We start from the raw sequence: 215,704 nt of genomic DNA, 5'->3' as shown, positions 1-215,704 counted from the left end.
ACGGCTGCCGGCATGAACGGCCGCCGCCGGAGGGGAGGGGAGGGGAGGGGAGAGGCGAAGGCGGGGCGGCCGTGCCCCACAGCCGCAGCGGGATTGTGGCGAGCCGCCGGCGTCCTCGGGTGCTGATGCGGGCCGGCCAAAGCGGAGCGGGGGCAGCCGGGTCGCGGCGTGTTGTTTAGTGTCATTTGACTTCCCGGGGTGCGGCGGCAGCGGGTGTTGCGCGGGCCCTTTAAACGCCGCGCGTCGGTACGGTATCGGCCTTCAGCGCCGGGCCGGGCAGCGCGATGGGCGAACGTGGCTGGGGGGGGGGGGGGGGGGGGGGCCGGACGGACACGGCAGCGGGTGGAGCACCGGCCCGCGGGCAGCACAATGGCCTTTGTTCCGCCGGCGGGGCTGCCCCTTTAAGAGCCCCGACCAGGAAATGAGGCTCGGGTTACCGCGGGGCACGGGAAGTCCGGGGCGGGGGGGGGGGGGGTGGCACTGCCGGCCCCTGTCCCCCTTCCGCACCCCACGCGCGGCTGAGTCCCGCCGCCCCACAGACACCCCCACACACACACACCCCCGCCTGTGACTGCAAAGCCAAAGGGATCGGGGGAAGGGGCCGCCGGCCCCGCGTGGCCGGGCGCCCCCAGTCCCTGCCCCACCGGAGGACGGCCCCCCCGGGGGAAGCCCCCGGGACTCAGCTTGTGTTTAGACCCTGGGGCGGGTCCCGCACGTAGCTCAGCGCAGGGGTTCATGAGGGTGTTGTGTCACCCGCAATGTATGGCATACATACTACAACGTGCGTTATTTCCAGCTGCAATGGTGTTTGCCTTCACCCTCCAGCTTCTGGAGTCACAGGACTGGGTACAGCCTTAGCCTTCATGGAAGTGAAAAAAGGGGGGAAAGGTGAAAAATTATTCAGCCATCTCGTAGTCTAAATCTCTCCTTGTGATTTTAAAGGCAGAATTTGGTGTCCCGTCTGGTTTTTGGGTGCACCCACTTCATTGCAAGTCCCGAACGTGCCTGAGAGCACAGCCCTGCTTGTACCCATGTCTGCTGTAAGGATGCTGTGCGTTGGGATAGAGTAGGCTCCTGGTAAGGGATTCAGTGCTCCCGAAAATAGCAAACGAGGGAATCCTACCACGGTGTTTTAAAGCAAGCCTTAGCTCACGTTATGTGGCATCTGCTTAACCACGGCACGCTTGCATCAAACGCAGCGCTGCTTCAGCTGCATGGCCGAGAGGGGAGACTGCTGGGATCTCCGGGTGGGCATCCCTTGGTGGGCTACCACAGGCTGTTTTGCAAACCGGGACCAACTCCCTGAAGCCTCTTACGGCATCATTTTGGCCAGTCCCTGAACATAAATGAGAAGGAGGGAAGGTACTATTCCATCTCAGCGTAGCAACCAACCCTTTTAAATACAGGGCCAACTCAAAAAATAAAGGATTCATATTTACCTGTCTTCCTCAGCATGGCTGAACTGCTGAAGTAGAGTCGTTGCATCTCTATTGCCACTCTCTCCTCTATTATGCTCTCTGCTTCATCACTATGACATTTTCCCTTTCCACCTGCATGACTACTGCTGGCTTTCCCCAAGTGCTGAGTCATTATTCTGTATTTCATGGCAAGTTGGGGTTTTTTGTGACTCCTATACTAAATGTAGAAATTAGAGATGGAAAAGACCTTTTAGGTCATCCACTCTGCTCCCCTGCTGGTAGAGGATTTACAGCACATGCTTGATTGATCTGTCCACTTTTGTTCTAAATGCCTCAGGTACTGGGGCTTCCACCTCTTTCTTTTGGAGACTATTTCACGGTCCAGTAAGTCCCATGGTCAGGAAGATATTTGGCCTATATTTTCATTTGTCCAGTTTCATCCAATTACTCCTGGTTGTAACCAGGTATTGTACTCCACTAAACAATTTTTCTCCTCTCTGGCTGTTTGTGCCTTGCACCCAGGTATCACTTCTTTTTCTAGCCATTGCCATTCATTCTTTTTCTCTCCTTTCATTAATCAGTCCCTGCAGCCACTTTATCATTGTCATTGGTCTTCTCTGATTCCCACCCAATTGGTTATCATCTCCTCAGCCCATGGATGCCCACATTTAGGGGCAAGTATCTGCTTGATCCATTGTGAATGCAGCCAAAGCTCCATCACAGTTTAGTTTGACTCTAAGTTGCCTCAGAAGCTTGTACAAAATTTGTCACCTGCCATCGCTCTGAATCAGATGTGGTCCTGTTGCTTCTCAGTGTTGCCTCTTGCAGTGCAACTGCAATCTGTTTTTCTCTATGGAGACTGTGGTGAAGTTATGTGTCCTGAGTCTCATTTTTCTGCCTGGAGTTTTGACATCTGTTCTTTCTGGGGTCACTGATACCTGCTGTTCCTCCCACTTTGATTAATGGCCCTTACAAATACAGGCCTTGGTCCACCTTGGCAGACCTCTCAACCAGTATGAATGGTTGGAAGTGTCTGTCCAAGATCACAACCTGGTTTAGAGCTGTTCTCTTCCAGTTCCTTCTGGGTTTTTTTTCCACTATTCCACTACATGTGAGTGCAATGGATGGTAACCAGCAAAGGCAGGGAGAGAAATGGTGAACGTGTAGAGAAGGCCACAGCTGTGAGCACAGCACCTTTCCAGTCAGAAGTCAATCCCATTGAAGCTGCTGTAAGAAAGCTGGGAAAGGAAACGTGGCTGGACAAAACACCCACTACACCACCCTGTGGTCTGCATGTACCTCCAGAAGCAAATACACCTTCAACCGTGCTAGCCAGATGCTAGTGCAGTGACTGGAGAACATCTTTGAGCGAGGAGGGCCATACTCCTTGTACTGTGTTAGCTGTTCGTTCTGCCCTTGTTTCTCTGACCTGATTTCCCACAGTTCCTCTCATTAGTTACACCTCTTGAGACCTCAGACTATATGGTCCTAGCTGCCATTCTTGCAGGAGATGGAAAATGCTACCAAATCTCCTGGTGAGCAGGATGGTCTGTGGTTGCAGGGCAGTTGCTCTGGAAATCTGAGGAGAAAGCTGCTCCAGCTGTCAGCTCCCCTTTAGCTCTGCTCTGCGTGGAGATTGCACAGAGCAGAAAGGAAGTGCATTACCTTATATTAAACCTTGAACAGGCTCCCAGTTAGTTTCCTTCCCTCTCACCTAGAGGCTACTGCTTAGCTTATCTCCAGGGAGGACCCTTTAGTTAAAAGCAGGATTAATGATCCCACAGAGCCACCTTTCATCGACACCCTTGCCAGAAATCCCCTAACTTTTTGCTCAGATAAGTGGTGATAACGCTAATTTGGGCAAAAGGTAACCGTACTCTGGCCTGTGAAGTGAAGCCAAGTTCCTGCCATCCTTAGGGCTCTCCCAGGAAAGGGAGGTGGGTGACACGTTTGGGAACTGGAAAAGGATGAGAAAAGCCATGGACAGAAGTATGTTCTTTCTCCTCATAGTGCCCTGAAAATCTGGTTTTGGATGCTTGTATTTTCTGGTCTAGAGTTTGTCCCTGAAAGCAGAGCAAGCCCTGAAGAAAGAGAGGCAAACCAGCCTTTCATTGGGACTTTTCATTTTCTGCATACCAGCTTCTACTGGTTCTGTGTCACCTGGGCCTCTTTTACAGCCGTGAGACTCTCAATGTCTTCCTACAGGCACTTTCTTAACAGGCTAGGGTTTTTTGTATGTCCCTAAAGGATGTTGGAGCCTTTTTCCCAAAGGAGTTAGACTTTTGGGAACCTACATCCAGCCGAAAGCCAAGGTTCTCATTTCTTGTTTTGTGTACTGGCTTTCTGGTTTCAGCAGTGTAGAGCAGTACCTCAGACGTTTGCAGTAATCATTGACCTCACTTTGCTTTTATTAAGGAGACTTTGTTCATGGTAGTATTTTTTCTTTCCTCTTTATATTTGCAAAGGCACTCATTAGTTTCCAGTGCCCAGTTGTCATTAACCCATTTTACTGTTTCTCCGCTGTTATCTTTTCCTTCCTTTTATCTTTCCCCAGCACAACTTAACTGACTCACTTATTTAGTGCTGGCTTCTTTGCTTAATTTGTATTACTAGTTTTATTTTTGTCTTCCAGTGTTTGAGCACTTGATGTGACTTGATGGGTCTGCTGACATTACTGAGCCTCAATAGACTCTTCCAGATTGAGGGACAGGATCAAGCTCTTAAGGAACAAAACACAGTAGGAGACAGTAGTAAATTCCAAGAACATGCAACAATACGTTGATGTTAGCAGGCAACAGAGTTTTTGGTCCTCAGGACACACAAGGAAATCCATGAGAGCTGGTCCACAGAGGTGCTGTGGTAGTGATCCAAGTTGCACATTTAGCACTATGACTCTTTTTCCCTTACCAAATTGGTTTCTGAAACAGAATCGCATTTTACGGCCCTAGTGTGCATCAGTCATGCTGCTTATCATCATTAGCAGTAAGATTAGCTTTCACTTCATATTCTCAGGCAAGTTCTTTTTCCATTATTCAGCCAGGTTAATATTCTTGTGGTAGAAGTCCCAAATCTTTGGCTTTTTAGGAATATATGTGAAATCCAGTCTGAGGTGTTAGAGTGAGAAATGCTATATCTATATTATTTGCATTCTTGTTTGTTCACCTAAGAGCCTAATCTTCTTTGAGATTCAATGATCTTCTAAATGCTCAGGGCTGGCTCTATGAATAGGATTTGCACCAGTATAATGATTTTGGTAAAAGGTTGGGTTGGGTTGGGTTTTTTAAATCAAAATAGCAATACTAGTGCATTCCCTAAAGCTGCAGGCATTTTGATATAAAGATGCTTATACAATTTACATAGGCACTCGCATAGCTTTCCCATTTCAGAAACCCACAGTCAAAATGGAAATGCAAAAATCCTGGTATGACACCCAGTCATCCGGCAGCAAATATATGTAAAAAAATAACCCTGAACATGCTTGATGCTCTAAGCTATGTCATCCTCATACATCATCATATACTGGATTATTTTGAATCATCTAGTATATTGCTTCTGTAAATAAGAGAAACATTTTTCTACCACTGTAATTGTGACTGTTCTGTTAGGAGAAAGGGGAAGGGGGATTGAGGACTGTACTGATGTACTCCTCTTCGTTGTTCAAAGCAATGCAGCGTCTTCTGAGAGACAAGTTTATAGTCACGTTTGAGAAGCGGACTTCATTGCACAAGTCACTGCTTAAACACTTGTTGACAGTGCTACTCCTGGTACATGCTTTGATGTTGCAGCACATAAAATGAGGTCGTGAGTGGCCCTGACAGAGCTCCTCAGAGCATTAACTCCAGTGACACCAACCTAGCAATAGCTAAACCCAGCTATCAGGTTGGGCTAAACCTGGTGGGACCATGGACCCCTTTCATACCACTGTGGAGCCACTGTGGCACCACGAGGCTGTTACAACCAAGTCTTCGTCTACCTCTTCTGATATTCTGGTTAGAGTACGGTGCCACAACGCAAATTTTCAAGGGCTAGCACCCTGTAAAAGTGCTTCATCCCACACTGCTGCACTGCACAGGTGACAGCACACCCTCCTTCAGCTGTGCCAGCAGCTGCCTTTAGCATTGTGAAAAAGAATATATCGTCCATGTGTCTGTGTGTGTCCATGCCTGTGTTTAAAGCCAGCTCAGTTCCCCTTTCTGTGGTGCAAGCAGATGGAGACTGGCAGGGATACCTTAAACTGGAAGTTTGTGGTCCCTCAAAGCCACAGATGCAGCTTCTCCTCTCAGCTCTTGCTAGTAGCCCTCTTGCTCACTACCGAAGAGATGAGAGGCTTGGCGAGGCACTACTCCTTGCCCCAACCCTGCAAAATCTTGCCCCGACAGAATGTGTGGAAGGGCCAAGGACTAAAAGCAAGGGACCTCTGCCTGTGGCTGGATCTGGACAAGGCCAGGCAGGCTGTATTGGGGGCTCTCCAGAGGAGGGAGAGCAGATACTGAGCCTGGGAGGGCTGAGAGGAACGGAGGGAAGTCTGCTGGGGGAAAATCAGTAGCAGGGAGCTGCAAGAGGAGTTGCAGTAAGAGGCTGGCGTGCACCAGGTGAAACCTCCCTGCTCGACCTATTTTAGCAGGGGTGGTTGTTTAAATGGAATTTAAATCTCCACAGATATGCGAGGAACTTCCCAGCATCACCCGAAGACGTGCAGTGACAGGGACAGGGCTACATGCGTCAAGCACATGCAGAGCCAGAGCCGGGACCGAGGTCCTCGATGCCACAGAGAGTTTGCCATGGACATGGGCTCATTTCTTGAGCAGGCAGGGCTCCGCAGGGTGTGCAAAACCACAGTAAATGAGGGAAAAGTGCAAAAGGTTACAAAAAATAGGATTTTTTGGAAGACAAGTCTATGAAGTGCTAGATCCCCAGCTACCAATTTCAGACATAAGCTATACCTTCATGCTTTGTTCTTGCCTAGTCCAGAACAGTGAAGTGTATGTCATCACTGACAACCTGAGGAATTCAAAATAATGAGTTAGTTGCCTATCACCTCAAAATCACAAGATTTTGAGGGGAAAAATATTTTTGGAAAATTCTGTAAATTGTATGTGTCTGCATTTTATCTTCCCTCTGGATTTTGTCTTGTAAAGTACAAGTTCTCAAACTTTTCCCCCAAATTTTGAATGCCAGAAAACCTTTTCTTTCCTTCCTTCTTTTCTTCTTTTCTTTTTTCTTTTTCTCTCTTCATCTCTCCCTCCCTCCCTGCCTTCTTGCCTTCCCACCTGTCTTAATATTTCATATATAATTACATGATTCAGACCAGGAAAATTAAGGAATAATAACATATCTGATGAAACTCAAGGTAAAAGTAAAAAAAAAAACCCATGCTATATTCTATTACTGCAAAGCACTCTAAACAAAAATAAACAAAAAATAGAAGCTGAAGGGACAGAGTTCAAATTCTGTGTCAGGAAAGTCCAAATTGATTTACATTTTGCATGTACGATGGCTGGTTTTTACTTCTCCAGTCCACTCACCTCAGCTTCAGAGGTGAATCAAACTTTTCTCAAAACCCAGTCCTCCCTATTAGTAATATTTTCACAGGCTTGCCCCCCTCCCCCCCCCCTCCTTTTTCAGCATCATTTTCTCCGCGGGGTGACAGGATTACAGCTGTCATGCCCGTTCAGAGTTGTGGTGCACACTCTGTCATCCATGTCTTTGTAACTCTATATCTTGCTGGCAGTAAAAGAGTCACACAAATTGTTTTCCTGCCAGATAAACATTGTCTAGTAGATTTAATGCTCATAATCTAATGTGATGAATAATATCGTATGAGCAACAGCATTCAATCTGCTTACAATGATTGCCCTGTATTGCTGGGGAAAAAAATTGGGTACTGCTGCTCCAAGCCTGTGGAAGCTCAGCACCTTTCTGTCCAGTTCTGCACCCTCCAGGGCAGGGGCTTACAGCAGCCTGACCACACAGCTGCAAGGCCAGTGGGCTGACATGGAAATTCAAGCTTGGAAATGGAAAAGGAAAAGGAAATGGAGTGAGAGTAGTGCATGCTCAGCAAATGGCAGAGTGAAACCCCAGTAAATAAAAAAAAAATTAAAAAAAAAAAGCAGCGTGAGTCCAGCTTGTTGCACAGAATTGTGATTTATCTGCTTTTATTTTGAATAGTTCCAGTGGTATCATGATGTAGGATTTTATAGCCTATTAAATCATGCCTGACGTTTATGGATATAGTTTAGAGTGCATGCATTATGGATAGGCAGTAGCCTCTCTGTAGCTGAGCAGCAAACAGTTTCCACTCACAGGTCTTACTCCATTCTCATGCCCTTTTTTAACTTTAGCTCAAAAACTGCCAAATACACTCCAAAGACAAAGATTTTGGCCAAGAATACAAAAAATAAACAACTTTTCTATTTCCATTGAATTACAGGTCATTCAGATTGCCCTGATCTAAAGTGACCTTTATTTCTGTTGTCTTCCATTTCCAAAAGCAGGTCAGCATCCACAAGGGCTAACAACAGTTTCTTCAGGTGCTGCATATTCTGCAATCTCCATCACAGAAAACAGATTGCCTTCTCACAGGAAAGAGGTGGTAATCAGCCCAAGTCACTGATGATTTCTTTTGGTGCCCATAGGGAGTGGCATAATTAAGATGGGAAATTTGAGCTGACCCCAATATTAGCTTGGGAGGTGACTGAGAAGAGGCACAGAGGTGGGTGGACCTGGGTGCCAAGGGCTGACCTTATTGGACCCAACTCTGCACAGGTCTCTGGTGGATACAGAGGGTCCCCAGCCCCTTCCTCTTGATTTCAGCTTAAGCACTGTTCTTGACAACTTCAGTCCCAGTGGGACTTGTGTCCTTTTTGTGTACAATGAGCAGGGGCAGTATCTGAGGATGCTTCTGCTCCTACTTAATGTTGGGCATGAGTGGTGCTGGAGGACCAGACTGTGGAGCCACCATGTGCATGCATGAAAGGACAGAGGCATTGGCCTCTGGACTGTTGCTCACTGCCTTACGCTGTCCTCACAACCTATGGTTCATCACTCTGACAGTGGTGGGATGGCAGCATTGCTGCTGCTGCCCTCCTGGCATGTGGTCCACTGCCCCTTCTCACCCTCACAGGTGGACAGCATCTCACCAGACAGACCCATCTTTGTGGCCACTGCCTGAGGAAAGCAGAGGCTGAGTCTTGGGCTGTACCAGTCGAGACAGGCTGAGAGGGCAGCCAGGAAGGAGTTGCAAGAGCAGGGAGAGTGGCTTGGGGAGGTCCTGTCAGCCATAGCAGAGGGACAGGGAAGAGCGAGGCAGTGGGTAAGGATGGAAAAGGCAGTCAAGAGGAAAGGAGGACCAGGATCTTGGCTCAGGAGCGGCCTCACTGGCAATTTCACAGGGAGAGAGAGGGACAGAGTGATGGAAGAGTGGCTGGATAGGTGACCTTGACCAGAGGGGAATTCAGCCTTCCTGCCTGTTATCCGGGGGAATGCCCACGGCCAGGGACACTCCTCTGTGTCAGAGGACTATGGCACAGGGACCTTTGTGGCCAGAAGGAGGGAAGGCTTTGGCTGCCCAGGGAAGACAGCTTTATATGCCAGGGCCTGAGCAAAGCGCAGATTGCAGTGGTCACAGCTACCAATGCCAGAGATAAAGACACATTTAACTCTTAGATAGCATCTTACAAGTGGTAATTAAATTTTTACAACACCCATGTGAGGTAAGTGTGTAATTATCACTCCTGTTTTAAAGCTAGGAGAGGAGAGAGGCTGAGCGGCTTGCCAAGGGCCAGGCGGTGAGTCAGTGGCGGTGCCGCCATCACCAACCAGGAGCTCCCTGTTCCCAGACCGGGCCACGAACCGTGGCGGTGGCGGCGTGGCAGCCTTCCTGCTGAGAGATGAAAGCGAGCTGATTTCTCAAGCGCTTTGATGAGAGAAGGGAGGTTAGAAATAGCCTGTGGCTCTTTCTAGAGAAAGTGTCAGGGCTGAGGGAGAATTTCAGAGGAGGGGAGCGGGAAAGGGGATGGTGGCAATGTCAGTGGCTACAAAGGGAAGGCAGCTGACAAACCAAAGGAGGAAAATTGGTTGATAGAGAAGGTAGATTTTCTTGAGAGAGGCCTAGCGGAGAGGAGGAGAGGCAGCACAAAAGACCAACAAGAAGGGGATGGGGAGGGAGAAAAAAAATCCAGCAAGTGTGTGCACGGTGGTGTTTGAAAGCTGTTGCATTAGGAGGCAGACGAAATGCCACTGTGCGTGGGGCCTTACGTGCCTGGGCAGATACGACCACGCTATTGTCTCCGGCACAGCGACTGGAGATCTCAGAGTGGGGTAAGCATCACTACCTTCATTTCATCTATGGGAGAACCGAGGCTCAGAGCAGCAAAGCCGCTTGCCTATGGTCACGCAGCAAGGCCAAAACATTATCCCAGTTTAAACTATTACGATAAATGCAACTTGAAATAGGAGTGGGACAGACAGAGACACAGTTCTCAGTGGCATAGGAGAGAAAAAGAGAAGAGATGGCTGATGTCAGCAGCCCAAATCTATTTTTCATAGCTCTGGAATACATAATGCCAAGTAAAATGACAGGTGGAGGCTGTGAGATTTGGATCCTCTGTGCTTTAAACTGCAAGCTAAGGAATACTAACAGGCAGACACACTGATATACGCACACGCGCACACATAGGCATGCACAAAATAGCCCTGACACTGGTGTTGGTGTGGTCTGTGCCCTTAGACAAATTATTTCCTCAGTTTTCCTCTTTTCAGCAAAATGAAGGTAACAATTCTTACCTACAAAATGGAGACACACCTATACTCCAGAAGACTTTCACAACACCAAGTAGGTTCCCAAAGTGCTTTGAGATCCTTGTCTGGAAGCTGCACGTGACTACCGTCCTGGTGGGGTCATTTGTTTGTGGCCATTATGCACCACAGAGCAGAAACCATATGTCTGACAGCCTGTGGCTGCCACACCAGAAGGAGTGTCATCCGAAAAAGTAGAAGCACAGAAAATAGCCACCAGTGTTGCTGGTGGATTGCACTCTCTGAGGTAGCACAAGGTTTTTAGGGCCTAAGAAAGTGAGATGCTTTTAGAAAAGTTCCTCTTTATTTCAAAAGCCACCTTTACTCATCTCTTCTTCCTCCTTTTCCTCACAAGAAATGAAGAAGCCACAGCTATTTTTTCCTTGAGGAAGGTGGAAAAGCATCATCCAGTATAAAGTAAGAGGAGGAAACCAGTGTAACACATATGCTGAAGGAATTAGGAAAGAGCAGTGTAAAAGATAAAGCCTATTTTTAGTAACAGTCTTTTGGTATTAAAATTTCCATCATTTATTCCAACTTCATCACCTCTTCTCCTCAGCTACTGGGAGCATCAGAGGCTCCCTCATCCCAGCCCTCCTTCCTCCTGGTGCAGAGGGCCGTGGCACTTCAGCTGTGCAGTGCTACCACCCTCTGGCCACCGCCAACACCACAGTCCTCCATCTGCAGGAGTGCCCTGAACTCAGTCATTGTCCTCATACACCTTCTCTGTGAGATAAATGCTGCCTTTCAGTGTACCCAGCAAAGAGACACAGGGATTTACACCTTCTGATGCAGCTCTACACCACACCTGTTTTGGCCACTTGCTTTTGTAAAGAGACTTCATCTGGGTGAAGGATGCAAAGGTTGACACTTCCAAATGAGTTGGTCCTTCGCTGGTCCAGCACATGTGGCCAGTGGTTTCATCTCCTCATGACTTCTTGTAAGGACCCACCATTGGTGTTAGTGGTGGCTGATTCCTACTTTGAGAATGTGTTTTGTGTGATGAGATGGTCCTGCATCATTTTGAGATTAAAGTGTTAGAATGGCATTTCCCATGGTACCCTGAGCAAGACACTTTATCTTTCAGAACCTCAGCTGCACAGGTGTAAAACCGAGATTGTACACCTTAGCTTTTGCACATGGATGATGCCTTGATGAATTCATGAATGGTTTTGATTGCATGAGCATGATTGCATAGCATTGGCCAAGTTGCATAACAGTTTGTCCACATCATTCTGTACTGACACTACCAATGTTGATACTCCTGCAGAGATATCTGCCAGTGGGGGCACCTTCTGCCCATTAGAATTTGAACTGAAACCACTAGCTCATTTTCCAAGGAGAAGCAAGAAGTTAATGGGTGGGAAGGTCTGAAAGAGTAAAAAAGAATTTGAGACCAAAGCCCAAAGTACTTGGAATACGAAAGCTGTTTCACATATTGCTACTACGTCAGCAGACTGAACTTACTTTGCTGAAAAAATCCCAACTTTTCATATTTTGTGCAAGAAAGTATGTAATGAAAACAGGCATAGAGAGAAAAGTCTCATAAGCAAAAATATGGCTTCAAAATTCAAACGGCACATTCCAGCATGATGCTTTTTTTTATGGCAAGCAAACCATGGGTTTTTTTTCAGCTGTTACAGGACAAGTGTGAGGGGCATAAGTGACAAAATGCTTTCCTGCAGAATCATACCAGCTTTATAGCTCTTTAGGAGTAATGGAGGATCACTCTGGCCGTGTCCTGTTTGAAGGAGCAGTGAAAACATCCATTATTCCTTATTGTTTCCTCTGCTTACAGGTGACAGGTTGGCACACTCTTTCCTACAAGTGTTGTGGGTAAGGCTACAAGGAGGGCTTCAACTGTGTAGTGCTCACTGGGACTTCACCCAAACTCATCGTTCTCTAAAAATCTTTCTGAAGATGCTATTAGGTTTGTGACAGCAGCATACAGGTGCAGCCAAGTGGAAGCATTCAGGCTCACATCTCTGTGACCCTGTAAAGAACCTGGTTCAGTAAGATGCCAGAAATGGCCATTTCAATCAATTCAGAATTTAGCTGCCCTGGTAGATCATTTAAGCCTATATGTAGATTTTTCTATTGGTAGAGCAATTCATGCTGGAAGTGTGGGGGTTTTTCTCTTGATGCAATAGTATTATGGTACAACTTTTTGTGTGGACACTGATGTTCCGATGGAAGTCTATCCATAGTGTATGGTCTATTTTTTTTTTGCCTGACAATAGCTATATAGGCATTAGTATTTTTATACATGTTCGGAAATCTTTTTCGAAGGTTAAACTACTGTTCCAGCATCAGGGTAGTTAAAGACCTACAATTTCTATGTGTAGACAACCCCTGAGTAGCGGCAATGCAATTTCATTTCTTAGGTTCAAAGTGGGAAGACTGTTTAGAGCTCCATTGTATCTTACGAACAGTGTCTCATTTTGTAGCAGTTGAGATGTCCTTGGGAAAGGGAACTATTCTGTGTTCCCTACCCTGAATTCCCCACCAGGAATGGGTCTGGTCCAAACAGCTGGGACAAAAAAGATCAGTTCTGGGGTTGCTAGTACCATAAGTTCTCACTGATCAAGAATCTCTTTGTTTAGAGACCGTCTATGTAGTCCTGTGGGCCCGGCATTCAATGGAAATGGGGACTGGTTTGTTACATTCTCCCCCTTCTAGGCCTGGGAAAGTCAGAAAACAAAAGTTCCCAAGCAGCCAATTTCCAGTTGGTCACATTCAGACACCATGCTTGCAGGTAATGTGGCACTCCAAGTCTTCCTCAAGAGGAATATTAAAACATAGGAGTGACTATATTGGCTCAGACCAAGGATCCATCTAGTGCAGCATCTTATTTCCAACAGGGCCCATAAGCAGACACCTAGGAAAGAGTAGTAACAGGTGAAGCACATTTGATGCTTCTCCCAAGTTACTTCCTAGGCTTTGACTATTTTTAGCTCAGGGCATCTCCTGAACCTCATGTCATTTGTCAGTAACCCTCAATAGATTTTTCTTCCAAGTAATTGGCTAATTGCTTCTTGAGCTCCTGTAAGGCTTTTGCATGCACCACGTGCTTTAGCAAGGAGTGCCGCAGGTTTACCAACGCCTGCGTGACCTGCATTTGTTTGTTTCCAGTTTACCTCCTAAAAGCATCATCTGATGGCCCCTGGCCCTTGTAATGGAAAAGGTGGTGAAGTGTAGCTTTATTCACTCTGTCCACAGCATTCATGGTTTGTATAGACCTTGATTATATCCTTCTTCCCTTTCCAGGGACACCAGAGATACTTCAGCATCCCAGTCTGCCAGGAGCAGGTCTCATTACCAAAGCTTGCTAAGCTGAAGAGACATAAACACAAACACCAGCTCGTCATGTATTGTCACTTCCACACTGCGCAGCCACTTGCACTGTAGGAAGCAAACTTATCCAAATGCAATCATAGTTTTATGCACAGTTGCTATCCACTGTACCAAGGCCACTGTGGCATATATATGTTATCTTACATATAACAATATATATCCAAGTAGGTCCATAGTTTCCAACAGGTGCATGTGGATATACTGGAGATCAACATCAGGCTCACTTTTTATAAGTTTGGGTCACTCCATGAGGAGCACAGAGACTCTGGCCACCTGTAACATATAACTAATTTATTTCTTTAAAAATCCATTTCTCTTTCCTCCTCTTCTAGAGCAGGGCCCTTGTATAGATGTGTAAATTTTGTATGCTTGGCTAACATTAAAAATTGCTTAAGTTCATAGATATAAATTAATCTCTATCCATATCTGAATGCCAAAGAGCTCACAAATTTTTTTCCCTTTGAAAAAAAGAGAAAAGTCCAGTAGCATCTCTACACTTCTCAAAAATAAATGACCCCTTCTTTTCCTCTCATCTACTCTCCTGTCCATAACCAAGTACTCATTTATTTAAAGAACAAAACCAAACAGAAAACACCACATCTACTGTGCCCACCATTTTGCTATGGAAATGTGCTTCACAAAGTTAAAAACAAACAACTTTCAAAGTGGCAGCTCTTGACACACCAGAATTCGTCTTTCCCTTTTTCACCTCCACCCATGAGAGAGATCCTGGCTGCTTGCCCAGATGAAGAGGAAGCCATGGCAAGTTGAGGCATCTTGCATCATGTTTTTCAATGGCCAAAACTGGCTTGTCATGGGCTGTGAAAAGAGATGAATCTCAAAAGTGAAGGAACTTTCCACGAAGATTGTGTTTTACCTTTGGTTCCTCTCTGGGGACCAACAGCAAATGTGTGTATTCATATTTGCGGTAAGTAAAGCTGTTGGCTCTTTGTGCCATGGTTTGACTTTGGGGACACTGCTGCTTAAGCCATTTTCTAATGTTGATCATATGATGCCTAAAATAAAATAAAATAAAATATATCCACAATTTAATCATTCAGTGAAGAATATTAAGTTCATCAGTAAAAGATTTCCCATGCTGCAGCTTATTTTCTCAGATGATGCGTGTTCCTTTTGAGAAACAGATGTTCTATTTCATTCATTCTATTTGATGGAAATTACACCACCTATTTGTAACCAAGATAAGGGGCTGGATTCTCTTGCTCTGTCTCTCACTAGCTGAATGGGTAAAAACATATATAAGGCTGAATGACACATCCTTGTGCTTCACAGATGGATGTCTCTCCCATCAAAACCTGCTCAGACAGCAGAGGTGAAGAGGGCATGTCCTAGATGTCCCTCCTTGATATACCTTCCCACAGATGAATCTCCCAAGACATAGAGAGTCCTTTCTCAAACTTCATTACAAGCTGGAAAACTTCAAAATTACAACAGAAATAACACGGTGTTTGGGGTTTTTTCCCCCAGCAGCTTGCATATTTTCTACAATACCTTTGTCTCCAAAGATTCCAAATCCTATATCGTTTATTGAGCCCCAAATCCTTCTAGCTGCCCACCAGCCAGCAAGTCTGACTAATGCAGCATAGAGAAAAGGATGGGGAAAATCGCTAAGTATTACAGTTTGAAGATACCAAATCTGTAATGAGGAAAGTGAGGAAAATCACAGGTCCAGGCTTCCTCCCTGAAAACACTTGCCACCAGCTGGCTCTATTTAAAATGCCTTGTTTGATGCCAAGTGCCACATTATTATACAAAAAAGAAGCTGATTGAAAGGTTGCTTCCTAGTTTGTGTGAGACAGCACTCAAATCATCTGAAACTCTAGAGGTCAGTGCCGTGAGTGCTTGATGAGTGACAACACTTTCTGCAGTTTGCTTAAGAAAATTTATTTTTATGGATATGTTTGTGTGCTCGTGAGGAAAGAAAAGTTTCACTCCAAATGAAAATAAAAATTGGAAGCTGACTTTATGAGATTTATCAACTCTTTTCCCAAACAAAAAAGATGAAAGGAAAAAAAGTGGGTGCAAAAAAGCCCAAACTTGAAAATATTTATTGATTTAACTAAAGACATCAAATGATCTAAATTAGTTGGGAAAAACTTGCCAATATTTTCAAAAAATAAGAATATTGGAATAAAATTTAGCTGCTCTTTTATGAAGTAACACTTCAACTTTTTCCAGAGGCTAAATGACTGTCACCAAGAACAGCAGAGTCCTGTTGGACTCCTAGGGAGAAATAACATTAACTGTATATACAGGCTGCTGCAACAAGTGGATCTCTATGGCAATATAGAATCAGCTTGTTTCATAATTTGGCATTTTAAAATACAGACTGTCTATAAATCCTTGATTTATGGATGGTTCAGTGACAGCTATAAATAATTCACCCTTATGTTGCCAGGTCTACCTAAGCCCCTTCAATCTGAGCAGCCTGATCTACCTGGTGGTTGTTTTGATGTTCCTCAGTGGCCCGACTCTTGGGTATGTGGGCACCACGTGACGTACTTTTACAACCAGCTTCTCTAGCCAGGCAGCAATATCTTGCCACAGTGGGGCAGCCCAGATGGGGTTGCCTCTGCGTTGCCAGTTGCTCTGCTTCCATTGCTGTAACCACCCCACAGGGCATTGGCCACCACCCATGAGGCAGTACAGAGGTTGAGCATCGGCCACTTTTCTCTTTCAGCAATGTCTAGAGCCAGCTGGATGGCTTTCACTTCCGCAAACTGGCTCCATTCACCTTCTCCTTCAGCAGCTTCTGTGACTTGTCGTGAAGGACTCCATACAGCAGCCTTCCACCTCCGATGCTTTCCCACAATGCGACAGGACCCACCAGTGAACAGGGCATATGGCTTCTCATTTTCTGACAGTTTATTATACAGTGGGGCCTCTTCAGCACGTGTCACCTCCTCTGCTGGTGATATTCTGAAATCTTTGCCTTCTGGCCAGTCCGTGATCACTTCCAGAGTTCCTGGGTGACTGGGGTTTCCTTATTCAAGCCTGCTGTGTGATCAGTTACACAATGTGTAGAGGGGACCCTCCCTCTGAATATCCAGCCCAGCACTGCCAGTCTGGGTGCCAGGAGGAGCTGTGCTTCAGCACCAACCACCTCCGAAGCAGCTCAAACCCCTTCATATGCTGCCAATCTCTCTTTTTTTCAGTCGGAGTGTGGCGGGCCTCGGATCCTCTGTATGCCCGGCTCCAAAACCCCAGGGGTCGGGCTTGAGTCTCCCCTGGTGCTTTCTGCCAGAGACTCCAGGTAGGGCCATTCTTCCCGGCTGCCATGTAGAGCACATTTCTTACATCTGGTCCTGCCCAGACTGGCCCAAGGGCTACTGCATGAACTATTTCCTGTTTAATTTGTTCAAAGGCTTGTCGGTGCTCAGGGCCCCATTTGAAATCTTTCTTCCTCCACACGACTTCATAAAGAGGGCTTACAATCATATTGCAGTTTGGGATATGCATTCTCCAGAAAGCCACAATGCCTAAGAAAGCTTGTGTTTCCTCTTTGTTAGTCGCTGGACACATAGCTGCTATTTTGTTGATCACATCCATTGGGACCTGATGACACCCATCTTGCCATTTTATTCCGAAAGACTGGATCTCCTGTGCAGGTCCCTTGACCTTACTTTGTTTTATGGCAAAACCGGCTTTCCAAAGAATCTGGACTATTTTCTTCCCTTTCTCAGAAACTTCTTCTGCTGTGTTGCCCCATACAACGATGTCACCTATGTATTGCAGGTGTTCTGGAGCTTCACTCTGTTCCAGTGCAGTCTGTTATCAGACCATGGCAGATGGTGGGGCTGTGTTCCCACCCCGGGGCAGTCGATTCCAGGTGTACTGGACACCCCTCCAAGTGAAAGCAAACTGTGGCCTGCACTCTGCTGCCAAAGGGACTGAGAAAAACGCATTCACGATATCAACTGTGGCATACCACTTGGCTATCTTTGACTCCAGTTTGTATTGAAGTTCTAGAGTGTCTGGCACAGCAGCACTCATGGGTGCCATGACTTCATTCAGGCCACAATAGTCTACTGTCAGCCTCCACTCTCCATTGGACTTCTGCACCGGCCACATGAGGCTGTCAAAGGGCAAGTGGGTTCTGCTGATCACTCCCTGGCTCTCCAGCTGACAAATCAGCTCATGGTTGTGAATCAGGGAGTCTTGGTTGGTGCAGTATTGCCCCCAGTGCACCGCTGTGGTAGTTACTGGCACCTGTTGTTCCTTGACCCTTAGCAACCCCGTAACAGAACGGTCCTCTGAGAGACCAGGAACAGTAGACAGCTGTTTAATTTCCTCTGACTCCAAGGCAGCTATGCCAAAGCCCACCAGTACCCTTTTGGGTCCTTGAAATACCCTCTCCTGAGGATACCAAGGATGCATGGACCCTCTGGGCCAGTCACAATGGGGTGCATTTGCCACAGAAGCAGAGAAACAGCAGCAAAGGCTGCAAGAGGGTCTGATAAAACAGGGGCATGAATTTCACACTCATCTTGTGAGACTTAGCAGGTCTCTGTCCTTGAACCAGCCCAGAACCTTGAATTAATTGCTGTAGCTCTCCCAACACTTACTTTGGTATTTACAGAAGCCCAAACTGGATTGCAACATGATGAATGTACACATACCCTGATTCCATAGATAAGATAATTAGGAGATAGATCAGGCATGTGCATGTTTCATGTTCCAGCAGTGTTTATGCTGAAACATGCCTATCTGTGGGAGGACCTCCTTGGCCTCTTTGCACCAGGTAGAAAGCACAAATCTTTGATCTAAGCTTCTGGAGCTGAAGCGCTTTGAGATGCCTGTGCAGAGCATGTGCTGATGCGGTGTGATGAGGATAGACAGATCCACGTGTCTGACAGTTCTATAAAAACATATCATTATTACCTGGATACAGTGAGCCACAGTGAGTGAAGTGCGCAGTTGGGCAACTGTCCTCTAAATGGCGATGGACAGCTGTCGTGGTTTAACCCCAGCAGGCAACTAAGCACCACACAGCTGCTTGTTCACTCCCTTGCACAGTGGGATAGGGGAGAGAATCAGAAGAGTAAAAGTGAGAAAACTCATGGGTTGAGATAAAGACAGTTTAATAGGTAAAGCGAAAGCCGTGCACGCAAGCAGAGCAAGACAAGGAATTCATTCACCACTTCCCATCAGCAGCCGTCTCCAGGAAAGCAGGGCTCCATCATGTGTAGCAGTGACTTGGGAAGACAAACACCATCACTCTGAATGTCCCCTTCTTCCTCCAGCTTTATATGCTGAACATGACTTCATAAGGGATGGAATATCCCTTTTGTCAGCTGGGGTCAGCTGTCCTGGCCGTGTCCCCTCCCAGCTTCTTGTGCACCCACAGCCTCCTCACTGGTGGGGTGAGGTGAGGAGCAGAAAAGGCCTTGGCTCTGTGTGAGCACTGCTTAGTAACAATGAAAACATCCCTGTGTTATCAATGCTGTTTTCAGCACAAATCCAAAGCATAGCCCTGTGCTAGCTACTATGAAGAAAATTAACTCTATCCCAGCCAAAAGCAGCACAACAGCTGATAAAATAGATGAGAATGGTTCCTTGGTCCTTTCAAATAGGCACATGATTTTAAATCAAAGCTGCCACTTTACCCACTGCTGATCATAAATTTGTCCAATGTGCCTGGAGGCACTGGTCAACCCCAAAGTGCCAGACCGTACAACTGTCATGGTGTCATCAGCAGTGCGGTACTACAGTGCCATCCTTACCTCTGGGGTCCCAGAGAACACAAAAGCTTGGGATTTAGTACCTTGCTGGGGGAATTTGCTCGTGTGAGTTCACCTCTCTGTTACAGCTTTCTCATAAAACATAAATGAGAATAGTGGTAAAGCAGCTGAGCAGGCACAGAGAAAAACAGCGCAGGAGCTAGATATTATCATCGCATAGGAGAAAAGGTTTATTTTGTCGCTTAATTTACCACCCTCAGAGACACGAATTCAGAACGCACATAAGCTATAATAAACTAGGCCACATTATCTGAAAGGTGAACGTGTTTATATGGATCTGACAGGTGTTAATGATGGCTTTCAATTGAAAAAGAAATCCTGGAAGAGAAATTGCTCGTTAAACTAGTCTAACAGCATTAATGTTTTCTAACAGCATTACTTTCTGGAGCCAGGTGTTGCAAAATATAAAGTATCTTGCTACCTTTATTTGGAAGAAGATCCTTATGAATGTGATAATCTTTTAAGGTTCAAATTTATCATATAATGTGCTTCAACCCATGTTTCCTATGTATGGCTCATAATGAGATTACTGGAGTGTAAATCTTCATGCAATTTAAATAAATGGTCTCTCAAGTGTCTGGCATTAGAAATATATTGTTCTGTATTTCCCTACGGGCACTAATGTTGCATCCCGTAATTGTAAAGTATTTATCTGTGTCATATTACAAGGCATTTGATTTAATTTTAAATGGGAGAGTTTAATCTTTTCTTTGTTTTGACCATCATATAATTTGCTTAATTACAATTTGTTGGATATTTTTTTTCCATTTGCCACAAAAAGGCCAAAATCTTTTGTTTAGTATTTCAAAAGTAGCCCATATGGAGTGGCCATTGACACAGCACGTGAAACAGCCACTCACCCAGTACAGAGATCACTGTCGTAATGTCAAATTTACCCCATTAATGTTGTCTTTCCAGATTTCAATTTATATAATTTCACAGTCACACGATTTGAATGGTTAATTCCCATATTAATATTCTTATCTATTTGTTCTGATACCTGGATATTTCCTAATTGTATTGACTCATTCAGTACTGGTCAGTTCTTAATATGGCCAAGCAGAATTCAAAGTAGAAAAAAAAACATGCCAAATTGAGATGCCCTTTCCTTCCTCAAATGGAGTTTAATTCAGCTGTCACCTTTACTGATGGACACCAAGAAAAAAAAGCATTCGTTGCAATCAATAGAGCTGAAGGTCCAAAGCAGTTGTTCCCCCATCACTTTGTGGCATTGAGAGGAACAGATCTTGCTTTAGTGACTGGAAGTTCATCTCATCCTACTGCAGGCGTCTGAAATGAGTCAGAGGAACAGGCGAATTATCTCTTTGTCTGCATTAACTATAGCAGGAGTTTAAGGCAATTAGCTAATGTCATGCAAACATATATTCCAGGCTGTCCCATTTGTGCTTGCAGTGTATTTGCCTTTGCTTCGTGTTACTGCGAGATGGACCTCAAAGCTCCAAGGGTAAAAATATATCCAGCAGAGGCAGCGGTGCTGCCTGGCTCCCTACGAGGTGCAAACAATTACAGGATCATGGCATCTATTGTAATAAGGCCAATGGCTTAGCACAGAAGGACTTATACCTGCATAAAACTGGAGTAAACTCCAATAACTTCATCAACTCCACCTTTGTTGCGATTGTCTTGTCCATCCCAATGCAGTTGACAGGATGTATAGATTTCCCTTGATAACTCCTGCACCAAGCTCCAACAGTTTGAGGCTCAGTAAGACCAACTTCTTCAGAAAATGAATATCCTTTCTTGGTTCAAAGCCTCCCCAGTGTGAGTTAGCTCTTCCGCATCCTAGTTAGGACTTTCCTATAGCTCATTGCCCCAGTATTAGAAACCATAACAGTATCATCTTGATTCCCAGTAATACTCTGCTGATGAAAGAAACAGGCATAAAGTTTTTGCTAGAATTCATTGTTAATATAGAAGTTGCAACAAGTAAACAAGAATTGCAAAGGCATTGTCTCACATTACAGAATATACTTTTTGCTAAGGCACTGCCACGATGGGTTTAACAGTGTTAACAACCCCCGTGATTATCAATCATTATAATGGTTGATCAATGATGAAGGGTTTGCTCCCTCTGTAGACACTTATTTAAAACCAGCAAGCTCTAAAACATCACCAGCAAAATTTACTTCATGATGTTGCTTTGCCAAATTAGGGATTTGTGATGAACCTGCCCGTCCCTGCCTCCTGCTGCCTGCTCTAAGTACTCATAACTCTCCAGTTCAAAGCCCAGCATGACAGCCTGCCTTTGCCTGCACTGGAGACAGATGAGGTGACGCAGCCGGGGGAGGAGGAGGAGGAAGAGACCTTCCTCTTTGCGTAACTGCATGGCCTGGCCTTTGGCATGTGGCCTGGCAGAGAGGACAGCATTTCCCTTCCTCATCTTACGACTGGGTCTGGCACGGGCCCTGGTCGCATGAATTGACACTGAGGTGGTTCCTCATCAGATGATCCAGTGTGGGGACATGCCACCCAGGATGTGGCCCAGTCAGCTGTTATCCCCATCCCCACCCCCCGTTTCACATCCATACATCTGCTCCTGGTTGTTTTGGTTTTAACTTTCTTGTCTTGCCTGTTAGAATGAGTATTTCCATGCCTTTATCCACAGCTGTTATTATAATTTCTTTTAAAGCAAGAACTGTGTTTCTCAGGTAATTACTGGGCTGTAGGACCTCAGGCTTTAAGAAAAATAAATAACCATGGCAACTGATTGACAACAGATCCATGGCTTCTTTTACCACGGTTGAAGAAATATAACTAAAGCCTTAGAGGGTGTGGGGTTTTTTGTTTGTTTTCTGACTTCTCATCTAAACCAATTGCAAATTCTCTGGAGCAACACCACAAAGGCGCTGACCTCTTCAAGCACAGCAAGTTCATTTCCCCTGTGAGAAAAAAGGTACCCACACCTGGGAGGACCAGCTGGGGCTGGCACAAGTGACAAAGAAGAAGGACAGTTTGGGTGGTGAACTTACAGGGATCTGTGCCCAAATAAGATCAGATAGCCAGGGCTGAGGAGCTTGTCTGCACGTGACTCCTCCTTGGCTGGAAAAGGCAGATGCTAAGGAGGCTTTGCTAATTTCCCCTGCCTGGAAACCTGTAATGAGCTCAGAGCAGAACAGCAAAAGGGCACATCTGTTAGTTTCTCCTAAGCTGGAAAGGGCTGGAAGCCAAGAGAGATGTCTAGGGGCTAATTTGCTGGCCTGTCTACAGAACAGGAGAAAGTCTGAGCCTAGGAGAAAGCCTGGTGCATTCTGTCTGAGAGCAGAGAAAGCTGGCAAGTGTCACTAGGAGCTTAAGAGTGATATAGCTTATGGGACAGGAGAAAGTTGTGGGGTTTTTTCCTTCATTTATGCAAATATTCACTTAGAAATCTAGTCACTCATATCATACACGTTCAGTGCTGCAAAAGTCCATGTTTGTCCATGGCTGGGAAGCTTTAAAAAAATCTCCCACCTTGGCACACAGCGCCAGCCATGAGGGAAACTGCTGGATGCAAAGCCTTGCTGCCCACTGACAGGCAGAACCAATCTGTGTCTGGACAGCGCCTGTCACGATGGGACATCTAGAGATGCCCAGGGCACTGCAGGTAATGGAGGCACTGCAACCTTGTTAGTGTAGTGATTTATCTGGGACAGTTTCTCTTTCCCAGCAAGGTTAATTACCCAGTACATCCAGACTGTATCTGGTACTCTCAGGTAAAGTGTATACTAGTAAACGTAGTGTCCCTGAGGCAGTTTTTTGGCCCTGCTGTCAACTGGCTTGGGACAGCCAACAACCACACTGTTAAGCTCACCCCTCCAAATCAGCCTAATTGCACCCAAACCTCCTTTGAGGAACGGTCCCTGCCCAGAACTAACTCCTGAACCATGCCCACGCATTGCTCCAGAGCATGCCACATGGTACAAATGAAAAGGTGCCACCAAGGACCGTTCTAACAACTGAAAAGAGTGGGCGAATGTGTTCCCATAGCTGGGGATGTTCCCTGACACTGTTTAAATTGCTAGTATGGGTACAGCCACGGTGGCTGGTCTTTGTAGTGCTAATAGGCCCTGAACCGACGTAACCGCTGAGCCTCTGATCCTGAACATCGCCACACAAGACAAACAAAAAGTATGGACACCTTTCCACATAGCCACCAGATGATTACAGCTGCTGGAAGGTGCTACGTAAAATTTGTAAAAATCTAAAAGCTCTTGAAACCAACACTAAGTGCATCTTTAGATTTAGGTGTATGTGTGTGTGTGTATATATATATATACACACACACACACACACACGTGTGTGCGTGTGTGTAGAAATCCGTCCAAGTGATGATAAAGGAAAATTGTGGGAAAACTAAAAACTTCAAATGCCAATTCCAATTTTGTGCCGCAACCTTAATCTGTCCTACACTACACTGGCTCAGTGACTTCCTACATGCCTGAAAAACATCACTGCCTTTTAATCCACAGTGAATGCTGCCATCATCTCAATATTTTCCTCTTTCAACTTTTGGTCCATTCTAACATATGCTCCTACATTGATTTGCCACATTTATATTTCCTATCATTTCAGCCTCCAAAGAAGCGAGTGTTGGTAATATTTTTCAGGTAAAATACTGATTACTGCTGCATCATCTTCAGATCAAGTTTCTGCATCTCAGAACAGTGAAGAGGTTTCCAGGACTGGTTTGCAAACAATTACCATGCTCCTGTTCTCCATCAGTCACCACAGCATAGTAAAACTCATGTGCTACCTTTTATTTTTTCATGATATCCAACTCAGACCAAAGCTTCCAGTTTTGCCTTTGTTAGTCAGCCATAATTCATATTTTATGAGAGAATTATTTAGAGGTTTAAGGGTTTTTTGGTTTTGAGTCAGTGGTCTAAGGTAGTTCTTTCTATTCATCTTTCTGTTCATTCAACCTTTATGGGAGTACTGAGCTCCTCTGTGATACTGTCACTCTGTGGCCTTACTTTTGACTTGAAGCTTACTGCTCTACATGCAAAGATTGGACTTTCAAGACGTTGTCGGCCTCAACATGAATGCGGAAGAGGGTGGAAATTTGCCTCCAGAAAAAGACACCCACTTCTAAGTGTCTGCCAGTCTGTATGTGCGACCTAACTAGCCTGAGATAACAGGGTATTGAAGACATCTGCCTGGGACTGGTGAATAGAGCACAAAGTCTACAGGAGAGTCAGTGACCTTCTGTAGCGTTGGCTGGAAAGCTGGCAGATATGGCATGACATCTCAGATGGCCCTAGGTGCCCCTGGGATTGAGAAACTGAATTGCACTCCTAGTCAATACGGTCAAGGGAGCCTAGAGATCAGTTCAGCTCACACTAAAGCAGACACTTCATGGCTGATGAGCTGGGTCACCCTCTGGGATCCTTCAGTTGTATCATCTAGAACTGTGTTGACTACAGAGACCAAGAGAGCACAGGCATCATGCACACCTCCTTGAACTCAGTCCCACCTACAGACCCTCGTCACTGGTCCTACTCTAGATGGAGCTGCATGATGTGCAAAAAGCCTGTGCCAACCAATGTTGTTAATTCTGGCTTATAATCACACATTATAGTTAAATAGAAAAACGCTTGACAAAACCCACACTTTGTTGTTGTTGTTGAAATCACCAAAACTAACTCATCTCATTCTCCTTTCTGTTTCTGATCCCAGCACTCACCATCTTTGCACTTTGTCTCTGCAGGTGTTCAGAGCTGGAACTGAAAGCACCCTGGAGCTGGTAAGATCCCACTGTAGCAGTATGTAATCTCCACGCAATTTCCATTTTCTTCTCAAGCATGAGTGTACGGTCCACTTGGAGAAACACATGATCCTATATCTCTTTACCTGTTGGTGTTCGTTAAACTACTATTTGGAAAGCCAAAATCAGTTCGCTGCCCTTTCCTGGAGGCAGAACTATTCCAGAATAGATGGAACAGGATTAAAATCAATGTACAGCCTTCACCACTTGTGAATGTTGCACATTGTTAACAGGCCTTCTTAATAGGTACTTGTGTTCTCCAATAAACAGATGACTGCATATCACACACGATAATCAAGCCTAAAGTCTAGGAAAACTGTCTCCAGCCAAGACCACAGGGATTTTATAATTAAGGACAAGTTGTGAATGCATGTCAGTAGTCTCAGTCTGGAAGACAATATTTCTGCGTGGTCAGTGTAAAACACAGTTTTATGAAAGTGAAGAAAGGGCTGAATGGACATTTATTATTTACTCTCTTAGGAGGATCATTGATGAGTCATTAAAATATTAGTTACTGTTTTAAAGTTTTGCCACTTTATATCAGATTAAGAACATTTATCGTTATAAGCACAGTTTCTTTCACATGCAGAGACTACTACAACCACCTTCGTACTCCCTTTTCATAAGCCATTTGCTTTCTTAATTTCATTTCTGTCCTTATTTCCAAGAATACTGCAGAAGGTCTCTGAGGCAAACTGCTTTTTTCCAAGAGCTAGAGGATGGAGTTGTTTAGTTGTTAGTGTTTGTGAAACACAAGGAGAGTAGCACTGACCAAAGCCACGAAATTCAGAATTCATGTGCAGAGCAAACTTTCAATTAAAAAAAAAAAAAAAAAAAAAAAACCCAAAACAAAAAAACCAAACCTTGTTAGACCTACTCTCAATCCAAATACCTCATTTGACTGATTGTCGTGGTTTAACCCCAGCCAGCAACTAAGCACCACACAAGAGTTCACTCACTCCTCCCCCCTCAAGGGGATGGGGAGGAAAATGGAAAAAAACCTCATGGATTGAAATAAAGACCGTTTAATAGGATAACAAAGGAAGAGAATAATAATAATGCACAAATGCAACTGCTCACCATTTCTGGTGAAAGAACCCCCCAATGCTCAGTCTGTTTCTGAGCACCAATCCTGCCTCCCAGCTCACTTCCCCAGTTCTATAGGGAGCACGCCATTCTATGGCAGGGAACGTCCCTTTGGCCAGCCTGGGTCAGCTGTCCTGCCTGTGCTCTCCCAGCTTCTGCTGCACCTGGCAGGGTGTGAGAAGTTGAAAAGTCCTTGACTTAGTGTAGACACTACAACTGCCTAGCAACAACTAAAAACATCAGTCTGTTATCAACATTCATCTCATACTAAATCCAACACATGGCACTATACCAGCTAGTACAGTGTCTTGAAAAATCAAATATCTCCATATCGCACTGTGCTGCATGGCTGCTATTAATATAGTCACAATATCACCCCAATGCAGGTAAGGAAAAATAATCTTTTATGACTTTTACGGGCTGCTAATTCATCTGGAGCAATATATTCAATTAATACACAACTCAATTATCTGATAAAAGGTTAGACAGCAATATATCACAGTGTTCAGTGAGAAAAGACAACATTTAATCATCAAGCATCGCTTAGCATATGAATTATTTTTTAAATTTGCTTGGTAATAGCAATAATTCTACTTCCCTTCCACTCCTTTAAAACCATGAATTAAAACCAGTCTCTTTCAGATCTGAACTAGTCTTTCTTCACATTACTGTGCGCCCATCTAAAATCCCAGCTAGGTTCCTACAAGCTGCGTGCAATGATGTTTCAGCTGAGTCCTTGAGGACCACAATCTGAGACAAGCAAGCTGCTCTTCCAGGAGCTGGCTGGTGGGAAAGCAAATGCATGAAAAGGAAAGCCTTATGATTAGGATTCTGAAGATCTGGTTCAACTCCAGGCTAGGCTTTGAATATGACATTAAGACAGACACTTCACCTACCTTAGGCATATCCTCAGCTGGTATAAATTGCTGCAAACTTACAGCATCAGTGGAGATATGTCAGCTTTACACCAGCTGCTGAGCTACTCTTTTCCCTGCTGAATTCCCTTATGTAAAGTGATGGCTTGTTTGCATTTACTAGGGCACTGCTTGCTTTCTTTGTCCCCAGGTATGTTTTTTTCTGTGAAGACTGTAACCTGCTTAAGGGAAGGAATTCCTCTTACTTTGTGTTTGTGCAAGACACGGTACAACACAGACCTGATCTTCCCTGGGGCCTCTAGGCTTTGTAATACTGGCTAATCTTTAATAATAATTAAAGATTCTAAGCCTTTTCAAAATGAGTGGTAACTCTCCTTTAGTTTGTTTTATTTAGTGGGCTGTAAAAAAATAAGCCTGGAGTCTCCTCTTCCTGCTGCCTAGAAACCTGGAGGACAGCAGAGCGCAGGATTTGTGGTAGGGCAGCAGTTTCTAGACAACCGCATTTTTGTCTGTCACTGTGAATTGGCATGATGTACCCCCACATAACAGTATTAAATCATTACAAGAATAATGTATTGGACACTCAGCACACTTCAACACAGACAGTTCCAAAACTCCCTTTAGCAATGAGGGAACCAAGCTGCAGTCAGGTTAAATGACTTACCCAGAATCGCATGCTGGTGGTCTGTCTAATTGAGGATGTATCCCAGCGCTCTTCATCAAGTCATCAGAGGGTTTTGTGCCATGCAGTAGGAACCAATAACATTTCCATGGCTTAGACATAAAATATTCAGTGTCCCTGCTCACTGGAGTGAATGAATTATTCACCCACATTTTGGGAGCTCTTGCAGTATTTCCACACAAGCCTTACGATACTGCACTGAGGTGTTGACACTCAGCTCCCAGAAACACAGCCTCACCTGAAATCAGGATTAACCCCCTGAAGCAGATGAGTGAGTTAATGCAAAGTGTTTGGGTTCCATCTAGTGGTTACAGACTCAGCAGCAGCTGTGTCTCTCAAACGGGCTGCTTTTATCCCATGCCTCTCTCCCAGGACCCAGAACGAGTGGGGCAGCAGTGACATAACACGTATTTACTATGTCACTACCACAGATTTGATCCCTTGATTTCTGACCAGTCGTTTACCCTTTGCCTTTCTAAGTCATTGACACCCACTGGTCTTCTGCCTACCAGCTACTCTTTTAGTTTTGTTCCTACTCTCAGTGCTCCTGGGCCGGGAAGTACCTCAGGAGGAGAGAAGCTCCAGTCTGGTACTACAGCAGTGCGAGATGCTGGCACTGCAGGTGGGAAAGGAGATTAGGAAGACCCAAGTGACAAATTCTTGTGCTTTGTACTGACAGCATGAGATTTGGTGGGTCTGATGTTAAGCGGAGAACAATCCAGCCTGCAAATTGCCCTGTTGTTCCTGATGTTTTTTTCTTCATTTGTTTTCCATCCTTTATGACCGGAAATTTCATGGATTTTCTTTTTTTTTTTATTTTTATAACAATGTAAACATTTGGTTTGGGTTGGAGCTTGGCTTCATTTTCATTAGCTTCATTTGTCCTTCTCTTTAAATTCTCATCATTTTCTTCTACTATTAGCTGACTCCACAGGCTGTAAATCACAGTAATCTTTCATCTAGCCCAAAGAGCTGCAAGCGACTCCTGCAGATTTTCAGCATCCCACTATCTCACAGCAAGGGGGATGACTGAAGAGAGACTGAGGTGCGTGAGAGACCCGCCGTGCTGTCTTCACTGTACTATTAACTCTTGTGAATTCAGGCTTATGCTAACAACTGGCAAATATTAGGTAATGCTTGTAAACACTGCTAATAGACCAAACAAGTGACTGGTTAAAATGACTGTAGCAGAGCGTGCTGGGCACTGTAACAAGCACCTTTAGCTCATGGCTGGAAGGTTTAGGCCTGCGCAGAAGTAGAGTGCTAAGAGCAAACTGTAATCTTGGACAATGCAGACAAAAAGGACCAGGTTAATGAGAATACTGGAATACAAAGGACAGTGTCTATCCTTCAGAAATTCAGTGATAGAACGAAAGAAAGAAGGAGCAGGAGACAAGGTCAGCTGGCCTTGAAAAAAGGACTTTTTCAAGCAAGAGAACCTGAAAGCCCAGAAAAATGGGTATCTGCAACGAGGCAGGTCATAAAAAGCCACAAGGAGGCCTGAGGCAACGCAGCACAGCAGGGCCCAGGCGTTGAAGTAGTGTTGGAGGAGGCAATAGACAGTGCTAGATGGATTAGCTCCTGTAACAAAATGCAGAACATGCTAGACCAGATGTGGCTGGTAAGAACAACACGTCCTTTCTGCACTGTTCTGTTCTCTATGCACCCGTGTTCGTATGATTGCAGGATCGCAGTCCTTAGTAGACTATCTGAGGTTTCAAGCTGAAATCTTTAATGGAGGATGGAAGTTGCTATCACTCGTCCTCCCCTCCTTATAGAATAACAGAATAATTCAGGTTTGAGAGGACCTCCAGGGGTCTGCTCATCCAGCCTCCTATTCACAATAGAGCCATCCTCAAGGTTAGGTGGATTTTGCTCAGGACCTTGCTTAGTCAAGCTTTGGATAACTCCACGGATGGAGATCCAATGGGCTCTCTGGGCAGCTGTCCCAGTGTTTGACTACCCTCACTGGGAAGACTTTTTGCTCATAGCTAATTGGAAGATCTCTTGTTTGTGTCTGTTGCCTCTTGTCCTTTCCCTGTGCATCTTGAGAGTCTGGATCCTTCTTCTGTGTAACCATCTTCCTCCGTGCTTTTCATAGGAGACTACATAGTAAGGTTTCACCTTCTCTGTTCCAGACTGGACAGACCTAGCTCTTTCAGCCTTTCCTCACATGTCATGTCCCAGAGCCTCAACTAACTTGGCGGTCTCCCATTACTCACATGCCAGTATGTCATTACCCTTCTTGTACTGGGGAGCCCAGTACTCCAAGCGTGGTCTCACGTATGCGAAGCAGAGGGGAAGGATCACTCCCCTAGGTCTGCTAGTACACTCTTACTAACACAGCCCAAGATGCCAATGGGCTTCTTTGCCACGAGGTCACATCACTGGCTCGTGGTCCCCAGGTTCTTTTCTGCAGATCTGCTTCCTAGTCAGTCAGTCCCAGCCTGTGTGCTTGCATGGGGTTACTCCCTTCCAGGTGCAGGATTTTGCATTTGCCTTTGTACTTCACAAGGTTCCTGTCAGCCCATTTCTCCAGCCTGTCAAGATCCCTCTGAGTGGCAGGCCTACTTCTCAGTGTAGCAACTGCTCCTCCCAGTTTCATATGATCTGTGAGCTTGATAAGGGTGCGCTCATCATTTAACATGATGTTAAACATGATGTTAAATGAATTTCCAGGAGGGTTTTGTTCCATAATCTTCTAGGAGACTGCTGCTAGAACTGAGGTTATTTCCACATGCAGAGTCTTTCAACACTGCTGCATTTAAAGGTTTGCATTATTAATTTTTCCCTAGTACCTCTTTGCTCAGAAGGGTAAAGAAAAATGTGATCAAGAGCTGAAAATTTCCCCCCTATTTCCTACTACCACCAACCATGAGAATGCCACATGTATTGGAAAAACTGCTTTTTGGTTTAGCTCTACTGGCACAAAGTCTCCTTTGGCTGACATAAGCTTACCTAGAGGATTTGCAGTCATAACTACAACAGCAAGATGGGGTTTGGGTGCTCATGTCCCAGCCTTGGCAAATGACCTGAAGAAGCTTGCCTGTTAGAACAAAAATATGAGTGCACACAGAGAGTGTATGGATCAAATATATAAATTATCAGGAAGGCAGGTGCCCCAAACTGGTCATGTTAAAGGAGAATGTGACCATCACCCAAATCAAACAGTAATCAGGGAATTTCAAGGAGGTTTTTGAATCAAAGGAGCAGCATGAAAATAATTGCATGAGCCAGCAATGTGCCCTCACGGCCAAGAAGGCCAATGGTATCCTGGGGTGTATTAAAAAGAGTGTGGCCAGCAGGCTGAGGGAGGTTATCCTCCCCCTCTACCCTGCCCTGGTGAGGCCACATCTGGAATACTGTGTCCAGTTCTGGGCTCCCCAGTTCAAGAAAGACAGGGAACTACTGGAAAGAGTCCAGCGGAAGGCTACAGAGATGAGTAGAGGACTGGAGCATCTCTCATGAGGAAAGGCTGAGAGAGCTGGGTCTGTTTAGCCTGGAGAAGAGTGAGAGGGGATATTATCAATAGTTATAAATTTCTAAAGGGCAGGCATCTAGAGGATGGGGCCAGAGTCTTCTCAATGGTGCCCAGTGACAGGACAGGGGGCAACAGGCACAAACTGGAACACGGGAAGTTCCACCTGAAAATGAGGAAAAACTTCACTTCGAGAGTGACTGAGCACTGGAACAGGCTGCCCAGAGAGGTTGTGGAGTCTCCTTCTCTGGAGATATTCAAAACCCACCTAGACGTGACACTGTAGGTGATCCTGTTTTGGCAAGGAAGTTGGACTAGATGATCTCCAGACGTCCCTTCCAACCCCTACTATTCTGTGTGATACTGTGTGAATTAAAAGAGAAGCACGAAGATTTGTAATAAGAGAGGAGAGACCTTGGACTGGAAACAGCAGGAGCCAAAACCTGGTTTGGCACTGCCAGAAGTCACCCTGCTAGCATCCCAACTCCTGCTTAGGCCATACGGAGCAATCCCCCTGTCGGGTGCCGTGAGGAGCCTGCACCCAGCTAGCAGAGTCACAGCACAGTGCCGCCACTACGGACCAGCACCGGGGGCCGTGTATGTGAGTCTGTGGGGTGCTTTCTCACGGCGTGTGGACCAGAGGATGGTGCGGGTGGTACCGGTACCCATAAAGGTGGAGAAACATAAGTGCAAGTAGGGGAACCCTTATTTCCAGAAGGATGGGGCAGGCGGTGCTTGTCCTGTGAGAGAACAGGTTTGTGCATATACCTGTGTAACGTGGGGTGTGTGCAATTAGAATTTCTTGAAATTAGTAATAGAAGGATCTTTAGAAATGTGTAGGTAGTTACTGAGATTTCCTAAGTGCCTAGAGCATTGTAGTTATCTGTTGTATCAGCAGTATTGATCCTGACTGTATAGATCACTGATTGCCAGTTAAATATGTGCCTCAATTAATTTATAAACCCCTTTGATCCAGATTTTTATTTAAATTATTTGAACTGAGCACTTCCTCCCTGAGATAACTCTCGCAGCAAGGATTAGCCCAGTTGCATCGACCTCGTAAGAAGGCGTCCCAAGCAGCAGTCAGGCCATGAATGTTAGCATGCCATTAGTAAATGTGCCGATATACATTGCTGCTGGCCCTCCGCAGCTCTATCTTTGGCTGAAAGAGGGAAGAGAAAACCCCAAAACAAAAGCACTAGAATCCAAATACAGTGAAACAGTGATGGCAGAGGCTGCAGAGATGAGGAGGGAACTTCATCCAACAGCTCATTACAGTGGAATACTAATCAAACTATTTTATCTGCCTAACTACACAGAACAGGGGTCTTCAGTCAGCTCTCCCAGGCTCCTTGTGTAGTCCCTTGCATGTCCAGCTGAAGCACTGTGTAAGAAAGATGCTTTACCTTAGATGGTGTGAATATCTCCTTAAATGTCTGCTTGTTTGAAGTATTGATGGTTGATAGCTCTGCCCGGAACTGGCTCACCTATGCAATAGCACACAGCTGACAAGAAGAAAAGGACCCATGTTTATAAGCTGTGGCATTGTCTGTCATCCCCTGTCAAACCTATGGGCAGAACATCAGTTGAAGCTTTAGAAAGTCCATTGCCTGTGTAATTAATACATCTCCTGGACATCATGAGTTCTTCCAGAAAAGCTTCTCCAATACAAGTACTCCTCATAGGGGACAGTAATAGAGAAAAGAGAAGTTTTCATCATTAGTGATTGCAAAGGAATTCAGATTTTATAAATGGCAATAAACGGGGGGGGGGGGGGGGGGACGACACCAAACCAAACACTTTATGAACTAGGAAAACTTGTAGAGAACTGACAGTCCAAAGAGAACTGAACAGATCAATGAAAAGACCGATTGGTATGCAATGCACAAAATAAAGGTCTCTAAAGACAGCTATTAAAATTCTCTTCCACCATGAAGCCAACAAAAACAGTGACTGGAAATAGTTCAAAAGCAAGCCAGAGATTTCTGAACAGACTTCCCCATGAATCGTAGGCTTAAATTTGCAAAGTCTTTGCTGATGAAGCAGAGTTTTAGCTACAGTGACTCTGGATTCTGCAGAGGTTGTAGGACTGGTCCCCATGGCAAAGGGATAGGATTTTATAATTAACCCTGGGTAAGGGTAATCCCCCACCCGCTAGGGAAAGGCTAGAGTGATTTAGTGCCAGACTTGGCTGGTCTGCAAAAGAAGCTTCTAACCTGGGACTTCCTGCTAGTACAACCAGGGGGGTGGCTGAAAACTATGTCAAAATTGGATTTGGTGGTTGCTGACTCTGCTAACCTTTTCACAAAGCATATGCTTTGCATGACAGTATGCTTACTTTTGTGAAAAGTTGAGATTGCTGAAAAGAAGTCCTGTCTTCTATTAAAAACCACCACAGCATCTGATCAGCCTGGTACGTTGGGGCCATATGGTTACATTTTCCTCTTTTGGTGGATTTTTCATTGGGACTTTATTTTGCATGTGGTACAACTTTCTTTTTTCTCTTACTGGGGATGCACTGAATAGCCATGGTGGTGTCCTGGTTCTGGCAAGGATAGAGTTAATTTTCCAAGGAGCCAGGACAGGTGAGCCAAGCTGGCCAGGGGCTATTCCATACTATGTGACATCATGCTCACCATAAAAGGGGGCTAGTCGGGCAGGGGCGGGTTTGGCGTGTCAGCTGGCTCCAGGACGGGTTGAGCGTCTGGTCGGTCAGTCGTCAGATCGGTAAAATCGTTCTCTGTTATCACCATTGTTCCTATCTGTTATCAGCACTGTTGTTGATTGTTTCCCTCTCCCTTGCTGTCCCAGTAAACTGCCCTTATCCCAACCCTCGAGGCTTTGCCGTTGTTTTTCCGTTCTCCTCCCCATCCCGCCGGGGGAGGGGTGAGCGAGCGGCACGTGGCACTTAGCTACCGGCTGGGGCTAAACCATGTCAGTCCTTTTTGGCGCCCAACGTGGGGCACGAGGGGTTGTGATAATGACAAGTCTGACCCAAGTGTGTTAAAACAAAGTTGTTATAAGCATTTATAATGTTACTGAAACAGTCACTGGTCATAATGATGTTCTGTTTGGTCACATGGCTCTTTTGTAAACCCGTGTTTACTCTATGCAATCCCTGCGGTGCTGTTTATCACCTCTGGGAGAGGGGTTCGTGTTCTCATGTTGTTGTATTGTGTGATAATGACTTATGATAAGATATCATTGATAGTCATGGGTCTGAGCTGGTATGTGTATGTAGCATTTAGGTCAGGCCCGTACCTCGGTCAGTATCTTTCAGAATTGATTAATAATTGGACCCAATCTATGGGGAAGACAGGGGGGGATACCTTCTCCCACTCTTTCACCTCCTCTTTTCCCTTTTGGTTGGTTACAACAATTTTTGAGTATTTTGAATACCCTTGGAATGTTCAGGCCAGTATATTCCTATTGCTAGGTCTCCTGAATGCTTTCCCACTCCTGTTCAGGGTTAGCAAAAATCTTTTCAAGAGTACCACCCAGGGATCTTCCCCAAGGCTGAATGGTCAGGGCTGGCATGGCATTTGGGAGAGTATGGGTGGGTATCTAGAGATGTTTTCACCCCCAATGGTTTGGAGCTTCACTCCTGAACAATTGCAAGACCCTGATAAAATGGTAGAATATTTGAAAGGAAAATGCTGTGGGGATTCTAAGGAGACACAACTTACTGCACTGTGCTGGGCCCTGGCCACAATCTATCAAACACTGCTTGATAGTAGACAACACCATCCAGAGGGAGAGAGCGGACCCACAGGCACTGCAGCTGCCCAGGCCCCTGCGACAGGCACTGCAGCTGCCCAAACCCCCGTGACAGGCACTGTAGTTGAGCCAAAAGATCAACCCACACCAGTATCAGTTGCCCCTATACACAAAAAGAAATACACAAGGAAATCAGTTCGCTTAGTGAAAGATGATGATGAACCAGGGCCATCACGAGAACAAGAAGAAGAGCCAGAACCAGAAGTGATTACTCGATCCCTGTCCCTGAGTGAGTTGCGAGATATGCGGAAAGATTTCCGCCGCCTTCCAGGGGAGCATATTATTACCTGGCTGCTCCGCTGCTGGGATAACGGGGCCAGTAGCCTGGACCTGGAGGGCAGGGAGGCCAAGCAGCTAGGATCCTTGTCTAGGGAAGGGGGCATTGACAAAGCAATTGGGAAGAAGGCACAGGCCCTTAGCCTCTGGAGGCGCCTCCTGTCAAGTGTGAGGGAAAGGTATCCTTTCAGCGAAGATGTCGTATGTCGGCCAGGCAAGTGGACCACTATGGAGAGAGGTATTCAATATCTGAGGGAATTAGCTGTGCGGGAGATGGTTTATTATGATCCGGACAATGCACAGTTGCCCACAGACCCCGATGAAGTCCACTGTACCCGACCCATGTGGTGAAAATTTGTGCGAAGTGCACCATCATTGTACGCCAACTCACTGGCAGTAATCGACTGGAAAAGTGAAGAGGCACCCACGGTGGATGAAGTGGCTGGCCAACTCCGGCAGTATGAAGAGAGCCTTTCCTCCTCCCTAGTCTCGGCTGTGGAGAAACTGTCTCAGGACGTCCGGCAACTCAAAGAGGATATATCTTACTCCCCACCTGTACAGACCCGCATTTCAGCTGTTAGGAGTAAGCGTTTTTCTGCTCCAGAGAGGGGATATAGAGCATACACACCACGAGGTATCCTGTGGTTTTTCCTGCGTGACCACGGAGAAGACATGAGGAAATGGGATGGGAAGCCCACCTCAACCCTGCGGGCACGCGTACGTGAGCTACAAGGCATGACAGCTGTAAGAAGGGACTCTTCCAGAAAGAATGCTGCTCCAGTTTCCACCGGGCAGCCCCCCAGACCAAGCGAAAGGCCAGATCGCACTTCTGATCCTCTTGAAGGGACTTCTAAGTCCTTTTTGCAAGACGTGAGTAGTGACTATGACGAGCAGGACTAGAGGGGCCCTGCCTCCAGCCAGGTGGAGGAAAGGGACAATAGGGTTTATTGGACTGTGTGGATCCGATGGCCTGGCACATCGAACCCACAAGAGTACAAGGCCCTAGTGGACACAGGTGCACAGTGTACCCTAATGCCATCGAACTATGAAGGGGTGGAACCAATATCTATTTCTGGTGTGACGGGGGGATCCCAACAGTTGACTCTGTTGGAGGCTGAAGTAAGTCTAACTGGGAATGAGTGGCAAAAGCACCCCATTGTGACTGGACCAGAGGCTCCATGCATCCTGGGCATAGACTACCTCCGGAAAGGGTATTTCAAAGACCCAAAAGGTTACAGGTGGGCTTTTAGAATAGCTGCCTTAGAAGCGGAGGAAATTGAACCATTGTCTAGTTTGCCTGGTCTCTCAGAGGACCCTTCTGTTGTAGGGTTGCTGAAGGTTGAAGAGCAACAGGTGCCGATTGCTACTACAACTGTGCACCAGCAGCAATACCGCACCAACAGAGACTCCCTGGTTCCCATCCACAAACTAATTCATCAACTGGAGGGTCAGGGAGTGATCAGCAGAACCCACTCACCCTTTAACAGTCCCATATGGCCAGTGCGGAAGTCCAATGGCGAGTGGAGGCTGACGGTAGACTATCGTGGCCTGAATGAAGTCACACCGCCCATGAGTGCTGCCGTGCCGGATATGCTGGAACTTCAATATGAACTGGAGTCAAAGGCAGCCAAATGGTATGCCACAATTGATATTGCTAATGCATTTTTCTCAGTCCCTTTGGCAGCAGAGTGCAGGCCACAGTTTGCTTTCACTTGGAGGGGTGTCCAGTACACCTGGAATCGACTGCCCCAGGGGTGGAAACACAGCCCCACCATCTGCCATGGACTGATCCAGACTGCACTGGAAAAGGGTGAAGCCCCAGAGCACCTGCAATACATTGATGACATCATTGTATGGGGCAACTCAGCAGAGGAAGTTTCTGAGAAAGGGAAGAAAATAATCCAAATCCTGCTGCAGGCTGGCTTTGCCATAAAACGAAGTAAGGTGAAGGGGCCTGCGCAGGAAATCCAATTTTTAGGAATAAGGTGGCATGATGGGCGGTGTCAAATCCCTATGGATATTATCAACAAAATAGCAGCCATGTCCCCACCAACCAACAAAAAGGAGACACAGGCCTTCTTAGGTGTTGTGGGTTTCTGGCAAATGCACATTCCGAATTACAGTTTGATAGTAAGCCCTCTCTACCATGTAACCCGGAAGAAGAATGATTTCAAATGGGGCCCTGAGCAACGACAAGCTTTCGAACAAATTAAACAAGAAATAGTTCATGCCGTAGCTCTTGGGCCAGTCCGGGCAGGACCAGATGTAAAAAATGTGCTGTACACCGCAGCCGGGGAGAATGGCCCTACCTGGAGTCTCTGGCAGAAAGCACCAGGGGAGATTCGAGGTCGACCCCTGGGGTTTTGGAGCCGGGGATATAGAGGATCCGAGGCCCGCTACACTCCAACGGAAAAGGAGATATTGGCAGCCTATGAAGGGGTTCGAGCTGCTTCGGAGGTGATTGGCACTGAAGCACGGCTCCTCTTGGCACCCCGACTCCCAGTGCTGGGTTGGATGTTCAAAGAGAGGGCTCCTTCTACACATCATGCAGCCGATGCTACGTGGAGTAAGTGGGTTGCGCTGATCACACAACGGTCTAGAATAGGAAGCCCCAGTCGTCCAGGGATTCTGGAAGTGATCACAGACTGGCCAGAAGGGAAAGATTTCGGAATGTCACCAGAGGAGGAGGTGACACTTGCTGAAGAAGCCCCACCGTATAATAAACTAACAGAAGATGAGAAACCATATGCCCTCTTCACTGATGGGTCCTGTCGCATCGTGGGAAAGCATCGAAGGTGGAAGGCTGCTGTATGGAGTCCTACACGGCGAGTTGCAGGAGCTGCTGAAGGAGAAGGTGAATCGAGCCAGTTTGCAGAGGTGAAAGCCATCCAGCTGGCTTTAGATATTGCTGAAAGAGAAAAGTGGCCAACGCTGTACCTCTACACTGACTCATGGATGGTGGCCAATGCCCTGTGGGGGTGGTTACAGCAGTGGAAGGGGAGCAACTGGCAGCGTAGAGGCAAACCCATCTGGGCTGCCCCACTGTGGCAAGATATTGCTGCCCGGCTAGAGAAGCTGGTTGTAAAGGTACGTCATGTAGATGCCCACATACCCAAGAGTTGGGCCACTGAGGAACATCAGAACAACCAGCAGGTAGATCAGGCTGCCAAGATTGAAGTGGCTCAGGTGGATTTGGACTGGCAGCGTAAGGGTGAATTATTTCTAGCTCGGTGGGCCCATGACACTTCAGGTCATCAAGGAAGAGATGCGACATATAGATGGGCCCGTGATCGAGGGGTGGACTTGAGCATGGACGCCATCTCACAGGTCATCCATCAATGTGAAACGTGCGCTGCAATCAAGCAAGCCAAGCGGGTAAAACCTCTGTGGTATGGAGGCCGATGGTTGAAATATAAATATGGGGAAGCATGGCAAATCGACTACATCACGCTCCCACAAACCCGCCAAGGCAAGCGTTATGTCCTTACAATGGTGGAAGCAACCACTGGGTGGCTAGAAACACATCCTGTGCCCCATGCCACTGCCCGGAACACTATTCTGGGTCTTGAAAAGCAAGTTCTGTGGCGACATGGCACCCCAGAGAGAATTGAGTCAGACAATGGGACTCATTTTCGGAACAACCTCATAGACACCTGGGCCAAAGAGCATGGTATTGAGTGGGTCTATCACATCCCCTATCATGCGCCAGCCTCTGGGAAAGTTGAAAGGTGCAATGGACTGCTAAAAACCACCCTGAGGGCAATGGGTTGTGGGACTCTCAAACACTGGGATACACATTTAGCAAAGGCCACCTGGTTAGTTAACACTAGGGGATCTGCCAATCGAGCTGGCCCTGCCCAGTCAAAATTCCCACGTCCAGTAGAAGGGGATAAAGTTCCTGTAGTGCACATGAAAAATATGTTGGGTAAAACAGTTTGGGTTATCCCTGCTTCAGGCAAAGGCAAGCCCATCTGCGGGATTGCTTTTGCTCAGGGACCAGGGTGCACTTGGTGGGTGATGAGAAAAGATGGGGAAGTCCGGTGTGTACCCCAAGGGGATTTGATTTTGGGTGAAAATAGCCAATAAATTAAATTGCATGATATTAATAGCGATATACTGTATCAATGGTATGACCATAAGAATCACCCAAAACTAATGAACGATGGACTTTGAAACTGAACAAAGTGCCACGATGATGGAACTAGAACTGCCTTCAACTTTATTTGCCCAGAAACTTTATTGGGGGGAAAAAAAAAAAAAAAAAAAAATCACATCTTTGGCATCCAGACTGTGAGCATGGACCATACCAGATACACCGGCTGTGAAGACTCCGGATGCAGCGTGCAACAATCCAGCAGCACACACCGTTGCTCCTGCTCTGAGAGACTGTAATGGCAGATGGAACCCAAAACTATGGACTAAATGAACTCAACAGACATTTTAGAGCGATAGCCCATAGAGTAAGGCAATGAGATCTGTAAAATAATCTGGGCATGACGTAGATGGTATGGAATAAGGGGTGGATAATGTCCTGGTTCTGGCAAGGATAGAGTTAATTTTCCAAGGAGCCAGGACAGGTGAGCCAAGCTGGCCGGGGGCTATTCCATACCATGTGACATCATGCTCACCATAAAAGGGGGCTAGTCAGGCAGGGGCGGGTTTGGCGTGTCGGCTGGCTCCGGGACGGGTCGAGCGTCCAGTCGGTCGGTCGTCGGATCGGTAAAATCGTTCTCTGTTATCACCATTGTTACTATCTGTTATCAGCACTGTTGTTGATTGTTTTCCCTCTCCCTTGCTGTCCCAGTAAACTGCCCTTATCCCAACCCTTGAGGCTTTGCCGTTGTTTTTCCGTTCTCCTCCCCATCCCGCCGGGGGAGGGGTGAGCGAGCGGCGCATGGCACTTAGCTACCGGCTGGGGCTAAACCACGTCAGGTGGACATGATGGCTCCTAGCTCTAGAAGCCTAGCACAGGTACAGGAGATGTCCCAAAACATGGGAGAGAGGGAGTAGGAAGCTTTTCCAAGAAAAAAAGGGAGTGGATTTGATGGAGGTACCCATGGACCAAGTCCACCCTGGGAGCTGTCAGCAGGATAGGTTTGGTCTTCACAATGGATGAATCTCCCTGAATGACTCAATGGTGATCCACCAGTCCTAGCACTGTGGTTTATTTTAGTTGCTAACTGTTGGGACCGACCCATAAAAGCTGCAATGACTAAGAATATCATGCCCTTGTATTGTTCTGAGGCAAAACAGCCAGACATGTCCTGTTCTCACTCCCACAAACCACATTACAACATGCACAACAAGAGTGTTGCTTCAGGCTTGAATCTTGGTAATGTCAGCGACTACAGAAAGAAGGTGGATCTGGGCTTTCTGGAAAGCTATTCAAGAAAATCCAGGCAAGGTTAACCAAGACCTCCAGGCAAACATAAGCCATGAGCAGTGCCAAAGGAGTGAAAGTAGCTTTGGAGTAAGAAACAAGTGGCAGCAACAGAGATTCTCACGTCATGGACTAGTGTGAGGCCATACTTTATGTGATTAGGGGGGAACCCGACCCGGACCCAGTGGCTCTGCCTCCCAGCTTGACCTTGGACCTGCCCCGTCACTTGCCCTGAGCTGTATCTGACCTTGACTGCTGTCTCCAGCCCCGATCCTGACCCAGACTTGCTGCTCTGCATCAGGAGTCCCTGTCTGTGAGGTCACTTGTTGTGCCTGGCTTGCCTTGCTACCACGCCGCACCGCCAGCTGCCCTTCCCGTGGCTCCCAGATGCCTGCAGCTGGAGAGAGAGAGTAGCAGTAGCCACATGAGTAGCCACCACTGCCTGCCACTTGCCAGCGGCCAGGCACAGGCGCAGCTGCAATACAGCTGCAGCCCAGCACGGGTGGGGGTGAGGGACAGGATCTTTGGCTTAAACACAGTTCCCAGGAGAAGCGAGGGCAGCCCCCACAGAAACACCTGCCAGCTTTGTCTCAGAGAGCTCTGTTCAAGGCCAGGCAGCTGCTCATCAGTATTGGCCCAGAGTCCTGGCAGCCAGGCTTCCCGGGGTGGGGGGGGTGAACACCGCCAGGGCCTTGGCAGTCACTTTTAACCCTGCAGTCACGGCTGCAAGAAGAGTACTGCGTAATGGAGGGCATGGTTAGATCTCCTAGTCTAGGGAACGCATTAAGATACGCTTGCCTATACCATTTACTAAAGGCTATGCAAACAGAAACTGGTTTTGTCTGAGAGAGGTTGAGCTGAAGGATCTGCAGAGGTTGACAGTCGACAAGTTACCGTTGTTAAGTTGTATAGCTGGGTGCTGAACTCAGAGCAAAGTAAGCGTATAATGGTTTAAGGTAAGAAAGGTTATACGGTCCCTATTAATGGAGCAATCAGAGCAGTCAACCTTGTACAGTAGGTTCTGGAGATGTTTTAACATCAAATATTCTTCAAAGGCAATAGCACAATAGGGTGCGTTTTCCAAGATATCTAAAGGTTTGGTCTTTGACAACACCATGCCTCTAGTGATGTAATAACTGAAGTGTAATGCTCCTATGTTACTGTATTCCCACAGAAAAAGATTTAGAAGTCTACTGTGAAGGAACTAGCTGCTGGATTTGGTTTACAAATCCACATACATAAAACATGCTTAAAGAGGGAATCTCCCTTCCTTAGGAGAAAGCTCCAGCATACAGCCTATCAGTTGCATTTGCCAAGTCTGACAGAGCGGTGAGAAAATCTGCTAAGGGTTTGGTTTTTCATGAAAGCTTTCATGATGATTAGAAACCATGTTAAGCTTGTATGTCATTATTTTATTCTGCAAGTATAAATACAATGGTCCTTATAAAAATGAATATTGTGCATGTGGATATTAGTTACTGAAACAAACAACTAACCAGTCTTTTTACCCTCATCTCACAGTGTACAAGTCTCACCTTTTGTTGTGCTGAGACTATTAACTTTCGCCAAAATATTCAGCACAGAAATTTTAGTTAAGCTGACGGAGTCTTAACGCCTGCTGCCTGCTATCGGTAGTGAACAAGAGACATGGCCACGAGACTTGTACAACAGGCTGTGGACAAAAGCAAATCCCCTCAAGACACACAAGCAAACAAGTATCTAAGATGTCAGAGAAACTAACCTGGGAGGGTTCCCAGGTTAAATTCCTCTCCCTCCTCTTTCCTGACCTGTCCCCAAACCTGACAGTCAATGCAGTGTATTGTAATGCTTCTAGGAAAGAAGATGCTTTACTTAAAAAAATCATAGCATCACAGAATAATTTAGGCTGGAAGGGACCTCCAGAGGTATCTAGTCCAACCTTCTGCTCAGAGCAGGTCTAATTAGGACAGGCTACCCAGGGTTGTGTCCAGCTGACCCTTGAACACCTGCAAAGGTGGAGATTCCATAACCTTTCTGGGCCACTTTGTCCTAATATCTAAATGGAATTTCTTATATTCCAACTTGTGCCTTTTGCTGTTCATCCTTTCCCTGTGCACCTTGGAGAAAAGTCTGGCTTTGTATTCTCTGCATTCTGCAAACAGGTAGTTGCAAAGAGCAATAAGGTCTTCCCTTTGCCTTCTCTTCTCCAGGCTGGACAGAACCAGTTCTCTCAGCTTTTCCTCATACATCTTGTGCCAGTGCCTCAGCCAGCTTGGTGCCTGTGGTGGGTTCACCCTGGCTGGACACCAGGTGCCCATCAAGCTGCTCTATCACTCCCCTCCTCACCAGAACTGGGGGGGGGGGAATAAGATGGATAAAGCCTTGTGGGTCAGGATAAAGGCAGTTTAAGAAAGCAAAAGCAAAGGAAATGTTGTAGAGACAGCCTTGGTGCTGTGCCAGCCCTTCTCAGCAGTAGCCAAAACATCAGCATGTTACCAACACCTTGCTGGCTGCTGATACACAGCACAGCGCTGTGAGGGCTGCTGTGGGGAAAATGAACTCCATCTCAGCCATATTCTCATGTTACTGTTGTGTCAGGACACTGATCGGCTTCTTTGCCACAAGAGCACATTTTTAGCTCATGGTCAACTGGTTGTCCACCAGGACCCCCAGGTCTTTTTCTGCAGAGCTTCTTCCTAGACAATCTGCCACAGCCTGTATTGTTGCATGGGGTTATTCCATTCCTGGTGCAGGACTTTGTATTTGTGTTTGTTGAACTTCATGAAGTTCCTGTCAGCCCACTTCTCCAGCTTGTCTAGGTCCCTCTGAATAGCAGCCATGCCCTTCAGCATACTGGCCGCTACTTCCCAGTTTGTGCCATCTGCAATCTTGCTGCGAGTGTGCTTTGTCCCGTCATCAGGGTTTTTAATGAAGAGTTTAAACACTACGATCCCAATACTTATCCCTGTCAGAGTCCAATTCTCTCTGATCAGGTTCTTTTAGATATTCCATGTGTGGAGGGTGTAATGTTTAATATCAAATTTACTTATTTGAAGATAGTTGATGTTACACAGGATTTCTCATTTAGCAGGGAGATACAAAAACTCAATACAATTGTGAAAACAATTGTGTGTGTGAAAACACAATACAATACAAATGAAAGTTACATTTAGCAAAATACAGCAATTGCAATACACAGTTCAATCGCAATGCCAATGTGATTCCCATTACCAGTCTCTGTAATATGCTCACCATCATGACGCTGTGCATCCCAAATCCCCAGGAAGGAATACGTGGGTTGAAGCCAGCTCAAGCCTGTTGCTCTCTTCAAAATTCTTTTGTTGTTTAGTTTTTATACTCCTGTGTTGGGCTGAGCCCTGTATTCGCTCCCCTGCCATGCTGGTCTGTCTATCTTGGGGAGAAACGTTTATACCACCAGGATGACCCACATAGCCATTTATGTAGAACAGAGGCCGCCCTCTGATCCCTTTTGTATTGAGACAAAGTCAGCTTCTTTGCAATAGCTGTGGTCAGTCACACCCAGTGTTATTCTCTGAGCTTCATGGCATCACGCTTGGCCATCTCCACTGAGCCTTCTTCCATTGAAGGCGTTTATTGGTCAGTCACAGTACCCGAGGGACTCCACTAATATGCTGGCTGCCAGCTGGACTTTGCACCACTGATCACACCTCTGACATCGGAAGGCCAGCCAAGTTTCCACCCATCTTATCATCTGCTTATCCAGCCCATATTTGTTTATATGGAAACTATAGGAGACTATGTCAAAGGCCTTGCTAAAGCCTTTGGCCTCCCCTTGTCCATAGGGTCAGTCACCTTGTCAGAGAAGGCAATGAGGTTGCTCATTGTCCTTTGCCCTTGGTAAATCCATGCTGACTGCTCCCAGTCACCTTCTTGCCCTTCTCATGCCTGGAAACGGCTTCTGTGAGGATTTGCTCTATGACCTTTCCAAAGACCAAGGTGAGGCTGTGTCACGTAAAAGGGTATGAGTCTGATGCGTGGCTGAGGGAGGCCTTCCCCTCGAGTAATGAAGTTCAGAAAGGACTCCCTTGCCTTCTAAACTCCTTCTCAGAGAGGAGTCTAGATGCGGCTAGGTTCAGTCTTAGTCCCAAACTTGATCAATGGTTTATGTCCTAAGGATTATGTACGTAGCCACTTATCAGAGTCAACATTCGCCTGTCAGAGCCTTTCACTGAGGACTTTCACTGAGACAGTTTCGCAAAGTTGAAAAAAGTAATTTATCAAGGCAACAGATATAAAAACTTTGGAATTGCTATTGGTAAATACACTTACGTAGTGCTAATATATGATGATAGTGCTAGCAAAATGCTATCCCAGGTATTCTTCGCCAAAAGAAGGTGTCCCTATCTTGGGTGGAGGAGAAGGAACACAGTCTGTTGACTGCCTGTTCCAGGTCTTTAATCTCTTCTCTCCCCCCAGGGGTTCAATATCCTTTATACCCTAACCTTAGCTCTTCCCCTCCCTGGGGTGACATTTAACATGATTTGGGTGGAGAGTTGAGTACTATAGACATATATGTTTAGCCTGTACTTCTTTAAGGTCATTATCATATTCAGGGACGTTAACTTTAATATTCATTTCATAGATAATTGAGCAAAAGGTCTCACTCTGGGCACCCTGGCCTTCAAGATTCTGTGTTGAAATCATTTATCTGCTTATTCCACATTCTTTAGCCAAATCAGGACCGTCCTGCCACCGCAAGTCTCCCTCCTTCGGCTGCATCTCGTGCCGACCTTGCAGATCTCCATCCACAATGTTTGCACAAAAGATAAGCGGACACCAGTGTTTTTAACCTCTTACATTCAATTCTCACAGGCTGATTGACCTGGACCATCCTCCTTGACACCTTCTTGCAGAAGGGTGTGGTATTTGCCTTTTTCCAGCTACCAGGAATCTCCACTGGCTGCCATGACCTTTCAAGAGGACAGACAGCAGCCTCACAATGACGTTGGGCTGCTCCTTCAGCACCCTCGGACCCATCCACTCTGCTCCATGGAGTCCAGGCGGGTTCAGTGATCCCTAACTTCAGATTCCTCTGCTGTGGGTACTGCTTTATGCCCATGGACTCTGCTAGGAGGCTCAGGGACCTGGGAAGTTGGGGGCAAAGCCTACCAGTGCAAACTGAGGCAAAAAAAAAGGCACTGTGAACCTCCACCTTTTCCCTATCACTTTTCATTAGGTCTCCTTCCGCATTGACCAATGTGTGCATACTCTTCTTGGCCTTCCTTTTGCTACCTGTGGTGACTGACACCCCTCCCTCCTTTTTTTTCTTAGAAGAGCTCCTGCATGATGTGTACCAACAGGATGCACACTGGTACACGAAACCGCAAGAAGTGCTCAGAGAGAAAAAAGCAGAAAAAGCACCTTACATGTGGTTTGTGATTTGATCTCCGTAAGTCTGTACTTGTCTGATTTTGGATGATAAGTCACAAGTAATTGCACATAGGTGAAGCAGCTCCATAAAAGCTGACCTTACAGCAGAGCTAGCTGAGAATGCCATTAGCACAGTGACATTTTATGACACTGTCAGTCACCTTAATTGCAACTGTGACTGTTATTTGTGTTATTACTGTTTTTATCACCATCAAGACTTTACAAACTTTTATCTGTGAGTATCCATATAAGGTTAGATCTAACATAGCAACTATTAGCAAATATTTAGCCACTTAATAAACATACATTTATTGGCAATCCTGATGTTCGACTGGTTTAATTCTTTACTTACTGGAACCCAGCAGGTACTATTCTTTTACCTTTTATTTTCAAACGTAATTTTGTGGACATTAGTTTGGTATTGTACATATACCTACTTTGCGCAGTTGGGCAGAAGTAGGACAGTCAATGAGGAATCTGGGTATTGCACTGAGCTTATAATCACCTCACTAGAAGGCAACGCAGATTTGTCTCCTCAGCAGTCTGAACCTTTACCAACGCGTAACCCCTCAGAGTAGTCAGGTTATGACACTACCAGTGTCTTTACCCTTCCTGCTGGCCTTCTCCTCCCTTGCTAGTTCCAGCTCCAGCTGAGCTTTGGCATTCATAACCACATCCTTGTATTACTCCCAAATAACTTGTCCCCGCTTCCACCTCTGTGTGCTCCTTTTTGTGTTTTGGCTCAGTCTGGCGCTCCACATTTACTCACAATGGCCTTCTGCCATGCCTGCTAGACTTTCTGCACACTGTAATGGACCATCCTTGGGCTCTGAGGAAGCTGTCCTTGATGATCAACCAGTCCTCCTGGGCCTCTTTGCCCTCCAGGGCAGTTTCACATGGGATTCTGCCAAGCAGGTCCCTGAACAGGCCAAAATCTGCTCTTGGGAAGTCCAGGGTTGTAATTTAGCTGTTTCTATTGCTCATTCCTCCTAGGATCTTGAACTCCACAGTTTCCTGTTTGGTGCAGAAAAGGCTGCTCTTAACCTTCACATCTTCAACCATTTATTCTGTGTTGGTGTACAGCAGGTGTATGGCCTGCTCTTCAGCTTCCTACCCTGTATTTTCGAAAAAGCTATCTACTGGTTGCAGCACTCCAGTCAGGAGAGCTATCCCACCATGTTTTGGTAATCCCACTGAGGTCAACTCTGCAACTATGCGTGGACTTCTGACTCCTCCTGTTTGTTCCCCATGCTGTGTGCGCTTGTGTACAGGCACCAGAGCTGAGCCCCAAACCGTGCTGCTTCTGCACACTCACTCTGACCCTCGTGCCCTCACTTCTCTTCAGGTTATGGTAACCTTGAGGTGCAGTTGCTGCCATACACTGATGCTTCTGAAGAAGATAGAAAAATGGGATGTTAACACAATACATTCAGCTAATTGTGCAGTGGGCAAAACATAAATTTTCCTGACACCTGCAGGTGACTGCCTGAAGTGCACAAGTGACACATTTATTTATAGAGAGTTATTGACTGTTTATATTTATTTGTTGATATCCTTATAGCTATGGAACTTCAGGAAAAACAGCAATTGCCTACAAAGTCACAACCACCTTTACCACTTTAGGCATGTTTGGAAGAGGGTTTCCATGTCAGCCAGGATGAGCAGGACTAGGATTTGCCTTCCGTTTAGTTTCCAGCTACTATCCTAGATGACTTTCTATTCTGTCTTTGTAGCCATTGATCCCCCTGCTGTGGCTAAGGGAAGACAGCTGGGGAGCAGAACAGAGGGGGAAAGAGGGTTTGGGCTTCAGGAAAGACCCTTTTGCTAATGAAGAAAACAAAGACCAGGGGCTTGCTATAGGAGCCCATACTCTATGGAGCTAAACTGGACAGGATCGTCTGTCCCAGGACAGTTAGAGGAGCTGTGCCTTAGCAACACCAGTCTCCATTGTCAATACAGGCTATTCTGCTGTTTCTTCTGGTCCTTTCACACACATATATTTCCATTCATGCTGCACTTGTATCAATCTGCATATTTCTGTTTAAAATCCCTGTGCTGTTACAACTTTAACACAGAGTCACAGACAGCCTTATGCACAGACCTTCTGTTTTTTCTGTAGAGAAGTAACTTCTCAGGAAAAAAATTCTGCTAGGAATACATTCACGTTATGAAGTAAAACGTCAGAGTGCCATTCTGGTTCTAAGGAAAGTCATTTCCCCAGCACAGATTTAAACCCCACAGAAACCTCCGCAGTAATCTCCGGAAGCTGAAACCAGTGGAACTGTTTCCAGTAGAGGAAAACATTTCATGCTGGAGGCAACAACCTGAGAGAGGCGAGGCTGCTGCAGCTCCCTGTCCCCAGGCACAACTAGTAGCGAGGCTGAAAATGTGTTCCCAGCTGGCACACACGCACAGGGGACAGGCATACACCCCATACGTACAGATATATGTGGCTGGCCACACAAATCACAGACACTCAGAGCACTCACATGAACATAGCACCAACAGCCTCATCCTGCTCCCCTCTCTGGCTGAGCAGGATGCATGTCCACTAGTGGGAATATACATATATATACACACACACACATGCACATACGTACAAGGTGAATCCCTCCAGCAACGGGACTCAGACACTCAATCTGCCCAGTAGCTGCCCCTGGATCCCAGTCTCCCCAGTTGCTGGCACCTGGACCTACAAGCCCCCAAGGCACAGCCCTACTCCAGCTGCCAATACAGACTGTCACAAACACACATGAGCACACATACACACTTTCCATGTTCCATAGGTGACCCCCCTGTGCTCTCGCCCCTAGAGACAAACAGGTCCCCTCACACCCGGAGCTGGTCCCTAGAGATCCACTCACCCCAGCTCCCAGGCCGCTTCACCCGTGCACTGGCTGCTCCATCACACACTCACACATCTGCACTCACTCCAGTTGCTGGCCACTCCTTTATTTTCCCACACTTGTTCCTCCCCTAAACATCTCATCATCACCTCATAATCTCATCATCACCTCATAATCTCATGTGATCTCAAACTGCTTTTCCCCTGCATCCCACCCCTTTTCCATCCTGCTCCATTTCCTCCCCCACAGACAGGTGCCTGGGAGGGGTGTCCCTGCCCAGCCAGCCCCACACCACAACCAACTCCAAAAAGGGAGTCCCCGTGCTGGGGACAAAGCTGGTCTGAACTGATTGCAATTATTGAGTGTGTGTGGGACAGGCACATCAGGTGGGAAGAGAGCTCCCATCTCCCACTGGATGAACTTTTATCACATAACCTAACACTTTCCACAGAACAAAAACCTCAAAATGATTTTGGAATCCTCAGGAAAATGTATACCCAGCCATTAGCTGGGACAGGTAGTACAGAACTGTGGGAGGGTTGTGTAAGAAATGGGGGAGGGACAAGAAAGCAAAGGTCCCAGCATGTGCTGCAAAACTCTATTTGAAACATTCTGGGGGAAAGACAACAAGAGTAATAGTTGGTTGCATGGGACAGAATAACTATAGGGTCAGCCAAAGCTGAGACCTGAAAGAGGGGTCTCAAGAAGTAGAATGGGGCTGATGATGAGAGAAACTGAACTAGGCACATGATGTAAAAGAGGGGAAGTCAGTTTGGCAGCATCATTCCCAGTGTGTTTCCACATACTTTAGCCATCCCCAGAGGGACAGAACTGCTGATGTGGTCAGAGTTACCAGGCAAGCCAGGCTGTGCAGGCTGTTTAGAGCAGGAATATCCTCTTCTTCACACACAGCAGAGCGGTTCTGTGGGACTGAGCATAACAACACGCTGCGTGTTCGTACTGCAGATACATCAGGCAAGGCAATTTTTTTTTTTTTTTTTTTTTTCCCAAAATCCATCTGCCTCCAGTTAAGCTGCAGAAGTTACATTTCGGTATGCACACATTTCACTCAGGTCCCCTACTTTCATTCACATTCAGTCAATTTATTCAACTTCATTCACACTGTCAAACCCCACACTCAGAAGCACCAAGGTGCATGTGCTCAATGCATCTGGCCAGGATCTATGTTGCATGCAATGTAAGGAAAGAAGGGCACTGACCATCACACCCTAATGGCATCTCTTGGGTTATTCTTCACTGCCAGTGGCAAACTGCCTTGGAAGGGGTCTTTGATGCCCAGCAGTGGGTATGAAAGCTACTGGGACCCAGCAGTTACTATGGTGGCATCCTTGTGCTTCACAGTCCGGCTACTTCTGCCTCCACACACTTCAGGCAACTCATTTGCCTATTTTCAGTGTTTCCTCATTTTGAGTTTCTGAGGCTATGGTCTGCTTCCAGTTGGACTGAAAGGAAAAGAAATGGTATTTGTGACATGTCGTATCTTCCTACCATGTCCAGCTGTCAGACAGCAGCATCTTCTGCAGACAAGTTGTCTATGCTGCAGAGTGCAGGTCTTCCTGGTTTGAGAGAAACAACGTATTTCTCAATTTTACTGCCTTAAACTGCATCTTTGGTTATCAACACAGGCCATTCCTTTAACCTTTGTTCTGCTGTTTATTCTGGTGCTTACACACACACCCATTTCCATTCATATGTCACTCATACCAACTGGTATTTCAGTTTCAAGTTTCTGAAAGCTGATTTGGCTTAGTCAGGTGAATACCAGAGCCAGGGCAAACAAGGAGACATTACAGCTGGAAGTAGAGGACACCAGAGAGAGAGATGTACAGGGATTACATTTTTAGCAGCAGCAAGAAGTTACATCAACCCAGCCACTTTTTCAGTGGTTTCTAACTTTAAGCAAATGGCTTGATATTTAACGCTAGAATCACTCACTGCCCTGTGAAAATAACACTGATTTGGGACTCCTCGATATAGTGGTCCCTTCTGCCTCACCCAGCTTTGTTGTTTCACATAAACTGGTACTGTTTGAAGTTGGTAAGGAAGTCAAATATTTGGGGCATTTGTATTTGCAAAACATTATACCAAAATCCAGAATAAATCCAGTAATGTTTCTTTGTTTGCTTTCACTCAGGACTGATCCAAAACCCTTCTTAACCGTATTTAAGTGTAGAATAGAACACATTTGCCAAGACTGTATTTGCAGCTTCTTTCTGCTTGCAGTGCTTCACTTTACTTTCCTGCTCCATGCTGTTAATACTGTTCCAACAAAGTATCCAGTTCAGACGTCTGAGTGGATTAACGCACAAACGCATGTTTTCACTAGAACTGGCTGAAAAACAGGAGAGAAATAGATACAAGCAAATGACTGAAATATTTGCCTGACTCATTATTATATTATCTACTGTTTGAAGCTGGCAATACATTGCTGACTCACTGTTTGAATAATTTTCTACCTTATCAGTCTCGATACTACATCAAGCATGGATCTGAGTTTTATCATCCTTTACAACCTGTTGACAACCTGAGAACGCACGTATGCATGCCTAGAACACAAACCAGCCCAGAACTATCAATTTACTTTTCTAAAGCTAGAACGATGGAGCAAACTCCTCCTTCTCTATTGCTTTTTAAAAATTACTTCATTTGTTCAAGTGTCATAGCAAGAAGGCAAATATGGGGAAATAGGCCCAATGAAAAGCTTCTTCCATAACCTTCCCTTCAACAAAGAAAGAGCAAAACCACAGACTGTACCACCTTGGTCCCATGCCTTGAGGTGGTTCTGTTTTATGACCCGAACAGTGATCGTGACTGCAACTGTGTAGTTTCACATGCCTTTCAAATCAGGGGTTAGCACCAAGCAACAAAGGCTGGCATTCACTTTATTTTTGAGGTTAACTTCCTGATCCAGAAGGAGCAATCGAAACTCGCTGTTCCTTAAGCTTGCATTGCCAAAGAGTTTGAGTATGAAAGATCATCTCAAGTGAATTTACTACTCATCCCGCTTCCAAACCCTACTTCAGCATTAACAGGAACCTGTCACTTCTCTGCTTCCCACTTGTTGCTGCAACCAGCATTGAGCAGCAGCTGACTGCCAATCTGGAAGAAAGAAAAGTAATGGCATTGCTACATAAATACTGGAATTATTTGGGTATGCTCAAGTTTTTTCCTACATTATAGGCTTAATGCTCTGCACTACATTTGTGTTGGTGTAATGTATAAGTAGAGAGAGCAGAAGTTAGCAGGGAGGCGAGGAAATTCTTCAGTGGACGCTGGTGCTCTGCTCTGTGTACACACTCTGGGAGGGACTAGCCTGGATCCACACCCGATACATAGGAACCAATGAAGATACTACTGTCGTGGTTTAGTGCCAGCCGGCGGCTGAGCATCACGCGGCCGCTCGCTCGCTTCACTCCCCCCTCCCCGGGTGGGATGGGGAGGAGAATGGGAAGAAAAAGGTAAAACTGGTGGGTTGGGATAAGGACAATTTACTGGGGCAGCTTTCCCTAGTGTGGGGGTGTCCCCTCCCAGCTTCTTGGGAAAATTAACTCTATAACAGCCAAAAACCAGGACAACTATATATGGAATTTCATCCAGGCGGCAGCTCACCGCCAAATCCAGACATCAGAAACAGCAAAGAATCCGTCGTTTAAAAAAAAAAAAAAAAAAAAAGAAAAAAGAAAAAGAAAACCCCACATCCTTTTCAATCACTTCTCGCATTATTTGTCTCCTGGGTGGTTTTCAGCCAAGGAAGCCCCCGGGCTTCCCTCACGGTGCTGGGCGCTGGCGGCTGGGCCCGGCGACCTCAGGCCGACTTTCCGCCTCCCCCCTCAGCGCTCCCTCAGCCGCAGACCCCGCCCGCCGCCGAGCCCGTCCCGCACCTTGGCTTTCGATTCTTCGCGATCCCGGCCGGGTGGCGGCCGTGGAGTCCCGCCCCGCCCCGCCCCCAGTTTCCTCTCACTTCGCCGCGGCTGGTCGAGGCAAGAGGGGAACGATGAGCGACCCGGCGGTGTGTTGCTTCCTCACCAAGATCTTGTGCACCCAGGGTGGGCGGCTGAGCCTGTCGGAGCTCCGGCAGCACATCGATCTCTCGGCGCAGCAGCTGGAGGAGACGCTGTTGACGGCGGGTCCCCAGCGGTTCCTGGTGCTGCGGGATGGCGGCGGCGCGCAGGTCCTGGCCGTGTCGGCCGTGCGGCTCTGCGTCCGCAAGGAGTGCGCGGGCTGCGAGCGGCTGCACCTCTGCAAGCGCCACCTCATGGGCAAGTGCAACCTGGGGCCCAGGTGAGCGCCGGGGGGGGGGGCCGCGGGCAGCCGTTGGCGCCGGCCGCCCTGGAGGTGAGGCGGGGGGTGCCCACACCCTCGCACCCCTGAGCCCCGCGGGCTTCTCCCCGGAACCGGCCGCCGTCGGGACTGGCCCGGAGCGGCTCGGCAGCAGCCTGCGGCCGCTCCCGTGCCTCGGCTGCACCGGCCGGCCCACTCTGCCGGGGGTGCAGCTCCTGCCCCGGCTCCTTCTGCTCCGGCTCCTTGCAGGAGGAGAGGTCCAACCCCCCCCGCCCCCGGGTACAGCTTCGTACCGGACGTTTCTTGCTCGGGAAGTTTGCTGCTCTCGCTGGTTTAGTAAAAGCCCAAAGTGACGGTTTTGGGTTTGTTTTTTTTTGTTAAAGCCGCTTGCTACAGCCCCTGGCATCTGGATGAAATGGTTTACAAATGTTTCTCCAATAAGAAAAAACCCAAACTGCTAGCATGCTGTGTGGTTTTAATCTAGAAAGTTAGGAACGCTTAATTTTGCTGTAAGGCACTGCTCTGCTGGCAGCCGTCTCTGCGAGAGGCAGCGTTTGATTTCCCATGTCCATCGGTCCCTGTTTTCTGGATGCAGGGAGGACTCGGAGGAAGGGTAGGCCCAGCAGCCTCTGGGGGACAGGTCAAAGGTGGTACCTAGTTGAAAAAAATAACGATAAAGGAAACAAAAACAAATGCAGAAGCGCAACCCAGAAGCTTTTCCGTGACAACGTGTCCTGGTTTGTGGGTGGGATAGAGTTACTGTTCACAAGACGCTGGGAGGAGACACAGCCAGGGCAGCTGACCCAAACGAGCCAAAGGGGTATGCTGTACCATGACGTCACGCTCAATACATAAGGCGAGGGGCTGGCCGAGGAGGAGGGGTCGCTGCTCGGGGACTGGCTGGGCATCGAGTTCCTGGCAGGGAGCAAACTACACTGTGTATCACCTGCTTTGTATATTCTAAGTATTGTTGTTATTTTCCTCTCCCTTTGCTGTCCCACTAAACCCACGAGTTTTGCCTTGGTCTTCCCATTCTCTTCCCCCTCCCACTTGGGGGACAGGTGAGCGAGCAGCTGTGTGATGCTCGGCAGCCGGCTGGGGCTGAACCACGACACAGTCAATGGCAAGAGCGAGCTCTGATGGAAGAATTTGTAGTTTAAGCCTCCAAGTCCCAGGTCCTGTGCTGTTGCAGTGTTAGTAATATGCTGATACTGCACCAGATTCTTCTTCTTTTGCCCTAGCAAAATAGCTCGCTGCACACTCAGATCTGAAGAGCATGGAGAGGAAAGGCCATGTCTATCTCTGAATGGTACTAGCAGGGTATTAGGATGCTAGGGCTTTTGATTAAAATGGGGGGGCAGAAATACTGCTAGGTGGACCACGTGCGTCAAGACGGAGAATATTTTTTTACCAATAAGGTAAAATCTAGTCTTGCTTCCAGATTTGCATCCTCTTTGTTTTAAAGTCTCTGGACAGAAAAATGTCTGTGCAAGTTACTGGAGTCTTCCTATTTGGTGGAATCATGACTTTAGTCCAGTTAAACCCATTTTTAACTTGTATCTGGCAGGTAACTTTTCACTGCTTTTTTCTAAATGTGTTATTAAACTTAGCTGAGTAGTTATCACTGTATTTGTGGACTGTTTCAACCTTTGAGTTAGAAATATTGTACTCAAGTGATATAGATTACTGTATGACTGTTGGTGGAATCTGGAGTTAACTGGTGATGGCTCCCACGTCCAGTACTGTGTAGCTCTCCTACCTTCATAGCTTTTAATCCAGTGTCTACAGAATCTGGTATCCTTAGAAGATAATTTCTCGGGACCAAAAATGGCACACTTCTGCCCTTTAGACCTTGCATTCTTGTTTATTTGCTACAAAGCAATGTGTCTAGCAGGTAGTGGAGGTCAGGGGTGAAATGTCTGCACAAGGGCCTGTACAGAAGGACTGGATCATGCAAAGCATGAGGTAAAAAAACTTTCACAAGGAGAGTTTCAGGAGTTAACTAGAGGCTGAAAGGATAAAGGGAACAGAGACTTGAGTCTCCTAGATTAACAGGTACTGTTATTGGTTGAGTGTGTCTAGTCTTAAGGCTGTGTCAAATCATGCTTTTGAAGAGCAAGACATAAGCTGTATTTTACTGGATTGAATTAATGCACAGGTTGACTGTTTCTCCTCTTATTATTGATTTGCAGTATCTTTCAGATAGATGAAAGAAAAAAGGCAGTCCTTTCCTCTCTGTAGTTCATACTCACTTCAGACGTTTCTCTTGGGTTTGTAAGTGGCACCAGCATCTTCGTTATTGTCCTTTAATCGCTTCTGTATCCAAAACTCAGAAGTTAATGAACTTTCTTGGATTTTTTTTTTTTTTTAACTTCCCAGCAAAGATAAATTGTGTTGTTTGCAGCTTCATTATTTCTTTGTTTGGCCCTCTCAGACTCTTGCATCCTTCTTTATGTGCCACCCCTGGGACAAAAAGCTTTTACATTCACAAAATCAACGGTGTTGCAACTTCCTCAGTCATTGATGTATTCCTTTAAAATTTGCTTTCCCTCCAGCTGTTCAAGTCATGTGATTTGACTTGCCTCTTATTGGAGGGGAAGAAAGTGTAGGGTAGACAGACTTGGCTTAAGATTTGTGCTGCTAGCTTTCTTGGAAGTGGTCTGGCAACATTGATGTTTAAAATGGGGATAATAATGCTACTGTATTTCACAGAGTTATTATGCTGTTTGGTCCGTTCTCTAGCTAGTTACAGAGACCATTTAAATGTTCACAGAGACTTTTGCCAAACTGCTTTTTTCTCCATGGCTTTTCCCAAGTGGCATGTCATGTGAGGTTCTTCTTTAAATCAACTTGACTGAAGAAGTAAATGTTGATATTTCTGTGTATTTTCTTGCAGGTCTTGTAAGTACTCACACAACATCATCAATGCTGAGAACAAAAAAGTTCTAAAGACTTATGAGTTGTCTGGCCTTGATGAGAATGAGCTGCGAGTCCTGCTTCTCCAGAATGACCCTTTCCTCCTCCCTGATGTGAGTTGTACTGATTTCTTAAAAAAAGCTTTTGTTAATTAGGTATGGGAGAGGGCAAGAGAGAAGGTGGAGGTCTGATCTCAATTTCAAGCTGTTAAGATATGTAACAGAAATATTAAGATTAGTCTGAGTGAAGTAGGAATGGGAATGGTTATGTGTGAAAGCACCAGAAGAAACAATATAGAGCAAGGGTTGTGAAAGTGCCATGTACTTACGAACAAAGAAAAAAGTACCAGCAATAAAATTGTTAAACACCCAGGAGTGTGCTGCTTACATAACTACCAGAAGGCTTGTTCCTGGGTAAGGCCATGTCGTCTATGACTTGTCAGCACAAGACCTGCCCTCTGACAGCAGGAAGTGGACAGCAAGGCTGCAGCCTGTTTTGTGTGTCATTCCTGTTATCCCAACAAGATAGCCATAAAGTTACTCAAAACAAGCAAGCAATGTCAGCAACTTTGCCAGAGATTTACAAATGGTGAGGTAAGCAAGGCAGAGGTGATAGATCACATTAATTGTACGTGCTTACAAGATAACAGGCCTGACCAAAACTACTTTTTTAGCTGTTCTGAGAGATGATGGAGACTAGGAAGCGAGGACCCCTTTCCTTTTCCAGCCTACATATTGGTGCTTGAGGGTATGGGGGAGTGAGAAAAATCTATGAGAAAATGACCAAATGACTGTAGTCAGTTTTGTGTAAAATCTGCCCCTTCCAAAGTGCACTGAGATTTTGTACATCAATTTTCTACAAAGCAACCTTTGTCCAGTTTGTATGCAAGTCATTGATTTTGTGAAATTTGGCTGAACAATCCATTCTGCTTCTGCCTGTGTGTATAAGGGCAGTGCTATCTTCAAGGTATGGCTGTTTCAAAGCTAAAAATATCCTGTTCTGGCTGCAGCTATGCTTGGTTAAGAAATTACCAGAGTACTGCCTGTTACCCTTGTCTTTTGGAGGTTATAATCTCCACAAATCTGTTGGCATAACAGTTCTATTGTTTTCTTATTCCCTGCTGTGACAGTGCTGGGCTTTTACAAAATAGATTTTGGTTTTCAGGTGGTTCTTTTTTTTTTTGGTAGTGTTTTAAAATATGTTATGCTGGCAGATTCAAGGAACGTGGTGGTGATGAGAAAGGAGGATTAATATCATCTTTGTCCCGCTCAGCTGCATCTAAAACTTAAGTGTTTCTGTTTAATTAGTCCCAGTAATGAGCAGATAGTAGCAATCGTCATTGATTGGTCTCCTGGTTTCAGCTGGGGTAGAATAAATTCTCTTTCTAGTAGCCGGTACAGTGCTGTGGTTTGGATTTAGTATGAGAATAATGTTGATAACAGACTGATGTTTTTAGTTGTTGCTAGGCAGTTGTAGCATCTACACAAAGTCAAGGACTTTTCAGCTTCTCGCGCCCTGCCAGGTGCAGCAGAAGCTGGGAGAGCACAGGCAGGACAGCTGACCCAGACTGGCCAAAGGGATGTTCCCCACCATGTAGCATCAGGCTCCCTATAGAACTGGGGAAGTGAGCTGGGATGTGGAATTGCTGCTTGGAAACAGAGTGGACATCAGGGTTTTATTTTGCAGGTGGTGAGCAATTGCCTTTGTGCATCACTTGGTTTATGTTATTGTTACTAATACTATTCTCTTCCTTTGTTATCCTATTAAACTGTCTTTATCTCAACCCGTGAGGCTTTTTTTCCATTCTCCTCCCCATCCCGCTGTGGGGGAGCAAGGGTGAGCAAGCAGCTGCCTGGTGTTTAGTTACCAGCCGAGGTTAAACCACAACAGCTGTCACTGAACCATCCATAAACCAAGGATTTATAGACAATCTGTATTTTAAAATGCCAAATTATGAAACAAGTTTGTTCTATGTTGCCATTGGTATTACTCTTAAGCTCTTATCTATAGATTTATTTAGCGCTCACCACAGGCAGGTATCAGTAATTACCTCTAATTGAGCACTGTAACTTCTATCTGTAGCTAAATAGCGGATTCCCTATTTAGGTGAGGCAACATTTTATTCTGGTTTGGTAGTTTATTCTGATGCTCCTGTGTAAAAATTTCATCTGGCATACTAACATCATCTTTTAATGCATCTTCCCCTAGATGCCCTACAAAATTGCCCTCAGCTGGATTCAGTGTCTTTAAATCTCTGGGACCATTGCTTTGTGGCTGGTATCTCCACTACCCTAAAGTGATATTTTGTGTAATGGATGCTCTATACAAAATGTTTGAATTTTTAGTATTCTCTCAGCTTTTACCTGATTCCGTATTTTAGTTGCTTTTTTCCCCTACTCTTTTGACCAGGAAGATGCAAGCATGAAAGCACTTCCTGTGCTCTGGCCCCCAAACCCAGTGTCTGACATAAGACATGCCTTTTTTTTTTTTAGTAGGTCTTAAGCCAACTTCAGGCTGAGTGACAAACTGTGCTCTCTGCTTCTGGTTTTGCTTAGTGGTATTCCTGGAGGAGAAAATTTCTGGAAAGGAGAGGATACTGAAGTTAAGGGGGAAAGACTGGGTTGAGGAAAGACCTATTAAGCAAGCAGTGATTTTAAGTTTTTCTAGGAACATCCAGAGAGCTATATTACCTCTTTGAACCCGGGGGTTACTGTATACGTTTATATTACAGCACTTAGTTTGTGCTTGATTATCTGTTTCTGGTGAGCATTGGATTAACTGTTTCCAGGTCAGTAACTTGAACAGTTATCTCTGCTTGGAGGGGTGGAAAAACAAACTGCATACTTAAAGCCTTAACTTATTTTTCTCGTTAGGTAGGCAGTCAGATGAGGCATGTACGTTTTAGATGAAGGTAACACTGAGTGGTATCAGGCTCCCAAAATAGAGCAACATTCTTCAGCTGAGGAAGACCTTACCTTGAAAATGGTGTAAGATTTGAGTTCTTTAGTGATTGAAGTTGCAAAGCATCTCCCACAAGACTGTTTGTTATTACCTAGCACTTGCATATGTTCTTGATACATAGATCTTAGAATGCTCTGTAGATGATAAACCTATCTGCATTCCCCTCTGACAAAGTTAGGAAAATGAAGGAGAGAAAAATGAAGTGATTTACCCAAAATTCTGGAGTAGGTGAATAATTGCTTTGCATTGGCAGGTGCTGGTACTTTTGGATCTCATTAAGAAAGGCACATGATGCTTAAAATAAATAGCTGGTTACTACTAAAGGTTATAATGAGAAGAAATCTTCTGTGTCCCTTCTGATGTTGTGGGAACCAACAACAATGCAGCATCAGACAGACCTCTCTGGTAGGGTCATGGCTTGCTGTGCAGAATTCCCATCCATGGTGAGGTCCAGCACCCTTGCTGTTCTTCACATCTTTATAGTATTTTTCAGGGCAGGGGAAATAATCCAAAGCTATTGGTCTTCTCTCCATATAAAACTGAATGTTCTAGATGGTACGCTGAGGTTCGCTGAGAACATTATGCTCTTATGCATCTCTATTAGGAACAAGCTCTTACAAACAGTACCTACAGGTTGCGTTGTTAAAGGCAGTCCATGCTAATGGCATGGTATGTGCTCTTATTACGTGGCTGTCACTAATGATCACGTACGGACCTTTGCAACCAAGGCCTGCAGGTAAACTGCCTAGACTTGCTAGAAGTCTCTATCTCCTCAGTATAATGTCTTTGACAGTGGCCTGCTACTTTAGCTGAAAACAGGTCCTAAATTCATTTTCCAAAATATATTTTCCCAGTATGAGAGAGTGATGGAGCTACTGGAAGAGGAGTTCAGTGAAGTACCACTAAGATGATGAAGGGACTGGAGCATCTCTCACATGAAGGCAGGCTGAGAGAGCTGGGTCTGTATAGCCTGGAGAAGTGAAGGCTCAGGGGAATCTCATCAACGTTTACAAACACCTGAAGGGAAGGGTATAAAGAGGACAGAGCCAGGCTCTCCTCAGTGGTGACCAGGACCAGAGGTGATGGGCACAAACTGAAACACAAGAGGTTTTCTCTGAACATCAGGAAATGCTTTTTTTACTGTGAGAGTGACTGAGCACTGGCACAGGTTGCCAAGAGGGGTTGTGGAGTCTTCCCCCTTGGAGGTATTCAAAAGAGATCCTCAAAAGCTGTCTGTACACAGCTAACCGGCTGTAGGTGGCCCTGCGGGGAAATCTCTGCTCGGGCACCTGGAGCACCTGTTACCCTTCATCCTTACCTTGGGGTCTGCAGGACTTTCTCACACTTTCCCCTCCACCCCCCTCACTACCGTGCAGTGTTTTGCACTTTCCTAAATATGTTTTCCCAGAGGTGCCACCAGCTTGGCTGATGGTCTCGGCTGTGGCCAGCATGGGGCAGCCCCTGGCCTCATCTCACAGAGGCCACCCCTGCTGCCAGCACCTTGCCATGGGCACCCAACAGATTGTAACACCACTGAAAGCATTTTGTGGTGCAGCTAGGCTTAAATATATAAATAATAGCCATAATTGCAAGGGGGTTAAATGGAAAGTTGTGATAGAGTTGCACTAACAGGGTGCAGGAAAACTTGTAGAAGTAAAGCCTGCGTGATATCTGGTAAAACTAAAACCCTGCAGAGCAGGCAGGAAGGATATTTGATGGAAGCAGAATAATCCAGTAGAACAGGCAAAACCAGAACAAGTCCAGATCCCAAAAATAAGATGTCAAAAGCAAATAAGAGCATTCTTTGGAGTATTAGGGTAGAAAAGTATAAAGCATCCACAGTGACAGAGGGAGGATGGGGAAGAAAGAAGACAACCCCCTTTGGTTTCTGTTTCCCTTGGAGGCTAAGAGCCATCAAGGACAGTAACCATCAGTGCTCACTGAAATTGCATCAGGTCTGTGGGTTTCTATGCTCCCACCTAATTTAGAGCAACTTTGTGAAGGCTAATTGTTCTGTACATGATACTGACTGATGGCAATGAGAAGCTTCCCTTTGGCAATGGGTATTGTCAATGAGTATGAATCCAGTAAAGAGTTGTTTTGCAGTTGAAACTCACCTGATTTTTCAGTCTTTTAAATGCTGCCATCCCAATATCAAACTCCCTAGTTGATATATAAATCTTGATCTATTCAGTTGCAGCACAGCATAGAAACTGTCTCTGTTGCTTAGAACAAGGGTTGGGAGGAGATCTGTGACAGTTCTGGCATGATCTTGGGGCTGCCTACCAGAGAGCTGTGCGTCTTCCTCAAAGCAGCTTTCTTGTTATGGGCTGCTTGTCTGTGCTGCAGGAGCCAAAGTATTGCTGTGGTGCTTGGTGGGCAATACAAAGGAGTTTTTGATGTGTGATATGTTCCCTGGGTCAGTTCACTGCATATCTCTTTTTTTGGTGAGCAGAGGAATAAAGAAGTACGTTGCTTTTTCCATATGTACTTTAATCTCAAAGCTTTCTTCTTACCACTTTTAGACGCCCAAATCTTCAATGCAGAATAAGATTTACAAATAGGAAGTGCAAATGCAGTTTCAGCTCTGTGAAATAATACCTCATTTGACACTGTATACATATACTTATGGAGACATTTGTTCTTTGTTATGGTTTTGGTTTGGGGTTTTTTGTTTTAATAGAATAACTGTAAAACAATCAATTGTTATGCAACTGTCTTGCTAAGGAGTGCCAAAAATGAATGCTTATTGGATTGGCTTTTCTTTTTCTTGGGGGAAAAAAACACCTCTGCACAAGTTCAAAACTGAAAATGCGTGAGTCAGCTGAAAATGCCTGCTCTTCCATGCAAGAAATCTGTTGAGATTAGAGAAGTCACAATGAACATGAGTCTCTTAGTCACCGTTTTTCTGCTGCTAAAGCTGCATGTCTATAGAACAGAGAAGAAAAATTACTGATTCTAATATGCTTTTACATTTCATATTGTATCTATCTTCCCCATGTCTAGATCTGTCATTTTTACAACAGAAAGGATAGTATCTGCAACCAGCAAAACAACTGCAACAAGCTTCATATTTGTCGATACTTTCTCCAAGGGGAATGTAGATTTTTGTCATGTAAGAGGTCCCATCACCTCTTGGATACCCATACATTGACATTGTTGGAAACTGGAGGCATTAATATGAACATAGCTTCAAACATCCAGACTATATGCAATCACAGGCATGTGGAATTCAACAAGGAACTGAAGAAGGGGAAAAGTAAGTTGTAAGAAACACTAGGTTTAAATAGGATTCTGAGTTTGATAGAGGTAGAAGCCGTTCTTGCCTTACCTCACAGCTAAACCCCATCGTCCTTTCTGTGCTTTCAGCGCACAACTACAAACCAAGAGAAAATTTATTGAAAAATATGGCAGTTACAAGGAGTGAAGAACTGAGGATACCTCTGCAAACAGTGGGCTCCACGCTGAATGTGCCACTTTCAGAAGGTAAATATCTAGATAAGCGCTAACTGCTTCCATGTAGAATCAGCTTTGCTATCTCCCCTCTTATAACATGTACGTATTTTTTTTCTCTTCTGCCATTGATCTGCTTTCAGGAATAGAGTACATCATGGCCAAGTCATGTGGGAGGGAGAGCTGCATTACTATTGCCTAAAATACTGCATGTAAAATTGCTATTGAGTAGTTGCCGATAACTGTGACTAGCTAGGATTTGTAACTGTTACTGCTGATCTGTTGTATCGGTAGTGGAGTGCCGGTGGAAAATTATGTGTGTGATGGACATAATCCTCAACACACAAATTGGGATGTTGCCAGCTATCTGGGGTTCTGGTCCAGCAGTGCTGTTCATTCAGTCTTCTCATGCAGTCCCAGTAGAGATGTACTTGCTCAGAGCCAAGACCAGTTGCCAACAGGAGCTGGAGGTAAAGATGAAGGTATGGATTGTTTCTAATCCTCCAGTCTTGAGGTCAGTGGTTCTCATTGGGATTTGGTTTCACGCAGCCCTACAGCTTCCTATGGTAGTCAGAGTGCTTATGTGCTTATCCTACCGTATACTGAGAGCCATAGTACTGGATGGCCTGCAGAGGAGTGTTGAGATTTCTGCCCAAGCATTGTGCAGCATAAGGGGGAGTAGTCTGGGATTGATCTCTGTACTGTTCTGGACAAATTGCTTCCTTCTTGGGAAGGAGACAGAGTCGTATCTGTGCATGTGATATCTTTCCTTGCCTTCTGTCCCCACTTTGTCAGTAGCATGGTTGTCTTGATATACCTTCCAGGGAGTGAACAGGAACTCCTAAATCTCCCATCCTCCTGGGCAGAAGGGCCTTGGCTTTAGAGCCTGTCAGAGTCCAGTACTCTCTGAACAGGTTCTTTTAGATATTCTGTGCATGGAGGGTGTAATGTTTAATATCAAATTTACTTATTTGAAGATAGTTGATGTTACATGGGTGTTGTGGGTTAACCTCGGTGGGCAGCTAGGCACCACACGGCCACTCACTTCCTCCTGACCCCCAGTGGGACAGGGAAAAAGAAAAGAAAGAATAAAAGCAAGAGAACTTGAAGGTCAAGATGGGGGGTGGGGGTGGGGGAGAAGTGAAAGGTACATGGAAGAAAAAAGAAGAAAACAAAGCAAAACAACTGATGCAAAGTTACTCGCTCAGCACCACCTCCCATGGATAGGCTGATGCCCAGCCAGTTTCTAAGCAAAAGATAGCTAACCCTCCTAAAACTTCCTCTTTTTGCTTTTATTGCTGAGCGTAATGTTATATGGTATGCAATATTTCTTTGGTTAGTTTGGGCCCTCTGCCTGGTTGTGAACCCTCCCAACCTGTTGTGCACCCCTCAGTCTGTTTGCTGGGGGAGCAGGGTGAGACACAGAGAAGGCCTTGATGCTGTGCAAACACTGTTCAGCAAAAGCCAGAGCATCAGTGTCTTATCAGCATTGTTTTGGTCAAAAATCTAAAACACAGCATCATATGAGCTGCTATGAAGAAAATTAAATTTATCCTAGCAAGGCCCAGTACAATGAGATTTCTGATGTAGCAGACTGATGCAAAATACACTGAAAACAAAATACAAACGTTGTTACACCAACCAAAATACAGCAATTGCAATACGCAATTCAATGGGATTCCCATTGTCAGTCTGTATAATACACTCACCGTCTCAATGCTGGATATCCCCAGTCTGTGGGAAGGAATACATGGGCTGAAGCCAGCTCAAGCCTGTTGCTCTCTTCAAAATTCTTTTGTTGCTTAGTTTTTATATTCCTGTGTTGGGCTGAGCCCTGTATTTACTCCCCACCCCACGCTGGTCTGTCTAACTTGAGGAGAAACATTTATACCACCACATAGCCATTTATGTAGAACAGAGGCCGCCCTCTGATCCCTTTTGTATTGAGACAAAGTCAGCTTCTTTGCAATAGCTGTGGTCAGTCACACCCTGTGTTATTCTCTGAGCTTCATGGCATCACGCTTGGCCATCTCCACTGAGCCTTCTTCCATTGAAGGCGTTTATTGGTCAGTCGCAAAGCCCTAACTCATGCAGAGGGCTGTACAGCAGATAGTCAGAACCTGAAAGTGCTTGACTTGGCTACTGCAGTAAACTCCTTGTTATTTCTGGGATGAAATACCAAATGCAATGTCTTTCTCTGAGTTGTATTTTGGTAGGGCAAATAAGGACTGATGTCTTTTTTCCTGTAGATAAAAAAGATGATTCCTCTGCTAAAGCTTCAAATGATGACAAAGAAGAGAAGTGTGATGAGATATGTGTGTTCTATGTCTTGAATTCCTGCAAACATAAAGGTAAGCTTTATAAAACTGGATGTTTTCTTCCAAGAGCAATGTCTGCAGAGGCACTCCCTGCTCAATGGCTCAGACTAGTGGAGGCATACGGAGTGGCAGTGGCGATTGTGCCTTCTCACTCATTCGCTTTGCTTTCAGGCCATCAATAAACGCTGTCAGAATTGCAAACGTAATCAGAGGAAAGTCAAGTGGATGCCCTTAAACCCTTTCTCTTCTAGATGATCCATCTGTGGCCTATTTCAGCCTTGTTGTGCACCCCAGGGTGGTGCAGGCTTTGAGTATGTTTCTGTGGCAAAAACCAAGTGTTAAATGTTACACTTTGTATAACTATTAGATCGATTTAAGAGCTGGCCTTATGTTGTCATTATTGACAATTGGTAACAATATGTCACCCTTTATTCCTGCTGTATCCTATGTACATCAGATAATAGCCATATCGTCCCCTATTAAGTCCTTTAAGAAGTGATCTGAGGTGTTACAACGTCTTAAGAAAACACAGTAGTTGTACCAGCTAAGCTAAAGATAAATCTAGTCCGTCATCTATCTGGTAGTGGCCAGTAACGGAGGTCTGGAGGAAAATATAAGTATAAACGATTGTATTTAGGACCTATCCCTGACAGTTGCCTAACCGCCAAGTTAGGCTCTTCCTTGGTTATGAGAGGAGGTACCATGAGATTTTGTTTCAGTGAACTTGTCAGTCACTTTCTAAAGGATTACTTCTTTTCTGACCTCCTGGTCTCAGTAAAAGATCTACTTACATTAGATCAGACTGTGTTTGCTTTCACTTAGGATGTGGACAGTAAGTTGCCTGATAACTGTTCTGTTTGAGATGTTTGTGTGTATGTAGCATTTCTGTAGTGGGCTTGTGCTCTGGTAAAGATGCAGTTCTCCTGTCAGAAGCTCCTTTTCTGAGAGGCAGATGAGCATGTTACTTTAGGGCTTGATAATACCTCTTCTTCACCATTACTTTGAAGAGAAACAGTACTTTAAAAAATAATCTCGTTTATGGGTATTTTATGGATCATAGAAATAGAAAATAGAAATCTGGCTAAGAGAGACCGAGTGTGACTTTTATCTACAGCTTTTCAAGTTAATTTAAGCATAGCACTTTCAAGACAGGGTACATTCCAGCCCTGTTAAGAAAAAAGAAGGAAGAAAGGAGTGAATGACACTTGTGTCTTCATAACAGGTTAGTTTCCGTACGTTCTGTGGTCAGATACATCAGGGGTCAGCAATGGTGGAACTCTTTTTGACTCCATCTGTGCAGCAGCTACTCCAGCATTTCTCAGACTCTCCGTTTCTTGAGGACCAGTCTTGAGGCTTAAGTTTATGAACTTCTGGTCCTGCATAATGTGAATGGTGTACCCATGTGCTAGCTATGGAGGTCAGGCTCAAAGTAGCTATACTGTGACCACCAAAACTTAAATAACGGTTGGAGAGTTAGTGTGCTTTGCCATGCCACGTTTGGCTCAAAAATTGTAAATAACAGGATTGGTCCATACTAAAGTGTGGAGTGTACATGAGCTTCCCCCAGCAGGGAGACATGGAGGTCAGCCTCTGCCTGTATCCATCAGTATGCACACATGCAGGGCTGTTAAGCAGGTCTGAATTCAAACATGCAGACATATGTGCACTGAAAACATAGATGATTTAAAAAAATAAACCAAAGTCTTCTGCTACCTGTTCAGGGGTGAGTGTAGGGTCCCTCTTGGGGAATGATCTGTGGAGTACTGCAGTCCTTTATGCTGCCTCATTTGTTGGGCTGGGCCTAAAAAAACATTCAGGCCTTGGTAACCATCCCATAAGCTCTAAGGGGCTAAGGGAATGAGAAAACCAAATATATCGGAGTGCTTATGTGATGTGTAGACTAGACTTTTTACAGCTGAGAAACATGGTGGTGTGACACATAGACACACTCTTCCAGTCTGTGGCACTGCTCTCCCAGCTGCCAATGTCATGTCTCAGCAAAGGGAAGATTGTGGTTTCTTTGAAATATATTTGGCAGTATGAGACCTTATGTTGCTTTTCTAGATCAGACTGGAGAAACACACTCATTTATTGTTCAAACATATTTCTATTTTCAGCATTCTGCCTCTATTGTTCATACCAAAGCCCAGGAGATAAAACCAGAGTTTAAAAAATGCTTGTTCCTATTTTTGCCCCCCCTTGTCTTGCTCTCTGTGTTATGATTGGAGAGCTCTCAACTATGTCTGATCTCATTCCAGATAAATGCAGATTTGTTCATTACCATTTGCCATATCGATGGCAGATATATAATGGGATCACCTGGAATGACCTTGCCATGATGGAAAAAATTGAAAAGGCATATTGTGACCCAGCAATCAGCAGGTATAGTGATGCTGGACTGCTTGCTTGAAGTACTGTGGTTGAGCCCCTGAGGAGAAACTCTTTGTTTTCTTCCTAAAGCTGTCTGACTTCTATAACTTCTGATTATTGAGCTTCTTAGAATTTGGGAAGATGTACAAATGAGAATTTTTCTTTTAAAAAAAAAAAAAGTAAAAGTGACTGTGTGGAAATAGCACCACATTTTTGTCTTCTAAAAATAACACAACAATATCTTGCATTTAAAACTCTATACAGGGAAAAAAGAAGTGGGTGGAATTTAGTGCTTAGAATATTAGTATTTCAGCTAATGAATCATAATTTATTTATAATAATTGAGCTTTTTAACAACAGTTTAGAACTGGTCCTTCTCTATGGCTATTCCTTTCCTAATACAGCTAGTATCTTTAATAATATAATATCTATAATGTGCCTAGAGAAATTTTATGAAATGCCCTTTGTGTAAGCAGCCTATCTTTTTTATTTCTTTTTTTTCTTTTAAGATAGTGCATCTTCCTCTTAACTCCTTTCTGAAAGGCCCACTGTAAGCCACCTGGATTCACAGGGGACCCCAAGTTTTGCCTCAATAAAATGGTATAGTGATTTTGGCCCATGCCTCTTCAGACAGCAGATTACTTTGATTTGCAGCTTGACTAGGCTGTTGGATGGTGCAAATCATGAGCAAGATTCCCAAGAGGAAGCTGCTTTCAAAGTCTTTCTGCCTGAGAGATAATTTTTCAAGCCTCCCAAGAGTAAGAGCCCAGGTGGCTTCAGTGATGAATGCTCTTTACAGAACTCACAGCTGTGATTGCATCCTCTGTAACCACAGAAAAAGAACAAAGTTGATAAGCTGCAGGTGTTTGCTGGCAAACCTAGTCACGTACTTACTAACTTCTATTTTCATACTAAGAAAAACTGTAACCATGCTTATTGATTGCAGAAATGCCTTATGCCACATTGTACATGTAGCCCCAGACTGCCTTTAAAGCTGGCAGTGCAACATGTGGCTAGCAACTGAGATGGCGTTCAGTGTCTTCAGACCATAGTTCGCTTCTGAAGATTGGAAACAGTTTTCAGAGTTGCCATCCATGCTGTGGGAAATACTCTTATTTCAGGCCTAATTAAGTTCAGGCAGTCACATTATATTACAGAAAATTGCACCAGCTTAAACTGGGGGTTAGAGGATAAAATATACAGTGTTAACTATAATAAACCTGAATTCGTCCTTACAGTCTAGCCAGTGAGAACATTAATTTCCAGACAATGACCTGCCATTCTTCTTCACTTCGACGCCTCTCTACACCATCTTCAGTCACAAAACCCTTATTTGTATTGACCACACAGTGGATTTGGTATTGGAAGAATGACCAAGGCCAGTGGATTGAATATGGAGAACAGGTGGGTCCGCATCCTGGGCTTTGAATCACTTCTGAAGAAATGTGTGGAGCCTCTTCCCCCCCACTCCCCTTTACTCTGCAGGGTTAATTAAGTGAATACTTGTGCTTGAATTTTGCAGTTTCAAGTAAGGCAGTGAAGCTACAGATGTTCATAAAAGATGTGATAAAATGATGATAGGCTGGAGGGCAGGGAACAGGCCTTATCTCCTTGCAGTGAGATTCAGTATGAATGATTGTCTTTTGTTGTGTTTGGATGATTTGTTATAACTACTTTCCTGACAAAGACCTTGTTGGCAAATGCAGGGAAACAAAATTCCTTTTTTCAGCTAGTGTTGATCAGACTGTTTTTAATGATGCACGCTGGCTTTTCTAGTCAGATTCCCTTTTGGAGTTGTCCGTGGCTTCTACGCAGATTTAACATGTATACACTGTCCTTGAGATATATTGCCTTTTAAATTATGCAGGAAGTAGTCTTGCCTCTCCTCCCAGCGCTGTCCTGCTTGCTTGGACATGTGAGGATTTCTCTGCTCTCTCAGACCAAATACTACCTTTTTCCTTGGGTGGCCAAATCTTCTTTGACAGAAGTGATCTAGCTGAAAAATGTAGGAAAAGAAATAAAAAAGGAGTCTCTCCTTCCCCCAAGGCAGATGAGCTTTCCCCATCTGGTTTACAGTATAACTGCACAAATGGCAGAACACAAAGGTGATCCAGGGACATGGAAGGGGATGCAGGGAAAGATGGTGGATACAGTTGCTCTGGCAATGGTGGGTCTTGATTTCAGTAGGCAGCTTAAATGGAAAGCATCTCTGTCAGCATACCCTCATATTTTACATTGGTTTGTACATTAGAGAATTATACTTGCATCATGGTTTAACCCCAGTGTCACAGAGCAGATTTAGAATCTGACCGTGCCAGTTTGTTGCGGGGGAGATTTTAGACCGTTTAAAGAACCACCGCCAAAGGTAGCAGCAAAAGTAGTTTTATTGAAGTAGGATGTTGTAAAAGTGAGGCTTAACAAAGTCCAACGTTAAAATTCACTCTATTACTTACTGCACAGAGGATATCATAATAATTCAAAGTTACCTATACAAAATCTTAGTACACTGTAATACAAAATTATGCGTGATACCGGTCACTTACCAAAGACCTGCAGTGGGTAAGGGGTCTCTTGGCCTCAAGGAGTAACCTTGAGAGGTGCTCCAGCTCAAGGAGTCACCACTCTGCAGCCTGCTGCTTAGCAGAGAGAGATTTATGGAATAAAGTGGTTGGCTTGTAGTCAAATTACATGGGATGGAAAGGTAAGCATGAGACTGCTTGTACCCACAATTTTCTTTGTTCCGTGGCAAATTAGTTTTGGAAGAACTACTAGCTATTCATGTGTTTATCGCATGATCGGTGTGCCAGTTTCCAAGCTTATATGCATCAATGCTCACCATGTCACCCTGTTCCTGTGTGGGGTTTCAGAGAACAGGTTGGAACTAGAGAAGTCCAGTCATGGCCTAGGACTTCACTGCCTTTGGAGCCTGAACCAAACTACCACTGCTTTGGTTGAGAGGTCGAATGCATCTGTCACACCAGGCCAGCAACTGAGCCCCACGCAGCTGCTCGCTCACTCCTCCCCGGCGGGATGGGGGAGAGAATCAAAAGGGTAAAAGTGAGAAAACTCGTGGGTTGAGCTAAAGACAGTTTAATAGGTAAAGCAAAAGCCACACGCACAAGCAGAGCAAACCAAAGAATTCATTCCCCACTTCCCATGGGCAGGCAGGTGTTCAGCCATCTCCAGGAAAGCAGGGCTCCATCGCATGAAATGGTTGCTTGGGAAGACAAATGCCATAACTCTGAACGTCTCTCCCTTTCACCTCCTTGCCCCAGCTTTTCTTGCTGAGCATGATGTTGTATCTTATGGAACATCCCTTTGGTCAGCTGTCCTGACTGTGTCCCCTCCCAGCTCCTTGTGTACCCCCAGCCTCCTCGCTGGTGGGGTGGTGTGAGAAGCAGAAAAGGCCTTGGCTCTGTGTGAGCACTGCTCAGCAGCAATGAAAACATCCCTGTGATATCAACACTGTTGTCAGCACAAATCTAAAATATAGTGCCATGCCAGCTACTATGTAGAAAATTAACTCTATCTCAGGCCAAACCAGTACAACTTGTTACAGAAATTTAAATGAGATACATGTGTGTCCATCATTACGAATTATGTATTTGTGTGGATTGGTAATCATGCTTTAGACCACATAGTTCTTGGTAGACTCCTCTTCATCCTACTCTTTGCCTCTTCTTTCCCTCTACCCAAACTAGTTAGCCAGGGTTTAGTCCTGACTGTGTTTACTCATTACTCTTCTCTCTCTCTTTTTTTTTTTCTTTCACAAAGGGACAAGCATGTACTGTGAACTCCCCATCTTCTGATATTATTGAGAATTTGTATCTAGCAGATCCAGAATCCAGCATATCTTTCCAGGCTGGCATGTATCACTACGATCTCAATTTTAAAGGTACTCATTTTAAAGGTTCTCATTTACAACTATGCAGTGCTTTACAAAGACTAACTTGCAAGCTATCCTAGCTTTTAGAAGCTATGACTTCTTTTACTAACATTACCAGATTTACTCATTGGAAGGGGAAGTGAGGTAGCAATGGCCCAGAGGAAATTCCTTATAAAAGTAACCTTTCCCCTTATTCCTTGACACTATCCAGACTCACACTGGACCAGAAATAAAAAGGTTCATAGTCTTCACATAAAGTCATAGTAAACCTTAAGTAAAGTGAGTTAACCCTGTGGATGGTAAAAATGAAAAATCAACGTCTTTCAGTGCTGCTGGAGCAACATGTAAAGAGCATGAATGACTTAAGGGAGCAAGCAAGATAGATACAGGTTAAATAACGGAGTTACAGGAAGGACAAGAAGCTTACATAGGCTTTGTGCAACTATTCTTCAGCAGATAGAGTTGACAGTGAATATGCACTTCTCATTATTGAATGACTGTCATTAATTAATGACCCCATCTTGCAGACTTATTCATGAATTTTTTTTCCTTCTGTCTTCTCCTCAAGAAATGACCCAGACAAACACCTCTCTCAAAACTCGAAGACAGGTCTGCAGGCGACCAAAGTTTGTGTCTTCTGAAGATGTACAGAAGATAAAGACAGGGTAAATGATGCTCTCTAAGTTGTTGGGTTTTCATATTTCAAAAGTAATTATAAGGCAAAATGGCTGCCAGTGCTGGCAGCAATTGTGCAAAGAACGCAGCTGTTGCTAGAAGAAGACATATCCGTTTGACTGAACAGAAGCTATATCACAAACTGCCGGCTTGGTGCATCACCTGGTTTCTGGGGTATGTGTTACTCCAGGTACCACATCCACAGGACTAGTGATGGACAGTTGTTTCTTAAAGACTGTGATAATTGAATGGCAGTTTGTAAAGCCCACTTCACAGACTGAGGCCATTTCCCACTTTCTTTGTTGTTTTTTTTCTTTATTTTTAAATGTAGGAATTGGCCAAAGGGGATGCTGCCAATTTGAATGGTCAGAGCAGGACTAGAGTTACTAACACGTTGTTTTCTGTCTGTTTGCAAACAGCCAAGGGGACTCTTCTATTCCAAATCAAGCCTATCCTAGCCACTGGGATCCATCTGCACTACCTGACTTGGGATACAAGGTATTTTTTATGGGGTTTTTTTTTGCTTTCCTCTCTTGTAATTCTGATGGAAAGGCACAATTCGAAGGAGGATACTGAAGCATTTGTAACTGGGTAGATGCTAAAAAAGAGACAGGAGCGATTCCTTGGGTGGGTGTGCTAAGGATGTAGGTGATCTCCCAAGAGCTCCTGAAAAAGCTGCCAAATTCCCATGAACTTCATCTGCATTTTAGGCATCTATATAGATGCAAAACCAAAACTCACCAAATTCCTGACAAAAAGATTCACTGTTAAAAATGTACTAATAGCTTACCTTGGTGACTTGGTGGACCAGTTAAGCAAGGGGCTTCCATAAAGCGTGTATTTCTTCACTAGATGCTGGGCTGAGACCAAACCCTTTCTGTGTAAGCCATTGAAAAGCCATCCAATAGCAATACCATATTGGTTGTTGGTGGATAAAGTCTGGATTGGAGACCTGGGAAAGGAAATATCTATGTGCCCTTTCAAGTCCCACAGTACTGTCACATACATCACAGATCTGAGCACAGACCACGGCCTCAAAAAATGGTAGCAATAGTTAGAGCTAATAATATCTTAAAACATTGGCAGTTATCTCTTCAACAAACCAACCCAACCCCCTGCCAGCCCAAAGTCTATGTTTCTATTTGGTCTACTAAGACCAAAAATGTGCAGGTATTTTTATAAATTACTAGTTCTAATGGTATTAAGAAGCAGTCCTTCTGGAAGAGCAACACAGACAGTGGAAGTACTACAGTATGCCACAAAAAAGGCTTTTCAGTGTTACACTGGTCCTTTTTTTGTAGTGGTTTTGACCCTGATTAAGGAACATAATGTGGAGCATAAGAGGTTTTCCTTGTTGACTGTGTCATAAAACCTTGTGTGACACTGACTACGTTGCATTGGCACAGGTACCTTGATGGCTAGGGGCAGCAGAGAAGTAATACCATATTTCCAGAATTCTTTCTGGCTACTTTCAGTTGACAGAGAGCTCCATTGCTATTCTCACTCTCTGTGTTTTATGTTCCCTAGTGTAGTTACATTGGCAGTGGCATGAGAACCAGAAGTATCCCGTTTCTTAGCTTCTGTGGGCCGGTTTCTGTTATTCTGCTTTGTGCTGAATGTTTCATTTTACCCTGACTACCCTCTTGTGTTTGGATTATGCCTTCCTCAACGTAATACCTGTACCTGGCCATGTGTGTATATAGCAAATTCATCTAAATACACTTCTGATGAAAAATTAATGGGTAAAATTTAAGTCAGCTGCTCTGTACATTAACTCCCTTCAAATAGCTGTTTTTTACAAGTAGCAAAAACTCCTAATTCTTCAAGATTATAAAAGTGTCAGGTGTTCAGCACTTGCTGAATGAACTGATAATGATTTTGTGTGGGAATCTGGCAGCCAGACCTTTTGAAGATTTGGGCCTGTGGTATGTTGAGATCTGTCAAAATAATAAAGGATATAGCTAATCAGCTCTTCGCTTATCAGCAGCTTAATTGATTAACATAAGCTTGAATTTTTCAAAAGAATGCCAGGAAGACACGTAGCTCAGTTGCTTCTAGGTCTCTGAGTTGGATGTACATAACTGCTTCCCTTATTTACACTGAAAATTTCAGTCTGAGTTTTAGTTGAGCCCATTTGTTGGGGTGTTTCTGGAGTTACTGGGGTGACGTGAGAGGCTTTGGATTGTGGTGTGCAGATCCATGGTATGGCTGGTGGTACTTGTGGGGATGCATGAAATAAAAGGATCATCTTGTTTCCCAGAGGTCGGTTTGCTTGCTGAGTTGGCACCTAAGAAAACCGTCTCTTCACTTGTAAACTGAGTGTCTTTCCTAGGAAAGGAAAAGTGAATTCTGTACCTAAAAAGTAACGAAGCCCACAGTACCTGTTGGCGCTAAAAGTGAAAGTCTGGGCTAGATTAAATACTTTGGTGGGACCCTAAGCTTGTTTTTTTGCAGTAGGTAATATTGGGCCTGGCTGGGATTCTGCATGCATGTGGTGACCATCGTAACATCTGACAATTACGGCTTGATGAATTCCCTTCTCTTCAGACATTGACAAATAATCCTCGCAAAATTTGCTGCGCTGGAAATGATCCATTTTAAAAAGGAACACCTATTTGAGATAGGGAGAAAGTCACCTTTGTTTAAAAAGAGCAGCTTTGTTTTGGTAACATTGCTTATTTTTTGAGTGTTGCGGTGTCTTAATCTGTCAATCATTTAGAGTCATAGTTCTATAGAAAGTAGAGTGTATGAAATGCACAACGGAAATTGGTAACACCGATTGGAAAGTTGGTGTGGATCTCTTTTGTCTTTGGTTAACAAGGTGGAATTAGTAGTTGGTAAACTTTTTAAAGGCAAAAAAAGGGATTTATATTGTCTTGAAACATCATGCTGGGTTTTAAATTGTATCTTTAATGTACAACTGAGAAATGTGTGCAACAAACGTGGTTTTATGTTAGAGGATGTCTTTGTGTGGCTGCTATGTTGCTGAATCCTGATGCACCTGCCGAAGATTTCTGTGCTGTAGCAGGAATGAGAGCTGATGTGACGTGAAGAATCTACCTGCGTACTTTATAGACACTAGTTCTAGTGGGGTCACTGTCACTAATACAAACTCTGCTGCTTCCAAAACCTAGTTAACCAGAAATCAAGGTTTGATATCACAGAATACTGTTCTTGTATAGTCATATGCTAATAGAAATTATTGTCAGGCAACAATTCTTTCTCTGCCTCAGAAACTCCGCTCCTTGATAGTGGGTTAGCAAATGTTTCTGTTCTCTAGGATTTTCCTTTTTAGGTCTGAAGATGAAAAGAGCTAAAGAAGTTATGTTGTTATGAAATATCAGCCTGCATTAGCAATGTAGTGTTACCCAATCCCACAAAGTTTTCATGCTTTGTTGCTTGGAGGCCGTCATATGATAAAATAATCAAAGTACCTTTCTTACAGGATTAGGCCTTGTACCACGTGGCTGACCCTTTGTTTTACCCAGAAAGCTTACAGTTCCTTAGTAAAAGATGCAACATAGCAAAAGCATATTTGTAGTCTAAATAAGAATTGTTTATGTATAAATAAAAGATGGAGTGACATAGTTTTCATCTTGTAGGTGATCATGAGCAACTTGAGCTGTGGTGTCACAGAGCATGCAGATAGTAAATACTCGCCCATCCAAATTGGTTTATGTGTTGTGTTGTAAAGAAGCTTTGGAAAATACTCTTGTATAAAGACATAGAAAATTTTATTCAACCTTGTAAAAGCTTTTTAATAAATTCAAAGAAACAATTCTTTCTGTGCAGCTGACTTTATTCTTAATGCTTAGAAGACTTTCCTATGACAGGCCTCTTCGTCAGTAAGTACTTAATGCACAAACTGGACATGGTGTCCAGAAAAACACTTGTTTATTTCTGTGCAGCTGTGAAGTAGAAGTCCTATTTTATCCCCTCTCTACACTCAGCCTTCTAAAACGTGGAGCTTTTGCCTGACAGGTTAAGATGTTGATTTCATATTACCTCCTAGGATGACCACAGCTTTCCTGCTTAAAACACAGCTTCAATACGTGGGATGTTGGGCATTGTAAGTTATCTTGAGTGTCCACTTGGCTTAGGCAGCGGTAAAATGGAAAGTGTTACCAAGTGACATCAGTCTGCCAGCGTTATGCATTTTCAGTCAAGTTTATGGAAGATAAGAGTTTATTCTAGAAGATTAAAGACAGATTACTTTGGAGAAAAAAATGGAAAAATTACGCATGGCATAAGGAAGCAGAAGAGCTCAAATTGTGCGTTAATTGTGTTTTGCATTAACTTTTCTTTGGGAAAAATATGCATTTCTTGATGGATTTTTAAACATGAAAAAATACAGATAAATATACTTTGTTTCCTCTAGGAAAGGCAGAGATGTATTTGCTTTAGCATATATTTAATGTAAAATTCCTATTAGAATCTTAATTGTTCTTTTATATTTAGAAATACAGCTTTTTTTCTTAAGTCTATATTTAAGTGCAGATTTCCAAGTTTTAACTTTGAAAAGTTAAGGAGCTATGATGCTGGTTTGTATTTTGATTGATCTTTCATAGACAAAGCTCCCTTAAATGTCTGGTTACAAATGATACTCTTATCTAACATCTTTTGTTCTTCATCAGCTTTATATCTAAAACTAATATCATCTGGAATATCAGTCAAGTTTTCTTTTTGAAGTTTGTGTTTCATTGAGATTTAAAGTTACAAGTGTCAACTCTTGGAGATGACAAACATTTAATTGATCTTTTTGCTTTCAGCATCCTCCCTGAAGGGAGCTGAGGTGGCCTTGCAAAGCAGGAGTGACGCACTGATTTACACATTAAGTGTCTGTCCTAATTATTCACAGTCACAATTGAAAGCATTAAATTTAACCTTCATAAGTATAGTTTGGGGACCCTTCTGAAAGGGTATCTGCTGTAATTATGCTTCTGCATGTTACGAGCTAACTGAAGCCTCATGTCTTCTTTTGATTTGGTTTATATTTTATAGGCAGTGGAGATCAGTAATACAACCCCTGAATACAACAGAATAAAGCTGATGTTTCTTCAGACTATGAAAAACTACAGTGTCCTTAAAATACAGAGGATTCAGAGTCCATCCCTCTGGAAAGTGTTTCAGTGGTTAGTATTTGTTTCCCCATCCTTATGGCGAGGGAGTCTCCAAGAGCTGGTGTCCTCTGTCTGCTTCCTAGGAAAGAAAAGACGTTGCCATCTGTGCTTTAACATGACTGGTATTTCCTTCTTAGGAGCCGTTTCAGGAGTGAAATTAAGTGTCTAAGGCCTTCCAGAGAATGCCACGGTCCCAGGGGGAGGTGCCCTTTGCACGGCTTCTTGGAGGATGCAGGGAGGGGTATGGACAGAAGGATGCGAGTGATGCAAAATTTGGATGAGGGTTCCCGCGGTGATGTGTAATAGTGTATTGTCTCAGGGACTGAACAGTAACTGCCCGCTGCACATGTGTTCTGTCTGTTACAAATGTTTATCTATTAGAGTATATGAAATACTTGCGCAAAAAAAAAAAAAAGTGGGCAAGGCTAAAGGGTGCTTGGGTCTTTTTTTCCTAATCAGATTTATTTAAGGCTTTCTCAAGAGTTTGAGTACCTTTGCTGAATGACGTAAGTATTCATTGAGAAAGAATCCTTGTGCTTTAACTTAATGGTCTCTGAGTTCCAGACCTCCTTTCTGGTTTTCAGCATCTGCATCCGTGATACTGAACTCTGGGTACTTACACCGAGCTAGGTACCAAGGGATCTAAGCTGCTGCTAGTGACAATAAATGACCATGTTCAAGTTCATTTGGTAGCAGATTAAGCTGCTGCATAGAACAGTCGTCTAGTTTACAACAAGAGCACAGATACTTAATAAAAGTATTCAAGGACTGTATGGAATGGTAATGGAGAAGTACTGCTCAAATAAGTACTCTCACCTGCAAAGTGACTGAACTCAGGAAGTAATCAGCTAATAATTTCATAAAACCTTTTTGTCTAGCAAAACTTAAACACTTCAAAACATGTATTACTACATACTTTTTCTTTTCATCCTCCTACAATGAGATAATTCAGCTAGCCAGCAGAGTTTAACGTTGCCAAGTTCTCAATGAACAAATTTCAGTCCATTGCTCTTAACTTTTCATTTATGCAGTTTACAAGTTGGAAGGATTCTTCCCTCTCCCAACTTTGCAGCTGATCGTTTCCTGAAGAATAGTACTGTCTTGTCCACTTAACAGCTTCAGAAAACCTGTGGGATGTCTGGATGCTGTGATATAGCGATGGGAGATACTAGCTGAGCCTTCCGTTGTGATTCCTCTTTCTGATACTGGTCATAGCTCAGTCTGACTCTGGCCTAAATCAGTAAGCTCTTCGGTGGTGAAAGAAGGCTCAGTTCCTCTCCTGGCTCTGCCTCCTCAGCTGCACTGATCTCAGCGATCAGGCGTGTGGCAGTTTGAGTTCCCTAGGGGAGTGAAGAACAAGCTGCCTCAAGCTTTCACCCACAGCTGCAGCAGGGAGGCTCTGTGGTTAGTACAGCCTCCGCTCCACAGAGAGTTTGGGATATGAAGGGACAAGAGACATTAAAGCAGAACTAATAGGACCCTATGGAGAAGCAAAAGGTTGGTATGGTGGGGACTGTAATAGTGTCAGTGAATGCTTACTTAAATTCACTGAAGACAGACAGAATTATCTAGAATTGTGGGGCAGTGGTATCAGTATATTGCTCATCTTGTAGTTGTTCATCATACTGCCAGTCTGTCTCCTCTTCCAAGCTGAGAGGAGAAAGCAGACTGGAAATGGCATCCAGCTGATATTTACATGTACATTATATACCTTCTTTTTTTAAAAAAAAACCCAAAAAACCCCCAAAAAACCAACAACCTTTTTCCCTTTTCTTCTATGGCTCACAGTCTCCTCCCCTGCATTTTTCTGTTAGGCAAAAGGAGCACATGAAAAAGGAAAATGGAGGGAAGGAAGTAGATGAAAAGCTCCTGTTCTACGGAACCAAGATCTCCCTCATGGAAGCCATCTGCCTTCACAACTTTGACTGGAGAATTTGTGGAAACAATGGAACTAATTATGGAAAGGGTATGTAGGATGTGACTCTGTGTGTTAGACGTCTGCTTAGACTCCCCTGATACTAGAGCAATCAAAGTTTTGAAGTCTGTAACTATGAAGGGTGGAAAAAGAGAGGTAGGAATTGGTATTGTGATATTCCTTTCCTCTGGTGAGGACAAGGATTTGCTTTGTGCAGGGGCAAGTCTTTTCATGAGGTGTTAAGAGAATTAATGTAGGGATTTGAAAAAGCCTCTTTTGCTGTAGGTGGGATCTTCTGAAGGCTCCAGGTCATAATTTGAACTTGCTAGAGAAATGGCTGCTAGTCTTCATGGCAGGGAGCAAGAAGGGTGTCCATTCCCTCAGAGTGATTGTGGAAGGTCCTCATTTTTTCTTGTCTATCCCTCTCATCATAACACATGAACCTGTAGTGGTTTTATATGTTTCAGTTTTTAAAAAAATATTCCTAAAATAGCAAATTCTGAATGGAAATTCTGTGGTGAAATCCTTTCTCTTGTAAAAATTTCTTTGGGATTATGTAAACTCACTGAGAGAAGACCTGAAAGTTGGGTCAAATACCTCCTAAAAGATAACGGGATGCTCTGTTTTTGCTGTCACTTATAACCATGTTTTTTATATCATTTTCTAGGATGTTACTTTGCTAGAGACGCCTCCTATTCCCATGCATACTGTCAGCGTGTGGTGAAAACAAACATCATGTTCGTGGCTCGTGTATTGGTTGGAGAGTATGTTAAAGGCAATGCGGCCTACGTTCGCCCCCCAGTCAAGTCTGGTGATGGGCTTCGGTTTTATGACAGCTGTGTGGACGATGAGTTAAATCCCTCCATTTTTGTTGTCTTTGAAAAACACCAGATTTACCCAGAGTATATAATAGAGTATAAGGCAGAAGAAAAAACATGTGTTGTATCTTAGAAGAATCAGAGCTCTTCATATCACTCATCTTCCATATTGCAGAGTCCTCATACTTGGTGACTTCTAATACAGGTCCCTTGGAATGTTAATCCAAAGAATTTCTGTAATGAGGAGGGGTGGCAAAACAGATGTTAGGTTTGTTGAGACTAATTGCCTTGTCTTCTCCTCTTCTGTTCTTGAATGAAGCACAGACATTTGGATAAGCATAGCAGAAAAATAGAATCATGGGATAGGAAATAGAATGTTATGACTTCTGTGGGCAAATAATTGTAAATGATTTTTCTTAGAAATAGAGAGGATTTCTGTTTGCAAACAGTTCAGTTAAGAGGAAAATCAACAGCGCAGTAGTTTTTAAGCAAACTCAGGTTTTTAGTAGTCAAAGATTCTTTTCAGCACAGAATATGGCTGTTCTTGATCCTCTCGTCTATCACAATTCTAAACAAGTCAGTGTACGTAAGAATGACTTGACTTAGTTTTCAAAGTGCTGCTTCTTAATCCTGATACTAGTTTCAAGTTTAAAATGGTAAAACAAAAAACCAAAAAGCTTATTTTAAATCCATGTTGTAAGTACTCAAGTGGAGAAGTTTCATCTGTACGATGGCAGCTACTGTTTGGATCAGAAAATTGTTGAATCAAATTCTTTTTGCAAACCTGCAGTAGCTTGCTTTGTGACCTATACAAAAATAGAGCTCAAGTGAGACTGTGAAAGTCACAACCTATGAATAAGCAGGTACTAACATTTGGTGGTTTGGCTGGAACTAGTGGCCATAAGTATATATGGGCTGTGTCACAACGAGTCAGGCTTTCAAGTGAATGTGGCCATGTATTTTCTCAATATGAACATTTGCTTAGCAAATGCTATAGGACAGGAAATAACATCTTAAGAAGCATTGCTATTTTCTGGCCTATTTCTAGATGTTAATTTTCAGTTTTCCAGAAATGTGACATGACTGGAAGAAAACAATTACGTTCTCTGGAGGCCAGTGGTAGAACTGCTGTCCTAAGACGCTTCGTGTACGTGTTTTATTGCCCACATTGCCTCGGGCAGCTCGCTGAGAACTCACTGACAAATGTAGGTTCTTTCCGTGTTCTCAGGTCGCTGTGGGTGATCCTGGATACTGCTTCCCTGGGTCTCTTTTTTTGATACACTTTGCTTTGTCTTTGCCAGTGATGTACGGCCTTACTAAGGGTGGTTAAGCCCTTGTTTCATTGTTACATGCTTTTATTGTCCCAAAAAGAAAATTTAGAAACATGTATAGAGTTTCTACTGAATCTTAATATGGAGTTTGTAAGTTAATCAAACCGAAGACCCTCTGTACAAAGATGTCTAGTTTAGGCATCTAGTCTAGCTGCTAAGAGGGAAACTTGCTGAGGACAGAGGAGCAGTAGCAGTAATTTCTTCTTTTGGATAAGCTTTACAGTAAGCCAAATAGCCTCCCAGTTATTTGCATCTTTGATAGAAATCTGTCAACCACATGTACTACTCAAAGTTTGCAAGTTACCAAGAGGATGGGGAAATAGATAAAACTAGAAAATCTTATTAAAGTTACTGTCGTAGAACTAAATGAAAACACATGTCAGTAATGCATTAAAAGAGGAAGATTTTACCTGTTTTTAAGATCGCTCTCACTTCTGTTTGCCTGTCGAGTTCCTGAATCATTGAGTTTTGCCAGATTTGCAAATAAAACGTGTTTTCGCTCACTTTTTCCTTTAGTGTGCAGTTTGTCTCCATAGGTAAACTTACGGCCTACCCAAACAGACCTCATGAACTAGCCACTTGATACATGTGCTCAGTGTCTTCCTTTCATCTGTGTTTCTAAACTGGGGAACTGCGTGTATGTAGTTTTGCATTTTAGTGTAGATGCTTAGCTAAGTATGAAGGAAAGAATACAGTCTGGTTCATGGAGAATAGTTCTGTAAATGAACTTCCTAACTAAGATACCCTTAATAATAAGTGCTGTGGTAGTTTGGTTGGATTCCACAGGATTAAACAGCTGCTCTGAGCAGTTGTTAAAGTCCTAAAAAAAGGGGAAAGAATAAGGTAATGTAGTAGCAGAACTACTGGTTTTAATATGTAGAATTAGTCAGGTATTGACTTACTCTAAGGATGTACTTTTTTGAGTATCTAGATGAGTAACTTTTAAAGAATCTGACCTAAGCACCTATAATAGACAGTGGTGCACTCCCCCCCCCCCCACACCCCAGCCCTGTAAGCTATGAGACAGGCATATATATGGAGAATGCCAGTGAGATGCTGACAACTTAAAATCGGTCCAAATCACAAAATCTAGAGGAAGGACAAGGGAAGAAACTGCAACTCCAGTACTGGCCTTCACATTGTCAAAGCTGCGCTTCCACAGGTCTGGCAGGAAACACTGCCAGGTGGGGGTACAGCTCTCTAGTGTGCAGGATGTTGGCTATTTAATTGGTGGTGGGGTTGGAGTATAGATGAGAGCTGTGCTGGGGAAGGAAGTAAGACAACTTCAGTCTGGGTAACTGAGCTGGAGAGGGAAGACAGCTAGAAAAAACATACACTGAATGCAGGAGGATAGAGGATAAAGAAAAAAATGGTTCTCCCACTTACCGGCACCTCAGCCTTTTCTTAACTGACGCCAATAAGAACACCTTGCAAGAGAGATGCCACGCCAGCCACAGGCTGATGGCAATCCTTTGCTCTTTGATTTTGGTAAGAGGCCGTGTGCGAGAGGGAAGGAAGAATGCCTCATGTGGCAGCTGGGTAGCCACGGGGCTGAATTCTGGTTCCAGTTGCCACAACAAACCAGCTTCAAGGTAAGACCAAATCAAGGCACGTTTTTGTGATAACCAACAGAATTTTGGAAGGTTTTGGGGTTTTTTTTTTTCCATTCCTAGTGACTGAGCAGAAACTGTATTTGTTTTCTGGCAATCCTAGCACTGCCACTTGTGGGTTGTGTTTTTGTCTGACATATAGCCTATGTGTGATAAAAGCACTTGGATTTGTCACTGCTGATGCTTTCCTTGCATTTCTGGATTGGCTAAAAGCAGGTTATTGACTGCCCTGCTGTATCTGCCTCGTTCACTAGCCTTATATTATCATCTGATTAATAGCTTTCAGAGAGTTCAATAGGTGCAGAACAAGCTTGTTCAGAAAAGCCTGAAAATGCATTTGCTGAGGGCACACTCTGTGCTCAATCCAGTAACTTCACCTTTTTTTAGGCACAGCATTGTAGGGGCTCTTCATGAGCACAGGTACTGCTGCTCTTGACTTCTGGATGCCTTATTTTTGTTCCTGTCTTTAAACCGAGGGAATAACTACTACTGATGTTTCAAGACACAGACTTTAGAAAATAGCACCACAGAATGTGTTATGAGCAGTGCCACTGTAAATTTGTTATTTGAAAACAAAAGCAAGTTTTTTGCATTTTACCTCTGAATATAATTTTTTTTTTTCCCAGTCTACCCTTGTGAGCTTGGGGTGCCAACCAGCTAGTTTGCTGACAAAGCAGCATACGCCAGCTGCAATCCCAGCAGTCAGCAGCTCTGTTGTCTCCTCCCTCTGCTCCACCCAAAACCCTTCAAGTATTAAGAGGGAGAGCGGTTTGAGGTATATCTGTGGCATGGCATGGCATGAGCAGAGTTTCCTAGTCCCTGCCAGGCTCTGGGGCTTGGCTTTGTCTCCTGGCAGGTTCAAGCCTCTGCAAAAAAAAAAAAAAAAATGCTACATTGGTGACAGCTCTGAAGAAGTGAAAGCTGTGAATGTGCAGCCCTCTGGCACAGCTGCTCTTTCGGTTCTCACGTGTCAAGGACAAGGCAGCTGCAAGTGGAAGTCTGCAAGACAAGTACAATGCCATTTTTTCAGGAAAAAAAGACTCAAGGCCTTGGAACAAGCCCATTCACTGATGCCGAGTTGTCGTGGCCTGTTGGACTGCACAGTGGCTCTACACAGGTAAGCACAATATCCTTTTGAAAGGCCTTAGCAGCTATGCATACAAAGAAGTTCAAGAAGCTGTTGCTTGGAGAGATTCCTGTAGCTGACTGAAGCCTTTATTTTCTATTTGAAAAGATCTGTATGTATGCTTTTATCAATCAGGAAAGCACAGGTGGAAAACATTTTTTAAAAAAAATACCAAACATGCTTTGCCCTGGGTTAATAAAGCTGGTCTTGATTTGCAAACAAAAAAGATGATTCAAAACCAATGTACCTGGTCATGATAGCACTGATGCTTTCTGCACCAACAGAACCGAGAAGCTGTAGTACTGCAGGGCTTTGGGGCTGAGTGGCAGGAGCCTAGGCAAGGCCCTAGACAATGGGTGATAGTTGCACTCTCACAGCAGTCTCCTGGACCTACCACAAATCGTCACTGTAGATGTTGGTACAGCTTAACAGCACTAATGGTCTAAACCAGTGAGGTCTTTAATGATGCTTTTAACGGGTCCTAAAAGCTATACCCACTGTAACAAAGACTTTCTAACTAACCCTTTGGCTCAGCTTGCTTGATGTTAACAGAATTGTTACAAATACTGCAGTAGCAGCTCTGACAGTAGAGAAGTCCAAGAGAACATCACCAGCTCCCCATTTTATTGCACTGAGCTACAAGAAATGTCCAACGCTGAAGAAGCAATAGTGGTAACTGAGCTGATGGTGCACATGGTCTCAGCACAGATGACTAAAAAAGCAGTTCAGAAAAGGCTGGCAAAGTGGGGGTATTGCCATTGCAGCCACTCTGGGCATCATGAAAAATATCATCAAAGTTACCAGTAGATGTTTCCTGATGTAATGCTGGCAGGGCACTTACTGCCCAGGCTCAACTTCTGATGCCCAGCACTAAAGGACTACTACCACTGCCCCCTTAATTCAGAAAAAAGTGCCACAGAAGCTGGGAGGGATGGCCTGCAAACTTTAACAGGTGTGGCAAAGATAGAACAAAAGCAAGGATAGGGATGTGTTTGTGTTTGCATAACCTGCACAAAAACAGTATCTCTCTTGTAAGGAGCAGCTGTTTATATAAAGTTTGTATCAGCTGCTCTGCTTAGATATAAAAAGGTGCACTTTTAGGAGTCAGCATGGTCCTTGGTCATGCTCTCCCTCTGCTTGTTCTTCCTCTCCTATTGTTCTTCCCACTGAGCTACCTGCTTGTTAATTATTTTCCATAATGGTAACTGAAAACAATTCAGCATAGCACGGTGAAGACAAAATGATTAGAGTACTTCAGATAAAAATAAGGGGAAGATAAGGCAGAAAACCAGTTCTCATTTATGGGCAAAATGTGTAGTACTAGTTGAGTGACAACACTTCTGGTCATGTTCATGGAAGCAAAGAGGATTCATACTGTTTCAAGTATGAAACTAAACTCAGTAACACATTTAAAAGCTTCATTCATACATACAAAGAAGTCATATTCTTGCTACTCAACAGAGCATATCTTTTAATTTACTGATGTAGAGCAGATAAAATTCTCAATCATATTATACCAAAAGTACTACAAGTGTCATTCTTAAATTTGTATAGCAATGGCTCAAATAAACTACACACTTCATGAACAGCTAGCAGTTTTCTCAAGCTTTTGTTCCCCAATAAGATATGTTATATTCCTTGAGTAAAAAGTTATCTTTAATCTGCGTTGCTTGAAATGCACCAATTAAAAATAATAGTGAAAATCTAGTCATGGCTGGACAGATAAAGCAGTGATGAAGCTGAAGAACAGGGAACAACACCTGAAAGACTTAAAACTGCCAAGGAAGTACCCATGTTAGAATAGTCACAGCTATTATTCCTCTTGTCTGGTTTCATTCACAGAGTAATTTCAGAAAGCTCCAAGGTGCTTTCCTATTGAAAGGAAAAAAGTTCCACATTTTATGAGAGGGAGTTGAAAAATATGCACCGGGAAAGAGATGCTAAATGCAGACAGATCTGTAATGCCAGGGTCTGTGACTGATGCCTGAATGGACTGCAAGCTTGATATGAAATTCAGTTTACGCCTGAATTGGCTCTGGCCCTGTACTTTCCTATTAGCTATGTTTAAAAAGTTCATTTGAATTACATGAGCAGTTTACTGATTATTTAACATACTAACAAAGTAACAAATTGGGCCAATGGATGACTGAAATCCAGGCACTGTTACTGGACTGTATACAATCAAGCTCACAGGGAACTGTCAGGAAAATATACCAGAAAAGCGGTATCCTGCGATGCTTCATAAAGCTGAGCATTATCAGCAGGTTATCTTCTTTCTTTGTGGAATCATCTAAGGTACAACCTCCTGAAATGCAACAGCTGTATTTTTTTTTTATTATTTTTTTTTAAGGAAATCATCAGGTCTCTACTTCACAGGGTACTCTTACCTACGGTGCATCTCTAGCATGGTTTAAATCATAGCACCCCTCCACACCCTGCACCCAGGTTTTGATTGGTAAGCTTATTGCTGTTTCAGCTGAAGCACGAGAGAAAAGACTTAAGCCACTGAATGAACAGCTGCTGCCTTCCTAATAAGTCGCTCCGTCATTGGTGAATTTGGTCTCATCACATCACGTTCTCTCAGAAGGCACCTGAGAAAGGAGGAGAGGTAGGAGAGAAAGGGGAGGAAGGTCAGGAGTACAACCTCAGTATTGCCGTAAGATCACCAGCAGTATCCTTCTAAGAGGAGGAAAATGGTACCTAAAGACCTGCCCTTGAGGTGCAAATTTCCTTTATTGGAAACATTTGGCCTTGGCATTGAGTTTAGGCAGAACAGTGTTGTTTTCAGCACTGACAGAGACCGAAAATGAGCACCCAGAGATCAGAGTGCACAGAAGAATAATTCTGATATTTTATCTGATTTTTATATTTCCAAGACACCTCTGGAGTCCTGGGACAATAGGACACTTTGCCTGTTCCCCTCCTTTCTTTAAAGTGTGCAGGCAGACCCAGTCAATACATTTCAACAGAACCCAATATGGACCAATGAGCAACATCTACAATTTCTACCAAGCTAGGCTCTTGTGATTTGTACGAAGGCAAGCACTCGTATCAGACTCTACAAATCTTATTTCCCAAGAAAGCAGATGCCAGCATTAGGACAGATTTGATTTTCAGCATCTCACAGAAGTTGAGCGGTCCACTAAGTACAGTGATCAACAGGCAGGAAGCTGCATTTTAAGGCAGAACCATGTGAAAATCAACTGCCCTTGAACAAATACAGATCATTCATCCAGACCCCAAGAGTGTACTTTTGGAATTGGGAACTACTGTGTACTTTTTATCCTAGTTACATGTTGCCACATTTAACATAAATGCTTGCACATAAATTTTAGCCTTAACTTACTGGTTACCTCTTATTTTTAGTAACAGTACTATTTCCACAAATATTTGTCAGGGAAAAATGCTCACCTTGCAAGTTTTTGTTTGGCATGTGATTTAGAATTTAAAGCAGCATGAATCAGTAACTGGCTGAAAACGTCTCTCTGAAAAAAAAGCAGCAAAAATTACAAGATAATAAGTAACTTAAACAAGCCAATACCTTATACCAAATTATTAAAACCAGAGGAAGGAAACATATCAACAAGAAAAATTAAATCTAACACTGCTAATAAGTGTTTGCAAACAGGATTCAGTCACAAGCACAGTTGAGCTTTTCACTTTCTAAGAATGAGGTGTTGTTAATAATATAAGTGCCTAATGAAGGCTGCTGAAAGAGGATTAAGTCACATAAAAAAAAAATCTTTTATTGATGTCCTTTACCTGAGCATTACTGCCTCCTAGTTGGATTAGTTGGTAACGGATTGGGTACAGCAGGTCTACAGCCTTGTCATAATTTCCATTTTCAAACTCTACAAAAGCCTGGCATAGTGGCAACCCCAACCTGGGAGCCAGGGAAAGCTCATGGTCTTCATGAGGTGCTCTGTCGAACAAGAAAATGGTTAACTCCCATAAGTCAAATTATAAATATGTGTATTTCAGTGCCAGTCTGTCACTGCCTGCAAACAGATTTTTTTTTTTTTTTAACTGTACAGAGCCTGATGTTTCAGGTACTTTTACAGGTACCACACTTTTGGTGTGGTTATGTTACTTTTACCTTTGTGTTATTCTTTTGAATACATCCACAAAAGGCCCAAGCCCTCCTGCCTTTGCAATAAACAGTTTGGGCTAGAAAAGTGAGAAAACCGCACCGTTTCTCTTCTGATGATCTCACCAGAACAGCCCACTGTTAGTTCTCTGACTGTCCTCATCTATGCTAAAAGTGGTGGCAATCAGTCCCTTGCAAACAGGTCCAAATAATAATCTTGCAAAATAGCTCGCCACACAGCCCCGTGCCTCACCCTCTTTGTAATAAACACTGTATTCCCAATGATAGCTCTCAAAGTCTGCTTTTAGGTCCACAAATAGCAATGGATTTCAGATAGCTCAAGTTGTTTTGGTTGTTTTTTTCTTTTCTTTTTTAGTGCTTGTATCCTAACCCACCTAAGAGTGGAAGAGGCATAGAGTATGACGCTATGTCTGCAGAAGAACATATACATTCTAGCAGGCATGCTTGCCAATATTAAAAAAAAAAAAAAAAAAATTGTCAGCAAACTGTAGCTCTTTGGTCTATAGGCAATACCTGCATGGGATAATGTGGAATTGTGCTTTTCCACTGCTACAGAAGCAGCTGACAGCGACCAGGCCTGGGAGGTAGAGCCATTTCAGTGCCAGAAGGTCGGCTAGCAATATGAGGAGAAGAGGGCTTTCTATCCCAAGCAATATAAATTACTCCTGAGAATATAGTGCACAGTTCAATGCCATAGATTCCATCTGTTGTTTAGGAAAGATTTTTCTGTAAATTTTCCAGTTAAATCTTTAACATTGAGGAACCTTAGTCACTGGCTTCTGTTTTGAGTGCTTGCAACGACAGCTGAGAGTCACACTCCCACACTAGTACCTTAAGTTTACCAAACACAGAGCACGCTCTGCGCTCTCCTTCCTGAGTCAGTGCTACAAATTTCCCATTTCTTCCACTAGGTCAATGTTGATTTTTCAGTGTGCAGTATTGCTCTATGTGTTTAGCACTCCTCAAACAAAATATGGCATCCTGGGAAGTTAAAAGTGCACAACAGATGTGCATTTTAAGTAAGTAGTTTGAGATAGTTAATGATGAAAACGATGAAACAATTCTTCATTTAAACATATATTCCAGCTCTGGGAAAATGCACAGAGATGGAAATCTGATTTTTTTTTTTTTTTTTGCTTTTTCTTGCAACTGATCTGAAGTATTGATTCATGAAGAACACTATACCCCCTACATAAACTAACGTTTCTATCCATGAAAATAAGCATGTGAGACCAACCACCAGAGTGCGCCACGGAATGCTTTACAACAAAAGTTCTTGTCAACTTTACATTGCAAAGGCTAGAGAAAAATATTGATAAAAAGCCAAGAATGACTATTGTTCATGCCAAAGTTTTATGACTGCTTTTTTAACACATACAAAACACATCTTAGATATCATTTAGCTATTACGTATTTGTGATACACAAATTAATCCATTAATCCAATCATAAATCCCTTCATCTCAGTCTGTTTTCTCAAATAATAAAACTAAGCTTTATAATACTTAACTACAGCTAAAAATGTACAGCTGTGTTACCGCAAAAGGCTGACCACATAGGCAAAAGGAAGCACTGGGTGAAAGGATAAGTAGCATATGTTCATTAAAGCCTCCCTGAAGTGGTATGCATGTGCAGTTTTATATACTTTATATATACTGACATATATTTATACTCTTACAGAAAAGATATTTGCCATTTCCTACTTTAGTCAAATCAGACATGCTTAGGTTTGTTTCATTATTTGTTTTTCTAAGTATTCTTAAAAATTACATTTACTTTTTTATTATTTTTTGATTGATGGGTATTACAGGAACAAATAGTGACAATTTCAGGTTCTCGTTCCTTCTTTTTTAAAGCAAGGGAAGCAATAGGTGATGAAACAGAGGAAAAACAGAGTGTGTGTGGGGAGAAACTGCATTTAAAGCATCTATATATCAACACCTTCAAAAAATTAAGGCAATTTACAGTTATTTAATACATAGAGGAACATGAAAAAAACCATTATTTAGTTGAAATACTTAAATATTCAGATTTTTCAAATAATTTAATTTGAAAACAAAATATTCTCTATTATTACTTTAGCAGTACTTGAAATTCAATTTCCTGCAGGGGTATTTCACAACACATCAAACAGCAGCTATTAGAGTATCACTATCAACTACTGCTCTATTATTTAAGAACCTTTTAAACTAGAGCAAAAATAGATAGCTGACATATATTGTAGAATGCCCTTACAGGCAACCTTCCAGGTAAAATACTTTATTTGTTGTATGTAACATAGCTTAGCGTGAACCCTTTGAAAAGAAATAGGCAGCAACTGTTCAGTTAGTGTCCATGACCTCAAACATAAAAGATTTCTGCTTAACAAGATTAGAAACCCCTCTAGACAGTAACTCAAAAAATAAATAATTATAGGGATCTCCTAACTGGAGACTGCTCTACTGAAACATGTCCCAGTGACGTGCTAAAGCAGGGAAGAGTGTGTTGTAGTGCCTCAGCAACCCAACAGCAATATCACCCTGAAGTTCAGAGGACAAAATATTTATTGAATACAATACTTTAATTCACTGGCTTACTTGGCAAGTTCCTGAAGAGTTGTTAAAAGCTCATCAGTAGTTTTGTGGTCTTTGGCTCCAAGTGAGGACATCAAGATGTGTACGTCATTGAACAGAAGAATATGATCTTTGGTGTGCTTCTTTGTAAGCTTGAGAACATTGTTCCACCTGTCTCCAAGCTTTACACCTAAGTGTAAAAAGTATCTTTCTCAATAAAAATACCACATGCAAAAGCACAACTTTGCAATATACTTTCAGCCACCCAGCATAAATAGCATTCCTACTAAATTCAAGAAAACATTTCCTAATGTGTCAAAATGTATAGGTTAATGCCTAGCTGCAGCCTGCCATATTTGAGCAAAGAGTTTTATTGACTGTCCATAATTTATAACTGATATTCTAAATTGCATTATGTGAGGATCTGGCTTTATTATGAGATTAGTCATGTCTTCTTGGAGATGATGTTCATAATGAACTGCCTGTAGCAATCAACTTATAGAGTGATAAGATGAATTTCATAAATAAACCCAATGCATCACTAGAGTTTCAGCAGAATACTGTGAAAGTAACATTCTCCCCCCTTCATGAACTCTAGTGTCTAAATACTAGCTTGCACTTACGTAGGAGAGCGCACAAAAGTCAGAGGCTAATATAGGTGTACTAGCTATTTCAATCAGTATCAAAATAGAATGTTACATATCTAACTTGAAGTTTACTTCAAGGAAGCTCCACAGCTTTTGAGGCTTATGTACTTTATTCTCAAACATACAAAACAGGCGAAGCGGGGAGGCAAAAACTGCTCCCCTTACAGTTTAAAGAATGGCAGGTGGATATCCTACCTTCCAGATGAAGCCTGTACAGCATCGAACAGTTATCTACTACATCCAGCATGCTTCCACTTAACAGACACCGGGGAGCAATCTGTAATCACAGGTATTCATAAGCTGATGTGCTAGTGGGAACTTACTCAGATAATCAAACTTATTTTCACAGTACAGAATTAATTTTATCTTTTTATTCATTCAAAAACACCCATTTTGCAATAGCCCTAATTGCAGCTTTCCTGAATACAGCACTTTGCAATGACACTTACATTGCTTCATTTGTGTTGTTTTTCCCATTATGACATTAAACTCAGTAAGTATGGAGAGTCACCAAGGTATTTTATTTTTTCCCAAAATAGTGCCATAAATACTACTTCATTTTGCCAGGGTTAGCAGATAGGAGTCTGCCCAGCAGCCTTCTTAATGCTTGCATTATTTTTATCATCCTTACAAAGATATGTTATCCTAAATTTGATATTGTTTATTTATAAAGATTGTTTTGAAGTCCAGACAGTAGAGAACTATAATAATTTAACTAGGAATGAAAAGACATGCTGTTGTTGAGTTAGTAGCTAACATGCAAAAATCAGTTCTTCGTGAAGGTAACTTGACTTTATAGGAAAATTATTTTATATCCTTTTTAAAAAGCTTTTTTCAGCAGAAGCATTTAGACCCACAGACCATGAATAAGAAACATAGATGGAATGGAAAACAGTACCACTGTAGTTCTTTCAAGCACAAGTGTAGGAAACATCTGAACTATAAAACACACAAGTCTTTTGGGCATTTTACCAGTTGAGAAACAGCTTCCCTAAAAAACTCTAACAACAGATTTAAAGAAAAAATATATATGTATCTATGGCATACTGTGATAGGTTTCAATCTCATACAGAAGGAAGAAAGCACGTATCACTGTCTTAAGCACGTTCTCGGTAAAGAATAAAAAAGGCCCCTACTCACATGATTGTCATAAATTGTCAAAGCAGCCTCATATTCACCCTGTAAAAGCAAACGAGGACTGCATAATTAATATTCAGATACAGTAACCAAAAGTGACTGGTAGTAACCAAAGGCATACATACAATTAATAGATGTCATAATATTACTTCACAACTGCCTCATAACTTGATCAAAACAAACCAAGTCAAAGAAACCTTGAGGTATTAAAAGAAAGAATGAAGTCTAAGATAAATCAAGATTTACTAGGCAAAACCATCAGTATGTTTAGGCTTCATTTAATAATAGTTACCGATACTGGTGTAAGTTACACATGAGGGAGAAAGACAAGGTATTACCTCTCATTCTAATGTTCCTTTCAGGGATTTTTGCAAAAATTAGCACATCCCAGAGTGTATGCAAAGAGGTAGGAAAGAAAATAATTTTAAGCAGGCTACAAAAAAGATGTATAGTTAGAAGGTGGCAAAATAAACAAGCTATTAGACTAGTATCGAGAATTATGCTCCTTCTATGTTAATACTGAACACAAGCAAGTTGCTCTGTTTTCAAGTACACTGCTTTCTCAATGATGTCACATTCGTCTCCCTCCCGAATTGAACCCCACAAGTGCTAAGCATTATTAAATCCAAGGAAATTCTGCATTGCAACCTAACGGGTTGGGTAAAATTGCAACCATTTTTAAAGTGTTTCAAGAATACGAATTAGTAACATTAATAATTAATGACATTGGTAACCAAATTTAGAGCAGTCTGCCTCTTTCTTAAAGTCAGCCAATTTTGGGGCCAGTAAATTAGTATTGAATTTTAAGAGAATTCTGTCTAATTTTTGTCTGAAAATTAGAGAAATTAGAGATCCAAGTTCATCTTTCTATCAAATAACACTGCCAAGTGTTATTAGTGAGGCTATTTGATCTTTAAGCGTGCAATAATCTCGCAATTTTTCAACATTTTAACAAAGTTCCTGGAACTTTGACCAAAGTAATTAAAATTTCTCAAACTAATTGTAATAAAGGACTAGTTTGTAAAAATGGCATTGTGCTATTTTATAAAAAAATGCCTTTAAATAGCTGGAAAAAAGCCTATAAATTTTAGGTTTCCCTTTTAAATAGCATTAGATGATCCGGACCATAAAACAGCTATATGAAAATATCTCGTACCTTTTCAATAAAGTATAAAGCCCAGTGCCAGTAGTTATGGCAAGCAAGCATATCACTGTTCTGGAAAAAAAGAACAGGAGAAAATATTATTTACAAAATAACTTCCCATTTAAACATATCTAGTCTGATTTCTGTTTCATTCTTCAGCAAAACTGAGCACTTCATGAGACAGAAGAGACAAAAATTTTAAGTTAGCTGGCCAGGATACCTTCTCATTTGATACGTTTGGTCCTTGCAAGTATTGAGGGAGACACCTCAAAAACAAGGTTTCCCCTATGCCATTTTCCAGAAAAGAATGTCAATTCAATGCCTCAGAATTCACTCTTCTGCAGCACTTTTTCTTTTTTTCCTTATGAAAAAAATTCACATCTATAACAAGAGTAAGATTTGTCTCATCTAAAATTTAGGGAACTTGTCTAAAGTAACCTGGATAGATAGTAGAGAGAGATACCTTATGTGGGCCATTCACCCACCTGTCTAGATATCCAGCTCAGAGAGGAATCACTTCTTAAACATACGTTTTACTATACACTACAGAAGCTGCAGTAGATACCAAACACATTGGCAGTTCATCAGATGAGGTGAATATTTGCTGGACTGTACCAACTTTGCACTGTCCATTTCAGCTGGCACCAGAACTTCAAATATTCTTCCCTAGCCTGCACTTCAAGACAATGTCATTGCAGTTCACCTTTGCGAGTGCATTGAGAATAGACAAACACGAATATAATACCATAATCCTTTCGTGAAAATTAAAATACCAGAAAGGTTCGTTCCTCTCCTCCCATTCTCTCCCAGTGCTGCAGTTAAACTTAATGTTCTCACAAGTGCAAAAAGCATCTTCATTTTCATGGTGACAACTGTAACACCCACTTTCAGGACGCACAAAAGTTCCCAGTGAATGTCACAACTTTATAGTGCTAAGATAAACATTCTGGTAATCTTTACTTGTTTAATATTAAATCACAAACCAAACCTGAGCAACTGAAGTAGGTAAGTGCTTGGTAGAAGCCTGATAATACCAAGTTTACTACCATACTACCATTCCAAATGTCATACAAACAAGAACATGGGATCACCTCACCCTTTTTCTGCTGATGATTTTGAGTTCTGAATGTGATTAAATTGCTAAAGGACAAATGGGCTTGCAGGTTACTAAATAACTAAAAGCCGGCCATGTGAACTCATTCTAACAGCTCACAAGAAAAAACAGTCCTATTTAATAATACACAGCACTGGCAGAGAGGTCTCCTCTGGTAAAATAACTTGCTCCTTTTGATTTTGTGCTGAAATATACACATAAAACAAATGGCATCTGCTTTTTTTGGGGAGTGGAGAAACAAACCAAACCACAACAACAAAAAAAAAAAACCCAAAAAATAAAAAAACCCCGCAAAACAAACAAAAAAACCCCAACAACACAAACACGAGTACTCTATAAAGAAATCCTGTGCCAAATCTTTGCCACTCTTATTGGGCAGGAAAAAGATGAATTAAAAGCAACAGAAGGAGCCTGAATATTGTGGCAGTACAGATAGATTTTCCTGGTCATTAAATAAAAATTAAAAATTTCAAATCAGCAGGCAAAATACAAGCAATTTTAATAAAGCCTTTAGAGAGACCTGCTTTTTTTTCCATGTGCGTACATTTGAAAGCTCTGTGTTTATGCTGGCTAAGATGAAAAAAATATTGCACGAACGAAGTGATTATACATATTATCATTATGACGATGTCAGCTGTCACAAATCTTAACCATACTGGGTCAGGCACGAGAGTACATCAGACAATTCTACTTACTGATCTTGCACTTTTTTATTTTATTTTAGTTGGATAAAGGCTATAAATGACAGAGGCATAAAGAGTTTAAAAAAAAAAATCAATCCAAAAGTCAGTGATTGGGGTTTTTTAATGGATTACCCAAACTGCCAAAACCCTGTATCACTTTTTCATTAAAACTAATAGATGAAAGCACAAAATGCTTTCCGAGAACGACAGATATGAACCTCAAGCGGGGGTTTTCTGCCTGCACTTCTAAGCTCAGTATCTGAATGCTTAGCTTAAAAAAACAAGTGCAAAAGTGAATCCCTGCCTACTGGCTTGTGTGACATTTCTAATGTCAGCAGTGGTAGTAATGATGGCTTAAAGTTGTCTACAGCATGTATCCCTCAAAAGATGCCATTTTTTTTTCTCTCTACCTCTTGCTTCAAAACCACCATGGATAGAACCAGCACCTCAAGTGACAGTTTCTTCTAATATGTAAAATTTTCATTGCTTGTAACATGTCTGCAGATAGGAAGGAATTGCATGCAGAGGAATCAAGAACTTATCTGGAGGAGATAAAGAAGACCTAGAAGGAGCTTTTTCAGAAATGCTACAAGACATTTACCTTCCAGTTGGTTTCCGTTTCCTTCATAAATTCTAATCCTTTCTTCACCTCTGCTTTCATTTCATTTATGTGAGCTATAGTATGAACAGACCATGCATCTGTCCGATTTATAGCCAAAGCCTATAAATGAAAAAAAGGGAAAACGTGATGAAGCTTGCACACTTGCAAATAACAGTATTTATCACTGCTGATATAGAAACAAGAGACTACTTTTTACTTGCTGCATCTTAAGTACATCCCTGGACCGTTCTAACTAACCATGGCCAGAAAGTGATTTGGACAGAAAAGGAAGAAAATGTCTATTGGCTGACTTCACTTCCCAGCTTCTACCGCAGAGATGAACACCCACAGAACACTTTAAAATGCAGGATTTAATTAAGATTATCAAATGATGTTTTATTTCACAGACATGCATCAATATCAGCCATGAAAGAATCACACACACAAGCATGATATATTCCATGACATTGTGCCTTGCATGTAAACATTTCTTCAAGAACATGACCAGCTCTGAGCATTCAGCAAATTCCTCTTTCTTGCTCCAACAACTCCTGCTAGTTTTTAGGCATTTTGCAAGGTTAGTCATTAACCTTGTAAATGATGAATGTTAATGTTTAGTCTTTGTTGTCACTTTCAGCAATCTGATGTAACAGAAGTTTGGCAAAAACACCCATTAGAAATTAATTGTATTTGAGACTCCTGGAGGACAGGGATAATCCTGAGGACTGGAGAAAGCCAAGTATAATTACTATCTTAATAAAAAGGGAACAGGCTGGCTAATATTGATCCCCAGGAACATTGCAGAGTTAGCTGGTCAATAATCAAGCAACAAGCATCTGGAAAAAAAGGGAGAGGGAACCCAAACAGAATGGATTTTCAAGAGCAGATTACATCAAACCAATCCAACATTCTTTAATAGGAGTAAACAGCCAATTACACAGCAGACAGGATAATATATGGATTTTATACAGGTGTTCTGACACCATCTGACAAGGCATGCTCATAAGCAAGTGAAGGAAATACAGTCAGGATGAAACTGCCATGGTATGGCATAAATGTAGGAATCTTTCTAAGGAATAGTTATCGGTAGTCTCTTACAAAACTCTGTGAGCATTTCCATGTTGAGCTTTATGTCTTTGCTACTTCTACTAACAAATAGGATGAAGACAGTCAGTTCACGGCTTTTGTGCAAACCACCCCCCAGAGATAGGGACCAGGTTTAAGAATTCTAAAACTTTTTAGCACCAATAACAGGCAATTTACCTCACGGGCAAGCTCCTCAGCACGATCGAAAAAGTTTGTTTCCATGAGTCCAAAAGAGTAGTAGCCTTTCACGTAGCTAAGCAAAAGGGCAAAAAACAGTGCATCATCCATTTAGAACTAGATTTAAGCTAGGACCAAAAAACCTGTTAGAAATAGACTTTAACTCAAGCCAGTCCTTACAATGCAAGTTACAAGGACGGTTCAAGCTTGCAGAATACAGAACAACTAGCTAGTTTTCATAGGAAATGAGAAGCCCAGAAACACCAGCATGGGAAACAGTAACAAGATGCACATCACCAGTGTTTTGAGAACCAATATTTACCTCTTTAGATAAGCTAAAGAGTTGCACAGAACAATCTGCAGATCTCCATGACAGTTGCAAGATGCAGAATTAGAAGGCTTGAAGCAAGACACTGCTGTCACCAAAGTTATCTCAACATCGCAAAAGCAACACTTGAGTATAGCCTTCTGTACTTACTCCAGTGCCCACAAAACTATAGGTGAGCACTTTCATGTGAAGTGGCCCTTTAAAACTGGTTGTAAAGCATCCCCATTAAGCCATAAAGGCCCAATGTAAAGGAAAATTAGGGATGTTATATGCACATACCTCATGCAGTCATTTTAAGAAATATTTAACAAGCGATTGTACAAGAGGAAATGGCCTTGAGTTGCACCAGGGGAGGTTTAGATTGGTTTATGAGGAAAAATTTCTTCACCAAAAAGGATTTCGAGCACTGGAACAGGCTGCCCAGGGAAGCAGCTGAGTCACCATCCCTGGAGGTATTTAAAAGACGCATAGATGTGGTGCTTAGGGACATGGTTTGGTAGTGGATTTGGCTGTCCTAGGTTAATGGTTGGACGTGATCTTAAAGGTCTTTTTCAACTTAAACGATTCTATGATTCTATGATTAACTGCTATTCCATTTGCAGGTTCACAGATTGCAAAATACCACAGGATATGTTTCTGCTTCTGAAAATACCTGTTGGGGTTTTAATTTTAAACTCCTGAGGCAAAGGAACTACTAAAACGCATGGGCTATGTTGCAACTGATTTACTTCATGGATCAAGATAAATAAAACTTGAGTTTTTAAAATTTTTTTTAGCCAATGTATCAATTCACATGTAACTCTACATGTCTGTAGGTCTGAGGACACAGGGTACTTGCCAGGTTTTTATATTTCAAGAAATGCTTGCCATATGGGTGTTTCCTGTTGCTTTACAATTAAGTGGACAACAACCCACACTTTACAGCATTGTGTCTAGAAAAGTTTATAAAAATGCAGTCAAAACTTCTAAGTCATCTTACTTCCCAAAAAATGAAACCAGCATATTGTAGTTGAAAAGAACTAAGGGGTTTAGATTTTTCTGAGTTACACAGCTGGAATAATGAGACTCCTGACTCTACTCTCTGTGCCGTAAGATTGTGGGGTACCTCAGTTAGCTTCATTATTATGTTAGCAATCAGTCTGTATTCTCTGCACTGCTTGTGGAAGAAAAAAAGGTTGTGCTAGATAGAGAGATACAGTGCATGGGTCTACAGCAATATTCATAAAATATTCAGAAAGTTATGGTTGCCTGTGGATCGCCTATTCACCTATCTCTAAATGTATGTCTTGACTTATAATTTAATGTTTATTTTTATATAAAGTTGAAAGCTTTCAAATAATTTAACAGGTCTTAAAAAAAATCAAAAATTATCCTAAGTTAGTTTTTATTAACTATTCACTTGTCGATAGATTGAGATTATCTTGAATTAACTTTGGGAAATCGAAACTTTCAGGATTGAACTAAAGAAATTTTAAAAAATTCTGCCTTCCTGTTAGTCTTTGCTGCACCAGCTGTTATAGCATATCCCCAAGTTTTATTTCAGAACAACATTTTGGTATTCCAAGTTACAACTCCTTTCTTCTTTCCACAGATGTGCTCTATCACCCACAATGCAAGCCCCAAGTCAAAAACTAGAACCATAAAAGCCCAAAGGAGTTTTGCCACTGCTCTCAGTGAGGGCATGATTTTATCTTGTTTGTTACATGCCACGTGCCATATTTGACAGCACAATTTAGTAAATGAGCCACAGCTCACTTAAGAAAAAACCCTCATCAACAGGGATACAGGAGAGATGGTCTAAGCTGCGGTCAGGTTTGATTCACTTCGAAGCCCTTGACTTTGTCTACATGTTTGTTTCCAACAGATCCTGCTATTTAGATGTGTCTGAACTTTAAAAAAAAAAAAAAAAGTACATGCACACCAGATAAAAAGCAATTTTCAAAATGAAGCATGACCCACCTGCTCAGTGGAACATCAGATGTCCAGAAAGGATAAACCCGGGCAACAGAATCTCGCATCTGTATATGATGTCCCAGGTAGAAATAAGCATCCTGGGAAAATTTGAGGGCTAGCAGGTCTGTTGGGTGGCTCTGCAGAATCTGTTCCCATAGATCACAAGCTTTTGGAAGCTGGCTAGAAATAAAAAAAAAATTATTTTGATTGCTGAGAGAAGGCACACTGCCTCTACTGTTAGTTCTAAACTCATGCTGTTCAGAACAATAGAAAATTCAACATCAAATTACTTTTTTTTTCCTTGAAGGAATTTCTTCATCTTTTTTTTTTTTTTTTAAGTAATAATGTCATTATTTTCACTGAGCACCTTCTGGGAAATCTTTTGAAAGAAGTGTCCTCGGGTTACAAGTCACTATAACACACAAGGAAAATGAAACAAGCTTAAATCATACATCTAAAGATTTTCCTACAGGGTTGAACAGTTTTTACAGAGACCTACCATAATTAATCTAACTTCATATGTGCAACGACACCTTCCCTCTCCTCTAGTGGGAATCAAACCCATAGTAACAGGGCTTCAGTAGCTTCCTCTCTACCTTTGCTAAGATGTATGTGAGGTAAATGCATGCTCACCTGTTTGACAAACAAATAATGAAAATAAATCATTAGCCCGTACTTTCTGCAGCGCACATAAATTCATCAGCACTTCTGACACTCTGCTAACTCCCTCTTTTACAGAGGGAATAGTTTTTGACACAAGGAGACAACAGAGAGAAGAAAAGTCTGTTTGTAGCTTTGCTTATGTGGATCCAAGTCTGTGTTATATTATGTTGGACCTTAACTGTAGTTAGTTTCCTAGTTTTAAACCATATATTCCACTGATGGATCTATGACAGATTTAAAACATGGAATGCTTAATAATATGAAGCAGTGGCAATAGAACACTTCCCTTCCTATGGTGCTGCTCACTAACTAGTCATGGTGCTCACAGTTTGGAGAGATAAATGCAAGAACAACCACTGGCATCTCACCCTGATCCTTTGCTCGATATCAGCTAGTGTCAGGCAACACCACTACCAACTACCTCTTCCACCTGTGGTGGCTAAAACTCTTCACAGTCCTTTAAATGAGATGACAGTGGACTTACCCACTGGCAAACATGTCCAGCGCTGATACATGAAGCTTCTCCCGCTCAGTCAGTGGCTGTGATTTTGAAAGTGTCATCATCGTTCTCATGGCACTGTCCAGCTCTTTGTTGAGCCGCACTGAACTTCCAGTGCCAATCAGCTCCAAACCATTAGCAATGACATGTCCCATTGCTACAGAAAATAGCACGTTACAACTTGAGCTGTACAGCACTGCAGGTAATTCATCTCTACATAAACACAAGGGGGTGTTATCCGTTTGTTTGAAACAAGACTTGCACTCACAGGGGTCTGGGAAGACTCGTAAGCCTGAACTATTTACAGGCTTTTCATGATAGCCATTTAAAAAGACTTGAAATTAAAAGGAAAAAACCCACACAAAACCATTTCAGCCTGCTCTAGACTCTGAATAAGTTTTACAGAATTCTATAACCCAACACTTCCCACTTGCCTAAACAAAGTAACTTACACACCGAGACACAAAGTATTATCCAGCACTTTCCATGCTAAGAATTAAAGGTTATACTTACTAAAATTTGGATCTGCTGCTTTTAACTGCAAGAGACAGCCCTCAATACCTCCAAGGCTCTCATTATTGGTCCAGGTGGCATACTGTAAGAGAGACAGAGAGAGGGTCAAGGAATCTCCAATAATATTTGGCTTCTTTTCATTCTCCCACACATATAGAATCCAAAAGTAAGCAAGACAAATGAGTAAAAGACAAACTTTGGATTCAGATAAGGTTAGTGTAGCAGGAAAACAGAAAAACTATTTTCTTTCAGGTAGTTTGGCCACCAGCAGAACTAATAAACCTTGGATTTCTATGTGGTTTACATCAACTGGTTGATTCTCCCATGTCAAGTGGGGTGAGCACGCTGGCTGAAGTTTCCCCCACAGCTGCAGCATCTGGCATAGCCCTCAGCTACAAGGGTTTTCTGCTGCCTGCTAATGGCTGAACTCCTGCAGCAGCCTGATTGTGAGGCTCTCCCAGCTCGTAAGAAATTTAAACATCAACAACAGCAAAGACTGTTTCATGCATGAGTCCCTTCAAATCACATTTTCTTACACTTTTTGGTCATACCTGGGTCAGCGCAGCATCAAACAGTTTACAGGCTTCATTGCTAGTAGTTGACAGGACAAGTCCAGCATCCTGCCAAGCCTGCACAACAAACACACACAAACCTGCTCATTTTACACGTGCATTCTCCAGACTAAGCCAACAGATTTTCAAATTGATGGTATTCTGATATTGTTGTCAACTATGCTTTTTTTAAAAAAAAGAGAAAAGCTGGAAGGACAATGTGAGTAGATACACAAACCTTTTGTGCCGTTGTAGTTACATCTGAAGACTCAATAAACAGGGGTTAACAGTGGGAATAAAGAAGCAACAATTTGTAAAGTGTAATGGAAGATCTTGATGGGTTACACATCTCGTAATGAGACACTCATTCTTAATTCATTACAACTCAACTTTTCGCTAGTCCCTCTGCTGCAGACACACCTCATGTGAAGTTGAGACACAGTAAAATAAACACCTGTTTTTTTAATAACTGAAATCAATACCTTAAGTAACTTGTAGGTGGATTTGCTCTGTCAGGCTGTTCTGCCATTCACTGGAGTTCAGCCAGCAAAGAATTTGGACCAGACTTGTACATGAGCCTTATGAAAAGGAAGAACGTAGGCATTCAATAAAGCTAAAACACAAAACAGAAATCAGGCTGCCGTAGTTTCTACGTAACACTCACTGAGGTGCTACATCTCCTGGCTAGCTGCTGGAGAATCAAGAGAGTTTATTAGGCAGATGCACAGCTTCATGGTGGAATTAAGCTGCTGCAGCAGCTATAGCACCCTGGTTCATGGTTGTCTCCATGACTGCTCTCTTAAGTAACTCAGGCAACAAAATGAAAAATCCAATGCCTATTTTAAAACACCTAACTTATTTATGTGGGTTCCTACAGCAAACAGGCATGCAATCTCTAGTTGTTTGCAGACCTTTTCCCCCCACACAGGAGGGCCGCAAAACCACAATGCCTGTCATCTCACAAGCTGAGATGCTTCCCTTGGCAACCTATTCATATATTTTTAATAACATTTGAGTTTATTTCTACTAATCATTCTCCATTCAGCATTCCTATATTGCACCCATCACTGCCTCTAAGACCATAGGCTTCTCAAGCACAGACTTACATTCAGCACACCATATATATTCTTGCTTAAGTATACACACATGTGAGGAGCTGCCCCAATCCCTGCAGCACTACTTCTATTCCAGTACACAGAACATATGGTACAGACATAAAAAAGGACCTGAGGCAAGCCAATTCAGACTCCTCCTAATAGGGGATTAGTCCATGAGGATGCTGCAAGAATTCAGTTTGTCTCATTATACACTTTAGGGTATTTCCTGGTTCTAATAACCCAACTGTCAAAAATTTTAAGTACTAAGGCAAAGAAATCTTTGCTAATAGTATCCTAAAGCTTTGCCACTGTGATTGGATTAAGGACTCACATTCCAGCAGCTCAAGCACTTGCGTGTTCAATTACAAGCCTGAAAGACTAGACTGGAATGTAAAATTACAATTTTTCTTTACAATCCATGCTATACCCAGAAACAACGTAAAGAGAAAAGTCAAGAGGGTAGCAAATTTAGGCCTGCTACTTACAGGCTACCTTTCAAGGTGCCCTGCAAAATAGGCCACAAACCACTTTCATCACCAGTTGTCAAAAACAAGCTGCGTTTGAAGCAGCTGTGTATGCCACTGCCTGTTTTGCACAACAGCTCGAGATACTTGCCAAGTAGAAAGTGTCATCCCATTTTGAGGGGATTTGTTAATACTAAGATTCATTGGAATGAAAACACCTGTGCGAAAGCATGAGAAAAAACAGCAGAACTAGGGTTAGTAAGAAAAGGCCTGCATCCATCACTAAGGACACTGCTGATCTAGTTGAGGTACACGTTGTTTCCATCCGCTCTAGAAAGCCTTTGCTCTGCCAAGGCTGCAGCCCAGGTAGCGCACCCCTCACTGCAAGACACCCACTCTGGCAACAGGAGGATGGCAGCAAGGCTGTATCATATCATGTATGCCAGTACTCCTCCTGTTAGCAGGCCAGGACAAGAAACTGCAGGAAGGAACCACCCCATAACAGCTGCTGACTCCTAAAAGACATAAAAGATCCACCCTAAACCTAATCTGCTGTTGCTAATCAAGAACCAAAGAGCTACAGGGAGCACAGAAGAGCTAGCACCTATTGTCCTCTGGGTGGTCCTGCCCAGACTACTTGGGACACTCATGTCTCGGGGTCTATCTGTACTCAGGTATCAGACTGTGGCTGAAGAAATCCATAAGAGAGGGAGTGAGACTAGGTAAAAATCAGCCTGGAGAGTTTGTAAAACAATTACCATGTCCCATGTCCACAGAGGCTGCCTTTGAATTCTGTTACGCTTAATGTCCCACACCCCTCCTCTCTAACTCCAGAAGAGACTCTTCTCTGTGATGCTTCTTGGAAGAGAGCGCCATGGCCTTGGCTTTTCTCACTGCCTCTTTAGGATGAGAGTTTAGACATAGGATTAGGTGACTGTTTATTTGTATTTTTGTTCCTCCTAGAATCCCAGCCATCTCTGAAGAATCTCCGCTCTTTGCGGGTTGCTGTTAGTGCTTCCTCTTTTACTCGAGTGGCAGCTCTCCAGAGCTCTGGCACTCATGAGCCTATGACTCTCTCAGAAGATCTTCAAGACTTTTTTACCTCCCCCTGCCTAATTAACCAAAAAACAATGATGAAAGGAGTGACATAGAGAATAAACTGCATGGGAAAGAAAGCACACAAATGATTAATCAGTAACTAGCTCCTGCAGACAGTTTGACCCCTTGGACTTGAAGCTGGTTTACAGTTAAAAGGCAGCCTGGTCCGCTTTTGAGGCCCACAGAGAGGGCAGGTGAGTGCCTATAGGACCAGTCTGCACTATGAACGAGACCCAGCAATGTTCAGACACGGGTTTGCTTCCCCCCGGTGGAGGGGGTACGGGTACAGTGACTCGTCCCCATTTTTACATGCCAACAGCAGCCTCAGCCCACCTGCAACCCTCCCCGAGTGTAAGGTTACCGCGAGGTTAAGGGAGATAAGCGTCAACAGAGGCCTCAGCTGGCTCGATTCGGCTCGGCTCGGCTCAGCTCCCCTCCCGCCACAGACCCCAGCGCCCGTCAGCAGGTTCCCCCCCCTCCCAGCCCCGGAGCCTCCCCAAGGGCCACACGGGAGGACACCGCCCACCCGAAGGGCACACACCCGCCGACCCTGGGACCCCGGCAAGCTCAGGGACCACGGGCAAAAGCAGCCGCAGCCCCCGCGTTGGTCGCTGCGGCGGGGGCAGGCGAGGCGCCTCGCCGTCGCGCTCCGCCTCAGAGCTGTACTCACCTTGCAGTCCCTTAGCGGCACCATGATTCCCCACAAGGACTCCTATGCCGTCGTCCAGCGGCTCCGCGGTTCCCGCCCCCGCAGGAGGAGGGGCTGGGGCCGGGGCCGGGGCGGTAGCGGGGCCAGGCTAGCAGCAGGCGGGGCCGCCGGCGGCGGCTGCGAACAGGGCTGGGCGCTGGTCGGCCCGTTGGCAGCGGCTGCGTTCAGAGCCCCTTCGTCACCGAGGAGCGCCGCAGTGCTGCCTACGGATGTGTTTCGTGTAGATTATCGGCCCCAGAATACTTATTTCTTGTGGCATCGGGTATATCCTCATACGATCTGCTGTTTCTTACGTTAAATACCTTTCTTACCAGCTGTGCCAGGGAGGAGGATGGGGAGCTGGTTCTGGTCTCCTTGGAGCCCTTCTCCAGCAGTTGGGACTCCTCAACTGTCAACCTCCATTAGGTTGCACTCCCAACGGCTGTGCTCCCTCCTCTCCTTCACCTCATAGCGCAATGACAGCACTCCATCTTCTCCTCCTTCAGCTGCTCAGCTGCTGCCCCCAAGGCTTGGGGGCCTCCTCTCCCCGTCTCCAGCCACCGCCCCTGCTGGTCACCTGCTGGGGCCTTCACGGACAAGTCTCTCAGCAGCAGGACAAGGAGCACTGGGTCTCATGCCTGTGGAACAGCACCATGAACATGCGTTACCAGCCTGCCCCAGGAGCAAGACCAGAGGCAGAGAGGAAAGAAAGGTGGTCACCACCTCCACCTCACTGTTTCTGGTACCTGAACTCGGCCTGGGTGAAGAACACCTCGCGCTGGTCAGGCCAGGTCATGCTACAGACAGGCCTCCCACCAGGAAGCGCTCCTCCACCCATGGCCTCGAGCCTCCTTACAGTGCAATGCTCATCTGCTTCATGCGCTGCACCCGAGTGCTTTCACCGCAACGTGAGCATTAAGATGTCTGGGCAAGATATGCGGCTGTTCGTGCTTTGGCCGCAGACACACCTGATCCATGCGTGGCAGCCAGTAGAGCTAGGCTGGTGTGCACACCTCAAGAGTGCCAGCTGGCAGTACCGCTTCAGCAGCCAGGGAGGCAGCCCCTCTACCCTGCTCCTTCCCAGCAGTGAGCACCAAGATACGCTGCCACCTGCTATCTACCCAACAGCCGAGTTGCAACAGACCTGTGACACCTACTACAGCTATCGCTTGACTGTGCGTTACAGGCACCATGGGCTCCACGTTGCTTCGGTCAGCATTGAGCAGATGCCTCATATAAGCCTCAGCCTCTCTCTCAAAGTAGAGCCTGACTTGCTGCATGTCCTCAGTGTCAGCTCCAAGCTCCTTAGTGTTCCTCGACAGCCTCTCAGCCTGTCCTGGAGGCTTCAGCCCCTTACTCCAAGGACACTGGCCTACAAACTGGTGGACACGCAGGCCATAGGAGGTTGGCTCCATTCCTACAGTTCCTTTACTCTTCAGAGCAACTTCTGTGCCGTTCCCACACCTCAAAGCCTGGGTGAGTTGGTGGTGGCCAGCATTTACTTTCATGTTGATGGAAAGAAGTTTGAGGAATTAACGGGAGAACTACATCTACTCAATGGTACCCTGAGCCTAAGTGCAGGCAGAGAAACTCCCACCCATCTCAACCTTCACCCAGGGAAGACCAACAGTAGCACTTACATTTTCAGGTACAACCACAGAACATTTTACATAACCAATGGAAACAACAGCCCTATTTCCACAGATGACCCTAACACACGTACTGTGTTCTACCAACACAAGGAGCTCTCCTACTTACTCTCTATAGAGTTTGTGGCCTTCCAGTGGTACAAGTTCAATATGTACCTTTATATGAATCAGAAGAGGGCTTTGTTTAGGTCTCTGGCAGAAAGAGACCTTGAAGTCCACGTTTTCAGCAGCAGCCGTCCTTCTTTTCTTCAAAGCTTTACTTATTTAGTGTGGTTTATCCCTGCACAACATCCAATGCTACAATGCGAGTGGACCTTCCATCTGCAGCTTTTTGGAACACAAAAAGACCGCCTTCTCCAGAATAGCACGTACACATACAATGATCACATAAGAAATGCCACACGTTTTGTCCGTCGCTCTGCTTTACCCTTTGATCCAGAGAAATACACGGGGTTTGTGGCAAAAGTGAACTGCACCAGAAGTGCACTTACACAGGCTCTTTTAAGAGTCAGGGTCAACAACTATGCTGCAAAAACCATAGAAGCACCGGTGGCTTGCCAGAAAGAAGCCTGTTACATAGACACTGTGTGGATTCAGAGACCTGTTCTTCATACCTCTATCCTGCATCAGAAAAAGGGGACATCTTTTTACCTCTTTGTCAGATTGCTAGTAGACTGCAACATTGGTATATCTATCAAGCCGTTGTGGCGAATCTATCTTGTTCAGGACACAACAACTATTCCGGACTGGTCAAACCCAATAAACTCTTCTTTGATGTATGGTGTAGAAATGATACACTTAACTGTTCCCAGTTTTACTTTAGATTACGGGTTGTATCTGTTTTATTTCACTGTTGCAATAACCCCAATTAGGACCACAACAGTCCTCAGGGGCTCAGATAAAGTTTATATTCAGATTGAGAGCACCGATCTAGTGGCAAATATTGCAGGAGGCACGTTCCGCACAGTGGGTTTTTCTGACAATTGGACTCTCGATGGCTCTGCATCCTACGATCCTGATTCACAGGAAGGACTAAAGGGAATCACGTTTACTTGGTACTGCACTAAAGAGGTGTCAGACTATAAAAACAGGGAAGTCAGCCCAGGAAAGAGATGCCATCCATCCCAGAGGGATTTGAAATGGTTAACACCCTCAGGTCCAGTTCAAGTAATGCAACCAGAATCCCTCCCAGGAAATGCCATATACTACTTTCGTCTAGTAATTCAAAAGGATAGAAGGAGGAGTTATGCCGACCAAACTGTAGATGTGCAGCCTGGCTCCCCACTCCTTCTGGATGTGGCATGCCTTGAAAACTGTGGTAGCACTCTAATTCCAACGGAGAGATTTACCTTGTCTGGAAAATGCCTAAACTGTAGAATGAACAGCCAGCCAGTCTACTACTGGTCTCTTTTTTCAGAAAACTCTACAGAAATTAGCTTTGACTGGTCTTCCAGAACCTCAACAGGGAGGTATGGTGCTTACCTCTCTATACATGCTCTGACTTTTACAAAGACTGCCTATCGATCCTACATTCTTCAGTTAAAAGTAACTACCTGGGATGGTAGGTCCTCGATCTACAGATATGCATTTAAGGTAAATTCTCCTCCTAGGGCTGGAAAGTGTACCATCACTCCACACTGGGGTACAGCCTTTCTGACAAAATTTGTTGTTCAATGCAGTGGATTTTCTGACAGCAATTTACCTCTAACATATAAAGTGATAGTAGCTTCCAATGTACCCAAAACTACCAAAATAACTTCTGTGGAGGAAAATACATTTGGCACAATCCTGTACTTTGGTTATCAGCCTAAAACTCCTCCATCTTTTCTCCCAGTTGGGGTGCCCTCTGAGAAGTATGCCTTGACGCTTTACGTTCAAGTCCGTGATTCCCTTGGGGCGTTTACCCAAGTGAGTTTATATGTCCGCGTGCAGAACCCCGTTAACAGTCGACCACTAGCTGTTGTTTTTCATGAACTGCTGGCCTCAGTGAACGGTTTAAGCGCACCAATGACATCTTATCTCCAGACTGGAGATTATTTTAGCGCGGGTTATTTGGCTTTTCTGGCAGCCTCAGTCTTAAACTATATTAAAGCCACACCAACTCTCCAGCTCTCTAAGGCTCAGTTTCGGGAAAGCCTGATTAAAACAGCCCTGAATATTTCAGTTGAGAGCACAATGGAAATCAACCAAGTAGTTGCTTCTCTTTCTCAAGTCACCGAGGAAGCTGATGAAGTGAACATTAGATCTCAAGACCTTGCCATTAGGAAACTGACAGAAGTAACAGGAGTGCTGAAGATACAGAGGAATGAGAGCCATTGGTCTGAGGAAGCAGAAATTCAGACCAGTGGAATACTAAGATGTTTGTCCAACATCCTGAAAGCTGCTCTTCTGCATCGCAGGAATGTCAATGTAAGCGGAGTTAAACAAGTCTTCTCCATCATGGAAAATTTAACGGAGATAGTTTTCCAGGGCAAAGTCCCTGGAGAAACAGAAACTCTAATGGAAACCAAACACTGGAATATCACTCTGAAGAAAGATGAAACCTGGAACATTGCAAATGCTTTCTCTATCAGAAACACCTGCAGGAATTGCTTTTATCCATCACTGAAAAAGGGAAATTATTCAGGATTGCCCCATGATGCTGTGATTTCCACTGCTGTTTTTGAGTTTGATGAGAACCCCTTCCCTTGGTTAGGTTACACATCAGAAATTGCAACGATGGTCTTGGGGTTCAAAATGGCAGAGACCAAGGCTAATGGGGATCTACTAGGGATCATGCCTGAAGGAGCAGAAATTACTATTGCTAGGAAAGATAAGGACTCTTCAACTTTTCAATTAGCAATGGGACCTGATAAAACACAAGCTTACACAACTGGAGGATTTAGTTTTGAAGTCAACAGAAATACCAAGAGCATATACATCCAGATCCTGACAAAATTAAAAGTTACTTTCAAGGTGCTAGTGTTTGCAGGTGCCAACATCACTCATGCTCATCCTATAGCCTCGTTTGCTGCTTTTCACAACATGTCGACCGTTGCAAGCAAAAATGAAACAGCTAGTGCTGACTGTAACATTAAGGCTCCCTATATTATCTGTCTCCCAGAGTCATTGCTGACAGCCACAGCTGAAGAAAGTGGTACAGATACTCATAACATCTCCATTGTCTTGCTGACACCCTATGTCATAAGGTATCAAACCCAGAGACTGGTGAGCATACACGTTTTTAGTGATCGGTGCTTATTTCTGGATGGGGTTCGAAGTCTGTGGAGAGAAGACATGTGCAGGCTTGGCTCCTTGACCAACTGGCAGAGGGTACACTGCATCTGCAATATGAAGCAGAGTCGCAGAAGTCTGTCAGTCCGCACTGCATCAAATGCATCCACATTCAACATCAGGTTCCTGGCAGCCAAAGTAATAGTTACCCCCAACCCAGTAGATCTGGGGAAAACACTGATAGCAGATATACCTAAAAACCCAGTGACCCTCTTAACAGTGCTCTTTATTTTTGCTGTCTACTTTCTTTTGTCCCTTTGGGCCATGAGAAAAGACAGAGCTGACAGGGACAGCAAAGACAAGATTATAGTTCTTCCAGACAATGACCCCTTTGATAAAGTGAGCTTTTTGGTCACTTTATACACAGGCAGTCGCTGGGGAGCTGGAACCAAAGCCGATGTCTTTCTTCAGCTCATTGGCCAGAATGGCAAGAGTGATGTCCATTGTTTACAGCACCCACATTTTCCATCTTTCCAACAAGGAAGCATTGATTGCTTTCTGTTAACTACTAAGAAGGATTTGGGAGACATTTGTTCCTTCAGGGTCTGGCACAATAACAAGGGCCCATCTCCGAGCTGGTTCTTAAGCAGAGCCAAAGTTGAGAATATGTCCACCAGGAAGATCTGGTTCTTTATGTGCAGGAAATGGCTTTCTCTTGACAAGGGCGATCACTTAATAGAAAGGACATTTTCCGTCACAAACCCCAAGACACCTCTGCCCAGAATCGACTATTTTTTTATTAATCTTGCCAACAGCCTGAGAGAGGGCCATCTGTGGCTCTCAATTTTTGCTCATGTTCTTACTGGCACTTTCAGCAGGCTCCAAAGGTTGTCTTCGTGTTTAGCAACATTATTATTAAACTTGCTTGTTAACATTATGTTCTTTAATGCTGACAAGAATGAAGAATCTCCAATACACTTGAGGTATTTGAGATCAATAACAGTAGGAATTGAATGTGCTTTGGTTACCATACCTGTGGAAATGATTATAATTGCCTTATTTAAGTATTCCCAGAAGGAACCTTCTACTCGGGGTGCAGCTCAGATGGACCCAAAAGTAAGTTCACCCCTCCTGTCTGGAAATCATAAGAACTGGAAGGAACATTTGCAAAAATTGTACCTTTCAGAAACTTCAGCACAATCAAGGAATATTAGTCCCTTGGAGAACCTTCCTGGCGCCAGCAACTCCCAGATCCCACCGTGTTCCAGAAAGACAGGAAGCAAGGGAGCTCCCCGAAACCAGAGTAATCGCACAGTTTCTGAAAGAGATGCAAATGTAATTGGAACAGAGGAGCAGACGGTAATCGCAAATTCCCCTCCGATGGCAAAGGCCTGCCAGAGAAGGCTACCATCAAATTCCAATTTTAGTAATAATTACACAGAAAAAGGGGGCAACTTTCAGAATGAAAGGGAACCACCAAGCATTACCTCCATGCCCTTTAGCAAGAGACCGCACATAGTTTTTTGGTGGTGGTGCGTCTATCTCTCGTGGGTACTAGTTATAGCTGTCACAGGGCTATCATCATTTTTCATTGTGTTATATGGTTTATCTTATGGCTATCAGACTTCGCTAGAGTGGCTTTTAGCATCTGCAATCTCCTTTATTGAGAACGTGTTTCTCCTTTCAATTCTAAAAATCAGTTTTTTCTCAGCTATGAATACAATTCGTCCAAAATACTGTGAAAACATCACCTGGTTAACTCAGGAAAAGTATTCTGAGATTAAGTTGGCTAAAGAAACAATGAGTGCTGATGAGATGAGAGAGATGCACTTGAAACTTGCTAAAGTCAGAGGCACGAAGCAGTATAAGCCTTTAGAAGCTGATGAAATTGCAAACATGCTGAAAAGGGCAAAAATGAAAGTCAAGGCATTTATTTTCACAAAAAGTTTCATCAGTCACCTTGTCTTTTTAACACTGCTATTAAATTTTGCCTATTCCACTGAGAACGCCAAGAGTTTCCACTACAACCGATTCATCTATAACCAATTCTCTCCGCGACTCTCCAGTGTAGATAAGCTAGAACATATCTATGGGTGGGTGAATGACTTGTTCTTGCCTTTGATCCACAATGACATTCAGCCAACCTTTCTTCCCGAGAGCTGGTCCAAAATCATTGGTTTGCCTAGGATGAGGCAAGTGCGGGCTAAAGGTACTGAGAAAAAATGTTTCCATCCTCACAGTTTTGGAAATAACTTTGTGATCAGTAAAAGCCACTGTCTTCACAAATATGGCACTGACATCCCAGAGAAAGGTGACTACGCTGGCACTTGGACAAAGGTTGCCAACCATTCTGTTTCCAAGGATGCCAGAAGTTACGGTGCGTTCACTTACCAGCGAAACAGGACTCCATGGATGTATTATTCATATGGACATTTGCACACATATGGACCAGCAGGATACACGTTTTACTTTTTCCCTGAAGAAGGAAGAGCTAATTCAACGACAAGGCTGGAAGCTCTACAACAGAGCAACTGGCTTGATGAAAAGACATGGGCTGTGATCATTGAACTAACTACATTTAACTCAGATGCAGATCTCTTTTGCACTATCTCAGTCATATTTGAAATGTCTCATTTTGGGATCATAAAACCAAGTTTGCCGGTACACTCTTTTGCACTCCCCGTTTTTCATCAGCAAACTAAAGCTCAAATGTTTGTGTTCGTAATTTTTCTTGCCTTTCTGTTCATTTACATTGCAGATGAGCTTCACACCATAGGCCAAGAAAAAAAAGATTATGTTAAAAACGTTTCCAATATAATCAACTTTAGCTTAAAAACAGCATTCCTCCTTTCTGTTTTTTTAAAGGTCCTAAAGTTTAAGGTGGGAGCAGATATAGTGAAGTTTTACTTACTTCACCCAAATTATTTCATTCCTTTTCATGCAGTTTCTCATTTGGATAAGATTTTAAGGATTACTATGGGCTTTTTAGCATTTCTTGTAGTTTTGAAAACTCTAAAATATTCTCAATTCATTTATGACGTGCGTCTTGCACAAAGATCGATCTCGGCAGCCCTTCCTGGAATCTCCTCAATGGCCCTAATGGTGGTGGTGTACTTCTTTGTATTTATGGCTTTTGGCTACCTTGTGTTTGGGCAGCATGAATGGAATTACAATAACATGATTCACTCAGCTCAGACCATATTCTCTTACTGTGTTTCAGCTTTCAGAGATACCGCATTTTCATCCAACAGGTTCCTGGGTGGTCTTTTCCTAGCCTCTTTCATGTTGGTGATGATCTGTGTCTTGATCAATCTCTTCCAAGCTGTTATTATGTCTACCTATGGAGATATGAAACAGCCCGTATATGAAGAACCATCTGATGAAGCACAAGCCGTTACTTTTGTATTGCAAAGGCTCAGAAGGATATTTTATCTTCTGATCTGCAAAACATCCAAAACCAGCAAGACCAATCTTTTTCACAGTGTACTCTACGGGCAGCCTGAGAGAAGACATCGGCGACATTTAGGGCTCAAGAACAGAAAAATAAATGGAAAAAAAATGGTTTATCTTGTCATATGAGCAAGGAAAGATTTTGTATTAAAGACCACCTTTACTCCGTAATACTTGTATTTCAAATAAATTATCATAAATAAAGTATTTACTTTTGAGATTTTTTTTTTAACATTAAACCCCTCACTAGTGATTGTGCTCAGATTTTCTCTAGACTATTTTGCATCAATTTCAGTGGTACTTGGCTGTCATGGTGTAGTGGGTTGATCCCAGCTGGCAGGTAAGCCCCCATGCAGCTGCTCGCTCACTCCCCTCCCAGTAGCATGGGGAGAGAATCAAAGTGAAAAAGTGAGAAAAAAAACTTGTGGGTTGAGATATGGACAGTTTAAGTAGGGAAAGGGGAGAAAAACCCCAAACTACAAATGATACAAAAGCAGTCGCTCACCACCTGCAGACAAATGCCCTGCCAGTCTCTCAGTAAGTTACTTTCAAAAAACTTCCCTTGCTCCACTTTTCTTGCTAAGCATGACCTTGTATCTCATGGCATTACTAACTCCACGCCAGGCAGAGCCACTACACACAGGAACTGATGCCCATTTCACAGAGGTGATGTGTAAGAAGTTAACTCAGGAGTCTGAGGAGGACTCTTACCTCTTGCTGAGCACATGCTGATATAAGAGCAGAAGTGCCCTGAGATCTGAAAACGCTGATAAATCCTTCCTACTCAGAGCATAAAGAATAAAAAAAGACAGGACGAGTTAGCAGGGTGCAACCCAGCAATTAAGACTAAACCTTTGCAATACCGCATTGCATTTGTATGCAGAAGACTTAGTTACAGTGTCCCTTTAGAAGGCATTCACCATGGACTATGAAATCCCATTATACAGCCGGGGCAGTGGTTAACAGACTTGTGTACTGTAAAACTGTACCTGCACGCTGGTCGCTATGTGACCTCCTGTAGGGGAAGACTGTCCGAGTCAACTGGGAAGACTGGTCAACTTGGTCAAACCCCCTATTTCTTATCCACACAGCTGGGGGCATCCTCCAGGCAGTTTGCTTTGAACACAAACTGACCACAGAATTTTATTTTCTGATTTTTTTTGTTTTAAATCTCGCATGCTCTTCGCAGCACAATGAGTTTATGGGGAGCGTTACGGCTGACGGGATGGTGTCGCCCATCCGCCCTCAGTCACTTGCTCCTTGCTGCACTGGGCGCGGCCAGGCACGACCTGCCGTTTCCAAAGCCAAAACGCCTTCCCCCCTGGAACTCCAAGTGCTTTCGGCATCGGCTGGTCCCCCACCGCTATGCGGGCCGGTGACCGGCAGTTTCCCGAGGAGTCCCGCCGGGCCGGGCCGGGCCGGGCCGTCCCCTCACCTCACCTCACCTCCCCGGGAAGGAGCGCACGCCCCGAGGGAAGCGGCGGGCAGGACCCCGCGCAGACACACAGCGCCACCTGCCGCCGGCACCCTGCGCCGCTGGCCCTTTAAGGAGAAGCGACGCTGGGCCCTGACGCCGCAGCGTCAGCGTGGGGAAGCCGGAAGCAGCCTGTCGTCACGCGTGGGTGGTGGCTGTGGCGGCTCGGGTGGGTGCCGCGCAGTTCGGGTGGACAGGAATTGCGGGGGGGTGGGGGGAAATCCGCGCCGCGGCCTGTGTGCGGCTCTGGCTGAACCAGGCTGCGGCCTTTCTGCGCCGGGGAAGAGGGCCGGGCCCTCTTGGCAGCCCCAGCGCACAGGCTGCGCGGGAAGCCCGAGGTCCCCGGGAGCAGTTCCCGCTAATAGTTGATATTATTAAAAATAAAAGGAATGACTCTTTAATCTCTCTTCAGCAGACTGCGTGTCTGGGATCTGAAAAAAAGGTTTTTCTTTTCTCCTTACCAGGCGGGATCCCTCTCTGGAAGACGCGTGGCCACAGCCCTCCTTAGGACAGGGCCCAGGCTGGCTCATCTGTTGGTGCGGAGGCAGAGAAAAGGGCTTCTCCGTCACAGAAGACAGCGAGTAGACGAAGCCTTGCAGCAGAGGTGGGAGCGCAGAGTTCAGACCCCTGCTTTGATTGGAGTAGGAAAGTCTGTACTGGAAAATATGGAGTTTCAAATCTGCACTTCCCCCCCTCCAGAGTGCTTGACTCACTAGAGTGTGAGTTACACAGAGCGGAGGGACCCTCCCCTTCACACTGCAGAAGCAACTGTTAGAAGTCTAGGTCAAGAGAGAGCATGAGCCTCCTGAGAGTAGTGTGCTGACCAGGGTGACTGCTTAACAAGAGACACTCATCATTCTGGATCTAGAGTCAAAGCTTGATTCTGATTTTTTTATTATTTTTTTTATTTATTTATTTTTTCCACACAAGGGTTTTAATAGAATGTCATGGCCACAGATTGCTTTTCCTAAGGAACTTTGTGTGTTGAGGTTGGAGGTACAGGATGCAGCATCAAAGGGGACTGGGGAGAGGGCTCCAGGAAAGTTCAGAGCTGTTTGAGGGCACTGCTTTTGGACATACACAATGAAGGAGCTTTAAGGAGTCTAGGGAACGTAGGGGAAATTCTCCTTTGCTGTCACATGTAGGCATTTCTAATATGAGGTTGCACTTTGAACAAGGTGGTGTTGGGATTACATCTTTTGACTTAAGACAACCGTAGAGCCGTGGAAACAACTGGGTACTCAACTCCTCTTGAAAAATAAGGGAGAGTTAGGAGGTTTGCAAGATATATGAGAGGTGGGGTACCACAGTTTCTCTCTGAATCTGCTCTGAGAACCCAAATAAATATCTCCATATCTCAGTGATGCTAGAAGTGGTCTCGCTGCTTAAGGAGAGAGATTAATCATGTGGCTTTCCTTCACACTTAATCCAGACTTGCTCGCTGACCTACTACTTGTCTCTAAGGCACTTGTGCTGGTAGGAGTCTATAAACAGTGCCAAATGCCATCAAAATAAAGCCAGTTGTGCCTTGGGTGTGATGGACTAAATAATCTCTTGAGCTGTCTTCTATCTCTAGGCATCTATGAGTCAAAGAATTGGATTTGTGTATGTGTTATGCCAGTACTCACAGGTTTGTGCATTGGTTACAGGTTGGGGTTTTTTTTCAGTTAGGGCTTTTCCCCTGCTGTAATGTTACCAGTATACCACCTTGGAGAGACCACTGGATGTATACCAGTGCAAAGATACAATTTGTCAATTAATTTCCCTGAATTGGTATAGTTTAAAAATTTTATTGATCTGAACCCTTTTTTGTCAGCATAAGTAATTATAGCATGAAAATGTCACATTAACTATATCCTTACAATTGAAATGGTATGTTTTATATAAACAAAACTTAAGACATTTGTGCTTCTAGATCCCATGCCAAAAATATTTTCCTCATGCCTTAATTTCCCTATGTAAAGGGAGAAGTTTGTCAGGGAAAGTAGCTGTTGTTACAACAAGAGCATTACTTTGTATCTTGTCTCACTTTATGTCTTGCCTCAAATAAAGTCAAGATGTACATCTGTGATCTCTACAAATACGACAAGGTTACATCAAGAACAGTGGATGTCCCCTGACAGTTTTACACTGCACAGATGCAGCAACCTGGGGCTGCCTGGAGGTGCACTGACTAAAAACAGTTTCTATTTGATGATAATGGTAGGAAAAGGGTTTGGATTCCACTGTTAACCTGACTTGGAATGGAGATTTACTCCTCAGGCTTGTTGAAATGCTAAACTTTGTAGCCTGTATGTTACCTTTGCGCTGGCCTGTTTGCTAAAGCAGTACTTACACTGGCATAAAAATCAATAAATGAAAAAAGCTATAAAGAGCCCCAAAACTCCCAATAGGTAAGCACAAACCTGAGATTTGGATTAAGAAAGGTATTAGTTATCTGTATGTGATTGCAATGGTTTGAGGTTCTTTGGTTTTTGCTCTAGGCCAGGATAAAGCAAGAGAGGGTCAGTGAGTGTTTTGTTATGTTCCTTTTCTCAGTGCCTGGTGAAAGAATTTTTCACCTGCTCTTTCTATTTGTTTTTTTACTGGCTGGCTAACCATGCTGCTGCTTGTAAAGTCTCCTAACTACATACCATGATAATTTTCCACTAAGCCTTCCTCCCTGCTTGTTCATTTATATTGTCATAACTTTCCTAATGCTGAGTAAAGTTATTACTAATTAATCACACTTAGAGGTATGCATATATGCAAAAAGGAAACCTGCATTTACATCTGTAACAAACATCACAAACCTTGTCTATCTATCTATAGCCATAGCCAGTACTTTTAAAAACTCCTGACATAAACAGATGTATAAAATTTCTATCAAGACCCCATCAACACTGCTGCTTAATTAGCTCCACTCTGCAGTCCACACTTTCCTCTTGGACCTCAGTGAAATCTTAGTCAGACCCACCTATGCTTGCTGGACAGAGATCTGAAGCCAAACGAAAGTTACTTAAGTATGTGTGACACATTGAGAGTGCTGCTAATTCTCACTGAATTTTGAGCTTCTTGGGCAAAAAGGCAGAACTCTATGTCTGCCCTCCTAGCATGTGGCCCAGTAGGAGCAGTCCACTCTGGTTATAGTGAATTCTAGGATTCACACATCTCCATCCATTATTAAATTTGTCACATGTGAAAAACCCACCTTCCTCCAGTTTTACCTGTGATGAACAGAGCAGTAAACGTGTCCAAAAGAACTTCTGGAAGGCAAGAGCATAAGCACACATGCGCTGGAGAACAGGCTGTGCAGACCACAGAGCATGCACAAAACAAATGTCTGGGCTGTCTGTGGCAAAACATGTCTCCCACTGTCTAAAAACAAGTATCATTTCTCTGTGTCCTACAGAAAATCATGGAAATGGTTCTTGTGTATGTGCCTTGATGCCTATTTGATGAGAGTATTGGGTGTTGAAAGAAGTAAGTGCAGCCTTAGTACTTGTATATTTTTTAGGCAAAGTAATCCAAATACTGGTTGGGAAGCAAAGTCTTTCTGGGAGGAGCAAAAAAACTAACCTGAAAACATGTTAAAAATTCACCATGTTTTTGCCTGGCTGAATTCACATTATTTCTTATTGCTACATGGCTAGAAAATAGGAATTCACCGTATGTCTAAGTCAGGGAGTCTTGAAGCTGCTAGCCCCTGACCGAAGGACTTATTTCCACTGTAAACTGTTAATCAAAGGGGCAAAACTAAAATGACCTTTGTGTGAAGGTGTGAAACAAGGCACCTATTTGTAATTTTTTTGTAACAAAACTCCCAGCAAGTGCCCTGGAAAAGAAAGCTTGCTAAGGGTTGAGTGACAGTTGACTGCTTTATTAGACTTGCTGGAAATTGGTGTTTTCTCATGCTCACTGTTCACAATAGCTAGGATAACAAAACTTGAGGAATATGTCTTTCAGAGGCAATGGTAAGAAGGTGTGTGGGGCTATGTGTGTGAGAAAGTTATATGTATGGTAGGTACCGGTTCTTTTTTTATTCTCAGGCTTTCTTGAAGCTGACAGTCTTTACCCCATACACACACTTTCCCCCAGCAGTTTTGTGTTTTCTTTTCTCTTTGAAGGTTTTGCTTTACTTCATTATGCAGTCCTCAGCCTGAGCTCAGTCGTAGCAGAGAGCCTCAGTCACATTTTACTGGAAAGAATTCTCATCCGCAAATATATTAATGCTGAACATCTCACTGGTCACAAGGGAAAGTGGGCACTGGCTGTCGCAGCAAGGACATTGTAACATGCAACCCCACGTAGTGGGGCCTGAGTATTTCCTTACAGTACCAACTTTGCTTTCTGTAGGGAGATAAATCACTGAAGCTATATTTATTTCTTTCAGGATTATGTCAAGTTGCAGTATCTTATTTCCTGAAACACTGTGTTACCCTCTCCTTGTGTATTTCCACAAAATCTTGGTGTTCCTATTTTTAGACTCTGTTGGAAAGTGTTGCACCAAGTTTAGATTGTGCTTAACCAAGCCGATACTTTCAATGGTACATGTGTGGCCCTCCATAACTTTTCTTAAAGGACAACTTAAAAGGAACCATCATCACTTACATGTTAATAGACCCTTACCAGCTTTTATTCTTCCCCACTATGGATATTAATCTAACAAAGCTGTAATAGGGAGCTACAGTTTGGAAGGAAGACAGAATGAGTTCAGGGCAGGGGGTAACCTATGGCCATAGCATGCTTATTTATTGTGGCTATACCAGAAGGGAGATTTAATAAAGTCAGACCTCAGGTCTGGTTTCCCCATTTTGGCAAGGAATAGCTGTAATCCAGAACCGATGTTCACTGTAGTGAACACTTTGATGTTTGGATCTCCTGTGTTACCTCCTCTCCAGTAAGTAAGTCCCTATAACTCTGCTGTGAGAAGAATGCAACAAGCTTGCATTGCTTTCCTTTAATTTTTAGGCCCTTTTACATACAGAATGTTAGAATGGCATCGTGGATGATGATGATCATGTGATAAGCTTAGGAAAGCCTGTTGGAAGATAAGGAGACGAAAGAGGAAGGAGGGGCAATCGAGCAGAAAACCAGATATGAACATAGATTAATTTTTGGGGGAAGGAAAGGAAGAACTAATGACACTGTAGTTATCTCTTTTCTGTCAGGGTTGTTTGTTCTGTTACGCAGCAAGGAGATCCACCATTTGTTGCGCCTCTGCAGCCAGATGTGCAGATGGCCTCTACCATGCATGCTTGGGCAGCTTGCTTTTATTTTATTCTGCCATTCCCTCTTACTATGTGATCCAGTTAGCTGGGCTTTTACAGCTGGGTCACTCGAAACAGCTGAGGTGCTGAAATGAAAATTCCCTACAGCTAGTAAGAGTGATACTGCTTGTCACAGGGGCTGTACAGGTCCGATGTGCCCACTAGAGGACAGTGGTACATACTGGTTAATCAGTGCCTTGTTGCAGCATTCCTGTGTGAAGCTGTTAAATTCTCACCTAATTTGAGATTCTTCTTTACTAAATGCTAATTCAGAGCTGGCTGCCTGCCGTAATCAAGTAAGTAGTACTTGGGCTAGGTTTTTTTAAGTGTTTGTTTCTGAGCTTTGTTAAATCATGCATCAATAGATGCCTTTTTGAGATTCATCTTGTGTTCATAAAGCCCTTTTACCTAAAGAAGGGGTTTGATGTACTTGTCTCCTCTCTTTCTGCTGACACAGCCTGTTCACACATTCCCTACAACCGTTCAGAAGACGTGCTCGCTTTCCCATCTACGATCTCCTTGGCCATTTATCATACAGCCACAGGGAGTCCACACAAGCTGTTGTTAAAACGCAGGGCTTGGGGTCTGCTATATGACCCATACCTACAGGGAAGCCTGTGTGCTGCAGCGATCTCAATTCCTTCAGAGCAGAGAGAGCATAGCAATACCAGCACAATCCCCCTGGCCTGAAGGGAGAAATTGCTGCAACAAGTCAAGGTTTAATTCAATCAAGTGATCTTTGGGAGAAGTAATAAGGGTAAAAGTTCCAAATGGCCACACTTGGTGAAATTGCATTCCTGGGCTAATTTGTTACGCTGAACCCAAGGTAAGTCACCTCAAAGGAAGAGCATGGCCGCAGCCAGCAGGTGACCTAAACATGCCTTCAGGGCAATAATGTGAAGGAACTGGAGGGAGAGAGTTGTTCACCTGGGGATTAACTAGCAAGTAAGAAGGTTCTGCTGTTTCATGTATTACCTGAGCAATTAGGCAACAGATTTTTCTGAAGAAGGCGAGTGCATTCCTGGTGCTGAAGTGTATTTAAATTTATGTCACACCAAACACTGCAAAATAACTTGGCATTTACCAGGCTATGAACTCTGTGGCTCCTACCCTTCTATTAGAGAGCGCTCCTTCCCATAGAGAATCAAGCTGTGAATATTTTAATAGGTCATCGTCATCAACAGTGGATACTGCAGGAAAATCTTGGCAGGAAAGAGAAGCAAGGGTTTAATTGGAGAGAATTAAAGGTGTGTCAATGTTGGTTTTATCTGACACCCATTCAAATCAAAGTCTACATCTGTTTGTAGGCAGTTTGTTTCTTGTATAGTTTCTCTAGCTTATCAGTGACCTTAGAAATGCATGAGTCTTCTGTGGAGTATTAAGAGGGGCTTAACCTATGCATTGTGAAGACTTGTGCTAATGAGGTTTGAAGCAAAGAAAATCAGATTACTTATCTGTGCCACTACTTTGCCACTGACCCTGACAATTTAATGGTGATTTATTATTTCTGGCATGCCTTCCAGGGCTGTTAGCAGAATGCTCCGAGCAGAACTGCCCTGAAGTTTTTAGGAGTCCCTAGAGAACTGCACTGAGAGCCATTTCCCCACATCCATATCACGTATCAGTCACAGGATGGAGAAGCACTCTTACAGCGCTGCTATCTAACCTGCGCCTTTCTTTTGCTGCAATTATTTCCTTAGTATGGCATTCAAATCTGTGTGCTTTACCTTTTGCCATGACACGTGGGCCAACCTCACACACGTCCTGCAGCATTCTGGGCTTGACTTGGCAGGTTTCTGCTGAGCATGCTAGTTCAATGTTTGCTTCGTAATCAAGCATGTGTGGGTAGCCGTGTTCTTTTCAGAAGAGCTATGCATGTGCTTAAAGTAAGTATGTGTTTAAGTACCTTGCGGCTTCCAGCCAAAATGGCAAATGCTTGGGCAGAATTCAGTTTTAAACAAGCTGTTCTAAAATACTTCTTCAGCACATACCAGCCAGACAGGTATTTGACGTGTTACTGTGACATGGTGCTGCTTCAAAAATTTTCAAGGAAAAGAGAAAAAGCCAGTGTTAGCACTGGTGATGATTTGAGTCACTTGAGGTCACAAATTTGCCTGTCATGTTTATGAAGGGATTAGTACCCTAGACTTCTATCTCATCAAGAGATCCTTCATCCTGTTGTTGGTATGCTAGAGAGAAACAAGTTCTCAGTTATGCTTCGTATGTCTGCTTGGAGGGGAGGCAGGCACCTTGCTAAGATGGTGTATAGGGCCAAACGAATGAGCTTACTGTGTGATAAACCAATGTCTGTCTCGACTGTGGTTTTCTCCCAAAATTGGTTCTGTGTATTTGTTATCTGACAAAGATACAGTTCTTTAATTGCAGACGAGCATTTTGGAAGTACTAAAGCTTTGTGAGAGAGTGCATCTTAGGATTTGTCTGCTTGGTGGTTTAGACTAAAGGTGTGAAGCACATGCATAAACTAAAAGGTTATTACATCTGCCATTAAATTTCTTTCTTCAGAAGGAAAATGGCTTTATTTTGTTATATAGCAAACTTTACTTCTGAATGGGAGCATTCACCCTGAAATGTGCATGTGTATTAACTTCACACCTTGAGTTACTGACCTTAACTTTCCCAAGTGCTACTGTGTAGACAAACTCTCAGGACAAATAATGTTCCCTGTGAAATAAAACATGGTACAGCTGATACCAGTGATTTGTAAGCTGGGAGTAAAATGGAAAGCATCATAAATTCATCTGTGCCTTGCAGGCAGGATCATATGCTTTTCAACTGGCATAGCCAAAAATCTGTTTGTACATAGATACCATTCCTTCCCAGTGGTAGTCACTGAACAGATTCTGTTCCACATGCCAATGGTCTATAAGAGAGCAGGTGTTTCTATATCTAACGTACTTCAGCTCTGAACCCAGGGCTGTTATTTTGACTTGGAATCAGGACACATTCATTCCAAAGTCTATGATCCTCACTGCCATAAATACTCCTTTTTGTTGTTGTTCTTAGTGTTTTGCTGTATTTTAAAGAAAAGTTGACCATGATGGTCTTCTATATTTGATTCAAGTGACTTTCCATACTCTACCTTTGTGGGGCTAATTATTTCCCCCTTTTAAAAAAGATTGATTACAAAAAATTGCATACAATCTTCGGGACTGAATCTCATTCAGACAGATGGGTGTCTTGGTACTGCTACTGACTACCTACAGAAAAGGTAAATTTGAGCATGTTTGGGGGACTTATCTGGTAAACCTAAAATGCAGGGTTCAAAAAGCAGACTTCTTAGTTGAGTTTGTGTATAGTTTGAAGAATCCCAGTTTTAATATAGAGGGAGAAACAGGTAGCATATACATGCCTCATATCTAACTGAAAAATCTGAAAGCACTGTAGTTAATTAAATTCTCTCACGCATCCCTGTGAGGTAGGGAAAATGCATGATATCCAAGGATTGCATCACTTTCCAAAAAATGTAGTTGCCTAAGGTATTCATGAGTTGGATTTATTTATTAAACCAGTACCCAGCCCCGTTTGTGTTACATTTGAAGAACAACCTGTACTACTGAAATGCCAGGAATGGCAGTGGAAGGGCTGGTGGTGAAGGAATGATGGGGTAGAGGAAATTATTCTCAAAATTGAGTTTCAGTATTTAACAGGCTAGGGTTTTCTGAACTGGGTGTTGTGAAGCCTCTGTAACCTCTGAGGATCTTGGGGCTCCCTGTTCTTCTGGAACATTAGATGACAAGTAGTCACAGCTCTGCTTCACCTTGCCCCTAATTCACCTTAGCAGCATATGTCTCTAAGGATTCAGTTTCACCACAGAGTGAGCAGAAATAGCAGCTTACTGTCATTGAAAGAGGGAAATACAGGTCCCTCATCTCAGCAACCCCTTTCTCCTGGCTGTGCAGTTTTATTCCTCTTACCTTGTACTACTGTTAGCAGTTGTTGGATTCCTCTGCAAGCCAATTTAGTTCCCTAAAACAAGAGAAAAAAAGATGTTGGAAGAAGAAAAAAACAAAAAATGTAGTTACCACATTAGTAACTAGTGTGATGCAGTAAGAGTGAAACCATAGACCAAGGTGTTTGATTCTGGATACCTCTGCTCCTAGTTTGTAGACTGAATGGCCATTAGTTGGACATTCAGATTGGAGTGTGTTAGGTGTATTCAGCTTCTGGAGAACATCTTTCAGTTTAGTTTCATCTGAAACTGTCTGGTTTGCTGCTTTAGGACTGCTCCACGATGCAAACCAAGTGTGGTAAGCGGGGATAGTCAGGCAATTTGTTCCCAAAGAAAACCCCTGAGCTGAGCTAAAACATAAATAGAGACATGGCCTTAGTGAACTGAATCACTTCTGCAGGGGAAGGGTATGGCTGCAAAACTAGAAGAGTGGGAATGACCTGCTGTCTTTTGGCAGGCTGTATGTCTGCTCAGCTGTGAGCACACACAACCTAACTGCTGAGATATTGCCCAAATCCAAGTTCCTAGTGCTCACCTTCCTAACAGTTTGATGCCAGCTCTGCTTCACTTAAAAAAAGCTTACAGGTTTGCAGCAGAAAAATGCATGCCATGAAAAGCATGAGGGCTTTTAGCTAAAAGCTTGAGTTTTCTTGCTAACTGCAAGGTGAATGTGTCTATTCTAGAAAATTGTGCAGGTGAGGAAAGATATCTATTTTGCAAACAAGCAATCACATTTCATTCATGGATAGGTGCAATTTTTGGGCATGCACGTGGTTAGCTGTGTTTGATTTGATCGTGCATACATACCAAAATCAGTCCTAAAAGCATACTTGCCAGACCATGCTTTTTGAAAAACGCAGGCTGTGACTCTCAACTAAAGTGATATCAGAGAAGTATAAGCTCCCAAATGTAAATCAATGGCCAAGATTTTAAACAAGTCGTCTTGTAAGCACCAAAGCTTACCATGGCGTCCTACGATTCATGTCTCGTGACTGATAGCTACACCTTTGTAACGTGTGTCTGAAATCTTTCAGACAGACGGACAATAGCTTTCCTACGTGCAGATTCTCTGATTTATAGAAATATATGGGTGTCCTCCATGAGGATAAAGCAGAGTCTCCCTCTTCTGCCTATTTTCATAAACGTTATAGGACCTAAACTTTTTTAAAGGTACCTCCTCCTCTGTCCTGTGTGGCTTGAATGGGCCAACACTCTATGGAGGCTTGGGGTGATTACATCAGCCTCTTTTCCTTAGGAAGCAGGTAAGAACAGGGAGCCAGGGTTAAGCTTCCAAAACTCTATTGGAAGGTGAACCAGAAGCAAAGAAAAAAAGACATAGTAAATCATTGCAACACCCAGCTTTCTGGGTACCTGCTTCCTGAACGGGGTCTCAAACCCTGTCACAGCTCCATTTGCCGTTTGTGGAAGGAGATGGGTATTGCAGAACTGGATTGGGATTCTGCGCAGCAGACAGGGAGTCGTTTCCTGGGAAGCGTTTAGGGACCGTAGGCCTCAGTTGAGCAAAGGATTCTCCAGATCACAGCCATGTACTTTGTTACCTAAATTAGTTTATAGATCAAGTTCCAAATGAATAGGTGAACTTTATAGTTAGGCTCCCAGCCTGCAATTTCTAAACCTATCTAAGGAATTTGGAAATTTAACTGGGACATGGGAAACCAACTTGATTTGGGAGAAAATATTTACTAATCAAGGTTTGCAATAGTTAGTTTTCGATTGGATTTTAATTTGCATAGCCAGATGTCCCACATTAGTTTAATCTTCTTGCAGGCATGTTCCCAGTGGAGCTAAAAAATATTTGTGTTTCTTGTAGGTAGCTTAAAGATGGATGCTCCCAAAGAAGCTCAACCTACAGGAGAGTTCACATGTCAGCTATGTAGCTTAACAGCTCCATACACATACTATGGGCAGAAGCCACCAAACACACGGTCTATTGTGTAAGTGCAGTCTTTCGTATTACATAGTTATGTTCTGAGCACTAGAAGGCTTGTACTATGGAACGATGTGTGCTGCATGAACCCAATATCATGACTTACTGCCCCTGAATGTGAGGCTTGGTACTTAAAGTGACCTTCTTTTTCCAAAGGGAAGAAATGTTAAAAATTGTCAACATTGATAGCAAAGACAAAAATCAACTTTCCCATCCTGCTTCAATACCATGCAAAGATTTGTATTTAACCTATTATTTCCTAACTCCACTGCCCACCCTACTATTTACCTATACTATAATATTTTTACTAGAATACTGTTAATTGTCAGGCTAGCATTTCTGGGAATAGCCCTTTCCTCACAGCTGTGTCAGCTGGGCAACATGTAAACACAGCATGAATTAAATACATATGGTAAAAACACTTTTTAAGAGCTGTTTGACATGATGTGGAGTTTTGAACAGCAATGTTTTTTTGCATGTATTAGACAATTCTTTGGCAGATGGTATAACATTAAAGTGTGTGGAAATTTAGTACATATTTACATTGTAGGAGACTGAAGCCTTTTCCATCTCTGCCAAGTAGGGATAATTTGACCAGAAACTATGCAGTTATGACTCTGCAGACATTAAACTCCCCATAAAACAAAGCACTTCGTAGCTTTAAATGTACAAGTAGCTCTGTTAAGGCCATCCCGGTCAACAAACCCATCAGGCAAACATGGTCAGGAATTCACTGGAACTGGAAGTCAGACATGTACTCAGCATTTCACCTCACTAAGACTGCTCTGTTTCTTATATAATGGAAACAGCTGTTGATCTCCACCTGCTTGGGCTGAAATCAGCTATATTTTTATAATTCTAAATCCCATGTTGCTACTGGTTTTCCCTCTTCTACTCAGCAGAGCAATGGCCCACCTTTGATCAGATCCATTTGTAAAGAGTCTGAATCAAAGCTGAACATGAATCTTAACTTTAGGTTATCCAAACTCAGTGTGAACATCTCAGCTTTATTGGGATTGTTGAGATTCAAAAAGCAAAAGAATAATGCTGAAGCATAACACTTCTGCACAGGCATATATGAAATAGCTTTACACACTATTAGCCTACTTTCTGGTCTGCTCACATGTCCTAAATGCAATGCTGCGGGAAACATGTGCCAGCCATGAAAGTTTGTACAACGTCCAGGTCTCTGCACTAGTGATGACTACATTAAGACTGTGAATCTTGCAAGGGGAGCTTTGTAAAGGTAATCCAGTCTCTGTACACTAGGAGACTTGTTGACAAGGTGATCTGCCATGTTAAGATGCCTGATCTTTCCTAACAGTGGAAGGCTTGAGCCACACCATTTGTTTTGTCTGAGAGGAAAAGGAAAAAGGAATACACTCACAGATGCACACATATGCGTGTGTGTGTGTATGTAGACAAGGAGAAGGCAGTATGAGTTCACAGAATACCTTTTAAATATGTATTGTACTCCATATTACTACAGAATCCAAGTTTGATTTAAGTCCAGGAATAAGGCAGCCTTGCAGGGTGCCCTGTGCAGACACCCAACTGACTTCTGTAATATTTTGCCAGGAGCTCCCAGGAATAGTAAGGCCTTAGTGTTTCCCAAGCAGGTTGCCAAATTATTAATAAATGCACTCCCTTATACCCTGAAGCAAACAGTACAGTCTCTGACATAAAGTAAGCATATTTCAGGTCCTTGTAATGTTCTGGGTTAGTAGCTCTTGCTTGCAAAAGGTGGGAACCTTAGCTTTCCAGTAGTGACATGGCTAAGAGCAGTAAACCGTTTTTGTTTTATACTCACATGCACACAGCTTTGGAAGAGAGCTTGTAATTAAAAGCTGTGCAGCTGAAACGGTAACTTGACAAGGTACTGAAGTTGGGCATGCAAAGGAGTGCCTGTTGTAAAAATGGAAGATAAAAAATACTTTAAGGTAGCGCACTGAGAAAAAACTAGTAAGACAACGCTGAGATGATCACCAATTGCCCTAATGTGGGAAGACAGATAGAAAGTGCAGTATAGGACTGAAAGCAGCCACAATGTTGGTTTTGAAGAGGAAGGGAGCTGTATAGCTGCTACATTGCCTCATGTACAACACCAGGCCGAGCAAATCAAGTAGAAAGGGCTGATACCTTTTCAGCCTCCGCAGTTCCCCGTTTCAATTCTCCCATACTGTGAAATCCACCCTTAAAAGCCTGAAATTATTCTCTTACAGGCTTTTGGAAGAAAGCTATGTCATGAAAGATCCTTTCACCCCCGACAAGGACAAATTCCTCATCCTTGGGTCCCACTGCAGTTTGTGTAGCAGATCAGTGTGCGTTGGTACCGTAAGTTACAAGCAAAACAAGCTTCTTAAATAATTTATTTTTGTTCCAGACCTGTTAGAGAAAGACCAGACAGCAAAAACCCAAACAGCCTATAGTTAAGGCAAGCTGATTGTATGTTCTTGTTGATTCCCCCAGATAAAGCTCTTTGTATTAAATGAAAATGATCAGCAACTTTAAGTGTTCTATTTACAGATGAGCACAGTCCAGCCTCACAAACACAATAAATGCTCTTTTCCACTTTCTCAGCACAAGAAAATGCAAAGGAGAATCACTTGAAGACTTTAAGGCTCACTAGATCGTACTATACCAACAGTAGGGGTTCCCCCCCCCCCCCCCCCCCCCCCCGTAAAGGGAATATAAACATCCATGGATTGTTAGGTTTGCATCCACAGCACACAGCTGCCAGCCTATTTGTAAAAGCTAATGTAGAAAGTGAGCGGGGAGGGGAGTTGTGCAATTCTGTGATAGCTCTCTGAAGAAGAATAAATTTGAATAGCAGCTGGTAGGCAACCTTAAAGCTATGAAATCTGAGTGCGGTCCAGAAAGGTGGTGTAAAATTACAGTTGTCTTAATTCCTTCTCCTCAGTGCAGAACTAGTCCCTTTGTTTGCTGTGAGTTCAAAGCAAAAATGAAGACAAGTTATTGCACAATTATCAGTGTCTGGAGGCTGTACTGTGCTTCTTTGAGAAAAGTTAGGTTCCACTTCTTTCCCTCAGCAAGCCAGTTCTGTGGTTGAAAGAGACTTGGGACTCATGCAGTAGTCAGGACTCATGCATGATTCAACCCAGGCGTAGACATCACCTGCTTGTTCACACAGACAACAGCATGTCTTTGTTATACCAGACACCATTGCCCTAGTAGCAGCCAGATCCCAGCCTTCTCTTTCAAAGCAGTCTTTTGCTATCCTAACGTAACGTGCTTAACTCTAGAGTGCAGCTAACAGCATGTGTGAGAGCACACCTTGCTCTTAAGTGTCGTCTTTAGCAGTTTTCAAATTCAACCTTTTCAGCCCATTCTCTAATTGCAGTGGTTTGGTTAGGGGCCAGCTCCAGTGACATCATCCTTACTGAGAGTAGCTAGTAGCAGGAGTTTTAAACTAACTAACCTGTTAAAGATGTTGTGAAGATGTAGAAGTTTTTTTTGTCATGATGTTTGGTGGCCAGTTACAGTTCTGGTGGGTCACACCTCTGGCCTCCTTAGAGCATGAGATGAGATAATCTGGGCAACTGAGACAGCTCATATGGCAATGCCAGACAGTTTCTGTGTGGAGGCTTGAGGAAATTCTCTTGAGCAAAACAAAGGGTCAAATTACACTGACAAAATTTAGAGGGTTGGACAGACACGGCCAAAAGGAAATTGGCACACTTGGACAAGTTTAGTTTGACTTGCAGGGACTTAGCACCAAGGATGGATTTGGTCCACTGTCCTAAGAGGAGTGTGCATCAACACCTTTCTCCTGATTAGGTTTGTTTCCTATTTCTGAAGTCTCTTCTGTCATTTAAATGAATGAAAAATCACCAAAAGGTCAGACTAGAGATTGCAACACACACACACACACACACACACCCCCCACCTTTCTGGAGCTACCCGAGGCCTACATGGGAGTCAGATGAAATGCCAGTGCTCTCTGGTTATGTCTTTGATAGCTGGGCTCAAGTTTCCAGAGCCGAGTAGCTCAAGGCAGTTGTGTGGAGGCAAAGCTCACATGTGAGCCAGATCTTCCTAGTGACAAGGTCCCTGTCTTGGCTGGTAGTTGACACAATCCCACGCACAGCCAGAGGAAGAGGGAAGTGCAGCTAGTCAGATAGTTTGGGCTTACGAGCTTGATTCCTGCCCTGACATGTCAGGTTTATTTCTCCTTTTTAACAGCAGAGGATTAGCAACTCAGGCACATTTTGGGCAAACTTGAGCACATTTAGCTATTTTCATTCCCAGGTGAAATGTCTTGAATTTATGAAGGAGTCAACGGGCATTTCCAAGTCTGGCAGTTAAATCTGGCAGAAATACAGAGTTTCAGCCTCAGTATCTTTCACAGTGTGTGTTTCTGAATGATGGTGGGCCTTTTCCTTTTAAAAGATTTAATAATTGTTTCAGTTAATCTAGGGCATAACAATATCACAGGATATTAGCAGTAAGCTAATAGAAGCCTTTTCTAATCTTTTTTGACATTTCTGCCTTTTTCAGCTATTGTGGAAATATGTCAATCATTTACTTGTTGTTATCTGAGTCTTCAAGATTCCCCTGATGGTATCACTCAAAGCAAAACCTTGATTGTAAATAATGGAGAATAAATTTCTTACCAAACTGGCCAGGCCAGATAGTGAATCACATGTATGACTATGGTTTCAAAATGTATTTAGCAATACTGCTAAGGTAACATTGAAAGAGATGATAATTAGTGCTTTAAACACCTACACTACAAAGTAGGTAAACACATACTATTCCTCTTTCATGTAGGGAAAATTAAAAGTCCAGAGAAGTAAAAACTTATCCAAGGCAGCAGAGAGAGCCAAAGTTAAGATAACATCTCTGTGGATTGATTTAGGTTCCTGCTTGTGCTTGACCCAAGTAGATCAACTCAGCCCTACACCAAGTGTTTCCATAATATTATAACATAAGAATAGAAGCTGAAGAAAATCATGCTTTCTTGGGTCTCTTTGGCAAAGGACCTGGACCAATTTGATGGAAAGTTTTCAGCAACAGGTTGCTTTCATTCTTCTGTTAATTCAAAATAGTGCTATAACTAACCTGTGGCAAAATTAAGACTTCTGATCTTAGATTTTGCAAAGGGATTGGATTTAATTTGCTGGCTTTTGTATCTAAGGAGGCTTAGACACAGATCAGATTTTAGGCTTTTCATAAGACAGTCCATACTAGCTGAAGTGTATTTCCTTATAGTGGCTATGCCAAGGAAAGTCAAGACTTAGCAACTGTGCTGTATAATGCTTATAAACTCACTTCTTCAAGTATTCTCTTAAGTCTCACTCAGTTAATTTACTCCAGTCAGCTTGCAGCGTGCATCACCCTACCAAACCAATTTTTAGCACACTATATTTGTGGTCCAACCAAAAATAATTCCAATGATTTTCCGTAACATCTTAAAACATACAAAACGCCACAAAAAGGAAGATAATAAAAATGCTTTTAAAAGTCCTTGGAAAGGTTGAGTGCCCTGCTCCCTGTTTTCCTTTCAGGAGAGGGGAGAGGAAATTACATAATCTGACCATATTAGTCATTTAAAACAGTTATTTCTTTTTTTATTGCAACACTTACTAAACATAGGAGAAGAAAAGAGGTGGCTTTTGGAGAAGAAAGGAAGAAAAGGTACAAGTTTCATCCCTTACTGCTCACCACAGCAGAAGCTGACTAAACACTGACCTTGGACATGGTCGTAGGCATTAAGTGATAAATGTAATACTACAGCTACTTTCCACTCAGCTTCCAGTCACGCGAGGTCAATCCTGGACATTGTTAGGCAGAACCTTTCCTTTACATAGAGTTTCCTTTACAAGTGTGGTAAAGATAATATCCCTGTATGTATTACTTTCAGACACGATCCGTGTGAAAACAGAAATAAACTCTGGCAGTATGCTTTGGCAGCTCTGTTTTGCCTGAATTTGACTATTAAGTTTGAAATTGAAATTGGCCTCTCCTGCCTTGGCCATTGAAGAGATAAAACATATTAAGGAATTTTCTGATTAAACCCAGAACCCTGTCGGGATAATGGTCAAAGAAGGGCTTGACTAAACATAAGAAGTGTAACTTGTAGGGCTTTAAAACAAGAGCTAGGCTGAATAATCCCACAACAGAGAGGAGGACTAAGGGTATGTGGACCCAGCGCTCAGATGTGCAGTTGTTCGTAATTGGTGTAAGTCCCATTGACCAAAATCACCAAAAGTTGTCAACTCATTTCAGCTAAAAGAATGCAAGTTGAGCACTTGTGTATCTGTGAGGAGCTATGTCTTAACATTGGAGTTCCCCATCTGCAGAACGGGGGAAAAGCCTCTGCCCTCCTCTGCCTTTGTCCAGCAGCAGCCTGTGGTGCAATGTCCGTCACTGTGGAGCCATGAACTTAACCTGGAGGCGTGGGGGAGCTGCGGTGGGGGGGGGAAGAGCTCTGTGCCATTTTGCAATACAAACGAGAATAGCAGGGCAAACTTAAACTCTAATCTTCCATTTTTAATTGGCAGCTTAAAGTATTAAGGATACCAAGAGACAAAAAACAATAGGCTCTGGGGGTTGTGCAACTGAAATCCAGTTTCAGGGCCTTGCAGAGACCGAGGCCTCACACTAGCTCCAAATATGGAGGAGCCTGGCAGGCAGCGCAGGAAAGGACAATAGATGAAGAGAAGTTGTTCCTTGGGCTTGAAAGTCACGCAGAGGCAGGCCAATTGTGATTCTGATATAATCGTCTGCTGAATCTGCCGCTGAAGTCCAGATAGTGACATGGGAAACAAAAGCGAGAACAGGAACACAGAAATATCCAAGCCCCCAGAGAAAGGCCAGTCACAAATGACCACGGCAAGAGGAAAATTTTGCTATTTAGGTAAAATGAATCGAATCCATTACTCCCAAAAAGAAGTCCTGATCCATCTGAACTGATGTCTTTATTCATGCTTAAATCCCCAAGAATAATCCATCAGCAACACCAGCTCCAGCTTACCCATTAAATCCTATTTGGAATTTAGTGATCAGCATGCCAGGAGAACCATGGGCTTCAGTCTCGCTGCAGGGCAAAGGAATAATACATTAATAAGCTTCTCTTCCAGTTGTCCAAACTCTGTACTGCAAATAGATTGAAATACTCCATCAGTTTTACTTCTTCATAGTCAATAACTAACATCTGGTTAGAGCTAACTGAGTGAAAAATAAATACTGGGTCTGTAACACTTATTAACTGAATCAACTGTGAACAAAATGTCAGATCATAGTGTCATTCCATTTCAGGAGCAAGGGAAGTACCTTCTTTGCGCACAACAGCTTTTATACTTTGCCATCAAGAATTCAGAGAAGAGACATCAGTTCAACCTTTAGTACCGTGTGTGTTTTTAGTTTTTAATCAGCAAGTAAATTTATTCAAGGTAAAGGTGGTTAAATGGATGAAATCTCAGTTGAATTGTCGCAGCTGAATTCAATTCTTTTAGCTATTCTGGTTATTGGACAGGTCTGATATTGATATAATATTTATACTTTTTAGTATTGTCTTAGGACAATACAAACATACAGATTAATAGAAAGAAGAGTAGTTTTTTCGGGGAGTTATGGAAAAAGATGCAGCTAAAGTCTGTGAAGACCCTACAGCCCCTGGCCAACATTCTTTGTGCTTGTGTTGGCCTTTAGGCTGTTTTTGTGGAGATTCGTGAGGAAGAGCATTCTGAGACTTCAAGTCTTACATGCCAGTGCAGGAACTTGCAAGATCCTCCCAGGAGGGAGAAATCTTCATGAGCTAAATGAAGATTTAGCTTTAAAGAAAACTTTGCTATTTAGGTAAAACCCATGGAATCCATTACACCCAGGAAGATGTCTTGATCCATCCATGCTCATGCCCTTATTCATGTTTAACTCTGCAAGAACAATCCATCAGCAACGCCAGCTCCAGCTTACCCATTAAATCCTGTTTGGAATTTAGCGATCACACCAGGAGAACCATGAATAATGCTTGAAGGACCAGCCAATTGTAAGGAAATGTGTTACTGTTCTGTGTAGCAGGGAGCTGATGAAGGTCACTTCTTTAAAAGGAGCAACATGGTAGTTGATTTGGTTAGTGATTGTTACAGACCCGGTTTTTATTTTTCATCCAGTTAGCTCTAACCAGATGTTAGAATTATTGAACGGGAAGAAGCAAAATTGCTGGAATATTTTAATAATTTAATTTAGAAGAATTCTAAATATAAATGTGGTTTAATGAGACGGGAATTTAAGCAGTTCCATTTTGTGTGTCCTGCTAATAATGTTATTTTCTTCACAGGACTGTAGCCTGTTCTACTCCAAAAGGTTCTGCCTTCCCTGTGTGAATGAAAACCTAGCGGCCTTTCCTTTGGAAATACAAGAAGATATGGATAAAAGGAAGCCCCAACAAAAATCCTTCCCCTGTAAAAAAAGGAATACAAGAACATAAATACTGAAGGACCAAGAGAGACAGTTCTTTGGCTGGGGTTTCTCGTCTCTCCTTTTGGAGACCATCAGGTTGCTCCTTTTAAAGAGGTGACCTTCCTCAGTTCACTACTACAGAACACAGTAACACATTTCCTTATTACTGGCTTGGCTTCAAACATCATCATGCAACGACTGCAGTGCCAGCAGTATGGCCTTAAGGTGTCGAAGAGCCAGAAAGAAAGGCAGATAAGCCTGCTGTCACCACATAAAAACCACATAGTAAAAAAACCTAAACAGTGTATAGAATAGGAACCACGTCCAAATTTTCACATTTGTAATTTTCATGTTTTGTGTTGTTATTTGACACTCCTACAGTGTTGTGAAAATCCGAGACAGATTTATCCAGCTTAATTCAGTATACATCCAAGAAAGTCAGTATACACCAATTGTTAACCTGGCAGTGCTGCCCTGATAAGGCTACAGTACGCAGGGAATTTGAAGCTTTATTTTAAAGTCTAAAATAAAACTATTATGAGAAAATGTCACAGATACCCATAGAAATACCTAGATTCTTCAAGATTATAATCTCAATACTATCACAGCATTTAGACTTCTGAAAGTAGGTGCTTTTACAATAAAATAATAATAATAATATAATTTAAAAAATTAAAATAAAATAAAATAATACTTACCAGTCACTTGCATTTGCAGTCACTTTCCACTCAATCTTCCAGTTTCACTTAGTCTTTCACTCTCACATGAGTTAATCTGGAAATAGAAAAGTTCAGTTAATAAGCTCAATTCTTTCCTGAACTAGGCAATTAAACTACATCTAGAAAAGGAATTTCAGAAACAGTTTCAGTCAAAAAAGGGTAAAAAATTGTTAGGGAATCAGCACTTTAGCTCAAAAATTAGCTTCACAATTATCTGTGTTGACTTTGTTTTAGTTACAAGGAAGATTTAGGTGGCATCTGTATCAAGCCACTTAGTCGTACACATTAAGGATATGTGTAAGAGGCTCCCTAATCACCAGATCACATTATTTACTCAAGCTTGTGTTGGTCATTGGTTCAGAACCAATGCCTTGGTTAACATCTCCTCCTTTCTCAGCTCTTTCATCCATACCATTTGTTGTATGTCAACATCTAAACTTGATCATTTTAGTAGAATGAACCATGTGTCTGTTAAAAGAAATCAACGTTATTTCAATGAGTTATTTTTAATTCTTTAGGAAGTTTGAGTGTCTTAAAAATCTTTCTTTTTTCTATACTTAGTGTGTTGGTATCCTCTCTTGGGGACTGCAATTTCTTGCAGTTACTAGAAGAGCAATAGTGGACCTATTAGTACCCTTTTCAAGCTCTAGGTGCTTTAAGACATAAAATGCCTATACATCTTTAATTGTGGGAAAAAAGCTACATGTTAGAAGTCCACATTTCAGATTCCTTTCTGCAGTAACAAGAGACTACGTTTTCAAAGAAATTGATGCATTGAGCGAGCGGCTGCCTAGTGCTTAGTTATTGGCTGGGGTTAAACCACAACAACTTATTTAGAATGGATGGCATTAGATTCCAGTTTCATGTTAGACCACACACACACTTTAAAAACTGTAGTGTCTGCTCTGCACAAATAACAGAGGGATATGCTAAAAACCAGAGCTGTAACAAGAGTGAGAGATGCTAGAAAGAGAATCACAGCGCTTTTCCATCTTAAAATTGTAGTCGTTATAATCAAACTGACAAAAAGCAACATTGTTATGTGAGATCAGAGTCTGTGTTTATACCAGCAAATGTCTTTCTAAACCATTTTATTTCCTGTATTTCATGATGTTTGCGACAGGTTGTATCTTAACTTGTAGTAAAGTTGAAAACCTACTTGAAAGTAGGTTTTAGAAGCCTGGCTAGCGCAGTTCTATATCTAAATGAGAATGTGCCTTTGGGCTGTCTGACATGGAGGCCCGTCTTGGCTCTGGGAGATGAATCCACCTATGTGCTGGGAAGGATATAGTGTCTCTGAGCTGTTCTCCCTCCTCTTCAACCTCCTCTGTGCCCTTTAAGAAAAATGCAGTTAAAACTCATTTATTCATAATTGTTATCTTTACTGTCATGATATGATAAAGGAATCATTCCAAGCCCTCAGAAATGACCCTACCTTTAAGTACTTATGAAGCTGAACCGGAGGGGGAGTAGACTCACTATTAAGAGGGAGCAGAATCTGTAACTACAGGATTTTTCATTTGGCCTGATACAGCTCATTTCTTTATCTTGAGTACAACAGGAAAAAGCCAAGTTAAGGATACCTGTGCTTCACAGTTACCTGGTTATGCATATCTTTTAGGTGAAGAAAAGCATACTTCCAGCAAGTACCACAAAGTGGTTCCATAGCCTGGGGTCTGCAGATCGGTTCTGTCATCACTGGTGCGTGGTCTTGGGAAAGGCGGCTGACCTACCTGCAATTTAGTATTTCCTGCAATGACAAAGGATCATTATCTGCACCCAGCTGTTAAAACGTGTATTCTACATTCTCCTATTCCCATTGAAGATGGGCGTTATGGTCTCTGTATCAATGTTTTTGAGATATATGTGATCTCACAGACCAAATGCCATCATGTCGAAACTTACCAGGTATGAGGCCTACTCTTCCAGATACTCGAAGCCTTTGCACTTTGGTTCCAACAGGTTTCGCGAGTACTTTCTGTGGCTCAGAATCAGGCCCTCAATGCTTCTGAGCACAGCTGATGAAGAAATCTAATTCTTTACCCTTGGCTGTAATTTTTCTTCAGCACTCTTTCACCAGCTTAATAAATCCCCAGGTTCTTGAAGGAAAACAATTATATGTGACATATCCTGCCCACTGATTTAATTGAAACCATGCTCATCGAATTAGTCAGTATGCCGCACTTCATGTAGAAGTGCATTCAGTGCTTGTTGAATTCAACAAGTGTCTCAAGTTGGTCGTACAGGCAATGAGAATGGAAGGACACAGCAGGACCTCGGGCCAGCAGACAAACTGATGAAATATACATAAATATATATTACATATGCAATATATAGATTGTATGTTACACACGTTCTTAATTTAAAAGGTGTGTCTAACAGTTAATCTGTAAGCATCAGCACTTTAAAGATGCTTCAAATATCATTCTGCCTTTAAAAGATCCTTGCCGTACACACATCTTATTATGGAGTAAACATACTTAATACATTTTGTTAACAGATATTTGATGCTAACCCAAAAAAATCTGGGCACCAATCCCAGCAAGGTTGCTTATCCACTCTTGTTCACTACTAAAATCAGCATGATTACTCCCTGGTATAAAGTTAAGCAGCTAAGTGTTCTCTGAAGCAAGGCCATATATACCAAATTAAGGCAAATCAGGTTAAGGCAAAATCATTCAAGTTCTTAATTAGAGTAGAGCAGCACAAAACACACGTTGACGCCACTGGCGCTATCGCGGAAGGCTTCACCAGGTGTGCCACCACTTGCAGTCCCCAGGTCCCGATTCTGCAAACATTTACAGAAGCTATCATCCGTTGAGATTGTAAGTGGTTGTACAAGGGCGCAGGACAGAACTACTCTCGTGTACATAAACGTTACTCATGTGTGCATGGTCAGTGAATGAGGGACTTGGTTAAGACTTGGCAGCTGCTTTGGATAGCATACAAGAGGCAGCCAGCAGAGGGTTACAAGTGTGTCTCAAAACCATGACGTTACAGTGAATTACTTTCCTGGAAATAAAAGATCAACCCAAGTCATTAAATTCACTTTTAAAAATACTTTATTTTTTAAAAACCATTAAGGCAGAACCATATTTCAAATTAATTGTGTTTACATTCAATGTGAAAGGATGACTTTTTTTTTAAAGCACATAGGTTCCTACCAGTCTCATTACAAACACTATGAATTCAACCTCTTACTTTGAAAGGGGATGGGGGGAAAAAAATCAGAATGTAAAAAAGACAACAAACATTAAGTTCAAGTTTTTTCATCCTAGATCAGTAGGCTGGTAACATTTGAGAATCCATCATCTTATTTAGCTATACGTAATTTTTACATTCACGAGTGCAAGAGACTGTCTTTCCTATAAATCCCTGTAAGACCAGGGCTTCCGTTCTTTCTTGAAAATGTCATTTGCATTGTTCTGACAGAAAGAAACTTGGGAACTTGGCTTGAATTAGTGGTATTTTACTGGGAAACAAGCATTCCATGAGAATTAGGTTTGGCTACTCCCTGCAAGAAATGTCTGCCCTTTGTAAGTTCCATATTCTCTGTAATAAAACATACCCAAAACCTCCTAAAAACACAGGTAACTGGAACAATGATCTGTTGGGTTGTTTTTTTTTTTCTCTTTAATATTGCTATCTTGATTTAATTAAACACTTGTTAGCTCTAGTGATTAGGGTTTGGCAGCGTTAACAAAAAAATGTGCTCTTTTTGTGCCATATCAGATAACAGACAATTTAAGACGTGATAAAGGGTTTTAACATCATGATGTAATTAAACTCTTGTGTTACATTCCTAAAGAAAATTCAGAGCAATTGTCTGTAAAAGCTGTGAAATAGCAGGAGCAATATGAAATGCAGCTCATCCGAGAAGCTGATAAAACAGCCTTTGTCAAACAGTTAAGAGGGGTGTTCTTGTTAAAAATCCATAGTATTAAAACTTTGATTAGATTTGTTATTACTAAAGAAATAACTAAAGCCATAAATGTTCTTCCACTCCTGAAACCAGAAGAAACTGAGATAGAGCCATGGCTTCACATGGCTTCACCTATCCCACAGGATTCATTTCCCAGGGGAGAGGGATGGATAACTGGATCAGGAGCAGCTCCCTCCCGCTGTCTGCACAACGTGCCGGGGCAGAACAGCGGCAGCCTGCGCCGGGCCCGCCTGCCGAAGGGCGCTGCTGGCAAGTGCTCGCAGATAGGTACCCGGCTGAATACGCACACAGCACCGCCAACAACTGTTACTCGCAGGAGGGCAAAGGCACTATGTCTCCGTGAAGGCAACCCTACGCTACCGTGTGGCAGAAGATACCTGGAGTATCCCAACGAGCCAGAGGTAACAATGGGTGGATTTGAAGAGCACTCGACCTGGTCATTTGCATATGAATCATCCAGCAGAAGATGTGCAGAACCTTCTTACAGTTCCTGTTGCACATCACCAACAGATTCTGAATGATTATACTGCACCCCTAGCCGTAGCAGTAGAATGCAGTATGTGCACGTTGCCAGTATTTTGGTTAGTTAATATTTTCCCATACCGACAATTTTTTGTTTTCTTTCAAGTGTGAAAACTGCCATGAACCTTCTTGGGCTGACCACAAGGCTGGTGTCTTTTCCACAGTCGGGATTAAAGTACCTGCGTATCCAACCTGAGAAAACAGACCAAAATGCTTACAGACAACTCAAGTACCTTATGCCTCACCTTGCAGTCCTTATTTAAGGCCCAGCCTGCAATCAGATTAATCTCTTTTGTGCATGCAGTCAATCCCCTGGGCAGAGGCAACTCATCTGAAAGGGACGTCTTTGCAACAGGAGTTCTGTTTTGAAACATCCTTGCAATGGAATCTGACAAGATCGACTAACACAATAAAGGAGTTCAAGAAAAAAAACAAAACCAGCACAAAACAGCTTCAGAAGCTGAACAAGATTTTAAAAACCCCATAAGCACATTTGAGAAAGCAAGAGAGGAAATACCCTTACCCTAGGATGGGTTTAGTTACCAATGAATTTGTATCACATATTTACAATGTAAAGTCACATATCTTTTAGTACCATCTACAGGTTTGTTTTTTTCATTACTGCCTATGAAATTGAGAAAAGAAGTAGCTGTAGGTTACCACAAGAAAATCCAGTAGAGCTTTTACAAATACGACACAGACATCTTAGTAGACAACAATGTATGATGACACCGATCAAATGAAAATTTCAAGTTGCAGCAATTTGGGGAAAAAAGAATTATCTATTACAAATAAAATGCAGTAAGTATAAATCATTGCTGGAACGTTTGTAATGTACTGTGCTTGTACCAGATGCAAAATAAAAGGTACATCTTAAAAAGGTAAATTGTTGCTGTATCAGGAGTCAGCAGGAATGCTGTAGGCGCGGATTGTCACACATGAATCACAGGACACAGAATCCCTACGAACAGACTCTGAATTCATCTCTACGTAAAATCATAAAGGGAACACTCCTATACAAAAGCCAATAATGGCATTTCAACATTTTGTTTAGCACTGCCAAATTACCTATTTTAAAATACATCTATAAAAACTGCAGATCAACTCAGTGCAGGTAGCAGGAAATAATCCCAAATACACATTGTTATTTCTCATAAGCCACAAATCAGTTCCTCAGAAAATACCAGTAACGGAGTACTAACACAATCTAGCTCTTTTTAGCGCTCCCTTCAGACTTTTAAGGAAAACGAACTACTGTGCTGTAAAGATTAACATAGTTCTATAAACGATCTGTCATGTTGGTGAGCTTGAGTTAAAACATTCAAAATAGTAATTTGATTTTGGGATTACAGCTCTTCCTCACCTAGACTTACCTCTATTACAATTAAATAAAAGGAAGTCTGTGATTCTATGTGAAAATATATTTGAAAGTTTGGTTATAGTTGTCAACATGAAACACTGATAAGTTGCAGAATTTGTAATACTTCTTCACAAATGATACAGTAATAATGACCAGACAGGAATAAATAGCAGTTTGTCTTTGCCTTCAGGCCCATCATCCTTACCCATAAGAGTAAATCTTTCCTCACTGTACAAAAGGGTTCACAAGATAAAGTATGAAACAAATATTTAAATTAAATAATTTACATATTTTTCTTAAAGCACCTCTGTAATATAATTTAGTGAAAGTTTGTATCTTGCAATTATATTCTTGTATTTTACAAATCAAAACACGAAGAAATGGTATTACATTAAATTAAAAAAATCCCACAACATGTAACAATATCAATAATCTTAGATCAAACCCACATATAATTTAAATCTCTAGTAAAAGAAGGATAATAAAGCTGATCAAACCTAGATTAAAAAAAACCCCACAAACTATATGCAACTGCTTATCAAGAAAGCACTTGAGATATAGGCAAGCACCAGATATCACACTACACCTTACATTTCAACACTTACTAAAGGATCAGGGTTTTCAGGGAAGGACCATTGTTTGTAGGACCTTACGCTTAAGCAATATCAAACTAGCTGCAAATGCATTTGTTAAATGTAGTTGCAGATTTTCAACTAAGCAACAGGGATGCTTTTAAGGAAGGAGAGACAGAGCTGAAATTGTTCCTCTTCAGACACAGTACAGGCAGCTACAGTGTAATCTTCAACTGCTTACTAGAAATAATGAGGAAATTCAAATTTAATAGTATGTGACCCAGCTCTCGTGATGAATAAATCTCCCGAGTTTTAGCAGTTTGAATAAACAAACAAATGTTTAGATGCTTATTATAAGCTCTTTGATTTGCAAACTTGTGCTAGCTCTCTCATGAGAACGGACTTAGTGCAACTGCTGGTATTTCCTAAATCTGTGCGGGCCAGAAATAATGCAAAAATATGCTCTTTGGCAACACTTCAGCTTTCTAGCAGCTGGCTAGAACCAAAGCACAAAGGCACATGGAAATGGCGATTAAATAAAAAAAAGAAAATGTCTTCAAAGGCAAAGAAAGATTCCATTTCTGTGAGTGGAAGACATTCCTATCTCTTGTCTGTCAATTTGTGTTTAAAATAAAAGTGGGATTCTGAAACAGAATAACTGATTTTTTTTTTTTTTTTTTAATGCCAGTTGTGTGCTGTTACAATGAAGACAGTACACCTTTAAAGGAAATATTTAAGAAGGGGATAAAAATGAACATCAGATTTCCCTAACACTTCACACAAAACATTCCTTTTTTTTTTTCTTCCCCTTTGTCAAAGCACCGAGGGCATCCTAATAAATAAATAAAAAGACTCCAAACAACCCTCAAAAATTAGTAAGTTTGTTGAAAACTTAAGTCATACCATTATTTCCTAGTATTTTTCTCTGTCCATCTGTTGTCTCTTGTCATAAGCTGTTTGTGGGTACCTGGTTGCTAACTGGAGTTCTTCAGTGCTATGACAGTAAAATAATTTATGCTGATAAGACTTGGATCAAAACTATACCTAACAAGCCAGTAAATCCTTAATAAATTTTTAATCCTAAAATCTGATCATTTTATTTCCCCTCATAGAATGGATATTTTAAAATATCAGATGATCTGTACAAGGTGGAGATGCTGAAGGCTCCTCACTAATGGACCTCAAACTAGTTCAGATTCCAAACTTAAAAAAAAAACCCAAATGAACAAACAAAAAAAACCATAAATTGAATCACTTTGAAATCTAATTGGCAAAAATCTGCAGCATTCACCAACAGAAACAGCAAATGTACTCCGTTAAAAGTGTAATGTAGAAATTAAGAACTTAATTTGCCTATTAACACCGGGGAAGTGAATTGTCTGCCCTGTGTCATTCTTTGACGAGACTGTGGGTGTGTGCACAGTGCAGCAGTGTGGGCACGTTAACATCTTGTTCATATTTCTGTAATTCAGAGATGCGTTCTTTCCATTTTTTTTTTTCATTAAAAGTTTGAAGTTTAAAACAGAAATCAAACTTCAGTGTCCAAGAAACTAGTCAAAAAAATGCTTGCTGGCTTTCAAATAACAAAATAAAAATGGATCTGGAACTGGAAAAATGCAAATTATGCACTTTCCTAATGCCAATAATAGGAACCTGTTACAAGCAGCTGCTAATATAGCTAAACGTTATGCCTTCCACTAATTACGCTGTTTTCAATTCCTTATAGATTTGCTGAGAATTTAAATATTTATTATTAAATTTGCCATGTTTTTTAAAAGTTTCAGTAAAGTGTTTTAGCCACTTTTGAGAACAAGAGCAGGAAAAATAGTTTTTGTCCACACCGACTATGTCTGATTTTCCTGAGAAACTTCAGTACACTCAAACTATGGAACACAACTTTTTGAAATTTGCCCTTTGCAAAAAATCTGAGTTCTGGGGGGAAAAAACCAAACCATCAGCTTATACTTTTTTGAGAAGATAAACTTAAAACAGTTGGCTATTAGAGTTTCAGTATGCCATCACAGAATGGCTGATATTTTGAACATTTTTTTGAGTAAGCAATATTACATACCAATTATTTCAATGCTCAATGTCTTATGCTTAAACCCCACCGTTCCTTAGTGAAACGTGGCTGACTGGAAGAATAAAGCAGCATCATTGCTAAAATCCTCTTGTTATTTCTGAGGGCATGCTACGTACTGTTGTAAGACACAAAAGACAACCCATTCCACATCTGCCGTTTCCTGTCAAGACCAACAATCTTCTCTTACTGAAGTGTTAGGAGTAGCTGTAACGTAAGGCCTATTCTTCCTGTTGCTGACTGGTGACAGGGAAGGGGAGAAAGTTTTGCGCACTTGCATTTACTGTTTCTATCCTGCCCTAGATGGTCACCAAATTTGAGGCCTATGCTTCAATATTTTACACTAAATATATCTGACGCTAAACCATCGCCTGGATAAATACCAGATTGCTTTTTAACCTGTGATTTATCCAGTGCCTAGCCATGCCAGCGGGTCTGTAAAGAAACAAGCTTGTGGCTAAAATAAGAATCATAGTGTGATGTTCTCACTTTATCGATCTTACGTAATTCTTGCAGTGAAGGTTTAAGATTCTGATGTCTTCAAACACGCTACAATAAAACAAGTACAAAGTGTCCGCCTGTGCCACTGAAAGCTTGACTGTTGTGAAAATGCTAAGATTGGTTCCTGAGATCTTTCTGTTATGAAACAAATATTAAAATAAGGAAATAATAATGTGAAGTTACCATATTAAAACAAACAAACAAACAAACAAAAAGACCAAAAGAAAAAGAAATAGCACAGTGTCTTGCATGCAGCTAGCACTTTTGTGTAGTACTCTCTGATAAAGGACCTTGTAAAATAACAAAGTCAAGCGGTTTCCTTATGGCTTATTTTGCATGAGGAATAAGTACTACTGTAAAATCAGAGTTTGCTCTCAGGAACATGATAAACTTTTACTCTCAATTGTGCTTGCTTTCATAATATTACACAATCGACGCCTACAAACACTGTTCTTGGTAATACCATCACCTTATCCACTATGGCTGTATGGACAAGGACAAAATTTGGTGAAATAATCTAGCTAATACTTCTATCAACAAGGTCTAAGAAGTAATAGAAAGAATGTGGATAATTGGAAAACAACGAAACAGTCTACTCATCAGAAAAGTAAACAGGTCCAAACAACTCTATACTGCCAAGATACTCGTCAAGAAAGAAGGTGCCTTTCCTATACAATCATTTCGTCAGAATAAGCTGTCACTGCACTAGAATGCTGCGCAGCTGAAATTCTTTTTACTGGGGTAGGATCAGATTTTTCAGTCTCTCCAAAACTCTTGCTGATTCCAAATAGTATTTTTTAAGTTAAAACCCCATCTTGAGCTATTACAAGTTCTCCAAAATACACATGGTATGATACAGTTTTCCTCAGGGACATTTACTTATTTCCTTAAAACACTTTTCAAAAAAGAGTTCCATTGCTTTATCACATTTACTCTTAAAGAAACACCTGAATGGAGCTTTTCTGCTCTATTTTAGATAACTCTTCAGATTTTATTTCATTTCATAAAAGAACCATCTTTTAAACATGCTAATCCTAAGGTATACCAATGCAGCAGCAGATCAAAGGTCTTTCAAATATTTTGTAAGTGTATGTACACTAATATCCAGCCATTTGATACACCGAGACTGACTGCTGTAAGAAAGAGTATTAGTTGGTTTTCAGTGATTACGATTAGCCAAAAGTGCATAATCTCTATGATTGTGCATATATGTGGAGAGAATTTGCTGAATTTGTTACATTAATTCCAAAATTACTAAGCCAAGAGGAAATACAATTTTGTTCATTTCTGTTACTTAACATTCGGATTTATGTATTCCTTACCATCTTCAAATTTCCAAATAAAAGAACCATTGTAAGTGTCCTGGTTTTGGCTGGGATAGTTATTTTCTTCCTAGCAGCTGGTATAGTGCTGTGTTTTGGATTTAGGATGAGAACAATGTTGATAGCAACAACTAAAACATCAGCGTGTTAAGTAGTGCTTACACTAAGTCAAGGACATTTCCGCTTCTCATGCTCCACCACTGAGGAGGCTGGAGATGCACAAGGAGCTGGGAGGGGACACAGCCAGGACAGCTGACCCCAACTGACCAAAGGGATATTCCATACCATATGACGTCATGCTCAGCATATAACTGGGGCAGTTGGCTGGGTGGGGCATTGCTGTTAGGGGACAGGCTGGGCATTGGGCAGCAGGTGGTGAGCAATTGCATTGTGTATCACCTGTCTTGTATATTCTATTATTATTTCCTCTTTCTTTGCTGTCCTATTAAATTGTCTTTATCTCAACCCAGGAGTTTTATTTTCCTTGATTCTCTCCCCCATCCCACTGGGATGGTGCAGGGAGCGTGAGCAAAGGGCTGTGTGGTGTTTAGCTGCCTGCCAGGTTAAACCACAACAGTAAGACACTTCATGAGCAGTATGATCAGTATTTTTCTGCAGAACTCTTTCAAAAGAAGACAAAAGATCCCAAACCAAAAGAAGTGTAACAGTCCAGTTACCTAGTTTTTTGATTTTTCATGCTCTGGACTGAATGAACAGCAGATAACTGTGCAAGTAGTTTTGCTCCCACGTCTTATTAGTATTGCTCTTGTCTTTAAATATTGTGGAAAAACCACTAAAAATCCTTAATACATATCCCTGTAGATTTCCTGTAGTAAAGGGTGTAAATGTGCATCAGATTCAGTCTTCTTAATTATCTGAACAAGTTGAGCATGCTCTGTGACAAGTTGTCGGAGGTCAGCCATTTTTTGGAGAAGTTTCGGGAAGAGGAAGATGTCATCAGGATGGTTGGTTTGCAAGTGAAGTTTCAGTACGTGCACAATGCTCTCCTGCATTTTTTCAATGTGTCCTACATTTACAAGACCAGGACGATCTGTTCTCAAAACAAACAAAAGAATACATGTCATAATTTTATAATTATTCTTTAAAGTAAGCTACGTTAGAGATCCTATATTGTAGGCTACTGTGTATATTCACATTATACACTGAGCGCAGTAAGGCTCAAAATGGATCTTTAAAAAAAAAAGAAAATAAGGAAAAAAAAAAAAAGAATAAAGTAGTCTTCCTTATCCCTTTGGCCAAAGTTTTTTCAAAGCCCACAGTCATCGAGGAGAGATTTCATACTACTGTATACAACCTGTGCTACAAAACAAAAAAAACGCACCATCCTCTCACCCCCAAAACCAGCAGAAGCATCCAGCCTAGAAATCCAGTTCTATATTCTGTATGTTCTGATAACAGAATTCAAACAGTAAGGATGGAAAAAAAAAAGCATGGCTACCTGTAGAGAGTTCTTGAATTTTGGTGGCAAGACATAAGTAACAGGCTTTCATTTTTGGTTCCCATATGTATATTACCACAAGTTATTGACAGGATGTAGGGAAGCACCTATTAAAGATGTTTCATACTTTCTAGTAGATGATCCCATTTTCAGTTACCTACAGTCCTGTAATACCTGCTGTCTCCAGATCAAACTTCTCTGTAAGAAGTCTGGGAAAACAGACTAAATATGTTTCTTGAAAACTTAAGCTAGTTCCAAGGAGAAGGATAGAGGGAAAACCAAAATGAACAAAAAAAAAAAACCCCAAAACCCCCAACATTTTGCCTGCAACTCTCTTGACTCTCTTGACTTTGAAAACATCAAAATACCAATGTATTGTGCAAAAGCAATTCAAGATTTGATGGGAACTTGCTGTCTAAACTAGCACACAAAGCTTTTGTAAGTCTACAGATTGTATCTCTGCTCTTGTAATTGCTGAGGATGCAACCAGGGCAGTGAAACATTCTGAGTGTGGCAGAACACAGAAAAGGCTGACAGGAGCAGTTGTTGGAGCTTTCTTGACCTTTTATTTCCCTTTTCAAAATGCTTATGGATAGCTTTGAATTTAACCTTAAATATGAATGTCCTCACTTTCTGGAGGAAAGAAAGGATTACATTTGTGTTCCTTCACTCACAAAGAGTTCAAACAACAGGCATTTGAAAAAAAACAACAAACAAACCACAAAACCCAAACCCCATATCCTTAGGTACTGTAATTTAAAAAAATACCTTCATCTAGTTTTTTTTAATTAGCTGAGTACTCTGGTTTGTTGTTTTTTTTAAATAGCCTGTGATATTAAAATCAGAACACAGGAAGTGCATCAGAGCTGTGCATTTGTATAGAACTCATTACACGCTGCAATCAGCAAGTGTCAAAGATGAGCAAAGCACTCTGCACCTGCCTCCAGTCTCATCACATAGTATTTTTCGGCCCATCTGGCAGATGCAAATGTTGTTTCCAATCCAGCCTTAAAGATAAAAAAAAAACCCCTATTCCTGCAAGCCCCAAACAAAAAGCCCCACCAACACTCTTCACATCCCACTTTTAAAAACAGAGTAACTAGACCCCTCTAAGTGAGGCTAAACAATAATTCCAAGTATGTCTACAATTCTGCAAAGCAAAATACAGGATCAAGACTGTTAACGGTTACATAGTATCTTCCATGAAACATGCTAAAAGGGAAAATGACACTGTTAGTGGTAGAATTGGATCGTCAAGAAATATGTAAGCTTTTCCGTTAAAATTATTAATTCACAACAAGGAAATGTTAAAATTTACTACCTTAAAGAACATATACACAGTTCTTACCTCCACAGCAAATGATGGCAGCAACAAAAAGGGATATATCGCTATCATCCAATTCTAGTGCATTGAATTTCATTGCAAAATCAAATTTTGGCTCCATTATATCACAGAATGGCTTTCTCAGGCTTTTCAGGAACTCCCGAGTTATAAAACCATTTCCATAGGCTACCAGCATCCCGTCCTTGTTCATCACAGATGCTAACATGGCAAATATGGCTTCATAAACTCCGTACTTTAACAGTGTCACTTGATCATTCAAGTCAAGATTGGAGAAGCCAGGGATAGATTTGGCAAATTCAGTAAGTTCTGTGACAGTCTCTACAGACGTACACTGGCAGCAGTGGAAGATCCGAACTTCCGCTTCCTTGTTCTGAATTCCATTGGCTACCAACTTTGCCACCAGGGTCTTCTCTGCCATACACAAGGTATCCATATCATGTATAACAAATGGCTACAGAGAAAAAAAAATATTAATTCAGTTATAAAATAATGGTTATTAATCATTTGTTTCCTAAAAAATAGGAATTTTGATAAACTTTTATGCTAGTCAGTCTTCAACTCTCAATAAACCATGAGTTCTTTCCTATTTCTGCATAAAGAGAAACCACGTATTACAGATCCACAAACTGCAGTATCTAAGAAAGCCTGCTCTGCAAACAACAATGCAAATAGGAAAATGTAAATATGTAGGACATATCTTTAATCTAGTTTTATGTAGTAGTTATAGTGAAGACCCAGAAGTACTGTCCTTAGTATGCATATATCCATCCCCGAGCAAGTCCCAGAAGGTTCACAAAGCACTTGTATTACCTTCTCCAGAAGTCCAGGTTATTCTGCCTACACTCCTATCGATTCCTAAACTAACTACACTTGATGCACATCATGATGCTTTCCTGAAGTATCCTAGGGGGAATACAGACAATCATTTAAATATAGGACAGCATATTTGCACGAGAATGTGAACCCTGTACTACTCTTGTGTTTTATTATCCAATTTTCATAGACTATGTCCCTGCTGATCTTCCACAGAAATTCAGCTCATCTTTCTAGCTACAGTTAGTGCTAAGTCATCTCTAAACCCAGAATCCCACTAGAATGTCAGACAACACAAAATTTCAGTCTTGATCATGGTCTTTTTCATAACCCCCTTAGTTTAAAAAGGTATGTGCATTACAAACTGATGAGCCAGTCTCTTAAAACATCATATATATTAAAAAAAAAAAAAAGAAAAACCATTCAGAATTTCTTAGGAACAATCAGAACTCAAAAACATTTTGATACATATCTGAAGAGCAGTAATCGAAACAGAGGACAATCCACTAAAGAAAAACAACAATACCTAACGTTTTCCAGCCTACCAAAGTCATGGCAATTGACCGTGAACATAAATCTAGTTCCATAAACACTAAGCAAAGCACCTTCCCTGTGCTGTTTTGCTCATCTCAGATTAAATATTATGAGAAACACTTGGTGTTCGGTTGGAAACTCAGAGAATACACTTAGTTCACTTAGAAAACTGTCAAGCACACTAGTTTCCTACAGTTGTCCACTTTTACGATGCTTATGGCAACTACTCATTCCATCTCACTTCAGCACTTAAGGTTATACAGAATGGAACTTTCTACGTGCATGTGGGTATGAGCGGAAAGTGGCAAAGCAATAAACCCACCACACTTCTAAAGCGTTTAAAAGATGTAAACTATCTTGTACATCTTTTTGGAATTTATCATCATTTCACTATGCAGAAAATAGGTATGGCCAAGAACTTAGGAGCTAAATTTAAAAATTATACACTGTCATCATGAAAATGCTAGTTCACTCTGAAATGAATTACAGTGGTGCCAAGAATTAGGATTCCCTGAAATCGGCTGTTAATGCACTGTTCAGAAACAGGTGGATTACTCATTACCAACAACAAACCCCTCGAGTTTGGGGGGGGGGGGGGGGTGTTCCTGTTAAAAAGACAAAAGAAAATTAAAATGTCTATTTTCCTAAGAGATGATGAAATATCTTAAAAAACCTCTGCTCTTCCGTGCATATTGAAGAATGAGGAAACACCCTGTTTATAATATACTAGGTCTGATTCTTCATTCATTTTTACTTGTAAATTCACCAAGACACGTGCAAGCCACTATTAGCTAATCAATCAGATGACTATAATCTGAGAGCCTTAAATGCAAACACATGAGAGCATAAATGCAAACACAAAAATTAGGATGCAGTGATCTAGAATCCCTGCATGTAGGATTCTGACATGTGGTAACAAGCTTGAAAAGCACTTTATGCAGATATGTACTTGGTAAAGTGTTGAAGCAGGCTATTTACTGTAGGCTTATGTCAGTCTGTACCCCCCAAAAAAAATTTAAGCCTGGGCTTAATTTTAAGCATCTCTTTAATCCAGTGAAAAAGTCTGGGATTATTCAGCTGTCTTTTAACGTACAAGCCTGTATGCTTAGCTAGACTAGGCTATAATACGCCAAATTCCATAATTTAGAAGCCAGCTTGCTTGCAGTTTTTATAACACTCATCCCCACAGTTACATGGGTTTTATAATGGCATATGTAAAACCTCTTCCCTGCAAATTTTTACTGAAACTAAAATTGTGGGTAAAGTAAGATACTTATCTTCTACATATAATTAACATAAATCACAACAGAGTTTTTTAAAAAAATTGCATAAAGTGAAACAAGTCAGTCCTTACAATGGTTATACAATCTCATATGCTACGAAACAAAAAGCAGTTGATAGCATTAGGTAGACCTTGGCTACATTATCCTCAACAAAAAATAACCTCTACAGCATATGTGTCTTCACAACCTTGCTTGCTTCTCCCTTTCAAAGTAACCATATAGTAAAAACCAGGAAGGCCAGGTGAGGAAAAGGCCAGAACTGTAAACAAAGAATTACAAACTCAAGTTTCCTATCCCCTCCAGCCATTAATATTGTTGTGATTAAAACTAAAGTCATACAGACCTCCTGTACACCCTAGAAGATAATAGTATTTATCCTGGCATTTATGGCAGAAAAACATTATCTTTTGTTTCCCCACTGTCTTAATAGGAAATTAATTTTGAACCATTTCCCCCACCCATACCAAGAAGTATTCACATTCAGATGTCACTTTTTTTTTTTATTAAGAACTAATTTTCTTTCCTTTGTGTGTCTACTATAATTTAAAGTTATGAGCTTCCATTTACAAGTTAATCACCTGATTTTCATAAAGCTTCCTGTTATTCTGATAGTGGGTAAAAGCAACCATATTTACTACAGGTATTCTTTTTGCATATTTCATGTCTGTATTAGCATGATATTTATTTTCTAAAAGATTTGCTTAAGAGTTTAACAAATTATTATAATCACCTTATGTACTTGCCAGCTTTACTTTAAAGTTACAGCAAAAGTACTTACTGGATTGTTATTAGTTTTCCCTGCAAGGATGATTCTGGCTTTAACCTTGTTCATATTGAAGTTTTTCAGGTAAGCGTCATGAATTCTTTTGGCAAGTGATTTAAGATCTGCCATTTCAGAATCTTCTACATAATTTTCACCTGTTAGAATTTCTGCTTTCAACTTGGCCTTCTCAGACCTTGGCATTCGTCCAAAACGTATTGCTGATGGGAAGACATAATTGTAAGACAAATATAAGTTATACAAAAACCTATGCCTTTTACAGTTGCTAATAGGAGCAGGAAGACATTCTGTCTACAAAAACTGAGGTAGAGGTAGCATCTTTATTATGATAAATTTACGAGTGAAAAAATCTCGTGCTTTCCAACTTAGTCAGTGACTAATTATCAAGACACAATGCTAAACTGAAGGTAATCAGATGTTTCAAAACATAAACTGGTACCTACAATGGGCTAGAATGCACACCTTTTTCCTTGTACATTACCTAAGCATTTGTATTTTGTTTTCTCATTATTGTGTTCTACAACTCCCAACGTGAAACTCAAAGTCCACCTTGGGAATTCTAAAAAAACTGTGTAAACTCGTGTCAGCAGCTTGGCAGAGAGCACACACACCAGCTGGAGAGCTCTCTGGGGAGTTACTCCGCAGGGAATGCTGCAACAGAGTTGGGCCCGAATCCCATTGCTGATTCTGAACCTGCTGGGGCATTCAGTACTTTATGTGCTGAATGTTCAGTTCAACATATTTGTACTGTTTAGGGAGAACAAAACAGATCGGAGACCTGGATTTATGCTCAAAGGCTATAGTCAACAAAACTTCTTCCTAGACCCAGCATCTAATGCTGCTTTTTTTCCCCAATAGATTAGCCCTTAAAGACTGGAGAGGATGAGAATAGAGTTTGAGAATCCAATCTAGTCACTAGGATATTCTTTTGAGATGCAGAAGATGCAAGTTTGAAACACCACTAGGTACAGAGATCTCCTAGTTCTTGGGCAAGTGGTCTTGCCATTTAGCAATAAAATAGGCAAGTCCACACTCTTCTTCAGTTTCAGCTGAAAAGTAAACCAGCTCCATCTTAAAAAGGGCCTTACTGTCTGATGGTATGCAAGGTTTTTGAGATGGCTAACATAGCTGGTTACTCTTACCACATTTCAGCATCTAACCAGTCAGAGGACAGAACCTCACTACTTAGACTGAGCAATTCAGAGCATGTGCAGAATTAGCCCTTCAACATGCCCAAGGAATTTTTTCATGACATAAGGAGGTGACTCATGACATAAGGACGTGACTCTAGGTATGATAGGAAATTGGATTTCAATGGAAGTCCAACATGGAAAGCCTGTTTGAAATCTGACCACGGGTCTACTGGAAAAGTGGAAGAATATCTGCTCTGAACTGAAACTTAACAGTTTTAAGGTCATGGTTGTAAATCTAGTTCTAGGTCTTTTCCTGAGAAGCATTGCCTGCAAGTTAGTGGTCACCTCCTTTCCCCACTGCCTCCCATGTGTTTGCTGCAGTAAAACTGCTACTACTCCCTTCAGCTGGAGCACAGGTGCCCACAGCATTTTAGTAGGATGAAACAGCTTCAACTGAATGTTAATTCCTGCCAACCAGCACAGCTCCCTGCTCAACTCCTCCCCCTGAGATGTTACTTGGTTGGCTGACACACTCTTCCCAAGTCTGCTGCTTCAGGATGGTTATCACCAGTCTTGCAGAGACTATCAACCCTCTCCCAAAGGACCTTAATCTCAGTCAAGGCTCACCACAAGGGACCCAGACTTCCCCAGAACCAGAAAGTCAACTCTCCCAATGTGTCTTGCTAGGACTCTACACTATAATGTCATAGGCAGCTTCCCTGACCACATCCCCACCCCAGCTATCTGGACTGCATAGTTTCCTTAGGAAGTTTGTCTCCTAACCCACAGCTTTTCACCTACTTTTCACCTACTCCCAAGTTCAGCCTTGACACTATCAGACCTACGTAGGGAAAGCAAACTACTGTCATCTGGCCAACAAAAATGTGCTTTCTCATGGCTTGGCCTCTCCCTCTTTACCAAAGTTGCTCAGCAAGCTACATACTGTGCATAAAACTGCCTTGTGGGTTGAAACTGGCCTGTAAGCCGCAGGCTTACCAGCCTTATCTTCAATCATTAACACAAACAATAACATAATTTTTAAACTGGATATCCAAATGTGCTGAATTTTTACCCTTCCATTTAACAAGCAACCTACCAGATTCCTGTTCCACAGTCAGCACAGATCTTTGCCCTCCCCCCCCTACTCCCTAAACCATCTGCCCAAGCGCTGTTGCACTGTAACTTGAAAAATAACAAAGTCTTCCTACAGATTTCTATCCTATGTTATTCCCTCCCACAATGAGCTAGTTGTTCTCCTCCTCCTCCTCTACAATGCCCTTGATCAGAATTCTTCCAGTATTGAAATTTGTTTCAATGAGAGTAAAGGTGCCAAAGTTCTGGGTGAAAAAAGCAACTAAATGAACATTAATGTGGACAGACAGACATCCAGCACAACTGGGTAAAGCTTGTAACAGTACATTTGGCAGCTGTGTATCAATTACATTAATTACTAATTACATTAGGGAAACTGGTGTCCCCTACCACAATCTATACTGTAAAAATCTGAGGTTTAACTCATATGTAATAAGTAAAAATGTTATCCAAGCGCCTGCTTCCAGAAGCAGGCTCTGGGTAGGAACAAATAAATTAAGAGCACTCTTACCTACCATTATGTGACATTCCAACTGAAAGGCACTTTTGAAAACGACAGTATTGGCACTTATTACGATTTTTTTTCTGAATTTTGCAGTTGCGATCACATTTATCATAGATGAGTTTTAAACGAATTGTTCTTCTAAAAAAACCCTATAAAAAGGTTGAGAAAACAATATACAATGTTAAAGAATGTTGACTACTAAACAAATTTCAGTTATACAGGTACATTTTTTTTCTTTTATTGTTTACTGATATCACTAGCAAAACAATATGCAAAGTATAACCTGTCCAAAGAATCTATGCAGTGAAGTGGTGTGTATGAAGGCATACATAGAATGGAAAACATGAAAGGAGAGAGTAGCTCTCAGCTCTCTTTCTTGGGAGAGGCCCAAGAGCCCAGAGTACCCGAGCAGATTTGCACTTAAGAATTAAGCAAAACAGTCACATATTGCTTTTGTACACATTCTCTCAGCATCCTCTGTCAGAAATAACCTTCATCTTTCATATGTGTAAGCCACACAAATACAGAGATTTAACACATCTTTTCTTCATTCAGCAAATGTGAGGGGTATGACAACACAGCACAGTATATAGAAAAAGCCAAGGACACAAAAATGAGCATTAAAGAAAAGCCTGTAACTCAACAGATCTTACCATGATGTCTTGATACTGCAATGTAAGGTTAGTCTCATACTTCAAAAGCATAGGGTTACCAAATTTAAGGACATTGCAACATTTTGCTTCACGTGACACAAGAACATGTCATTTAGACTGTGGGACACAACTGACCATGAACTGGCTCCCCATCTCTAATAAATATTCTAGCATTATTCCATAAGATTTAAATTTGAATTATCGTATTCTGACACTGTGCATGAAAGAAAAATGTACACAGATACAATTATTTCTCTCACCTTACATTATAATTTAGGAAAAAAAAAAAAAAAAAGGAACACTACAACATTAGAAGGAAAAAGAAAAGAATCTTCTAATTCATGGGCCACATCATCCCAAAAGTTACACACTCATGATAACATTCGTTTGTCCCAGAGACATGCAGTGGCCCCAAAACAACAACAGGTACAATACTCAGTGATTCAAGCAGAATGTGGTGGAGATGAGAAATTCAGGAGTTGTTACTGTTATAATGGAAACGTAGCAAACTAGCATGCTTCTCACAGCTATACTCCCAACACAAATAAAACACTAGTGGAGCAAGAAAGCTTTGATTTTTGGTCACTGTTTAGTGTTTTAAGTTGTTTTAGTGTTTAACTAGCTATATCCAGAAAAGCAGCATTAAAGTTGTAATTGTGAATTGCCCCTGCTTGATGAAGGTCTGGTATTAAGTTATGGTATCCAGTTACAGTATCTGAACAATTTATTTCAGAAGAGAGATCACAAATATGTTTATTATTTGAGTAACTGTAATGGCTAGAATTATATTAATTAAATATTTATGTAACAAATGTTTATCTTCATATAACCCTGTAAATAAAGCAACATGATTTAGGTTCTTAAAAAGAAAATTATGACTGTACCTTACAACCTTCACAAGCATGTACTCCGTAATGGTAGCCTGAGGCTTTATCCCCACAAATTCTACATTCAATGTTTAATGCTCCACTGGGTGATTCATCTATGCTACCTGGAGCTGTGGCAAAATTAATGGATGAAGGACTGGATGCTGGTGAAAGGGTGTCTAAAAGAAAAAGGAACACTTCATAAATACTATACTATCAAGATTGATACCATTTCTATACTAAAACCACACCAAAAAATGAGCTTATTCTAAAAAATAATTATGAGTTAATAGTCATTAAGTGAACTAATAATTTGGCCTTAAGTGTTTGAAAAATAATTAATATTTATATTAAAAGTGCAAACACACACAAAATACAGGGTGTATCTTGCTAATTTTGATGAGACATACAATGTCAACAAACAAAAAGCCTCACTGAAATATCTCTTGATAACAAGAACTACAAGGGTGATAATGGTTCTTGAGGATTCAGTAAATAAGCACCACACAAAATAAGAGAAAAGTAAGCTCTTTTTTTTTATTTTCCTACATTCCATTTTTTACTTTAAATTTTTCCAATGTTTATCAATTTGATGTGAACATGACAGGGTTTTTTTATCCCATGGCTTAAAATAAGTAAAAAACTCCAGATTAATATTTCATTTAAATTAAGCAAATTTTCTTAACCATAAAAATGTACATATACTGTCTTCACAAATAACAAATTTGAAACTGAAAAGCAATATTCAACATGTATCTGCTGCTCAATACAAACAGTACAAAATATAAAAAGGGAAAAAAAAATAACAAACCCAACACAGAACCCCCCCATAACTTCAAGTTCATATCCCAATATCCATTCAACCTGTCAGTTGGTCTTTCCAGAAAGGTTATTAACAGCTCATCTTGCCGTTACATCTTCCTCTTGTGCTGTAGTGTTGAGCAGCAGATCTATTGCTATGGTATAACAAGAGACATATTCCTAGCTCACGCCGAGTTATTCCAGTGCCTGAAGATGCACTTAAAAGTCCCACTGACTTTTGAAAAGCTATTTATAGTTTTAAATGATGATCTAAACTGAGGCCTAAAAAGCAATTAGACAAGTTCTCTTTCTAAAGAAGAGATTTTCTCTAAGTGAAAGCATACTGCTTCACATCAGTAGAAAGGGTGAACAGATATTACAGGGAAAGTAACACAAATGTCTGCTTCAAAGATAATCCAGCAGTAGCAGCCTTGCTCAGATATTTTACCTTCTGAGTATAATGCAAAAAACATTTCTGAGTTGTTGCACAATGAAATAAACTCTCCAGACATTTTACTACTAGATGAACGCATTACAAAATTAACACATTCCAACCTTAATTATTTCAATTAATATTTCCACCTTGTTTGAGGAAAATATTTTCTAAGGCCAGAATTTCTTTTATCTTCCATCTTGCAACTTACACCACAAGACTTTAGCAAATTAATGGGTGTGTTATTTTAACAGAAAGATTAAGAAACACTCATGAATGTAGGTCAGCAAGTATTATGTTGGAAAAAACCTTGGCATAGAACTCAGAGTCTGCATCGCCAGCACTGCCAAGCCCACAGGCATCAGAGTCATCAAGAACAGCCTAAAACTCAGGATTTATTTTAGTGTGATTTTAATGTCTTTTTACTTGCCTTATGGAATTTGAGCTTTGAAAGTTTACATTTTCAAACTTCTCTAACAGCAAAACTAGAACGTTTTGCAATGAACATGGAATACTCAAATTAGAAGGTGACACTAGAAGCTAACCTAAATTATTGTAGGACTTGTACACACATACACACAAATAATTAAGAAAACTGCAAAGTGTCTATGGACATAGTCTAAGGACTATGTTATCAACCCAGCACATAATGACTTTTCGAGTAGAAGGCATCTCTCTAACGTGAAGGTCTGCAACCAAAAGGGACCCAAATCATATTTATACACACATTCTTTTGGGCAATAGTGCCAAGAGGCAGCTCTCCCTTCTCCTTTCAAAACTCACGCTATTAATTTCAACTACTTTAGCACAGAGGCCCACCTCAGTTGTATCAGCACAGTTTTTGTAAGGTAAAATAGTGATCACAGCCTGGGAATTGATTTAAAGTAAGAAACCCCCAAACCAAAACATTCTGATTAACTTTCTGATTGGTTTACATTAAGTGCTTAAAATGGCTCTACTACTGCTAAGAGATTTGTAAACGCACCGTTTCAAAAGGAATACCTTACTGACATGATTGCAGTGTCCCATACCACTTCAACGATTTCCATTTTGATGTCTCAAACAAAGCCTCTCACAAAGATCTTTTGACTAAAGACTGTGTAATGTATTAGCGCTCTGAGACTGTTACTTTAACCAGGGTAGAAGTCATTAGCTGAACAATGCTACTCTTGACAAGGGGGGAGAAAACAGCATGTTCAAAACATCAATACACTAAAATATATTGGAATTCTAGGTGAGCTTTTAAGGATTAGATTATAATTTTTTGGCAAACATTTCACAATACTTTTCAAATATATGTGATTTGAAGAAACCTTTAAAAATGGGGAATTCCTTTAGTGCACTATTGTGACTTCCTATATGACTACAATATATAGTAACTTCTTTGCTAGTAATAGTGATTTTTAAAAGTTCTTTTGAAAAAGGTGTTGATACTAATGATGATTTAAAACAGCAACTTTACGTTACAGTGATTTTCCAGTGACATTTGTCTAATAAATTAACTTTAGCCTTAAATATTTTAAGACAATGCTATAATCACTTTACATATTTCTAGTGTCACTTAGTCATAAACAACAATTATTGCATTAAAAAAGTTTTTAATTTCTATCACTATATACTTACAAAAGAAAGTTTTATGGTAAACCTAAACTGTCTTACCTGTTATAACTGATCCATCAGATCCTGGACCATTTCCCAGTGACTGGAACTCTGTTAAACTTAAAGGTCCAGAGCTATCATCACCTAGAGAATGAGAGAGGTCTTGAATATTCTCCATATCTTGTAGGAACTCTCCAGATAAAGGGCTGCCTATATCATCCTCCTCCAAGGGAGTAAGGGGATAGAGCTGGTTTTCAGTGTCCACCATTTTGATCAAGTAAAGCAGTCACTTAAACTTCTTCACGCTGGTGAAAGAATAATAATAAAAAAAAATAAATTCCTGTACTTACAATTAGAATATTTTTTTAAAAATATCTGAACCAGCTAGACCACACTGAATACATGAATTCTAATCCAATAGTGAAGTATTATACAACATTCTGTTGCTCTAGAAGCTTTACGCAACATGAATCATCAACAGGACAGGGAGAAAAAAAATAATCCCCAAAATACTTCAATATGAATTGAGGTTACGACAAGATCAATCTGTTGATTGTTGTTTTCTCTCTGTTGCTGATAAAAGTTACATATTGTGTCTCTATAGCAGACATTAGGCACTTTCCACCAAAAATTATAGAAAAATATCAAATATCAATATGCATACATATTACATTTGAGCAGTCTTTTCTCATCTTATCTAACAGGCTTAGATATGTTGATTTGGTCCTCTGTTCTCATCTCTTTTAAATTTGTTCGATAGGTCTTATGACACTGCAGAGAACAAAATACTGTCTTATACTAAAATCTTCATGGAAGTGGGCCAAACTAATACTTTTGGACTTATTTCAGCAAGAGTGCTCCAGCATTTACAATCCAATATCTCTGTACAATTCCTAGAGTTAGTTTTATTTCCTACAGTGAGACAAGTTTTAAAGATACTTCAAAACTAGCCACCAGTGTCATCGACTTTGAGTAACAGCACAGATTCCTAAGAAAACATCACAAATTTTAATTCTTCTACTATCAACTTGTCAGGAATTAATAAATGTACTGCAGAATGTTACTACTGCTGCATAAATACTCTGCTAAAAGAAACTCATCTTTTACACAGGGTAACTAACACTTGTGTTATACTCAGTATGTGTACAAACACGTACTGCTGCGGTCTTGTCCATGCAATGAATATTCATAGGCATTTAGAGGAGCTCTGTCTGTTACTGTGGTTACCGCTCAGTGCTGGCTTTTGCAAAGAACACATATTCACTGCAGTTTATTGTGAAGCTTGAAACTGCCAATAACTGGCTACATGGGGATATACAAATGCTGATTTTACAATAAAAGTGCTATGTTATGACAAAAAAAAATCTTCCTTGATGTTATTTAAAGTTTTGAATACCAAGTAGCTTGATTCCTATGATAGTAAATATTTTATATTAAGAAATCAATCCTTTTCTTAGATAATCTGTGACAGATTCATCCTATGAAAATCAGGCATTTATTCTGGAGAAAAAAAGTCTTTTTTTCGGCTATGTAATTGGCCAAAAGGGTACAGTTAAAAGTAATACAAAGTGCTGACTACTGCTTTACATACTAATAACAAAAGACAGCCATCACTTGTATTCAGTTACACAAACAAACCAACCTTCAAAATGTTTTGAAGCGAGATATCTACAATCAAGCCTTTTATCCCCACACTGATGGCAAAAGGCTGCCTTCAATTATATTTCCATAACTTCATAAGGTATTATACAGATGTAACGGAGGGCAGAATGACCTACTCTAAAGAAGGCTAAAAGTTATGCTTGTAACAACCTGCAATGTGCACAGTTTTTAAATTATTGATCTTTCAGGTGCACTTATCAGTGCACACTGCTACTTCTTTCTGCTGTTTCATGAAAAACCAATGGTGCATATATATCACTCCTATAGTGTTTTCCAATGTGTTCATTACATGACTGTAAGTCAAAACAAACAATTAAAAAAAAATCTGTATTACATAAGGCTTTCTATTCCACAATTTGAATCCTTCCAGCTAATCAATGTTATTTAAAGTATATACATTAGACTTGGCAAAACTTTCTTTTGATTTTCAGAGTACCCAAGTTTTTTAATTGTGATACCAAATGGCTGAAGTGGTACATTCTATGTATCCATTCTTCATTTGTAGCCAAGTGAATAGACCTAAAAATGTTAAACCCTCAGGTACAAGGGGAGATTGAAATTGTAGTGTAATCATAAACTCTGATGATTAGAACAAAACCATATGTTTTATATATCCTTAGGAAATTTATTACAGCTCTGTGCACCATTGTACCTGTTTTTGAAAGAAACTATGTTAAGGCTAAAAAAAAAGTCTACTTAAACAGTGTCTAGTTAGATTATGCTTCCTGCAATTCATGAAAATAATACTGTTATAGTATTTAGGTTGTGGAGCAATTTTTCCAACCCAAATACCATTGTTGAGCAAAGATACAGATTTTTTTTCCCCAGTGCAATAGCTCACCATGTACCTGGAAGGACAGAACTAAAGGTGTAGCGGACACAAAGACATAGCAATATCTAGACCTTGTACTCAATTTTACTCACTTCACACACTGAAATGGAGTTCTTTATGAAAGTAAACACTGAAGATTTCAGAATCTGTCCAGCATAACTGAGATGACAAAGTTTTCAGAAGGTTCATTGTATTTTGACTATTAAAACTAAGCCAAATACAATAGACAGTTCTGAAGGCTGAAGACTGAAAGCAATCACAAATTATAAAATCAGATAATTAGAAATCTGATTCTTATAAACCAAACTAGACAGAATTCCACTCTCCCTTGAGTAGGAAAAAACCCAGATGCCATCACTATTACTAACTGGCCATCTCCTACTACAAGTACCCTTAGTAAAGATCTATTTGCCCAATTTCTTTTAAACAGGATAGGATTAACTAAAAAAGGAAAATATGTTCTATAGCACATGGTGTAGCAAGTAAGAGTATCTAGGAGCCTAAGAATGGGAATTTATCCATGATTTCTAACACCAGTTACAGACAACAGATACGTTACTGTTGATTTTACTTGGATATGTCACACTGCTACTCTATCACTATGCACAGCTTGGCTGTATTTAAAAATAACAGTCAAATTAAGTTTTCCAATTTGATATATTAAATACTCATTAGGACATTGTGCCAGATTGCCAGCACTGTAATAGAATATTTATAAGCAATACAAGAGTTTTCATGCACATCTCAACTTCCTTCTGAAGGGATCAGTTGAAAGGCTGGTGTAGCTTTTATTTTAAGAGCATCCAAGCAATACAGATTGTGATGCCTAGTTATTTTACAATGTAACAGAACATTATATTGGAAACCAAAACAGAATAACTTATTTCACATAGAGGACCGAAGTGTAATTGCTATCAGTTATAGTCCCTACAGATTTTCCATAATCTAAAACTATTTAGTAAAATAAATTCCAATTGTCACTTTCTTTTGAAGCTCAACAGTTGTCCTGTCTCCAAGAATGACCTTCGTTTCTCTTAGAAATCCTACCATCTTGTAAACTGACAAAATATTAAGAAATATCTACGTTTGATACTCATAAGCCTGTCAGAAGACATAAAATAGAAATTAAAATGATTGTAACATACATGACTATAGTTACTGAAGAAAAAAACCAACAACAAACCACCACAGGAATTATGTGAATGAGGACTCTAAATAAAAGACTACTTAAAAATAAAATAATTAGCATAATGCTTTAGGAATGCACGGTTGCACACCAAAGGAAAATGGCACAGATTATTGTAGATTATCTGACAAAGATTTTATTACTAAACCATCTGCATTTATTCAGAGCAATGCTTCCAATCTCATGAAGACTCAAGATGCAGAGTAATTTTGCAGATGTAGAATGCATTTACAAAACATTACTTTCACAAAGTAAGAAAAAGAATCAACTGCAAACATTTCTGGTTAACATCATCTGTTATTCTTTGCCAATAATTTCTATCTTTAATATCTTTGTACAATTTCTTTGCTGAGGCAGCGTGAACCAGCTCAGTAACACCTGGAACTTTGTTGTTAGTTGTCTTAACAGAGTCCAAACCACTACATTATGCACCTGATATCCCTGATACAACTGGAAGATAATATACTTCTGTTGAGAAATGAGAAATCACTTTTACGTATTTTATTTGTGAAAACAAAGTTAAATTGCTATCCCTGTGACATGGCTATTTGGTGGTGAGGGAAAAGAGTAAAGAAACCTAGACATAAACTGGTTTTGTAAAGATAACCGCAAATAACAACTGTTCTCCGACAATCCAAAGGAGACGACCAAATCTGTCTCACTAAAGAGCCATCAACTAAAAAAGGAAGGAAAGAATTGTGGAGCATATGATCAGCACTGCTCCTCCAGTGTGCTCTTCATGACGCTCTCCCAGGGTAAAGAGAGTTATTCACGGCACAGAAACATTATATTCCTCTGCAGATATGTAGCACGAGTACTCTGCCCCAGGATAGCTGGGGAGGTTCCAGGAGGCATTAGGCTCCTTGTACCCATTACTTCAAGTTCCCTACTGAATCACCAACATCTCTCCAAGTGTGACTTCTTTGTCCAGCACAGGTATTTTTAAAATATTAAGTGAACACTGACGTCTACCTTGAAACAAAATAGGCATTATTGACAAGAAAACAAAGGAAAGGCTTGATAGCTGAACTCTGAACATGGCAACAGCTTTCAGCAGCGCGCCTAGTATTGCCCAAATTGCACCGTGTTTTTCCACTTTTACAGTAAATATTTAAAATTCAGCAGTCTTTTTAGCTGAATTTATGTATGAACAACCTAACAGCTAGTGAAACATAAGTTAAGTGCTTATTGTTTTAGCTTTTAAATTACGTACCCTTTTGTACTTTCAAACACTACTAGTAAATTACAGCTGCTAATCATTACAGCTCTTGTCAATGGTTAACTAGCTACTTTAGCAAGCATAGCCATTACATAACCATTTCTGAAGACTGTAAGAATATACTAATATTTTCATTACTGAAAAAGTAATAATTATGTCTTTTTCATAAGCACAGGAAACCTTTAAGTAGAATGTCTAGTATTCATACAATAAACCGTTTGCCTTCTGTCTTCTCTGTATTTTGTGCATGTTTACACAGACGTACGCTTTCATTGGCAGGTTTCATTTAATGCACATTGATCCTTGCTTGTATGAAAATCAAGCTTCCAAAATAAAAAGGGTAATGAGTATGAAGTTCATTTCAGTAGCATTCACAGAGAGTGTTTTGCTTTACAAAAAAAACCTGTGCGTGTTACAACAGTAGATGTGGTAGGTGCAGCGTGATCATTCCACTCAAGCATCTGTATAAATCAACATTTCTTCTTACTCTTAAGACTTTTGAAAAATTCTGTGCCACAAAGACATTGGCAGAGGATTTTCTCAGTTCCCCATACAATATTTTAAGTCTCTGTACTGCCTTTCCTACACCCACATACAAACACACACAAAATAAACTGAAAACAGGAGACTATGACATAGAAAAATAACACGATTTCATGAAATTACGGTTTTAAGGATAAATAGGTTTTACTGGTGGTCTCTCACAGCCTGTTATCTCTGAAATATGTCTATTTTCAGAGGAAGTCCTCCTTTCCCACCACCACACTGCAAATACCCAATGAGTAACTTACCTATAAACTTGAAACAGGTCTTAAAGAAATCACAGATTCAACCAACCTAATTAAAGAGCATTTGGTTATTTGCTTCATTTTTGGAAAGGGATGATGGGAGACTAAACCCCTGGCCCTTCCACATTTAATACTTACCACGCTAGGGATAATCTCTGTAAGGAAGCAGGTCTCTGAGATGCAAAGGTCTCTGAGAAGCAGTAACAAAGTCTGGATTTACTGCATAAACAAATTGATTGTGTAAAGGGCTTGCTTGCAAATATCAAAGTTAAAGTTGAAACAATCATTACCTCTAGGTCACTTTGAGAATGTTGTGGCTGAACACAGCACATTTAAGACTAGTGACCGTAGTAGATACTTTTAGAAAACTTAGGTGAATAGGAAAAGCCTGATATTTCCAATATCCTGATTCAACATGTAAAAACCAACTGAAAATAAAATTTTGTACCTAAAATATGAAGTCCAGTCTCCTATCTGGGAAAGTATGCATGTTTTCTCCTCTATCCTGTGACATTTGATTCAGTTTTCATACTTTGTTATCTTACATACTACTAATATTTTATATTTTACAAAATATTAAGAACCTAAGACAAAGAAAATTTACTATGCATGAGATGAAAGATTTTCATGAGCCATCACTTCATCAAGACTGTCAGTTGCATCCGCCCCAAAAAAACCAAACAGAATAACTTTGTATTTTTTCCCTCTGCATTGCTGTACTCCAAGATATCATATGTAACTTATAAGCATCCTTGCCTTTAAAACAAAACAAAATTCACATACGCTGATTTTGAAAAACTATACTAGAATTGCAAAGTTAAGCTCTTAAAAGTAATGAAAAATCCCTTGATTATGCTACCTTATTTTTTTATGCTCTACGGTAGAATGTACATATATACTGCACAATGTTCTTCTTTCCCCAAATCACTCCCCTTATAACTGAGCAGTGCATTAAACAGAAGTGGAATTACACAGCTTGTAAGGCAACCTGGTGTATATTAGTCTGCAGCAGGAAAAAAGCTGTTAATTTATTGGTTGATCAAAAAGGAAGAACAACTTTGCCCAAGCACAAAGGGAAAACAGACAATCCTCTTTCTCTGATCCATAAGAGCTGGAGGAACATTAAAGGGTTTCTTGGAGGAAGAATACAGGGCACAGAGGCAAGTCTACGGGCTTCAGAAAGTGGGGGCCATGATGAGTTTTACTTTCTTCCCCTGAACGCATTTATCTAATTGCATCAGAAGATACAGAGATGGCACACTTCTAATCTCACATGGGAAGAGCTGATAAAGCTTTGAAACACTGCAATTATTTTGCCGATTGATGTTAAATGTGGTAAAAACAATATAACAATTGTTTTGTTTGTTTTATATTACTCAGCCAAACCCAAGTAGAACTTACTGAGCCAGGCAGCAGCATTTCTTTGGTCCCAGGATTTTCTGTCCCATTGAATTTTAAAAGACATAATCCAAAAAGAGAGAGGAAAGGCAAGATTTTCTTATTGAAAATTGACAATTTTAATCAACTTTTCCATACAAGCATACTTTTAAAGACAAGACTAAACCAGATGAATTAACATGTTGTACCAAGTAGGTCAGCAATAAGAAGATGCAGACAAGAGCAGTGCTGATTAATGACAGGTCAGGTGCAAACAGTACCACATGAGTGACTATGTAAATCACACTAAGCAGAAGTATTCTTCACCTAGATGTACTCCATCAGACTGTCAGGAGCATATACGATTCTTCCGTGTTGCAGCACCAGCTCCTATTAGCCCACCACAAGTCAAAGAAAAGGTAATAAGGCCAATCTGGCTTATTTAGGCAAAGTGTTGAGATTTTTAAATTAAGTTTATTTTGTGGCATATGCAGAACAGACATTTTCCAGCTTCAGAGAGAGGTATAATGATGTTGCCAGAAACTCTTCTATCATGCAATATACATGACATTTGGCATGCAAGTTCCCACTAATTTAATAAAAATCTCAGTTCTTAGAATGTCACTGTTTTGTTAGTTGTTCAGTTATTTTTACTTTGAAAAAATAAGGAAATTACTTAATAAAATTATGAAATATAATTTACAAATAAGTACTACAAATCCACAGTTTTCCTGGTGCAGACCGCTTTTAAAAGAACATATGCAAGGAGATACAGACCGCTTTTAAAAGAACATATGCAAGGAGATACTAACATAAGCAACACTGCCATGTGGCAAGAAGAGTATTACCAACAGCAAAACATAAGATCAGGATACAAATGCTGTAAAGAAAACAAACAATGGTTGTCAAAGAGGAGGTAGCCATACTAAAGATGGCTACCTCCATGAAAGCCATGAAAGATTTCTTACATATTATTCAAGTGCAAAGCTGCCATAATGCAGAATCCGCATTAATGGAAATGTAAGGCTCTAGGAACATCTCTTTAACATTTATGTCCCTCCCAAGCAAAAATCTAAAACCTCAATCTGTATGATTATACAAACGCTCAGTTAAAGACAAGACATACAAAGTCATCTTGGATTGCTAAACAAAATACTACCGTATGTCTTTATGAAAGAGAACTTTGAATTGCTTATAATTGCAGTATATACAAAGACACAGTTAAAAATTTAGCATTTGCACCAATATCACAACCTACAAGGACCAAAAAGCCCCAAATACTTATTGAAATGATTGCTTAACATTGCTCAGCTACAAAAATTTGGGCAGATCCTACACAGAAAAGAGAGAAAAAAGACAGGAAAAAAGCAACTAATCAGCCAAGGAAGGTGGGGAAAGCAGACTGAAAAAATACAGAGAGCAATGACATAATCATTGACAGTCACTATTCAACTACTCTGCAGTTACTGAGCCAGCTTCAGTCCCCCCTGTTGGCATCTCCCTGTAGCTTCTTTCCAAGATTCAGTGGCACAAGATAGAAGCTACTTCCTGGGTCCTGACTCTGAAGTGGAGTCTCATTGACTAGAATATAGTAAAGAAAGATAAACAGGACCACTCATCTCTCTTTTAAATGCAACATTTCTGCCTTGAAACTACTCCACTGCTTTCTATACCTTCATGATTATATATTCACGATTTCCTCCAATGTTTTCTTTCAATTATGTAACACATTCATTATTTTCTAAATAGTTCTAAAAATTGTTTGTTTTGCCAAGATTACTGTTTAAGAAGTAACTAATAACAGGACTGCAACATAACTATCTCAAATATCATACCCTCTCAAACAATAGACACAATTACTAATGGTGAAAAAAATTACAAAGCAGAAATTAATTTTCAGCAAACAGAAATAAGAGAGGTAATTCATCTCACCTAATGTCAAGCACTACACTTAAATGTTTGGGTTGACCAGAACTCAATGGACTTTCCAGAGCCATGACTGATCTTTGAGGCCATGACTACAAATTAAAAAGTGGTACTTTTCGATCAGATCACTTCCCTGATCCAGTTCACTGCAAAGCCTTACAAATATTTGTGCTGGCTCAATGGAGGGAGCAGAAATAAGCAGTTTGTGAGAGGGATACATATGCTGCACAGCCAACAAATAAATGTGTATGTGCAGCCTGAATCCCCTCTGAAGAATCCAGTGATTGTATCAACAGGCTGGACCTGTAAACTGGGTACCTACATTGCCTGAAGGAAAGTAGCCATGCCTTTTCAGTTTCTGATGAATGCTGAAAACTGCTCTACAGATCACACAGCATCTCTATTAGATTAAGCAGTATCATTTTTTGACAGGGCCATGGAACTGTCATACAGGCCAGGGAGATCATGCACATCCTGTAGTTATTCACCATCCTTCCAGCAGTAAAACTCCCACAGAAATCCAGTAAATGGAAGATACAGGCATTTACTCTGAGTTGAAACAACATGCTCCAATAAATAAACACATAAATATAATAAATAAATAAATTAATAATTCTAATGCTGGAAACTCAAGCTGCAAGTAGAATCTAACTCAAAGAAAGACTTCAGCTGCTTGTAAAGAATAAAACAACATCCTAGAATCAAATGGCTTTCTAAATTTTAAATTCAACAAGCCTCTCAAGAACCTGGTAACTAGGAACTCGGTTGAGAACACTTTACACTGCCTTTATATTAGACCAGAAAATATATTTCATCGTATCTGATCCACAATATTAGACTAGTCAACCTCTAGCAGACAGAGCTCAACTTAAGGTGTAAAGAAATACCGCAGGTATTTCTAGGTTATCATCAGTACAATGAGATCTGAAGCCCGTCTTTAAATTAGTCACTGCTAACCCCTTTAACAACAGGAGACAGATTTGACTTCATCAGCAATGGGATGTAAAGGTTTTGCAACCTTTGCCTTCAGGCTCCAGAGACAAGACTTACAGGTTTATCACCTCAAGTTTACATCTATCTGAAGTCACGCTTGCTTTCTTCCACATAAACGGACATCAGATGCATCAAATGTGACATTACTCAAATTTGCATCAAGGTCCTTCTGATAAAAGAAAAATCTATTTTCCCTACCTCATTTCTGTAAAGAGTGGAGATTGAGTTGTTGCTTGAACTGCCATCAAGCTCAAATAGGTTTGAGTCTGCATAGAATACCAATATGATACTGAGATTTTTTGGTTTACTTTTTCTCCTCAAAGTATGAGTTTTCATATCCAAAAAGTGAATACTTCAGTGGTTTCTGCAACTGGAAATAGGAAGGCTTGACTTTTTTTTCCTAGTGAAAGATTAACTGAAACTAAAGTCAGAAGTAGCTATAAGTCAAAGTAACGCTTTCAAATCTCTTTTAAATCTGTATCTGTTGAATCCTCTAAAGAGTTGACTAGTCAGGACTTCAATATCAGTCAATAGTAATATTAGTTAACAAACTATATAATATTATAGTAAGGTTACTGGTAACCTATAATGTTCTCCTTCACTTTACTGTTTTCTTCAGGAAGTGTTTTTGGTGGAGTCTTTTCTTTGTTGAGTTTTTTTGTTTGTTAGTTTGAGGTTTTTTGAGGTTCTGGGGTTTTTTTGGTTGGTTGGTTGGTTCTGGTTTGTTGGGGTTTTTTTTAAACTACATTTATAATCCAGTCTGATGTTCAGATGATTCCTGACACTAAACCAAGCAAGCGTTGTCAAAAACTTAAGTGGAAAAGTTTGCGTTAAAGTCTTTAGTCTTGCTTCAACTTTTATCATTGAGATGCCTAGAAATCCTGAAAAATTGGCAATTTGCAATTATTTTTTTCTTTCTTTCTCTATTTATCCTGTTTCTATATCTACTTTTACAGTAAATAATGAGCTCTGACACAGTTGAGAATCTACTACAAGCTTAATTTATAGAATAAATATACTATTATCAACATGATATTTAAAGAAAAAAAAAAATCAGCCTGAACAACAGGAGGGGGGGTAGTTTATTCAATTTATTATGTTCGTTATTAATGCATGTAAAGCAAATATTCAGACTGGAGTTAATACTATCCAGTATTTTTGAGGCATGACCATTGAAGGAAGTATATTTTGTTAACAAGAGATTCAAAAGAACAAAAGGAATTTTTTTTTCCTGCAAAAAACTAAGCCATGGCAACATCTTAGTAACCACTATGTTATAGAGTACTCTCTGTTCTCTGACATGTGCTCTCTTTCAAGTTCAAATACAGTTCCACAAGTACTACTTACAGCTCACAACAGTTTCTAATGAAAACTCCACTTCACTGTTATATATACCTTTAGGCTTGCAACATATGAGGCTTTGGGCAACATGGTCTAGTGGAGGGTGTCCCTGCCCGCAGCAGGGGGTTGGAACTAGATGATCTTTGAGGTCCCTTCCAACCCAAACCATTCTATGATTCTATGATATACCCCCTTTTTCTTTTCCTCTCTCCAAAAATCTCCAGGTTTTGCTCTTTATCCGTTGTGTTTCAAGATCAGTATCTCTTCAAGTCACTGTTATATTCCACTCAAATTATTTCATACTTGAGCAAGATTCAAATGATTACACACATTAATGATTGAAGCACAAATCGCTATGGCTGCTAACTTTTACAGATTCTAAATTCTTCATGACAACATCTTATAGGCAATGAAGCAAAAAGAATATACTGTTTAGCACACAGATGCTCTGTGTGTTTGCTCAACACTTACATGTCAAGATCACAACTACTGAGAAACGAAGATTTGACGCATCATTTCAGAGGCTGTTTTCTTTACATGTACATTAAAAGCTAGGATTTGATTTATGATTGATATTTGAACCAATGCAAGGTCACATTCGGACAAACACAGCATTTATGTATTTGCTATTTGATCCAAGATCCAAGGTCACGTTCACACAAATGTGTCATCTGAGTATTTGCTATATTTTTATTACCCCGTTAAAGAACTCAAAGCTCTCTTACTTTCCCCATGAGTCCCAAAACTCCTTACACATTTATTTGGAAGTCATCTGTTTTTTTTCCAAGTTGTGCAACACTGTACAAGGGTCTGACAAGCTAATTACATAAGCCAAGATTTGAATTGATTAACAGTTAGGGATACCTCAACTTCAGGAATCAGTGCTCAGATTGAGGCTAAAACTGGTTGCATAGTATGCGCAGAACTAAGAGATTATTTTAAAAAAGGAACATACCAAAAATCCCACAAAAATTGTTTTATGAACTGCATGCACTTATTAGATGTCCTAAACCAGTTTAGATAACAAACCATTATCAGTTTTTTATTTTCTAAAAATAATATGTACAAGTAAGTTTGAGTGGTGAAGTCAAAGTTGATTCCAACATGTACAGCATTTACAAACAGCCTACGCATCTGTCCTAACATGCTGCTCACTGGAAACCAGATCCTTAAGACTAAATTGGAATGTTGCAATTGTTTCCTTACGCATGTGATTACGGCATCTCAGATTATGCAAAGGGGCTTCTCAACAATTTTCTAACTATACTCTGATATTCTACAGAGACTTCATTTGTTGAAGGATAAAGATATCTGAGGGTAAAAAGCAAATACAAATTGCATTTTAGTGTGGTCACTAAATTATTATCTCCAATATAATCAATTTTTGAAGTAAATAAAACGTAAGCCTCTTGCTAAGTCTCCTGCAGAGTACATTTTCGCTACATATGGTAAAAATAAACTTCAGAGGGTAACAAATTAAAGACATCTGTGCAACTAAAATTGTCAATTAAAATTATAATCTAATACATACAGAGGCAGTGCCAGGCAAAATTTTTGGCCATTTTCCATTAAACATATTGACTGTGCTGTTACATAAACCTTTATAACTCTGAAGTTTTACTTGCTCATGTGTTTGATAAAACCCCCTAAAAATCAAACAAAACCAACAAACCCAGCAACATACATGACTGATCTATTCAGAAAGACATCATAACTTTTACAAGCAAAGCTGTCTAGTAACTCTTACTAACAAATGTGAAATTTTAGACATTCTGTATTTATGAAAAGAAATAAAAAACAATTTCCACTAACTTAAAGTCGAGCAAAGATTTTGATGCACTTTCTAAAACTGATAATATTTCAACAATCTTTAGGGTTCATGTACATGTACGGATACCTTAAAATGTGTTCTTATAAACTAGGATATAAGAATCCCTTTTGTTTTATATCTACAGACCTTTATGTGTGATAGCAGGACTGGTAATAACATACTCTTTAGAACTTAGAATCCTTGCTGTGTTATAAATAAATATACCTGCCTTAAGTTTAAATTTATAGTAAAATGAAGGATAAGAAATAATTAACTAATCTTTTGTTCTGTGAGCATATTTGTTATTCCCATATGATTTCAATCTTGCTTATTCTTTGACAGAAGAGCACAGGAATGTTCCTGTGACATAAATACTTCAACTGAATACATATATATAATATATATATTATATAATACTAATATTATTATTCTGCCACACAATCTAATATTTTACAGATACCAAGTAGTTTTGAGTTTGATCGGTAATTAAATTTTTGTAGTTGTATATAATTTTGTGAGTTTAAACAACATGATAAAAGCTTGGGAGCATGAAGTTGTGACAGTACACAAATTTGAAAGGTAGAATTCATAGTGGTATTTACTCTTACCAGCATTAACACACTGGGAAAAGAGCAACTTTGGGGAGAAGAAATAAAAAAGCTTTAATTACTGTTGATTTCCTCCCAAAGACATAAAATTTTCATACCATTGTCACCCCACATCGTCCTAGCACGTCTCCCTGCTCTTTCCCCTTCTCACTACACTTAAGTTCCCCTTCCCCATAGAACGTCCCTGAACTACCGAGCATGCAAACAGCAAACATGCTGTAGCTGGTTCAGAGCTGCGTGTTGCAACTGGCTCGCTAGTGCTCCTATGCTGATTGGCAATTGACAGGCCAAACAGAACAGATAATTGTTGGATTCATATTGCATCATTTTGTCAGTAGGGTCAACAGTGTGTTTTCCTTTCTACTTTCCAATTGCCAACTTGAATAAAAATTACAGAACTTGAATGGCTTTGCAACTCCTCTGTCAAATTTGACAAGACGTGCAGGTTCAAAGTTATTGGGTGTGGGGAGAGGGCAGCAGACCATCTGGGATATACCTGACTCTCTTAGGTAACGAGACTAAAAGAGATGAAAAAATAATCCTGAAAACAGTTTTCAGTATAGCAGTTTTGGAGCATAACTCTCTTTCAAGATAGACCTGGACTTTTGCCCTGCCCCCCCCCCCCTTTTGCCTTTCCAGTTTGCTTTCATTATTTCTTTTATATTTACTAAGGTTTGTAGAATATACAAAGAATACAATGGGTGCCTGAAGTTATGTCAGTGCTTGGGAGTATTCTACAATTTTCCAGGGTCCCTCAGTGACTCCTAATCACACACTTTATTAAGATAATTGGTTGTCCTTGAAATAGTGGTTAAAAATTCACTTTGGATGACAATTTCTGACCTGTGGGCAAAAATACGTGTTCTTACAGACATCTTAATGGCAACATTCTTCCTGAATAAAGACCTATTGTTTTGGAACAATACTTTTTATTTAAAAAGAGAGAGGGGGAAAAAAAAAGAATTAAAATTACTTAATGCAAAAAAATTGAAAGATGGTTTGGACTTTTTAGCATATTGGTTTAAGATTGTGAAAAGCTTCACTTGAATCTTACCTTCAACCACAAGCAATCCCCCCTTTTTAGAACACCTAATCAGAGACAACTTCCCCACCTGGCAAACTCCCAAATTTTGCTACCTCCATCTCATCACACAGGTCCTGCTCAAAACCATTGAAATGAAAAACCCCAAATTTGCATCTCTATCCGCTACTACAATAGCTCTCCTAGCCATGACCAGCATTCCTTTAAAAGGAACATGACGCCTCAGCTTTTTCATTTACAGCTTAAACCTCCACATCTAAGCTGAGTCTCCTTGTTTTGGCTTGGCACAGAAGTCCAGTTATTTTGGCATCTGATGCTGCACCATTTGCTTCAAAGATCAGCAACAACAAAAAATATCTTTCTGCCTGAAGTATACCTCCTTTTCAGTCTCCAGCACTCTCCCCATCCCCAAATCTCAGGTTTCGGTTTAGGCTTTACCCTGGCACACTCAGCTTCAATACTCTTTCAGCTGTCCTATCTCTTTCATAAGCCATGTCAACCCATCCTCAGATCACCTCCTGCATCCCCTCAGGATACTCTAGTCTTCTATCTCCACTCCTCTAGTATCTGCACAGCTGCACTCTTCTCACCATCTGCAACCCCTTGCATGATTCATCACCAAACATAACAGACCATGATTATGCACTATTTGAAAAGCTACAGTTGAATTTACATCTGTTTCTGGAAAGGATTCAAGAAGCCTGAATTCGCCTTCTTAGCAGAAAAGAACACCACTGTGTTTTTTCAGTGGTTTTATTTCACTGATAAACTTTATTCCCTTGCCCAGACATAATAAAAAGACATATTTGATAACTTAAGTTCAGCTTAACAGAAGGATTTATATCCTATAAAAGAGAATGATGCTCAGACAAGATACTACAGATTTAGGTCCCTTCTGCTTGCAAGTGTATTTTTAAAAATTAATTGACTAATCCTAATGGCCTAGCTTTTATACTCTTCTACCAGTAGACAAAATCTAATGTCTTCTATAAACAGCACCTGGAGTTGTGCAGTTTACTTATTCTTCAGTGTACTACAATTTTACTCATTCTTTCAAAGTATTTTTACAAGCTCTTGTTGCTCAGCTATTACATTTAAATAAATAAATAAATAAAAACTGCTAAAAATAAACTAACTTTGATTTAATGGCATGCCACAACTCAGAGTTCCCAAAGTGTAATGTGAAACAAAATAATTTCACTTTTTGCTGTTGCTGGGGTTTTTTTTTTGTTAAGAGAAAGGCCTTCAGCTTTGTCCTAGTAATTTAGAAATTCCAACCTTAATAAGTTTTTCTTTGTGATAAACGTATCACACAAAAACAAAGCTTACATTGAATTAGCATTGCTGACAGAAATCTTGGCAACAAGTATGAATGCAAGGAATCTACATTTTTTGGCAAATGGACATCAAGTACTTGTACTTCTAAGCTACTGACATGTCAGATAGAGGATATACTTGGGACACATGTCTTCACAGTTCTAAATCAGGTCACTCGCTACAGTATAGAGATCACAAGCCTCATACTCCTGCACAAAGAATGTAAAAATATAACCAATTATTTTCCTGATATCTAAGCTCTCTGGTCATCCTTCATATGACATGAATGGTGTCTACTCATCGGTTTGACAGCCCCATATTAACAACAGTATCACCATTGCTGCCTGCCTGCCACCCCACTTCTCCCCGCTTCTTTTAACTAAGGAAGTGTCTGAATTGCAGAAAGCTGGAAGAAAGAAAAACAGTCCAATGAAACAGCCAGGATAAGAAAACCTGTTTAAAAAGTCATATATATGTTTTGATATACCAATTTTAATTCACTTTGTAAGGCATTTTAGCTGACTGAATCAGACTTTGAAAAAGCAGTTATAGGGACCCAGCCCTCCGCAGAGCCAAACTGAAGTTGTTGGTTGCAAAACAAAGTTACGTTAAGGGCACAGTTAGACGAGCCAGCTTAAGTAATGTAATAGCTCCCTGACATCAAAAGGATATCCCTTCCGTAGCTCCCTGTCATTGTCAGCCCTGCACCCTCCCTCTCCCTTCTTCGCTTCCAGCCACACAGCTCTGTCCTGCCTGGGCTGGCTCTCACAGTTGTCTGACCTCTCTGGCCACATCTATAATAGTAAATAAAAGAGGGCCAGAGCACAAGCTCGAGCCGTGCTGTTAGCGTCCTCTCTGACACCATTTTGGCCCATACCAGCTTGGCACTCTCCCAGAGAAATGCCCAACCACGGTCGAGGGGACAGCAAATGCAGAGCAGCAAACTGGTCTCCACTGGCAGTCTGGATGCAACCATGCTGTTTTGGGAGGAAGACTGTTATGTGTGTGCAATCCTGACCACTCTGTTCCAGGTCCAGAGAACAGTCTCTGGCATATTTTATTCCCTAGTGTAAACACAGCCTCAGTGAAACAATTCATCATATTAAGCCGGTAAAAATGTAACACAGGAAAAACATAAATAGCTAGAGATAGCTGAACAGACTCACTAAGGGGCAGCAAAAAGGAAGGACAGAAACACATGGATGGTAGCGAAGGAAAGAAGCATGAAGAGGGAGCCTGACTGATCTTCAACAACAGTTGCTAGATCAGATCAGTCCATGCTGTGTAACCACACCTCACGCTGTAAGCCTCATATTTGCAGGACTATGAGGAACACCACAGAGAGGGGACATCCTATCCTTTTTTTTTTAATATTTATGTGTGCATCCATATAAATGTATGTACACATGCATGCCATGTTGAAGAGAAATAAAACAAATGATAGCTGCAAATGGAGCAATTCTATATTCTTAAAGGATAATCACTATTACATTTACACAGGATTTGTTACAGGATTTCTAATCTTGAGAAAATGCAACTCCTTGTAAATTTGGTTAGAATTATGGGAGCTCAGTATGCTGGAAATCAGATGCCCAAAACATACATTTAAGCTGAACATTTGACAGCTGTTTGAAAATATTGGCCTATTTATGTACAGTTACATCTCTATGGAAGCACAGTACACAAAATGTACAGCTGCTGCTTTTTTCAAAAGCAGAATCCTGTGCTGCTTCTCTCTTAGTTACATATATACTAAAGCTGCCACTTGATTTGCTTCTAATCAGACTGGCCTGCTCAACTGCACACAACAGTCTTTTGTCCTGAGGTGGATAAGAATAAATAAATTTTATATATACATAAATAAAATAATTAATTTCAGAGGTAAAAACCAGTTCAAATTTCTTATGTGCTCTTCTTCGTGGGCAGCTATGTGGAATATGAATAAACACATTACTCCATTTTTAAATTTCACATATATACAGCACAACAATATAAGTCTACCTTACGCTCACAGAACAAAATTTCCAGCAACCAACTGGTCAGAAACAACCACAGACAGAACATTCTCCCATTTACATAGCTCTCATAATAAAGCCGCATCCATACAGCATCTTACACTGACAAAAAAAATACACTCAAAACCCCCTCACAATGCAGCACAATTGAATGTTTACCTAAAGACAAAGAAAAAAGATTTGAAAAAACACACTTAACCATTTTCAACTTTGCTGAGTGAACTTCAATGTCCAATATTCTCCAAAATCAGTCTCTTGATACAACATCCACCTTGTGCCTCTTCCTCCCCCTCAAATCCAAATGGTTCTGTATTATATTTTTCAGCCTTACTACTCTAGGGAACATTTTCCACACATGTTGAATAAAGATGCAAGAAGGTTTGGTTTTGTTTAATATGAGCCTGCACCTTGACTCCGATACAGTGTACTTAATAACATTATTGCCAAAGCAGTAACGGAGGCTAGGAACTGTCAACACTAATTCAAGTCTCCACTTTCAAATAGATTTTGCAAACAGACAAAAGTTGTTCTTACCATCCGAACACTCATGTTCTGGTTTAAATTGAGTATTTTCTTCTGTGAATTGTTATATCAATCATTGCCAGTTATAATTATTTGAAACAAAACAGGCATGTAGCACTCTCTGTAACAAAAAATGAACGGCAATACACGTCTATATGCAGATAATAGACCTTACTCAGACAGCATAATTGTGCTGGATGCATGGATACATACAAAAGACAGTAAGCCCTGCCTCCAAACCTTAATCATAGGCTGTAGAATAGTTTCAAATGATCCATTTTTTTGTTAAAGCTAAATAACATTAGGACAGATTGTGGTATCATTTTTCCATGCAAAATACATGAAACTCTAAACTATTCACATAAGTAAATGCTCTCAGCTCCAGGATTTTATACACTCATAGATGAATAAGAAGTTACTCAACCAGCAGTTAATTTACACACAGAACAGCAGCTCTGGTTTCCTTCTACATACTACTTATCAACAAACTGAAAATGGACTAATGAGATGATACAAAAATATGAAATACAAAAATATTGGACTAACTCACTTTCACATGTATTTCAGCTGCCTGGAATCAAATGCCAAAGAATCTTACAACTTCAGTAGCTGCCAGCTACTCTGAGTTCCTCAAGGCAGACACACTTATGAACAAATTTATTTCACTATTTGGAAAGATTAAGTGAATAATCTCTTTGTTTATATTTTTTTTTTAAATCCATGATAGTATATCAGTATTTCTAGGAAGGGATAGGTAATTTGCCGAACACTTGCAAATTGAACTCATACTGAGTGTTTCCACAGGCATGAGAGAACTTGAACTTAAAACAATAAATTTAGATTAAGATAGTACCACAGAACAAAATATGCCTGTTTGGTAGTTCTCGTCTTTCAGTCTGCAAAATAAAAGAAGTTTCTACAGCCTATGCTTACAGCATTTTAAAACACAGCAAACAACCACACAAACCAGTCATGTAACAATTAAGCCTAAATCAGGATTAGAATACCAATGAATTGTATTTTACCCATTGTATTAATCCGTGCAGAGAAGCCCTTCACTGGACACAGAAATTATGTTTCCTGAATACTTAAAAGACACATGCAATGCACTTATAAATAAATATTGTTTCATAAGCAGAAACTATTAGAACTGGTATGAGGAAGTGGAATCATATTTGGCAACATCTCAATGCCACATGCAATCTGGTCACACAACAATCTGTTCATATCAATTCAATGTTTTAAAAACATGCCAAATACCTCAATCTTTAAGATTGAGGTATTTTAGTTTTATTTTGAGGATAGTGATGATTTAGAGCCTAACCTCACTGGGTAAGTACTTTTTCATTCAGTGAATATTCAGCATTCTACTTCATAAAAAGTCATTCAATATTTAATTTTACACACCTGGGCCTGTGAAATGCTGAGCACTCTACTTCTAAAATATTAAGAATTCAGAATTCTACTGGATAATGGCTTTACACAACTTTCACATATAAGTCTAACACAGCACTAGATACTGGAACATAAGGAAATTTTACTTTGTTCCTCTGACTGTGCTAGTACTTTCCATTTATCAACTATATGTTTGCACTACTTGTTCAGATTTCTTTCCTTGTCAGTTGACTATACATTCATCACCCTTTACAGAAATTCTACCTCAAATGTCTTTTCTTCTCTAGTTGTTGAAAAACAAGGCTAAAACAGCTCCCAGACCACATATGTACTCACCACTTCATGCAGCATCTTACAAGGTTGAAACAGAAGTTGTTTTCCAGAATCTGTTCCCATTTCATGTGCACGCTGGTGATAACAAGTGGATCTTCATTAATTAAAAGCTGCTGACATTCTTTCTTAAAAAAAAAAAAAAAAAGTCAACAAAATTTCCCAGAGCTTACTATTCTAATTTTATATTGATATCATGTAATATAATGCTTTTTTTAGATTTCTTTATGTTGCTTCAGAAAAAAACCCACTGACATTTCACTTGGGCTAAAATTATTTTTAAGTGACTGAGGCTTTTAATACAACACCTAGTTGTACAGCAGGACTACAGTGACATCTAGCTTACTAGGGTATATGACTGCAATATCCCAGTATAATTCTGATCTTTTTTCTTCATACTAGAAAAATTCAAAAGCGCTCAATTAAGATCACTACAGTGAAAGCCTTGTGCTATTTTAATTATCTGTTACAAAGCAAAATACTTTTACCCATAAAGAGCATTCTCACAAACGTCCAAGTCTCTACGTTGACAAACTGTTAGCGTCATTATGGTTTCCGAGTTGCATGTACACACATGCCCCACAAGATATCTTTGCAACTGGCCCCAAAGGTAGAGATTTTTATTTTATATACAAGGCCTGTTAATTTATTTTTTTAAAAGCATACATAGCTATAAAAATTAATAATGCTTTGACTAAATAGACTCCCCTGTCCACTCAACTAAAAAAGGAAACAAATTAATGATTCGGGGAGATTTTGCAAAACAAGTCAGATTAAATTAAAAATTTTAAAATTAAAAAATGCTGTAAGAAAATATGTCTGTACTTATAATAAATATGAATTCAACTTTATTTATTTTCTAAGACAAGTATGGTTTTCTCTTCCCCCCCCCCCCCCAACAAATATGCCATTTGCAAGAGAAACAGAACTCGAATCTCAGCAGGTAAGCTAAAGCAAAGTAGTGAGACAAAAAGTGCTATTTCCAATTTTGAAATAAGAAGTTCTTCTAAAAAAATACTAGGAAAATTTACATTGCCCTCCTTGACTACTTTGGGTTAACAGCGAGCACTAGAATCTATTTTCTAGAACAAGATAAATATCCTAGGCCATGTATCCTACTTTCCTACTAACGTAGGACATATCTTCTCTAATATTTTTATAACACTCAAGACAAAAAATACTAAAAGTATAACGATACAAAAAGCACAACTGAAATACAACCCTTTTTCCATAGTTTAAAATTCATAATACCCTTTAAGAGGACTACAGTATTGAGGGGGATGAATAGAAAATGAAGACATTAAAGAACTACTGAAAAGCAAGTGAGAAAACTGCAAGGGTTTCAGAACAGGTTTATCATAGGTAGCCAAAACTCTCTATGCCACCTGATTGCAGAGGATGAGACTCAATATAAGGCATCAGCAGATTGATAAGAACTTTTTTTTGGACTATGCCAAGTGTTCCTTCCAAACATGGGAAAAGAAAGAGAGCATGCTGGCTACGCAGTTCTACAAACCTCTGATAAGGTCTGCGCACACTCTCATCTTTCTGAAACACTACAATGTGCTACTTAGAATCCAAAAAGTTGCCACTAAGAGTAACTAAGAGCCAATGGCTGCTTGATAGCTCATGCCAAATAACAAAGGTTATGATACTGGTTTAGCTTTGAGCAGACTTGTGACCACATCACATGCACCACAACTGCTGTCAGTTTCAGCATGAGACCAGGTAGCCTCAATATTAAGTCAGTGATTCAGAATTTATAAAGGAAACATTTTTTATAGCTTATCAATTTTGCTATCTGCAAAGACCATGCAAATTTCAACCCAGTAATCAGTGTTAGATGCCAATAACAAAGTCTGTGCATGTTCTATAATACAAGTACAATTTGATTAAAACTTTCCTTCCCAACAAACCTTACGCAGTATCTTTATTTGTGCAGTACTACTAAGACATCCAAAGCCACCAAAGTGCCAAACACCACGATTCCAGATAATCCTGTCTGACTAATCTTGTACGCCTTCCATCAGAGAGCTTAGGAACAGCTACTTGTGTCAGTGAGCCTGTGCTAATCTTAATATGAATACAAGGCAATACGTTTTAGCACTCCTTTCTATTACTTTTTGAATGCTATCTTTTTCACTTACTTTTCAGAAAGTAAGTGGACAGCCTCATAGGGACAGTCGAGAACATGGTTTTTCTCGTGAAACCACAAAAGCAAATACAGAGGGAGCTCCCAGCGACCCACTCCTCGCTCTAAGTGATACAGGACTCTCCTCTGATCAACGGACTGGTAAAAGCAATACCTGCCTGACCAAGCCAAGCCAATAGAGGTAACCTCCAAGCACGTATTTTCTGCCTAGCGCCCAAGTTCATTTCTCAAACCAGGTTAAGGACAATCCGAACGTGCTGCATTTAAGAGACATGACAATTGCAAAACAGCACCTTACATGATAGGACATTGTCATTGTCCTCCGTTTCCCACCTCCCAGCACCCTGAAGTGTCCCCACAAAGTTTCCAAGATGGTGCTTTACGTACAAACGCCAGCCTCTGCCAGAGCCGGTTCTCGCTCGTCCTTTAGCCCCCTTGACCCCGGGGCTGCCGCCTACCGCGGTCCCCGCACGGCGGGCAGCTGGCGCGAAGCCCGAGCGCAGCAGCAGGAACAGCTAAAGCATCTCTCCAGGCCGGCTAACTCCTTCTACTCGCTTTTGCCACCACCGGAGTTTCGCGGAGGGCTTCAAACCGCGGCGACGAGGTAGATAAATAAATAATAAAGAGAGAGAAGGGGGAGAAGAAAGGACAACTCATTAGCAAAAACGCCACTGCGTTAGCGAGGCGGGGGCGTCACCCACCCGCGCTCCTACCGCCTCCGCCCCCTCCCCGTGCCCTCCCTCCCCTCAGCCGCCGGAGCCCCAGCCGGGATGCAGGCAGCCTCTGCACCGCAGCGGACGGGAAGGGGGGGAGCGCCCCTAAGGCAATACCGTGCATTACTGCCGGCCCCCAGGCAGGCGGAGAGGTGCGGCCGCCCGCCGCCGCTCGGCACCCATGGGCGCGGCGGGCCGGGGCCGGGGCCGGGGCCGGGGCCGGGTCGAGTAAGGCAGGCGCCGCCACGTCCCCGGCCGCGATCAGCCTTCGGTCCCGCGGGACGCCCGGCTCTCGGCACACGCGCGCCCAGCGCCTCCCAGCCGCCGCTGCCGGCGCGCGAGCACCCTCTCGCCGCCAGCCTCGGCCACCGGCAACAGCCGCCCGGCGCTGTCAGCCCGACGGGGCGGGGGTCGGGGGCTGGGGGGGGGGGTAGGTCGGAGGAGGGCAGAAGTACCCCGATCCTGCGCCTGACTGACTCTGGGCGGCAGGGTGACAGGTACCGGAAGTGAGGTCGTGGCACACACCTCCCGCAATGGCCGCGCGCGATTGGCTGCGCGAGCAGAGACCTACGCCGGGCCGGGCGCAGCGCGGGGGCACGCGCGCGCCTCCACCTCATCTTCCACCCCCACCCCCCCCGCACCCCCCTTTCCCCTTCCCGCCCCCCCGGCCCCTCCGCGCGCCCCGGTGGCTTACCGGCGGCGCGCGCGGAAGGAGCCCGGAACCGGCGGCGGGGAGGGAGAGGCGAGTCTGAGGCGGTGAGACTTTCCGTCAAGGGCGAATAAAGCCCCGCCGAGCGGAGGGGCGGGCCGGCCGCCTGCCTGCCTGCCCGCCTGCCCGCTGAGGGGCAAAGTCTGCGCTCGCCTCCCGTGAGCGGCGGGGCTGCGGCCGGGACAGGCTGTGGGAGGGCGAGCGGCCGTGCCCTGGCCCTCAGGGGAGGTGCGGAGGGGCCGTGCAGGGACTTCTCCTTTAAGGCGGCCCGCTAAGGAAAGCTTTGTCGTATTTAGAAAGTAACCGCGGGTCACGGCTACAAAGCCAAGCCCGAAATCCTGAATAAACCCCAGCAAACCCCTGAACAAGGCTTTGTAAAGGGTTTTGGCTTCCTCAGGCTCTTACATCTTGGAAAGGTAACCAGGAGCATAAATACAGTGGGTTTAAAAGGGGGTCAGCTTCTCCCCCCACAGTCGATTTCTCCTCTTTGACTGCTTCATCTATGTTACATTTCTTGATGATCCTCGTAGATTGTGGTCATCTCTGTACAAAAGATATCACTAGCTTTTTTTAATCATAAAATTGCATTTTCACTTTCACATTCTCACTCCATTTGGAGAAAAAAAAGGCACTTTATTACTGACCTGAGTAGTAAATAACTTAGGTGCCAGGAGGAGAAAACATGACTCATTTCAGATGTTTCCAATGGGAAGTTATTTTACAGCTACCAAGTACACACATGCAGCTTCTGCTTGTTTTTACTCAATGGAAACAGAGTTTGTGGCAGTTCAGAAAACTGAAACACAGGCCCAGAAGGGAAGGAAGGAGAGCGATGTCCTGGAGGCTTGGCCACTACTGCAGTGAGCACCATATTTAATCCCATAAATTCCTCATAAACTTGGGTTAAGCACATGGACCTGGACACCAGAGCACTCCCTACAGGAACAACAGTAACAGTAGAGGCTGAAAAACAATCAGATGGCATGCCTCAAGACCAACCAATAAAAGGCAGTATTAACTGCAGAAAATAAAAGCTAACAAAAGCCCTCACATTTATTTAAGGCTTTTTCAGACTATTTCAAGCTGGTTCTGGTCACAGCCCAACTTCTCAACCATCAGTGCTGCTCCAAGGTCTGTCCCAATGCCGCAAGAAGCAGTTGATTTAGTAAGTTAATTCCTAATTTTAACAACTATGTTTCCCCACAGTCTGTGTGTAACAAACCTCAACTGGTAATAAGGATCAGGGACTATTTCCATTAAAGATGTTATCTGAGCAGATGAGTTTTTTAATCAGTTTGGTTTGCTTCCTCACTTCCCTTCCTTCTCTTTAATTTTCCCCCCTGAAATATACACAATATATATCTGTGCAGTTACAGATATATATATATTGGTTTTCTTTGCGTATGTGACCAGCTCTTAAAACTGTTTCCCCTCTTGTTTTCCAAGGAAGCTGTGGAGAGTGAGGACACTTGTCTTGGAGTTTCCATGAGTCTGAGTTTTCCAAGTTTCAGACTGGATTTAGGAGATCTGTTTGCATGCTAACTTGTTTTGCTAGTCCCTGAGGTGATGCTGTGCAAGCCGTGCAGTACAATTCTCAAAAGTAAGATCTTGGTATGGTTGTGGGCTTTTGTCTTGGGAATTTTGAGGGATTCACCACACCAGGGCTTTGCTGTTGCCAGTGAGAGGCATGCCAGGGTGTCTAGGCTTTATCCCAGTTGTTGAGCTCAGCTAGCTTTTCTGAGGGGCAAATAGATGTTTCATACATCTTTTCCTGGCTCACACACTAACGCTGTCCCAAAGGCACAGTAAAAACACAAAATATTTATTGGAATTTAAACTGAGTTGTGGGCTGTTTCCTGTTTGTGAGCTGTGGGTTCCCCATCCCACACTCACTGATAACCAAACTCATAGCAACCCCCATCTACAGCGTGGTCAGCGAAGAGGACTGTGTTATCCTAGACATGGAGAAGAGCTCTCTTAATCCCTATTTTGGAAGTATTTTCTTCTAAAGAAGTTGCATATGTTTTGTCCATAAAAGTGGCTGGTGTTGCAGAAGGCATCTGTACTAAAGGAGGAGAATGTATTCTGCATTTAAAATGTTTTATGGGAGACCATACTGATTCTTTTTGTACCAAAAGCACTCTTTAAGTGTAGATTACTGACTGGATTGCGTAAATTTGTATCGCAGTTCAGATCTTAATAACATGCTAAATATCATAAACATCCATTAGCTATTTAAATGTGCAAGCTTTTAGAAATCAGAAATTAGATTATTTGCTAGGCTTTTAGCTGGAATAAGCTTTAATTAGTGTTATATTCTATTAATATACAATAACCATACTACTGTTGCCTAACAGCTCGACAGTTGTGAAACAAGCAGCCAGACTTGTGCAGTCGTTGATTTTCCATCTTTCCAGTAGCCAGCTGGCTTTGTCAGAGGTCTCCACAGTCATGCGCAGCATTTCTGTCACAAAATGTTTTCACTTGCAAAACAAAACCACTTTTCCGTTTATTTAAAGGCCAGATACAGAGTCTCTCCTAACAATTCTGTGGAAGCAGATGAGCAGATCCAAGTCAGCACAGACTCATTCAGAAGTCTGGGAAATGGACTATACCAGCAAAAATTGGCAACGCCTTCGCCACCTCCTCCAACGACGGGTAAAACGCAGGAAGTGGGATGGCCTCATGCTCAAATATTTGCTGTGGTTTCCCTTGCTGATCTGACGATAGAGATTTTAACAGACAGTGTACCTCATTTTTGCTGGGTCATCATGAAAGACTTTCCTGACATAGTTGATATAATAAGTGAAATAGAGTCTTCCCATTTAGGTATTTATTTGAACGGGAACTGCAGAGACCAAGCATCATAGCCAGCATTTTATAAGCTGAAATAGCATATGTATGGTTCTGTTTCTCTTCATGTGACTACTGAAGTTTTACTGAACTAGCATGTACTAAATGAAAATTATTTTAATATTATTGAATTACTCTTCTTTAAAGAATAGATGTGGCTGGACCATCACAAGACAATGAGTTTTATGAACAGAGGTCACCAACAGAAGTGTAGAAAACTATTCGAGTGTAATTTAAGACTTTTTGCATATAATTTTGTGTATGCTGAATCCTGCTCATTTGTGCCTGGTCAAAATAAGTCAAAGCCAAAAGTCTCATGTGATAATGAACAGGAGATGATTACATCTGATTTAAGTTAATACACGGGTTACGTGCATACACACTATGTAAATTATTGTTAAAAGAGCAGTTCTCTCTCACCAAATCAACCTCCTTGAAAAAAAGCCCACCACCAAGCAAACTGGTGAAACAGAGGAGACCTATGAGATTTACCCATCCTGACCTTTCATTATGAAGCTCTCTCCCAGTACAGCAGTCTTGTTACAGAAACGGCTGTGCTACTGTGCTTTGTTGTTGTTTTTAGGGCAGGCTGGTTTTGAGGGTTGGTTGTTTTTCGATGGGCATCTCTCTCCTGGATTAGAACAAAGCTCTAACACTAAAGATGATAAATGAAAACGTTTTAAGATAAATCATATGAGGCTCATCAGCCTCATTTTAATATGACAGGTTTTGGATGGAACCAGGATGCAAGTTACAGGTTTACACAAGTCTAATGTTCCACAAAACTATTTAGACATTGGATTTTTTTTTTTTTAATCTAAGCTGAGATTTTATTTCCCAACATAATAAGTGATTAAAGTTGTTACTTATATTTAATTTTTGTTAGAGGTGTTTACCATGCCACCCCGTCAATGTAAGATATGAACTCAGTCATTCAGATAATTTCTAGCCATATTTGAAAGTTATTATTTTGCTCATTACTCTTTACTTACTAGTGAAATAATTAATTATTTGTCAGAGTGTCAAGATCAAACATTCCAGTTGTCCGTACGTCTCTTCCTGCATCAAAAAGACTAAGAACAGTTGCATGTAAGATGATGGTGCTTTCAACTTACTAATTAACCCTTCTTAACTCAAAATGTTTAGAATTTCTCTAATAACCGATATTCTTTTTATGCTGCTGCTGTCAATTGCTATGGGTAGCTATATGATTGGCAGCAATGCTGAGAATTGTTGAATTAACATTTTTTTATGTGACAGTTCTCTCCCCCTGCCGGTCATTATTACTGTCAATATCTGTTTCATTTCTCCATTTTAATAAAAAAGTTATTTAAAGAAAAACTATTAGCAGTGAGCAAGCACCTTTCTTACAGAAATGCAGGATGCACATATTAAGGGTGAACTGAAAGAAAGGGGGAAAACAGTACGGCCCAAAGCTTTTTTCTGAGGGGGAGCCCACACTTGAGCCTTCTGCAGGATGTGGAGGAACCATAGGGGAAACTGTCAACTTGAAAACAGTATATGGGAATAAGCAATTGCTCTTAAAACTCCTTCCCAAATCCCCCTACCTTCTCATCTGAATTGTTTCTTCCTCCAGTGTAAGATTCCTTTTCTATACATTTCTTTTTGTACTGGACACTGTATTACCAGATTCAGCAGGATTTAGCAGATTTATTTATGGATCTTTTAGTCTCTGAGAACTGCTAAAAAATCAGTTAGACTTAGTATATAGTGTATATATTATATTTTAGTATAATAAAATCACACAATTTTAGAAAACAAATCACTGCTTGGTATCTTGAACTAGGGAGAAGTTTTGTTATTCTCTTACTAGGTTTTTTTTTTTGCTCCTTCCTTCCTTTGATGCACATGGTACTTGCCATGTTGTGTGACTAAAGGGATAACAGTTTCCTCCTATATGCAAGTTTTTTTCCTATTATCCTTGGAAATAGTTGTACTCTTAATTAATTCTTAATTTAATTGCTTAATTCCTTTTAATTTATTGATCCCTGCATTTCCAGTCCTTTGAACTGAATACCATTTGAATGTTTCCTATTTCAAAGAGTGTCTTTTCTTATCCAGTCTTCTCACTTCTTCCTTATTCTTCTCCATTGGCTTAATGAATGTTGCCCCTTTTTCTCCAATCTCAATTTCACCTTCAGTGTTTTATCTGTCTCACTGAAATTCTCTTCTTGGGCCACATCTTTAAAATCTCTACCTGTCATCGCCACTGTAACTATGATTCATATCTTATTCATTAGCCGACTGTTGCAACATCTCTTTTGGCTTTCATTCTTCCCCCTCTCCAGCTAAAGCTATCTTTTACCGTCCCTCTTGATTCTCTTTACTATTTACGTCAGGTCTGTACCCCTCTCTGACGTCTGCTTCCAAATCCCAGCCCTTCTTTCCTGTAACAGCCCATGCTCTCTCTACTATCCTTTAATAATCATGTAGAAAATCTGCCCTTTCCCTGAAGAGCCTGTACATTAGCACGACATATTAGAACACTGAAGCAAGAATGAACATATGGTGGATCGTGTTTCTTCATACAATTATCAGCAACTTCTGCCTGGTTTTCTTTTGAATGTGTCCTCCTATATACCTCTGCAGTATGTATGTATTCCCTTACATGCCTAGATTAGCTTACACTGTAACTGGTAAATTCTCCCAGCATACTTCAATCAATGCTTACATATCCTTGTCTGGCTTTAGTTGTAGCCTTAACCTAAGCCTCAGTAGTTTCTGAGCCTTTGCTCATGTTTTATGCAGATTTCAAGAAGGAATTACCATGTAAATGTCAGCTTGCTGTGATTTCATATCTTTGTAAATAATTCAGTCCAAGTGCAGAAATTAAAACTGAAGTTGGAACTTATGCTTGCCTACCTACTAAGTATGTACACTTCAGACCATGTTCTTCAGGCACCAAAGGTGTAAGCACGTTTATTTAGCAAGCAGGTGCAGTGATTTTAAAAGTTGTGTTATTGCCGGAGCACCCAAGGAGAGTCGGTATGAATCATGTGCATGTATATTTGTTTTGGTGCAAAGTCCGGTGGCTTTTGAAGGTGAGTTTAAAGCTAAGCTGGTTTGGTTGATTTTTTTTTTTTTAACTGAGGCAATTAAAGGGAAAGTACAGGTCGCGTGCCGCTTTCAGAGTGGTAGCACGTGGCAAGCAGGTAGGATACGCACCGGGCGGCACTGGTACTTCATAGCCACTCCAGTGCTTTTTCCAGAGCTCATCTAATCACAGTTTTGCGGTCATCCAAGATCCTTAATGCAATCAGTTTCTTTTCCTCTCTGCTTGTACTACTGCAAACGCAGTTTTAGAAAGTCCCTGAGATTTCCCGAACCCACCCCCAGAGAAAAGGCAAGCGTTTGTCTCATACAATCAAGTAAAATTTTTGAGTTTGGGTTCTAGGGTGTGTAAATCTGAGACTTACTCAAAGCAATTAACTGAGTAACTATTCAGCTTAAATTGTTTTCCTACCCTGTTTCCAGGCCATGACTAACACTCACTGTGCTACACCCAGTCTTTTCCAGTATTCACAACTGATACATTGAGCATATGCTTGAACTGCCTTTTATTAAGAACAATCATATATTTAATTTCTGGGCTTTTTGCTCAATCAATTGTGTGTCTACAAGTCAGATTTTTAAACCAAAGCAACACAGTCAGGCTGATGCTTTTCAGGTACCAGGCTTTCCCTCACACTTTGTCCATCCGTGTTCTCGTTCAAATATTTCTCACTGTTCTTTACACTGGTCAGCTTTGTTGTGTGAATATGAACGGCTCAAAACTAAGTCCTAGCTAGATATTTTTAAAGCATGACTGTACTTCTAAAATTGTTTAAAGTGTTTGATAGAACAATTTGCAAACAAGGCATTAAATGACAGAAAAAGTAAACAGGAGAGGAAGGTCAGATGAACTCTGAAAACACATGCAGATTTACTGGCATATTAACAACAAGTTTGTTACTTTGTTACTTGCTAGAAAGTGACGGAAGGCTGATCTCAGGCCAGTAGCAGAAAGGCCACAGTTTTCTGATCCCGTGGCCTCAGAAACATCCCAACACCCATTCCCACCTTTTTTTGCCCTCATGCGGTACTGCACTACCCCTCAGTTTTCCCAGCTCCAGCTCTTTGCAGGGCCACGCTGTGAACCAGATCAGGGGACCTGTGCAGCCGGAAAATAATAAAAGCAGTGGGAAATAAAAATGATTTCCTGATCTAATTCACGGCACAGCCCCCGCCACGTCCTGGAGAGGTGGCGTGCTGTGATGAAGGAGCGCTGGCTGAGTTCCTTCCATCTGCGTTACCTCTGAAGTCAGCCTGGCATCAAACCACCGTCAAGCCTCACCAAAGAAACAGAGAAGATGAGTGTAGCAAGTGATCTGAGGGATAAGGAAAGGGAGTAAAGGGCTTCTTTTGGTTAGAAGGCGAGTATAAGGAATCCTAGAAAAGAAAGTGATTTTCAACTGGATGACGAGGAGCAAAACCAGAAGATGTCTGCAGGACTGGAGCGTGGACAAGTCCTGGTTGTTTGGACACGAGGAATGTAAGCAACAGCAGGAACCGTAATATTGAAAGCTTTCCGAGCTTGGAGAACTGGGAAGGGATGTCATTTCAGCAACATGAAAGCCTCAACCACTAACACTATATTTATCCAAACCATAAAGAACAATTTTAAATAAGAAGAGGTTACGGAGCTGTGTTTAGCTAGAAGATCTGTGTGGGAGAGGGGTGGATACCTTTGGACTTTGTTAATAATTAAGTGGAAGAGCGTGTTAAAGCCTATGGAATGGATACCATGGTAGTAAAAATACCATGACTCACTGAAGCTGGAGGTTAGCAAACAGGCAGAAGTAAACAAAATTGCACATGACAGATCCTTGTGCAGCTAGACCTGTCTCTCTTTAGTGAAACTGTGCCTGAAATGCTTCATTCATTTCTGGAAACCTCATGGAAATAATTTGATAGTGAACCTGCAAGAAATAAAAATTGTTGCAATCAGAGCTGGAAGCAAATCCAGCATGTTTTCCAAAACTTTCCTATAATATTTGCAATATTCATCATATCTTGCCAGTTAAAAAAAAATACACAAAGAAACCTTCTTTTCTCAGATCATTTCACTCACTTCAAATGTAGTGAGAGCCAGAATAAGAATCTGGATATATGGTTTAAAAAAAGGCAACAGCAAGGACTTCTATGAGTACCAGCAGGCCTTTGAAGTCTGCTTTTCTGCGTACTAGTGTCACCAGATGTTTAGTTTTTAACTGAGTCATTTTAAAGGGCTTCCCTCTTTTTTTTTTTTTTAATTATTATTAATTTTGCATGTGTTAATTCCCTTCCTTTCTCCCTTTTTACCTCCTGTTTATGGCTTGAGGTAACATTCAACCTGCTGCTACATTTGGCTCTAGAAACTGGCAGACGAAATTCAGAATGTTTGAAAGTAAAGCAGCAAATACTCAAAAGCTGGTCTCCTGCCAGCTGCCCACCTCTCAGGGTTCTCATACACTTGTTCTCCAGGTTCCCTGCTTCGACAGCCATAGCTGGAGACCCCAAAGGTTCCCAAGCCACTGGGAAACACCAATGACAGGACCAGGTGGATCACGAATGCTGTTTCACAAGCAGCAGCACACAAGAGTGTTTAATTAGAGCTATATCCTAGAGTTTTTCATCCATTTTGAATCATGCTCCCTGTTTCCAGTTTCTTTGATTACCTAATTCATCCGTGTGTAATTCTGCAAATATTTGCTAAAGAACACAAAATATTTGCTGTTTATCCTGGGGTTCAGCATTACAAATGTTTGTCTAATGTCCAGACTAGGATTTTCAAGTGTATCCCATAGCTCAGTATACCTCCAATTTATTTCTATTTTATGGAAAGGAAAAAAAAAGTCTTGTTTGTATACCTACTCTATGTGTCTCATCTTGAAATGTTTACATTCTGGGAGTTTACCTGTTGAAGCTATGTAAAAGATAAAGTGCCCTGTCACTCTCCCACATGTCATCATGTTTGTCCTATCTATCTATCTCACCGCTCCCCCCTCGCAAAAAAAAAAAAAAAAAAAAGGAAAAAAAAAATCAGCTTTAATAATGTTTGATGTAACATACATAGAGCAAGCTACCTGTGTCACTGAAAAAATGGGGTGAAGGGAAGGCACTGTTATGTTATTATAGGGTAAACGAGACTAGATGAACCCAGGGTGTGAGTGTGCTGACATCACCTAATTACTTGGTAGTAGAATTACAAGTGCTGTCTCTCCAGATTTTACAGTTAGATTAACTATTACGTATTACTGTGCTCTAAGACAAGCGCTTTGGTCTAGGCAAAACCAAACCCAAGCCCTTTATTTTTCGACCCCGTAAAGCTCTAAATACAACAGAAAGTGAAAACGCGTCTTTTTTCTTGTTAACGGTAATGCAATAGGCTACTTTTAGGACTGGAAACTGAGTCAGGAAGAAATCGTCAAAAAGTGAGGTGTTGCAGGCTACAGAACTGTGGTTTATGGAGTTCTGGCAGCGGAGCAGTCTTTTGGGATAACGTCGATGCAGCTAATCAGCAGTGCTGAAAACAGAAAACCCCATTCCCTCTTCCTACCCCTTCCTTCAGGCCCCGGTTCCACCATCTACCTGCTTTGGGCTTTGGTATTTTTCAAACCAAAATGTGATTCACGAACCTGCCAAAAAAGACTGGATAGTTTTCTGAAGGTTAGTGAGTTGAGGCGAGTTGAGTTGACTCAGCCGGGAGCCACCGAACAGCAGAGCAGGCACAAGGGCGAGAAGAGGACCTCAGAAGAGGACAGGAGGAAGTGAGATCTTCCCCCTTGCCAGCTGTAAGGTATTACATCAGTTCAGTTGTTAAACCACACCTTGGAAGAAAGTGGTGAAGGCCACTCGCTTTGAATATTTCAAAGTGGATCAAGGAGCGGTTGAAATCGCTGTTGGGTCATTTGGCTTCCCACAGCACCAATATTAGTTTTTTTCCTCTTTTCTTCCCCCCTATTTTCAAACCCCTTGACTGGGGCAAAGCCCCTCTCAACAAGCATCCACTGTCCTTTCCTGTGGTCTTTAGATCAGTCCTTAAAGCCTATTCAATTTGCATTTTTTTTTTTTTTTAAATTAGCCAGCTCTTCCTTGACTGTTATCAATATAATTATACTAGAACTCTTGCTCCTGTTTACCCGAGTATTCAGTTCTTTGGGGCAAAATCTTATCATTCCACTTAATTTTGTAGAGGGCTCTTTGCCTGTACATGGCAAAGATCCTAAGACAGTTTAACAACTGTCATTTAGTCTTAGAAAAAAGACAGAGACTCGAACGAGTCATTATCCCACTATCAATCCCATGAACTATATACAGGAAAATATGTATTATTAAGTAAATAAGGGTGAACTATACATTTTAAAAAAATCAGAGTGGAATACTGGAATCAAAATGTACTTAATCCAAACCTAATTAATCTCTGATTAAAAATAAAATATTAATACAATGCTGGTTTTTTGGTTTTGGCTTTTTTTCAACTCTGTATTCCTAGAAGAGCCCATTTGGAACAACTAACCCTCCCTTTTTTGGTATTTTTTCTGTTTCGAGCTCTTACATTGTTTTTTTCACTCCAGAAATTTTACAGCTGGTAGATATATTACACCGATGATGCTTTGATTTAGAAATATACCTACAGATGTTAAATAAATCTAGTCAGATTTTAGTTACCTTTGAGACCTAGCTACAAGGTTTTCTTCTGGAAGGTATTCACATTTTATTTGTCCCAATGGTTCATGAAAGTCAGGGTATCTTTGGATAAATTATGGCTTATTTCATGTTTTTCTCAGATATCCGCTCACGTCCGTAACTTTGAAAGATGTGTACCGTCCTATCGGAGAATGTACTTTGAAATCGGTTTTACATTTGGTTGCTAATCTGGTGGCCCTGCTTTCCTCTTCTGTAAACAATGTTAAATAGTGACCAACGGGCCCGAGTCCAGCAAGGCTGTTCACTAAATCGCCTCCAGGCAGGGATTACTCCGTAGCGAAGGGACAAACCCTACGTTAAAAGAGAAGTCTGTTAATACAAACATATGAAAATCTATACTGAATGCTTCTTGCAATATACATCTGTTTGCAGCTTTCTGAATTTGGATAGCTGAACTGGGTACCGTTCCAGTGAGAAACAACAGGCTGTACCCACAGCAGCCTGTACCTGATACGAGGTTTCTGATAAGCTCCTGGATACCAAAAAGATTATTGAGCAAATATGTCTGATACAGTAGTCTACTATTTTATATTGTTTTTCCATTCCTGATCACAAGTCATTGTAGGGCTTGTAAAAATTAGGTAATTTGTTTCTCCAGCAGAATTAAAACTTACTTTTAAAAAATATTTATGTGCCTTAGGCAAAAAAGAAAGCCCACCACCTTTATTCGCCGGATTAATCACTTGGAGCAACGCGCTAAATACACTGAGCCGTTCTTTTTGTGGAACGCGAGGATCAAGCCTTCGTTCTTGGCAGCCACGTCCTTCATGCCGTGCATACTGTAACCCACCGTTGTTATTTTTTATTCATCACGGGAGAGCAGAGTGCTTTACAGCAAATAAAGGCATAGCTCTCCCGAAGGAGCCTGTGCTACAGCAGGAGATAACACCCAGGAAGAGCGGGGGAACACAGGGGTCACAGTAAAGGTCATGATGAAAACTTGACGTGACACTTACGTTTTGTTAATGTCACTCTGGACTTAGCACGCTTCATTGATTTTTATGGGTGGTATTCAGAGTCAGGCTCAGGAGTGGGAAGCTGGTATTAAAAAAAAAAAAGCAAAATTAATGTACTGCTGAGACCTACCAGATGCAGTGACAGCGTGGAGGAAAGAAACAGAGACCTTCAAGGTGTATTTTGTCGACAGTGAAGAACTGTGAGCGGAGCCTGCAGGCAGGCTGTCGACACTTCTGCCCTGTAGTCTCTATCAGTACCATGCAACCTCTCCATCCCATACCCTGTAAGCACTTGAGCAAAATGAATAGGTTTCCTCATTTCTGAGGGATTCTGCAAGACAGAAGTGTTGTGATTATTTTTGCCTTGGCAGATTCATCGGTGTAGAAGAGAGACAAAATTAGAAAGTTGTTAAAAAAACCCCCACAAACCAGCAAAATTACATTCTTTGCCTCCCACATCATTACCAAAAAGTATCAGTGGTCAACACAGCAAAACTACAGCCTAGAAGACAGCTGATGGGAGGTCAGTTCTCATGCAGACCATGTAACAAAGATAAAGTTATAATCCCTGTCTTGGGGTACCATATATGGATGCGTATACTTCCTGTGTATCTTCACCTTTTATCAACATGCCTCCAAAAAACTGTGCCAGAACTTAGAGGGAGATGAAGGCAGAAGCAGAGAACATATTGCTTTATGGTAACCTTTCTAGCATTAAATGGATTAACAAAGCATTGTTTTTTAGGAGGAAAAAAAAAAAAAAAAGAAAAATAACCTATCTGCAGTGGCTTTGCTTTACAAAGTGGAATCATCTAGTGTTAACAAAGTTATTCTTCGTATTTGCCAGGATTCACAGAAACCTTGCACTGCTCCCACTCAGAAGTGTATAGTCAGCGTGTAGTCATCATGATGACACCGTTTTTAAGAATTGAGCCCCGCAGAAAACAGCAGAGCTCGCCGAGAATGCTGACAGGTCATACTCATGAGTTGTTCAAGCCATTCCTCTAAATACTAGTCAAAGCGAATTTAGCTGCTGCAAGTTTTTCAAGGACTGTATCTATGGAATTATTAAAAAAAATAACAAAAACCTGTTGTGTTAACCTCAGGCAAAACATATTCAGACCCCACATGAGACGGTGCACACCGAAGCCCTGTAAACCCATCTTTTTCAGCCCTACAGCACGAATGGAAATTACACCTACAGCGCACCGAAAGAAACTGTATTGTAACGTGCTGCCGTAAGCACGTTGCCGTCCTCTCCACAGCATCTCGCAGCTGCACAAACCAGGAGCTATGAATGCCCTGTTAATTAGGATCGACAGCTTCTCTTTACCTGATACACTTTACCTGCTGCTGCTTTTCAGAAACTCACAGCTTTTAGGCATCCCTCTTTCCAGTTGAACTTGTCGTGCTTACCTATCGCGTGGGCTGGGTTTAACAACTGCAGTTCCTTCATATTCTCCTCTGGATTATTACTGTTTTCCTTGTTTTGGCACAATAAATGAGGTGGCTTTTTGCCAAGTTCATAGTACAGAAAGAAAAGTGACTTTCTCGTCCTTACTGCCTCTCTGCGTGGATACGGAGAAGATGTTGGTACTGTTAAGAAACAAACAGAAAAGTTGTCCATGAGGCTAAGCATTTCTTGCTATAACAGTTCAGGATATACCAAGGTGCTTCTGAAGCTAGGAAAATTTTCTATTTAAAAAAAAAACAACCAAAAAACCCAAAAAGCCCCCCCAGTAAAAACCATGCACAGTATGTATTGTAGAGTTGTCAGGCCTGATGACAAATTAGCGGGAGTTTGATATAACAGGTGATATTTTAGAATGACTTTTTAACATTCAGCATGTTAACATGACTTTTCCACAAGCACCACCTGCACGAAATGAAGATGAGCACCTAACTATCTACCAAAATTATATTCGGATTTGCTGGAAAGCACACCATGACTTTTGGATTTAATAGAACCAGTTTTCTCTCATTTAAAAATATTTCTCCTTGAACTTGTCTTACAGCATTACAAGAACACAAATAGGCAATTTCCTGTAAACTATTTTTTTTTTAATCCTAATAACATTTTGTCTCTACAAATAACAAAGAATACCCCCCCCTGGAAATGATTTAAACCTAAAAATGAAATATTTTCTGTTTAAATTACTCTCTGGTAGGAACAAAACATTGCAGTTTCTCTTCCGAGAACATTCTCAGAAATGGACAAAGCTTTATGGCACAGACAGCGGAATCTGAGCAACTTAGTCATCAAAACCACGAAAGTAAACCCTAAATGCAGTTTTAGCAAACCATAAAGTAGTATCCTACAGGACTCTGTGAATAGTTTCATATACCAGCAGCTGGTTTAAAATAGTAACAGGACAATTGTGCCATCCTCTAAAATAACGATTCTATCATAACAAAAATATTTGCATGAAGTAAACGGACATTGAGTAACTGCGGACTTTTGTACCAGTGATTATGTTGCATCAAGCCATGTTAAAAACAAGAAGGAGAGATTAGAAAAAAACCTGGACATAAAACGACTTGCAGCCTTTTTCTATCCTGCTGCTTATAAGAATATCCATTTGCCCTTTGAACAAGGACGAAAAGACTTCCTTCTACTACCAAACATCCCTCCCCCCCAAAACTCAGCCCCTCAAAACCACAGTTAAACTTGTAGCACCACAATTCCTCCTTATTCCTAAACCATTTAACTGGTACTCCAAGTTTTGTGATTCTTAATCTTTCTTCTGAACTCACTGAAGAGTCTTTAATAGTAGAGAAAGCAAAAATTCATCTCGGATATTGTTTGCAGGTTTTGAAATTGGGCCAGATCCTGAAAGACGTTCTGAACCTGCAGTGCATTTCCCTGAATCATAACCCTCAGAAGAAAAATGGAACATATCTGTCTCTTGAAGAGATGACAGACTAACATGCCCCAACACAAAGAAATTTAGGACACAGTCTCCCCATGTTTAGACCCTGAAGTTGGAGCCACATGAATTTAATGTCTTGATTCAGTTTCTGCAATTTAAAAACAATTCTTGCATTCCTTTCCTTCCCTCTGTTCTCTTGGGAACTCTAACTCCAGGAAATTACCCTCTCCAGGTGGCTTCTGCTTTTTTTTAAAAAAATTTTATTTTTATTTGGGGTTTTATTTCATTTTAAATCCAAAAGGCTGAAAATCTTTAACAAAATTTACAATTCACCTGTGAATATGGTTGATTTTACCGCTGTCTCTAAAGCCCACTGATGGCAGAGATTCGGTGAATATCAAGGCTTTCTGAATATTCACTGTATTGTTTCTTTTAAGAGTGCGGTTCCATGTAAAGTTCAAAAAGAAAAGCCAGCCTTTCTAAAAGATGCAGTATTGAATCAAATAATCATGGTGGACCTTATCTTTTTGCAGAGCCATGCTCTTATAACGCTTTTTTTCCTCACAGTAAAACACTGGTGTGGTTACGGGAATCCGCTTACCAAGTGAAAAGAAGTTTTAAAATATGATCAGGTAACTTAGAAGGATCTTGAGCCACCGAGGGAAACGGACTTCTGCTTCTGTATGTTCCCTTGTGTCACGACGGCTAACAGCACGATTACAGGTTTACTTCTGAACTCCTGGTGTGCTGAGCGATGTATCGCAGAGCTCCTCTGAGCTCTAGAGCAGCCCTGAGGTCAGTCAGAGGCTGTGATGAAGGTTTTAAAAATATGTATGTATAATGGGTTTACAAATAGATCCTGAAGTGGCCTGCATTTCTGAGAAGAAAAGTGCAATTTTTGGAATGATGGTCTGGAAAATTATAAAGGTTTGTTTTCATTTCTGGCCTATGGCTTTCCACAGTAATTCCAATATGTCTTTCATTGTCCTGGAGCTTGATTCTCTGTTAATCAAAATGAACATGAATCAGGAGAAAGTCTAGGAAAGAGAAGTTAGCTGCCTTGAGAAGAGAATAAGGCCCTTTAAAATTTGGCTGCCAGGTGTTTCATCAACTATTGTGATTATCATCTAGTTGACAATGAAGTTGAATCTCTCCAAAATTTAGAATCAGCATGCTTTGAGTTCTTCAGTGATGAAATTTATACTAACCCTCAACGCGTCAGGATTCTAAAACACTGCATCGAAAGTCCCCTGCAATTTTGCATGGAGGGACAGGGTTGAATCACAAATTGAAATTACGTATTTCCAACATTTTCCTGAAAAATGTGCTCCAGGACACACATAATGATTGCTGTTCCTGTCACAGAAATCTTTGTAAGAGCGTTTACTGCATTCTGGAATAGGTATTGAAGGAAGGAGTAAGCTTGGAAGATCATCTCTGTGCCGTTTACATGAGATATTCTGCGTATGAGGTGGAATATATTTTAAAGAGAAGCTGGATTCTCTCCAGATTTTCCCAAGGAAAAGTGTCCGCAGAGAAAAGCTAGCACAACCAGAAGCTGAAAGTGCTGGAATGGTAGCGATGCTTGGGGCTGTTCAGCTCACAACCAAAGGGCTGCATCCAGATAGCCTAGAGCTCTTTTTTCTACTGCTGGATGGTTTCTGACAAAATATCAAACCCAACTGCTTTATTTTACAAGGGGAGGATAGCAGAGACGACTTTTTATCTCTTCTATAAAAAGCACAAAAACCCCCTACTTTTGCTTAGAACTATGGAATAGGGGCACGTCATGAAAATAGTTTCACGAAAGAGAAGGTTAAGTGAGGAGTTTCTTTCCTTTTGCTGAGCTTCTTTTGGTCCTTTAAGAAACACCATTAATCAGTTGGAGGTAGTCTGCACGTGTTTCCAAGCGACTGTAAGGCTGCTTACTAAATACCTGTTGCACGGGCTATTGCATGCCATTGCCCTACCGATGACATCATCGTAAGATCATTTAATGAGTATTCCTATGGAGACCTGGTGTTGGGAGTGCAATAGCATAGGTGGAGCTCTGCAGAGCTAGATACAATTGCGGTGATGTCACCTCCTTGTGCTGTTTTAGTTAATTGATTTAAATAACATCTTACTGTAACAAATTCAGTTCTTGATTTTTTTGTTAGGCACTTTTGGGCCTTGCTCAGCAAATCATTATATTATGATCCTGTATAAAAATATACACATATTCATAATCTGTGAAAAGATTATCTATTTGGACATAGAATGATTGTTCTGTTTGTGTTAGTCTGTATGAATATTCACTGCATTCATTGGGAAAGTCCAAACCCAATAAACTTTTTACATTCTTCATATTTTTATACAAGGTAGTATTACCGATTGTCTAGTTAATCAGGAGCTTGGGAGCAAGCTGGAAAAATTAAGGACTTACTTTAGTAGAACTATTTCTATACATACATACATTGTACGTGTGCCGGAAAACAAACAAAGCCTGATTTCCCATGCATTTTGTGTGATGGGAACATCAGCTGGTCACCTCCTCTCCTCTTTAGCTCCGTGCCCTTTGTTTTCAGCCCTATACTGAACGGTACTTCTCCGGCATCCCTCATTTTGAGGCAGATTTGTTCCTACGCTCGCGCTGCCTGTCCAGCTGGCTACTCGCTTTTGCAGTGGTAAGAGACCACGTCAGTGGGCAAACACTTACCTGTGTTGCTTTTGACTATTCAGTTGCCAATTTTCAGGTAATTTGTGAGGATTCGACTTCCTTGAATCTAATATCTCTCCGGCAATTTTGGTTTGATTCAGACTGTGGGATCTACGTTGCTTAGGTCCACATCATCTCACTGTTCACCTACCAGAACCCAGTCTACATGCAAGGGAAAGGAGTATCTGTCACCAAATGAGAAGCATATTCATCTATTTGGGGCTGGTACAAATTACTGTAAAAAAAATCTGTACGCGATCCAGAAAGTACAAATCCTGCATCCAACAATTATTTTCCTCACCATTACTAATGTGCAAACTATAGCCTATTATTTTTGGTACAGCAATAACTCAAATCAATGAACGTTTCTTTGTGCATTGGGAAATTTCATCTTTATACGTAGCACACTACAATATCCTCCACAAAATTTTACCAAGTTCCAGGGAGACTGCTAAAAAACTTAATAGATTAGTCTGGCGTTTTTTTTGAGGATATCAAACCGAGACGGGCACAAATTACAGAGACTTTCAATGGAAATCAAACTCTCCAAGTTTCTTAAAAAAAATTTCTAAGTGTTCTGATTTCTAATCTGCATATAAACAAATCAGAGAATAATTTTAGGCAGTTTGTAGTGATGTTATTTTCAAACTGTACAGCACTCACGGTTATTAATGACAGTAAAGAGAACGATAAACATCTGACCTCTAGCGGCAGCTATCTCACGAATAACTAAAGCGTACTTGATGTGGAAGAAGGGAGGGAGTTGGAAAGGGAAGAAAACGCGGTTACAGAGTAAGCTGGAATTGTGAAGTGGAGCTTGAACTTTCATTAGTTGCTTTGTTAGTTGTTGTTTAATTATCTTTTCGATCGAGATGGCAGTTCAGGATCCAGGGTATTTTTGCTTCTGAAACTTTTATCCATGAATCTTCAGAGTATTACTCTGCTTAAGAGGCTTGCGTGTGCATTGTCTTCCAAAAAGAGGTTTTAAAAAAAATAAAATACAGCAATATTCTAACAGGTTTTATATCTTCATATAGGAAGTTTTTGGTAAGTTTATCGCTTTGGTTTTTTCCCCTCCAGGCACACACGATTATTCAACAGGCACATTTGGATCCTCATTAGACTTCATTCCTTCTCCTCAACTGACACATAACATTTCCCCAGTGAAAATACATACTTCGCTATCAGCACTCTGTACATCAAAGCTTTCATTCCTATTGGGCTAAAAATACAGAAGCTATTCCATAAACAAAGGTCATAACCTTTCTAATCAAGTGGTTAATCCAAATATTAAATCCACTCCATGAGAAACAGAGGTCTTGTTTTTAACCCCTGTAGGATTAAATGTCAAAGCGCTGGTTTACACAAACTTTCTCCTAAGCCAAAAGCGTTATCTGCAAGTTAGGGTTAAACCTACTTTTCATTACAGCTTTGTGAAGCCTTCAGACCACTGATACGGTCTTTTTTAACATCGTGGTGGCAAATCTGCAGGAGGACTGGAGCAATATCAGTTTCAAACGTTCATTATTTTTTCAGTTGGAGTAAGAATAACTTGCGCTTATTTCCTGAAGCCAAAATGAAAATGAAATTTCAGACAACTCAAATAATTTTGTACATTAAGAACAAGTCAATACAGCTATATGAAGATACGATTTCTGTAGAAACAGCCACGATGATAGCAAATATTTTAGCCCATTTAAATGATCAGATTAATAGGGGCAAAATTGTGTTTTCCTTATGGCTGACAAGCGGATTTGAGAAGGGCATAGAGCAAGTACTATGTTGTTTAATTTTAATATTTCTCATTAAAAAACAACTTTAAATTATCACAGTTACACTTAAACATCCTTTTTCGTTTGAGCCATTTATACGTTTTCTATGTAACAGAAAAATTTCTGTAATATTTTTCATCTAGAAGCCTCTGCGAATCAGATTTTTCTTCTGTCTGTTGAGACTAGTTCATAATCTCCTTCCTTACCTTCAAGGTGCTTTGGCACGAGCCCAAGATACCCAATGGCTTGTCCTGCACAAGATGTCAAAATGAATTAACAAAAAAAGATGTGAATTTAAAGTGAATATAACTCAAGCATATATAATTTCTCTATGGACACTCATTTGAGAGTCAGCTGGCCATAATTACCTTAACTTAATTCACGCTCAAAGTGAATTAAACTGAAGGGAACTAATGGTTTATCAACATGGGAGAGACACTGTACAATAAGCTCGGTGTAAATTCACAATTCATCAGCTACTTTGCTCTGCTTTCCCTTGTGGAAATACAGCGTGCCCTCAAGGTGCCTTTGTATGAGGTAACTTAATTTTTTTTTTTAGGGGGGGAAAAAAAAAAGCTATATATGGAAGTGTAGGCTGATTGATAGCAGGTGCAGAAGTGATTGTATTTCAATGGCGCTACGTGTAGAAAGAAGGTCAGCGTATATCATCTGTGCAGTTGAAGTTTCTCTACCATTTTGTGACCATAAGGGCACTTTTGCTGCTATAGGGTCAATTTTGAGAAAGTCGAATAGCATTTTTGGTGTTTCCATAGCAGGGAAACAGGCAGCAGACTAGTATCGAGTACCTGGTGTACCGTCAATTCATATTTTGATTCACTGTTCAGTAACTTTGCCACGTAGGAGTGTAGAGAAGCCTTAACCATTTCTGAATGAAACCATCAAAAACAGTTACATACTTTAAATTTATACCTTTACCCAGCTTGGTTTAACTTTACTGAGTATCTCAGTATTAATTTTTCCCTATGTTTCTTTATTAATTAGTTTTAATGACATTTTCTGTTAGCATAAACAAAGCAAAGCAATAAGAAATACGCAGAAATATCCCTACTTGCAGTACGCCCTTTAAATTTAATCAGCATCGTCAGGCAGTCTCTGACATTATTATCCAGTTATGAAAACATCCCCGGCCCTATTCATTCAGCCACTTCTGCTCATTTTTCCAGGCACAGAAAGTTTGTGCCGTAGCATGCCTTGTCAGATTTGGAGCCCTTCCAGTACCTGATGAGCATATTAACAGTGCTCCCATTCATAGGCGAGAGCCTGCCAGTTCTATCTAATTTTAGTTAAGTTGCTATTTATAGTTAGATCACTGTGTTTTCTCTTGTGAAAGCCTCGCAACTGCTAGGCACGGAGGGAATATATTTTTGTGCTGTTTTAGTTGGCACACAAAAAGTTCACGGTTGTAATTTACCTAAGTCCAAAATACTCTGCAGTCCTCCCAAAGTAACAGCGATGCTCCACGTAACGATTTACACCAACCGCGTTGTGCCACAGTTGGCTATTTGTTTCTGAGCCCACCGAGATGCTTACTGTGCCAATAGGACAGGCGACCCAGAAGTCAGATGATGGTACAAACCATAGTCTTTGCTAAACATTACCGAGCACACAAAGGTTTCAAGGTCCAAAGGATGGGGGAGAAGGGGCAAAAGAAGAATTTTGTGTTGGATCTCTCTATGCCGTAACACCTGTAATATGAGTCAATTGACCCGAATTCTTTCAGCCTTGTATAAGAAAAAGCATGCTTAATCACGGAAGCCAGAACACCTGCCTTTTCACCGCAGCATTTTGTGAGAATTTCTTCACTAACTTTGCAAGTAGCGTCAAATGCCAAGAAATGTTATGGGGAAGAGATTCTCTCTGCTGTAGACTTGGTGGTCAAATTTACATATATAGGTTGTTACAACTTAGGCATTTCATTAATGTACCAAGAATTTACGCCCCACTATGTATATACGTACATCTATGTGTATATACATACGGGAAATTGAGAGACAGCCGAGAGGAAATCAATGTTACAGTTCATTTTATCTTGCAGCAAAACATGCTTATGAAAAACGAGCACTTCGAAACCGTTTCATTTAGAAATACAGTGTTGAAATCATATAAAGTATAGTCCTGCAAAGTTGTATAGTGATCCTTGGGCAAACACAAGTTGGCCTCTTCCACTTAAAACACACTTCATTATGTGTTTTAGTAATTGACAATTTGTTCCCAGTTTTGTTGACATGACAGGATGGTGCTTGAAAAGTTAAAATTTATTTTTTCTAAGTTGAAGTTGGGGTTCATTTCATCTTGAATTACAAAATTAATTCTGACCTCGGTAGAGGCAGGTTCGTGTCACAGAGTTTCAGTCCACGTTGTAGAGTTTGGGCTTCAAAACACCCGCAGCTGATAGTGTCTACTCTTGTTTTGTCTCTGTATAGGCCTCTGATATCGGTAATGTATGTCTCCCATATTTGTAAGAGGTGCTTGCAGCGTTCGTTTAGTGTCTTTCTGATGTCGTATCTTGCTCACATAGAATACATATTCTGATCTTCTCTCATTCTTGCTCCAGTAACCATGAAGACTTAGAGGCTGGAACAGATACAACTATGAGAGTCACAAAAAGTCAGAAAATAATCTTCGTACTCATCAAACTTAATTGCATTCTGTTTCCTGGATAATACGTGTATCACAACAAGAAAGGAGCATTGAACCAGCAGAGATTTTGGTTCAGCTGAAATTCCTATTCAGCCTGCCTGGGATTATGCCGAGGCAGAATTGAACTGGAACTGAACCAAAAAAGTAGTTGAAGAAAGAAATAATGGCATAAGTGTGTGGATAATGTGGTTCAGAGGACCAAAAATAATTTTTTCTCTGTTAATTTGTAGCTGACTACTCCACATGATAAAGTCCATGCCCACCAATCATGAGGTCATGGGGCTGGCAAAGGACTGTCATTTCCCTGACTTTCAGAGGCAGAAACGTGCCCTAGCTGCGTGGTTCTATCAGTGAGACTGTACGTCTCCCTCCCTCCTCCTCCAGCTGAGCACAGATGTTCCAGAAAAACGACTGGTTTAGATGTTATTGCAGAGACAAGCTGCAGTGTTGCCTAATGAGAATTACAGGTAAAGCTGTAAGACAGCTTTAAAAGGACCCTAGATTAACAAATATTTATATTAGTTTGAGCATGATTTATGGCGGATGAGGACGCTCCTTGTGTGTTACTGGCGGGCTAACATTGAGAAACGCTTGCAGCTGCAGGCGTATTTGGTTCTTTTTTTTTTTTTTTTTTTTTTTTAGGGGATGTAGAAAGAGAGGTGACGCAGCACGCAGTAAGTAGAGGTGACAGCATCAGCTGAGGGCTGGGAGTTCGGAGGGTTTCGAGCTCTCGTGTCACTGGCAGAGCCAAACATCTGCGTGGTGGGTAAAGCACATACACGTGCGTTTGACCAGCCCGTGGTTGGCATCGTACTTATGTCGCACTGAAGTCCTCAAAATCTTAAATGGGACCAAGAGGTAAGCAGCCCTTCTGCCGGGTGCCCGCGCCACAGTTTTCCCCTTGTGTGGGCTGCCAAAATCGCCAGTTCCTCACGCCTCACTCAGACCACGGCTATGGCTCCTCCGGCAGAAACCCACCCCTCCTCGCAGCCCGCACGCTCTTCTGAAGGCTGCTTCCTGGGGGCATGCATTGCTTTTTCCCCCCCTCTACCTCATTGCAGTAGATTGCTAACCCTGTTCTATAATCACAAATCAAGGTTTATTTTTTTTTTTATGGACTTATTTCCTAATGCTTCCATTTAGTCACTTCTGAGAACCTCCTCCAAGCATAGCGTTTCACAACCCGCCCCCCCCCCCAATCTGAGCGACTCATTCTTACTTCACAAGCTGTCAAATTTTCCTCCTTGCACCACATCAAGCTACTTTGTTTGTTTATCATCTTGTATTCACTTGCGGTGTCTATTAAGCAAATTAATTACATTGTCCTTGTCTGCATTGCTGTATTTTATGTGCCTTTGCAGCTTTCCCAGAAAAAGCTGCCACATTATTGCTGCTCCCATAAATTGTACTTTCTTCCACATTTTCTTGCAACCCATGGAGACATTATGCAATTTTTCATCATTAGGTTCAGGCCCAATGTGATTTCCCTTCATAAATGCCTGTAAAGAAACCTAATACATCATCATGTGTTGCTCTACATCCTTTAAGAGAGAATAAAAAATTTGTACGTGATGACCCGCCACAGAAATGTCTTCTGCCACCACGTGGTGGGTTGGGGCTGGGTTTTGCAAGCACGGAAACACGACGTCTCCATCCTTCTTCTTGGATTTTATCTGGTGTCAATACTCCTACTCATCCCAGGCATTTAGAGCATTGATGAGTTTAATTACAGTGACTTTATGGAACAATTTTGAAATAATCGCCTGATATAAAATTGGTGACATTTCATACACCTGCGGTACTTGAACTGCCGGTGAATTTTCCTTTATGGAGAAGATCTGAATGATAGCGAGACAGGGCTTAAAACTTCGGGGAAGGCTTTTACCTATGTGCTGAAATAAGACATTTTCTCTACAGCTAATAATCTCTACAGCCTTTTCCAGTTATTATAAGGTAAATCTTCCATCCTTCCTATTCCCACCCCAAATCCTTATGTTTTAGGTCTATTTGAGTTTATTGTTCCCAAACCAAGAGCAGCCAGAATCATTCTACAGAGTCTTGACTGATGCTGCACCTCTAGAAAATTTAGACTTTTATAGTAATAACTTTCCAGTCTCTCTTATGGCACTGATTTTTGGATCTATAGACACTAGCATCTCTATCCAAAGTAAAAGAAAATTTGAAATACTGGAAGGACCCATGGCTGCACATCAAGGAATCTTGACAGCTTTTAATTTCTTGACAGTCTTTTAATTTCCTTTTGCAACTTCCTTGCTGCTGCAGTTTCTCTCTGCTGATATGAGCCAAAGCAGTCAAGTTGTTTTGTTCTTCCGCACTTCTTAGGACCTTTTCTGATCAGTGGCAGCCAGCTGGCTGGTGGCTTCATCTTGTCTTTCTGAACTGGCAGCGTTGCAGCTGGGCTTCCTAATTTGCCCAGACACTGGGTAGCCACCCCAAAGGTTTTATCTCCTCAGTTCTATGTCCCCTATAAGCTCATGTTGGGAAGCTACCTGCTGTTAATTTAAATATTTTAAGAAAACATCCAGCTCTTATTAAAAATTAATTTTGCCTTTTTGATTTTTGTGAGACTGTCAGAGTTTATTCTCTTTAGCCCTAGCAGTTAATCAGCTTTCAAAATCTTGCATGTTGTTTCCATTGGGATGACTAACTGATAAAAATACAACCTGTAGTCATATATTTTTTTATATATATAATCCTATTTATTTACAAAGAACGTACTCAAAGTGCTGCTTTCCCAAAAACACCTCTCTGCTTGCATTTCTGCTTCTGGCTTTTCTCTTGGACACGTCCAGCTCCACCAAAACCAGGACCTGGCTCCCACATCTGTGTTCAGAGTCAGGAGGTTTATTTTTGAGGCTTCAGCTCACAACCTACCCCAGTATTGCCGTGCTGATTTGCAACTGTCACGGCAGCATCTACTGTTTCAGCTTTCAGTAAACTGAGTGGATGAAAAGAGCTGTGACGCCTACCGGTTTCAAGGAGGTTTGGGACTTCCTCCTAAGGATCAAAGGCACACTACTTGTAGGAGCTACCCAGCCTCAAGCATATACCGCTCTAAAATATGATGCACACACTGTTGGTACTAAAGAAATGACCACCAAGAGTTAAAAGATGAGACAAAAATTAACTGTAATGCTTACAAGGTATGCGGTGCCTTACTACCATGCGGAGCATCGCTAAACATCCCAAAAGCAGGGTGGCCAGTTCAGCAGACCACGTTCTGGACGTGTTACTTGGAAATCAGGACTTTTTGTTCTCCCTGTGCAGCATTTCTCATTCCAGTCTGCACGTGCAGTTCACCTAACAGGCACATCAAACGTCGCTCTGCGGTCCTTTCCGCGTCGGGGCCGAAGCCTCTCTCCTCCGCCTTGCCCACTCTCTCTTCATGAAAGCACGTTGTCATTTTAGGCGAGGAGAACGTCGGTTCTCTAACATTTTTCCCAACCAAACTCATTATGCATTTTTTCCATGAGCGTCTAACTGCAGCTTTTAAGATTTCATGCTGTGTAATTCACTTGTGAATAAACTGTTCCCCCGAAAAGTTAAAATTAAACCAAGCAGCTTACTGCTTACATCAAAGCCAATACAAATAGGACTCCACCGGGGACTGAAGGAAGCAGCTCTGCAACTCAGATCTTGGGGGAAAAGGAGCACAAAGTTGAAACAGAAATATTTAGAAGTGCCAAAAGGGAAAGTAACTCTTCTTTCAAAGAGCAGCTTTATATTAAGTCAGTAACACTTGCTGCAAAAGAGTTGAAACTTCGTATAAAGGCACTATTGTACATGGAAAACATGTTAAATCAGTATGAAGCGAGGAAGGAAGATGTTAAGACAGATTCATATTGGGCGTTCATAAGCCATAACTAAAGTTTCAATGCTTTTCTTTACAATTTCTACTGCTTCTTTACAGGTTTTCTTAAATAAAATTCTCTAACATTTTAGGTGTCTCAGTTTCTGCCTTTTGCCAGGGAGCTTCACATGTGTCTCCCAGAATCTCAGATGAGACTAGCAGCTGAAGCTCTAACCCAGATTCCCAATGCTTGGAAGTTGAGGTCCTCATTTTATATTTCTGATGCATCTGTAGGTGTAATACTTCCACATCCCCGCTGTGATCACTGATGCCCTAGTTTGATCTTTCTCCAGCCTCTCTTCAGATCCAGTTTATTTGAACTTGACGTGTGATTTTAATCCAGCATTTCATTTTTCATCCTTGCCATCTTTAATACACACACTGACAATTTTGACAATGTTGAAACATTGCCTTTTTCGGCAGCTTCCGTGTGTCTCTCCAAGTCCTCTCTGCCAGTTCCCCCATATTTACTTCAATCTTCAGTGAACATTTACACCTGCGAGTCAGTAACAGTGCTTCTTAAACCTCTTTTCCCCTGACTCTTTTTTCCATTACTCCTTCTTGCACATTAGGAACTTAAAAGCTTCAACAGCTGCTGAATATTGAATTGCAGGAGATCCTTCTGGCTCTCGCTTGGCTTGCAGAATCTCACACACTCGAAAGTTCAGATATTGTTCGAGACAAACTCTCAGTTTGAAGACCAATTCAAACGGAGGTATTTTAAGCTAATGTATACCCCGTTCACTAGATCATGTCCTGTTGAGCAGGAGGAATTTGCATTTTGAAAAACTCAAATTGGATTGATCAGGCTCAGACTCTCTTCAGCATCAGATTTCTATCTCCTGACTAAGCTGACTTCTTCCACTACAGGTTCATTCTGCCATCCTCCCGGCTCAACTAATTATTTTTCCAACCTGATCATATTGCACATATGCAATCTCAGTTGCATTTTCATCACCTGCTGAGTCACTCCCTACGTCCTCCCTTCCTCCTGCTTCTAATTTTCCATTTTCAGGATTCCCCCCCTCCTTTAGGAGAAAATGGACAAGAATGATCATATTTGCTTTCAACCTTATCTGGCCTTGCAGTACTTTTTAGACCACTAAGCATTTGATTTAGCATCAGGCAGGACACATTTCAGGGTATTAATCACAAACACCAATCCATTAGCGCATATCTAGACCTTATTCTGCTTGTCGAGAACTCCTGTTATGTAGTTAGTCTATGTTAGATAATGCAAATGTAAAAACAAACAAACAAACAAACAAAAATACTTCAGTACTTCCACTCTATTGTTCAATCAGAAAAGGAATCTAAGAAGAGACAGGTAAAATTTTGTCCCAAAATTTTCCATTAAATTTTCTATTTTACAACTTATTACTGTGCTCTGAATATTGCCATTTCTTATGCTATGGTTTGAACTCACTTCCCCCTGCTTTACTCTCCATGTCACCCTACTCATGGCAGGACAACTGCCATGAATATAATGAAATAGACAAAAATAAGGAAGATGAAAAAGGCACAATTTGCTTTAAGGCCTATGCTTTGAGGAAATAACTGCTATTCAGGTTTTTTGGTTTGCTTTGGTTTGAGTTTTTTTGAGGTCTCATCTTTGCATTGGTATCTTGCAACAGGAGTGAGTTAATCTATGGTTCTGAACTTGTTTTGCTACAGAAAGAAATTCATTCTGTATTTCCAAGCTGAGTTTTAGATGTTTTAAGATGAAGTCTTTTATTCTTTTATTCCACAAATTTGGAATCTTACTATTCCACATGAAAACAAACTTGAGCACAGGTAAAGATAAATCTTTTAACTGTAGGCTATATCTTTGGTTGCTTTGATTTGTGTATCACTACTGCAGTAAACAGAGCTTCAGTCAACGAACAGATATTCTAGGGCTTTTGTTTTGTGGTGAGTTTTTTGGTTTTGTTTTAAAAGCCTCCCATTAACACAAAATGCAGTTGTCTCTTGGTTTAACGATAGCTGGTTAGGACATCCCTAATTCAGTAGTCTTCTGGGGGTTTCCTAATACATCTATGAATGCAAGATTTATCTTTATTGATCTAGCCAGGTACACATTGGTAACAGATACATTACTGTGTTTCCTCAAGAATGCAAGAAAAGTTTTGGCTACAAAGACTCCATAGTTCACTTTTGTTTGGCAATGCATTAACAGAGTGCGTACCAGCCAAAACACCACATGGATGTAAGTCAGCAAAGGCCACTATAAATGAAATAAGATTAATAGATTAATTTTTGCGCAAAGATATAAGGCATTGTGATTTGGTCCCCAATATACATGACCTCTAATTTTTGAGGGCTAGTTAGATCTGTTTATTTCACATTGTGTTTTGCCTCTGGAATATTGCTTTAATATATTTTATGCCAGAACTCATTAGGGTCACATATACTTTCTACATATTTTTATTTTCTGAGGAAAAAGTATTTTTATTTTCTGAGAAAGCAAAGACAACTAAAAGCCTTGTATAATTCCTAAGTCCCACAACAGTTGTCATCCTCCTCCTTTTCCAGGTTCAGAAAAATCAGCATCAAAATATTGTTGGTCCAAAGTCACACAAACTGCCAGTGTCTGCATGAACATAATAATTGGATCAGCCAATGCATACGTAACTTTGCTCAGGACTCGTTAGGCTATACCTGGAATTTAATGCCCACTTTTGGCCCCCCAGCTCAAGACACTGAAAAACTGGAGAGGGTCCATTGGAGGGCCACCAAGATGATTAGAAGGTTGGAGAACCCGCCATATGAAGAAAGGCTAAAGGACATGGATTTGTTCAGCCTACAGAAGAAAAGGCTCAGGATGGACCTAAGTCAGCATCTCTAATGCCCAGAGAACGTAGTTGTAGAGAAGATGGAGATATTCTCTTCAAAAGGATTCCCGGTGGCAGGACAAGAGGCCATGAGCAAAAGCTGCTTTAAGGGAAATTCCTTCTGGGTTTAAGAAAAAAGTAATTCTTCAGCCAGAGAACAATTGACCATTGCAACAGGCTTCCCAGAGAAGTGGTGGGACGTTCTTGACGGGAATACTCAAGACTCTGCTTGGCAATGCCCTGGATATCCTAATCCAAGGTGCTGCTTTCAACACCACTTTGGACCAGATGATCTCCAGAGGTACCATCTAACCCAGACCTTCCTGTGAATCAACTACGGGGCTTACAGCGCCATGTCCAGCAAACGGTCGCAGTGCACAGGAGTACGGAGGGAGAAGGGGCAAGTTCAGGTTGAAGTGTGTAGTGCTAGGATAGACTTAGGACACAAATCAACAAGCAGCTGCATTTCATTAAATGTTTCTAGAACACCTTGTTAAACATTGGTAACATGAGCAGAGCTCATCTGGTGATAAAGCATCGGCGAGACATTTCCTCAAAGCTGTCAAGCTTACTTAAAGCCAAAATATAATCTATTGCACTAGTGCTGTCATACCCATTAACTGCCAAACGTAGCTCCTCCTAAAAGTTCAGCGATGCCCGATTATTTAGAGCACAGGAAAATTATGCCGAGTCTCTCAAATTAAGCAAATAACAGCTGATACGCTAGGCATGTAAAGCAATGGGAGATCAAGGCACTTAGTTAACAGAAAGTCTTTACGTAGCGTGTGCACAGACATTCGCTGGATAGTATTAGCTGAGAGGCTTCTTAAGTGAAATTGAAGTCTAAATCATCCAGTGTCTCCAGGAAGAGGCCTATATATATTTCAGATGCAAGAGTGAGAGATTGCGTCAGCAGATTTATATATATCAGTTTGCTTTTAATTAACCTTTTTGCTTGGCTCTGGAGTCTGCAGCATTTATTGCAGCTAGGGAATTGTGGTTTACTACAGCCCGTGGTTGAGATTAAGTACGCTACAGAGCCAAAAGAGTGTTTACAGGCCTTCGTTGTTGATTCATGAGTATTTTCTGCTTGTAGCTATGAAGTAGAAAACTAAAGCTATCTTCAGGAGTTTTTGTTTTCTCCACATATAGAAGCTGGATCTAGTTTTGTCACCAAAAGAAGAATGAACATTTTCAAAGTTTAGAACTGATCAGTAATTTCTGTTACTACTTTATCAGCAGTACAGCCTATACTGGAAACAAGAGGCCACGTTCACCTGAAACTATTAAGGGTAAAGCGACAGCAAGTGTAAAAGGTTCAGTCCCCTCAGCTACTGCTTGAGTTAGCCAGGATCTGGCAGTTGTTACAACATAGTGTAGCCATGCTAAAGAAAAACTTCAGGTTTTGTGCCCTTAAACTTGCAGTAAGTCTTGGTATATAAGCATACAGTATTATCCCTGTTGTACAGATAAAGACATCATGTGCTCCTTTCTGTGGTGGTGCCGTATTTTGACCTTTCTTTATTTAAATATGCATAACACAGCCCAGCAAGAAATGCAATACAGTTTAAGCTATGACTTTATACATTCGTTCTATCATAAAATCTGAGTTACGTGTCCCACTGGAATGGTTATAATTGAGCACACAAATCAAGTGCAAGGCCAAGAGGCTCCTGACAGGAAGAACAGAACCTGAGGAACATCTTCATGACTCTTGCATAAGCCAAGTACGTTATATTATAAAAGCAGTGAAACGTAATGTGGAAATTACTAACTAGCAAACTAATTACCCCAGCAAAGTCTGTTATCAACTCGAGACTGCTTTCAGCTGGAAGTCTACCCATGGCCAAAGTGGGGGACCCACACAATACAGCAGCTTTGAATTTTATCTTAACCATGTTTATCTCCCCAATGTTCTTTTCAAGCCAAGTCACTACTGCAGAGCAAGCATATCAAAGAGAAAACCATCTAAATGAAAGCAAGTTTAGTACTGCGGCAGCTTCTTGCTGAAACGCTTTCGAGCCAGTGCTCCTACCATAAGAAAAGCCTTTCACAACTTTTAAACTTAAGTGAAAAAGTCCCTTTATAAAATTAGAGTCTGTCCTTCCAAGGATCCATCCTTAGCTGAGACAGGAGTGCTACAGCTGCTGTGGTCATCCACACAGGCCTCTAACTCTTACTGCTCTTTGAGCTACTAAGGGCACCACGGTACACTCAACAGAAAAGATCTCCACTGTTTAACCATAACAGCTTGGGAAAAAGCATCTCTTTTTCATCATTTTGAATCTGCCATTCCCTAGATCTCTTATTGCGTGAGGCAAGATGCAGTTGTTCCCTTTTCCACATCATCAACAATCAAAGACGGAGCTGAGGATTACCACTTAGCAAATACATAGGACCTTCTGATGAGGTCAATCATCAAAACAACATTGAAAAGAAGAAAAAAAAAGAGGTAACATGTCCATATTATACAAGGTCTTGCTATATGTCATGTTATTAGTGATGCAACATATTCGAAATATGCAAGAACCGACTGATTCAGATCTTACACTTAAACATGTACTGTAGTGTTAATGTTTCCAAAAGATACTGGGTTTGATGTCATGATAAGCAGCACATACTGTGAGGACATAAGCGTGAGAAATTCAGTAACTGGTTGAAAAATAGAGAGCTGGGAAACACGAGGATCCCAGACAGCAGGAGAGCAAAGTTACATCACTCACCCTTCTTTGGATGCCATTTTGGAGGAGACCATGTATCTCAGGAGAAGACCCACAGCTGTGATTTTTTAGGGCAAAGTCCCAGGCTTTGAGGAAACACACCTGGGGAAGAAATGGCAGCAGCGGTGGGTAACTCAGCAGTGTAACAAACCTCCTGCAAAGTGTTTCCAATAACTGGTTTATTTGTCTTTAAAGATACACCGTGTTGAAAACTTTCGAGGTGCTGCCAACTTTCTAAACTTGAGTCACCTCTGGACCCAGGTAAACACATTTGTCTGCAGAAGACCCCAGGGAGGCAGTTTTGTGTTGACCATCAGTTCTGATGTTTATCTTGCACCTCACGAGAGTCCAGACTTCCAAAGAAAAGCTGCTTCAGAGGTGGACTAGGGGCCTGTGAAATTACCAAAGAGCATCTAGGGCCCAGCCTGGATGGGCCCTTAACTTTCCTTGCTTTTGAAAGGGCTTACAGCGTGACCAGCATTCAGCACCTGGAAAACTGGAGAATTGCTCTGGAAGCTTTGAAGAGCAGCTGGACTGTTACTTGGACTGTTGGGTGTCTTTAAAAAAACAACCAAACAAAAAAACCCCAACAGACAAGAAAACCCACCAAAGCCACGCCATGGGACACCCCCTATAGCCCTAGGCTGTAACCAGAACAGAGACAAATGTCTTTCCTCAGAGAAATAAGGATAATAAATCTGAGGGAAAGGGAGCACACCAGAACTTGTCTTATTAATGAAGAGAGCACTCCTGTAGCTGGAGGGGATTACGGCACTCACCTAGGAGGGAAAAAGCTGCTGTTCCTGGCTTCTGTTTCAAGACCAGGGCCTCAGCAGTGAGTGTTGGCTCAGGAGTCACTTGTTGGCTGTAATTACAGTTTTCCTCCCTCTTGCCAGCTGTTTCGCTTTGCATCGTGACGCAGAGTGTTCAGCGCAGGCCGTGGTCCCGCAGGCGACTCCGCGCAGCCCTGCCCTCGTGCTCCTGTCATCCTGCGCGGCGTGCTGCAAGGTCTCACGTTAGCCATCTGCAGAGTAAGGGCAGTGCCCGCATTTTTCCTACATGTGCTACAGTTTTGGAGTAATTGATGAATATACGTAGATAATGCCATAAAATAGCATTACTTACAGAATTATTTTCCTTGTCACACCATCACATTGATGAAATCAGGCATAGCTTTTGCTACACTTCTCCACAGAAGACTATTACAAATTATTCTCCTTCAGCATCAGAAGCAGAGGAGCTCTGCAGGACCTCATTAACCTAGAAAAGCATGGGCAAGTGCCACAGTAAGAGACGGCATGAGACAGAAAGCCTGAATGTGGGACTCCTACCTACCCTGATGCTATGTCTCCTTCTGGCACTCTGTGCCTAAAATTCATTTAATTCACCAATGACACTTTGGGATTTTATATGTGTGCTAAATTGTAATAAAAGATATCCACTGACAGCGAAGCGTCTCAGCTCAGTGGATTACAGGCTCCTCCCCAGCCATTGGGTAGGGCCGCCTGAGACAGCCAAAATCCACTTGAGATTGAAAAGGTGTGAGCAGTAAATAAAAGGAAATCCTGGATCACCGTATAGTGTTCAGCTCCCACACTTTGACCTCCTTTGGTCCCTTCTATATTTTGTTAAGATCGTATTTCTTTACGTGCTGCCTGGCTTAAAAGCCATCATAAATCTGTGGCGTGCAGTAAGAATAACAGAGAAGGCACCGTGTAATACAAGGGGCTATAACTCCATCCCAGGCACTCGGAGGGAGTCGTAAATCAGCGTTGCGAAGCTGCAGCCAGGAAAGCGGGGGCTGAGGCAGGGCAGGCGGCCGCAGCCTCACGGCAGCCACCAAACCCCAGCCTCCCTCGGGCTGAGGTGAGGCCACCTGCCTCGGTGCTTCCTTACCGGGGCAGGGAGGAACAGCCTTTCCCCCCCACTGTGGCAGCCATGCCAACCAGGAGGGGCTCAGCCCTGCCTTCTTCCCCATTAATGGAGAGCTGTGCCCAAACCCCTGTGCCCTCTGCCCCAGCCCCTCCTGGGCTCCAGGTCCTCTCCCTCCCTCAGCCATCAGGCTATCTAAATTAAGGTAGAAATTGTAAGTATCTAATGAGTAACACATCCTCCATGTTTCTGATGATTATAAGCATGGTCTGCAATTAACCCAGAGCACAAAAAGGGTTCTCCAGGCGTGGACAGTGACATAAACGCTTAAAATATTCTGAGGGAAAAAGTGCCCCTCCTACCGTTACTACATTTTGGGGGGAAATCACCCGCTGAATGCCATGTACAGCTGCAGGTTTGTGTATCAGCAGGT

General features: G+C 41.6%; 5 protein-coding genes across 19 annotated transcripts; 3 read left to right on the top strand and 2 right to left on the bottom strand.

The window, feature by feature from the left end:
* The first annotated feature begins 52,777 nt into the window (after nucleotides 1-52,777).
* Nucleotides 52,778-81,453, top strand: LOC104631493 (protein mono-ADP-ribosyltransferase PARP12). Its single transcript, XM_075761004.1, has 14 exons — nucleotides 52,778-53,187; nucleotides 56,084-56,216; nucleotides 62,071-62,323; nucleotides 62,434-62,550; nucleotides 62,931-62,999; nucleotides 64,767-64,868; nucleotides 67,094-67,217; nucleotides 68,444-68,609; nucleotides 70,980-71,100; nucleotides 71,660-71,756; nucleotides 72,186-72,264; nucleotides 76,768-76,898; nucleotides 78,701-78,852; nucleotides 79,469-81,453. The coding sequence occupies exons 1-14, from the start codon at nucleotides 52,901-52,903 to the stop codon at nucleotides 79,750-79,752; spliced, it is 2,115 nt and encodes a 704-aa protein (XP_075617119.1). The 5' UTR covers nucleotides 52,778-52,900; the 3' UTR covers nucleotides 79,753-81,453.
* A 3,680-nt stretch (nucleotides 81,454-85,133) lies between these two features.
* TTC38 (tetratricopeptide repeat domain 38) lies at nucleotides 85,134-104,922 on the bottom strand. The gene is made up of 14 exons (XM_075760686.1): nucleotides 104,771-104,922; nucleotides 101,442-101,519; nucleotides 100,891-100,972; nucleotides 100,363-100,534; nucleotides 99,222-99,395; nucleotides 96,935-97,010; nucleotides 95,672-95,791; nucleotides 93,286-93,345; nucleotides 92,133-92,171; nucleotides 91,188-91,269; nucleotides 90,370-90,535; nucleotides 87,449-87,608; nucleotides 87,098-87,171; nucleotides 85,134-86,277 (listed from the first exon to the last, which is right to left on the bottom strand). Exons 1-14 carry the CDS (start codon nucleotides 104,792-104,794, stop codon nucleotides 86,184-86,186), a joined length of 1,401 nt encoding a protein of 466 aa, XP_075616801.1. The 5' UTR covers nucleotides 104,795-104,922; the 3' UTR covers nucleotides 85,134-86,183.
* A 235-nt stretch (nucleotides 104,923-105,157) lies between these two features.
* On the top strand, nucleotides 105,158-113,229 carry PKDREJ (polycystin family receptor for egg jelly). The gene has a single exon (XM_075760563.1). It carries the CDS (start codon nucleotides 105,265-105,267, stop codon nucleotides 113,227-113,229), a length of 7,965 nt encoding a protein of 2,654 aa, XP_075616678.1. The 5' UTR covers nucleotides 105,158-105,264.
* Nucleotides 113,230-114,642: 1,413 nt separating this feature from the next.
* CDPF1 (cysteine rich DPF motif domain containing 1) lies at nucleotides 114,643-144,077 on the top strand. Of its 5 annotated transcripts, XM_075760656.1 has the most exons (6): nucleotides 114,643-114,743; nucleotides 115,039-115,178; nucleotides 121,347-121,441; nucleotides 125,625-125,748; nucleotides 127,964-128,075; nucleotides 134,044-144,077. In XM_075760656.1, the coding sequence occupies exons 4-6, from the start codon at nucleotides 125,636-125,638 to the stop codon at nucleotides 134,191-134,193; spliced, it is 375 nt and encodes a 124-aa protein (XP_075616771.1). In that variant the 5' UTR covers nucleotides 114,643-114,743; nucleotides 115,039-115,178; nucleotides 121,347-121,441; nucleotides 125,625-125,635; the 3' UTR covers nucleotides 134,194-144,077. The 5 variants fall into 5 exon arrangements, with proteins under 5 accessions (XP_075616771.1, XP_075616761.1, XP_075616780.1 ...); XM_075760646.1 differs by lacking the exon at nucleotides 121,347-121,441; XM_075760665.1 differs by lacking the exons at nucleotides 114,643-114,743; nucleotides 115,039-115,178 and adding an exon at nucleotides 116,612-116,776.
* On the bottom strand, nucleotides 137,929-182,657 carry PPARA (peroxisome proliferator activated receptor alpha). Of its 11 annotated transcripts, none has more exons than XM_075760571.1 (10): nucleotides 182,404-182,657; nucleotides 181,384-181,580; nucleotides 178,851-178,972; nucleotides 159,176-159,252; nucleotides 158,542-158,788; nucleotides 155,667-155,827; nucleotides 154,140-154,278; nucleotides 151,397-151,599; nucleotides 147,992-148,439; nucleotides 137,929-146,235 (listed from the first exon to the last, which is right to left on the bottom strand). In XM_075760571.1, exons 5-10 carry the CDS (start codon nucleotides 158,747-158,749, stop codon nucleotides 145,988-145,990), a joined length of 1,407 nt encoding a protein of 468 aa, XP_075616686.1. In that variant the 5' UTR covers nucleotides 158,750-158,788; nucleotides 159,176-159,252; nucleotides 178,851-178,972; nucleotides 181,384-181,580; nucleotides 182,404-182,657; the 3' UTR covers nucleotides 137,929-145,987. The 11 variants fall into 11 exon arrangements, with proteins under 11 accessions (XP_075616686.1, XP_075616707.1, XP_075616724.1 ...); XM_075760592.1 differs by having other exon boundaries at nucleotides 178,851-178,968; XM_075760609.1 differs by lacking the exon at nucleotides 182,404-182,657 and adding an exon at nucleotides 182,235-182,257.
* Nucleotides 182,658-215,704: the final 33,047 nt, after the last annotated feature.

The sequence above is a fragment of the Balearica regulorum genome, chromosome 1 (genome assembly GCF_011004875.1).
Source record: "Balearica regulorum gibbericeps isolate bBalReg1 chromosome 1, bBalReg1.pri, whole genome shotgun sequence".
Classification (NCBI taxonomy): Eukaryota; Metazoa; Chordata; class Aves; order Gruiformes; family Gruidae; genus Balearica; species Balearica regulorum.
Note: the sequence above shows the minus strand (reverse complement) of the source record. Positions and strands in the feature narration are given on the sequence as shown.

What these genes read in the sequence shown, in the direction of transcription:
- LOC104631493 (XM_075761004.1), top strand. Translation starts at nt 52,901, where the DNA reads ATGAGCGACCCGGCGGTGTGTTGCTTCCTCACCAAGATCTTGTGCACC. An exon ending in GTACAGAAGATAAAGACAGG is followed by an intron (nt 71,757 to 72,185) that starts GTAAATGATGCT and finishes GTTTGCAAACAG; the next exon opens with CCAAGGGGACTCTTCTATTC. An exon ending in TACCTGACTTGGGATACAAG is followed by an intron (nt 72,265 to 76,767) that starts GTATTTTTTATG and finishes TATATTTTATAG; the next exon opens with GCAGTGGAGATCAGTAATAC.
- TTC38 (XM_075760686.1), bottom strand. Translation starts at nt 104,794, where the DNA reads ATGGTGCCGCTAAGGGACTGCAAG. An exon ending in TGCCGCTAAGGGACTGCAAG is followed by an intron (nt 101,520 to 104,770) that starts GTGAGTACAGCT and finishes TTTGTTGTGCAG; the next exon opens with GCTTGGCAGGATGCTGGACT. An exon ending in CTGGACATGTTTGCCAGTGG is followed by an intron (nt 99,396 to 100,362) that starts GTAAGTCCACTG and finishes TTTTATTTCTAG; the next exon opens with CCAGCTTCCAAAAGCTTGTG.
- PKDREJ (XM_075760563.1), top strand. Translation starts at nt 105,265, where the DNA reads ATGACAGCACTCCATCTTCTCCTCCTTCAGCTGCTCAGCTGCTGCCCC.
- CDPF1 (XM_075760637.1), top strand. Translation starts at nt 123,013, where the DNA reads ATGGGTGTCTTGGTACTGCTACTGACTACCTACAGAAAAG. An exon ending in ACTGACTACCTACAGAAAAG is followed by an intron (nt 123,053 to 125,624) that starts GTAAATTTGAGC and finishes TGTTTCTTGTAG; the next exon opens with GTAGCTTAAAGATGGATGCT. An exon ending in CCAAACACACGGTCTATTGT is followed by an intron (nt 125,749 to 127,963) that starts GTAAGTGCAGTC and finishes ATTCTCTTACAG; the next exon opens with GCTTTTGGAAGAAAGCTATG.
- PPARA (XM_075760571.1), bottom strand. Translation starts at nt 158,749, where the DNA reads ATGGTGGACACTGAAAACCAGCTCTATCCCCTTACTCCCTTGGAGGAG. An exon ending in ATGCTTGTGAAGGTTGTAAG is followed by an intron (nt 154,279 to 155,666) that starts GTACAGTCATAA and finishes ACCTTTTTATAG; the next exon opens with GGTTTTTTTAGAAGAACAAT. An exon ending in TGCCATCATTTGCTGTGGAG is followed by an intron (nt 146,236 to 147,991) that starts GTAAGAACTGTG and finishes TTTTGAGAACAG; the next exon opens with ATCGTCCTGGTCTTGTAAAT.